Source organism: Falco peregrinus, chromosome 6 (genome assembly GCF_023634155.1).
Source record: "Falco peregrinus isolate bFalPer1 chromosome 6, bFalPer1.pri, whole genome shotgun sequence".
In the NCBI taxonomy this organism is placed as follows: Eukaryota; Metazoa; Chordata; class Aves; order Falconiformes; family Falconidae; genus Falco; species Falco peregrinus.
The window spans coordinates 11,376,535-11,620,327 of record NC_073726.1 but is presented as its reverse complement, the minus strand read 5'-3'; the positions used below and the strand labels follow the sequence as shown (position 1 = coordinate 11,620,327).

Sequence of the window (243,793 nt, the reverse complement as noted above, 5' to 3'; positions counted from 1 at the left end):
GCTTTGCAGTACGGGCTGACGGGAGCGATGCCTGAGGATATGAACTGGTGTACTGGGAATGAGGGAGCATGAGCAACATGTCTCCAGAGAGTGGAGATGCGAGTTTGTGTGGACGGCAAACATCTATCATGGTGGGGTACAGGCAAGTGTGGTACTCCTTTCCTGCATGGGATAAATTAGGAATTGAATTTAGACAACTACAGCCCCAGAACAGAAAATTAAGATGCAGTGCATGTGACAGCTGAGGTTTTGCAAGAGGTATTGAATCACTTCTATGGAATTTTTCTGTGTGCAAATTGAAGGGTTTGGTTTTGGGGGAAAAAAAAAAAAAGATTTGAAAGCTGACTAAACACCAACAGTTCAGACAAATACATACTCTGTTCTTCATTGTTGTATATAGGCCTCTAACTTGCTAATGCTGCTGTTGAATTGTGCAGATTGCCTCAAAGTTATAACAACACTCATTTCCTATATATGAGGCAGTGTAGGAAGAACTCTTTTTGAAAAGTCACAGAGGATTGAGGATGAAATAGATGACTTTGTATACAGATATCTTTAGCTAAAAGAACTTGATTATAGGAGAAGTTTTAGTCTATAAAGGTAACAGAGTTTGTCAACTGTTCCCATCTGTCTCGTCCCTGTCCTGTGTCAGCAGGGGGAAGTAGTAACTAAGACCTTCTGTGGCTTAGATGCTAAGTGCTTTCATTGGAGTATTTTTGTCCGCCCTCCTTTCTTTCCCTTTTTGACATCAGTAGGAAGTTTTATTTATACACTGCTATGAGATATCTACTACGGAAAATTACTGACAACTGCTTTGTCAGTGACGCTGATGTCCAAGAAAATCTGCTTCCTTTTACAACATTTTTGTTAATCTGGATTAAAATATTGCAGGTGCTGCTCAGATTTCTACTGCCTGGAAGTTATTAATATTGTTTCAATTAGACTGATTGCTGTAACAGCAGTTTTCTAAAAATTGCAGTGATGGTGGCTTCAAGGCATGCGGTGTGAGCAAGGACAACTCTTGTTCCCCATCCAGACCTCAGGCTGTCTCCAAACGCCGTGCCTGCTCAGAGCAGAGCTAGTTTAGCCCCACCCTCTGAGCAGTCCAGCCTTTATTTATATGAAATCTGTGGTCCAACTGGCTTCAGATGGCGTGTGTATGTGCGTGTGCCTGCCTTCTGAGTGTGCGAGACGAGCTGGGATCATGAGCCAGGGTTGTTCCAAGTGGTTTTAATCAGCAGCCCATTAGAGGAGAATGGAAAACTTCTAACAGGATAAGAACCGAGTAAGTAAACCTAACTTTGAACTTGCAATCTGGACAAAACAAATGCAAATGAAAATCTTCATAGTCTGTCAGTTTTCAGATAAATGATCACTTTCAGAGAGAAAGCTGTGCATGCTGACAGGAAGGAGGCAATTTAAAAGGACTGGAATGAAGGAAACTGTAAAAACAAAGTGGGAATTGAGAATGCAAGAGAGAAAAAAATAGCAAATGATTGTTCACGAAGTTGGTACACTCTCTTATTCTTTTCAGCTGTGGACAGGACGTGTTAAACTTTAACCTCTTGCTTTCTTGAATGCTGTTTTGCGACTGAGTAGTTCCTTCTGAAAAAGGAGTGAAGATTTCTGCTCCTCACCTGTCTGCTGGCAGGTCTGTTCTCCTGAGAGCATGGTGTGGAAGAGCTCGCCACGGCTCCTTGCAGAACGCCCCATGGCATGCTGCTGGTTGCCATTTCTCACTTCTTGTTTTTTCACAGGTTGCTCCTGTAACCCCATGGGAGGTTACTTCCCAAATCTTTGCTCCTCTGGAACTCGTGACTTCTTGCCAGGCACCAGGAAAGTGTTCAGCAGCAGAAATGGGGAAAAGTCTCTCTAATTTTGGGTAAAGCGTGCCTTGGACTGTTTTAGCCTGGCAAGACGTGGCTCCTTGGACTGCACCTGCAATGTGGCGAAGGGCGAAGTGAGGACGGCAAAGAGGCCATGGTTTGTGGGCAAGTCCCCAGGTGCCGCAGGCTTTGTCGCCCTCGTCCCTTCCTTCTGGCCTTAGTGGTGGCCATCTGTCTGTTCTGCCAGACCCTGACTCCTCTCATGACCAGCAGCATCCTTTCGGCAGTGGTTAATGGGGTTGCACCCAACAAACTGACTAAAACACAGCAAGGAAGATACAAGGTCTCCCCAAGCAACACTCACTGCTTCCTCCCTGGCATTAATTCACAGACAGTGAAAAAGGTAAGTCAGCTGGAGCAGAGTGCTGAGCAATAATTAGCAAAGCAAGGGGTAGCGAGTCTGGCAGGATCATCTGAGTCCAGCTAAAATTAGCTGAAGCTTGGAAGTCTGAGATCTGTATACAAACAAATGGATGATCTAATGACAGTGGCATATGTGCAAGCACATCTCCGTTACCAGCTCCTCAGTGTGGTGTTATTAACACAGGAATCCTGAAATCTGACTGTAACATGGCATTGCTTTGTGACTCCAGGGAGATTTCAGTTTGTTGCACAGACCATATTTTATTTTGGCTTTAGGAATCAGTTCAGAGGCTTTACAGTACAGGCACATAAATCAGGAGCCAGTGGGGTTTCATGGAAGTGACTGAGGCTGTTAATTTAGCACCAGGACTGCAGCTGCCCTGTGTTAGTTATCTGCTGGTCAGTTTTGAATTTTGCTGGGATTCTGCCGAGAAGCTGAATTTGACTGCATTTACTTTAAAAAAAACCCCAACACTTTTCACATTTTCAAATCACACTATTTACTTTGGAATCTTTGTCCCACAGTTTTTACTTTGTCCTTAGGTTACCTGACCTCATGTTTATTTTGTGTAAGTTTCCTAGTCTGGGTGTTAAAACCTAACAAACGTAGACACCGTTAGTTGGAAAATGTGGTTTATTAAATGGTCCGGAATGAGGTAGTTATTTTTGCTCTGAAATGTGATCAGCACTAGCACAAATGTTTCAGGTTTTCTTCAGTTCTATAGAAGGCTGCTAATAATGCAGCAGACATTGCACTATGTAATCGTCATTATGCTGACATTTTATATACAACTGTATATAAACAACAATAAACATTAATCTGTGACTTCAGGGATTATGGACAGCATCCACATAAAGCAGTTTAAATTTAAAAAATAAATTTAGAAGGCTGCTGCTTTGATTAGACAGGGTTCACAGTCTGAAAGGTCAGCAATATTGATTTTAGGAGAGCAGTTGTAAAGTGCATCTTCTGCAACAATCAAAAACAGGTATGTGAAATAACTTCAGCATGAACTCTTTAACCTTAAGTCTTAAAAAATGGGTTTTTTTCTTGTGAAAGTCAGAGAGATTTATCTTATCAGTTACAGAAATCTACTCCATGCCACATGCGTCATAATTTTATATTTTAATGACCTTTTAGTACACTAGGTACCCAGATTTGGATTTGTTCCACAATGTGACCTGCGTAATTACAATTTAAAGGAAAATAAGCATAGCTGACAGATGCAGGTTGCATTGTGTTACAGCTTTCAACACTTACAGCCCATTCCTTTTTACTCATTGCTATTGTAATGGCAAAGAACATCTCGTATCTTACCTTGGGCTACTTAAAGTCTGTAAGAACTGGTGAAATAATGGCAAAGTTTCGCTAGTATGCTGTTAGGCTGAAAATATCTGTAATTTCTTTCCCAATTTTCTTGAGAGAAATGCAGATTGACATTGAACTTGGTGTGCTGGGTGTTTGAAATGAGAAGGAAGCTTCTGTTTTTACAATATGCTGTACTTACTACCCTCCACCATACGTGGCTGGATGTGACTGTCACACACACATGCTGAACCTATAGTACAGATGTAAATGCATATGTTAACCCTTATAGGTATGTTTTCCAGGGCTGTGCTACTCCAACACATTCCTCTTCAACTTCTGAAGACCACCCATAGCTGGCTCACTATTTGTCTTGAAAGTTTCCTCTAAAGCATGATGAACAAAATGTCTTGCACATGTTGGGATGTTACTTTTAAGTTGCTCTCTGTTTCCAGAGAATACTCTGCTGGTTGTGTGGGCTGAAAAATAATTTCAGGGGACAGTAAAGACAAACTTCTCCAAAAATCTCTACCGCTTTGCTTTGAAAGTGTGTTCTTGGACTGTGTGTTTTCACCCACTGCTTGTTCAGATAGCTGGATGTTATCTTGCCTGATTTTATTGGGTACCCAGTAACACCTAAGACAGATGCCATGGCTGAAACTTTCCACTGTTTTATTTTATAGTCATATGCCCACCCACAGTAGCTAGTTTGGAAACAAGTTTTCATTAAAGCTCTGATTTAAATCTTCATATATGAATATAGAAAAATACTTCAAAATATAGTCCAAATTATTAACATTTTAATTAACTAGTCATACATGTATTCTTATTCTATAAATAGTCCAGCAAGCAAATTTATTAAAAAGCATCTATTGTGCACTTAGTGACTTAAAGCAAACACTGCAACATGACTTATGAAATCAAAGTTCATGAATAAATTTTAAGGAAAAGTAGACCCTGCTGGTGATAATATTCTTTAGATAACACCCAGTGTTCCTGGGTTTAAAGCCGTAGTATCTGTCACAATGCAGAACCTCTTCTGACTGGGTAGGGGCAGTTTAATTCTTGCTTCCTTCAGAGAAACAATCAGTATTGTGTTGAGCCTGCAGTGAGAATTTGGTTCTGATTGTTATTGCGTAAGCAAAATCCCCTTGCAAAGTCTGATAATTTCTTCATTTAGAGTATGCATAGCACAATGTGCCTAAAAAAAGCTGGCACCTTTTATGAGCCATTGGGAGAAGCCCAGGGAGAGATCTGAGGAAAAGTGCAGCTTTGCCACTGCATCTTTGATTGCAAGATTTGTCTCATTTTGGAAGGGAAAGTTCCAGACAAATGCAGTAAAAGCATGGGGCTGGAAGTTGCCAGTTCCGTCTGTAAATATGTCTTTAACTACATGCAGGTTTCCCTGGGACAGAGCCATTACTGTCAGGCACATAGTACAAACTGTCTTTTTTTTAAATTGCAAAATTGCAGATTTCATTCATAGCCTGGAAAACTTGACAGAGCTCATAGTGCTTCTCTCTCAGGTATCACACGTTAGAGGAGTTTTAAAAGCTTTTGGAGAGCTGGTCCTATAGACTTATTTTCACATGAACAAAGGTCAACGTTTTCTAATATAAAATTAAGTGTTAGTATCCGTAGCATGAAAAATAGAAGGCTTATTTCTGAATCTCCAACATTAAAGGCATTAGAGGGTGATATCACATCCAGCAGCAGGCTGTCTTCAGGTTTAGCCAAGCATGGTTACCTCCTGCATAATGAAATATTTGCAAATATGTATAGTAAGGAGTTGGTACTGTAGCATCAAAACTGGAATAGGTATCACAAAAAAAGCCCGTACAAGCCCTCTGTGTATGTTTTCCTGGCATGGTTTTGTGACAGAAATACTTTGGTACCAGCCAGATGTAGAACTGTTACTCATCTGAAATAATCTATCCCTGCTTCTCAGCCAGTTTTGAGAAGAGCTAATTAGCTGGTTACGCTTTGTTTCCGCTCTCTGAATTAGTTTTGCCAGAGCCAGCTTAGGTGTGTCTGCGCAGCAGTGCATTTTGCTCAGGTAGCCATAGTACCTCTGCTGTTGGGAAGAAGCAGTGATACAGTATTGTTCATGTGGTAGGCACTGTTTCAGCATACTAGCTCTCTAATGATGGCCAATGTATAAAAAATTTTAGGTTTTTAAATGTTAAAATGGGTCTTGAAGGAGATTATTTCCTGTATAATCACAAAAGCCATGCTTCACATCTCCTGTCCACTTAAGGCCAGCTGGGAAAAGAAAATCAACAAGATGTGCAGCTGATTATATGAGAATTTAACGAGTGGGTGAGGCTGGCATCTTAATAAATGAAGTATAACAGTTATGGTGAAAAAAGCTGTCTTAAATCCCAGGGTCCTCAATCTGTCACTTATCTTTGGTATAAAAGTTGTATCTCCAAAAGGAGGTATAATGAGGTGAGCAAACAGGAAGAATGAGAAAAGTTTATTTTTATGATTTCATTCTAACAATTAGGATAGGATATAATTTACTGGGAGTGGACAGTATGAAAGATGCAAGATAATGAGACCTTGATGTGGCCATACCTGTGATACCATATAGAAAAAGAAAAAAGGGGGGGGGGGGGAAGGGAAGAAAAAAAAAATTAAGAGAAATACCATGTTTTAATCCTAAAATCTGGAGGAAGGTCCAGTTGAACATCTTGCACAGGTTACAGGCCCAGGTACCTATATTTGAAAATTGGGAGTAAAATTACTGAAAAGCTGAGAAATTGTAACTAGAACTTTAGGACTCTGGACATCCAGAGTGGAATCATTCTCTCTTTACTTGAGTGCTCCACTGTATCTCATCAGAGCCAGAAAGCTGGACTTCATAGTCAATGGAAATAACACAAAATTCATCATGACTTAATGCAGACATTTAAAACAAATCTGATTAACCTCACCCTCTGTAGGCATATACTGGGGGTGTGTGTGTGTGTGTTGTTGATTTTTTTGGATGGAATGTACTTCTTTCAGGCAGAATAAGCAGGGAATGAAGTAGGCAGGAGAGGAGTATCATGGAAGAAGGCACAGGGAAAAGAGGCAGATGTGCAAAGTAGAGTGGGGGAACTATGGCTACAAAGTATGGTATCCTCAGAAGGTACAGAAGAGATTGTGTACAGAGAGGGCTGGATTTGTGCAGGGGAAGAGAAAGGGATATGGGAATGGAAATGGAGAGAAAAGAAGACAAAGCTAGTGGGAACTTTTGAAATGCAAATATGTGAAAAGGGAGAAATTAAGCTAGGTGATAGAATGAGAAGGGGTGATTTTTGCTATTATGCAGAAATGGAGTGTGGTGAGAGCTCTGGATTAAAAAAAGATTACATTATGCATAAGAAGGTTTGATACTTTTAAAAGTAAATTTAATCTTCAAAGGATATTTATTTTATAGAATACAGTAGGGCGATGAGCACTCTTCTCACAAAAGAACAAAGAAGTTTGCTAGTATGAAACCTCTGTCAATAGAAAGTAATCGACAGATGGTATGGTATCAGCAACTGGTTTCCTTGGAATGATACCACATTCACGTTGCACCCTATGAAAGCGGGACAATTTTTTTCTCCTTTTCAATGTAAAATGCAAAAGGCAGTGAGGAAATGGCTATTTTTACTGCACAGATAGCTAGAGATATTTTGGTGATAAAGGGCAAGGCTACTGTGGTAGCAACCAGGAAAAGGGGGCTGGGTGGAGACTTCGCAGGAAAGGAATTCGAGAAGGGTGCATCAGCAGCAAATGGGAAATGGAGGCAGAATGTAACTCATGCACTTCATTGGAACCCTTTCCTCAAAAGTAGCTGTTTTGATAAGATGCTAGGATTGGCTTATCGTCTGTTCTCGAGACAAGGCAGTTGGTACTGTGAACTACATGCAAACATAAAGCAAAGGCATTTTGATAAAACAGGTCTGTACTTCCAGCTCAGAGTGCTGGTGATGACTATGCAAATAACTCCAGTTTTACTCTTGCATTTATGAAGTCATCAGAAACCAGCCATCAAAGTAGTGCCAATAATCTAGTTGCTTGTTCTGTACTTATTCAGCAAACAATTGGATGCAGAATTACATTCCAACCATTTCAGTCTACAACGCAGTCTTTTCTGATTAGCAAATAAACATAAAGCCAACACATTTAAATATACTCCAGAAAGTGAAACAGGAAATTAACTTCTCTGTTACTTCTTGATACAGGAGCTATGTGTACTTCAAATATAACTGTAGTATGAACAACTTACTATTTCTATGAACTTTTATGCAAACATGAAAAAGAATTTAAAAGTCACATTTGGAATTAATAAAGGCCTGCACAGTCCTGTAAATGAACGACTTGGGACATTAGAACCACATGCTATATTTTTATTTTCCCTTTTTGTATGAATGCTGTTTAATATTAGTGTGGTAGTTTCTAGGAGTCCCACTCGAGGATTTTTTGTAATGTTATTGTGCAAGGTGGTATCCAGCAGCAAAGGTAGATCGACACTTTCTTTGCAGGCTAAATGGGAGTCTAGGCAGTTCAGTGCCTGTGAATACTGCTAGTAGTGCCAGTGTTGTTTGTATAAGGCTGGTGCTCTTTCATGGTATTTCTGTTGCACTCTCCTTTCATACAAAGGCCTTTCGGTTTGCACAGAGGTTCATATATCTCTTTTGCCGCAGCCCAGTACCTACAGAAAGCAGTGGGGTTGAAGTAAGCTGCAGTCAAGTTACTGAAGCTATTGGGCAAGACGCTAACAGTCTTGGCTAACTTGCTATAAAAGAGTAACAATGAAGCAACGAAGGGACTAACACCACCAGAACCGGGTAGCTGAAAAGATTATTCACAGGTTTTGAGTTCTTTCCTGAGAGGAGCTTAGGCAGACATGAGTCGGGCCATTATGTTAGAAAGAAGAATTTTATTTCTGCAGTTGAAGTGATGGTCAATGAAATTCTATGGCAACAGTTCAAACTGTATATTTGCTTCCTTGCCAGGCAGAGACAATGCATCAATATTTATGGAATTATGCAATCTTCTTGGAATCTGAAAAAATGCCAAAGAACTGTTTTTCTCTCCTCAGCTTGAAATATCTTTGCTATTTTCTTGGCCAAAACAACAACAGTAATTATATATTATAAAATTCAGTTACTGACCAAGTTTTGGATTTTTGAAACAACCCAGAAATTCCATACATCAGAGGAAAGTTTCAGAGACTAATACAATCAGTTATATCTTAGGCATTCATAACCTAGAATTAGATAACTGATTAGAAAATTAGGAAAATGTCAACACATTTTCTCTGTAACAGAGAACTTCACAGCTATGTGGAACTTGTAGACCGACAGAACTAAGAATTGCAACGCAGATAATAGATATCTATTTTCAGTTGGACAAGGATGGTTACGTAATTCTTGAGCTTTCATATATAAACTGGGTTGCTTATCTTGTTTGTTAAAACCCCAGAGGAATATACATTGATTTGATATTTTTTTTTTAAAAATCCATAATTTTGTGAGTCTTGATTTGTTTTTGTTTTGCATATTATTTTATAAATGGAAAACAAAACTTAAAAAAAATCATTTTTATGCAGTTTTATTCAGTTTTCAGCCCATTGTGGTTTGTTTAGACCAGTTGTTAAGGCTGTGGATCATTAGTGTAACTGCCTGTTGCTCTAAAGTAAGGTCAGTGACTCAGCTAAGTGCAATTGTTTGCAAGCTGTAAGAGCAGGTATACCATGTCAAAGCTGACATAGGCCTCATCCTAAATCTTATGGGAAATCTCAGCTCTGCTGTAAAGCCTCATTAATTTCTGTGGAAACAGTCACACTAATCTCTAGGTAAGACATGGGCCACAGATGTTCTTTACTAATCCCTTTCACGTAAGGTGTATTGAATCTCTAATAAACTGACCTGCTAACAAACAGCCTGAAACTTCAGACTGGGGAAGAGCTAAAAAAATAGTTGGGACGTGAAAACATTTGACCATTTAACAATTATTCACAGAGTCAAAGTCTTATGGATCCTTTTTTTTTTTTTTAATCTAAGACTGCTGTACATTAAAGTTATAGGAATGCAAAAATACAATCAGAACCATAAAACATCAAAATATGTGAACAGCTTATTTTCAGCTATTGCACTCTGCTTCTTTTATACCGGCTCTCTGCTCAGACTGCATTTTTATGATTGAGAAACATTTTATTAAAGCCAGCAGACTCTTCAAGTGTATAAACATGGCTGCTATTGCTATAATATTGGAAATTCTGAAAAACATCCAGTAGTAACTAGATCAGCATGGCCAGTGATGTAAGGCATTTTATATAGAGCTTTGGAAAAAATTATGGAATCACTTGCTGCAAGTTTGCAGTTGGCCAGAATTTTTAAAAATTCTGTGTAGTTAATGTGTAGTTTAAAACAAACAAAAAAAACCAAATCCACCCTCCAGTGCACTGGCTTGGCAAGAAAACAGAGAGGACACATTGCATCTTGTAACCTGTACTGCAAATAGCTCTGAAAGGAAAGGGCAGAAGAAATAAATCTGGCAACAGAACACATGGATCTCAAGCAAGCACCGTAAAAGGTTTTGAGCTACTTCATATTATTTAATAGTACCAGATTAGACACCAGGTCAAGCTGTTAAATTTAGGACTCTGAATTGTCTCCGTGTCCCAGAGTTCCCATCGTGGCTTTTTGGGATAAGCTGTGGCTAAAATCGCCTCACGTCTAGCGCCTGGGTGGTGGGATCAGGTGATTGTGTCCCTAGCCAGGCCTGTGCCAGGAGGCCTCGGACACTGGCAGCCTGAAGGATTTTTGGGTGTCTCTGGGCTGTGTGTCCCAAGGAAAGGCCTCTGGAGCAGCTGGTGGTGTGCTCTGTGTGTGAGGGCCATCGCAAGCCTGTGCAAGTCACCCAGTGGGAGACAGCTGCTGCAAGGGCCCCGTGGAATCTCCCAGGGCTGTTTAACTTTGTGGAAGTGACCTAGGTTACTGCCACCACTTGAACTTCCTGTTTCTTTTTGTTTGTTGTGCTATTATCAGTGTACTCTTGAATATTTGCCATTGCCAAACTAAAGCATTGTAAACATTTCTGCTAATTCCTGGGGAACTGGGGAAGATGCCATCTGCATCAGTGTTCACGTGGAGGCGGGAGGGAGAGCTTCTTTCCCCCTGGGAAATCCTGTTGCAGACAGGCTGGCACAGGCTGACCCCGTGGGGTGCTTGGGGTCCTTGGGACACCGCAAGGCCAGGTGGTTCCTGTCCCCCCGTGCATTCCCAGCCAGGCAGAAGGAGCGTCGGGGGGCACAGCTCGGCCCTCAGGCCCAGCTGGCACCCAGGGCCGCCGAGGCCAGTTGCGCCAGGCGTGGGCTGTGAGGCGGCGGCCAGGCCGGGGTGAGCCCTGGGAGAGCTGTCCTTGGAGTACTGCCCACAGCGGGAAATAAAGTCACTGCTGGGCATTTGAGACAGAAGCTTTCAAGGTTTGTTTGAAGCAAAACACTTAAGGAGTGACACTGCAGGAGGCTTTGCTTTCGTGAAGGTGTATTTTGGTAGCACGATGAAAGTGTGGTAACTGCTAGTGAGGAAGGGCGTGCACAAAGTGCTGCCAGGTCTGGGGCAGGACCCTCACAGCAGGCAGCAAGTGCCCTCAGCCTCGCTGGGAGGAATGGGAGAGGGACAAGCCATAATCACCATCTAAAACCAAACAGGAGTGTGTCCTGGGCTGCAGCCCCTCTGTGTTCCTTACATGTCCTCAGTTCACCCCATGACACTGGGCCTTGCAGCACATGTGGGATGGAAAATTGGATTTCCTCACAAAACAAAGCGAGAGAGGTCTCTATCTATCTTCCAAGTTTCTTTCCTGATGCAAGTGAAAGTGGGAAGCATCTGGCTGGACTGCTTGGAAGAGGAGGGAGAGGGAGAACAGGAAGGGGGCTGTGGCAAGGGCTGGCTTTAGGAACAGGGAGGGAGGGAGGGAAATGGAGAGGAAGGGCTGCCAGCAGCTGCTGGCGCTGCAGGAGAGCAGGAAAGAGCAAAGATAAGAGGAGACAAAGGAGGGGCGAAAGCAGAAAGGGAAAAAATGGTGGGTCCCGTGTTGGGGAAGAGCGATCAGAGACACTCTGACACTATGCTTTCTGCCTGATTAATGTGTTTTAAAAACACTGGGACACCGGGAAGGACACCTGGCAGGTTACCTAACACGGTTCCTGTGACTTCACCCTGTGCTATTTGCGCTTCTTCCAGCCAGCATGTGATCAACCTTTACTTGAATGTCCTAGGGTCTAAAGTGGTTTTGGGTTGAACATTTAGCAAATATATACGGAAGACTGACAGCATTATATTAAGGTATTTTTCAGGGTCTCCACATTGATGATGCTAACCCTTTCCATGAAGGATATCTGCTCTGAGAGCGTAAGCAAATGTGGCATTAGAGGCTCAGGGCTCTGAAATAATTTGTGCTCCTCACTGCTGCAGAGAAGCTTATGCTTCAGCCAAACATAATCTACAACTGCATCCTGCAGCTGGGGAACAGACTGCTGAGAAGAGGGACTTTATCACTAGATCCCAGGCCTATAAACAACTGGACACATCTTGAATGACATTTGTTTATATCAGCATATCTATCTCTTTTCAGTGTGGTCTACTATGCACGAAATGGTGGTGCCTTGTTTGTGTAGCACTTCCTATCTCCAATGATAATCTTACTAAAATTAGAATTTATGGAATAACTTAGTTTTTACTGTTAACTACTGCTAGGCTGAAATTCATGAACTTGCCAAGAACTGATTTTATGTCCTGAATTTAATCCCTTACAGGCACATATGTTTCAATGCTAAAGACAAATACTTTTCACCAAAAGAAAATCTTGTCTGTTAAGGGTGTTCTTATTGCAAAAGAACAGCTAGACTATTCCATATAGTCCGACATGGAGCATCCTGGTTTTATGCCTTATTTTATCAGGTTTCTGTGGAAAAGTTTTGTTAACAGGGAGCTATAGGGGTGGCTTCTGTGGGAAGCTGCTAAAAGCTTGACCTATGTCTGATGGAGCCAATGCCAGCCAGCTCCAAGACAAACCCACTGCTGGCCAAGGCTGAGCCCATCAGTGATGGTGATAGCACCTCTGGGATAACATATCTAAAAATAATAATAAAAAAACCCAAAACCCAAAACCTGCACAAACTGCATTCAGAGAGAAGAGTAAGAACATGTAAGAGGAAGAACTCTGCAGACACCAATGTCAGTGAAGGAGAAGGGGGAGGAGGTGCTCCAGGCACCAGAGAAGAGGTTCCCCTGCAGCCCATGGAAGTTAATGGTGGAGCAGATATCCACCTGCAGCCTGTGGAGGACCTCATGCTGGAGCAGGTGGATGCCCAAAGGAGGCTGTGACCCTGTGGGAAGCCCACGCTGGATCTGCCTGTTCCTGAAGGACTGCACGCTGTGGAAGGGACCCGTGCTGGAGCAGTTCATGAAGAACTGCAGCCTGTGGGAAGGGCCCACATTGGAGAAGTTCATGGAGGACTGTCTCCCATGGGAGGGACCCCACGCTGGAGCAGGGAAAGAATCTGAGGAGTCCTCCCCTCCCTACAGAGGAGGGAGCAGCAGAGACAATGTGTGAGGAACTGTCCACAGCCCTTGTTCCCTGTCCCCCTGCATCACTCAGGGGATGGAGGTAGAGAAACTGGGAGTGAAGCTGAGCCTGGGAAGAAGGGAGGGATGCAGGGAAGGTGTTTTAAGTTTTAGTTTTTACTTCCTACTCTGATTTGATTGGTAATTAATTGAGTTAATTTTCCCCAAGTCGAGTCTGTTTTGCCCATGAACAGTAACTGGTGAGTGATCTCTCCCTGCCCTTATCTGAGCCCAGGAGCCTTTCCCAGTATCTTCTGTCCCCTGTGCAGCTGCGGAGGGAGTGACAGAGTGATTTTGGTGGGCACCTGCATCCAGCCAGGGTCAGCCCACCACACTTATGTAAGACATAAGATATCCCCCTTTTCCGAAGACCCAATGACAGTTTCCCAGTAATTTGCTCTTTTCAGAAAATGTCAAGCTCACACTATCTCTGTGTGTTTCTGGTGTCTCTTTGACATTTTTTCTTGCAAGAAGCTCGTATCCCAGCCTATTATACAGAGGTAGGGTTTTGTCTAGATGCCGTTGCCCCTACTCGCTATGTACATAGGAAGACAGTTAATGGTAGAAAACTCAAAAGTTCCTTGGGATTCACTGGAGACATCATACACCTTTCCACTTGCTCCTATATACAAGTCTCTCTATGAGCTGGATCGTGTTGGACTAGTAAGGCAATAAGGTACTGACAAGGTCACATTTAATTTTCTAGAGCAGAGGAATCTACAGTACTGTTTAGTATTCTTCTGCTTGCTTCTACCTCAGTACTCTTCTTACTTTTTCTTTAATCATGCTGCACAGCAGAACTCTGACCCCTGCCCCTACCATATGCACAGGACCCACATTCCTTGGAACAGTTTACATGGGACCCATCAAGTCCTTTCTGCTAGATCACCCACAGCTCAGCCTGAAGCCACAAAGTCAGCTGGCAAGTACTGTTACCAGCTCATCAGAGCAGCCCAGATTTCAGCCAAAGGTGTTTCGATGAAGGGAAGACCATGGTTTAAAGATCCTCCATTGCTACCCTGAGCTTTTGAACCCTTACAATATCAGTCAAAAATGAAGGCAGAAAAAATTGAGAGGCAAACAAAATGAAATTTGCACTCAGAAGTCCCTGATATAAAGAAAATTCTTAATTATACCATGAAATTTTCCTGGATTGTCACAGTAAGTTACTAGTTTCTTTTTGTGAAAAATAACAACTGTGTATTAGACTGCTGAGGAGTGTCCTATCTTACAACCATTGTATTTGCATTGTTTGCTGTAGATTGATGACTCCATTCTCCAGTACTTTGGAAGCCATACGAGAAGAGCAGTTGTATATGCACCTCCTGCCCACCGTGAAAGCGACCGTCAGCTCTGTCAGCGGATCCTGACAAAACATGGATATACAGTCACAGTCCTTGAAAACAGGAGGCTGATGGAAGATCCCAGGCATGAGGGCCCTTATCACAGTAAGAAAAATTTGACTTAGTTAATTCATTAAGTACTAAATATCAGCTATTGATCCAAGTTCTTCCACAGAGGAAGAGCTTATAAACTCTCGATGTAAGGATAGAAGCCAAATTCTAGCCCTTCCCAGTTGTGCAGCTGATTTTCCACGAAGAGATGATTCTTCCATTAGATATATCCTTCTGTGAAAAAAATGCAGCAGTGATTCGTCATAGTCTTGACAACCAAATCAGATCAGTTTTTTTTTCCTGATGACTTCTCATACCAACTTCATCAATATAACTGAATGTTTTTCGGTAGAACATTTCATAACAAAGCAAATACTTGCTACATTTGGTTCTTTGTAATTTTCTTTCTTAAAGAAAAGCTGTATGCATGAAGGTACACTTTTTTCTCCGGTAGTGTTTTGTTTGCTCTGAAAGCTTGTTAAAGAACACAATACAGAAGTACATTTTGCATTTGCAGGAGAAGCTGGGTTAAATTACTGTTGGTTCTTAGGTCCTGTTGAAATTTGTTCCACAGTTAAAGCAAGCTACTGAAGAAGCTTATTTCTTGTACAGGGGCTGTAGCTTTGTTATTTAGTTATATTGTACTTAACAGAAGAGCTTTGGACACCAGCTATATATATGCTGACAATGTTTAAGTGCTTTTGGACACCTTAGAGGTATGAACTGAAACTGTAATCTTAGTTTGGTCTTCTGTTGGAAGTCAATTCGGAACTGGAAGGCTTTGAAAAAAAATACACAGCCCACCATTCTGTCAGTAAGAAAAATTGTGTGGTTGGTGATTTCTGACGCTGAAGGGAGTGCTGCTTGCATCATTCAGGCTTGCAATACATTCCTGGGGTTAGCAGAGAGCTCAGTTTTGCTTTGTGCTTTAACCAATCAGAGTAGTTTCACAGCTGAAAAACAATTACTTAGCATGCTTGAGGCTGCTGCTTAAAATTCCACCATGAATTTCAAGTTTCTTTAAGAAACTTTCTTGAAAATGAGGTACATGCAGGTTTCTTGACAGGCTGTACCAAGAAATATAAATTATCTTTACCTCACTCTTTCATTTTAACCTGGTTTCATAGGCACTTTCAGCCACTCCTTGCCTTGAGTACTTTCCATCTCAGAGTGACAAGACAGCATATCTGCAAGCTTTACTAATGTCAGATGGGCTGCAGAGAAAAGATGGCATCTCTGGGGGCTGTGCACCCCATCTCTGTGAAATACAGTTGTTATAAATGGCCAAAGAAGTGGGTATGCCAAATTCAGTTATCACCTAGAAAAAAAAATGACTGTACTAGATTTTGCTCAGTTCAGCCTGAAGTTCTCCAATACAGGTTTTTACCTTCCGAACACTGCCTCTGCAGAAATCAGCTTAGTTGTGGGTATTTATATTTTGCAGGCTAGCACCAGTACTTCCTGCACTATTTTTCCAGTAATGAAAGAAAAAAAAAAATGAAAAGGGTTTAGGTATTTTCCAGGAACATCCTACAGCTTCCAGCAGATGTTAGAGTATGTAGAAAAGTCAAATGCTTGTCAATTTAAGGTAAAGAGTAAGATACTACTAATTCCATTTCATGGCAACATACGTCTGCCTTTAACTGTTCCCTCTGTTACGTAAGTTCCTAGCTTTAAAGTTATATTTTAAAAACAAGAAGTAAAAGAACATGTCTGCATACCAAACCAATGATCTTTTCTTAGAACTAAACAAGGTATGCTCAAAGTTATTTTTCTTTGCCAGTAGATGATGGGGGTTACTGTTCTGGATGGGATAGTACTCCTTATTTTGAAGAAGGGTATTTTGAGCTATGTTTTGTCATAATATTTTCCCAATAGGACAGTAATAAATTATTAAAAAATATGCTTCTTGAAGCCTCTATTAAAAAGATATAGATAATGGACTGAGAAACACAGATCATGAGTGTTGTGAAAAATCTATTAAAAGAGTAATTCCTTCTTACTTGGTATTATTTAACAGCTCTATCCAGTGCTCTTTATTTTTGTGCAATCTGTCTTACTAGTGTATCTTTCAAAGTTCACTCTAATTTTGAAAGGATTTTTTGTTTAGAAAGGCTGAGAGCCAAAAGTCTAGCTGAAGTCATATATGGAAAAAAATTCACTACAAAACATTCCTAACTTTTTTGTGCTGGCCCGCTATTAATTTTGGGACCAGTTCTACTCCTGTTTGAAACCTAAATGTCACAGCTCTGCACACTTACAGAGAGATCCTCCACACCTGGGCTGCAGCACTGTGTTGAGTTCATGGCTGTCAGAAACTTCAAGAGAACCATTTCCTTCAGTGGAAATTTTTCACTTCTTAAAGACCATCCAAAACATATTGAGTTTTGGTAACCAGAAAGTAGTTGGCTAAAAAAGAAAAGCATACCTTTATTCTTTTTTTTTTTTTTTTTTTTTTTTTTTTCCGTGCCAAAGAGACTGTGGTTTATGGGTTTCCTATGAAAAAGCCATACAGATGCATTCTGCAGCAAAACATAAATTATTCAAACTCCTAATTTTTCACTGAAAAATAGCTTTGTCAGTAAATTCTGAAGCAGCTTTGCTTGAATGAAATGTAACTCTGCTTTCACCACTCTTTAGCAATTAAACCCACATGGAGGGAAAAGCCCATGGACTGATGATGCCTGTGCCTGCTCTGAGTTCTGCATCTTGCTTTTGTGGCAGCACTAAATGAGCCACTGTTGCTGTAAGGTTTAACATGTCTGAATCTGCTGCCAGGATGGAAATAGTGGTACTGTGGCAGATGATGGGATAGTCAGGTTTTGAAGAGAGCTGGGATTGCCACCTTGGGCATGCCACTCCTGTTAGGGTAGAATTGGTTTAGCATGGTCAGTATCTCCAATACCTGTGGTAAGTCTGTCATGTAGCAAGCAGTTCAAAAGAAGTTGGATAACAGCTGCTGAGGAAGTTATCAGGTTGTATTGGCCAACACATCTGTACCATTGTACACTACTTTTGTCTGCCAGCTAGGCAGAAGAAGGTGTGATTGGTGTGTTGTTCCTTCCTTCCTCACTGTTTTCTTAAAATATGAGACCCTGCTCATAGAGGTATAGCCTCTGGTTCCAGTTCTGCTTTTGCTGCAGCCTTGGGGGGTGTTGAAACTGGCATCACATCCTCATGGAAAATAATAAAAGGATCAGAAGGAGGAGTGAGAAAGCCCCACACCTCCTGGCTTCTTCCTGGGATGTTTACTGTGCCGAGCTATGCAAGCCACAGGCCTTTTTTCCCTCAGCCCAGCACAGAGCTGTTCTTCTCTGTCAGGTGAGTGGGATGAGCCGCCTGGCTTCAGACTATGCTTAGGTCCTCCCAGAGTGGCAAACACCAGAGAAGAACTTACCAAATACTTTCCAGAGTCTCTGCCTTCTTCCCTTCCATTCCAAAAACCTCTCATCTCTGGGGCTACAGTAAAGATCCTTGGGTCCCTATGGCTGTGTGATGCCTTGCCAACATTTTTTTACTAAGAAAGTTCTATCTCAGAAATTTGTTGCGCTAAAATGCATTTCTGCCCTCCAAAAATAACATTCCCTCGTTACTGTCTTCTGCCTTAACCTTTCCTGAATTCCATACTTTCCTCAGATGACATCTTCTAAAATAAACAAACTATATTGTTCTTTCTGAAGCCATCAGTTTTTCTGTCCTTGGCTCAGTGTGCCTGCCTCATTAGTCAACGGTGACTCTCCCTTAGTAGGCATTTCCTTCATTTCTCAGTTCTTCACCTTTACTAATAGTTAATGCAATTCTCAGAAAACTGCAGGCTCTGAAAAATGTGTGCAGTTTTATGCTATAAACCTGACCAGTCAGTTTATAATTCATTCTGCAATAACATGCAAAATTCTGTTGTTACCACTAGCTTTTGGAATGGAGAAGATTCTGATTAACCTTAATGATAACCAGTCAGTCTGGCCATGGAAAAAAGCACATCTATTCAGGCTGCCGGCAAGCTGAGTGCAGCGTAACATTATGTGCTCCCTGCTGCCTTAGAATGCTCATTTTAGTAATTTCATGGAAGTTTTTTGCAATTGCAATGAGTGGCTTCAAAAAAAAGAATCATAAACCATTTTCATAATATTGATTTTACATATTCATTTCCTATTTTTAGAACACTTTGGTTAAGTATTTAAACTTTACTGGGGCTTCTGTTTGCAGTTTGAGTGACATCCACTGAAGATGAAGCTTTATCCATGCCATTACAAAGATTGTTAGAGTACCTATATTGGTTTGTTTTGAGTGATGGGGGTTTTTTTGTGATTTATTGTTCCATAAGATAAGTATTGAACTTGTCTTATCTTTGGTCAATATTTACTTCTTGGGTCAGTAAGTCTTGATATTTATTTCCATTGAAATCAATACCAGCTTCATGTCCTATTCATTCATCTGAGATTGTTAAGTGGAGATCATATACAATACGTACCTTAAATTTACATATATTACAAAGAATATTAGATATGAAGTTATTTCCACTTTTCTGGCTTTATCAATATGCACTGAATTCTGTTCTGTTTCCTGCCATTTTAAGAGCATGCTATGTCTAAGTACTTGGCTGTGTAAATTAAGCCCTGGTTCCAGCAACTATGAGGATGATCTGACTTTTTGCAGATGTGGGAGTGGTGCTTGGGTGGAGCTGCTCCAAGAACAGGAAGGGATGAGTAAAACAACAGACCCATGGGAGCAAATCTGAGGGAATCTTGGCCCTTCTATGTACCGAGGTCAAGAGATCTGTCTGGCATTTAAGGTGGCGTCTCACAGCATTACTTAGATATTGCAGCAAGGAATGAATAACTCCTCATTAAAGCAATCTTAATATATTCAGACATAACTCATTTTGCTGTAAAATGCTGATTTGAGAATTGTGTTGTTATTGCAGATATGGCCTTAGCTACCTCCCTCCTTGTCTCTCTGTAGAACACTCTGTTGCTTCCTTGTATCCAGTGGTCACTCCTTGTAAAAGCTGCTGCTTGGGGAATGTTAGGAAGCGTGAGCCTGCAGGAGCAAGCATGGGTGTTTGCAGATGTGGAGCAACACTAGCTGCAGGTTTCTGTCTCTCTTTGGATGGCACATGACTGAAGAAGAAGTTGGGGACAGATAAAAGAAAATTCTGCTTTAATTCTCCTAAAAAGCAATTTTTCAAGTTAGTCTTCATGAATTTTTTCATTCTGGTTTGTTTGGCATCCTTTGGAAAAAATGCTTTTTAAAGAAAATCTGCATTTTCCATGGGAAGAAAATGTCTGCCTGTTCACTTCTACTCACAGTAGGACTAGGAGGCAGAGAAATGTTGCCACACCAGAGTTAGAGATGGAGAAACTAGGATAAAAATCATGAGTCACAGTCAGACCTAGGATGAAATGCATGCTCCTTGCTGTATGTCTTGATGTTATTCCTTCAGTGTATTATATCACCTCACTATTCATAATTTTGACCAGAGGCTAAATCAGCAAAAGAATCAGCTTAATTGCTGACATCTGGCCAGGAGCAAGGTAGGAACCTGCAGAAGTACTACTTCATAAGTGCATCCAGTAATAGTTACCTCAGGGCTGCTAATTAGTCTAGAGGATAAACTACAGCCGTGGGTTTTGGAGGCCCCCAGGGCTGTGTCTGATGACTGTCAGACATTTGCTTTTCATTTTCCAAGACATAATAAATCAGAGAAAGTAGTGAGAATGAGAGGAGGTGGTAGAGACAGGAGGACACAGTGATGGTCTTTCTTCAGTGAATGTAAAAATTGGTATGACTAGGAGAACAGAGGTGTTTGTTAACATAAAATATTTTAAAAGTCTGCTGCCAAAGGAAAAAGAACAATCCTATAGTAAATAGGACATGAAGTGCTACAATGATACCACAAAAGTTGTGCTAGATAGTAGGAAAGCTGTTTTGGGGGTAAGGCTAATGAAGTAATCAAATAGATCCCCTGGAGCTGTGGAGGATACAGTCTCAGGGAACTTGAAATATTAGGTAAAGAGATTATATTGGGTGTAGTGTGTCCCCTTGTGGGGTAATAAGATGGACTCACAGACTTCTTGAAGTCTATGACTAGCCTTGAGAGGATGAAGCAGACAAGAAATTGAAGAAAGAAAACAGGGATTTCTAAAGCAGATGGACCAATTTCAGGTGTGAATCAGCTGATTGAAGTGACTCAGGGCTCAAACTGAGGAACAAGGAATATGTAGTTTACAGCATCTTCTTGAAATGCAAAATATTATCAAAAAACCCCAAACCTATGAGAATAGATTCCTGAGAGAAGTGGGGAAAAGTAATGGGAGAACAAAATCAGTGGTGTTTAGAGTATAGTCAGCTGAAGTTAGAGAAGGTAGAAAGTAAATAACACAGTCTGAAATAGGGATGGTTTTCATGGGGTGGCATGTAACAATCAGTACTAAGAGAACCAAATCTTCTCCCTTAGTGAATAGTTTTCTATGGAGTTTGAAATACATTAACAGGAGTAGGTAGCATTAGTTCTAACTTTACTTTTATTTCATTTTTTTTTATTTTTGATTGCCCAGAGTACTGTTAGGAGACCCTACTTGCTGTTTGTTATAGTCTCAGACAAGTTTCCATGAAACCAAACTAACTTTAGCAAACAATTATAAAGACTAAAGGCCTCAAGGAAAATTGCTGGTGTGTTCTGTAAACATCTGGTTGCCATTTTCAATTACAAGGACCAACCCACTGAAGGAAGCAGTTTAGTTTTTTTGGAACAGAAATGGGACACTGGGGTTTTTGTTCTTTTTTTTTTTTTTTTTTTTTTATAGTGGAGAGTAAAGGAAATGTCAGGAATAGAGAGGTCACTAGATGCTCAGCTTTTATAAATACAAAAGTCTCTGAGAAAATTAAGTAAATTGAAATCAGGTTCCAAACGTGTAAACAAGGCTGTGGAGGTAAGGTTAAATAAGCAGGACTGGATATCCTGGCATGCCAGCAAAAGCACAAGATCATTCTATCATAAGTCAGTCATTTAAAATATTGTGCAAAATAATAATGGTGAGGCTAACCACAGAAGTATTTTGTGGGTTACCATACAAATACATGTATATCTTCAAATCTAGCAGATGTAACTTCTCTTCTAAAGATCATTTTGGTTAACTGTTGGTACAAATATATAGCTGACAGTATATAAAACTGGTTGGTTTCCTAATGCAAAATATATGTCATATGAGTCCTGGGCAAAGTTTTGATAAGTAAAACATATATTTGAGAAGCATTCTTTTTGTAAGTTGTTAAGCAAGGAACTTTCTAAACAAGCAAAATAGGTAGAAATGTGATTCTCAGAGCATACTGAGTTACAAGCTTACTTAATGTTTGTTGTTTGTTCTGTTTCATTAAAATGAAAGCTCATATAGTTTTAGGAACAAAATGTATATCAGAAACATACACTGTCTTGATCATCTTTAAATTTTGCTTTTAGCGATTAAGCCTGGCTATTTGCCACTAGTTGAAAGCTGATGCTTAATCTCGTGTTTCAGACATTGAGTTCAGTACAAGACAGAGGAGTTTCTGACATACCCACATAAATGCTGCTCTCTAATGCAATGCTGTGCTTTATTGTTAGAAAATCTAAATGCATCGTGTAGTTTTCTGAACAGTATGTATTCTCCTTCCTAATTATAAGCAGAACATATTTGTGTTTTCCAGCAGAAGAGCACACAAACTATTTCTTTGTATCACTAAAATAAACCCTCTGTAGAATTGTACTAAAAACCCTGTTTCAGATGTACTGTTTTCCTTGAGAAAGGGAAATTCTTCATTTTTTCATAACAGAGGTATAAGGACATTGAACTTTGTCAAGTTAAAACCAAAATATGGCATTTAGTCATAAAGTTGCAAAATCTACCTTTCTTTGAATGTTGTTTTTAGTTATATAAACAGAACATACAGTCCAGTGGAGACTGGTATTTATTGGGCTGACTTAGAATTTACAATAATTAAAATATTACACACTGATTACACAGTGAGCTAAAATTAAAACACTGCTGGAATAAATTATGTCATATTAATAGTATCCGAAAAACACCAGTGACCAGGCAGACACACACGTTGACCAAAGGAAAGCAACAATGTGTGAGTCTACTGAAATTAAACAAAATACAAGGGATTAAAGTGTAAGTATACAAGCTTTATAATATGCTAGTAATGGGCAAATCCTGTAAAAGAGTTCAAGGCAATGTTTTGTAACTGTAGCCTATGGGATAAGAAAGTAACAGCAGATAGTTAGTTATTTAAGTCTTTTTAAAATGCTTCCCTTTAAGAAATGAATCCTGGCTCTGATAGGATTCAAGCAGAGCCTCTGGTTTATAAATTCCTTTCTGTTCCTAAATGTCAGATGATTGTCTACTAATATAGGTGCTGGGAGAATGACAGTAAGTCTAGCCAGAAGCCTGTAGCAGTCCCGCCAGAGCACTCTCTCCAAGGGATTGTTGCGTTAGTGTTGCCCAGTGTTTTGGCTATTGGAAGCTGTGCAGCCTTTTTGATGCACTCACTGGCTCTGAGCCCTGATCAGCTGTGAGAAGTGTGGTGTCTTTCATCACTGTGCACCCATTTGAGGTAGAGGCATTATATACCACTGAAACCAAATCTTTTTTTTTTTTTCTTTAGCTACCATGACTGTTATTGGTTTGTAGCAAAAAGCTTATACGCTGTGTGGGCCTTCATTGTAATTTGCAGCCAGCCCACTCCATTCCTAAGTTCAGATTCCAACTTTCTCCAGCTGCATCCACTTTCAGCTGACAGCTCTTTTGAATGCTGCATCTCAAATGCCCCAGACATCAAAAGTACAGTAGCCACCCATGGGTTAGAACATGTTTCTGAAAATTTCATGCACCACACGGTCATTACACTGGCTTATTTTACATCAAATGGGAAGCTTTCCTTCATGAGCAGAATTATTCTACCCTTCTGATGTTCAAAAGTTGATTTTTCAATGTGCTATTGAATATTCTTTTATTTGGACCCTGAGGTTGTCCATTGGGGGTAATCCTAGCTTGCACAGATGCTGAAAATAAAGAAAGCTTCTCTGATGTACTCAGAAATTAAAACTAACTGTCCCTCAGTTTGAAGTTAGTCATGAGAGCTTTCAGAATTCTGAAAAAGTTTCATACAGAAAGCTATTACTAAAAGTGACACCTGTGCTTTCATTAAAAAGGAAAAACCCACATATAATGATTTTCAATCATTTTTGGCACATGTGTTTCCTTACAAAGCAGTCTGTTTTTCACAACAGAAGAATATGGAAAAATATGAAAGGGTTTTGAATTAAAAAGTAACAAAGGAATAGGATTTGAGCAACCTTAACTGGTGGCAAGATTAAAAAATATAGTATTAACATATTTCCTTCATGGTGCTTTACATAAGTAAAATATATTCAGTCTGTGATAGAGAGAAGGACAGAAGAGCTGAGTGGTGTGCATTTTGGAAAGTTTGAAGCAAATGATTCAAGGCATAAAGTGTTTCTATAACAAGCTCATTGTTGTAATGACTTTGTTTCTGACATTTTCGGTAATGCTTTCCAAAATAAATATTTAGCTATAAAAAGGAGTTTCATTTTTAATTTATGGCAACTACTAAAAGTGTATGTGTACATAGAATACACTGAAACTTCTTCTGCATTGTGCAAATACAAGATGAATCTGGCAGAACCACAGTTATTTTAGATCTGGCAGTTAGAATAGAGCTCAGTTGAAGGACTTTTGTGTAAAATGGTAAAATAAAAAAAAAACCAACATTTTTTCTTTATTTGGAAGAAAACCAGTTTGCTACAATTCGTAATTTTTATTTTTTTACAAGACATAAAATAGAAAACCTATCAGCATACTGAAGTACTTCGTAGAACAGGCTGATAAAATAAGAACAAGAACTATCTGTTTTGGCCCAAATCAAGAAGTATTTGTCTGTCTAAATGGGAATTAGGCATTTAAATATATTTTCCCCCATCTGGCTTCACCAACTCTCTCTTTCAGAAAAAAACCTCACTCCAGTTTTCACAAGCACAGTGAGGCTAGCCTGTCTAGAAGTCAGTCTTCAACAAAAAAAAATGGGCTAGTTTTCTGTAAAGAGTAGGCTGAAGACAAGGACTTTAAATGCATAGAGTTTGGCACGTTAACCCCATCTTCACTTGGAAGTGAAGTGTTACAGCTTTAGAAAAAGATTAGAGTACCTTTGGAGAAAACTCGTAAGAATAGAAAGAAAGAAATATTCAAGAAAGTAATAGCACAGAAGGTAACTGTAGACTAGTTAGGTTGCCCTCTTTATGACAGGGAAGGCAGCAGGCTTTTTTGTTTTCTACTCAGCTCCATGACACATCTGATTTACATCCCAGACATTACAGTACACATTTTTTGCAAATCTACAATGTGAGGGTGTCTGCCAACCTTTGAAAGCCAGAGACCCTATGTTTGTTTAAAATGTTTGGAGAGATAATTTTAATGTCTATGTTAGAGTCCATGTTCCATGGGTGCTCTACATGTTAGTGATGATCATGTCTGTATCACCAACTTTCCCAACCCCATGGCATGCTAGGTGAGTAGAGCCAAAAGGCAGCATAGGATGCTGCATAGAAAACAGTATCTGTGGGGTACAGTTGGAAATCTCCCTTTAGCCATGACTTAATTATTGCATCACTGTCTTCTGTGGTGTTTTGCCTAAATCATAAAGAAATAGGGTCAGTTCCCTAGTTCTGAGGACGAGTGATGCAGTATGGCTCATGTTCATGTATCTAAATTATTTTTCCCTGAATGAGGGTGGCCTGCTCTTTGCTGTCTTTTAGAAACTGTCACTGGCTTAAGCTGTCTCCTGGGGCAGTGCATGGCCACCCAGGGAGAAGAAAACAAGCGCAGTAGATGATTGAAGGCCAATGGTTGAGTCTGTGTCCTGACACTGTTTAGTTTTGCCACTGCCTGTATTCCCAAGCTTCTCTTTTTCAGTATTCTGATTGTTTCCTGCCTCTTGGGTATTAAGGAATCTGACACATTAATGAGGGTTGGCAGAGGATGTCCGAGTGCTGTAAATGCAGTAATCAAGGGCTGCCATTTGGACTTTAAATTATGTGTCTTTGTTTCTTGCATAGGTGATCAAACAGGTAAGACCACTACTACTACTTTTATCATTGTAATTGTTATCCTAATCCATTATAATTAGAATGAACAGGACATTAAGACAAATAAATCCATCTACTCCTTAGCTGCTTTTCCTGAGGCTTCTCTATACCCATAGAAGGGAAAAGGCTGTTTCCTAAGCTCTAGCACAGTTTCTGCCTTCTTGAGTCAATAATGAATTCTTATTAGTGCCATCATTCGGAGAGCTTCTCAGCTCAGGTTCCTCATGACCTGCTGCAAAGAGTGGGAATGGTAGAAAGATCAGGGTGAAGGGCAGGATGGAAAGTACACTCAAGCCAACAGTTTGGTTTCCTGGGGCAGAACTCCTCCTCCCCAGTTGCTACTTTCCCATTGAATCACACACTGAATCTTTTTTCAACTCTCCAGCTCTTTCCATTTCTTGCATGTGCCCCTCTGAATATTCAGACTCTTTCTTGTATGAGCAGCAGGATCAGCAGGCTTGTTAATAGTCTAGTGGGGAAGATGTCTCAGTACCTCTTGTTTTTGTTGTAGCTCCTATGAACACACTCATCCAAATTAGAAACTGCCAGATCCAGCAGCCTGACAGAGGTGAAGCTGATGCCGATCCGTGCCCCTGCACCCAACCAGCAATGAGCCTGAGCATGCGCTCCCAGCCGGCATGCATGCAAACAGATGACCAGCCACACAGATCAACACACTCAGCACTCACACGAACATGAACAGCGCCCATGGCTTCATCCACCAGCCAGCACCCACACATGCACTTGCATATCTGCTCCAGCTGCTGCCACCAGGGACACATGGACCTCCAAGCCCTGGTCCCCCTCCAGGGGCTGCATTTAGAGCCCACCCCCCCATGCACATGTGAGAGAGCCCTGCTGCAAAGATTTGAAAATGGGCCAGGTACAGGACATGGTCAGCCAAAAGTAGCAACCAGCCCACCGCTTAGAGATGGCAAGCCCTTTTTATCCCTTTATTCCTCTTTTTCGCATGCTTGTTCCTCTTCAAACCACCTTGATATCCTTTACTCCCACCTTTGGTTCCTCCATTAAACAACCCATAAGAAGCAATTGGGAAATGCTCTTTACTTTGTACCTCATAACGAGTTCCAAACCCTTAGGCAATGTGCTTTCACCACTCCTCAGGTCCATAAGGTGTTCCAGAGCTCCAGTTCATTCACTCATCATGACTGGTGCTGGGGCTGAGTCTCCCCTGGGGCAGCTGGGTGGGAGCAGGGCAGGGGCCTGTGTCTCTCTTGCAGGGTTACTGGGGTTCCCCACCCAGCATCATGCCTCTGTGCTCCTTTTTGTGTGTGTACACACATACATGTGCACATGCATAAGACAGAAGAGTGTTTAGTGGGAAGATCCCTCTCCTGTGATGTCCTGGAAGCAGTTGGACCAGGGTGCTACTTGGGTTCCCCCCACCTGATGCAGTTCCTCTGGGCTTCATTGGGCTTGTCTGTAGGTGAGCTTTTTATCACAGAAGCAGTGAACACAGCACTCCCACTCTGCTTATTCAGCAACAAAGACATAAGTCTCAAAACTGTAACTGGTGTTCCTCTGAGTTTCTCAGTAAAATAACAGAGCTTCATGCTTCAATTTTCTTCCCCCACCACCCCCGAAAAAAAAAATAATTGGAGTTTTAGTAAAAGTTTCTGTAATAGGATTTTTGAATCCTGGTAATTTTGCATCAATTGATTCTGTTGTTTTTTTCATCTTACATCTCTGTGTGCTTCTTTGCTGTATATGCTTGTTTCCCTTCTTTTGACACTCTGCTCTGTGAGTGACAGAGGTATCTACCTTACATATTTAAACTACTACTTTATGTTATCTGAAGTTTAAATAAAATAACTTAATAATAAACAGTGGGAGAGCTAAGGAACCTTGTGAATATCAGACCAGAGTGGGCATGTTATGTACAAGCAGTGCACAGTTATGTACTCATAAGCTGTGACGTGAACTCTGAAAAGAGTGACTTTGATTTGACTCACTCACTCATGATACATCTTCCCACTTCATGACTGCATGCTGCTTTTTCACATGACTTTGCCTCAGGGTGCACAGAACAGGGATATGAAGTTCTTTCCTGAATATAGTCCTAAGTGTTATCTATTAGAATAACTTGGATCATGTGCAGTGATGGTTGTCCAAAGGCAATTGTGTCAGGCAGAGTCTTCTTCCTCGGCACAGAGCAGGGTGGGGTTATTCTTCCCTCTCTGCTGAGACTTGGAGAACTGAGTGCCCTCTCATCATTGCATGAAGAAAAAAATGAAATTTTCCTCTCTTAGTGGGTTGCATGTGTGAAAATGGTAATATTTTCATTTATTTTCTTTGGTGCATGCATGGCACACTGCCACTTCTCATGCTGAGCCCCAGACTCTGCTACCAGGACAGGGATGTCATTGCAAATTTTCCAATGCCTATAACAGATGCAGTATATGGACGATAACTTCCTTAACTGTAGAGTTGCCTTCCTCATGAGCTTCTTCATGTCAGTCTGATTCCTACACATCTCAACCACATGACCTTCCACCTCCCACATGCACATCCTCTCTTTCCAGTTTTCACCTGGTTCTTCATCCTACTCAACTGTCATTAGCCTGTCCTTAATATATCTCAGTCTGGGTTTTCTGTCAGTTTCCTTCTCCACCTTCACAGCAGGTAAGGAAGCCCAGATGGATTAGCCGAGCTTTGGAAGATCTCTGATGGCTATGTGCTTTGACTAGGTACCAAGTACTTCCATCACAGAGAAAGTTAGGTCTTAGTCCCGCAATGCTTTCTTGCATGAGTGAGAAACATATCTAACAGCTTTGACTGTGCTAGCCTACCTGGTTATTAAATACATATAGAGTAAGAATTCCAGCATTTGGGAGCAACTAGGGATGTAAACCTTTTTAGCTTGCATAAAAGTAGAGTACCATATTGGATTAATAGATGCTTTTGGTTTCACTGAGGCTTGCTATGCAGAAAGCAGCCATGTGTGGAGAGCATACCAGAGTAATCTGAATATTTATCCAAAGCTGTGTAAGCACAGAAGTGGAATAACAGGCTTAAGTGTTTGAATTGGCCTGATGTGTTTGCCATTGGGTCAGGACTACATATTTTTCCTTTTGTTTGCTATCGAACTCTGCTGTAGCTCAGAAAGTATTTTGACAATATATTTGCATAGCTTGAGTTCACAGATTATGCCATGATAAAAACTATAGGTTGTTAGAGTTAAAAATTGTAATTCTGAGTAATTATTTTTAGCCCGAAACAGTCTCTCACTGATAAACTGAGAGCCACCTAATGTACCTGTTTTACACTGCAGTACTCTTCTCCCCATGTCAGAATAGTATAATTTTTTAATTTACCGTAGTTACTTTTATTTCCAGTATTCTGCTCATTCTTTAATTGCAAAGAAAGATATATGGATCTAGATTAATAATACTGCAATTTTTTAGTGCACTACCTTTTGTTGTCTTACAGACAGTTATTTGCAAATTGAAAAACACTGCCTCACATCATTTCCTGCAACTCTGCGACTCCTTTTGTGCTTGTCTCTTGTAGTAGGGTAATTTGTGATTGAAGAAAGGATTGTTAATCTATTCCATGACTGAATGTGATATAAATGGAGAAAGGATTCTCCTGACTCTTCTCCATCCTCATATTTATGCCTGCAAGAGTTTTCTTTTGTTTCTTTTAGAGACATTCATTTGCCTTGTGTTATCAATTACTCCAGTAAGGAAGACGGTAACTGATTGACTTGGTAGGTAGGTCCAAGGCAGTTTTAGAGTCCGAGAGCAGGTGGAAAAAGAACATCTTGCCAAATCTGAGAAGAGTTCTGGAAGAAACAGGTAGCTCTTGGCCTGTTACACTAATTTCTTTTTGTAATTTTGAAATTCTGCTTTGGATTCACAAGAAAAGCAGGCTTGCAGCCTAGCCCTTCCTGCTATAAGGAAACAGTAATAAAACAACTCTTTTTTTTTTCAGACAAGAATGGAAGCATTATTCCTCCTCATTTGTAGTTAAACCTAACACCTCTTCACAGTATTTGCAAAAGATATACAGAATAGCCAAGCATTAACCTGTTTTTATGGGTGAGGCACTGCAATAGGACTTCAAATGGTTATTTCACTCCCCAAATGCCGAACACAGATGTGACTGTGCATTAAGTCTTGAGCACAGGGCAATGTTTTGTGCTAAACTCTTCAGGGACAGGTGAGCTGTCCTTGGAATTAGACTGGTTCCACTTGGTTCACTCCAGCCTCTCCTCCACAAAGAATGCTTCCCTTGGTGCTTCAGATCCTCTTAGTTAGGGGGTAGCTGAAACAAAATAAAACCCTGATCATCCTCAAGGGAGTCGGATAGTGACTGTCCTCAAGATTCCTGAAGCCTTTCCCTGGCAGCTATACAGCAACTGTACAAAGAATTTTGTGAATGGATTGACTTTGTTCAACAATGTCAGCCTCAGACATGGAGGAGGGAGAGGTTTACACTTATAATACTACACTGCAATTAATGTGCCAAGAGATTTCAACCTAATTTGTCTAGTTAAGCATGTGGTTACTGGACTGGACTGTGCACTATGGCAGAGTACAGTCAGTCTCAGCAAGTAGCATGGAGCACGCTGTATGAAACAGTGAAAGGTTTGCACATGGACAGGTGAACAGCTGCTTTCTGGAACAGTTCAGAAAACAGCAGAAGCCTCTCCATCTTTTCCTACACTGTCTTCACTCAGCAGAGTCATAATTCTTTCACTGTTGTCGTAGTGAGTTCAAATTGGTGGTAGCTCATGACTACCAAGAACCTTGTCAAAAGAAAAACTAAAAAACTTCCAATAAATACTTCTTTAAGGGAAAAATTCCTGCACCTAGGTATGAGACACTCCTTTAGGGAAAGTCCTATAAATGAACAGTGATACCAAAAGCTTGTAAAAGGCCTTGTCATTGGCAAAGGGAAAGCATTCAGTCCAACAAGTGGCATTCTGATCTGTGCACAAGTGAGACAGCTGAGCTGCTGTAACCAGAAATAGGCTTCAAAAGATATTTTTCCCTGGAGCATTATCAGTGAAGCTCACATCTTCAGAGGTGTAGAATTCCCACGTCCCCAAACCCTGTCACACAGCCTGTCTGCTGCTGCTGCGCTCTGAGATGCTGAGGGGCATAAAATCCAGGCCAGAGTCCAAAGCCAGGCAGTGAGACAGTAGTTTGGTCTTTCAGACATCTGGTAGTTCTTCCACTCTAATCTCTTGACTACCAAACTATTGGCTCCTATAAAGTGACTACATTGCAGGGATGAAGAATGCTTTCTGTCTTGTTTAGAGTTGGAATTGTGCAGCTACTTCCATAAATATGTACCTCTTCACCAAACGGTTCAATCTGTGCTCACTCCATCACCCTGCAGAGGCAGAGGACTTTGACTTCCCCCCCACCCACTCCCACCCCATAGCCTATGAGGATTCACGATTCATGAAGCTAAAACTTACATTCATCATATTTATTCTTTTTACAGATCAGGATTGCAACATGCTAAAATTATATTTGAATACAGTTTAATGCATCAGTACCTAAACAATACCTTTTCCTGAAAATATTCTCTTCACAGCCATGCAGCTCAGAGATGCCTGGAAATAGGTTTCCAGTAGAGCTGAGGGGAATTTCTTTAAAAAAAAAAGATCAGGTACAAATCTCAGGATCTCCCTTGGCAGCAGTTCTGTGGCTTCCTGAAAGTAATATATTCCAGCACTTCATCCTTGTGGTTAGAAACATTTCTTTATGTAATCTTTGCTGCAAATTAAAATGTTTACTTTGTGTTCTGCCTCCAGTGATTGAAGAGGACAAGTGATTTTGGATGGGTAAAAATCCATTTTTTTGGTGTTGTGGTTTAACCCCAGCCAGCAGCTAAGCACCAGCCAGACACTCGCTCATGTGGTGGGATAGGGGAGAGAATCAGAAGAATAAAAGTGAGAAAACTCGTGGGTTGAGATAAAGACAGGTCAATGGGTAAAGAAAAAGCCATGCATGCACGCAAAGTAAAATAAGGGATTCCTACTTCCCACGGGCAGGCAGGCGTTCAGCCATCCCCAGGACCCCCGGGCTCCATCACGTGTAACGGTTACTTGGGAAGACAAACACCATCGCTCTGAACAACACCCCTTCCTCCTTTTTCCCCAGCTTTTATTGCTGAGCATGACCTCATATGATTATGAATGTCTCTTTGGCCAGTTTGGGTCGGCTGTCCCAGGTGTGTCCCCTCCCAGCCTCTTGCCCACCTTAGCCTGCTGGCTGCAGGGCCGAGTTAGACACAGAGAAGGCGCTGACACTGTGTGACAGCTAAAACATTCGTGTGTTACAAACACTGGCTTGGTAACAGATCAGGAAGGCAGCACTGTGCAGGCTACTAGGAAGAGGATTAACTCCATCCCAGTCAGACCCAGTACAAGGTCTTCCAAAACCCACTTCCTTGTAACCCTGTACTGAAACTTTGTTTTCCAAAACTGGGAAACCGTGTTACTGGGGAGGTATGACCACCACCAGCTGCAGCAGAAGGATTGTCCCCTGTTCCTTATATGTAACACTCATCAACAGGTTTGGTTACAGTTCTTAATTTCTGCAGGGTTATGATTATAATGAAATAGACCCTACTATTTAGAATTCTGTGGGGAATTGACATGGAATAATTTCAAACTGGAATTCCAAATTCAACTCTTTCAGGACCAATATATCTTTGCCAACAACTCAAAAGTAATTTATACTTGTGGTTTTTTTTCTTTTTTTCTTTTTTTTTTCTTTTCTCAACAGTATTATATTGTTAATTCATACACAATTTATGAATCTGGTCCTTTTCTGCAGTAGTGCTCTCTAGCCAATTGTATCTGTCCATCTGATTTCTCCTTCTGAATTACGACACTTTTAACTTGTTTTGAATTTCCTCAGGTTGTATTTGGAACATTTATCAAAATTATTTTGAATTCTGATCATGTCTTCCAAAGTGCTTATACTTTCCCTCAGCTTGTTGTCATTTTCTATTTATAAATGCACTTGCTAGTCCATCATTCAACTTGTTACTGAAAAATCTGAACAGAACTGAATATACGGTGGGGTATCCTTTGAGGTTATGCCTCAAAAACCCACCACTTTGATAGTGTAGACTTCATTTTTTCAGATAGCTGTGCACTCCTCTTGTTGGTATGTTATGTGGCAACAGTGTCTAAAGGCTTACTAAAGTCAAACTTTTTCATCACTACTATTTCCTTTCTTCACTAGATCAGTTACTCTGTCAGAAGAAATTAGACAAGTGTTACATGGTATGTTCTTGACAAAGAAATGTTGGCTGTTTTTTGTCATCTTCTTAAACTCTAGTACTTGTAAATCAGTTAATCTTAGGGTGATGGTGTGAGCAAGTATAAAATTGCGAATTGAATAGAAATTAAGATAAAATTAATTCCAACCAGGCTTTTCATTTCCCAGAATGAATGAAATACAAGAAGATGAACATAAAAGCTGAAAATGGAATTTTATTTTCAAAGTTCTTTCATTTCAAAATTCAGGATGAAGACTTTAACACTGAAAAATGAAATTGAAAACTATAATATTAAGATGAACCTTACTTATTTGGTTAAATCAAATAATATTCTTCTGTATATACTCATAAAAGATTAAAAATTCCATGGATCTGCATGCATCTGTTTTCCTGCAAAATCTAGCCTCAAATGCCATAGGTAATGGGGCAACATTGTAATTTAAAAGGTTGGAATAAGATCACTTCATTTAGAAATCACTTTCAGAAATTCTTGAAGTTCATCTATAAAATGTATACCCTGTAAGCTTCAAGCCCCACAATATCCTACACTTCTCATGTTGTTCCTGTTCACTTTGATCTATGATATCAGAATACAAAAACTCTCTGCAGAATATTTTTATAGAAAAAGTTAAATGTTTTTATTGGACTCTGCATTGCTATTTTCACTGCTTTTAAAAAAACATCTTTGCTTTTCTCCCTAGATTGTTATCTTTTAAATTATTTTTCCACATTAACCATTTTAATTATTCCAAATGGCAAAGAGTCAAAGCCAATAAAACCAGTGGTATCCTGCTGAAAATTATAGTTTGTTCATTATATCAATTTTCAATTGAAATCTATTGCTCTCTGAATTGAATAGCATGTACTTTGACTCATTCTGAGTAAGAGTAACTGAAGGTGGTCACAGTGGATTGGTATCCATGTATGCTGTACTACTGCTTCTTGGATTAGCAACTTGGGTAGATATTCTTAGGTAAACGTGAAATACACATCTCAGGTTCACAAACACTTTTTAAGATAGAACTGAAAGACAGGGCTACAAAGACTGGAGGAGAGGAGGGCAAAAGAGCTGGCAAAAAAAAAGATAGACGAGTAAAAGCATCGTGTTGCCAGCACAAGCTGTATCCACATTAAGCTCACTTTGCCTGCATAGGACGACGTAGTTCTGCAGATGAATATTACTTGTGTGGGCAAGGTCTTAATTAACAGGCTGAACTAAAAAATCTTGGTTTGAAAAGATGCTCAGAGAGGGGATGAAAATACAATTGCATATTCTCATCTTAAGTTACCACTCCTCTGCTTCTCCAAATGCAAAGTACTACAAAACAGTATAGTCTATCTCCATCAGGTGGGATTTCATACTGTCTTCTGCTCCTGCATGCTGAGCTCCACTGGTTTGCTCAATAAAGTGAACAAGATTTCTGTAACTGCAGACAAATCCCTTTATGTGGAAAAAGCTTCATGCAAATTTCTAGTAGTTAAATTGTTGAGGTATGAAGTATCCATTTTATCCTTCCACTTCAAATGCCCTGTCAAAGCCTGCTTCTGGTTTGAAGTCTGCAGGAAACCAGCAAACCAGTGTCTACTATTTATTCCATTGTAGATGGAATAATATAGACATTATTAATGCTGCTTCATTAAACATCTCTAAAAACGTTTTGAAACGAGTTCTTCCATGTAGATGACTTGTGTGATTATTGTCACTTTTATTTTTCCTTTCTCTTTTATTGTAGAAAGTTTTAGCTCTCATGTTGTATCTTGCTTTCCTTTAGAAATAATTTCCCTGAAAGGAGTCTTTTGCGTTAAAATACAGTGTCTGAGAGTGTGGGGTCCTTTGCCTGGGCCATTTGGTTTTACTGCAGTATTAATAACAGCATCACTTTTTTGATGAAATACAGTGTTATAATTATTACATTTGCAGAAGGGAGACTGACTCATGGTCTCATGATCATAGATGTTAATTTTCCACAAAATGTTAAGCTGTGAGAGGAATGACATGGGCAATATTCACAGAGGAGTTCGTTCCAGGACTAAATAACTGTTGTAACACATGCGTCTTATTTTTGTTTTCCAAGAACATTTTTTCAGGTGTAGTGGTGAGGAATATATTGATAAATTAAATAGTAGTCATAGCGCTCTGTCAGCCTGAATCTGAGAGAGCACTAGGTGTATGCTGTTTTTCTAATAGGAAGTCTCCTGTTCTCTATAAATAGACATGTTTCAGTTCTGATTGTTCTGTACTGAACTAACTGGCTAGATGTCTAATTACCCTAAAGAGAAAACACAAATAGTGGCAGGCGTTCAACCACTCCTGAAAAAAATTGTTCCTAGCAGTTAACTGTTCTACTTCCTGGGCACTGGCTTGCAAACACGTTAGGTCTGAAGCCCTTTCACCTTTTCTGCTCTTCAGTACATTCATATTGATCACTCTGCTGTGTCCTAAAGGCAAATGATTCACAGTGCAGCATATCCTTTGGAGTCAAGGATCAAATTCATCCCTGGCCAGGATGTGTAAGAATAAACAAAGGAAGGAAATTAACTGCTTCTGAGAAATGGAGTTCCCTCTGCTCCCTTTCAAATTGCACACAGCTAGGCATTGTGTTTTATATGTAATTATAATGATTTATTCGAAGGTATTTACTAGTCAAAGGCATAACATCTTGCTTATCTGATAATTACATAGCTGCTGAGGTCATTGAGTAGGTTCTTAACAATGTCAATCTTTTGCACTAAAATGAAGCATTTGTTTGTATGCTTCTTTAATGTTTCATTTATTTGCTATCTGTGCCATTTTTATCTACCTGCACTTTTCTGTTTGTTTCTTTTACAAAGGAGCATGTAGTGAATCTATGTTGCCTAAATTTCATATGCCTTAATTATTTTTATACCATAATACTGATTCTCGTAATGTGAAATTGAAGAATTCTTTACAGTAATGGATGTAGCATAACTGAAAATTAATCTCTTCAGCTTTGTCACATTGCTTAAAAACATAAAAAAGACAATAGTTAGTTTCATAGTCTTGGGCCCATTCTGCACAATCAGTTCGTTACTGTACTTAATGTAAATTGAGTGTTGAATCCCCTGTAGTGAAATCTTCAATCTGCTTGGCATTTGTGATTGGGATATGAAAAAAATTACATTTTTGGAAGTGAAATCAGCCAAAATAAGTATCTCTGTGGGCCATCAGTGGGACCAAATTTAGGGTGTAATCTAATAAAATTAGGAAGCTATCACAGATGGATAGAACAAAATGGAATAAAATGCATGTAACCTTTCCAGCCTTGGGAAAAAAAACTAACCAACCAGTCACTGAAATAGCTGTCCTGCAGAGAGCTTTGACCTAATGCCGTATCCTGACTTGGATGCGGTACAGCTTCTCCTGCTGCCCTTTCTGTTTGGAAGTTCTTTATTTCTGATTGTCATTCTGTCACTGGAATGGTTTACCTTTTATTGAACATATTTGTTGTGTCCTCAACAGACATAGTGATACTGTTAACCTTTTGAGAGATGCCGCTATCTCTAACTAGTCCCAGTTACGTAGGCTGTACATAGAAGAAAACAAATAATCACTTGAGGGAGCTGAGCAAGCTCATTTGAAGCTACATTGCCATTTCTATACCACGTTACATGCTGCGATATGGACAGACTCCAAGACCTGTTTGTATCTTCTAATCCATAATGGTGTTTAATTGGTGCAATTTAGTTTGTCTCTTCAGTCAGTCATCTCTGACTCTGGTGTTGCTTGTTACCTGATAATAGAAGCCCATGGTCCCACAGGTCAGCTTTGCCCTAGAAAGTAAGCATCAGAGCCAGCTCAGAAGCTAGCTAACTTGCTTAGTGCAACTTAATTCCCACCTTGTATACCAGTTCTAGATGTCTAATATTTAGGCAAGCTGATGTCTAATATTTAGGAAAGCACTACACCAAAATTCAGGCTAAAATTCCTGCTGTTTGCAATAGCATGACCAATATTACTTCCTGTAAAATTTACTTCCCAATAATGAAAGACCTCAGAAGATCACACTGCATATAGTAGATATGCGTTGTAAGCATTGAATTCAGAAGAAAGAACAAATTAAAGCAGCAGCATGTTTTTGAACTTTTTCATTTCTGAAAATGCTAAACAGGTCAAACATCAGGGGACTGGACATCAGTAGGCAAGTAAAACAAGAGGTGCCAACTGTGAAATACCTAATTAGTGTTCCAAAGCTTGAACTTAGTAGTGCATATGTCTTTTTCCCTTCTGCCACCTGTATCTGTTCATGTACAGAACACTCCAACAGTTTGCTATTGCCCAGGATTTGGCCCTGAGTACTTTTTATTCGAATAGGAATTGCATGATATTTTCTTTCTTAATATGGTTTGGTTTGGGTTTGTTTTTTTTTTCTTTCCTGATAGGTGGTATAAGCCCTTGGGATCTTTTGATCTGCTTATCTTCGAGAAAAAATGATGGTACTGACTGCATTCAAATAGAAGACTTGCATCATCTAGAGTTATTCCAGAAGGTATGAGATTACTGTGTTATGCTTTGTGGGAAGGACAGGGCTAGCTCAAATTTTCAGTACTTACTCATAAAGAAAAAGGTATCTAATGCTCATTTTATACTTCAGCAGTGTGGTATAGCACCAATTTAAAAGTTTTTTTCAGGTTTCCTATCTACTGAGAAATATTTGTCAGATACCAATATTTCATTCTTTATATCACAACCAATGATCAAAAGCAATTTCTCATTTGGACATAGTATGTTATTTTGGATGTGAGTGTTTTAGTGTAAATACTCAAAATTGTTACAACTGAGTGTCAAGTTTTCCTTTTCTTTAGCTTGAACTTTTGTGTTCTTGGCCACCCTCAACCAATATGTTAGGCAGCAAAAGCATCTACAGAAATCAAGGGAAATTTAAGCAATTTACCCCATTGGAGAAGTGAATTTAGAAATGTGGAGAAAAAAAATAGCAAATGCATGTAGTATTTCAGAATAATAGCATAGGCTGAAGATAAAGCTGGACTAATTTAGGCTTCATGATTTACATCACTGTTGAGTTTCATATAATATAATTGCTCCTTTGTAAACATAATTTAGGCACCTTTCCAAACAGTGACAGAGCTCCTACAATTGATAATGTGTGAGCTGGACCAGTGTCCTCCTCCAGGGCTGTCCTCGCTCTGGCACTGCAATCTGCTTGCTTGCAATCCAAACCATCAGTGGTGCCAATATTCCTTGGTATTTTCAGGATTAATTTTTTTTTTTTTTTTTCACTTCAGCATGTCGCAGGCAGAATTTAGGTTACTTAGGCAAATGTCTAAATAAGCACCTGACCTGTTGGTAATAATATGTAAGCGACTTAAACTGAGGTCTTTGAAAAAATGTGACCAAACCAGGGATACAGTTTGGTTTGTATTTCAAGTAAAATGGCACAGATAATAATAGCAAAACCCAAAAGTATACACTCCAACTTGAGGGACTGGGAGAAATAGAGTTGCTTTTAAACGGTATTTAGTTCAGCTATGAAATTCATGAGGATACAAAAAAAAAAAAAAAAAAAGATAGCATGTCCACAGAATTCAGAGCCAGAAGCATGTACACTGAGGTTCCCTGGGACAGGATGACTTACCTAAGTGTATCCAAACTGAAATTTTTATAGCAGTTCCAGTTTGCTAGAAATATACATGCTTTGGGTTCAGGTCACAGATCATAAAACACCCCAGGCTTCTGCAAACTCCATTTTGCTCATTCTACCCATATTATCATATCTGAGCCTTTAATACTGGGCAATATAATAACCCTTACAGCATTCTGCAAAGTCCAGAAGTTTCACACATGAATAACTGAGACACAAGGTGATCAAAGGGATTGTCCAAGTTCTCTCAGGAAGTCTGCAGCACAGCAGGGTCTTAAACCAGATGGCCCGTATCTCCAGATAACTTTAAATATTGGCCTAACATTACTCACTGCTGGCATACCATGGTGCATGCCATGGTGCAACACGCTGCTTTGTTCCAGAGCCTGAATGTGGTTTAGCTGTGTTAGCTTGCCACTTTTCCTAAGCACAGCAATTCAAGAGGCATAAGCTATTTCCATGCAGGAAGAGAGAGTGATTGATAGCTGGCAGAGAACAGAGAAGCTGCAGAAACTGAAAAGGGGGCAGGGAAGGTATGGTTCAATCCCAGCCGGCAGCCAGGTACCACATAGCTGCTTGCTCACTCTTTCACCCCTGCAGTGGGATGGGGAGGAGTATCGGAAAAAGGTAAAAATCATGGGCTGAGGTAGAAACAATTTAATAATTGAAATATTATAACAACAACAAAAAACAACAATAATAGTAACAGTAACAGTAATATAATAGTAATAGTAACAGTAACAGTAATAGTAACAGTAACAGTAATAGTAATAAAAAGGAAAGAAAGGGAGAGAGGAATAAAACCCAAAGGAAAAAAGACCCCAAGTGATGCGTGATACAATTGCTCACCAACCACTAAGTGATGCTCAGCCAGTCCCTGAGCAGCGATCGGCAGGCATTGGCCAACTTCCCCCAGTTTATAAATTCAGCATGACATTCTAAGGTATGAAATATCCCTTTGGCTAGTTCAGGTAGGCTGTCCTGGCTCTGCTCCTTTCCAGTTTCTTGTCCACCTCCTCACTGGCAGAGCATAGGAAACTTGAAAAGTCCTTGATTTAGAGTAAGCATTACTTAGCAACAACTAAAACATCAGTGTTTTATCAACATTATTCTCATACTAAATCCAAAGTACAGGACTGTACCAGCTACTAAGAAAACTAACTATCCCAGCCAAAAAGAGGACAGAATGGATGAAAACTCAGCAGCCAGGTGGAGAGCCATAAGTCTAAAATTGTGTTTTATGATGGCCACGGATGAATAGCCCACACCTTAACTCATTATCCCACGTTGCAGGGATGGCAAAGTTACAATTTCCTTTTGACATTGACAGCAATTCTGCACATGAGGTGCCTCTGATAAATTAAACACAAGCCCATTGAAGGCTCCAGAAAAAGAGCATTTTTCTGAAAGAAATCATTAAAGCTTCTTTTTTTTTATGTACAGGTAAACCTACTCCCAGAAGTCCAGCACTTCCTTTGCAGAAAAGAGGGATTATGCCAGATAAAAAAAGCCTTTTCAGGTAACCTATTTAATTTAAATATGCATATGTGATGATGGTCTTTTAATAGTTGTCACAGGAAGTCTCTGAAATGAGACTGTCAGGCTTACAGTTCCTTTTCAATTTTAGTCATGAATGCATAGGAGGAAAAAATGAAACAAGAATGATAAACCTTTTCAGACACCATTTAAATACAGATTATAGTTATGCAGTATCTTTTCAGGTAAAGATATTGCACTATTTAGCTATTGCATACAGCAGAAATAATTTGGCTATAAGTGTCTTTTTTTGGACTGTTTTGTATCAATATAGTGTATCAGTGTTTACACTTCAAAGCCCTGGGTTTGGTGTAATATGTTTGTTCAGCTTTACAAAAATGTTGTGGCATGGAGAAGGAGTAGGAGTCGGGGTTTGGTTCCCATCCAGACATAGTTTACTGATAAAAAGCCTTTGTGTATTAAGATCATCAAGCAGAAAACTTTAAAGGTTATGGGCAAGCTGCCAGAGAATTCTAATTTACTATGGGTGAAATTCACTTTGAATAGAAACTGGAAAAAACTGTTGTGCACCATATGAGGTCTATTTAAACTACATAGGGACACATCATGATCTCAGTTACACTTCTAAATATCCAGCACCAGTGCTATTTTGGATTGATGATCTATCTTCACATCATAAACTTTGCTTATAAGAAATTTTGTCTTTTTTTTTTTTTTAATAATCCAGTAACAACCAACCTCACATTTATTCCATTAGTATTTGCTTTGTTTGCAAATATACAAGATTGATCAGTTTTAATTTCTCTTCTCTTCTCTTCTCTTCTCTTCTCTTCTCTTCTCTTCTCTTCTCTTCTCTTCTCTTCTCTTCTCTTCTCTTCTCTTTTCTCTTCTCTTCTCTTTCTTTTTCTTTTTCTCTATCTCTTTTTCTGTTTCTCTTTTCACTTTTTATATAGATGCTATATTTTAGCACATAAGGAAAGGATTCCTTACATCTCATTTAACCGTTTAGAAGTAAGATATCTTCTGCAGCAGTATTCTAGTCTTCCCCTTAAATCAGGGGAGAGAGAGAGGCACCTACAGAACTACTTTATTGTAAACTGTTTAAAATAGGTGTGTTGAATTACCCTCTGCAGGTACTTACTACCCAATTACCTTTCACCACTGAATGGGGCATAGAAAAGTAGCTTAGATTAAATACCTGAATTTGGATGCCTGACTAAAGTTGAAGTTAGGTGGTTCCTAACCTAAGCATGCTATATTTTCCCCTTTGATTTTTTTACTGTTTCATTTAAAGATTGATCGATATTTAAAACTTATGTGAAGTGTTTCCTTAAAGAACTGTATGTTAAGGGTCAGTTTAAATTGGACATTTCCATTTTCCTGGTGCAGTACATTGTCAAAACTGATCATAAGGAACATGTAGCATAATCAACATCTATCCAGGTCCCATGAGAGTCCATTATCATGAAGTCATATTACTTCAGGTAGGTGATATATTTGGTTGTGGCTGAGTGTTAAGTATGTCTTCAGTGATGATGAGTGCCTTGGTTCCCTTGCACTGGAAAGTGAATTAGAAAATATTCTGATATAGTACCAGTTTCAGGAAAAAAATGAGTAGATTTCTAAAATTTCAAGGTGTTCAGGAATGGGTAGGTCCTTCTCATGTGGCAACAGATTGCCTTTAAAAAACGTTAGTTTGCCCTGATACTTGGAGAAAGGCCAGTTGCAGTGGTTTTACTATTTTGCTACCACAAAACCACAAACACAGGAGGCACTCACCACACACAGAACTCTCTCTTTAAAATATGCACATTTTCACTGGTGTCCATAAGCTGTGGTATAAGCCACTCTCTTTAAGGCGTCTGTTAAACCGTTCAGTGTTTTCTCCTGTATTGGGTTTGAACAGCAAGGTTTTGGTGATGGTGGGGCTACAGGGGTGGCTTCTATAAGAAGCTGCTAGAAGCTTGCCCTACGTCTGATGGAGCCAATGCCAACTGGCTCAAAGATAGAGTGATGGTGATAGCACCTCTGGGATAACATATCTAAAAATAATAATAAAAAAACCCAAAACCCAATACCTGCACAACTGCATTCAGAGAGAAGAGTGAGAACATGTAAGAGGAAGAACTCTGCAGTCACCAATGTCAGTGAAGGAGAAGGGGGAGGAGGTGCTCCAGGCACCAGAGAAGAGGTTCCCCTGCAGCCCATGGAAGTTAATGGTGGAGCAGATATCCACCTGCAGCCTGTGGAGGACCTCATGCTGGAGCAGGTGGATGCCCAAAGGAGGCTGTGACCCTGTGGGAAGCCCACGCTGGATCTGCCTGTTCCTGAAGGACTGCACGCTGTGGAAGGGACCCGTGCTGGAGCAGTTCATGAAGAACTGCAGCCTGTGGGAAGGGCCCACATTGGAGAAGTTCATGGAGGACTGTCTCCCATGGGAGGGACCCCACGCTGGAGCAGGGAAAGAATCTGAGGAGTCCTCCCCTCCCTACAGAGGAGGGAGCAGCAGAGACAATGTGTGAGGAACTGTCCACAGCCCTTGTTCCCTGTCCCCCTGCATCACTCAGGGGATGGAGGTAGAGAAACTGGGAGTGAAGCTGAGCCTGGGAAGAAGGGAGGGATGCAGGGAAGGTGTTTTAAGTTTTAGTTTTTACTTCCTACTCTGATTTGATTGGTAATTAATTGAGTTAATTTTCCCCAAGTCGAGTCTGTTTTGCCCATGAACAGTAACTGGTGAGTGATCTCTCCCTGCCCTTATCTGAGCCCAGGAGCCTTTCCCAGTATCTTCTGTCCCCTGTGCAGCTGCGGAGGGAGTGACAGAGTGATTTTGGTGGGCACCTGCATCCAGCCAGGGTCAGCCCACCATATCTCCTCCTTAGGGAAGGGCTGTTTGTGAATATCTTATTCCATTCTTATATTACTAGTGCTTTCCTGGCAAAGAGAAAAGCTGTTCTGACTGATGCCAAAATCCTATTGAAATCAAGGTAGTATTTGTGCTTGGCAGCAGGGGTCTGTGTCCTACCCACCCAGTTGTGGAGGCTAATTCTAGCAGTCTGCTGAAGGACTGTCAGATAGAAAAAGGCCCAGCCCTCACCTTTCAGCTATCCGTTAAAAAGTTTTTTAACCTAAATTAGCTGTGGTGTTTTAAAGTAAAAAGAATAATCCATTTCTTAATTGTAGATGTCCCCACATCATCATGTGGCCTAGTGCCTGAGCTAGCTGTTTCATTGCAAGGGTCCCATGGAGAGTCCAGGATGCCCAGTAGGATGGGCAGATTTGGCACAGTGATCTTTTTGGTCTAGCAGCTGGAGGCTCAGAGGTATATCCTATGGCGTCCTAGATGGCAATAGAAGTCTGTGTGTGGATACCTGAATTTTACACTTGGTATCTAAGTTCCCAAAATGAACAGAAGTACAGTTTAGAGTGAGCAAGCCCAAAGGAGCATTTGCTTTCAGCATAATTTCGGGTTAGCTGAATCACTCCAGACTGACTGTGTAGACTACACTGACATCCAGGAATAGGAACTTAGATTGTGGCACACAGAGAGTCATCTTTTTGTAGACCAGACCTCAGAGTGTCTTAACCCAGAAATTAATCACATTCAGTATCACTGGATAAGCAACATCTAATTTACTGTAAGTGAAATCCACCCATAGAAGGTGAAATTAGATCAGAAGGGTAAATCATTTGATGTCAGATTAAGCAGACAAAAATGCATAAGTTGAAGCAAACTTCTAGAGCCAAGATTTCAGATACTCTCCTCCCCTTCTATTCATCTGATAAAGCCAGCTCTTTCCACATCTTTCTTCTGCTTGCATCCTTTGACAGACCTTTCTTTCCAACAGCAAAGTTGCCAATTATTAGGGTTTGTTTGATCCTCAATTTTAAAATTATTCATGGAAAGAATGGTTTTCATCAGTATTTCCTCCACAAAAGAGTTTGTTTCCTTTCAAATCAGTCACATACTTTCACTCTTGTGTGTTTCAGTCAACAGGGCTTCTCTGCAATTCCTGTTGAAGAGGATCAGTTGGTTTGTTATTACTGTGTTTTTCATTTAGTCAGCCCCCCAAGGAGCCAAGCAATTTCCTGTAAAAGTGAAAACACAAAGTTGCTGCTCTAAGAATTGTGTGATCTAATTAAAGACAAACTAAGTCGTAGAAGGAAATATTAGGCAGCAAGGCTGAGAGGATGGGATTACTGAATTTACTGTATGACAGTGTTAATATTGATAAGCAGTGGGTACAAGGCTAAAGGTTATTTTTTAAAAAAATGTTGTTCTGTATGTTGTCGTGCAACTCTTAAGCTGCTGGGTTTTGTGTTTAAGAGAGCACGCCCCTTCTCACAGCCCTGTTGTATCAATATAGGAGAGAAAATTAGTTGTAGAAAATATTGGGTTGGTGCTTGTTTCTTTGCTTTTTCTTTTTAATGGAAAGTCAGTCTGAAGATTCAGATTCATTGTATCTGTATGGGGGAGGAAACTGTACATACCAGTGATGACTGCTTTTTGGGAGACAGGAGAGAAGCTGCAAAAAGGAAAAAAAAGTTAGGAAAATTTGATTGGAATGAGTTGAGAGGAGCAAGAAGGCAAAAAATGCATTATATGTGTGGATAAATTGGATTGAGTAAGAGAAGGAGTTAGGTGCTGGAGGATGGACACATGTGGCAGCGGGTTTCTGATAAAATCCACAAAGAATTGTAGTGGATCTTAACATTCAGTGTGGAAGACACCAGTAAGTGCTTGCTGCTCGGTCTGAGAAGATTGGTTTCACTCCTGCTTTTGCAGGGCATTTAGCCCAGTTTTTAATCAAATGCCTGATATCTGCTTACTGTGCGAGACTTAGGCCAAGAGAAGGTACCGATATGGCTATTGAATAACTAAGGAAAGCTCCTGGCATTTATTGCTCAGGTCAGCAAAAGCTGCAGCTGTTGCAGTGATCTGTAAATGAAATATTCCTGCAAACAACCCAAACCTAGAAACTCTCTGAGGTTGGAGAATGACTGGCAAAGAGATTTCAGGTGTTCATACTTGGTATCCCACCACCTCAGGTGGGCTGAGAACTGGTCTTGGCTGCCTTTTGGAACTACTCTCAGCTGACAGATCGAGAGGACTAAGGTCCACAATATGAGCCAAATTGCCCAGTCTCACTTTATGGCACAGGGAAGGCATCCTGCAAATACTCTCTTTGTCAGGTTTTGTCTGGGAAAGTAGTGGAAATGCTTATAGCATTGCCTCCATGATTTTCCTGTTCCCTAAGCAATTCAGACTTGTCTCTCTTTCCACATAAGCATTTGTCTTGCTTACCACTTCCACAGCCCAGCCTGTGCCATGCATAGCTGTTTTCTCTACTCATCCAGATCACTGATTCTTTCTAAAGTAATACTTTTGCTGCACATCTTCCTTCTGCATTTCTTTTTATTAGTGTGCAGAGTGTATGCAGTATGAGTGCAGAGACCTTATAAGTGTCTACCAACCTGGTGTGCTCACGTGCTCACCTGCAGGGCTGGCCCACAGCATTGATCACACAAAATGTCTTGAGATAGGCATGACCCTGATGAAATCAGGTGGGAGGGAGAGCCGGGGTAGTCCAGCTGCGTGACTGTGCTCTCACTATGTGATATGTTCACTGTCTGGTGCTAACCCCATGTCAGCTTTCCTCTCCTCCTGCCTAGCAAAGCTGCTTTGCCTGTCCCTAGCATCCCTGGAGTCAGTGGGAAGGGTGATGAGATGAGGGGAGGAAGCAAGGCCCAATGGGGCCATCTATGTAAGAAAGAAATTACAGATTAAATTACTTTTCTGTTGATATAATTCAACATCTCTGTAACAGGAACATGCTTCTTTATAGGGGGATGCACTTCTTTTGCTAGCTGACCCTTACAAATGTCTGCATACCAGTTGTGATCAGTTTTCTGCCTGTTACCTTTCTGCTACTCAACAATGGCCAATAAAATCAGCATCTTAGTCTTTTGAGTGAACTGCGTGGGGCAGGATTTTCTTTGTTTGACAACACGGTCAGATTTCAGCTAGGACAAAACCATACTTCTGTAATAAAAACAAATAGGAGTAGACTGAAAAGGAGTAAAGCAGCTAATGGAATTTAATTACTTGGCCTACACTATTCTGTATTCTATGCTGCTACTAGTACAGAATTGTAGCTGTGGCTCTAATCATGTAGCAGTGAGACAGCATATTCACTGAGTTACTTTTTCCAGAGTTTTATAGCTTATCTGTAAATTTAAGTTCTAGTATGAAGGGTATGCATAGAAGAAGCACCCCCTCTGGAAAATATTGAAAAAACCCTCTCTGTCTTAACTGTAAGGATGCTTTAGGAACAAAGAAGCACACACTGCATTTAATAAATACTGTTCTTCATGCACCTGCCAAAACAGAGAAGCAAAAATCACAGTAAATGGTTAACCTAAAGTGAAGCTGTATTTGCTGATGCTTTTAAAGGGGAAAATAAAAAGCATACATTTCAAAATGATGCGCTACCATCATTTTGTCTTTTTAACTGAGACTTCATAGGTGTTTTTTTAGCGTGATTTTCAGTGCATTCCAACTCACAGTTCAAATTCCTTTCCCTCTAGATCTCCTTTACCATAAACTTGTTTTTTAATACTCAGGATATTTTAGATAGTTTACATTTCCAGAAATTATTTGTAGTTTGACATTTCTTTATTCTAAACATTCAGGGTGGGTTGCTTTTAATTTAACTGTATTACAGAGGGAGAGATCACTATTTTTTGAATATGAAAACCTTTTAAGGACAGCTAGATCAGTGGTCAGCAGTGGGTGGGATATTAAACCTGCAGTAATGTGCACGTTGCAAATGAAGCTTTTAACACATCATAACCATCACAGGAGTGTTAAGTACCAAGCAAGAAATCATATTCCTGTGGAATCAATGGAAATTTTGCGAGGACTTCACTGGGGACCAGGATTGCCCCTAGTGTTCCTAGCTGCCTTCAAATACTCAGCATCTGCTTTGAGTTTCACAGCCACCCTTTTCTGAATGCATAGGTTATAAAACAGACTGTTATAGGTTGTCTCTCTTTCTTCAGCAACCTCAAGGCATGATGTGTAAGCCATAGGAGAGTACTAATCTTTGTTTCAGTCTTTTCATCTGATAGGTCAAATGGATAACAGGAGGCAATTAAATGGAATGGGTCTGCTTTCTGTGACAAGCCTCAAGGCATGTAGTGGCAGTAGTTCAGCTGAAATCATCCATCCTCCAAAATCAACACTGAAAAATGACAAGAATGCACTTTTAATGCTCATTACTTTCATGGTCATGCAGCTTAGAGCGGGTTGCTAGACATGACTGAGCAAAAGGTAGTTGATAGTAGTAGGTTTTATTTTTATCAAAATCCCCTGGTCCTGGAGGTGCTTGGAAGTCCACCTAAGACTCCATGAAAACTTTTTAAGCATCTCCTGATGTAAAGCAATCTTTGCAGCTGTTTAACACACCTTTCCAACCTACAAAGGCTGGAAAATTGCCCAGCTGTAAATAATAGAAGAGGACCAGGTTGTAGCAATGCAGCTTGCCTGGTCTGTATCAGAAATAAGCTCTTTGTGCTCCAGCAGCCCACACCAGTAAGGTAGATGCATGATCCCAGCACAGGATGCAGTATGAAATTCTTCTAACTCACTGAAATGCCCTGTCAGAGAGCAGACCTGCAAGACTGACAGAAGGGACCTGTTACCAGTCCTTCCTGAATATTGCGCTGCAGAAACTGCTAAGGAATGATGTGAGGTGACTATTCTTCTTTTTTCCTGTGTGAGAGGGTTCAGGCTTCTGCTAGAGACAGACTACCACTATGAAAATCGAGGAAAAAGTTCAGAAGACTTCTATGCAGATGGAAAGACTCCCATATACTTTCAGGATGAATGCACTTGTATGTTCTAAAGTGATGTTTTTCCTGCTAAAAAGAAAAGCAGTTGGATGAAGACTCTGCAAGTACAAACATGCTGAGCTTATGGTGTCCATTATGAAAGACATGAACAATTTCCTAGGCTTAGAACAAAGCACAACACGTTAGCTGTGTTTCATCTCATCTCTAGCTTTGTGCTTCATTAAACAACCAGGAGCTCCCAAGGTGACTCAAATGCTTTTGACATGTTTCTAACAGATTTGACAGTTGATGGGCACTTTAGAAACAACATGACCTTTTCCTCTCAGACAGTAGTCTTAGCTGTTCCTTGCTCCATGTTTGAGGTGTATAAAATATAGCCTATTTGATCTTGAACAGAGTAAAAAAAACATTAACAAACAAAACCATATCATAACCCTCCTTGTAACATCAAAAGGTACTATAAAAGGAAGGATAAAGAAGAGGACACGTTCTCATTCATCTTCTGTTTCCTTTTCTTTCAGTTGTTACTCAGTTTAATCAGAAGGGTCTTCTGCTGAATTCTTTTGCGGATCACCAGATGTTCATGTTAACCTGAGTGTTCCATTTACCACCCGTCCATGCAGCCGCTGCTGTGTCAACACTGACCTGGCTCTGCTCCAGGAAGTCTTAATTTATCCAAATGCACTTCTAGCTATTGGTAAAACTTTTGCTCAGCCACATGTTATAACTCTTAAATCAGCTATTCTTTATTGTGTATGTGTTGAATCTCATGTTACACTTCAGAACTCTAAGCCAAAGACAAGTAAATAACTTGGGAGCCAGAGATGGGGAGAGAGGGAGCAAGAAGTCATAGCTGTGTAAAATACTTGAAAGGCCTCATTAGACATCAGTGTAGCTGCTGCATTAAATATCAGTTGTCGCTGTCAACTGATCTGTTTGACTCTGGTACTTTGAGAGATTGCAGTTGACAGAATAGCTGCCACCAGCTCATGTGACAAAGAGGTGCTTAATTTTTTTGATCTAGAGGTGTTGACTTGCTTTGGTGGATCTTATACCTCCCTTTCACATGTGTCCCCCAGCTGTTCCTGTGTCTCAGATCTCTGTTTTACCCATTGCTGTGGTTAAAGGGCTAATGTGTGAATTCTGCTGAGAATTTGTAGTGGCTTCCTTACCCATCAAAATGGAATCATGGACAACAGCCTCAGCGAAGACAAAGTGGTGCTGTTTGTTAGTGTTTTCAATAGTACCCTTTCAGAAATGTCAGCATAAGAAACCTTCTTCAAGTCAAAATTTCAAGGAAGTGAAACATTATTTTTTTTTAAGTGAAAGCAGATATTCGGCCTCAGGTCCTTTGCTTTACACTGGATCACCACAAATGGCAGCATCAAAAGGTACTTGTGGCAAAGGTCCTCAGGAAAAGCAGCATTTTATAGCATTTAAATTACTGCCTTTAACCACTTTAAAAGGGAAAATGTTCTTTTTTAGTTTACTTTTTTTTTCCTCTTTTGATCTTTAGAGTGTGCTACAAAATTTAGTGATAATAAGATGTGTATTTTTGAAAGACAGGGAGTAATCTGGACATGACACAAGGATACTGGGACAATTTCTAACTTGGTTTTCCAAGTTGCCTGACACCTATCAACTGCTAAGCCTGCCTCACCTCTTCTGTTATAAAATATTGATGTTATTTACGTACTTCAAAAGGACTGTTTAATTAACAACAGCTTGTAGAGTGATTTCAAGATGGAAAACCATGGCAATTACTGCAAACAGTAAAGACACTGCAGGCTGATTTTCATTGATGATAATGTTGATTAACAAATTTACAGCTCTAATAAACATTGTTACTGCTTCTGAGTGCAAGAGCAGGTGAAGAGTTGCTATGAGAACTGACACAGCCGAGTGTTCTGCAGTTCAGCACTCTTTATTATTATGATAATTGCATTCGTTGATTACTAGGAGCAGATTTACCCAACTGAGGGACTGTCACTCCCTATTAACTCTGCCTGATGGTGTACATGCTGTGTGTCATCTCAAAGGAGCAAGCACTTTGTGGCAGTCTCACTCCCCCTTCTCCTTCTTCTAGCCACCTTGCAATGGGCTCTTTCCCAGGTGGATGCTAACACAAAACCAACAGAGGTATGTAAAGCACGGTACAAGCAGGATGCTCTGTAGCATGAGGAAGAGTTCACAGGCCTTGTACTTTTTTTAGTTCTCAATGCTAATCACCGAGACCCTGATTTTGTTTAACCTCTTCTTTAAGAAATGGTAGATTTCAATTTATTTTATGTTGAAACATTTTGTAATAACTTAGGGCAAGACTAAGGATTTTCCACCCGGTAGTTTGAGAATTTCAGGACACTTTTCTTTTTCATCTGTCTCTACACATTTTTCTTTTTGTTGTTGTTGTTGTTGTATCCAGCACCTGTAAATGGTCCACTGCATAGTGACAAATGAATTAATATCAAAGTAATCATTTCCCTAAAACAGCTAAAATTCTTGCGTAACAGGGGTAAATATAGGTGCAAACCTCATCTCATTCTTTCCTAACTCTGTCTAGTGAGTTAATACCACATTGGTTACTTGTTGCCTTAACAATACAATTAAAACTATATTTTAAAAAAGAAAAGAAACTCTACTTTCTCTTGAGTAGTGAGATGAACAGCCTTTCTCTCCTTCCCTGTTCTTATTTTCAGTGAAATAATCTGCTTTTTTTTTAAATAAGAAAAGTATGTTTTGTGCATTTCCCTTTTCTCAATATTATGGTCATTTTAACTAAAACAATTGCTGAAAAATGTGCACCTTTGGCATAATTTGGCTTTCAGATGATCAGCTAAGAAGAACTGTCATTCTCATCCTTTGTATGGTTCTGTCAGTGTTGTCACGTAGCTATGGTCTAATGTAACAGGTGTATGTGTATGTTATAGGGAGCTTGGTCTGGAAGCACAGTTCTGCCTCCTTTCAGCTAAGTGCTGTAGCCATCTAGGTAGGGCAACCTGACTCTCTCTCGTCTGACCCCCTAGGCACCCTCAGCAAGGGGGTAGCTTGGATTGCTGTCATGGGTTTCACTGGGGTTTGTATAACTCTGATCCCACTCACGGTGGACAGATCAGTACCTTGCTGTTTGAAGATCTTAGCTATGAGATTTGAACGGCAGAGTCTGATGATACTGGGCTGCTCCTGATGGATGTGCTACGGTACCAAGGTAACAGTGGTAAAAGGCTTGGCTCCGTAACTCCATAGACAGTTTCAGCTGCAGGGGACTGTGTCTTGGTTTTTTTACCAATGTCTGTGCACTGCGGAGGGCCTTTTTGTGTTTTAATAATTCTGGTTTTGCCTGAACACCAAAGCTGTATGATCAAACTTTACACTGAGAATTATTTGCAGCTGCAAGTAGCTTAATTTTCTTGCATAGTCAGTGAAAGCACTTTCAGAGAACAGTTCAGAACCAGTGTTTCTCTTAGTGTTCCAAGGACTGGTCTCTCTCTCTCCATTGCATAAAGACAAAGCCTAAGAATACTATTCTGCTAATATGAGCATTTCAGTTAGGTAACTAAAATGATGCATAGGAGTAGTTGCTATAGGACCATTGCAAATTGCCGTTGTGAAATGCCACGGTCACTTTAAAGGTTGGAAATTGCCATAGTAAAATGCTTTTGTGTGTTTACAAGGCAGATATGGAAAAAATAGCACGTGATTTAGCAGATCTGCTCCCTGTACATATGCAGAAGCAAGCCTGCTAAATAAATGACTTAATGGGAGTTTACTGGCTTATTCCTGTTGTCACTGCACAGCTGAGTAGGCAGACAGTAGCCCATTTTGTCTCTGTACCATCAACAGTCACTTACAAAGCCCAAATCAGTTATAATAAATAACACAAAGATGCCAATGAAAGTATAATCTGAACATGAGGTGCTGTATTAATAAGTACCTCTTTTTTATTGGTAAAGCCTTTAATCCTGCTAAATGGTGCAGGTAAGGCAGAAGACCAGATTCATTTTAGATCCCAGTTGAGCTTGGAAGGCTGAACTGAGCTGACCTGATGAACAGCTGATAAACATAGACAATTACAACGTCATTTTAACAGGATCTAGAAGAAAATGAATAGTTCTTTTCCTTGAATGGTTGTTCGCAGCTTATCACCAAAAACTTCAGGTTTGTTTTTCATTTCATGTACCAAAGTTGAGAGTGCATGCCTTAAAAGAGAAGTTACACAAATAAATTCATAATATTAGCACGGTGCAGTATGTCATTAAAAAGACAAGTGATAAGGTCTGGGAATAATGCGAACCGCTTGACTTTTCCCTGACTATTACTTAAGAACCTGAAATGCGAAGTGTGTTAATGAAAACCACCCTACATGAAATAATGACCTCATATAAGGGCTCTGTGCCTTTTTATCAGCACAGTAAAAGCAGAAAATACATATCACCCGTTGACTGAACTCACATCACAATATGTTGGTTACTATTAATAGCCACATGCCTCAGTAATCTTGAGGACTCTGGTACATCAGTCTGGTCCCACTGCGTTCAGCGGCAGAACTAGGTCTCCCATAGATTTCAGTAACTACAAAATGCAGCCTTAAATGGTGAACTTGGAAAAAAGGATACGTGGCTATTTACTGAGCTGTCTGTGTGATTACAGTGGCAAAGCCCCTTGGTCCTTAGTCAAATACATTTCTTATCCCCATTAATTGTAATTAGGGCTACATAAGAAACAAAGTTTTGGCATTCTATATCTAGAAATAAAGGATTTCTATTTAGAGGAAGGGGGAATGGGATGCTTTTGTATGTACCACTCATGCAGTCACCTATAAAGTGGGAGTTGCAGCTAAGCCTCTGAGTTTGCAGCTGGAAGGGGGTGCTTTGTGGGTGTAAAGCACTCTGCTAGCTGATCCAAAAAGAATTGTAGTCTCGGCATTTGTTACTTTACATTGTTGGCTGATGCTGGTATCTCCTTTCTACCTATTGTGTTTTATATATTTTACTCTGAACAGCAGGAGTCAACCACTGCTTTCAGTGCTCTGCTGACTTTCTTTCTCATTCTCTTGGTACTTTTTCAGACTTGCAGCTCCCAGTTGTCACCCCAGAGTGCTCTGACCAGCCTGGGCTGCCAAAGGCCAACACCGCAAGCAACATATCCCAGGGCAGTGAAAGCACCGATGAGACGCATGCTGCCCACCTGCCCTACTGGTGGAAGCAGAGCAGGAGCGCACAGCTGTAAGCTAATGATACCCCCTCCTCAGACACTGCAAGTGCTTTATTGTGCAGTTCATTGGGAGGCAGGGAGGCAGAAGGCAGCAACAGAGGGGACCACAGAAGATGGATCGCATCTCTTATACTTCCTTAGTGTTTGCTTCTGTACTACCAATAATTTGCATGTTTTGCATGTGAACAGCTAAGTCTTTATGTTGAGGCTGTTGAAATACCTAGATAGGTAAATACAGACCCAGAGACACCCCCGAATGTTTAAGTGTCCTGGTGGCTGAGCTATTTCCCTCCCATCCCTGCCTCGCCCCTACCACTGACATGCGTACATAGTCCTTTGCACAGAGACCCTCCCTGAAGTGAAGAACCAAGAAGTACTTGAGAACTGGCTGTCCAAATGGTATTTCCTCTGTTATGTTATCTCACAAATTTTATGCTCTGAGGTCCTACCATTTTGCAGAGGGGAGAAAAAGGTCCCTTTAAGGTAGGTATTATTAGACTCCCTTAACAGATAGCAAAATTGAGGGCTGGAAAGGCCACATATTGCCAAAGATTACACAGAAATGGGAGGAAAGCTCTGTGTCTTTCACCAGTAATCAGTCTTAGAGACCCATAATTGGTACAGTCATCTTATTGCATTTGCTATGAGGTAGATTGATACTCAGAGATTTTAACAGGCAGAATAATAACCGTATTTGTGAATAAGCCCAAGTATAGCTCAGATTTCCCCAAGCAATGAGCTTTTAAATAACAGATTTTTCCCTTGGGTTTGTTTTTTTCTGTCCTGTTTCTATGGCTCATTCTTTCTGTGTGGACTATGGGAGTTGAAAGCCAGTATTTAGAGAGTGATGTCACTTCCTAGACAAAGTTAGCTTGCATAATTCTTTTATGTTTAGCTGATTTATTATAAGTTATTCCTAGGTGTCATAGTCTTTCATGATATTTGGAATTATAGTTTATGGCGTTCATTAGGGAAAGCATGCGGTACCACATGTTTTGTCCCTTTACATTGAAGAAAGTGCTAACAACAGTGTAACCTTTCCATAGAGGTTTTTTTTTTGTTGTTTTTCTGAATTCACTACAAATCAGTGTTAAATCTGGGTACCTTGACTATGCACTTCTATTATTTAAGATGCTTGGATTTCTTTGAAGTTTTTACCTTCACTCTGAATGTCCTGGGTTTGCAGCAATTACAATATGCCCACAATGCATTTACCCATATGTATTTTCAAAGGTAATTCCCTCCTAACATAGTTACTTTCTATGTATGGAAATTAAGATTTTAAAATACTGAAAGCAATAAAAAGACTTGGTGTAGAGCTTGGTTCCAGCTTGCTTGGTTTCATCTGTGGTGTTGCTTAACTCAGGGGAAAAAAGGCTAATTTCCTATTTCTTCTAATTTCACTATTTCACTATTTTCTTCTAGCTCATTTCCTTAGCTTGTAAAATCACTTCATTAATGCTATGTATTTTTATTACTTTCCAGGAATCAAGTATCAGCTTCACCAAACCACAAGGACATCCTTAAAGCTCAAGACATTTCTGTCATCATCAAAGCCTATGTGCTTGTGACATCCTTAACACCTCTGCGGGCATTCATTCATTCAACCACCACTGTCTGGCATCCGCCCAAGAAGAAGCACTTTTCCATAAAGGTAAAATATTTAATTTCCTAATTTTTCCATCTTTCAGGCGAAGTACAGAGGCAGAAAAACAGCTAATATCTTTCTTCTTTTTTGCTTCTCCTTTATTTGCAGTCCACAACTGGCAGTGAATATTCTCCTAAAGTACTGCTTTCATTTCTCGGAACAAGTGGGGTTTGCTTTATGAAGCTGGGAAGAGCTGCCCTGTGCAGTGTGGCCTGGGGTTTGCTTTCCTCAGAGCCCATTTTCCTTGGTGACATTTGACAATAGTTCCAACAAAGTTTTCTCTAAAGCACAGCAGTGGGGGTGCTGTCATGCAGTAACATCTTTTGCCCGGATATTGACAATGTTGTAAAAAGGGAAAGTAAATATTTAAAATACTTTTGATTTCTTTTTTAGGTGCAGTAAAACAGAATGGAAGAGGGTCAGGGCACTTCTAAATAAGGGGAAGGAAGTATACCATGGAGAGGTTGGGCCTCCCATGGTCTTGGTTTTATGAAGAAGGATGTTTCACATGTGCCTTAATTGGATTAACTCTGAACATCTCCAAGTGCCTGCAGAGATCCCTCTCTACCTCTAGGTCACTCAGCAGTCCTGTGTATTTCCAAACTTGTCTTCCCATTCCTTTGTTCTTTCAGCAAGAAACTGTTCTTTCAGCAAGAAACTGTTCTTGCAATACTGCAGCTCTTTGTGAAGGAACTACAATTCTGCAGCTGCTCCTTTCCTTTTGAAGGAATAAGGTCAAAAAGTAGCGTTATTTCTTGAGGTCACATAGATCAGCTCCTGCAGCAGCCATCTGAGGATGGGTGCACTTTGCCCACTTTGACCTCTTGGGGTAGGAGCACGTCGTGGCTTTGGATCAGTCTGAATGCTGTGCTGTCACTGTCAGGGCTCTTGATGATGCCAGCCATGCCTAGTCTAAGCTCATTATCTAATTCTAGTTACTGGAGAAACAGACACCTCTAAAGAACAAATCATCCCACCCAATTTAGACACTGATTTTGGAATGAGACAAGTTTCCTGTTAAAAGTGTCTGCTTCCTTCCATGGGCTATGACATTCTTAGAGAACATGTCGAATTCTAGATTGCCAAAATCAGGTGAGATGAACCTACTTCTCTTTCTTTCCCACCTTGGAAGCTATGGAAGCCCACGGAGATACATTATTTTGCCATCTTTTTTCCTCTGTTTACATTTAGGAAGACTAATGGTCACTCACTTTCAAACCCTGGAGTTCAGTTTTGTTTTATGTTTATTAAAATAGCAGAATGTCCAGCTGCATGACTATCACAGCTGAAGTAGGGACTACTTTAAAGGCTAGTAGTTATTAGTAACTGTGATATGGCTCTGTAAAATAATTCCCACTGAAGGAGGTCTGCTGAATGGGGTGCCAGTCACCATTTACAGAGCACTTTGGCAGCTGAGGAAGCAATAAGAATGATGGATAGAAGCAAAAGTACATTACAGTAGTTCCAATCTGCTTACTGCTGCTGTGGTGTTATATCTTCCACACCTTCAGGCAGATTTATCAAAATGGCAAGAAATAAACGAAAAATAGGCACCACAGAAAGCACATTTGTAGTGATGTATAGATTGAAATGCAAATCAACAAAATGATGGAAAGTGGGGTATATAAGACTGTCTCAGCATAAACAATGTGCCCTATAAAGAACCCAGGAGGAGTCAGGGAGTCTCCAGGAGAAGTGAGACACTGGGAATTCATGGACTGGCCAGAAAGCACTACTGGGAATATCATAGAGAGGCTTCTGTGCTTGGTGCAGAGGCATCAGGTAGGAGATTATCAGTCAGAAAACAACACTTAGGAGAAGGTTTGAATTCATCCACTGATATCCTTCAGGATGAGATTACCTCAAGTTTCTCATAAACTTCATGGAGCCATAACTTGTTGCCAGTGGGATGTACAATGCCAGCAGACTGATCGCCTCCCAAATTAGTCAGTGGAGCTACCGCGTTTGCAACAAGCCAAGCAACCTGGTCCGGAAAGCTGCTAAGCTTAGGACAACTCTATTGTGTAGGAAGGAAAATGGCTTGTTATGTTATGGAGATCTAACATGTTAATACTCGATAAAGACAGAAAAGATCTCTAAGACCTGTTCTTCCGCTGATTGACAGAATACCCATCACTGTTACCGGGACTGAACATGCCTATAGAGGAGACTTTGACCTGGAAAAATTTGCTAGTGTTTGATGTGTTATTTCCCCAAAAGCAGCTGCCAGATTTTTTTTTAATTTTTTTTTTTTTTAATGTAGAGATGAGAATAATTTTAATCTGCTGCATTGCTATCATAGATGTGCTGCTTTCAGTAATGTTGCACAACAATTTAGAGACCTCCACAGTGTATACAGGTCTCCGGTCAGCCAGTTTTCTCATACCAGTATAATTAAAGTATTATCAATGAGAAATTAATCCACAATTGTGGTTAACCTGGTTGCAACATTACTATGACAATTTTAAGTTTAAAATTTGATCTCCTATGTACAACAGCACTTTATGGTTGCTGGAAGTAACCAGGATATGCTATATATGAAAGAGAGAGTTTTAAAAAGACTGGAGATGAGGTACCAGAGGATTTCAAATGATCAAGAGAAACTGTCTGAAGAAAAATCAGGAGTTTAATGAATTAAATAATACTGTATTCCCCACTGCTCCTTTGTGAGTAAACTATTGTAAATGGTTTTTACAACTCAGATTTACTTATCCTGATCATAGTGGCAAGGCTTCAGCACAACTCCTTGAATAAGCGTTGGTGAAATGGCGGTTCGGGAAGAGTTCAAGTGTGTTTTTCTCACCAGCTGCCAGGTTTTCTTTGGATTATACATGTTTTAGTATCTCAGTTCAGAAAGCAAAAGAAGGTAAATCCTGAGCTGACATGAGGATCTTGTGTGTAGTCACGAGGTGGCAAAAATGTGTCTCTAGATTTGGGCACTGGTTGGGAAGATGCAGGAGGTGCAGGGGAGAGAATGGCTTTTGGCTACACAAATGTTTTTATATGAGACATGCGTAATTACCTTATTTCCTTGAGGAAATTTGGAAACCCCTTATTTAGACCATCTGTGCACTGGAAAATTAATAATAAAATAGAAGCTTTCTGTTTTGCATATGGTACCAATTAAGGGATGGGTCTCTGTCGATACATGCAATAATTCTCTTTGTGTTAATCGACATTACGCATGTGTATGGAGCAGGAGGCTGACCCCTGAATAATTTTCTGTTTTATAGAAGCTGGTATATGAAACAGTAATTTATGATTAATTATCTCAAGGTTTAACATACTGTGAAGTGCTTCCTTCGCCCTGCCATTAACCTTTCCCAGCCTGGTCGCAGTTCTTAATGAAGGGATGCACTTTTGTAGCCCATAGTGGTGCCATCCTGTGGCACCTGGGAAGTCTCTTTGCTGTCAGCAGCTTCCCATGGCCCCTGCTCTGGCTCACCATCCCTTTGTTCATCCAAAATAGATAATCAGGTGCTTCCTGGATTTAAATTCCTTGACTGGTGTTCTTGTGTAACTCTTGATACACTCAGATGAAACTATGCTCTTAAGTGATTTTCCAGTTGCGCAGTGAAGTAAACATAATTTATTAAAGCAATTTGCTGTTAAGCTTGCTGTGGTGTAAGTTGCTGAAATTCTTTCTCTGTGCATTAAGCATTTGGAAGCTTGAATAAAGAGGTGTTTTTTTTTTTATACTTAACATATATGCAAATAAAACTGAACCCTCATCTACCCAGGACATACATCTTTTAATATGACATGGAGGTCTGGCTTAGAGCCAAACACTGTTAAAATTAGGTTGTAGTATTGCCCTCAAGTGGCCAGTTTTGATACGACTTCAAGTAGTAGATATTTAATGTGAGACAGAATGCAAGCATGTATGCAGATAAAGAGCAAAATACTTAGAAATGGCTGAAAGTCTTACGAGTTTTTCACCTTTTTTTATGCTTGAATTCCCTATTATTGCCCTATCATTTATCAGGAGCAAATGCAATAGACAATTACCACCAACTCTTATTCAATTACATTGCAGGGTTATTTGGGAATAAAATTAAATTTGTTCATTAGGTTCTGTAAGGACTTAGCATATGCATTTCACTGTTCTTGCAAGTAGCCTGTGTAGAGAATCAAATATTGTAATGCTTCTCTTCCTGGGAGACTGAGCATAACATAAATGCCATCTCTGTTTTCTGTCCTCATAGTATCTAGAGCCCTATCATTTCTCTTTTCACTGATATAAGAGCAAAAGTCTGTCTGGACTGGGATGATCAAAGACGTGCTTAGTCTGACATTCTGTTTCTGGCAACAACCAGGCAAGAAAACATCACGAAGCTGTGTAACAGGACAAACATGAATTGGTACTCATCCCTAGGCAGGCTATAGCTATTTCTCATAACCTGCAAGGTTAGAAACACAAAACTGGAAGTGGGATATATATCTTTATGTTTAATAAGCCTCAGAGGACTTCTCTGCCATGCAATTCTCTACTAGATTTTTTTAATCCATTAATGCTTTTGGTCTCCCCAACATCTTACAGCAATGAGGCTCTACAGATTATTTAGGTATTGCTTGACAAAGAGTATTCGTTTGCTTTAAAACTTCTACCTGATTACTTAATTTCATATCCCTAATTCTTGTATTAAGAGAAAGAACGAGTTATCTTTCCTTCTTTACCTTCTCTATGTCTGTGCCAATCTGTCATGCAGTGCACAAATAAAGTTCTTCCTGGCATTCTTTTCTGCTGTTCTCATTATGAACATCCCAGTTTAGCTAGTGAGAGCTCTAGACTGATTATAACATGTGTATATGTCACAAGTAAGTCTTTACACTGTTATCCAGGCCCTTAGCTCTCTGCTTTTCTCCTGGCCTACAGATCCTCTTGCTCTGGCTGTCAATCCAGGTGGCTCTGTAAGCATGCCCCTCTGTGACCCCCAGCTTTCCCAGACCTACGTAAAGCTGCCTAAAGGAAGCTTTCCAGCTTCCCTTAATCAAGCTGATCCACTTTTGCTTTCACAGCGAGCTGGGAAATGCTGTTAGTAAATCACCTTTACTTTTTCACTAAGAAGTCAATGCTGGATTGGGAAACAGTTCTTAGTTCAGTCTCAGTCAAAAGACATAATTTAGTGGTTGCTGAAGCTAGTAAGCAGCTCTTTGTCTTTGGACTTATTCATAACAGTAAGCATGTTTAGAGGAAACCTGTCTCAGATGGCCTTTTCTCCTCTACGTAAATAAGCTATAAAAGTGTTGAGGGACAAGGTGTTTTGTTTGTGGTTTGTTTTGTTGTTTTTTTTTCTGTCCTGAACTATTAAATAACATCTCCCTAAAAAAATCTTACGTAAAGAAAAATACGTATACATGGGAAATCTACTGTATAAAATAACTGAATAATACTGTGGTTTTCCCCTTCATCAAGCGACATGCTAAAGCTGCAGAGAAATGGCACATCGTAATAATAAATCAGGGGTGGAATAAATAGATTTACCTAAAACTAATACTATGATTTATGATAAATTACCGCACTGTTTTCTCTGTGATGTATTCAGGAATGATTGTTTTGATTTTGGGTACATTTTTCTCCCATTACAATTCTTATGACTTTTTCTATACACTCTGATCAGTGGAGAGGTCTGCCTGTGCTAGCAGGCAATATAGGAGATAGCTTCATCGTAAAATATGTCTTTTCTGGACTTCTATCAGTCTGTATTCTTCCAGGCATCTTAGATATTTAGATAACTTCATACATATAGTCAAAGAGATTCTTGTTTGCGTGTAGAAGAATATTTTTGTATCTATGAATGATTACTTACACGCAAAAGTATTTGGCCTTGGTGAAGAAGTTTCACCAAACATAGATGCAGTAAGAAGAATGAATGTACAAAAATGAACTGAGAGTACAGAGTCTATACTGAAAATTATCAGAGACTGAGTTGATTCAAGTGAAAATATCCTCAGCTGTTTTAAAGGAGAGGCAATTACCTTAAGTCTTTTGAGACCCTACAGATCCAATTGATCAGAGAGAAGGGAATAGCTCCAATTCATAGCAGAACCACCTGGAGAGGACACCCTTTGTTACTTCAAAAAGGGTAATTTCTTGAAAACAAAGGTCATGCTTTGGCTTCTCAGAAGTATACCTTGCTTTCAGATATGATTGTGGTAACTTTGTCCACCATCTAGTTTTGAAGGCTACAGTTAGGAACCAGCAAGGTCCTTTCAAAATCTATTCATATAAATCCTGTAAAGTAAGATGCACCAAATCTCAAAATGTAAACCTCAAAATTACACTGAATTACTCAGTAACCCCAACGGCCTCTTATCTTCTATTTCCTTGCCTCTTGGGTAAGTTTAGAGCTCAACTACACCTCCAAAAGAGAAACACTCTTGCAGGAAAAAATTGATAAGTTCACATTGTTTAACCAAAACCAGGATAAAAGTGGCTAACTGATGGTATGTAATTAACTGGCAACCAGTAATAAAAATAATAGATTTACTATCAATTTCAGTAACAGAACAGGTAAAGCATGACAGCAGACACTTCAAAAACATTAATAAACATTTCACATTTCTAAACATCCTTCTATACATACCCTCTGAAGCTGCAGTCACAACCACCCACTCACCCACATTTACCCAGACCCTGTCTCACAGGCAGCACAGGTTAAAAGCACAGCCTCGCACTCCTAGGATGCAGCTTCTCTTCTTGCATGCACCTCTGCTTGGAGAAGTGGGGGGGTCCAGCTCTGTGTATGCCTGTTTCACATGGACCCACATGGGACCTTTGCCCATCCTTACACACTAGTATTCCCTGCAGTCTAGGCAGAAGCTGTGATGCCAGCCAGGCTGACTTCTGGAGGTGCCTGATCAGGTTTTGACTGCTGCTTTCACCTCAAAGTCTCTCCCCCCACCACAAATTGCCATGTTGCTTTTATACTATTTCCCAAGCTGACTCCTTCCTTGTTCCAAAAGCCACTTTATAATTTCCTGCTACTCTTTAATCTCACTGATAATCACCTTCTTTATCATGATAAGTCTGGGACAAACATCCTCCCAGATAGTTCTGTACATTCCAGGTACACAGGTTTTGTTGTCTGTGGGTGGGCTGTGTGAGCACTCCCACAGTGTATCTTCTCCCTGTCTTCAGTGTCTCATTTAGATTTCCTGTACAGTCACTGGAGGAACAGAGCAGGTTTAGATTGCAATTAATGTCACTGTTTTGAGGTGTCTCCCTTGGGATGGCATAAATCATGCTCTTCAAGCATCTGTGCTCTGCAGTGAGATATAAAGGTAACCTTTATAACGTTTAACTTGTGCATAGGCTAAGCCATGTAGTCTTGTAGGGTGGGACTCCTCTACAGATTTTGACACCTGAGTGAATCATCTTCACATGAGCTGTGTCTCTGGACACCTATTACAACCAACAGAAAGCTAACCGTTGCAGTCGGTGAAGGCAAGTGTTTTCAATTTGCATTTCTTGCCATTCGTAAGGTTAGTTAAGGAAAATCCTTCTTGTTTGTCTCAGAGAAGGCAAGACTGTGCTAGAACTGAGCTAAAAGCTCAGAAAGACTGTGACCGTTTGCTTTTATACTTTCTCAGGGCAATCCTCAGCTGACCATTCAGCCCCAGGCTGCCCCAGCAGGTCTCCTAAGAAATTCATTTGCAGAAAAACTGCCAGAGGAAAATCCTCTCAAGGGAATTACTACAGTCACCATAACATCCAGCCCTGCAGGTGCCACGCTCTTCCACTCTCCTTGAGTCCCTATGAACTGTGCACGAAGCTTGCAAATAGGAATTCCTTTGTCAATTAAATTGCATTTTTTCAATGTGTCAGGCCTTTAACTGATGGTTCAGTGTATTTTTGAGAAGCCAAAGAGATCTGTGTCACTGAGATCATAAACCTTATTTTAATGACTGCAGACTTTAGAAAGTAGATATCAAAGTGTTCAGAGAAAAAGCATTGTAGAAATAATACTGAGTTAGCCATTTTTTTTTTCCCACTGGCTTATCCTAAAGCAAAAGTAGTTATCAGTGAGTGAAAGTCAATGAGTTAAAATTAATTTTAAGAGTATTCCTAGTTCTTTCTGCCTTTACAGAGAATGTGTGTTTGATCCATGTAATTTGGCTGCATTTACACATTTCATTACATAAGTATGTGGACTATACCTCCAACTGTATGCATCCAGCATGTGGATGAATGTCTTCAAGTTTCTGAGAGGTCTTGCAATTCTGTATACAATGGTGTCATTGTACAAAATATGCGTGCATACCTGCATTAAGTTTTGCAGCCTACTAAAATTTAATCCCTATTCCTCTGCTTAAAAAACTGCCAGCCAGAGGTCAGCTTTCTCTCACACTAGTTCCTGTGACTGCCAGCAGTTTCTCCCATTCTGTACCCTTTATACTATTCAATACTGCTTTTAATTACACTCAATGAATTATGAGATTGAATCTTGCTGGACAGGTGGTCTGTTTCCTTTGAAGGTGAGAGAACCAGCATCAGTGGTGATCATCTGAAGAAACCTTCAACTCGGTGACTTTAGTATTTTGCAGCTGAACACAGGTATTCATGCATCTTTGTTGGGCACACTCAGAAGAACATGAGGTTGCTGCAGGTTTTCACACTTAATCACCACTAATCCATACAGATTACATTTTCCCTACCAGTTGCTGAGAATCCTGTAGAATCTGCAGGACTCAAACCTAACCTGAATTTAAACAAATGGGATTTTTTTCATTAATTGGAATTCAATCTGAAGTGTTTGTCTCTTGTCTCTGTTGGTCCTGAACCAGCCTGACTAAATATTTATTTTCTGTCCCTGGTTTAGAATAAACATTGTCCTGAAACCTGATAACCCCTAATGAGAACCTGTTGTGCAATGCTGCTTCTCCGGTCTGGCTAAGGGGGGATGTAAGCAAAATGCAGATCCTGGGACAAGCCAATTTTATTTCAATGCCTGTTGTGTTGGAAAGAGTTGGCTATTATAGCCAACGGCCTGCTCTGAGTGCAAGTAGGGCAAATAACTCTGTCTTTCATCAATTCTCACTAGAAATATAATCATTGCGTGTCCTTTGTGTTGAAGTGCTTAGGAATTGATTCATGGTGAGGAGCAAATGAGCTAATGGGGCTTTTTCTGTTCCTCTCACCCTTCCTTCCAATAATCTACACCTCTCCTTACAAAATACTGCAACTCCTTATGTTTCCTGTGCAGCAAAACAACAGAGCTTCTCACTTAGTCCCCCATTACCTACTGCAGATTTAGAAAATTAGAGAAAAGGTGCAAGTCACTGTAGGAGGAATGTGAGTGCTATACAGGATCTGGCAGAGATGCTGGAAATTGTTCTCAAACTCAGCTGAAGAACCACCATGTAGTTCCACCTTGGTGCAATGAGTCTTCATTTTAATTTTTTATTTTGCTTGAATAATCATTTAACTGGTTTGGCCTGGCCAAGGAACTGAAACGGGACAATTTCACTGAGATATGAATCTAAAGCAGAACAACTGATTTGAAAAATGTGCAGCTTCTTGTTCTTAACCTTTGTACTACTCTCTGGGAGAAACACAGCTTTCGTGATCTTAAAGTTTGGGAAACGTGGAATCCCTTTCAGTCTGTTGTGGCAATGAAATGGCGTGTGATCTGAGGATTTGCATAATCTTTCTAAATAGCAGTTCCAGGGCTGTTTTGCCCTAAACACTCATGGAATTGCAGTACATAGGGAAAACTTTCTACAGCATAAAAATACAGTGTGATGCAATTCAAGATTTCAATATCACGCAAATATCTAAAGGGAAGAGTTGAGGCTATGTGTGCAACTTTTACTTTGCAATTGCCTGGCAGTCAGAGGTTTAATTTTATAACTTTACTATGTATACTGTTGTTCCTACTGGCATTTCAAGTAGCTTTATCAGAAAGAGGGGGAAATGTCCTAGGCACTGCATGCCTTCAGCCCAGATCTGCGCATGGGGACACTTCCTTTTAGTCAGTAAAGCCTGGGAAGGGAACCACTTGTTAAAATAAAGCCAGAGGTGATAAGAACTGGAAGACAGGCCGACCAACTTCCTACCCACAAGTTATTTACCAGCAAAACGGAATGGAGCTACTAGAACTGAAGAGAGCAAATAGCAAAGGACAACCATTGTTAGCTGCGTACTTGAGGATTTCCCATGGCTGGCGGTAGGTTTTTTGAAAAGGAAAGTGGAGGGTGCTTATTACACTTAAGTGCAATATGCTGCCTGAAGAAACTGAAAGCAATTCATCCATGCTGATGCACACCAGCATGCTTGGCAGTATTCATGCTCATGAGGGGAGGCTCCAACACTGTCTAGAAAATTCCGTGGCCTAGAGTGCACAGAAGTATGTGGCAAGATCTGGTGTTTGCACAGTGAATACATCATAACACATCACCCGTAACTAACGGTGTACCCCAGGGATCCTTAGTGGGTCCATTCTTGTTCAACATCTTTGTTAAATGTCTGGATGATGGGAGAGAGTGTACCCTTTAATGAAACAAAACTAGGAGGAGTGGATGATACAACAAAGGGTCATGCTGCCACCCAGAGGGACCTCAACAGGCTGGAAAAATAGGCTGACAGGAACCTCATGGAGTTCAGCAAGGGGAAGCGCAAAGTCCTGTACCCGGGAAGGAACAACGAAGGAACAACAAAGACACCAGTACTTGCTGGAGGCCAACCCATGGGAAAGCAGCTTTGCAGAAAAGGACCTAGGAATCTTGGTGGACACTAAGTTGGTCATCAGCCAGCAGTCTGCCCTTGTGGCACATCTGGAGTACTGTGCCCAGTTCTGGACTCTCCAGTGCAAGAGGGATGTGGAGAGAGTTCAGAGGAGGGCCGCTAAGATGACTAAGGGACTGGAGCATTTCTTATGTGATGAAAGTCTGAGAGAGCTGGGACTGTTTAGCCTGGAGAAGCTTTTCAGGGGCTTAGGGGGATCTCATCAGGTATCAATACCTGAAGGGAGGCTGTAAAGAAAAGAAGGTCAGGCTCTTTTTAGTGGTGCCCAGTGACAGCACAAGAGGCCATAGGCTGAAACACAGCAGTTTCCTTCCGAAGGTCAGGAAACACTTTTTTACTCTGAAGGTGATTGAGCACTGGTACAAGTTGCCCAGAGACACTGTGGAGTCACAGAATGATCAGGGTTGGAAGGGACCTCTGGAGATCATCCAGTCCAACCCTCTGCTAAAGCAGCTTCACCTACAGCAGGTGGCACAGAGACACGTCCATGCGGGCTTTGAATGTCTCCAGAGAAGGAGACTCCACAGCCTCTCTGGGCAGCCTGTTCCAGTGCTCTGCCACCCTCAAAGTAAAGAAGTTCTTCCTCATATACAGGTGGAACTTCTTGTGTTGCAATTTGTGCCCGTTGCCCCTTGTCCTGTCGCTGGGCACCACTGAAAAGAGCCTGGCCTCATCCTCTTGACACTCGATTTTAACGATATTTGTAGGCATTGACAAGATCCCCCCTCAGCTGTCTCTTCCCCAGGTTACACAGGCCCAGCTCCCTCAGCCTTCCCTCACAGGGGAGATGCTCCAGTCCCCTCACCATCCCCGTAGCCCTCCGCTGGGCCCTCTCCAGTAGTTCCCTGTCTCTCTTGAATGGGGAAGCCCAGAACTGGACACAATGCTCCAGATGTGGATATACTCTCTTGGCCTGCTGGCCATGATCCTCCTAATGCACTCCAAGATCCCACTGGCCTTCTTGGCCACAAAGGCACATGCTGGTTCATGGGCACCTTGCTGTCCACCAGCACTCCCAGGCCTTTCTCTGCAGAGCTGCCTTCCAGCAGGTCAGCCCCAGCCTGTACTGGTGCACGAGGCTGTCCCTCCCCAGGTGCAGGACCCTACACTTGCCTTTGTTGAAATTCATCAGTTCATCTGCCCAACTCTCCGGCCTGCCCAGGTCTCATTGAATGGCAGCGCGGCCTCCTGAGGGATCAGCGGAGCCTCCCGGTTCTGTATCATCAGTAAACTGCTGAGGGTGGCTCTGTCCCCTCATCCAGGTCATTGATGAATAGATTGAACAAGCCTGGACCCCATACTGACCCCTGGGGAACACCGCTGGCTACAGGCCTCCAGCTGGACTCTACACTGCTGCTGCTGACCCTCTGATCTCTGCCATTCAGCCAGTTCTCAGTCCACCTCACCATCCACCCATCTAACCCACACTGCCTGAGCTTACCTATGAGGATGTTATGGGAGACAGCGTCAAAGCCTTGCTGAGGTCAAGGCAGACCACATCCACCACTCTCCCCTTGTCTACCTATCCAGTCATTCCATCATAGAAGACTACCAGGTTCATCAGGCATCATTGCCTCTTGGTGAATCCATGTTCACCGTTCCTAATGACCTTCTTTTCCTCCTCACGCTTCGAGGTGACCTCCAGGATGAGCTGTTTCATCACCTTTCCAGGGGTGGAAGTGAGGCTGACCAACCTGTAGTTTCCTGGGTTGTCCTTCTTGCCCTTTTTGAAGACAGGAGTGACACTGGCTTTCCTCCAGTCCTCAGACACCTCTCCTGTTCTCCATGACCTTTCAAAGATGATGGAGAGTGGCTTAGCAATAACATCTGCCAGCTCCCTCAACACTCAGGGGTGCATCCCGTTGGGGCCCATGGATCTGTGGGTGTCAAGTTTGCTTAAAGTAATCTCTAACATGATCCTGATTGACCAAGGGAGAGTCTTCCTTTCTCCAGGCTTCTCTTGCCTCCAGGGTCTGGGAGGGCTGGCCTGAGCAGTAAATACTGAAGCAAAGGCAGCACTTAGTAGTGTCCATCATTGCCAGGGTACCCACCTCATTCAGCAGCAGGCTCACATTTTCTCTAGCCATCCTATTGCTGCTGATGTACTTGAACAAGTACTTCTTGTTATCCTTGACCTCCCTCACCAGATTTAATTCCAAATGGACCTAAGTCTTCCTCATTGCCTCCCTGCATGTTCTGACAATGTTCCTATATTACTCCCAAGTGGCCTGTCCCTTTTTCCACATCCCATAAATGTCCTTCTGTTTGAGGTTTGCCAGAAGCTCTTTGCTTACCCAGGCAGGCCTCCTGCCTTCTTTGCTTGATTTCCTACTCATAAGGATGCACCAATCTTGAGCCTAGAGGAAGTGATGCTTGAATATTAGCCAGCTCTCTTGGACCCCCCTGCATTCTAGAGACCTGATCCATGGGATTCCTCCAAACAGGTACCCGAAGAGACCAGAGTTAGCTCTCCTGAAGTCCAGGGCCGCAATCCTGCTTGTTGCCCTGCTTTCTCCATTCTCTGAATTCCACCATCTCATGGTCACTGCAGCCAAGGCTGCCCCCAGCCTTGTCCCCAGCCAGTCCTTTGTTAGTACAAGGTCCAGTAGCACACCTCACCTTGCTGGCCTCTCCACCACCCGTGCCAAAAAAAGTTATCATCAATGCTCTGCAGGAACCTCCTGGACTGCGTGCGCCTAGCTGTGTTGTCCTTTCAACAGATATCAGGGAGGTTATCAAGTCCCCCATGAGAACCAGGGCCTGTGATCATGAGGCTACCTCCGAGTGTCTGTACAAGGCCTCACTGGCTTCCTCTCCCTGATCAGGTGGCCTGTAGCAAGCACCCACAACAGTGTCACCCATGTTGTCCTGCCCCTTAATCTTTACTCATAAGCTCTTGACTCGTTCTGCATCGACCCCTAGGCAGAGCTTGATGCATTCTATTTGCTCTCTCATGTGAAGAGCAACTCCACCACTCCTCTTTGCTGGCCTGTCTTTTCTAAAATGTATGTAGCCATCCATGACACCATTCCAGTCATGTGAGCTATATCCTATGTGCAAGTCTTTATCCTTGGAGGTATTCTAAAGGTATCTGGACACAGTCCTGGCCACCTGGCTGTAGATGACCCTGCTTGAGCAGTGGGGTTGGACAAGATAACCTCCAGACATCCCTTCTAACCTCAACCATTCTGTGCTTCTGTAATTCTCTGTTAGAGCCAAAATATCACATTAAACATTGTTGCAGACTTCTGCTAAAGGTCAGGCTTGGTTAACCCATCCACGGTGGATATTCAGTTGTGACCGTAGTAATCAAAGGCAGCTAGAGAGACACCAACCACATTCGTCCCCAGTGGGGTTGTCTACAGAAGCCTGCACACTTCCATCATGTTACCCCAGTGGGACATGTATAAGTGGGTGATAACAGAAAATATATAATGAAATTTCTAAGTCAATTTAGTAGAGAAATTTCTGGAAATAGCCAGAAATTTTTCTTTCAAGAATATCAATACTGAACATGTTCTATGTGTACTTTATGTGCCTTATCTCAGAAGATAACACTTTTTTACTATATAAATGCATCTGTTTCTTAATATATTACTACTAAATTATCTGATAGTTTTACATAGTTCAGACATTATTTGAGTTCTGTGCTGTGTGATAACTCTAATGGAAATATAGTTCAAAGACAGCCCATTTTTTAGCGCAGAGGACTCTTGCAACAAAACCTGTCTGTGTCCACTCATCACTGGGGCTCTGTGCTGCTCCAGTTCTTTCCCTGAATCATCTGAAGTGACAAGATGGGTTAATTCACATGAGTGATGAAAGCAGCTGAGGACAGTGTTGTGCAGGCCAGTGAATATGCCACTGGGAGGATTCACAAGTCCAGAAACCTCAGGATGTGCAAGAGTTCAGTCAAAACACAGGTTGCGGTGGCTGATATTTTTTTCAACATCTTTCTTCTATGTTTGTTTTAAAGCTTGTTAACCTGGTGTGTGGATTTTTACTCAAGTTCAAGTGGGATAACCCTTGGCACAGTATGTTAAAAAGAGAAAAGGCTTTTACTGTGAGTGTGCTATTACTTATTGCTGAAGAAATAAGTGTTTGTGGTTTCCATTGCCTATAACCAGTGACAGCAAAAGGTTTTAGTGAAGTAAGCTTAGACTGTGAGCAATATTTTTTAAAACATCAATACAGAGTTTGTTTCTGATGTACTTATTTGTAAACAAAAAAATCATTCTCACTAGTATGCTGTGTAGAGCTTTTCATGCCACTTTACTGTGTGAATGAATAAGAACTGGAGTTGACATTCTAAGGCAAGTTTTACTTCTACCAGCCTTTTAATTTATGATCTTAAACACTGATACTATAAATGTTCAAAAATATATGTAATCTTATTCACAGCTACAAAGGTTTTTTGAGATATTCTTCAAAAGCAGTTCTCCTCAACAAGCCTTCAACAACATGAAGGAAGCTATAAGCAAACTTCTACTTATAACTGAGGTCTTCAGTGAATCATCTGCCTCAGGACCAAATTCTTTCAATCAGTAAGTGACTTGCAGTGATCATTACTATGTTATTGTCAAGATAACTTAGCTTCTTAGAAAAGAATAGAAATTATACAAGAAACATGACTTCTAAAATAAAACAATCCCCTGCTATTTCATACTTCCTTATAAAGTGAGGACATGCTGCATTTAAGGAGTAAAACTGCAATATCTACAGTGTTTCCAGTTTGTGCAAATGTTATGATGAATACTTAGGACCAGCTGCTATGTCCTGATGAAGCGTTTCAGGCAGCACAAATGAACAGAAATTACTCACGGTTGGGCTAGTCGTAACATATATAAAGCTGTATTTCCCTTCAGTGAGCCTTTGGTCATATGTCAAATATTTAATGGTAGAGTAGCCCAGATGGTTCAGAGCTGGCTGCAGCAGGCAATCTGAACAAAAAACAATGTAGAATACTTCATGAAATGTACCTTATGAGATACACCTAGGGAGCAACAGTCACATTACTGTGGGTGTTATATCATTGTAGTCACTTCTATTAGAGTGTTACAGTTCTTACACATAACTCAACCTCTATTATGTAGTATTTTTATTAATTAAAATTAATTTGTTCGACATATGTTATGTCATATCCCTGACATTTTTATGATAAATACTAAATAAGTTACTGTTTATTACATTTATATGTTTTATAAAGCTATTTGAGATCCCAGATGTTTTAGTAGCAGTACCATAAAGCACATTATTTGACTTATGCAAGTTGGGAATAAAGCCTACATTGTGAGTGGAGAGGGTAGTGAGGAGGGGAAGAGTGTAACAGGGGTGGAACTATTTTTACAGCGGTTGAAATGCTAACATTATTTTACCAATGGGGTGGATATCTCTTGGTTGTGTAACCCAAGACTTGCTTAGAGCTCCTGGCCCATGCCTTTAAACGTCCCCGTAGGTGCAGCACAACTCTTAGGCTTCAATAAGCCCGGAGAGTTAGTTTCACCATCTCTTGCCCCCCAGATGTTTCAAGACTTTTGCAGGACCTAATTTTCATCAAAAGGCATTTCATCCTCCAGCGTAGTTCACCTCCCTCACTGGTTTGAAAGTCAACCCTATGAATACACTTTAATGTAGCACTGGTTTTGTCAGCTCACAGTCTGACTCAATGTATGTTTAATGCTGCTGTCTCTTCTTAGAAATTTTATTTAATCTGCATCGCATGCTGTCTCTTGACCTATGTGTGTACATTCTTGTGTGTGTTCTCTGGACCTGTGTGTATGTCATTGCAGCATATATAGGCATACAGATTAGTAGTGAACTTAGCAGTGTTATGTTGGACTTGATGGTCTTAAAGGTCTTTTCCAGCATAAATGATTCCACAGTTCTACATTTCACAGCAGTACCTAACTAACCTCACTGAATGTGATTCCTGTTATATTGTATTTCAGATGCAGCCAATGTTTTCAGATGCTAACCTTTGACATTGGATTTGGCACCTCCATATACCCAGTAGTTCTTGAGGTGAGAAAATTACAGATTATTGCTTGACCCAAAAAATTTACACCAAAAAGAACACAGGAGGGAACCTTCTTTGATAGGTACCCTCAAATCTCTGAGAAATATACAAATACATTAATATTAATTTTGCCTAAAAGTGGAGTGTTGCTGTGGAAGAAACCAGTTTTTAAGGGACAGATTTCCTGTGATGAAGTTCACCACACCATTAAAATGTGAAAAACTTTCAGGTTTGGCATTAAAGGACTATCACGCCAATGTGAATATCAGCAAAACAATATCCATGGGATGCACTGCATGAAAGTAGAGTTAGGTATTAACTATGTCAGAACAAAGGTGAAGGGAGGAAGTTAAAATACCACAGTTGGCTTTTAATACAAATTAAAGTTCTCAATGAATTATATTGTACTTCTTCAGTTCATGAAGTGCTTTAACCTCCACTGTGCTGTCTTCTTCCTGGACCATCCTCCGGCCCTCAACAACAGAGAAATGTGACTGGTGGCATAAACTTCCTGTGCCAGTTTTGTACCACTCCTGCCTCAGAGCAGCCTGTTTAGAAATGAAAATTGTACTGCTTTCCAGCTGCTTCTCATTACCCCTATATATACATACTAATTGTACATACCAAGGTATATAAAATCTTTGTCCATATGATACAAAAAACCCCAATGAAAAAATATATCCTGGGAAATTACAGGAGAATACTTTTAAAATTCATCCTCAGTTAAAATCTGTTCAAGTTTCTAGTAACAACAGTGCAGTCAATATCTCCATCCTTCACAAAATAAATAATAATAAAAAAATAATTCCTTTAAACACAAAGGAAAAACGGACATAAGAAAGAAAGTTTGCATAATCTAAAAGATCCATGAAGACTTTATTAATATCCTTAATTAGTCTGACAAGAATTGTTTAGCTAGTGTAAGAAATGTGACCTGTCATAACAATTTAATAATTGTATACCAGCCTGTGAAAAAATTCTCCCAGGAGCTGCTTAAAAAACTAAAAATAAAGCATAGTGTTTACCTGCCTGCATAGTAGTCTCAACCATCAGCCATAATCCATACATGTACAGTAAATCAGTAGGGTTTAATAGTTTCTTATTAACTTATTAATAATTATTTACAATACTTATAATTATAAATAATAACTGTTTATGAAAATTCAAATCAAGCACATGAATAAAAGCTCTCACATGGGAATGTGATATTGTACTCTAGCCACTGGAGGTCAGCAAACATTGTGGTGCGTAGTTCTGACAGAGAACGTGGTACAGCATTTGTTATAATCCTGTCTGTTTTATTGGTGTTATTATCACTTTTTTCTTAATAAATAGTTCCAGTTTGGTATATGTGGTTATGAGAAGACTGGACTTGATATCCAAACTATAAATTCTTGCATTGTTTCCAACAGGTGCACGAAAACTTCGACTTTCAAGATGATGAATCAAATACTCAGGACCAAACTTTCAAAGAATTTCTTTTTGAAGATACCTTTAAATTTCTCTTATCTAATGAATCCTCAACATTCAGTTTCATAGAAGCTTTACAAAAAATATATGGATCAACTGTGAGCAAGGTAGTTCATTCCACCTTTTCCTTATTATTAATATGTGAAAATATTTCATTCTAAGTTGTATGCCTTTCTGAAATCATAAGTGCCAACTTACAGAATTAAGTATTTATTTAATCAAAACTATCTGTTACTGAATTCTGGGGAATAAAACTGCAATTATATTAAACAATCTAATTTTCTTTTATAAAAATTCCACTCTCAAATTATGTAATTTCTCAAAGTACAGTACTTTAATTATATATTTAAAATTTTAACAAAGTAATTTCCCCACCATTTTTTTAAACAGTCTTTTTTAATATACAGGTTTGTGTGTTTCATAGACCTAGAACTGTAGATTCATATAGATTCATGAGCATCAGAATTAAATTTTGATTCCCACAGTTTTGTGTCTTATTTTAGATGCAAGATCCAATTGCATTTTTTTTTTTTTTTTTTGCATTTATAGGATCTGTATAAAGTTTGCCTCACTAGTGAAAACTATTTCTGACAAGCTGGGATCACTAACAGTATTTCTCCGTCTGGTGCATTTCTGAGGAGATCCCTGCTTGCAAGACTTACAGGGACTGAATTATCCATGTGACTTCTGCCTTTCAGACAGTTGTTGACTAGAAGAGGGTCATGGGTTCTAAATTTGTGATAGAATAAAGTGGGAAGCTGCAGACATGCACATGTATGGCACGATTACCTAAGTCTGTGTTCCACAGGAGACCATGCCACATTTCAAACTGTCCACTTCATTGTCTGTGCTTGCAGTCTCTTCCCGTGGTAGTTTCTGTGAGTACTTTTCTCCACAAAGCTAATGCACAGTCTAGTCTAGAATAAACTGGAATAAAAAATGGGAAGAGCTATCAAGGAGCGGGCTTGACATGACTTTGGATGAGGTTAGGGCAAGTTGGGAGCCGCTGTAACTTGTTCCTTTGATCACCAAAGGGATTGGGGTCTAATGAAAGCACATGGCTTTCCATGTGATTTCACCAGACTGTGCTACCCTTTCCTTCATAGGATGGAACTTACCACAGAGAAGATGAGCAATGTTTGTCTTTAGAAGAGATAAATTCAATGATTACTTTCATAAAGGAGCTGAAGAGTCTTGGACAATTTGAGCTGGTAAATAAATAAATAAATAAACAGAATTTTGTTGTATTGGATACTTTTTTAATATAAATCTCAACTTTTTTTCCTTCATTACCATTCTTTGCTGTCTCTGGCCCATGCATTAGGCTGGATGGACAGGAAAGCAGGGAAATAGAGGTTATGCTGATCTTATTTTGGAGGATTTAGGGGATTTAAATTAAAAGAGATAAAGAAATAGAGCAGAGAATTTGAATTGAAGATTTATTGAAAAGAACAGCTAAAGCAGAAACAGATACCAGAAAATAGAAGGAAAGGAAAAGGAAGAAAACCATGTAAATGACTGATGAGTTGGTAAGAAAATAGAATTACAATGAAGCAAAGCAGGTGTGAATGGAAGAACTGGAGACAGTACAACACTGAGATCATGCCAAGAGAATTGATATAGGTGAAGAAGTGGTGAAAACAGCAAGTGGAATATATAATCTGGCATCTTTTTCAAACTTCAATTGAGTTCATTTTTGGAGAACAGAGATGGAGGAATAACCATCAGTGCCTGTGAACAGGCAAGGCAGTTAATGAGGGAAATGGCAAGAACTGAGGAAACAAAAATCTGTAACTGGGTCTGTTATTCAGAAAGCCTGCATAATATAAGGATTTCTTCTAGATCTGCTGGGTATCAGGGCTGGGAAATGATGAGGCTTTCTGAAGAGGGATTGAGTCTAATAGATCTGGAAGTCGAATCAGAGGCAAAGGAGTTAGACTTCCATGTCAATAGTAGTAATCCTGATTTGCAAGGCTGGGCTAGACAGTCCTTTTCTACATGTGGGGGAAAGAACACTAAAATATATATCCATGCATATGCTATATACACTGTCTTCTAATAATTGCACTACTTTGCATTTTACAAATATTATAATGTGCAGTCTCTAATCAGTGTCTCTCTTTTCAGCTTTTCCCTTCTGCTGCACCCAAGATTCAAACTTTCCTGCGTGACCTTTATCACATGGTAGACCCAATGAGGCGGCTTGGTTCAGTCCTGACTGTGCATTGGTTGCTTTCCAGTTTACTTGAACAATTCCAGTTCATGACTAAAGAGGCAAATACAAATCTTTCAGAATGGTAAGATAGCTATTACATGATCCATTGAGGGTAGTTCCTTAAATTATATTAATTACAGTAGCTCCAGTGAGCATCACAAAATTTTAAAAAAAGTAGATGCAGGTGGACTTACAACACTTGAGATGAAGGTCCATCATGGAGCAGTGTCAGCCATTCTGCTGTTAGAGTTGTAGCTAGATTTCTACATAGGACAGTTTTGTCCCTTTTCCTCTCTTTCTGATACAGAGGACTCTGGGTTAAAAAATTAATTAGAGCTACAATAAATGTTTTTTTAAGAAATATGAAGTAAATTAAGTAGGTTGTTTCTGAACAATAGTGAACTAAAACTTAGGATTGCTTACCAGGGTTGACTGTCTTTTAATTTATTCACCAATCAAAAGCAAAATCGTGAAGAAAATATAAAATTTCAGGTGAAGATTTTTCCAAAAGGGACTAATAATTTTCTGTGGCTCTAAATTTTCTGTCCAACAAGTGACAGGCTGAAGAGCATAATAGTCTGAGAATGTAATTTTAACTTTTTTTAAAAAGCTGGAAAAATATTGTAATGACAAGGTTAGATCCATTGAGCTTCTGGCGAGAAAATTTAACATTCATAAGGAGGGAGGGAGAAAAGAAGGAAGAAAAGGAGGGAGGGAGGGAGGGAAGAAAAGAGGGAGTATGGAATTAATGGAAAGAAGAGGAAAAGTTGTAGGATACATATGTTTAGTCTAAAATTTGTAAAAACGTGGGTTTGGGGCTCATTATCTTTTGGTTAATGATATTTCATATGCATATATGCCATACTTCTTTACTGATTACACAAACAAGGGCTTTGGAACAGAGGCACGTTAGACAGAATGTGTGCTCCATTCCACTGAATCTCGAGTTAAACGTGTGAATGACAGTATTTTTTGCATTTTGCTTGGAGAATGCTGTAGTGACTATATAAGGCATCTGTAATATTTTTTAAGTTTTAACTTTGTTCCTTATTGAATTGGGTGCGGCTTTCAGCAAGTCAGTAGTTATCTATATGTTTGTTTAGCTATGAAGTAGAGCTTATACTTTACCACTGTGCTAGGTAACTGTTTATTAGTGTTTTGAAAATACATAGCTCCATGAATGTGCTAAGTATTGTTGTTACTGCTGGCCACTCCATGAAAAGTAACTCAAAGATGCAGCTGCTTGCATTCATGTGTGAGCCCTTGCCCTTTTGCTGAAATATTTAGGTTTGCATATCAAAGCATACCAACCTTTGGCAGTTTTCTGTTCTAAGCTGTGCCACTCACTCACTTTGAGCAAGCCCCTTGGCCTCTTTTTTTTCTTCAAGTTGAATATTATTGTATGTGTATAAATATGTAGAAGTGCCATTACCTTTCTCCAAGGCATGGGCCAATCTGCTGCTTTTCACTGTATTTTTCCGAAATGGCTAAGCTAACAATGCTATTCTGTTTATTCACTGTAAAAAACCCATGTGTTTTGACATTGCTAAATTGTAATTTTCCACTCCTATACCTACATGCATGTGATGGTGATGCATGTGTCAGATATGCACGTAATTGTACTTAACTGCAAGGAAGAAAGAGTTTAGTAGAGCTTACTCCCCAGATAACTCAGGTATGCATTCTCTTTGAGCTTTGATTAATCTTTTTTGAGATTCCCAACTTTGATGAGTTTGTATATCAGAACACTTTTCCTGAGTTTCTTCAGTTAAAGTGAGGTTGTTTTGTTGGGTTTTTTTAACAGTTCTTATTTCTCTGACTATGCAAAATTGGTATTTCCATTTACAAAATCCAGTGATTTGCATAGCTAATTGTCCAACCAGACAAGATACTTATGGGAAAAATAATGACTTCTGAATTAGGTCATCTTATTCTGTTCACTGGTTATGAATCCATAGGATGGAGACAGGATTTAAAGAAGTTTCTTGGTCTACTATTCTTAACCCATTTCATCTACATGACTAGTAATGAAATCTTAAATGGTACTAGTGTACTCTGTGAATTCCTTCCACAGGAGAAGCAAGAACTGTAGAAACTCATCTCAAACTATAATGAAATGGTTAGAGCCTAGGTTAGAAAGACTATCTCCAATGCATTGGAAAAACATATGAGAAAGTTCTTTGAAAGTGATGGAGTGGTACTTTTTAACATATGCACTGAAATCAATTTTCTGCATTGTTTGTGCACTGTTTTTCAACTCTATTCAGTTTCGATTTGTGACATGACTTAAGACATACATCATTATTGCCTTTCAGAATAGTGGCTATGAAGTATCATGGCAAGTATGTTTGACTGTGCCAGACAGCAGGGTAGCATGGGAGAATCAGATTAGTGAGAAAAGCTAACCCTTCTGTATTTGCATAAGACAAATTCTTAAGCAGATTAATAAGGTTGCAAATGCTTTTATGAAATCAAATTTGGAAAAGTGTTACTAGCCTCTCGTGTGCAAAGTCAAAATAGAAGCAGTAGCTGTCAAAATGAATTTGGACTGAAAATAATTTACTGGAGTTTAACTTGGTCATGCTTTTCACCTGGGCACTTTAAGAAACAAACATGGTTTGGTCTATGGGGCAGAAGAAGACAACAGCAAGGAAGTTTGGATAAGATCACCGATCTGCAATGGGAGGAGTAAGAAAGGAAAGGAGGAAAGGAGAGTGTCAGTTGAGATTAAGTGCCAGAAAACAAATCCCACTCTTGAGTCTGCAATTTTGTATTTCTCTTTTGAAGATAGGCACAAGATAGTATGGTGAACCAAAGACCTTCATGGAAACTTTGTGACTGAAACCAAGCAAACACTACAAACTAGAAAGTTCACGCTGCCATTTAATCAAACAGAAACAAATTGCTCATGATCACATCTCACAAAATTACCTCCAGTGCCTCCTCAAGAGATACCTACAAAACATAATCTAAAGAAATAAAATTCATAACTCTACTGAATCCTGAAATATGGTCTCAGTGTTGACTTTACAACCAATTGAAAATTGCACTATCCACAGCTAACACATCCGTTGGAGGCCCCAAAAGTGACTAGATTTTTTCCTTTTTGTATTTTAATCTTATGAAAGATATCCCCTATTTCTATACATCCTTCATTGCTGATGTCTCTGATTGCTCAGACCATCAGACGACATTACCATTGCTGCTGTCAATCCTCTAGATTTCTCCTTTGCTGCATCAGAGAGATTCCTAAAGGACAGGTTCACTGTCAGCAGTTTGGGATCTTTCAAAAGGTACATTCACAAGCATGGGCTCACCTAGGGTACCTGACGTGCAGTCATTAGTTTCATTAGAGCTAATTGCAAAGTGTGTAGGCAATGTGCACATCTGTGCTTGATAGCTCCTCTGAGATACTAACAAGGGGCCACTGAAACAAATAAAGGACCCTTCTTGAGTATCAGCATGTGAAGGAAAGGACTCTGCAGAGCCCAGGATCCCAGCCACTCCCTTCCCAAGGGAATGCTTCATAACTGCATCGTTCCTCAGCCTGCTGAACTGCAAGGAGCTTGAACAAAGGAAAACTTATGGTTCTGATGATTAAAATCCCAGTCTTCAGCAAAGATAAATCATGGAATCATAGAATCATTTAGGTTGGAAAGGACCTTTAAGATCATGGAGTCCAACTGTTAACCCAGCACTGCCAAGTCCATCACTAATCATGTCCCTTAGCACCATATCTACCTGTCTTTTAAATACCTCCAGGGATGGTGATTCCACCACCTCCCTGGGCAGCCTGTTCCAATGCTTGGCAACCCTTTCTGTGAAAACATATTTCCTAATATCCAACCTAAACCTCCCCTGGTGCAACTTGAGGCTGTCTCCTCTTGTCCTGTCACTTGTTACTTGGGAGAAGAGACCGACCAAGCCTCCTGTCAGGTAGCTGTAGAGAGAGGTAAGGCCTCCCCTGAGCCTCCATCTCTCTAGACTAAACAGCCCCAGTTCCCTCAGCTGCTCCTCACAAGACTTGTGCTCCAGAACCTTCCCCAGCCCCGTTGCCCGTCTCTGGACACGCTGCAGCCCCTCTGCTCCCTCTTGCAGTGAGGGGCCCAGAGCTGAACACAGGGTTTGAGGTGCGGCATCACCAGTGCTGAGTGTGGGGGGACGGTCACTGCCCTTGTCCTGCTGGCCATGCCAAAATCTGAGTATCTTTTTGTAAATACAATGATCTGAATATCTTTCTGTAATATCATTTCTAAATATTACATTTTGATACCCTGTGGTAATTAGATAAAGTTATTATATATCTCTTAATGTTGTCTGATGATAACTACAATCTCTTTACAGAGTCGATACGTAGAGGTCAGGCCATTCCTCTGGGAGCAGGGGCCTTGCAGTGGTGGTGGTTGCCACACTCCTGAGGTGTTCTCTGGCTAAACCAAAGTGACATTTTATAGAATTAAGACTTTTTCACAATTAAGAAATTGTGCTTTCACCTTACAGTAAAGTTTGGGACTGGGCAATCAAACAGGAACAGTAGAGAGAAAGGATATGTTTGATGTGTGTTAGCCACGACATCCTTGGCAAGCAGAAAGAGAGGTGCAAAATGACTTATAACTTGGAAAACAAAGTCTCTAATAGTTTAAGTGCCTCCTCTGAAGTAGGTTATGAATGTGCATGAAATTAGGGTGGTGTCTAGACACTGCAAGCTAAGAACTACATTTTCATGTGCACAGAGACACACAGATCTGCCAGCTACTTCTTTCCTTATCTCATTGAGACGATTCAGAAATCTCTGTTTTATTATCAGACAGTTCACCTTTTACCGTTACTAACCTCGATGCTGCTTCCAGCAGCTCCTGTGAAACATTAAGTGATGGCTGATTGCACAGAACAATATTGCCACCTCCCTTCCTTGGCACAGACAGTGACTTTGTGTCTTTTAAAATCCAAACTGAATGTGCAGCAGTATCGGGGAAGAAGCTGCTTTATGAGAACTTCTATGGAAAACACTGTGAGGAAAACACGTGAAAGCTTTAAGAAATACTAACAGACCTCTGAAAAGGTCTGTTACCCAGAGGTCCAGTACATGGATTGCAGAGAAGCCTACTGCCTTTCTTCTACTATGCTCCCAAAATGCTATATGAAGGAAAAAATCTGCAGAGTTAGCAATATGGGTGCTACTAACATGTTAATGAATTGCTGTGATTGTCTTTTTTCACTGAGGATTTATATCTATACTCTGGATGTTGATTATGTGATTTGTTTTGAATTAGCAAACGAATCAAGATATTCCATTATATCAATTCATGTTATTGTCGGTACCGATACTTACCTTGACACAGATCTTCATTTATATTTAATTATTTTTGAACAATGTCTAACTTTAACCTCAATTATATACAAAAAAAGCATTATACAAACAGTTAAGAGATACAGTTTGTGTTATTTTATTCTTGGCTATATCCACTCTTCTTTTTCCCAGCAATTCAACAACTGAAATTTATTTCTGGGTTTGGGGGTTTTTTTTCTCATGTGATATGCTACCATTTATTATGGAATGTGTGTTTTCTGTCACTTTCATTAAGGTAATACTGCTAATGCTGGGATCATGAATCCAAAAGGTTCATCTTTCAATGGGGAATATTAAAATACCATGTGGCCTGGGATGCCATATAGAAATTTTTGAAAAATTTTCCATGGTTTCTGTTCCTTCTATTTATGTAGAAACATGTCTGCTATTGAATTGACAGGAATTCTCAAGAAAATGCGAGTCCTAAGAAGAATGTTCCTTCCGACTTTAGGAAGAATCATAAAGGTAAGAAATTGGAGTAACATCTTTTAAATATGGTATGTTTTCCCTTTTTGTACTACTTCTGATAACTGGTATGATTTAGATTACATTGTTTTGCATTCCAGCTGGAAGGTCTTGGCTTATTACATGTAAAAGACCAGCTTCTTCTTTATCTGTGTAAGTTCTGCTGTACCCGTGAGCAGTGTTCATGAGCCTAAAGCAAAGATCTAACACTGAAAAGAATAAAAGTACACTGTTTTTTTATAATTAACACAACGAAAATTCCTTCTTTGATAGGACTGCGAATCAGGCTTAGATCAGAAAATTATCAATTGTTTCTGTTTACCTTTCAGCATTGCATTATTCCAGTCAGACTAAAGAAAGACAATGCAGTTATGGTAAGTCAAGGTCTTTCTAGACCACTGAAGGGGAAGAAGAGAGATTGCTTGAACAAATTTATTGGGATTTTCTATGTAACCTTTCAGTGAATTGAGTGCCTACAGGCTGTAACATAAAAAAAAGAAAAGAATTTTTAAGTAGCAAAAATGTTTATGAATCACTCAGTGATTGGGCTATTGTGTTAAATAAGCCTCAAGCAACATTAAGCATTGCTATACGTGCATATTAATGTGAATATTCCAGCACTCATTGATCCCTTGCTGCACTTAGTAGACTTTTGCCCCATATTTCCAAGAACTTTAGCACACATTTGTTCTTGTGGAATAGCCTTTAAACTTCTATGGAGTTTAATCAGCCTTATATAAGGACAGTCTTCAGCTCAGAAGTGGAGTTTTGAAGAGCTGGTTAAGAGATGAAGAGTTTTCTAAAATATCTGCTTGTAGAAATATTTGAAGTATGTTTAAAGATATTTAAAGTATATTTGTCTTTGGTGGGAGCAATGCTTTCTGCTGCCTTCCTCAGTAACACTTTTTCTGAGGGATCACTTTATAAATATGAAACAATTGCTCTGTGGTAGAAAGACTTTTCTACCCATTGAGCCTCATTTCCCCTTTGTTACTGATGTCATGGTGCCACCAGGAACCAGGAACTGTCAGTCAGAAACCAGAAATGCTCCTGGGCTGGCTGACTGGCATCACCATTCCAACTGCAAGAAAATTAATTTGAAAATACCTCGATTTATTTTATTTTGAAAATTCCTCCTCATTTTTGAACTAGCAGTGAGAAAACCTTTCTATGCAAGGTGCACAGGATCTGGAGAACTGTTTATAATCATCTGTAGAATTTTTAAAAATACTTTCTTTGTGTCAACTTACAAGCTTCAGTTCTAGCCCAAATTCTGCTCTTCCACTGGAACAACTTCCTTTACATTTTAACACATGCAAAAGAGTGCTGAAATTGCCCTGTTTTTTTCTCAAGGCAGATATTTTGGGGTAGAAAAGGCCCACATAAAACTGCTTGCATCCCTTATGACCCTTTCAAGCCAAGTTTTAAGCCACAAATTTTTTCAGACATCATAGTAAAAGAGTTTCCTGGCTGGCATATTTTCTGAAGCACCCAGTTTTAAACATGTACTGGAGAATATAAGTGGAAAGAAAGTTTGGAACATGCAATTATACTGTAAATCTGAACCCAACAGGTTGGATTAAAATATTTGTCATAATTGGGTTGCCAGCAAATAATTGTTCTCATGAGTCATTTGGCAAACACTACAAAATAAAGGATACATTTGAGCAAATAGGATTTGATTGTGGAGATTTCATACACAGGGTAGGAGCTCGAATATGTTGATTTAGGAATTTTAATAAAACATTCTTCCAACTGTACTGCAAATGACCCCATGGGTCTAGATATCTCCATGTGACTCGTTCTTATGAACAGCAAGAGTATGTCTAACTTATTTTGATTTTTATTGGTAATTACACATGTACATAAACCCTGTACACAGGCTGGTACCTAAGTAGGTTATGAATTTTGGCCTAACTCTTCTTTAAGTTTCAGTTAACCAACTGGAGACATGATCTCCCAGACCTAATCCTTGTATTTTCAAAGGCTTACTCAGACTTTGAGTTTTGTGACTCCGGCTAGGGTCATGGGGACTGAATGATTAAAATCCCTCCAAGGTCTAAAATTTTATCTCACGTGCCAATATAAAGTCCATTAAGACCTTGCAGCAGGATTATCAGTCTCAGAGTGACTAGGCATTAAAAATCTTGCCACTGTACATGTTATCAATCTGCCAGAAGTTGTGTGTTACTTAAAAATGTTCATACATTTCACAGTTTTTTCTTTGATGCCTTCTTGGAACAGATAAAGATACCCTATCTCATATCAGGCAGATCTTCACCAGTCCACAGCTGGACTTGAATCCTCAGTTTAACCCAAAGATCAAAGAATACTATGCAGAAGTCCCATTCGACATGGTGACAGTGAAGATAGGAGCAGAACCCTCTAACTGTCAATGCCAAGTACACCTTGATGAGAAGAAAGGGCCAAGGTATGAGCAACAAAATAAAAGTGTAAAAACTAGAAGTGTCCTTACCTTTTGGATATATGTCAGAATATTACAGAATTGGTTTGTATTTCCAAAAGCACAGAATGCCTATAGGTTAGTTATGAGAAGGTCAGAGAGAGTTCAACACTCAGAAATTTGTATTTATTTGTCAATATCCTGAAGGCAATGGTAATATGTTGTCAAGCCATAATTAACTCTAGCTTTATGGAGTGCACGGTTGCTAGCATCTCCCCCAGCTTCTCCAGTCACTGACAGCATCAAAGCTGGGTGGAAACAGATCATGATTACACTACACACAGTAGACAGCAAATAATTTGAGCTTTCATGTCTACGCCTTGATTTTGTACTGTGGTCTGAGCTACTGCCCTGCTGGGCTTGGTCCCTCAGCCAGCAGTCTGCTTACATGGATCAGAGTAGGGAGCTGGGATCATCTGGGCTCAGCCATCCAGTCAGTTTTTTACCCAGCGAAGGAGACACCCATTCAAGCCATGAGCAGCCAGTTTCTCCAGGAGAATGCTGTGGGAAACAGTACAAAACTTTACTAAAGTTCAGGTAAACATTTACAGCCTTTCCCTCATCCACTTCAGTGGGTCATGTTCTCATTAGTGAGAGTCCTGGCTTATCTGATCTTTTAGAAAAGTATAAATCTGGAGGAAAGGGGAGAGAACAATCATCCGTAAACATCAAGTCTGAGCATTGACCCACAATCATCCATGATGTTTAATTGCTACTATGATCCCTGGCACCATTTTGACTTTCCCAACCAGTTCTCTCTGACACAACAGCATGTGCCAGGGACAATCCCAATATGCATTTTGGACGTCACCTGTTTTTGGATGTTGTGAGGGACAAAAAGTCTTTATTTATCTGTGCCAGGTACCTCAGAACCAGAGAAATGACCTATTTATATACTATCCATTAGTGAGTGGATAAAAGAGAGAGCCAGGACAATGATTTGCTTGGGAGGAAGAATTGTTAACCATTACAAAGCGAGCTTGACTTCATGGCATGAAGTGCCTATGCAACACACCATCTTTTGGATAACTATGAAGCAGATGCTTTGAACTAGAATGTCTGCTAGTAGCCAGACAGTCTGTACAGTCTGTACAGGTCTAATACTTAACATGCTTCTTGTATTTTCAATAAGAAATTAGTCTTGATTTATCATTTTAACAAGTTCCCATAAAATGCTTTCACCCAACTTTTTAGTGTTTTAATGTTAACTACCATGGCAGTCAACATAAATACATGCAAAAAACTTAAACAGTTTTCTTCCTTGTAAAAGGTAAAGAGAACAGCAGTATGTCCTTTACACTGAAAAGTAAAAGTTCTGCATGTCCAGGTTCTGTGTTTTTCAGCATTTATTATTTCCCTGCTAAGGGAAGAAGAGCACAGTCCAGCTTTGATCTTGTCTGTCACTGAGCAGTTTGTCTGGGATTCCATCACATTTGGCTAGTGGAAAATTTCAGTGGCTAGCTGACACCTCTGATCTCATTTGCCTCCCTGCTGACTTCACCATGAACTTGGACATACCAGGAATTATTGGCCCTGGTGACTTCATTCACAATTTTCATGTCAGAACTGCTGCCACTGCTACTGAAGGTGTTTTCACTAAGTTTCGCTGTCAGTATTTTGTCTTCCTGAAAGAACTGTAAATTGTTACAAATCTTATTTTACACTGCCTTTGTTTAAAATCAAATGTATTTTGTAAGAGAAAGAAAATGTTAGAAGCCTCAAGGAGCAAGCATGATTTAGCTGTTTTGGATAAAGCAATGTAAATCTTTGTTTCTTTAGCATTTATTCCACTTCTTTCCTGTTTTGCCTTGCAGCATTGCTAACTACCCCCTTGGCCTTGGATTGAACAAAGTCATTGTTCTCGTAACCGATGATTCGCAGCCCAGCCCTCAGGTTGTGAGCAGCTACAAAATCACAATTTATCGAGAGGATCGCCCTAGTCTGCCTTTGTTTGATGACTATATGATGTGTGGGTTTGTGCAGGTATTGTGTCTATATTCCTTCGCTATACAAATAGTGAATTTAACTGGGTTTTGTTCATTCAGTAGTATAAATTAGGGTACATGGGCCAAAGTTGGTGTAGAGTCAGTTTTGTTGAGATTAGAATCTGAGTTCTAAATGTTGTAATTTTATTAAATATAGCATTTACACAGTATTTTGAACGTATGAGGTAAGCAAGTCCAGCATGAGTACCTGTTACGCTTACCATATATTTGAGAGCTGCAGGTTAATTAACCCTTACTTTGGTCAGCCAAAACCTAAACCATCAGAGAACTGCTGTTTCCTTGTGAGAAAACAGTGACTCCATACTGCACAGTGGGCAGACTGCAGTTTTCATAACTACCTATCTATGAAATTGGAGCCATGGAGATCCTTTTAGCAGGAAAAATGTTTATGATGAAGGTATGTTTATCAGTGTTCCAGACAATTGCTGTTATATAATTTATGAATGAAAAGTGTTTATTCTAGAAGACAAATAAACACAATGGAAAAAAACCCACTGCTGGTTCTGAATGAAAGGTTGATTGTTGCTTGCATCACATTTATCTTAATATAAGTTTGGGAATGCTAATAAATTACTCCTAACAGTCCTTAGGAAGCAGTGCATCTCCTGAATGAAAAAAATGGTGAAAGCCTATCTAATAGGGCTAAAAAGGGGCTGGGGAAGGGGAACTCAGGCTGAATTAGACAAAAAATTGGAAGAAAGATAATGAAATAAAGGAACAGTGAAACTTTCAGTTAGTAAAACTAAGGTGATAAATTCTTTGTAAGAGAAACTGGAACACAGGCTGGAGCAGAGCTGTTTGGTTTCCAGTTTGAGCACTGAACTTTGGTACTTGATATGGTGGGCAAAGATAAGCCAGTTGATGCAAGGAGAGGAGTGACATGGTAAATAATAATCAAGGGCAGTGCATTTTTCTGTGGGATTTTAGGCAGATGAAAAGATTTGGTGGGCATATTCTAATATCAGAGCATACAGGAGGAAATATTTAATCACAATTAATTCTGCAACCAGGAAACAGGGTCTTCAAAACCATAGTGTTGAAATGGCCATCCATGTTCATGTAAAATGTCTAATCCTACCTTTATTTATCTTCTTTATGAAGATCTTTATATATGAATATATCCTTTTCATAGAACTTACTTCCCTTCTCTGGTTTCTTTCTATATACTGCAGAAGAGGTTGGGAGACGAGGGTGGGAGAAGGCAGAGCATTTTATGTGATGGGACAGATCAAGAGGGACTTTTTGTTCTTGTAGAGAAATAAACATTGGGACTTAAAAAAGGAGCCAAAAAGATTATAAATGTTGATAGCAAATTATATGTTGACAATAATTATCCCCATCTGCAAATCAGAACTGTCAGAGAAAATGTATGTAGTAGTCATACCCTACCGACTCTGATCTGAATGCCTGATTATGTTGCTGTCTGGCCTTCTGCCTATTCTTTGTCTCTTCTCTTACACTTATCTTACAAGCTCAAAAGGTCAAGAACCATCTTCTCGCTTTTTCTACTGGTACTGGCTCAGCACTAGATCCAGGAGTTGTTACAATAAAACAAATAAGAATAGATACATACAATAAGATCTTGATTCATGCACACAGCAATTTGCCTGACACCTTAGGTGTGGATTAGTATGAAAAAGAGAGCAGCAATAGGTTGAGCTGAAGTTATATTACTAGGAGAACACGCTGGGTGGAAAGATGTAAGGAAAGCTCCTTGTGTTCTCCAATTTAGGGCATGTACAGGAACTCAACTTCATACACAACCTCCCACACTAGAGTTTACACTGTTAATGGTTTTTTATAGCATTTATGAGACAGAGTATGAGTCTTTGAAGCACTGTGAAGGCAAAGAGATGTAGAATGATAAAAATGAAATGTGTTTTAGAAGTTTCTTTTGATTTAGCACAGTTTTCTGCTCATCTGTGACTAACTGCTCTCTAATTAATACAATTGTTCAGAGCTAGGGAGGACTTCAGGAGTTTTAGAGCAAAAATTAGATGAAAAGCATTCTTGTGGTATCTAATGAGGGCTGTGAAGATACAGTATGAGATTCCAAAACAACATTTTTTGTAGATATGTTAAAGGCAAACTTATCAAGGAGTGCATTTAAAAAACAAACAAAGGCTGGAGCTAGAGATAAAGATGGCATTCTAAAACACTCAACCCCCTGCATTTTTTTCCCCTTTTCCCTATTTTCTGGAATAGAATTTATTCCCTTTTACTAAGAGTGATGTTTTTATCACTACAAAACTCAGGTCTTAAATAGCATCATTACATTCTGCTTTTCATACCGGAGAACATTATGTGCTCTTGCAGGGTGCGTTAATACACCCTGATCAATGACATGAATGCTTGTTCTCTTAGTAACAAGACACCTGTTTTAGAAGCAAAAGGATAAATACAGCGTGAACTGATGGAGTCTTCTTTGGACACTTGACTAGGCACAACTGGGATCACACATGGGGAGACAAAGGTCACTGACAGTGGTGTGGTCTTTCTCACAGAAGGCTTCAGTTAAAATTCTAATCCAGCGACTTTTTTTCCTGACTTTCTTTTATGTTTAATCCCATTAGGATATTCAGGTTTCACTGCAAGATGATACTATAAGGAAGGTTACAATAAAAAGACAGGGTGTGGGATGTTGTTTCCAGTCTTCTAACAATTCTCATGCAGTTGAATAATCCTGGATTAATTTCAAGGCTATTGAATTAAGAAGTGTATCATTCCAAGCCTTGCATCCCCTAAAAGGAGAAAAAATATTGTCCTCTTGACTTTTTGATAGCAGCTATAATATCCTCATTAAAACCAAATTAGTAAGGGACAAACTGTGGCATCACCATAGCACCTTCAGCAGCTTTATTTGCCTTTCATTGTGTGTTCTGCATTCTGACAGTATTGCTTGGACTGCAGATGGAGTCCTTATTGGTTTGTGCTTTAACTTAATTTTGTGCAATTGTTGACAATATTCAAATTAAGTGTCCTTGAAAGAAGTGGTGCCGTTCCTTTATCACCTGTGAGGCTGTGATACCAAGATAGGCAGACTACAAAGCAAGCAACAAAAAACAGTGAGCTCTTGAAACAGGGGTATCAGCATTACCCTCAAGTGAAAGATCCCAGACTACGCAGAAACTGCCATAAAGGACAAAATATTTTATTCATCCATGCACTGCCCTTTATCTTTAAAATGCAAACAGATTTATCTATGCTTCACCTGAAATGTGTGGATGCTTTTTGTTAATCTTTGCCTAGTTACAATCTTGGAAAGTAACTGGTGATGTGCTTAGGGAACATTTTTTGACACTCTGAACTTATGTACCTATAATGTTCTGCTGCCACATGTTTTGGTTTTATGGGTTTGGGTTATTTTGGGTTGTTTGGTGGTGGTGGTGCATTTGTATTTTAGTAATTCAGTTATTTATTTGTTTTGCATTGGTATTGTGAGTAATGGCTAGCTATTATTGTATTTTATAGCCTGTGTATCATTCGTTTTGTGCATTTGCACAAAACACAAAGAAGTACTTTCCAGAATCAGTGCAGTGCAATGGGCTGATGCTCTGGATGTCCTACAGTTTTCTTAGGTCTGAAAGGAGAGGAGAACAGCTTCAAAAACTTTCCTGATTTTTATAAACACCTTATTCTTAAATACTATTATCTCTTACATTTTTATAAAAATTTTTATCATACTGTTTTCCTAGAGTTCAGATAGCGTAAGAAGTCCGGCAGAGCTGATAATGAGATACTGGTATAGCATTGCTGACTGTGTAACATCAAATGGCTGCAATGCAGCTGGCAACAAGATGCCAGCAACAAGATGTTGATTTCTCTGTCTACTAGACTTCCATTGACGAAAAAGTAATTAAGACCTAGGCCTAATATAGTAACTATATTTAACTTTACTTTAGTCTCTAGGGGCAGACATGAGAAGACCCTTTAGAAAGGAAGAAACCCTTAAAAAAATCAAACTAATTTCAATTTTGTGTTATGTAAGATATGAGAATAACTTTTTTTTTCCTCAGTTCAAGTTATAAATTTCCCAAGGAAAATAAAATTTTCACTTAATTTTAAACTGTGTGCTATTACAGTTACAATGCCTTTCATACTAGACAGTACAAGTAAACACTGTCAATTACAGAAACATGAATAAGCTCTGCCTAGTGCTCTAATGCAAAAAATTTCAAAGAACCTTGCAAATATTAAATGATATCCATAACATAAAAAGGAAAAAAAAGGCTTAGGAGGGAAACAAAGAACTTGTCCTGTAGTAGGACAGGCTTGAAGCACATTAAGTCTCTTCTGTATTTCCCATTATCTGCATTAGATTCAGTGTGACCCCCATCACAAACCACCCACCTCTTCTGTCCTTAGGACATTGTGGATGCCATGCGCAGACTCAGGTTTTGCAGAGCTTATTGTAGCAGCAGCTAACCTTCTTGGCAGTTCTGGGTTTGAGTGTCTTGCATGAAAACACACAGAAACGGCACCTTTAGAACTAAATGTACAGCCTAATTATATCAACAACCAGACTGTATCTTACTTGCAAAGCTAGCTTACTTCCTTTTCAGAGAATAAAAGAATATCCATTATGGGAGCAATCATGCATTGCATTCTTTAGCCTTCTCACATCTAAAGCTGGTGAAAATTTTCTTCAGTGGTTTTGTATTTTTCAGAAAAAAAACAAAAAATGCCCAAACAAAAAAAAAATAGAAAGCATTCTGATTATGGGAAAAAATATAAAGAAAAGCATATGCTTTCATCAAAAGAAGATGTTTTCATTCAGAGAGGGTTATTTGATTAAAAGAGATTGAAATTTGAAATTTATATTGGCATAACTTTTAAGTTAGAGATTTTTGCTATTGTGCAGTCCAGAATGCTAACTCTATTTTTTAGGAGGGAGTGGCTGGGAAAAGTAAAAAACCCACTCATTAGTAGATCTAAAATACTCAAGCCTATACTCTAGATTTTTTTTACAGAAACACTGGTAAGAGTATAGTTTGGCAGTAATTTTTTCCACGAGCAATGCCAGCTTAAGCATCCCTTTCCCTGCCTACAGCTACTCATGAACAAGATGGGAGAATTATTGTTTATTTAAATGGGCTAACTTCTAGGATATGGTCCCAATCTCACTATGTGAACACAAGGAAAGGGGTAGGTGTGGGGGCAAGAATGACCAATTGAGCACAGAAGAGTGGTAGTGGGTGCTTCTTAAGGCAGCTTTTGCTTTCTTCATGAAAGAAATTCACATCAAGATTGGTTTTAAAGCTGTTGTGAGTGAATAGTTACGGCTGTGCAGAAAAAAACAGATACCTGGTTTTAAATGAGCAGGAGCTCCATGTTAAGAAATTGTAGAAGTGATTTATGGCTGACAACACACAAAACACTAGAAGTACATTTTCACTGCTATTAATTTATTAAATAAAGTGTAAATTATTTTGGGTTTTGTGTGCCTGCAACCCACTCCCCCAGGAAACACAAAGCAGTGTTCACATAACTTTGAGGAGCAAATATGTAGCAAACTGAATACACTCATTGTTAAATTGGAGGCATTTCAGATGAAAGCCACAAAATGATTAAAGAGCTAGCACATAAATAAAAGGTGAGGGTTTATATCTTCAACTGCTGTATGTCAACATAGTTCAATTAATTTCAGGGGAGCAATTCCAAATTACACTGATGGGGTATCTGTCCTGAGAGAAACATGTGGCTAAATTCTCTTCCATTATATATGCCAGGCAATATTAGTGAGTGAATTCACTTGCATAAAACTGCTGAATTTTTTAGTAATTTTCTGAAATATTCATGGTCAAGCAACAGCTCAGGAAAACCTAAAAACTATTTGAAGGTGTTTCAAAGTATTTAAAGATCAAGGGATGTATAATCACAGTTCACACTAAGTAGAAGCATCTAAATCTAATAGCACAGCTTGGTGCTTCTAAAAAGTATATTTATGAAGATACAGAAGGTAGAGGTGTAAATAATAAATGCACTGAGATAATTTTCAATCAGAGGGTTAATTTCTGTGTGTGTCTTGGAACAAAATGTTTTGCAGAGTCAGCGTATTCTGGCTTTGTCAACTTCTATACCATTGGGGAGAGGCGGCTTGCCATGTTTTCTTAATTATAACAAAGACTTTTGTGACGATTTAAAGCGCTGCTTTGTAAATGAGTCACAGGAACAATTAACCATTGTGAGGGATATTCTTTACTTTGATGCTTTACATTTGTGCTGTTCTATGCTGAAGCCCTTTTGGATCTCAGCATCCGAAGAGATACAGCTGTTAGGCTGGTATCTTGATCAGCAGTTGGTATCTGCTGCTTTAAGGAAAGGTCCCAAAAGCTCAGCAGATCATAGATCTATCCTTTTGGGGGAGTTAATGTCATGCTTTGCAATTTCTCTAGAAATCAAGTGTTCACCTCTTTTACCTACACAGTTGATTTCATACATAGTCTTCACTATCATCTGGTAAGGACAGGTTCCCATAATCACTGTTCACTGTCAGACATCTGCCAGGCTCTGAATAAGCCATAGAGACAAAATGGGCACAACCAGGGCATAAGGGGGCAAGAATCAGCAAAAGAATGTGTTTAAGCGTGGAATGAAAATTTGCTTTACAGTTTCATCCTGTATATTCAGTAGGCTGTACCTGACTAGGACTATCATCATACTCTCCAGCATTTGGGGGATGCCACATTACAGAGCCCAAACTTTGAGGCTCAAGACCATGTTGGGTCCAGCTGCTTGGGAAACGCATATAGCCTTCCAGTTCACAGCATTTTGCTTACATTCCTGATTTCATATTAGTTGTGCTTAGTCTTCTCTATATAGCTGTTTCCTGTTTAACATGTGATGCAAGATTAATAACAGATACCCTCCAGGAAACACCTCCAGAAATATCAGGCAGAGACTGAAGAGAGCGGATGTTTCCGTGCAGCAGCTACATTTGTCATTATTACAATGCATTGTACATGGGAAATGGTGTGTTACACAATCGCTAACGGGTAATTTGCCACCAGCACTTTGAGAAAATCCATGTGAATTCAGTGATTCAACAATCTTAAGCCAATAATGACTGCAATGACACCAACAAAGTAATTTTGTTTATGATCATTAGCCAGAAGAACAATTAGCTTGCTATAATAATTAGGCACTGAAGAGAAATTTTTTTAGGCAGCTTTCAGCCTTATTTTTCCTATGCTCCCTTTCCTTCGGCAGCACTCTTGTAATTAAGAACTTCTTAACTCGTCTTAACTTTATCACTCTTCATCACCACTGAATTTATTGACACCAGCTAGTGTTTGTAGCACCTTCTACCTCAGCAATGGCAAATTTAGTGTCTTCTCCTCTTCCTTTCCCTCTTCTGTGTGTTTGCAGTTTAGCAGTCTTACTAAGAACATCCCACCATCCTAGACACTCGGTTAGGTGACTCCTGACTTGAATGAATTGTTTTGCTATTATGCTACAGAAAAATGTCATTAGTATGTCATTATGTGAGGAATGAAACCATTAAAGATAAACCTCATTGACCTGACAGAACAATTCTACTCTTTTGTGTGTTCAGGCTGTTCTCTGCCTTCATACAATTAGTGATGTTATCCCATGGGCATGCATGACACATTAAAGATACAGAAGGTGATCTGCCCAGGAACTAGCCAAGCAGAAACTTGTAATTGCATGACTAAAAATGTAAGGGAGTCAGATTATGACCCATGTGATTGCAACTGGTGAACAGGATCTCACTGGTGATAGTGGTGTGTATGATCGGATATTTCAGCCTTGCGATACCTGCTCCCTAGGGTGCTGCAGGATGGGGAGATGCTGAGACAGATACAGTGCCGTGGATGCACATTCTGTAGACACAGTGCTATCTCTGAGCCTATCGAGGATTGCTGGTATAGACTGGACTAGACTCAGGTTTTTCTGCTTCTTTGACTTTAACCACAGGATTGAAATGTCTTTTTAAATAATAGCATTGAACCATTGTGGATGGCTGTGAAAGGAGACAGACAACAGCAAATGCTGGGTAAGCAATTCAGCTCCTGGGAGAACACTGTTCTCTGGAAAAGCTTATCAGAAAAGCTGTTTTTATGTAATTCTTGTTAGCTATGGGGTGTTTGTTTGTGCTAAGTTATCAGGCAGTAATCCCACATATTTAGAATAGATTTTCACTTACATTCCTTTTTTGCTTTTACTTTGGATGATTTCAATACAATACAGGCCCAGTAACACCCCTGGAATCAATTACTAGCTTACTAGAGAACTGGTAGCAGTAACTTCTGCAGAAGACTCCACATAGCCCAGACTTCTTTGTGTTTGTTCTTGTTTCCTCTCCCTGCCCTCCACAGGGATTCCTCCATGCATTTCTGCCTTGTGGTCTAGCTTGGGTACAGCTACAGGTACAGCTTGATGGACTGATGGTTAGAGCTCTTTAGGGAAAAGAGGGAGCCACGTGCTCGAATCACGTCAGCCTAAGGCCAGCCTAGAGGCTGAGTGCTTGGGGGAGATCCTGACCCAGCCTGACTAACCACAGAAAGTTGCTTCCTTCTTTCTGTCTGCCCCTGACTACAGGAGGACACGGATGGGCCCACACCCTGGGCAGGCAGTGGCAGTTCCTAGCATGCGGACCTAAGTCGGGTGCTCTTGAGATGTGCCCTGTATACTGTACTAATGATATTATCTCTTGAAGACACCTGAGGTCTCTAGAAAGGAACAGATGATGTACTTGGGGACTCCCAATCACCCTCAAACAGCTGGTTTTTTTCCTTGATTCCACAGGGAACCTAGCTCTAGCCATCTCAATCACCATGGTGGGTCAAGCTCTTGCTTTCAGACTTTGTGTTGCCTATATTAACTGTGCTAAGTTAGAGAGTCAAAGTGTGGCTCATAATTTTTCCATGTTTCCAATTTCTAACTGTGCAATATCAGGATATAAGAATTAACTCCCCAGTAAAGAGTAAAGCCTTACAAAGTCTTTGGATGAGCCACATATGCGTGAGAACTGCAAAGTATGGGTTAAGCAGTTCTCCTTTATGAGCTCCAGGAAGTGCAATGACACATTTAAAAGTCCAATAATAGAAGGGGGTGGGGAGAAAAAAAAGGTCATCCGAAGTTTCTGAAGCCTCACTGAAATATTTAGCTTTAAATATTAGTCTCAGTGTTTGCATTCTGTCAATGTGCCTGACTCATGAAAAGTCATTATTTAGAAATAACTTGCACTGTATAACAGCACACAAAGTGTTACAACTGTGATCAGACTGCCAGTTTATAGGTTGCAGCAAATCAGTACATGCATATGGGTAAAGTGTTCTCAAAATATATGTTGCGCATGCATCTCTGTGTACGTGTTTGTTTTTTTTTTTTTTTACAAGTAGTCATTGCGGTTTGTACTGGAGCAAAAATTATTGTTATAAGGTTAAACTTCAGTAGCTTTGTGTGACACACCAGGGCCCTGTGGTGCTTCAGTTACATTTTTTTGTGAATGGTGGCATTTGTCAAATTCTGACATGACAGCAGAGTGCTGTGGAGCTGTTTGTGCTGGCTATGAGTAAGCTAGTGCAAGTACAGGGAACAAACGAGGTGTCACTGCTGCATGGCGGCCAGGCTGGGCCAGCTCCATGTTAACGTGGTGCCACAGTTTGTTACCTGAGCTTATTCTGTCTGCAAGACTTTCCGTCATGCTCATAGACATATCATGAGCGAATGACCATTTACGAATGGTAAAACTGTCTAGAGCCAAGTTTAGGGCACATGTTGCATGTTGCTTAGTGCCCAGTTGTGCAAGTACATTTCAGCTCTTCCACTTCTGAGACTCACCAAGCAGACTGTTATTTGGATTTAGTAACAGCTTCTGTACCCTTGTTTGTGATGTGTAACAGGAAAACAAGAGAAAAATATCCTTAAATCCAAGCCCTTTGAACAGGGAAAAGACTCTCATTGACTTTAACGCACTTTGGATCTGACCTAAGTAGGCTTATTTTGTTAGCATGCGAGGTCAAAAAATGAGTCTGCAGAAAAGAAAGTATGCCTACTATCATATCTCCAAAAATAATAGCTGTGCTTTGATCATCTCAGCTTTTGATGCTAGTGGAAATTATTGGTGACATTTTGCCATTGGAAAGCTGTAATGTGAAATAGATGTTATAGGTTGTTATGAAGATAAGGGGAAGACTAATGAGTCATAATGACTCCATAACTCTTCATAGTAATTTGTCTGGTCTTTTAATGATAATCTTACAATTCTGATCTGGTAAAATAAAAGCAAAAAGGGTAGTTCTGCAAGTCAGCCATATGATACAATAGAACAATAGGTATCGAGATGATTTATTGCTTCACTGCATAAAGGCTATCACCTCTTTCAGCTATATGCTCACAACACATTTGAAATTCAGATAGTTTTCCCTGTGCATTATGTTGGTAAAAAGGATGTGACGAGGATGTGGCATGACTGAAATCCTACTGTGGGTTTCATGATCTGGCATAGAGGTTTGACCATTTTTATTCTCACTGAAATAGCCAAGGATGCTGTGCCACCAGGAGTGGGTAGTTTACTTAGGCTGTCACATGAAAGCCAGGAAATGGAATAATCCCATGTCTCAGTGAATACCTGAAACAAAACTGAGACCTGAAAATTTTATCACAATATGTGGCAGTCCTTGCATTTTGGGCCTGTCCCAGATAAAGTGGAATATGTGATCACCCTTGTTTAGAAGCTTGAGAAATTGTATGCTTTGTGGACTGGGAAACTATAGAAATATTTAGCCTAATTCTTGTCTCTCCCTAACATGAGTCAGAAGTAGGTGTACATAGGTCACAGAGCCAGAGATGTTTCATAATTTCATCTATGAAAACTTGTGGAAAGTCAGAGTCCAACTTCCTTTCTTAAGGAAAGCAGTGTTCTTGATTATTTTACTTTGTTCCTCAGTAGTTTCTTCTTGTAGAATGTTCTTGAGATCCAAAATAGAAAGTTGTTTAACTTCTTGGCTGGATAGTCAGATTCTTTTCTGTACAGACTTATAAATACATGAAACAGTTTTTTGCTGTTTTTAAAAAGTGAGCTAGTATTGGTCTATGTTGCACCTAAGTAAGACAGTGAAAACTTGCTGTGTAGCTGTTTTAATTGTTCTGATTTTGTGTTTATTTAACAACTTGTTAAAGAGTGGTAAAATGAAACATTGAGAAGTATTTGCTATGCAAAATGAGCTTAACACCTGAAGGACAAGCTTCTGCCAAAGTTAGGAAGCCAATCCTCCACTACTTTTGTTCCTTTTGGAATCGAGGTGGGTATAACACACAATCACTATTATAAGACAAAAAAGGGACTTCAGATTTTATACACTTTTCTTTGTAGGTATCTTCACTGACAAAATCAGGTTCACAGTACATATCTATTGCTATTTCTGTAACTGTAAAATTCTCCGTATCCTACAGAGAACAGTTATTCTATAGTTTGTGTTTCAAAGCTGATCCAGGTCTTTCACTACTGACAGTTCAATTACAGTATTGTTTTCAGTTCATCTCATACACTGCTCTCAAATTCATCAGAAAATGTGAAATAGCCTGTTGAATTTTCCCCTTGATGATACCACAATAGATGTGAAAGAAGAGCCTTCAGCATGAGGCTTCCTAAGTGTTAACAGATCATGAAAATTGGCAACTGTTGTGCCTAGTATCATAATCTGCAAGAGGAGGGCCAGCAATTCCACACTGATGAGAAGAGAGTGCTTGGTGTTTGAGCTGTGGTCACATTTGCCTTTCAAGTCATTTGGGCCTCCATGACACACTTTGTGGGAGAAGAAAGCTAATGCAGCTGTCTTTGTTAATCAGCCGGTATGACCAGCCCCTCCGGGAGGCAGGCAAAGGCAGATACATACTGAGACACACAATCCTTGCTGATTAACAGTGAAAGCTGGTAAAGTTACTCTCTAAGCCTGTCTGGCCCATCAGCTCCAGAAATGTAATTTAGATGATTATCTACATGCCCATTAAACCTTGTGACCCATTGCTAGTCTGTTTGAAGTTTGCCTGCTTAAACTTGCTAATAGGAAGAACAGAAGGATTAACTCAGAGGTCATGAAATAAGAGAGCAGCAAAGATGACAAAAGAGCAGAGAAAAACTTCCTACTGCATGTATTTGGTAAGGAGAAAGAACTACAGTACCACAATCATCTCAGCAGATACTGTTACTGTACAGAGAAGCAAGCTGTCTGCATTTAATATGTTTTTTTGTGTGTGTTTTCAACCTATTTTGTTTAGCTGCACAAATAAAATGTGCTACCTATGTGATAAATGTTGTCAAGTTAGGTGTTTACAGAACGTAATGCAACATGTTGTAAAAGAGTGTGGAACCACTGATGTATAAGTGTTTTTAAGTTTTGCTCAGAATTACAGCGTGTAGATATAAAAAAGGAAGCACTTAATTCAAACCAGTCGCATCAGAGTAGTTGCAGTCAGGTAAGAATCAAGGTCAGTCTCGTTCCCTTTAAAGCAAGAAACTCCAGCCATTACAGGTACTTATGAACTTAAAGTTTATCAGTTAAAAGCTTACCCAATTAATCTTTTTTTTTTTTCCAATTAGTCAAATTGAAATAAATACAAACATTTAATATGATCTGTGTAAATTAGTCACAGGATATTGCAATAAAAGTGGTCACTCATTAAAACTAAATCTGTAGAGAAAAGGTGGGATTCATTGCAGAAAATGGGGTGGAATACATGAGTACCTCAGTAGGGGTGTCCCAGGGGTCTGACTAGTTAGTGGAAGAAAATGAGCTTGAACTTTAAATGGAGTCTGAAGGTCATTTACTTGCTTTTGCATACACTGCTACCTTTGGAATAAAACCTTGCCCTTTCGCTAAAGACACAGTTAACCTACTTGATGAAAAACATTGGCTGGGGCCATATTTCACTGCATTGCAAAGAAGAAAAAGCTGTTTCCCTAGTCCTATGTCTGGATCCCTAGGTTTTGTAATATGAAATCTCTTTTTAAAGAATTATTGTGATCTAATTTTCAATACTTTTTATACTTTATTTATATGATTTTTGTTGACACAGTTATGATAAATACAGTTCTGCTTCTCATTTTATTGTGTAGCATCAAGCATGTTTTCCATCTGGAGTCTTTGTACACCTCAAAGTCCTCTAATTTGCATGCACAAATCTATATGACAGGGACAGCAATACGCTAGTGGGGAAAAAATAGAACAGTATTCAGTGCTGGGGCAATTAATTTTAGAACCTGAGACTTCTTTTCTCAGTGCTTTTAGTAAATTTTTTTTGTGGCTGATACTAGAAGCTCAGATACTTGCTGTTCTGAGGCTGATGCTCCGCTTCAGAGCATTCTGCTTCACTTTATTACTCTGTATTAAATTTTATTTACTTTTTAATAAAATGCATCAATTGTAAAAGTCCACTGTAGGATCGCACTGAAGTTGCCTTGCACCTTAATCTGGTTAAAAGTATTCAACATTAGTGTCAATCACAGTTGGGCGCTTCGGTCTGAAAGCATTAGCCTTCATGCATTCCCCACGCTGGCAGTGGTTCTCACATTGAAAAACATATTTTCCGAAAAGTTTTAGGATGGAAACAAATTTCTGTTGCTGACCCTGAGTCTTCCATTGAGTGGCATGTGCTCAGCTGCTTGCAACCAGACTGCTTCAGAGGACAGAAGTTATTCATAAATCTCATTCCGTCAGTGTTGTCTGCAAAATAAAGTAGATGCCAATATCTGCTGGGAAGCCTTGTAGAAAACAGATCAAAGGCTTCTGGAGTTTATTTAAGAAGGACCAGTTGTGAGTGGCTTAATGTCTGAGCATGGCATGAAAAGTGAAACAGCCATGATAATGAGCCACCATACACAGAAGTCCTCTGGGCTTCAGCAAAGAATTTGAGTAGTATGTGGTACAGGTGGGCTCATGTCTCACCCTGTCATTCTGTTATTCCTTTGCCTCTAAATAAGCATTGCCCCCTCTGAAAAAGGGGGAAATTTCTCCTCAAAGGGCCTTCTTCACTTACACGCAGTGCAGTGCTGGCTGAAGATATGTTGTCTTCTCTGGGTCATTTGGATTAAAGTGTCTGTGAATCTGTGCAATTCACTTAACCTGGGGCCAGTGTTCAGGCTAGCATTTTTGCTTAGTTTCTCAAAATGAAGCACATCCTTCAATGTATCCCTGTTCCAGGAAAGAAACAGGCTTGTTTTTCATGAGAATTATCTGGTTTATTTATGCCTACCCCTCCTACGTTCTGCAGGATGCTTTGATTTATAAAATACCTGGAGACAGCTGCAACATCCCTCAGTTCTTACCACTGACAGGTTGGAATACAAACAGTGCTTATGCTTTCTTACGGAACCATCGCTCTTGTGATTTGGGGATTTCTTCTCATTTTTGTCCCATTATCAGCATGGATGGCTAGTACAACAGAAAAAAAAATATCTTAGAAGAACCCCAAAAGTGGTTAAAATTTTAAAGAAGTGCCTATCCTGGTATCTCAAGGTGAGCCCTGCTTCTTAGTCAGCTCCTCTGTTTATTGACCTCGGTGAGATACAAAGGCACAAGCCCTTTCCTGGCCATACTGTGCTCTGATGAGAGAAGTGTTTAGGACTACTTCCAGTCACTCAGAGCTCTTAGACTGAGTTTCTCCAATGAAAGGAAATGCTTCAGCAGAGAAGTTCCCAACTTTCTTTAGCAATGAAATCACTTTAGCAAAAGATAAAGGAACTTGCTAGGAGCTGCCATTTGAAAAGGATCCAAAGAGAAAGGGAACTGGGATCAATTGCCTCCATATGCACTTCTTGTTGCATCACTTACAGTATTACATCTCACCCCAAGCTGCTGATCCCAAAGAGACTGTGACTGTGCATACTTGCCAGTTCTGTGTAAGTGCTTAGTATGCTGAATGTAAGTTTTACACCTTAATGCACCCAAGTGGCACTAGATATATATACCTGTGTTTCTGTACTTGTACCAAACCCTGAATGTTTTTGGCTGCACACCTGATTGGTTAAGGTAATTCCCATGGCCTGTTTCTGCTATATGAATTTCTTCTATGAAGTATGTTTTCACAACTCAAAAACCCTACTGATACTCCGTCTGATATCTGCCTCCATTGTGCTATACCCTTCCTGGTCCAACAGCTTAGTGTTTTTCATGGTATTAAGCTACAGATGAAAATTTTAAAAAGGGATTGGAAAGAAATTGCTTGAGGATTTATCTTCTTTTAATTAAAATAAAAACATTCCTAAGTAAAATTATTATGTAGCTTGCCATAATAATATTATCAAGAGATGCAATGCTTGACAGAAAGGTTACACAACTTTTGTTTAATGGTTGCTGTTGCTTTTATTTTTCTGAGACAGACATTTGACAATTCAGAGTTTTACTGGGAGAGAGGGTGGATGCGATGGAAATTGGTTATGACGTTACCAAAAAAGAGCTGCCAAGTAAATTCTAGGCAAAAGGGAACACTAATAGAATGCAGGAACTGGACAACAATATGGTGACAAAAAAAAGACACAGAGAATACTTGAGGAGAGCTCTAATCCCTATGGCTTGATGAAGTTTCAGAGGGGAAAACATGAAGATTTAGTACATTTTTCTGCAAAGAGGTATGCATGCTTAACCTCACACACTGTGGACATTTCCACTGAAGTCAGTGGGATAATTTGTTCTGAATAATACCATATGTCTCCATCTTTGCAGGCCCAAAGTCTCAAGAAGAGTTTATTAAGTCTGGGATGTGTATAATTGTATCCATGTTCACATTTGTCCAACACTAAAACAGGACAGGCAGTACTTAGTGCTAAAGCAGAAACATATTTGTAGAGCCTATCAGTGCTCATGACTCTTGTCTTTTCGCTCTTTTTCATGATGACCTGCTTTGATATTTATGAAAAATGGCCCTGTTCTTTAGACAGGAAAACACAAATGCTCTGTTTCAATTTTATGTGAATTATTACATTAGTAATTCAGAGAAGCAGATCCATTGATTATACAGAGCTGTTGATAAATATCAAGGAGATGCTTATACGTATATGGGGCCTGAATCCTCTCTTCTGAACTAGTTTTACACTGGAATTTCCTGAAGTCTTTACAAATTGGTGGAACATAATAATCTGTTAAAATAATCAGAACTAACAAAGAAATAATATATCCTCTTTTTCTTTCTTTTTGTCTTTCTGTCTATATGTACATCAATAACATTTGGTCTCTTTGGGCAATTTTTTTTGTGAAAAAAGTGTGTTAGGTCCCTATTGATGTCCCTTTGACGGTGAAAAAATGCTAGTCTTCATTGGCTGGTAAAGTAAAAAGGTTGAATAAATGTTTTTTGGGAAAAACAGGTCAAAGACATGTAATTTCAGAAATTAGCTCTAGTGGATTTACAGTGTGTGTTCTCAATTCCCACCAGGCCAGGGTCTTGGTAAAACAGACAAGTAATCAAAGGACAGAGAGAAAACTGAATTTGTTTTGTGCTGGAGTGACTGAACTATTATCTTCTAAACATCATACTTGGGTAACTATTCAGACCTCAAGCTTCTCCACTTATGTAGGAACAAATTAACAAAGTACTAAACTAACTATAGTTACCTTGCATGTACCTTTACAATTTCTCCTTTAAAATATCTTACTACCAGCATTAAAACAAATGCTTTCAAGTATTTGGTCGCTGTTTTACTCAAGACAAAAAAAGTACATTTAATGAAAGCTTTACCTGACCAAGTTATAATTGAAGCATTTTTTATTTTTAATAGTAAAATGCCTTAAAACATTACACGGTGCACATTATGTATTTTGGCAAACATGATTTTATGTTCTTCCTTTCCTAAGTTCATTGGTTGCTTTTGTTTGTCAGAAATCTGCGAGATACTAATTTTTGTTATCAAAAAACCCACTCCCCTTACTGTTCTTTTTTGTTTGCAATTACATACTTCAAATTTTCCCTCTGCCAAATCTTTGTATTCTTTGCACTGCAAGAGATGACAAGCCTAACCTAGGAGTAAAAACAAAACCTGGAATCCTCTAGCTGGTAGTGCAATGAGAGCAGAGGTTAAACTGTGGTCTTCATGAGGATCTTGATATTCCACAATAGAATCTGAGAAAAAATATACAGCAAGAATTCTGTATCTGTGGCTGATCTTAGGAAAACATCAGATACATGATGCAGGACTGTTTTTAATCTTCACCTAAACATCTTAGGACACAATTTTCCATTCTTTAAGGAGCGTAGAACAATTAGAGGAGGGGAGTTTTTAAGCCAAAATTAAAATCTTGTAGCTGAAAACTTGAAATATAAAGGAAAGCTATAGGCAGGACCAGTCATGAGCAGAGTCTCTGCCTATGGATATACAAGATAGGTCTCTGCAGTATGCATACTTTATACCACTAAACAAATGGCAGGAACATATGACTGAAGAATTTATTTGTGTTTCAGTAACCTTGAGATCAAGATACTCTAGATGGGTTACAGTGACCAAAGGAAAGTACTACAGTTGTCTCTACAAGCAGCCAATTCGCTGAACAGAATAGCCATGTGAGAACAATTCAGTCCCTGGCAGGTGCACTTACACTGGTATTTCAGTATTTTATTTCTGGTATTCAAAGTTTCTTGTCTGTGATAACCTCTGTCACTGCTGCTTCCTATTCATTTGTGTATTCACTATTCCACTGTAATATTTTGACTGCTATAGAGGGTTGGAAAACCTAAAGCTGACATCTAGAGCAAAATGAACAAATTAAAATTAATAACAATACAAGATTATGGTATTTTCTTCCTCCTGTCTAAAATGTTATAGAACTCAAATTTTCTTCTCTCTTTCTCCCTCCTTTTCCCTTTCAACTTTCTAGCTTTTCTCATTTCCTTTGAGAATTCTGCTTTATCTTGTTAGGAGGATGTATATAAAATCATAGAATCATAGAACCATTTAGACTGGAAAAGACCTTTGAGATCATCAAGTCCAACCGTTAACCCAGCGCTGCCATGTCCACCACTAAACCATGTCCCTAAGCACCACATGTACATGGTTTTTAAACATGTCTGGGGATGTCAATTCCACCACCCGGGCAGCCTGTTCCGATGCTTGACCACCCTTTCATAGGTTGAGAGAATGAGTTTGCAGTTTGCTCTGAATGAGCTGATGCTCCCAGTCATCCACCTCCCCTCTTAGGAAGCAAGTACAATGTTTGTCAGCTCGGTCATGGAGAAAGTTCACATACAGGTTTCACTCTCACAAACCTTTGAGTTCCCTGCTCGTAAGAGGAAAGCAGGTGTCAGGAAAACTTGCAAACTTGCAGATAAATCGGGTGTGTCCCAAGCAGAACTGGAAGATGGGTACAAAGGACGGTTATCTAGGTCAGATGGTGGAGCCCAGAATAGAGTGAACACCTGCGCTGATGTTCTTTTCCCGTGGTTGCAAACAGGGTTACTGCACTCTTAAATATTGCACCAGATCACTGAGACTTTTAGGGGCTGTTGGTGAACTGCGTACCGAGGACTTTGAAAGATGGGGTATTTTGGAAATATGTGTGATGAGTAGCACACATTCCAAAGAACATGAAGCCAAATTCAGACTGTGAGACACAGGGCCTTGAAACTTTCAGCAGAGAAGTTGACACTAAACTGCATGAAATTGTTGCAAGTCAAAGAAGGTGAAGTTTTAGGAAGATAGCAACACAGGAGGGGTTTGGCACAGTTTACTGTCTTTATTTTACTTATATTCATACATTTAATTTCAGATATGTTACATACTTTATGTTGACATTCTGAAGCAGTTTACTGTAATCAGTAATAAATCTGCATTCTTTTTCTTAAGCTCTTTTATATTATTTTTCGTTTTATTGTTGCAAATGAGGTCTGAGCTTGCATTCAGCTGTTGCTGCGCCAGTCTGTCGTAACTCCACTGAAGTAACTTAAGCTATTGTAACTGAGTACAGAATGTAGGTTCATGCATTTCGCAAAGCAACGCATCTGGAAACTTTGGTGGGTGACAGCCAAACTGTAACTCATTGTTATTGCTCTGATTATGTGATGATTTTATGACATATAATATCCCATTTTCTTAACAGCAGTCTTTTAAATGCAAACCTCTGGGAACTGATGCATTTCTGTCTCGAGCTTTTGTTTGTTGCTAGCTTGGGTAAGGGTGTTATGTTGAAGACCAGGTAAAATGCATTTGTTAGACTTGAATCTAGTGCTTATGACAAACTTTTAACACATTACATAAGCAGTTCAGGCATTCAAGTCAGCTTCCAAAACAGGACTGAGGGTATCATAACACACCTGACCTTAAATCAGAAAAAAAAAAAAAAAAATGGACCAAACTATTCATTCACTGTCTGAAAGACTGAAGTACTCCCCTTAATAATATAATTTGCCTGGGAACCTCAGAATTCCCATTTGGAATCAATACACCAGAAAAATAGATTGAAACAAGTTGAATAACTTTTTATATACCTCTGACTGTCTTTAGGAATATAAAGAAATTTAATAGATGTTTGCTGCTTTGAATGTTTGCAGTATTAACCTTAGGTCTGAGACAGGATAAATTATTTTTATTTGGTAGATATTTTTTGGTGCTTGGATTTTCAGAAATACTCCACAGAATTTCATACTTGAATTATCATATATAACTAAATATTCTATTAAAGCAAACATGTACTGAAGCAAAATAAGGTTTCAATGGAAGGCATAAAAGACATATTATCACCTTGGAAAGTTCTACAATAAAACATGTATAATCCCTTTTGAAGTTAATTGATGTGTGTGAGAAATTGATGCGCTAGAGCCTAGACAAGTGATCTGTGTGTTGGTGGGGAACTGGCTGACAGGCTGCACCCAGAGGCTGGTGGTAAATAGCTCCTTTTCAGATGGGCAACCTGTCACAAGTGGCATCCCCCAATCGATACTGGGCCCAATGATGTATAATGTCTTCATACATGATCTGGATAATGGAATCAATTGTGCCCCAATGAAGTTTGCTGATGTTATCAAATTGAGTGGGGAAGTGAACACTTTTGAAGGCAAAGCCACCCTGCAGGAAGACTTGGATTGAAGGGAAGAGTGGGCTAATGAGAACCTTATGAAGTTCAGAGCAAGGACCAGTGTAAGGTCTTGCACCTGGGAAAACATAACCCAGGAGTGCAGCACAGGCTGGGATCTACCTGGCTGGGGAGCAGCTCTGTGGAAAGGGACCTGGTGGTCCTGGTGGACAAGAAGCTCGGTATGATTGAACAGCGTGCTGCTGTGGCCAAGCAAGCCAACAGGATGCTGGGTTGCATCAACAAGGGCATCACCAGCAGAGATAAAGATGTTATTACCCCACTCTACTCAGTGCTTGTCAGGCCACACCTGGAATACCATGTTCAGTTTTGGTGCCCACTATGCAAAAAAAGATGTAGACAGGCTGGAAAGGGTCCAGAGAAGGGGTGTAAAGATGACCAAAGAATTGGGAAGCCTGCCATGTGAGGAAAAGACTGACAGAACTGGGTTTCTTCCGCCTTGAGAAAAGGCTTAGGTGAGACTTGATCACCATGTTCCAGTGTTTAAAGGGTGGCTACAAAGAACAAGACTCCCTTTTAAAAAGAAGTCATGGAAAAGACAAGGGGTAATGGGTACAAGTGAATTCTGTGGAGATTCCAAGTGCACACAAGAGGAAAATTGTTCACAGTGAGAACAATCAGCCATTGGAATAATCTCCCCAGTGTGGATTCCCCAACACTGGACACTTGATTCAAGTGGACAGGGTGGTGGGCCATTTTGTCTAGACCATGCTTTTGCCAAGAAAGATTGGACCAGATGATCCTTGAGGTCCATTCCAGTCTGGAATTCTATGCTTCTATTATTCTGTGATACTGTTTGCAGATGGAGGCTCCTAAAAGGAAAGCCAGGCAAAACCGGATTACTGAGAAGGTTTTGCAACTTGTTCATTCCAGAAGAGGTTCAAACCTTTCACTGGGACACCTTTGACTAGACGAGTGTTAACCAAGCACTGGGATGCACCAGCTCTCTGCTATATTGCTTTCAGTTGTTCCTGGTCAGCTGTTTGGTGGTGGCTCTTCAGCAGAGGTGCAGTCACCTTTTGTACAAATGCTCGTAGACTATAGCAAAAAAAAAAATTGACCATGTTTACTAGACTGCAGTATGTGGAATTTAAAATACTTAGGAGTTCTCAAAAAGTAAGTTGTCACATCTCTGCCTGCTTTGATCTTCCTAAAGTCTGTTCAACCTAAATCATTCTGTGAATCTGTGGGTCTAGAGTCTGTTGGGAAGACTGTTGAGAAGTCTAGAAGACTGTTGAGAATACCTTGGCCGCATGGATCACTCCACAATTCAGTGAAGGACATTGGGTACCATTCAAACCAGAATCCATCTCGTAATATATTAGATTTTCTGTTATTCCTGTGAACACAGCTTTTCTCACCTCCTTTGTAAGTGTGCCCTTACTGTGCAGAGCAGGGAGTACTTCCACTGCATCTAGCAGAATTTCACCTGTCTTTGAAGTTGACTGTAGCACTTCTACTTTGCTAAATATCACAAATAATACTCTGTGCCTACCAGCTGGCGATCAGATGTGCAAGTAGATATAATCAGTTAGCAGGGACCCTAGCTCTAGCCGGGGATTGGACTTGCTGTGTACGTATTCTACAGATGACTGCAGCTAGGTTTCAACCTCCGGACCTTTGGTGCTGTAAGGCAGGGGCATTGTCTGCCAAGCCAGACCGCAACTCCCCGTTCACCAAGCTAGAAGCTGTGCCAGCTTTGCCTTAGTGTGAAGCTAATTACGAGACAAGATATATCCTCGTACACTCACACAGGTTAGTTCAGCAGAGAAGAGGGAGGACATTTGCTTATATTGTTTTTCTATTCTTATACATTTTATTTCTTTAACATTCTTATTTGCAGTTTTGTAAACCACTACTTATTTCTATCCCATTCAAAGAAAAAACACATGGTGCTTCTCTACTGTTACCCTGATATTTTGAAGGAGAGAGTTCATTAAGGTTCAAAGGATACCATATACGCCTTCATATCACATTTAATAAAAAACTCCACTCAGAAGAATTTGTATCATATTAATGTACCAATAACTGGAATTAGTAATCATTATCTTATACTAATTAATATTTTTTAACATTTTTAATTTAAATGAACATAAATAAACTGGAATCTTCTATTTTCAGGTCTCTTGGTTAAATATCCTTTTTGGTTTAAAACTCTGGATTCACTTTTTTCTGAATCCTTATTGTGCTTGAAGGAAAACTCATTCATGCCAGTGTCTCTTCTCTATTGCACTGTTTTTAATTAACTTTATAGTTGTAGATCTGTAGAGAATTGCTTTTTGTACTGTGAATTAATTCCTTTCTGATAATGGTTAGTTATAGATCTATCTATGAAACAAAGGAAGGCCTATAAAGAAGAAATAATAAATGGAAAACAGATATTTGGCAAAGAACATTATTACTCGTTCCCTTCACCCATCGCTGTTTCTTAGTATTTTATGAGTAATAGATTATGTGGCTTCTCCCAGAGTCTTTTAGCTATGCTGTGGAATGCCCTTCACTGAAAGACTTTAAGAGATTAGTAAAACTGCTGGTAGACTTGATCTTGCCTCAGTATGGAAGGATGAACTACATGACCTCATGAATTTCTTTGCTTGTGGGTTTCTTTCCTGCTTTGCAAGTCTGTGAGTCTTATAACTTGGACTCTTTTCGTACAAGGTTGTGCCATGCTGCATTTAGTTTAGCTTAAACTGTAAATAAAATAGAACTGCTAATGATTTGCTCAATCTCTATTTCACACATCTGAGCTCTTCATCTCTTTCCATTTAGTTTTAAAGCAGTGAAACAAGGGAGAAGTATAATTTAGAGACTTATTTTTGCCGGAAATCTTGCTCTCAAAAGCTTTGCTCTTTAAATTAAAGTTCACGAGGGTTTTAAACCAGGTTGTTCTTTGCCAGCTGAGCAATTTAAGAAGCAATTATTTGTAGCTGATATGGTTTGGGATGGATGCCATCATTAGAACAATGAGACTTTTCCCTTGGTTTTGATCCAGTAAACATTCTGTTACAGAGCTATGTAGCCATACATATGGACATTGGGGAAATGAAGGCAACGTTTGAAAAAGGAAGTCACTGAATTGAAGACAAACTCATGATACAGATTTTAACTCAAAATGTAGCTGGGTTCAAGAATAAAGGCTTCATCTATGATTGCTGAATTATGGTGTTGTTAGAGGTCAACAGAACTGTCATGGTGTGATCTAAGTATATTTAAAAAGATAGCAATTACTTTAATCCATCATTCAAAGCAAGAAATTATGTCTACCTAGTTTAAATCAGTGAATTGTGATGTAGTAGAAAAAAAAACATTTTCAGACAACATATTTTACTTGCTAGCAAAGTGATCTCCAACTATACACTGCTGCTCTAATGATTTTCCCAGAAATTTCATTTAAACAATAATCAGTAAATTTTCCAGAAATCTTTTTCTATATCCGGTTCATAAAAACAAATTGAGATGATAGACAAAAGTGGTTTATTTGAAATCCTGTTTTCTATCTGAAGATAATTGCTGTGTACAAGTATGCGAAGCTATATATTGTCACTAGAGGCAAAGTTCTAATATAATTGCATTTTTACAGCATAGTCATAGGAAGCATTTTATATTTTCTCTGCATTTCTGGTCAATGTGCACAATGAAAGCAAATTATTAATATTTTTCCTGTTCAGATAAAGTCTTTCCTCTGATATTGGTGATCATTCCAGCTGGAAGGAAGATACATTAGCTGAACAAAACATGTTTTACCCACACAGCTCCTATTGTATCTCAGTTAAAGTTCTATAGAATGGCCAGTGTCCAAGGACACAAAAAGAAGTATAACATCTGATCCAAAATAAACATGGAAAACTACTTTAGGGGACATTTATGTCTATTAATATCAGCTGTGTCACATATGTTAAACTTATGCTAAGCACTAGTGTGCTGAACAAAGCCAGAGTATGTAAAGCTCTGTTCTTTTGAAACAGCAGAACTGGAATAGGACAGAAATGAAACAGTAAAGAAGCAGCTGCAAAAAGAAGACCTGTGATCACATGCAAAAACTGAAATGATGACTTTTTTCAATTTTAATGATGTTACAGTTTTCATCTTGGCAACATGTATTAACACATAGCACCAGAAGAGCTGACCATAGCTCGTCAAGATGTTTGTTAATTTATTGGAAGAAGAATCTACCTGGTTGTTTCTGAAAATAAAATTTGGACTGCGGTTGCATACACACTTGTGCATCATTAAGCAGGAGTATGTTAGTCTGCCTTATTTCCTCTTGTAACTCTGTGTTACAGATTTTACCTACACATACTCTACTCCACCTTTAATCCAATAATGAAAAGCTCAAGGCTTCCTTATTTGTAAGAAGAACAGTTTCAATTATTGATAATATGTTTTATTTAGCCACAAAAAATGTTGATGTTAATGATAAAAATTGTTGCGTACCATATTTTAAGCCTAGATAAGACTTAAAAAATAACCATGGGAATCTAAAAATATCAAGTCTCCTTTTTTGTAGGTATGTCCTGCTGGCAAAAGCTATGGCTGACCAAAATAGCAGTAGTCTTTACTATGGAGCTTTGGTGTTTTGTCCAGATAGGTGAAATTGTGATGTCCTTAGCCAAGGGACATTTTCAGAGACCTCTTCCAGGCACAAACCCAGGAAAACAAAGTCAGTGCATCACCCACACCTTCTTTAATAACTCTTTCCACTAGGGTTTAGGTTGGGAAAGAAACTCATTAGTCCCTGTTCTGTAGGTTCAACAGAGTTTGAATGCCTGACAGGCCAAATTAAGGTGAGGCATTATAGACCAGGCTCTGTCTGACAATTTCAAAAATAAAGACAGAGACCTCTGCTAGAAAGAACAATCTTTCAGAAAAAAACCATGGAGCATCATAGTTGTTTTGTCCTACTTTGATAATTCTGTGTTTTGTGGCCGTTTTCAGCAAAAGAGCAGATGGAAAACTCAATAGGAATTTGCTATTTTTTTTCCAGTTTTAAAATAAGTTAAATTAATAATCATCAGCTTTAGACAGGAGCCCAGAAAAATATTTAAATCCACACAAAAAAAACCCCAAAAAACCCAAAACCCCCCAAAACCCCAACAAACATGAAAAAGTGTCATATCTTCAGAATGTATTTTGTTGTTCTCTTTGAAAGCAAAATTTTGAAAATAGTACAGTTTTCAGTTTAGCCTCAAAGCTCTGGTTTTCATTATTGTGGCTTGTTGCCCACTATTAACTGTTTCCAAAGGCCATTTGAAGCTCTTATGTTCTTTGCTTCTGCTACAGGTTGTGAAAGAAATTGCTGTATATTGTTGCCCATTAAGTTTTATATTTGATATGCTGTAGAAAAAAATGTTAACAGTATCTTCTGCTACCTACTCTTTTGACAGTAGAAAAGATGAGGACAGTAGAGTGGATTCCCTCTGTGCTTTGTAGCAGGCTTAAAAGAAATTTGTTTGACAATGAGTTGCCGGAGAGCTGATACGGTAACCGAAGAGCTACTGTTTTCATTTCTAAAGGGTGCTCTGGTAATTGGCAGCTTATGTTGACCCTCTGTACTGAATATTTTGCTCAGTCTGGACTCTGCAAAAATGAAAATATGGTGGTGGGATGGAAGGGAGAGCCTTCTGTGAGCCAAGTAGTTTTCCCAGTCTGTACGCTGTGGATGGGATCCATCTTACCTTCCTTTTCAACAATGTAGAGTTCTACAGCTGAGCTTGTTCCTTTGGATGCCTTTACAAACAGCTGGGAAAAAACGGCAGTTTTAAGGCATAGTTCAGCTGATCTGTTTTGAATATCTATTTTAGTTGTCTGAGTGGCCTGTCTATGATGTAGTGTCTGTGTTTCAGCTGTTAGTATTTGATTAGATGAAACCTATCCTGTGTAACTTGTGTCCTGAGCGATCCTGATAAAATATGTGTGCCAACTCATGCATGCAAAGTTCTGTGAGTCTGGTGTTCACAGGAGGTAGGGAATGTGGTACAAACTCCTTGAGCAGGACATTGGTTGCATCCACTAGCACGTGATACATGTACTTCAAATCTGCTGTCATAACTGTGGTACCACTGTATGACTGCTGAGTATCTGAAGATGGATGTGCTGTTCAGAAGTTAAAGACTTGCGGGGTGCTGGATATTCTGTATACATATATTTCAGCAGAATGAAAGCATATGTTCCTAAACGATTTGACCTGTGTCAGATCTGACTACCCACTGAAAATTCCTAAAACTCTTACTGATACGGGGTTAAATCTTTATAGAGGTAATGTGATTTTTTGCAGAAAGGTTTGTTTTGGAGAAGGAAGTGAAAGAGGAGAAAAGGGGAGGTGGAGGGGAAGAAGACTTATCATGAAGGAAATTGAACAGCAAAACCACTTTCCCTATAATAATTTTATTTGAAAGTATAAATTTATGGGTTCTTTTTTTACTTTTTCTTTATATGCCTTGAGGCTTTACCTTTCATCCAGAGTTTTATCATATGTTAGGAATGCAATTTATAATTTAAATAAACAATAGAGAAATAAATCCACTAGTGATAGGACTGAAGGCTCTGTCTTTAGTCTTTATGAAATAAAAATTCAAAGTGTTCACCCCTCAGCTTATGAAGTTATAAAGCTTTGCTCCAGTCACATACTTTTGTGACTGTTCCTTACCTTTAGGTGTGAAGGACATTATTACTTGTTCAAAAACAATTAAAATATAAAAGCTGATCTGTAGATATTTTTATTTATTTTTATTATATTGTAATACATGTAATAACATGAACAGCACAGCAAATTAACATACAGTATAGAGGTTCAAAAATGCACTTTGATTTTCTTTTCGTTCTTTTGAGTTCTCAAGTCCCAGCCTCCCAGTCTGGACTCTTTCAAAAGTGTTCCTTAACCTGTAAATACTAAGCTTGAAAGGAGGTAAAAACCATCTGGAAAAGTCTTCTTCCTGGAAAGAAGAAAAAGATGGACGGTGTCTAAGTCTTAGGGGGTAGGTGTCTGTCAAGATGGAAAAAGCACATCATACGCTTAATTTTGGATGTGGTTTTGACCCTTTCACTTGCCAAGGGTCTTTAAGAAACTTTAAGAAACTCAGAAACTGTGTCATGATAAGGACCTGGAGTAATTCCATTCCACTTTACAGGAGCACTGACTTTGCAGTAACTTTTCATGGGATCACCTTTGTTAGGGGGATACTTACTGTAAGTTCTCTCTGTGCCCAATGGGCACTATTCTGGTTGGTGCAGAGGGCTATTAACTTTTGCACGATACAGATCAGCTTCTGGAGGTGCATCTCTCCATCCTTTGACTAAAGATGGCTTCATCTGATGTCTCATAACTTAAAGGACAACTTTAAATAGGGATATGGGACAAAGCATCAATTTACATGCCAGGATATAAATGATACAATACTCCTGTGTCAGTAGGTAGTCTCTGTCATAAAACATAGTTAAAAAATTTAAGACAACTTTGGATTTCATAGTCACCCTAAATATGTCCATATTTATCTCAGTTCCCTATATCTGTAGTGTGTTTGAAGATCCCCTGAGCAAAATGGAGAGAGTTGTTCATCCCTGTCCAAATCTGAGCATCTCTCTCAGATGCCTAGGCTAGAGCATTAGTCCCTCAGAGCCCTCAGTAAAGTGAATGGAGAAAGGCAATCCTACAGGGAGTGAGTTGGAGAACATAACCCATGCTGCCCAGATGTTACAGACAACAGCTTTTCTCAAAGTCAATACCAACCCTCTTCTTCCCCTCCTCAAGGATCAGAGGTCATGATTGCTTTCAAAACTCAGAGTATAGTTTAGGTGATGAAGAGAGAAAAGATGTTCTCTGAGCTTGTACTCTGCCTTTCCACAGTTTTTGCAAACTGTCTTGCAGCACTTGCCTTCTGAGGAGAGCCTGAGGAAGATGGTCATTTTTAACCCAGGTTAAAAGGTTTCAGGGAGAGTTAATAGCAGCATTCCTATCTAGAAGGAGATTGCCAAGAAGAGGGAGCCAGGCTCTTTATGAAGGATGTGCACAGCAGAATAAAAGCCGACGGTCACAAAGTGAACCAGGGCAGTTTCTGACTAGGAACGTGTAAGGGGACATTTCTCACTTTGAGGACAGTCAAGTGATGCAGACTGCAGAGGGGAGTTGTGCAGGCTCCATCCTTGGAGGTTTTCAAGACCAGAATAGACAAAGCAACCTGAGCAACCTGGTCTGATCTCATAGCTGAGTCTGTGTGGAGCAAGAAGTTAGATTAGAGACCTCCTGAGGTTCTTTCCAACAGGAATGATTTCGCGACTGTGTGATTCTGTGAACTATATAGAACGGGAATATTTTTGAGAGATATAAAATAAATCAGATGTGCTTTTTGACTGTGGCAAATCATTATGATGCAAAAGATTTAAAGCTATATATGTTAGTTTCTATAAATTATTGGAAGTACCTTTTCATTTTGAAACTCTATCATTTGACATCTGAAGTAACTAATACAAATTACAAAATATGAAGAATGTTACAACTGTAGCATTTAAAACACAGATGAACATACCACCGCCTCAAGGTAACCCATTTCTTGCTTTATAAGCCAGAAATACTTGTGGAAGCATCATAATGTTCCAGAACATTACACTGTGCAAACAGATCTCTGGTCTTACTTGACAGATGTGGATCAAAAACATGCGGTCAGACAACCCCTTAAACACTGCACATGTGGATATTGCAAGTGGCAAGTTATTCCAGATAAAATCACCATAAAGTTATGATTAGCATGTTTTTGCTCCGTTTGTCATTTTTCTGACAGTGTATCGTGATTTAACATTATGGTTTTTTGATACCACTAGTGTCTGTGTGAGGAAAGCTTTGGATAAGGATCTTGTACTTCAGAAAAGAAAGAGAAGCAGATCTGAAGAGTTGCTCTGTCAGAAAAGATAATTATGTATGTGAGCTGTATCTGGCAGGGTACAAAAATGAGTGTTTGGGGAACCTACAGCTGGCATTAGCTCCTGGCATTTGAGGCATTCACCATTAAGCATTGTGAAAGGATAGAGTTTACTTTTGGAACTTGCTGTATTTGCTGAGGAGAGGTGCTCGCCAGCCTTGTGGACCTTTGAGATAATTGCACTCAACAGCTGCCATTGAGGTCAATCAGAAGACAGGAAAAAAGTATCTTGGGAAATGTCCAACTTCTTGTAAGAACTGGTTGTGAATGGCACACTGCCGGCGGACCACCAGCACTCATAAATAATGATAGCACCTTTTTCATTTGGCTTCAGCTCAGAGCTAACTTCACAACTTCAGTCAGTTACTGGAGGGTGAGCAAGGCAGAGGACTGAGACAGCTTTCTTGCTTTACAAGAAATGCCTTACAGCACATCCAAGTCTCATTTACATGAAGCTTCGCTTTTGCACTCTGATAGAGTGAAGGGGTTTGTACGGGAAAAAGCAGAGTCATCCCCAAGCCATTGAACTTGGCAGGGTGAAGGCCATTTGGAGCTCTTGTGTGGGTTTTCATAGCTGCATCAAAGTCATTTGTTGGACCTGTGTACCTTTTTGTTCCCCACTATGCTAGATAATGAAGTTCATCAGCCTAGAAGGAGTTTGTTTAATCACCATAATCTCTGTGTTGTGGTCTATTAAATCAGTCTTTGTATGGACATTTTGCAAAATGGTAAGCTAGAATTTATCTACTACATACTTTCCTCTTAGTTCACTGCAGTAATGCAGTGCTTTCAGACTAGCAGCAAATCTTGAGTTGTTTCCTCCTATGTTATTTTTTCAGCATAATAGAAGGCAGGTTTAATAGTGCAGGACAGAGGCATTTAAAAGTATTTCCAAGTATCTTTTAGCAATTGCAAACAATTATTTAAGCTATTGTATTCAATTGCCATAACATGGCACATCTAGACAGCTGTATACCCTAACAAAAAGGTTTACTGTTCATTTAACCCATATCCTTCTTTATTCCCTTTCCCCTTTCTGACATTCCCTCCAGCCTTCCTGCTGTCTCATATTGGTAATATGAAAAAACAATTGAAAAGAAATAAGAAGTTTTCAAACATGAATACTTTTCTAGAAGTATCCTCCCCTGATTCAGTCTGATGCAGAACTGACATTTTTATGAAAGAAAAGGGTATTAGCAGCTGAAGGGTAAAGATCAGAATCAGCAGAGCAAGATTACTCCACATCTGTGTATTTCTATAAAAAAAGACTGTAAATTTATACAATCTGAACTGTTGTCAAACATAAAAAGTCTGTAGAAAGGATGTGGAAGGAGGGAATTGAAAGTAAGTAAAAGTGAGATGACAACATCCTTGCAGTAATACTTAATTTAACCTTTGTTAGATCACTATCAGGTATCTAACATAGATTACAGTATATAATGGTATCTAATATATGCTATGTCATAACACACTGTAATCTAATATTTGCTGAAATAGCTCTCTTCCATTATCTCAGTCCTTTTACATCCTCGAGCCTCATTTGAACTGGAAACATTTTAGTTTTCTGCAACAGCCGAATTTGCTGCAAGGCCAGGGTCTCAGTGTCCACAGTAAGTTCTGGCAACCCTTTAAAGCCAGATGGAAGAGAGCTCGTACTGGAGGGAATCTGAGATGTGTGTTTGATTCAACATTTGTAGTGGTTTTGAGTTACTACCAGGCAAACACTGTAAAATTCCTATTGCAAGATATCCAGTACCTTACTGAGGAAGAGTAGGAAAGTGAAAAATAGCTGGTTAACGACTAGGAGTAAGGGCAGGCAATCAGCCAGATTGTTCATCTGTCTAGGCAAAAGTATTGAAACAATAAGATCATATTCAACCCATGGTTTTAGAGCTGCTCAGAAGGCATTGCCTGGGATCAAATAAACCCATCAGTCACAAAAACAACGCTTGAGTTGTAATGTGGGAGGGTTTGCTATGGGATGTGGATGTACCTACGCCCACTTTGCTGAAGGAAATGTTCCACACCTACAGAAACCTGTATTTACAGCAATTTATTTTATTAGAGGACACAAGAAAGTTAAACACAAAACACCTTATAGGCTGACTCACAATCCATACGAAAGCTGGAGGAGTCCTTAGCTCTATACAGAATTATTTCTTTGAAGTGCTGAATCTTGGTGAGAGTAGGTTGGGTCACCACCTTGGCCTGGAACATTGCCCAGATCCAAGTTTAGCCTCTGTCCTTGCAAGAAAAACAGTAGTTAACATGTTTCTGACATTTGGGGGAGAACAACCTGCGTCACTTTGATTCAGTTATGTTTGTAGTGCTGCACTGGCTGCATTATTTGCTTCCTCATTGCTCCCCAGACCTGAAGTGAATCACAGAAAACTCCCAGTCATCTCTATTAGGCAGAGCAAATTGTTGTATAAAACTATTTGTGTAGGTCAGGGGAACTTAGGTGATTAGTAAGCTATAATTAACTTCCTTAATACATTGTTGATGAAGCCTGAATTTCAATTTTTTTTTTCTATTTCCACTGTGCTGCATCTCTGTGCTGCTGTAATCTCAGCATTGACCAACGCAAGGCATCAGATCAGCATCGCTTATCATGCCTTGTGCAGTAAACATTGTCACTAAGCACATTATTCAGTCTTCAGAAGTAATTAGTTGCTTTTTATGAGGGGGGCTTTGTTCAACTAGTGGCTGCTTGATTACTTTAGCTGAATGAAAAGGACATGCAGTAGTAAATTACTGCAAGCAGGCTGTTGGAGAAAACGGGGCAAATTCTAGCTTCAATCTGCTCATTTGGAACTAACTGCATGCAATCTGTTCTTGTCCATGTGTGAAAGCTACCTGCATGCAGTCTGCTGTCCAGTAACCCATCAAGCTGTAAGAAGGCTGCATTTTCAGTCTGCTATGCACCAGAAGGCAAACCTTTAATCAGTATCTTTTGAAAAAGATCATGATTAATAAAAATCCATGAAATTCACTTCTGTGATTATAGTGGCAAGTGTGCCGCAAATTCATTAGAGTCAATTTTACCCCATTATAGTTTAGAAAATAAATTACTACATGGCCAGATTTGTAGGTGTTCTAGGGAAACAAATTTGCCTGTCTTACTCCTGTCTCCCAGCTGTGTATATTAAAAGCGTATCTGGGGATATGTAAAATTTAGTGCTGGACATAGCTGTTACACAGCAAGGAAAATATTCTAACTCAAAGGTTCTTCTGAATGAAATATGTATTGATTTTCAAAGGCAAATTGGTCCTTCATTACTTCATCATTTTCATGGTAAGCCACAGTGTGGTAAAAGGAAAGTATAAATGACAACCAGATACTATCTATAAATACATTTATCTTTTCTGTTTTGATAGTCTTCATTGTGTGCAATGTCCAAGAAACTTTGATCTCAGATAACGTTGTCTGATTTCCTTTTAAGTATTGTATTTTTACTAAAGCTTTTAACTGAAGAGGAAGAAAGGAGCAAAACCCCCACTTAAATCTTTACATTCTCTCACTTTCTTTCATACATATGGAGTTAAAGTCATAGTCTTCCCTTCCCTTCTGCACTTCTGTGGGTTTATAAAGAACCTTCTGCTTATAAGTGGCTTCAATTTGAGTTACAGATAGTGTGGAATGGAGACCTATCCATGCACTGTCCATCTGCCCTGGACATTTGTACAGATACTTTCTCTAGTGTCATTTACATATTCTTAGCTTTATCCCTCACATTTTGTTGTGTATGCAACAAAAATCTAAACTTTACATCAGTAATAGATATATTATAAAATATTTGCTTGTTACAGTTAGAAAGATTTGTTTAAATGCTCTCTTTCTAAAAATATACCCTCTCAAGGTCTTTGAACCTTAAACAAATAGCCTAATGCCTTAATAAAAGAAGGGTCTGACATATGGCCAGAAAAGCCTCAGGGATGGACCCTTTATCAGACATGGGCCCTTTGTCAAAGGCCACCTCAAAACCACGGCCAAATACAAAAGGTTCAGGCTGCTGCTTGCAGGGATGCTGGCCGCTATGACCTGCCTCCCACTGGGCTGCTGGGAAAGCACAAGGTGTTAGGGGTCATCCCTGCCCATAATGGGGGCATTGCAACAAATGCACATCTCTTTCACACGCCTCTTTGCTTCTTGGCACCTTTCAGGGGGGGAGCAGTAGTTGCTGAGGTGGCCTTCCACAAAATGAACTCCCCCAGGCTCAGGCGCCCAGCGGCACCCCCGGTGTCCCTCTGACTGTCTATACCTGGGTGGTATTTTCAGTGCAGGCTGGGTATTGAGCAGACAAACCCTTTGTACCACTCTCACTGGAGAGCAATCTTAGGTCCTTTCACCAGGGGTATTGCTTTTCAAAGAGGAGGGTGTTCAGCTCTTGGGAGTTGACTTGAAGGACTCAGGTGTTCATCACAACTGCTCTCAGGATCTGGCCCTGGGTGTTCACTGGAACACCATTAAAGACAGCCAACATCAAAGCACATGGCTGCACAAAGCTGGCCGTGTACTTGCGCTCTTCAAACGTGTGTCAGTGCAGACTGTAAATATGCAAAGGGAAATACCTCCCGTTGTCCACCAGATACAAGAGTGCTTTCCGTTAGAATGAAGCTTCCACACATGTGTGGACTCTGCCTTTACATGAAAGGCACAAACTCACTGGGTCTGGGAAAAGTCTTCCACTTGGTGTTCCTGAGCCTGTGGTAGTGGATTCCTCAGTGTTCCCCAGACCATGCATAGCTCTGATGTGTATTCCAAAACCTCGTATGCCACAGAGAACAATTTCTGGATAAAACAGCATGTGCACTAATTCCTTAAATAAAAACCATTTTAATTCACCCTGTAGCCAACATAACATAAATAAACTTTTCTGTCTTTTTTTATGAATATATTCAGTCCATTCAGGTTTTATTTCTTTAGCTTGGTTTCTGTCTACTTTCCCCGAGGTAACAATGCTCTTGAAATCTTGCTGTCAGTCCATCCATGGCTCACTAATATCTTTTCAGTCCTTTGGGCCAATTTAATCTCAATTTAGACTAAGAAAGGAAATCCTGGCATTCCATTTATTTATTTATTTATTTTAAATTAGAAAAAGAAGCAAAATCAGTGCTGCTATTGAACCGGACTTTCAGAACTTAGTTCTTTTGCATCCTATTTGGCGGTCACCAGAGAGCAACCAGCTATTCCTCATGAATCATTTGCTGAAAAAAATCAGTATTAAATTCCTTTTCTCATGTTCAAGGGATGTGTGGGAGAACACAGGAAAATCATTTGGGAAGAGAGAGATTTAAGCATCCTGAGGCCTAGGGAATTACACCATATTCAAGCAGCATAGCTAGGCTCCTTATTTATTGTGTAGGGAGGGTTAGTGAGGTAAAGCTGACAGAGAAAGGTTTAATTTTGCTGCTTTTTTTTTTTTCTAGTAGAACATCTGATACAACTGGGGCAAGCAAGCAAATACAAAAAAGTCCTTTTCTTTAAATTTGAAGTGAGGAGTTCAGCTTGTAAAAATAAGATTCTTCACAAGTCAGCACAGTTATTAGGGAGCCAGAGGTATTACCTTCAGAAAATCTTATGGAAAGGCATGTATCTTAAGTGTACCTTTCTCTGTGAGTTACACATCCAGTTGGGGTGCACAACAGCCTGTCCTCCAATTTGAATTGCCATGCGCTCTCTCAGGGAGCTAAGTACCTACTTCAGTCAGTCCTTTCTCACGTAAAAGTTAACAGGGAGCATGGTGGTGCCCCCTCCCTCCAGTTTCACCCCACAATCTTTACACACATCTAGCCTGCAGGTTCATCGGGTTCAAGGCTCTTTACAAGTCAGCATTTAATTGTATGTACAAAGCCAACGCAAACAGTTTCCTTGGGAGAGACTGAGACAGAACTGCCCAGAATAGCCCACTGACTGGAGGGAAGACCTTGGGAGCTTGACCTGAAATCTCTGCTGCAAATCAGTTAAACTTTATTTGCTATATCACAGGGAAATGTTCTACCATGCAGATGCCAGTCAATGCTTTGTGCACTGCACACTCCCAGTGCCATGTGCTGAGAACACAGCATCAGCTCGAGCACTGCCGGGAAAGGAATTTTTGAACTCTCTTAGGGCTAGGGGCTGACTAACACAGCTCTGCTGACTATGCCCACTAGAAGAAACTTAGGCACTCGGGAGGAGGGTGGCAACTGAGCGAGGGTTTTGAGATGACACATTACAAGCGTGAGCAGTGTTGGATGGAGGTTCAAGTCCTCTGCCCAAGCTGATGCAGAACATAAACAGCAGAGTTATGAATTGGACCCAAATATCCTAAATCTCTCCTTGGAATCTTAACCTCAGTATGCCCCAAGCCCTAAATAAAGTTAATATATGTACTTGCAAGGTCTACAGGATTTTGTACTAAAAGTAAGAAAGAACTATTTCTGGTATGGTACACCCTGAAACACTGAGTTCAAATCTGCAAGCCTTGCTTAATGTGAAAAGCAGATTTAACAGAAGCTTTAGTAGATACACAGCTCACTGGACCGAGTCCTTGGCTAGCATATGTTTTTTCAATGCATTGCATTCACTGTCGGAGTATTTCAATTTCAGAATTCATGAATGAACGGTAATGCTTTTCAACTCATTCTTTCAAACTTTTTCATACTTTCTGAATATGGTGATACCCGTTCAGTGTAAGAAGTTTTGCTGTGTTTTTCATGGCTGTGATATAAAGGTTTTAGTTTAAAATCAAAGGGACAAGGCTAGAACTCAAGCACCTCTTGCACATAGGAAGTTGTAGGGTATAGATCTCTGCAATATGAACTGTGAATATCATATACCATGAGCATGGGAGGGTAGAAAAGAATGTTCCTTATAAATAGCCACAAGGCTGTGAGATTTCCCAGCTAATATAGTACATTTTTTACCTAATTACCAGGGAAAGTATCAGGGACACATTGGCACTTAATTGTTCATTTAGTTATCACATAAAATATTTACTTCTTGCACATTCAAAGCATATGGTTTATCTCAAGCTATTCCCCATTTTCAAATAGTGTACTTGGCAAAATTCAAGGCAATTCTCACTCAGAGCTTGCACTGGGAAAAGACGGGAGGTGCGGGGGTGGAGGTGGGGCAGCAGACTAAGAGTAAGTGGGAATCCAGAACTGATACAGCTTTAAAGTCTCCAGGTCAACATTAATGTCTCCCTTTTAAAACCACACCTGAACCTAAAATAGCTGTTTTATCTTCATTTTGAAGGAGGAAGAAACACTAAATTCTTTTCATTCCATTTTTTCTTGCTTAGTGTTTTTAAGTTTATTAAGCATGCAAGCTGGAAATGGTCACTGTTCTTGCTTGGGAAAAATATCATTAATTGCATTAGGAAAACTTGTTTGCTAATAAAGCAGTTGAAAAATCCATGCAGATGATAGCTTCAAATATTAAAAAAAAGAAAGAAAAAGAAAAAGAAAAAGAAAAAGAAAAAGAAAAAGAAAAAGAAAAAGAAAAAGAAAAAGAAAAAGAAAAAGAAAAAGAAAAAGAAAAAGAAAAAGAAAAAGAAAAAGAAAAAGAAAAAGAAAAAAAGAAAAAGAAAAAAAGAAAGCTGTAGTTATCTTCAGGTACAGTTTGAAGCATTTCCCAGAACTTATGTTTACAATATTCTATTCTTAATGGAGTTGGATCTCACATTCAGTTGTTCTGCTTCAACTAATTCTGCTGCATCTCTAAGCTGTTTATAATCATAATTCACAAGCCTCTGCTAGATTAAAAGTCATGCTTTTTAGCCCTCATGCGAATATTTTTGTTCTGTTGTTCATAAATGCAGAACTTTGAACTATTGACTATTTGGGAACAGGAAGGCAGATAATCTAACTGACATCGTGTGCAGCATTACACATGATGTAAAATGGAATTGAATCAAAATCCTTCATAGAGTGAAAGGATTATTTTATAGTCTCCACACACATAAAATGTATTTAAAATAGTGGTATGAAGCTTGCAATATTTTCTCTTTATAAGTAGATCTTATTTCTCAAAACAGTTTCTTAGCTTTCTGTGAGGTCAGAATTCTCAGTGCAGAGGAAGCCACTTTGCATCTGCTCTATTGTCAAGATAAAATTTGTTTGTCCCTATAATCTGTACATGCTTTGAGGCAGTTGTCTTTGTAGAGAGGCATCTACTGGCATTTTCAAATCCTCTTTAGCAGATAGTAAAAATACTGCATAGATATGACATTCTTCCATTACTGATTAAAGCATGTGACATTATTCCCCCAAAAAATTTCTATGCAGAAGTTTGCAATTCACAGTATGCTGGTATTCTTCAGACAAAATAATAAGAATTATTGCAACAACATGAATAGCGCTAGTAAGAATTTGAAAGCAATTTAGACTGATGACTGCACTTTGTACACATTTTAAACTGTTCTCTGATGTCTTCACCATGCCTTGACAATATGGCCCATATCTCAGCTTTTCATATCATTCCCAGTCTCCTACTGATGTCTGTGCACTGCATGTTCGAACCCTTTGAGTGCCCAGACTCCTTTTCTAAAGTGTTTTTATGGCAGATCTAGCAGATCCGTGTGGAACTGAGCATATCTTAATGGTTTTTTGTGACAGTATTATCCCATTTTTGCAGATGGAACACATTAGGTTCCTTACAAAACACAAGGGTGGCAGTTTCTTTCCTTTAAAACATAGCTGCAGCACATGGAACCATTACTCTATCAGTTTAACCCATTAATACTATACTCTCTGTTTAATGGATTTGTCTGTCTTTTGACATAAACAATGTCTTCACCTCTGTCTTAGACAGTGCTTGATGAACAATAATAGTCATTGTTTCCCAGCCAAAAGCAGCAGTGAACTGAAACTTCTCAGGAGACTGTCCCTCTCCTTTTGAGAGCTTTCTAGACCTATTTCATACGTCCACAAGTTTCAGTTCAGTCTAGTTAATTTGGGTGTTGAATTGAACCAGCCTGAACCTCTGAATCTTTGGAGGTTCATCTATCACTAAATAATGCAGCCAGACAGAGGGAGACAGTTGAATAGAAGTCAATATGCCAACTGTTCCTTCATTTATTACTGCCATATTAATAAAGTTGATAGAGTGGAACTAATCCATCTGCTCCCAATTTATTCCCTAGCAATAAGATACAATTTCACTATTTCATGAGCTCACTCTTCGACTAATTTTATTAGAATTCCTTCCATAGCATCATTTTCAATCACTTTTCATCCCGTTTTAGTTATGTGTAAAATAGTAGAAAAAGATGGACTAAAGAGACATGAAAGGATTTAATGAGAAACTCAGGTCAGCTTAAATAGAACCAGATTAAATAAGGTTAAGTCAACGAGCCTACAAAGGCCAACAGAAAAGCATTCAAAATCACCTCTTTCACAACAAGCTTGGTTCTGTTGTCTCAAAAATGTAAACAGTCACAAGAAATAAGGCAGCCCCGGCAGCCCCATAAGATGAGGCAGGGCTGCGGTGCCTTGGAGGAGGTGGCTGGGTGACCTGCCAGGCTGACGGGCGATGCTGGCCAAAGGACTGCAGAGTCAGAGCTCAGTGGATGGAGACGTTTCCTCCCTTCTTTGCCAAGGGAACAAGGTTTGTCTCATCTAGTTCCCAGACACATGTGGGCTCTGGGTGTTAAAAAGATGCAGGATTTTGGTTACATGTTGGTTTTATGCAATGCTGAAATGAATTTCTGTGAGCTCAGTTATGTTCCTCTTGTTCTTTAGTTTAAAACATTCTGATATGCTGATCCTTCATTAGCCTGGTAGGGACAGGCTTCCAGTGATTTGGGCTGGGTCCAATTTCAGGTGTGAGTACCTAAGCAGAAATCACCTGGTTTTCAAAGTGTTGAGCCCACCACGCCCATTGACCGCTAGGGATTTTAATACAAATGTGAGAATGACTTTTACTGACAAAGCTGAGTGTGGAGCCTGGATACAGGCATCCTGGGTGGAAGTTTCCAAAGCATGAAATTAATTAGTATAAGTCTAGCTCCACAGAAAATTAGTTTCAGCAACAGCTTTGAGTGGACAGAGTTGGGTTATTCCAGAAAATTCTGAAAATCCTACCTTCCTATTTTAAAATGCCTTTCTGAGCTGACAGGTAGCAGCATCTGTAGATGCTAAAAGTAACTTTTTTGTTGTTATGTGGTGCTCTGTTATTCCTGAAGTACCAACCGTTCAAACACAGATGGACAATTTGTCACTATTCGATACAAGCTCTCCCAGGAAAGTCATGGGCTTCTTCTCTCCTTTTAATGGCTTATGCGGTTAATCTATAGCCAATTACTGCATTTTCAGTGTAATCATTCTTTTATTATGGTGGAGGTGGTAAAAAAAGTACAACAGCAATTAAAAATCCATTAATAGTTAAGTTAGATCTCTTAATCTAAAGCATAACTGCAACTACAATGGTATTATGTATATGACATTGATTCCATGGTATTAGCTGCATGAGTGCAGATCATCTTTATAATGCTTTATAATGCTTATAATGCTATCTCTCTCACACACAGAGATCCATATGATTTTAAAACTTTGGGGTTTTTTTATGTTTATGTACACTTGACTGAAACTATGTATGTATATGCATATGCATAAGTATATAGTTGAGAAGAAATACAGTGCAGTTATTGATAGCTGAGCTAAACAAACAAAATTCTTATCAAATCAGCTGTCTAGACTGTAAAGAAATGAAATTACATATGCATGAATAACACCAAACTAGTAATTTGAGAAAACTGTAAACTAGCAGGTTCAAAAATCTGTGTGACCTCTTAAAGGCCAAAACTTTGTGAGGAATCAAGTTCACTGTAGTGTGGTCTGAACAGAAACAATTCTCATTTCACACAGCAGATAGACTCCAGAAATGATCACTCTCTAAGTATCAACTGATACTGACGGAAAGCTATCTAGATGTACAGAGGAAAGCTTTATTCCTCTTTTATTTGCTAGTGTCCAGAAAATCTTTGGTAAAGATAAAAGTGACTTTACTAGTGAAATGCCAAACCAGTCGTATAAAGAGTTGATTCTAACTGTGCATTGAAGTACGTAATGCAGGGAAATTTTTCTTTTGATTCTAATCCAGACATTTCAAGGGCCTTTTTATGTCTGCCTTCTAAAAGTGAAGGTTTGCAGGGCAACAGACACTGAGCAAGAGCTATCATTTAAGTTTACATGTCTGGCTCTCATCTTTGCCATGAGTGATCTTTTGTAAACATACTTAAGATCACTAGATGTTTCATCTTTGGGCAAGGCAAGAGGGATGTCATGTCACTGCAGCACCTGAAGAAAATTTTAAAAACCCGCAGGCAGTTAGAAAAGTCCTTAATGTGCCGTTCATTGGTGGAGCTGTGGGACATCTGTAGCTGCCACAGGTTCATTTTGCACATTATATTAAATGTGTCAATGATGATAAAGGATTGGTCTCCCACAAAAGTAAAGATGAAACAAATAAGGCTTGTTCAGTGATTCACAATCCCTCATGACCCTTTAGTTTCAGATTTGAATTGCATATTAAACACAGTGTTTGTTAAAATTCATGGTTTGCATACTTTGAAAACACAACAAAGTCAAAGGGAATTAGTGATGTAGTTTGACCTGCATATTGATTGTGATTAGTAATAAACCAGCCACATGAAACTGTCATTAATGATATTGTCCAAGGAATGCAATTAAAATCAATTTTTGTTTGTTTAAACACATACCCTGGGCAGAGGTACGAACAAGGAAATCCCTGTTAAGTTATTTTATGGCACTGTGTTGAGAGCAATGGCAGCACGTTCAGGAATTTCGGGCTTTCTTGTGAAGTCCTGTGCAAATTGTTTTACTGCAAGGTAGGAGCTTTCTGATGTTAATGTTAGTTGAAGTAATACTGTCAAATAGCTGTACAGTGTGTCCAGACCTACAGACTCCAAGACAATATCACAGTTTAACACTAGAAGATACTGTACCATTCAATCTGTCATAACAGCTTTCCCTAGTTATAGAGCATTAGGCAGAGAACAGGACAACTGTACAAAAAAATTCATACATATCTACCATTTCTCTGACTTTTTGTGCACAAAAATGACCTTAACCCTTTGAAGTCAGTGGGAAGATTTTTTCTTTATTTTTTCCCCCCACCATGGAATTTAATGAGATAGGAATAATTGTGAGACAATTATTTCACTTTGGGTTTTGATTTCATAATCAAGACACACCAGTATTTACTAAATCAGAGGATGGATTCATATCTCCATCTGTATCAGTGGCACATACCCTACTATCAAGTTTTACCTTGCCAATATTAGGACATAATTGTTGTTTGTTCATTTGTCTAATTTAGGCATAGCATCCTAGATGTAGCATAGTTTCATGGAAACAGTGAATGACATTACATGACAGTTGCCAAATTAATTTTAGTATCATTTTAGAAAATAAAAATAGGAATCAGCATGCTTTGGTAAAGAAAAGACCAACAAAATATTTTTTTCTTTTTGGAGAAATTACATTTTATTACTGTTTTTGGTTACAAGAATACTCCTTGAAACAGACACACTCCAGTAAAAGTGTGTTTCCATTTGTGTAGTTTGTTTGTAACTAATTAGTAGTACTAAGTATATGCAATTCTTTAAAAAGGCAAATTTTGAATTATTGAACATTACCATGACTAATAAATATTCCATTTAGCCAGAAATGGCCACAACTGCATTTTTAATACAATATTTTATAAGAAAAGCACATCAAATAATAATTGCCAAGAGTAATTTTTCATATTTTCTCCTTTGTCATAACATTATCTTTTTCACTGTTTTAAGTCTCAGGTTTATAGCTTTTCAGGTTTGGTGAAAAAAAACCCTCCTTGTGTTCTGGTCAGCTTATCACAACACAGAAACAGGGGGAAGACAATGAAATATGAGGTAGCAGACACTATGTCTCAAGCTAACATGTACTCCAGAATGCTCCTATCTTCTGATGAAACAATTGGCAATAGCACCCGTTAGGGCAATGCACTATGGAGGATGAGTATTTTTGCAAAGTAATTTGAGGAGGTTCATCTGAACTAATGTGGATATTGGACTCTGAATCATTCTAAACTCTCGTTACAGTTGAGGGAGAAAGGCATTTTTGGGATGTGACTCATTTTATCCTGAAGTGCACCTCTAAAACAGATTAAAAATGTCCTAGGAATGCTATTTCTCTGCAGAAATGAGAAAGGCAAACTAGAGTGAGGAGCTCGTGCAGCCGTATATACTGTAGATGTCTAAAATTTCCAAAAGAATTGTCCAATGTTACAAATGCTGTGATGTTACTTGTATCTTACCAGTGGATGCTTGAAAACTGTAACTGAAAGGCACGAAATTGATATAACCCATTACTTAAAATGTAAGAATCCATATGTGCTAAAACTTATGGTTAGGAATCACTACCTGGATATTTCATCTGAAATTTTGGGGAGCTGGGGGCACCTCTGCCCTTCCATATAGAATAATGTTCAAGCTTTCTAAAAGCAAATAACACTTTTCACTTGCAAATTTTAAGAAAGTTAATTTAAAATTTATCTATTGGTATTCCAGGTTGTTACTGTTAATTTTTTAGGCATCTGGCAATAACTAATTTTCATATATGTTTTTGCTAATGCCTATAAAATTTATCAGAAATTACAAAATGTGAGAAATGCCTTATGAAGTGTTTTTACAGTATAAGCCAGTGCATTAGCAGTTTCATGTTATTTACTACATTTTGCTGATTTAATATCCAGTCCATATTTCTGTATCCAAGTATAAACATAGATAAAATATGTATGTGTTATTACTCTTAGTGAACTCTTCTCTAACTAGAACAGGAAAAAAGGTCAGATTCTTTTCCATGAAAAAACTTAATTAAAAGATTATTGTTTTTAAACATAAAAATCTCAATTATTTATGTTAATCTTATGGTAATGTCTAATGTTTACTATGGATTACATCTCACATTAAGACTCACAAGGAGATTATATTCATAGTTATATTAAATCCTTTCCTTCAGTACCCCTAATAAGTCTTTGTAACGGCTCTACTAGTTCAAACATTTTCCCCTTGAAATTTTGGGGTTATCTTTCTCTTTTCGTTTACACACCTCTATCTCCTCAAGCTAATTTGGGGTATTTCATCACAGAAATGTATTCTATATGCATGCAATATTGCAAAGGGCAAATAGGTAGAGATTGTATGATAAGTAGAGACAACATGACATTATTTGAATGTTATGTACGTTTGCCTTAACAAATTTTCTTATATCTTTAGCAAACGCAGTATCTTGTACATTCATTGTGGATTGGGATAATTTATTATAAAAGCATTGTCTGAATGGAGAAAGGATTCTATTTTTCATATTAAAAATACATATTGAAGACCAAAGGATGAATGAACGCAGAACCAAACCCAAATAACTTTTTTCCTCTTTAAATGTCCTTGAAGAGGATTTCAAAGTCATATGGATGGGTGCAGTGCTGTCTTTCACAGATTTCATTTCAATTCAGGACTGTGGATCTCGAATTCGTCCAGAGGAGTCCTGTGGCTTGCAGCCTCTATCTCATGAATACCTCTTAGCAATTTCAGAGACGATGTTTAAGACCTGTGAAGCTGGGGACACAAAAGGTTTGTACTTAATCCCGTTCTGAAAATTAACTCATGCACTTCATCGAAGTAAAACTGAAAATTATGTTTCCTCTTTTCTATGAACATGCACTAACCTATTCACAATGAATGTAACTAATAACTCATAATAGTTACAGATTTTAAAATCATGTTAATTAGTTTGTGACAATTTTTCTCTAATAAGTTTCTAATCAGTGAACCACCACTGACTGAATTATTGTCATGTAGCCTTTAAAATGCATCAAACCCAAATATTTCCATCAAAACAATTTAACATAAAAATCCTTTATTGTAAATGGAAGGGCTTATTTACTCAAAATAAAAATTAGTTTTAGAAAAAGAACACACATTCTGATCCATTTGAATTTTATATTTCTTCTTCTATATTGGAAACACAAAAACAATTTACAGTTTCAAACAGTTACTGTTTTTAATATATATTTACATCTTAAAAAACAAGATGGACAAATCAAACATTATAGAATAACCGATACAATCAAGACATCCTTTTGGTTTAGTGAGAATCCAGACTGCAACAGACTGTCAGACAGATATTAATGTTTACATGGTTTACAGTTTACAGCTGCATAAAGATTTATGCAAATGTACTTTAACAAATCTGAATAATCCACAGGACTATTCAGGTATGCAGCCTTATTCATAGTTTAAGTTGTTGCTGGATTAGACAATAAATAATTCTGACCATTTATTAGACAAATGAAAAATAACTCAACGCTCTTTTATGGTCTACTAACACAACTGTATTTTTTATCTTGCCATAGATAGAGCAGCTTCTCACCACAGTAAATTTCAACAAATTCATGGGATAATCAATACAAAGTAAAAGGAATGCGAGAACTGCCTGAATGCATCACTTCCTGTGAAACAGAGGCACACATTAATTTTTTGTTATCTGAAGTGAACACACAAAGGAGACACTGTGGTGCCTAGCAGTGTATTTTGATCACACAGCAAATTGTTAATCATAAAGAAACACAACCTATGCTACGCTACTATATCAGGACATTATGTGTGTATTAGTTCCTGACTAGAAAGCCCAAACCAAATCCATAGAAGAGTCCTTCTGGGGCAGACAGTCTGTTTCTCCTGAAATATAACATGCTTCTTTTGAATATATAACTGCATCTAGCTAAGTGAAGCTGAATATAAAATATCTTTTACAGCCTTATTGTGAATAATATACACTATTAAAATGGAAACAAACTTCAGGAGATGTAGTCTCAAAGGACAAGTATATTAAACAGGGAAGAATAATTTGTGCTTATAAAGTGAATTTGCCAAGAGGTGTCTAATGAGCCTAGAAGTGGGGTTTGCAGTATCTGGCAACAAGTGACTGTATAGTTTTAATGCACGTCACAACTTCCACTGGAACTGGAAAGCATGGCTTTTTGCGGAAAATCATTCCAAATTTGTAACAACCTAATGATATCCTAATCCTGGCAGTGAACGTTTTCCTAACACATGGGAGCAATTGCACATTCCCAGCTAAAGCAGCAACACCCCTTTTACTTCAGTTAAATTTTCAGAGGAGCCAAGCAATGTCATTTCCTTCCAGAAGAATAATCAAAACTTCTGCAGAAGTAAGGCAGCATCATACACTGATCTTACCCCAGGGTACAGCTTAGTTGTATAGTGATGCTGAGGTGCTATCCCAGCAAAAAGTATCCGTGCTGGCAAAAGCTTGCGTTTGTGCATACACAGGCAGAGGCTGAGACAGAGCAGCAGAGATAGAGATGAGATAGTGCAGTTCAGTACAACCAGGATTTCATGTCTCATTTCCAGTCCTTTGATGCAGTGCAGAGACAGTAGTTCAGGTCCTAACCAAAGGCAGAACTGACTTTCCTGTCCTAGTCACCATGGCACTGTTCTTTGGAGGAAGCTCAGCACGTTACCAAATAGGAATTTAACTTACATGATTTCTCTCTCTCCTCTCCCCCCCAATATAATTTGGATTATTCAACAGGGGGAGTTTCTTTCCATCTTGTTTAGGTCATGGAATGAATTTATGATTTTCATAGCAACAAAAATCATTTTTCCTTCAGAAGATTCCCTTTGATTCAATGGGGTTCGAACAAACCAGGCTATCATAGGAAGATTAGCTCTTGGTTCAGTATTGCTGTATTATCAATAATACAGAAGTCAGCAACCATTAACTGTGTGTTTGACTCCTCATGAGAACCCCAAGTTGTGCTAAATCCCTGCAGGCGAATCGGGATGCTGCAGTCTGTGGAAATTTGGTTTGCAGACAATTACAAAATCTGGTGGGTAAGAGATCACAGCTTCACATCTAATGCTCTGCCTAGCTGCTGTGACATGTGTTTCAGTTGTATCTCACTTCCCATACTTTCTGCAACTGTATATAATTTAACATAATTGTGTACGAGCTCTCCCTTTGCATTCAACAGCTATCTAGGTTTGGGTCCAGCAGAGACGTGAACTGCTCTGCTGTTCAAGATGAGTGTCTCCTTCAGTTACAAGGAGAATATTTCAGCTTGGACATGTCTATAGGTCTAAGGCCATTTATTCTGTAGCATAAAAATCGTGTCCTTTTAAAAATATTTTTACTTTTGTTTTTCATAAATGCAGCTAAAAGCAAAAGGAAAATATATTTATATAGACCATTCATAGAGAAAAAAAAATTAGTCTTAGGGTACCAAATAGACACCAAAAATAACAGTAAACTTGCCATAAATCCACTATAAACTATCTTTAGCATCAGCTTAGGTTAAATATTTAAATTTTGAGTTTTCAGTTTAGAATTTTTTTCTTTTTATGTGGATAACTGTTCAGCACTGTAGAGAAACTGATTTTGATCTTGAAAGCAGAATATGTGTATTTGTGACTATGACAATGGGAAAGGTTGAACCAAAATAAAAGAGGCCGAAAGAATAAAAAACCCCATCAAATTAAGTGTACAGCCTTTATTGGTTAAAATTTCTAACTTTAGGTTAATATTTTTTGAATACAAGATAAACAGTCCTAATGAATTCTTTTAAAAGTTTATTTCTTTTCATGCCATTTTAGGTGACCAGTTTTTGGGAGCACTGGCGATGTTTAATCTCATATCTTAAGCAGAAAATTTATGCATGCAACTGATAAACTGCCCTAATGAACCAAAAATCTGGTTTACTTTCACTCTTCCTGTGTAAACCTTCTACTTATAGGCTTTCATAAGACTTTTTTTTAACCAACTTTTATTTTTTGAATAAACTAACAGCAACTCGCTCTTTCCTGCTCTCTTTCATTGAATCATAGGTGAATTTTCCTTTGCCTGGTAGGGCCAATGCCAACTCTTTCAGCTGAAGCACCACAAAATGCAGATTGAAATGATGCTGAAAACTGCATTGTGTACTGCTACCTTGTATAAATGGGGGGAAAGCAACTCATAATTGCAATAGAAAATAAGCTATATTTCCAAACTAATATTGATTGCAATTTTTCAGCGTTAATTGTCTTATTCTTTTTATATCAGATTAATTTTAACTTTTAGTACAATCTTATTTTTGAAGGTTAAGAATGCATTGACTGTTGGGAAATTACGATAGGAAAAGTTCGTAACTGGATTAAAAATGCATAAATTTACACACATCTATGTAAATTTAAAAACTGCGACTATTCTGTTAGCATTAAATGTCAGTGCTTCCTATAAGCATGAGTTTATCTTCATATATCGTTGTCCTCTAATTTTTTTTACATTTGCCACTAACCTTTAGTATATGCCAAAAATGGATCTATTTTTTTCTTAATATAGCGAGAGAGCTGGTGAATATAAATCAATTTCAAAGAAGCTTTTCAAAAGGTACTTATCACTTTCAGTTGCCAAAGTTTAAACTTTTATTGTTCAGCTGTTTCAGCTCCTCAGTATTTATTTTATATAGTTCTACTTTTTTAGTTTATTATGTAAAACCAGATCAGCTCATAAATGTCTGGAATGTTCAGGAAAATATTCTATAAAATGAGAGGTCTCAGATGTTGTAGACATTGCCAGAACTTTCATGTATTTGGATTGAATGAAAAATTACAATGTCGGGAAAAAAACTGCTCAGTTTTCATATAATTTTAAAATAACTACCGCTGCCCAAAACAACTTTCCCATAATTTTTGAAGAACTCTACAGCAGTGGGAGTCTCTGAGTCCAGACCTCAAACCAATCAACCATTCTGTCCCTGCTCTGTCACTCAAAAGGCACAATGCAATAAAAGGTGTTTGCATGGCACCTGTTGTGTTAACTGAGACCTTGCACTTCTCTGTCTCTTCATACCACTGCTAGGAAGCTAGGAAGGAGCCTTCAGCCCTCAGCCCTGGATTGCAAAAGGGCTGCAGATGGAGCTGAGGGCAAGATCCACAAGTGGCAATAGAAATCTTGGAGTGCCAAGGCATGCCTGGCCCCAGGGGTGGCCAGGAGGCAAAAGGAAGGGCCAGTGTGAGGAAGGGTTTCACAGTGGTCAGCACTGGTGGCTACAAGAAAGAGGAATTGTCTAAATTCAGCCCTTGGTTCCCCACCTGAGCAGAATATTCAGCTGGAACAGAACCTCCTACTCCAGAACCTGGTTATCCACTTTGCACCTTTAGATAAAGGTTCACTTTAACCCCTTGCCACAGAGGAAGGAAATAATCTCTTCAAAGGGTTGGAGGGCATTTAATTTAGTGAAAGCCCCCATGACAAAATGCTCAAAAATACTTTGCTTGCTGTATAATAAAGCTACTAACAAAAATACAGAGGAGGTGCTGACACCCTGTTGCTGTTTTCCAGGGCAGTGGATCGTCCCTTGCCTCAGCTGCTCTGACAACAGGACCTGTGACTGGAGAGAAATAACGTGGCAGCCCCATGGCTGCCAGTACTCGGTGCTCGCCAAGCCTGAGCTCCAGCGATGTATGGAGGGCAGAAAGGTATGTAACAGATTTGACATTTTTATTGATTTTTATTTACCTGGGTATTTAGTCTCCTGAAGCTTTAGAAACACTGTTACGATTGATGTGTAAGAAAAATCCTTTTATTATAAATGGAAAAAGATTCAGATGGAAAATCCACAGGGACAAAAAGAACCACTATCCATAATTTAGCTTCACATGCAGACACAGTTGTCTGCTGCCATTTCGCATAGGTCACACCAGTGGAGTTTCAAGATCTACGGTGTATGTGGTTACCAGTTAGACCTGCAGTGAGTACGTAAGAACTGTAAATGGAGGATGGATGCGCATTGTTGTCACAGTTTCTCTCACACCTGACATGCAACTTGGGTTTCTTCTGCTGCATACCTAATGCATGGCGTTGCTTGTGCACACTAATCTTACCAAGTCTTCTTGCACATTCTTTTCTTGTAGTGAAGCTTCTAAGGTGATTGCTTGGAAATACAAGGTCTTCTTAATAAGCATGCTATGACTGTAAAACTGTTGAGAGAGAGCTCTGATCTGAGGCTCAGGTACCTTACTGAGGATACAAGTATCCAGAAAGTAAGTAATTAATTGTTCTAAAAATTTTTATAGTGTATTGCCTAGGTAAGAAAATAGTAACTAAAAGCAGAATTTTGATAAAATCAGAGACCATTTCTATATAGGCAAATACAAAAATAATAGTCTTTTGATTATCATTTCCTCTTTCTGTTCTGCTGATTTCTTGTCCTGCACAAAATCCTTCATTGCCATTTGGCTTTATTTTTGCCTGCGGTTTTCTCCATTACTATAGAGCTGTGGGTTTCTCCTCACATATTTTTATTTTAAAAAATCATTTATATGACAAAGAAGAAGCTTGATTTGCTCCTCATGTACAAAACAAGCACTTCTGGATTGACCACAGCAAAAAATATAGAAGAATGTCATAGTTTTGCTTTGGTCTTTAATTTCCATAGACATCAGGCTGCTGCAAAAAGCAAACATGCTTTGGTCAGACAGTTGATGGATATCAGAGGAACAGTATGCCACTGTGGAAGTGGATTGCCAGGGTATTGCTGGGAGGATTATGCTGACATTCCCACCTCCTCATTCTGATCACTCACATTCCCCAGTGTCAAAAACAGGACTGTGTTAAGGGTCCATTAAAACCAAGTGTACGAATTGAATGTTTGTGAGCTTGATTTCCTAATTCAAATCCCACTATGTTCTGACTCTTTGAAGTCACTGATCTGTTCTAGTGCCAGATGAGAGCCAGATCCTATGTGGTCTACATTAACACCATGCAAGAAAAATCTCTGTAAAACTAATTGCACTTGTTTCCCATTCTGCACCTTCCGCAAAAGTCTTCTGTCATTGCCTGATAACCTTCACTGCTCTGTAGAAATCTGCTGAACCACTCCTGTTCCTTTTACACAGATATCTATGTAACTGGTTTATTCTTTTAAAGTCATAACTTAACACACGTTCCCCTTTCAGTATGTTTCTCCTATATCTTCCACTCTGATGTTATTTTTGTCATCACTTTGCAGTGGTTTTAACTTTTTGTGGCATTTTGCAATAGCATTTTTCTTCTTTCACTAAATAAATGTAGACCATGGACAACTCCCTCATGTCAGTAAAACTTAAGAGCTCAGACTTTCTTCATAGCTAAGACAGATGAATAAAAATAGTCCTCTGCTTGGGTGATGAGGTCCTGATTCTGCCTGTGATTAACACAAACTTTATACAGTCTAAGCAATGTAGTAGGAAAAGTGGTTTTTTTTCATGTGCTCACTGAAGGAGATTTTTGCTTGTCGGTTGTATTATATGCTATTATATATGTTTAAGCAACCTGAATCTTTTATAAGGGAGTATTAAGTAACCAGCAAGATATAATTCTTATGAACAAATACATTTTTACTACACAAGAGATTTTGATAGCCATATATATATATTTATATTTCCTAATTTGTGATATTTGTTTCAAACCATTATATATCTTGTCTTTAAGCTTTACAGAGATCACTAACTTCTCAAACTAACAACATCACAGTTTCCATAATAAAATAAGCAGAAAGTTTCAATGCTGGAAATATAAGAAGACTGAAAAAAAAAACCAACAAAAAAAAAATCCAAAACAAGAGTGCAGAGCAAGGGCAAAAATCATCAACCTAAATGAGGGCATTGAGATGATCTGGAATGCTGTTAGATTTGTATTGTCATTTGCTGAAGTTAGCTAACAACAGAACTCCCTTGTGTGATGACTTCTCAAAACGGGCTCAACTAACCTGTGTGCCTCTGTATTCTGGGATTTTTTCGTATGCCACCACACTTTGAATACTCAGCTTGTGTAAATGTCCTCTCTGGAGTTCAAATTCCTTTACAAAAGAAGTCATGTATCATGATCTACATCTGAATTCTTGCTCAAAGTTTATTCTGAACTAAGGCAATAAAACCTCCATACACCTCACATAGCTAACAATCCTTTCTCAGGAAAGCAGAGACATGTATGTCTGTAGCGTATGACATCATACCTTTCATCAAAACACTAACATCCCTCTATGACTGAATTTCACTTCTGAATACCTTCATAAAAAACTCAGTCATGCAAGGTTTCACCAGGAGCCACAGGTAAAGCAAGTAGCAACATTTGTATTTCACTAGGCTGAAGTCTCTGGTTTTTGTCCTGGAAAAAATATAATTTGGTTTCAGGATTCTGATCTGCTGGCTTTATTTCTTATAATTAAAAGCATTATGATAAGACATCATAAACAATATAAATGTACATGACTATGTCTTTTCGTTTAAATAGGAGGTGTTAATCTCTGTGCCACTGTGAATTCCAAGTATGATTAGCTGCAGGCTGTTTTCTTATGCTTCCCTATTAGCTTTATGTGAAAAAAAAAAAAAAAAGGCGCTTTATATGGGAAAAAAAAAAAGAGAGAAAGAAAAAAAGCCTACTTGTCTTGCTACTTTTAATGAATGTGAAGGGAAGCATGCAATGATTTAACCACTGCTGTGCCATGTCCCTGATCTGGGTGTGCTTCAGCAACTGATGAAAGATGTAAAGTGAATACTCATTTTGGCTGAAATGCAGCACATCCAAGATCAACTGTATCTTTAACTTCTATTATTCTGTTTTCCTCGTGTTTCATAGAACAGTAAAATGCAGTATTCAGATATGTCTCTTGCTCATTAATTTCTTTTATCCGTTTGTCAATGTTTCTGAAATATGTTTATGGTCACCCAAACAGAGCACTTCTTGCCTATCTGCATCATAAATAATCCTCAAAAACACTTTCTGATTTGTTTTCTAACTCCAGACTGCTTTCATGTCTTATATTAAAATTGATTTGTTTTTCAGAGCTCATCTCTAAAGTTATCATCTCCTTTCTCTGTAACAAATTCATTTTCCCTGGCTATGACTTCCAATTGATTTCACATCATCATTAACTGTTATTTTAGTTTGTGTGCATATAAAACTGTGTTTGAGCTAAGCTGTTTCTGTGTGTTGTGCTTTAACCCGGCAGGCAGCTAAATACCACACAGCCACAGCCGTTTGCTCACTCCCCCGCAGTGGGACAGGGGAGAGAATGACAGAAAAAGTAAAACTCACAGGTTGAGAAAAAGACAGTTTAATAGAACAGAAAAGGAAGGGAAAATAATAATAATGATAAAAGAATACACAAAACAAGTGATGCACAGTGCAGTTGCTCACCACCCACAGACTGATGCGCAGCCAGTCCCCGAGCAGCGGGACAGCACCCCCAGCCCACTCCCCCCAGTTCTGTTGCTCAGCCTGATGCCATGTGGTATGGAATGTCCCTTTGGCCTGTTTGGGTCAGCTGTCCTGGCTGTGTCCGTCCCCTCCCCCAGCTTCTTGTGCACCCTCAGCCTCCTCGCTGGCAGGGAGAAGCTGGAAAGTCCTTGGCTTAGTGCAAGCACTGCTCAGCAGCACATAAAACATCAGTGTGTTACCAACATTATTCTCATCCTAAATCCAAAACACAGCACTGTACCAGCTACTAGGAAGAAAATTAACTCTATCCCAGCTGAAACCAGAACGCTGTTTTGTAAAAACATAAGACCACCTGTAGTGAAACAATAACATTCAGATTGGTGGAGGTATGAGAAAGGATATACATCCACAAAAACGGTTTATGAGGCCTTATTTTGCTTTATGATGTGTTAGCAAGACTAGTCAGTCATGTGTTTGTATTTCAGACACAGTAAACAGGAAAATTCTGAAGTGTTGAGGCTAAGGTGATTTTAGCTGTGTAGATTTTCATTCAGTCCACTTTTAGTGGACTTTTTTCTCCGCTTTAAACTCTTAACTAAGGGTAACAAGATGCAGCAGGCTCTGTTGTTCTTAAGGAACTCTACATCTATGTCAAAACTGAATCAAAGAAATCAGCAATCATAATAAAAATATTCTATCTGTATTGCTAACAATAATCAACAAAATCCTCTGTAATTAATGAGCTTTTGCTGTAAGATTTATACAATTCCATGAAGACATGGTGCTTTGATTTTTGTATAAGAACTTTAAAAAAAGGATGAAGAAAAAGGAGTTCTAACAGGCCATTATTTAACCAATTAGCAGCATGTAGAAAGCTGGCCTCAATAGCAGGGGAGAATATGTATTTTGTGTATCATTAAGAAATACTACTCAGAGTTTAGTGTTATAATAAAGTACCATTGAGTCATGTGTAATTAAGGACAGGAAATATGAAAAGGCAATATTTGTTGAAGTACTTAAAATTCAGCTGTTAAAACAGGAAATTTAACTTATAATTTCTTAATAGTATTTTAGAGTTAAGTAGTGTTTTGGACTTACAGGTGTTTAAATTTCCTAAGTGTGGTTAATTTATAATGATAGGTTTGGTTAAGAAGTGAATTCCACTATGCTTACACAATCTTTTAAAGTCTTTAAGCTGTAATGGAATTTTTCACACAAAACTTTTGCAACAGAAGACACTGCAAACATGTCTATGTGAAAGTGTTGTTCTTTGTCTGATAAAATTATAACCTTACATATGTCTGATCCTTTAGTCATCCTGCAGACAAATGCCCCATTGACCTGAACAGTACATGACTAAGCCTTGCACCAGACTGTAAGGAAAATGAGATATGGCGTAATCTGCACACCTGAGCCATCATTTTTGCTCATTGTTGTCATAGAGCTAAATACAGAATCGTCCCTAGAGCCCTTGGTTCAAATCTTATTAAAAACCATATGGCACACACAACTACAGTAAGTTCACGCAAGTCTACAGAAATAAATGTGACCATAGCAACCACACATTCAATTACGTTGAATGACTATTCTAATTCATCAAAGCGCTTGGGTTAGTTGAATGACATATAAGTTTTTTTCCTGGGTTAAACACTAATTATTTTAGCCTTTGAATCTTCTAAGCATTTGCTGAAAATGAAGCTGGCTTATGAAAGGTGGACTCAAAGATTCTTTCTGATCGCCTGCATACCAAAACAAAATGTGCTTGGCCAGGTCTGCACAAGGGCAGTTTGAAAAGCAGGTGAGATTACCTACAAGTGTCCTCTTCTTCCACCTTGCTTTTTTTTAGGAAAAAGAAAAACTTGTTTATTTTTCCAGGATTTAGACGTCTTACAGCACATTTGAACCAATAGTTAGAAGTGGGATGCAGACAAGTTCTTAATGAATGGATGCTCTATGTGTGCAGATTTGCTGGTGATGTGCTAGGCATCCACCAGGCTGGGATGCACTGGATTAGTAGGAATGCACAGCTCTCTTTACATCTGAGATCTCTCCTGGACTTAGGGGAGAACGTTCCCTTCAAAATCCCAGCACACACAAGTCTCCAGAGTGTGACTGCTGATACCCTACTGTAACAACTGCAAACAGACTTCAGAGCTCTGCATCAGAGCTAGAGAGCAGGGGTTATAGGTTTCACATACTGCAGTTCTAGTTTTATAAACATATCTGGATTTTAACAGAATTGCCTGATTTCAGTGATACAGTCTTGGTATGGCTCATACCTATGTGAACAGACTTCTTGACTAAAAGCAGTTATGGTTGCTATAATTGACTGACATCTTTGAGGATGACCTACACTTTTGATCTGGCTTTCTATACAACCACAAGTCCACTTTGGCTCATTTCTCTGTTCCCCACTTACATCAAGTCTTGACGATTCTCTTAGCAGACCTGTTTCTGAGTGTTCGGGTTTATTTCCAGAGTGAAACAACCTGTATTCCTCAACAGTGTGATGTTGCCATCTGTCTCATTTTTGACTCATCCTTGCCCATCCACACTTTCTCCTAGGAATAAGTAGATGTTCCCAGATGGACACTCAGACACTCAATAGCATTATCTGTCTGATCTATTTCCCGACCTTCTGCTTTACCTCCTCCTAACAAGCCCACTTAAGAGTAAAATTGGAGGTGTTCTAAGACTTAGAACATACTCCTTCAGAGACGGGCTGTGTGCAGTCTCATGAGTCTTGTGATCGTATTTAAGTATGTCTGAGCCCTAACAGTTACAGTTTACAACCAGTTATACTGACAGCTCTAAAGGACTCTGCTTTGACTCCTGTCACCCTCTTCATGTTTTCAGAACAACAGGACAACAATAGCACTATTCTAAAGGCCCACCTGATGTTTTCATATGGTGCCCAGCATCACAGCATTTACAGACTAGAATTGCCACTTTAAGATGTGTTCGTACCTATCTTGTCTCTCCTGGTACTGGTTTTCCATGACTGCATATAGTGCCCTCCCATCTGCAGACCTGGCCATTGAGAACCCCCAGGGCAGACTTGAAAACTGATTCATGGATCCCCTGCTGGTGTGGGTGTGTAGCTGCAGAAATGTTGAAGTTCTACAATGCCTAAAGTATCTAATGGTGTAAAGGTGGTATGTGTGTGTGGAATGTTTTGCTCTAATTTGGACATAGCAAAAAAATGGGAAAGGGACTGATGAGTTGATCTCCATCTATGATGCTCTGCAATGTTTGAGACTTTGGAAATATCTAGAATGACACTTCACACTTAAATTGCTAGAGAATGCAGTGTTGGCAAGTTAAGACATCTGTGCATCACTTTCATTGGCCTTGGCCATGGTTCTTCTCTCCCTCTTTTCCATGAAAGATGTAGTTCTGCTATTTGGAGTCACTGGCAGATGAGAATAGACCAAATACAGTTAGAAGGAGAAAATATCTATCAGAATCCTAGTCACAGTAGAATGAAGAGCGAGATAAAAATGCTACATCTGCCAAATCAGTGTAATTAATAGCTGAATATGCTCCTTTGCAGTTAGAAATCCCCATGTGTAATGATGACAAAATGATATCACGTTATTAGAAGATAAATAATCTAGCATGTTCTACCAACAGCTTTATGTGTGTAAACCGGTAAAGCCTGTTTGTTACTCTGCTAATAATGCTTTGTGTTTTTACAGAAAACAATGTGTTCTTTGTAACCCACATTCCAAGCTAATAACCTTGCCTGCTAGTATCTGAGAACTGGTTTTTAAATAGATATAAATTTAGATACTACAGTAACGAATTTATGAATTGGAGATTTAAAGAGATAGGGATACAGGCAGACTGGTGAGATCGACAGATTTCACAAGTTAAAAGAATTGTTGTTTAAAACCTCAAGTTAACTTACTTTAGAATTAGAGTATATTCTAAGCATGGAATGTCTTCCTAATTGTAAATGTTGCATGTTTGTGTCTGTCATAGAGGGAAAGAGAGAATTTCCAACCCGTCCTTCCAAGGATCCAAGCATCCTTGACTTTGTGAGTCATGTTATACTTGGTTTAAAGAAGTTTCTTCTGACACAATGTGAAAAGAGTTGGAAATCCCCTTGCATGTGAGAGAAGTGTTTGTGCGTTACAAGCATGAAAGCAGCTGTTCAAGAATTTACTCTATAAAGCAGCTTTGAGAGGTCCAGGACAGGAGGCAAAAGAGCCTCTATGTGCTCAGTGCTTGTTTTAATTTTTTTTTTACCATACATAATCTATAAAGGGTTTCTCTGCAGCTCACCGTGAGTGAGGCATGGGAAGGTCAAGTCATTGTCATGCTCATTCTTGGCCCTGCCACCAGATCAGGGTATGTTCACCTGAAACTGCTTGTGTTCTGTGGGAACCATCACTGGTACACTGTTGTGCCTTATTTTTAACCAAAATAGTTTCATAGTAGGAACTGGAATTAGTTCCTAAAACTCTGACATTCCTGAAGGGAATAGATAAATAGACATGTATTAGATGAGAGGAGTCCAAGATGCTTTCACCACATAAAATTTCTAAAAGAAGCTTTGGAAATGTACTCTTCAACGTGTAATCTTGTGCAGTCTGAATTTAATTCGCATAACCAAATATTCAAGTTGGAAGTGGTAAAGCATCAAACCACATCAAATTAAAACACCGAACAACAAAAACCTGCCTTACAGGGTGCCAACTACCCTGAGCACCAGAGAAGGTAGGAGAAGCACACGGCTGAGCAGGGAACAGGACTGTTTACTGTGTTACAACTCTAAGGGGATTCTGGCTCTCAGTTTTACATTTGTGTAAAATCCTCTATGTGGATTTCTGGCTGAGGTGACTGTGGTAATAAATGATTACACACAGAGTATCATTGACATACCACAGTGAACCTGGGTTCTTCTCCCCTTTGGACTCTTGTCATTACTTACATATTGTCTTCAGCAGGAAGAAATGCTAGTCCTAGCCAGTAAAAATAGGGCAATTACATTAAAAACCCCTACATGTTAAGGTCTGTCATCTCCCCACACAGAGATGTTTGATTTGTCAGGGGATTCAAAAGAAGTAGGAGCAAGCCCAAATTTGAGTTCTTCATTTATTTCCAAGTTCAGAGCAGCCCAGTGAAGACTGCTATACTAGCAGTACTTCTGTCATCTTGACAGCACTTCTAACTCCCTTCAGGCCATGATGTTTCCTGGTGGTCACATCACACATGCCAAGTCTACCCTAATCTATTCAGATTGTCTTCACCAAAAAAAAACCCAAAAAACAACCAAACCCAAAAAACAACCAAAAAAACCCCAAACCAAACCTTTTTCCCCCCTCTGAAATTGCAGAAAGACTCTATCTCTACAATAATGCAGCAGCTGCATGCATTTATTTGTGTGTGTTTATGTGTGTATGTTACTTTGGTGTAAATTCTAATGAATCACATTTATGGAAGACAGCCATTATTCAAGATGTGCTGTGTAGGAACAAACCACATGAAAAAATGGAGAATGAAAGCAGGAAGCTGCAAGTAATCGCAAGAGGCTCTGTACTAGCAACTGGAAGTAAATATAAACAAGCAAAAACACAGGGCTAACTTTAGCCCTGCTTTAGCCATCTGTAACCTGTACTTTTCATCTTTGAAGCACGTAATATAGCTTTTTGTTAATCAGATCACACAGATTTTGCTAAAGGAGGCTGTTAGTATTGAAATGTCAGGGCTGGAGAACTGGCAGCTCACAGACGCATTTCTTGAACGTTATGAGAAGGGGTTTAAAAGCTTCCAGACTAGCTGTATTCTTTTCTTAGATTTTGGATTTTTGGAGTGTACAGCTTCTAAGTCATATCTTTTTTTCAATCCAAAGATTCTTTTTATAGGTGACTCAACTAACAGAGGGATGATGTACTATCTAATAGAAAGAGTGAATAAGACACTTCAGGAATGGCAAAAGACTCATGATGTTAAATGTTATCATAATATCAATGAGGGGAAAACATTTATCAGTTACTCCTACTACCCCCAGTTTTGGATGAATGCAAACCAGAGACCGACTTTTGAAAAAGCACTAGAACAACTGCTGCAGAGGTACCGTACAAACTCTATTGCTGGCTTGTTTGTATGCTCATTCTATTCGCAAATGTGTTTAACATATTTTACAATTAAAGTCAGTAAACAAACATAACGCGTGCAGACCATATTTTGTGACTGAAAAAAAGTAGAAAATTACATCAGGCCTCTGATCAGAATGCCAGATACAGTTCACTGAAATGCAATGCAATGTAGTTGAAATGTTTGCCATCTGTTTTAAAGCAACATGTGTTGGTTTTCTTTTCTGGGTTTCAGATCACGTCCCCTGGAGAACACAGACCAGACTGTATTAATTGTAGGTGGCGTTCAGTGGCTTAATTCCAATCACCTGCAAATTATCCAAAAGGTGTTGAACAGGTAGTGTTATGTACTTGGTGTTATTACAAGTCTTGATATGATATATTATGAGAAACATCAAAAAAATTTAAATACAAACATTTCATTTGTTTTCTCATGGGTGTGCACTGAAGTGGCTTTGAAAAAATAAAAATGCAGTGTCTTTTGATGTGTCTGTTCAGTAAAATCCTCTTTTTTTTTTTTTTTTTTTTTTAACAAACAGGGAAAATCTGTCAAATATCCTGGTAATTATTAAATCCATAGGGATGGGCTTTCACCTCCCAGTGGATGGAATACATTCTCTATCACAGGTAAGCTTCAGTACATTTAGAGTGCATCTTCATGGAAGACTTGTCATTTCAGCAACAATTTTGCTGTCTGGTCAAAATATGTTACCTCTGCTGAGCGAGCTTTGAGTGGATCAAAGAAAGATTCGTGTTTGTATTTGCTCATACTGCTTACTAATATGGATTCAAACCAATTTGCCTTATTTAATGGATTCCACTGCAATCAGAATGCCATTTGACATGCTGTGCTCAGTCAGCTGTCCCAAGAACCAGAAGAAGCTCCCATATTAGTCCTGCTGCCAAAGTTGAGAAATCGAGCGGGGGACAGGCAGATTGCTCCTCACACCATGTCAAGCGAAGTCCCTCCCCAGGCTCCCTCCATGGTTACTGCTGGATCGGATTCACTCACCTGGCTGCATTACATGGCTCACCATACATCTATCTTAACCAGCCTATGAAGCCAGAACTTTACAGAGCAGCTGGAATGTGCCGGTGAATCTAGCCTGGTTTGGGTATGTCAATTGGATGTTACAGTCAGTTTAAATAGTATCCAAGACTCTCAGAGCAACAGATGGGCTCATTTCAATGTGCTGTCTAACTCATTCGATTCCATATTTTTATTTACAATTGGATGGTGGTTCCTTATTGAACAGGTTAAAAAATGCACCGATGAGACCAGGCTGGGAAGCACCAGAGGGCAGAACAGAGTAGATGATGCCTACCAGCACTGCATGTAATGCTCCAGCTACTCACAGGTGTTGAAAGGAGAAAATTATGAGCTTTCATAGTTTACATCCAGCACTTCTATCACACTGGGGACCAACGTTCATGTCTTTTTGCAACCATAACACACTGCTGTATTCAGTGTGCGACTTACTGCTACTCTCACCATTTTTTTTCTGTGGAGACTGCCCTGTCAGATTTTGCCCATTCCTTCTGTCTACGTTAGCACTATATCTGCCTCGTCTCTACCGAATGTCTTCTTATTTCCTTTACCTGGATGATCAAATTAGGCTACAGTAGGGAAACCATTGGCATCCACATGAAGAAACATTGTCATAGCTCCTGCCATATCTTTTAGTAGAACTCAGTCCTAGGAAGAAGCAGAACTTTGATCAAAGGTAGATGAGGCTTCCCAGGACTACCTTTTTCAGTTTCTCATCCAGTAAATGTATAAAACTCTGGAAATCAACTACAGTGCATAACCAACATTCTTTTCCCTTTCAATATTGGAATTGTATGCCAAATTGCCCATGTGGTTTGGGTGCTCTGGACTTCTGAATTACCCCAGCTACTCTCAAAGCCTTTCTATCTGCAGAGTTAAACACACCACTTTGCCAAATTTATGGCTAACCTTTTTTCTATTCCTGGCCTTTCTGCAGCATCTTGAGAAATAATAACCTGTTCTTCAGCATAACCATTTCTAAGATGTCCGTGGCCCTATACTCCTTTTGAAGCTGAAAATTTCTTTACAGGAACAATTTCACCATTTGTTATAGACAACTTTATAATAGGGGTTTTTTTTATGAATTACACCACATATTAGCTAAGTACATATTAAAAAGTTACCCAATAATTATATTTTAAATAATATTGGAATTTTCCTATGAAGGAAGCTGCACAACTATGGAACAGTAATTATAATTTCTGCAAAAATCTATAACAGTCTTGGTGTAACAGCTATTTTCAAGAGTGAATTTATAGTAATTAATGCCTGGAGTATAACCTAACTGCTTTATTCAAAATGCAGTTTTGCTATGCATTTCCATGGCAGAATACAATAACCTTTAAACACTCTTTCTGACAAGGCATTGTGATATTTTGTCTGAAATGCAGGCAGAAGTGCAAAACTTGTGGAATGAAAACTTGATTATTCTGGATACAGCAAAAAATTTTGGCTATGAAGTTGTTGACACCTTTGTCATCACCATGGGACGTTACAAAGAATTCCTGCAAGGAAAATGTGGCTGCCATTTCCACGAGGTAATAATTTAAACTTATATCATTCCCAGGTATTTAAGAGAGATTTTAATTGTCAGGTGCTTAGAAACAAAAAGGTATGCAATAAGGTTTGTATCCGTGACTCAAAGTTAGGTCTGAATAAATCCTGCAGAGATAGCAGTTTGTGTGGTGGCACTTGTCCCTCAGTGCTCAGAGTGCAGTGCCATTGAGGATGGGCTGAACTGCTGTCGTGGTGATTCCTTGAAATAAAAACAAGCGTGCCCATCTGCAAAGGTAACCTGTATAAAAGGATGTTGCAAAGTTTCCAGGTTCTTACATTATTTGCTATGCATTATACATCCTTAGTGCTTCTGCATGGCGTCAGCTTACCTTTCTGCCATACCCCAGCCTCACAGGTTTTTTTCTGAACCCTTCCTAACTGAGCAGCTCAGCAGACCCGTCAAACCATAGGTACACTTAACATGGAGCTTAAATTTGGAAGAGCACTCTTACTGCTGTGTATCTGTTTTCATATGTCTGAGAAGAGTTAACTGGGATAGTTACAGTGACCGACTATACAGACAGAAGAGTAAGTCACTTGTTCTCCCACACACCCATAGTTCTGCTTTCTTTTTTGTTTGAAATGTACAGAAAATCTGTCTTCTGTTTTATAACTACTATGCTAGTGAAACAGGGAAATGGTAAAATATATAAGTAAGGCAATTGAGAACATATTCTTCTGTTCATTTGAAGTTCTGGCAAAGACTCTTCACAGTCTATTACGAATGACAGGAGTCCATGGATTAAATAAAAAATGAATAAGGAAACACATTATTATATCTAGGCACAAAATCAGACCAGAGGCTGCCAAACCAGTGAAAGTAAAGAATTTGGAAAACAAGATATTTAAAGTTTTTCTGGTTTCCTTTAAGACGTATTTTGAGTATGTGGCATGTCTTTATATAACGAGTCCTCTTTTCCGTCAGCAAAGGAGGGATCTGTTTTAGTTTTGGAATTCATGTACCTTATGGTACAAGAATATTATGGCTGAACATGAGCCAGCAGGGTGCCCAGGTGGCCAAGGCGGCCAACAGCATCCGGGCTTATGTCAGAAACAGTGTGGCCAGCAGGACCAGGGCAGTGATCGCCCCCCTGTACTGGGCACTGGTGATGCCGCACCTCAAACCCTGTGTTCAGCTCTGGGCCCCTCCCTGCAAGAGGGACACAGAGGGGCTGCAGCGTGTCCAGAGACGGGCAACGGGGCTGGGGAAGGTTCTGGAGCACAAGTCTTGTGAGGAGCAGCTGAGGGAACTGGGGGTGTTTAGCCTGGAGTGGAGGAGACTCAGGGGGGACCTTATCACTCCCTACAGCTGCCTGACAGGAGGCTGCAGGCAGGTGGGGGTCGGTCTCTTCTCCCAGGTAACAAGCAACAGGACAAGAGGAAATGGCCTCAAGTTGTGCCAGGGGAGGTTTAGATTGAATATTGGGAAATACTTCTTCACCAAAGGGTTGTCAAGCACTGAAACAGGCTGCCCAGGGAAGTGGTTGAGTCACCTTTCCTGGAGGTATGTAAAAGGTGCGTAGATGTGGTATTTAGAGACACGGTTTAGTCTGGATTTGGCAGTGCTGTGTTAATAGTTGGACTTGATGATCTTAAAGGCCTTTTCAAACCTAAATCATTTTATGACTCTATGTTTCTGTATAACAAATGAAGAAGTGCAACTCTGGTTTAGGACACGTGACCCTGAATTAAAACTGAAAGTGTAATTTTTGAGTAGCCAAGTAGGCAGGTATGTTCTGCCATAAGGCTGTTGACAGTAATTTTGCATATGATAGTTGTAGAACTGTCACCAAGGCCACCAGAATATTCCTGTAGCTTCCAACCAAGTCCTTCCTCATACCCATGACACCAACTTGTTAGTACAAAAGACCAGTTTCCAGGTTCCTGTTATGAGTGGTCAGCCTGCTGACAATCCTAATGCATCATTCATTGCCCTAAAGAAAAAACACGTGTATCATATTACTCCCTTTGGATACCAGAAAAAGATTTGAGGAATAAAGAAGGCTCATATCTTTCCAGGTGCTTAGATCCTGATTCCCAAGAAAAAATATTTCTTCATTGAAAACTGCAATCAGGCATGCAGACATCATCAGTAACCCCATGCCTCAGTTTGTTGCTGGATATAAGGACAGAGAAACCTTCTGGTACCTCTATAGATTAGTCATGTTTAGCACAGTAAGACGTTGCCTGTGATGCTACAAGGATCTTCATTCTTATGGACTGAATCTGGGTTGTCTGTCTAACAAAAGACTAGGAAACTACCACAATTTATTCCATGAAAATCTGTTTAGGACCATAAAACTTGAACTGTCATATCTTTCAGGAATATTGCATTTCCCCTGAGTGATCAAAAGAGAGATGACAGGTGCAAATTCTTTCATAGAATGAAATATAGAATAAGAGGAAATTATTACTGAAAAGTTAAAACTGGAAGGCAAAAAGATGCAGTGAAATATGTCTGCGTGAAACCAAGAGGTAATGGATTTATGCCGTTTACAGTCGGGGGGGGCTTTAAGCCAGTAAGAGGCTACTAGTTGGAAGAAAACTCTGGAGTTTGGTTACTGACCAGAGCAACGACACGAGTAATTTGATGTGTCATTTAGAACTGACACAGAACTCCATTAAGTTAATTGTACTGAGACTATAACAGAACTTTTTTTTTTTTTATTAGAGCTTTCAAATGTGCATAAATATTTTAAAAGACCATCACCCACAGAAGTGAGATGCTAGCATTTTTCCAGCATGAGTTTAGGAATTTGTTTTCAGTCAAAACAAATTACTTGAAATAAGAGAGACTACCAAATGTTTTCTGAATCTCTCCAGAAAAGGATAAACCCCCTTTGCTCATTTTGACAAGTCATGCCTATTTTTCTGTAAATCTCATTCCTGGCCAAGCCTGTTCCCAGGACCTGGACATGTGCAGGGTTAGCACGGAAGCTCCGCAGAGTTTCGCAGGTACAAAGGTGGGCTGTGATACCAGGAATGAAATGGAAGCACTAATTTTTGCTGTGAAGAAATGTCAGGATAGCTATATTTTCCTTAAAGATCCAAAAAAAGCAAGGATCTAAAAATAATGTTTCCTTCATCAGACACCCACAGTATACACTGGGAAACAAAATATGGTGTGGCTAATTAAACCTAGGAGTAGTTTAAACTAAACAAACTGAAATTCAGTGGTGATGATAGTAAAATTCAAGCACAGGCTCCTGAGTGTCCTTGCGGTGTCTGCTGGCCAAGGACTAGCATAGCAAGCCTAACTAGTTTCTTGTAGCCAGTGGTTTATATTTAATTCTCTCAGCCACAGCAGTCACCTTTACTTAAAGCAGAATAAAAACAATTAATAACTATAAGGCTTTGATTTTTCTTTTAAATACCACAGACAGAGATATAATATTGGAGACAGTCTACCAGACAACAAATGGGCTCCCAAAAGAGAGTGGGGAGACAATCAGCTGCCACTGGTTGGGACTTTGCTCCAGCGTAAGGCTCACTGGGACTGAGCACTGGTTTGGGAGCATTGTTAGACCCATCTGACCTCATGTGCTATACGTCAACCTCACAGCTGGTTTCCACCTCAGGATCCTGAGCAGATCATATGTTTTCAGCCCACTACCATGGTGTCTGTCCTGCTTTGGGACCAAACACAGCAGGCATGGTTAGTGGACCAACCTTTTCACCTGCTCTGCGCACGGTACATGGGAGAGGCACAAACACAGCTCAGTCCAAATGGAGCCGTAAAATAGGGAGTAAGTCACAGAGCAGGTATTTATGTAATGGATAAATAATCCCATGGAGCAAGCACCTCCCTCCATTTTTACTCAGATGGCTATACTGACCCTTTTTTATCTAGAACCCAGATGCTGGTGTCTTCGTGGGTTATTGCTGATACTCACCATTTCCACAGAGCTTTTGAGTGAAATGGAGAGCTTCAAAGTGAAATGTTTCAGGTGCTTTGTATAAAACCGGGTGAAAAACAGAAGGGTGTGACTAGTCATCAGCATTTTTCATCCGCGTCTCCATCATTTTGTATGAGCTCATGTGCAGATTTGGCCTTCCTTCTCTGCTGGAGGAATCTCAACAGGGAGTATGTATTTCTGGGGAGGATCAGGGGAGAATTTGGCTCACAGAGCTGTTGTTAATGAGATTTGAGAGGTCATTTTGTCTGAAAAGAGGCATAAATGTGCCCAGCAGAATCCATCAGCCACCAAAAAAACAGACTTCATCCTTGAGGAAAGCAAAAAGAAAGTCCTTGAATGCTTTTGATACCTCGTTAGTTTTAACAGTTTTGTCATCAGTTTATTTCTGCATCGGGGCAAATGGCGTTACATCAGGTGCTGAAGCAGTTTGCACTAGGAAAATGGCATCTTGCCTCCTAGGACGGAGCCAAGAACACTGTGTAAAACCCCAGTGCTTTTCATGTTTTATGAAGCCAGATGAGATAGATTAAATCTACTGCTTTGTACTTTCACTTTCTTTCTCTTAAAAAATGACATGCCTAAACTCCCAAAAGACGGCACCCCTCTGTAAATGCTACCTGAGCTAAAGCACAGCAGGCTGTCTGTTCTGTGCAGTCAGAAAACAAGAACTGAAATGCACTCAGCAGTTGTCATTTAGTTCTCACTAGCTGGCCAAACACAAAGTTATCTATCTCCCCTGATTGTCCTGAAAAATTTATTGAGTTCCCACCAATTCACTTCAGAGGGCCTCGAGTCATCCTGATAGCACAGAAATCTGCAGCACTGCAGACCCTGCAATCTTCCCTCAGATTGCCAAGGAATCTGGATTCACAAAGCAATTATATCAATTTGGGACAAAAAATTTTACATAACTCTGGCACTTTCTGCCCAAACATACTTCTAGTTCTATGTACATATGCAAACCTGATTTTTTACTTACCTCATTCTTCACAAATGCTTATGGAGAAGTGGACTGGCCAGCAGTTATAAAGATCTTTATGGAACCTATTTTTTTTATAGCAATGAAATCACGGTCACAATGTAAAAACTAGCAACCCTGGAATTTTGGTGTCTTAATCAGTGGCTGGCTGCTGGGTGAACATTAGATTGCATTCCTGGGAGATTATGCCTAACAGGAATGCAGTTTGGGTGATTGGTTCAAGGTGGCATCGTTTTGAAATAGTTGTAAGATCTAAGGCACTAATTTAGAAAAATGAATCTGCAGTAATTGCATAAAAACAAATAACAGCTCTTGGCTTAGCTGTATCAAATTGATCACAGGATATATTAATTTTCTACATGGATAATTCCTAGTCTTTTTTTAGCTCAGACAGCTCCCTCATAGCCTCTCTACCCAGTCTTTCAAGTGTTTGAACATGTTATTTTTTCACTCACATTTAATTTTCTGATTAGTTTCATTTATTATGAGCTTCACTATATATAAGCATTGTTTCTGATTTTCAGCAACAATAAAAGTACATTATATTTTTAAAAAGCTAATATGCTTCCTCCTAAATATATGCATTAATAAATGAACTCATCTTTTTCAAGTGTCTGCTGTGGTTGATATAGCAGGAAAATTAGTGGGCATCAGAGCTATCAAGTCAGCATATATTTACTCTTTTAAAAATAAATTAACCACTTGGACTCTTTCTTGCTTTCTTTGAATTTGCCAATGCCTGGGTCAGGGTCCTCTGTCCTGTATCTGTGCCAGGTTCTGAAGTTTTGTCTCTCTTTAAGTTGCTTCATTTTTCCTCAGTGACTGTGTGTTCACTGAGATGAGACCTTCAGCATCCCACAGACCACCGCCCCCCTCCAGTTATTAGGCTTCCATTAGTCCCACGGCATTTGTTTATTCCATACAAATTGAACGTGATAATTCCAGAACCTTATACATACCTGGGGGCCAAGGAGGAGCATTCTTCTGCGCTAAGTTACTGAACTACACTGTGATTACGTCAGAGTGATGCCCCAGGATGTGAAATCGCACCATAACTCCCTGCTTGGAGCCGCGTGACAGAGGGGTGCTTTCATCTCAATATGGAGCTGGGCCACGTTTGCATCGAGACCTGAGGGTGAGACATTCTTACAGCTGAGACACAGCATATGTTCATCAAGTGCTTGGGATCAGAGCAGGATTTAAACCTTCCTGCAAGTCAGGGCTGTCCTGAGTTTATTTTTCTCCATGGTAAATACACAGAAGAGCTGTTAAGTATGAATTCTGTTGTTCAGAAAAACTGTCCTTAATGAAGAGAACAGAGTCTAATATACAAAAGCCCTACAGAATCAGCTGAATATAATGGGCCTATACATTTAGATTTCAAGGCTTAAGTGAATAAGATCTTGCACTTTGATTAGTATGTAACATAACAAGTTGGCTCACTGAAGTACTGTTTGTGAGCAACTTGCTATTCAAGGTAAGAGTATCAGGACCTGCTCGGTGGAAAACTCAGCATTTCTCTACACACAGCTGTGTGTCTTTCTAGGTGGAGGCAGAAAGCGCTCACATATGTCCCTTCTTTTGCAGGTGGTGAAATCCAATCCCTCTGAAAAAAGTCCACACATAACAATGACGTTATCAAGGCACTACACGCTGGAGAAATATTTCCGTAGTCAAAGCAAGCCATCACAACTGCAGGACTATGCAGCAAATTCTCAGTCCCCGTATCATGTCCGAGGTCCAATAAATCAAGTTTATTCTGAAATCCTTCTCAGCAGGCTCTGTGCAAGTAAGAGGGAGCTTGTCAGCACATAGCCTCTCTTGGATATAGTGCCTATAGGATATAGGATATAGGACTAGAGGTGTGCCACTACCTGAGTGGCAGTTGAAGGACCATGGTGGATTTATGACGTTTCCTTGATTGGCTGCACACACACCAACAGAATTTGGGACTTGTGGCAGTTTTCCTAAAACTTTGTGAAATCAAGATATGCCCTGGCAACTCTGTGGTGTCAAAGTGGAAGATGGAAGGTTGCAAAGCAGAGAAGAGGGGAAGTTACTTGAACTGTTGCCAAAGGCTAGAACAGCTGTAGCTCAAGCAACTGTGTATTAATGATAGTAAAGAGAGATATATACACTAGAACGCTTTGGAATGGACTGTTTTAGCTCTTCAGCATTATCTAATTTTCTATTTATAGAGACACTGTAATATTTGAATGTATTTAGAAACTGGCTACATTCCATCTTAAAGAGTTTTATTTTATGTCGATGGGTTCCCCTTCAATATCAAACAAATTCTGTTTAGACACTTGGTCTATACAATTTGAAAATGTCTATTAGCATTTTGCTGATGATGCCAAGTTTTAAACTCTAGTTTTTAGTGAAAACACACCCCTTCTTTGTATCTTAGATGAAACAGATGTCTATTCTATTTTTTGTATGTTCTAAAGCTAATGTAGAGATAGATTGCTTAGACTTGAGACTGATTATAACTGTCTTGATGTAACATGTAAATATCGTGAATGTGTTAACATAACCTTATTTATGGCCCCAGTTTAGCAGAGTGGCCATATGCAGGAAGACTGCTTAGATATGTGCTTCAGTGTCTGCCTTGGCCTGTAAGCCAAGCAAGTATTGTCCCTGCATGGAAGTGCCATTTATTTTATGATTTTTTGTAAAATATTTGCCAATGTGTGAAGCCAGTGACACAAACAAAAGAAAAACCCCCTTTGCAAGCACACATCATAACATTGGGATCTGGTTTTTAATGTCATAAGCAGTGTGTGGTGTGATGGCAGCAGAATATACTGCCTGCGTCTCATGCTTAGCAGGGACAAGACCTTCTCTGAATGCCAGTTTCATGCTGTAGCCCAGCTACATCACTGATGTTTGCAGATGTACTCCAGGTGAAACTCCAGGGAGAGGCTTTACCACCACAGCGGGGAACTGTCGCTGATCCCCGGGCACAGCTGTGACAGCACACTCATTCACAGTTGTGGTACCCTGATGGGAAACCAAGCATGGTCCAGGCTTAGCAGCTGGGTGATGGGTAAGACTGTTCTCCCTACAGATTATCTAGTTAGGAATTTTTATTAATCCAGTCACGGAGCAGGCAATCCAGGCACCACTCTCTCCCACCATGCACCAGAAAAGGGAGTCAGAACCAGGTAAGTACCAGCCTAAAGAAGGATCCCACAAGCTCTGTGGCATGCTTCCCCCTTCACAATTTTACATATAATCCTCCACCAGCTTCTACTGCCTTTGGGAAAGGAAGCCACAGGCAATGTCTGGGAATAAACAAATTATAGCACAGAACTAATCAGCATCCTATTTGCCTTAGTAGTACACAGAGTGGCTGCCCTAATAGAATTAGGGCTAGAAATTCATGACATCACTTTTAGGTTTTGCCAGAGATCCTTAACTTCAACACAATAGTCTTTATTCCTAGCTAAAGTTTTGTCAATTCTTGCTCCTTCAGATGACATATGTAGAGATATGATGGGAAATTGTCATGCAGTATGGTGTTTGGCTTCTCTAGATGACAGAAGGATCCTCAAAAAGAGGATCTAGCATATCCAGTTTAGGAGACCTTCCACTATATTGGAAAAACTCCTAATTTAGACAATGATATTACATTTAGTGAGACATTGTTATTATCTCTGTTTCTGTATAATATGCTGCTGCTGTGCTTATAGTAAATGTCCCTGAATGTCCATGTAGGGTTTTCCCTGGTGTGGAACTTTACATGAAAGATGGGTCAGGAGCTGTGCATAAATACTGAAAATGTCAGCATCTGGGTTTGAGCTATATGATTATCTAAGGAATATAATTGTATGCAAATAATATAATATATAAAATTGGGTCTGGAACTCCAGGGCTGCACAACCTTAAAGCTGAAGGATTTAATATCATGTCATTAATATTAGTAGATGCATAACGGAGCCAGATGTCTTTGGTATTAAGATGATCAATGATGGGTGTATTGCAATTCTGCTTCTGTTAAGGCATTTTTTTTTTTGTAACTCATTTAAATCCACATACTCCTACTCTTACTGTTCTGTACACAAAAGTTTCTAAGGTATGAACTGGGTTATTATGTTTGGTTGTTTTTTTTAATCAAAGCCTATTGCTGAAGCATCAGCTATCATGATGAAAAGGAAAGAGATGACTTTGTTATATTGTAGCTGATATCAATGAATGTGCAATTCATCACTTCTGATTTCACCACAAAATGGTTTACATGTGCTGTACACCCAGATGTCTTAATGTTTTCCAAATCTTAATAATTTTCAAATGTATCAAGTAGAAATTCTCCTGTGTGTTTCTTAGTTTTTACATGTCTATGTACATATATCTGTCTGTACAGTCACCGGGAGAATTTCCAAATTGATCTTTATTTAAATGAGTTCTTTGAATAAGTTTCTTCAAACACTATATATGATCCATGTAATCTTTGGAATAAACAAAGGGAATGCAGACTAAAACAGGTACCAAAGTACATTCTGCATTATTTAACTTTAAAATATACCTAGCATCTCTAGGTATGTGAAAGGAGAGAGCTGAGATTTACATGGAACCATCACTTGCTTATACACATTAAAATTTATGGATTAAGACAATAAAAGAATTACCATGATTGAATTCCAGTGAGGGCACATTTTTTGCTGTCAATGGTTTAATCTAGAATTATCACATCTGCTGTGACATTTTGCCTGAATAAGCATTAAAGTGTTTCTACTATATTAAGACTGATTCTTAACGTAAGATTCCACCACCACCACCTTAGTCCCATTACTTACCATTAAAATAGCAGAAGACCTAATTATCAGGGTGAGTTCTGCCTTCTAATACAGACACAAATGGCCCTGGAACTGGTGGTAGGATTGAAATAAGCCGGCTGGGGAATAAGTACACTGACAAGTGGTGTTTCCTGCTCAACACTCAGTGTCTGCCCAGCAGCACATGGAGTTTAGAGTGGAACCAGGCTATATTTTAAGCCACAGGTGGAGAGACTGGAACTATGCTGAAAAAAAGGTAAATACTCTGACATACAAAGTAGAAATCTCATCAATTGTTGCATCCCTTTAAACTGTACCTGAAGCAGCAGTATGATGTACCAGTGTCCAATGAGTTATAACTCCTTGTCTCTCATACAACTCCATAAATGTCGAACGGTGATTTGGATTTGAGCCCTGCAGGGTAGATGGCCACCATGATCAAGTCCATCTCAATAAGTATCTTTGGAGTAACTGGCTGTAATAAAAAAGATTTCCCTATTTGTAGAGAAATGCCTTGACAGGTCAGCTCTATCGTCAAGGATGCTATATTTCAATTATAGCAAGGAGCTGAAGGAATAGACTATGAATACTATTTTTTAGACTTAGCATTCATTTGAAAACATTAATCTTTAGAATAATGTCTTTCACACTGTTAAATATAAGGCCTTTATTTTTCTCTTATGTGACATATTAAAGGGACATCTAAGTAAATTTATTTGCTTAGTGGGTGGGGTAGTGGGGAATCCAATTACCTCAAGGTTGAAATAACCGCTAATAGTTATGCTTCTGTTGCTATGCTGAGCCAAAGAGAATGCTTTGAAGATGCAGATATGTGTGATATTGACTGCAGTCCAGGGATCTTTCAGAGTACTTTTTTAGAGTCAAGCAATTTTTTTAGAGGTGCAGTGAGCTATTTGGCGCAGAGTCAAACTGCTAAACAAGCCTCTGTAGGCTCACATGAAAAATACAGTCTTACCTTTTTGTTTGTCTGCTAGCCTTGCATCTGGCTTGTTTTACCTCACCGTTATGTTATGACTATTGGTATCTGCTCTACTCCACACCAGCCTTTCTTTCAGATGAGCTGAGAAGTTTCTGTTTCACTGTAGAAGCAACTTTTGGAAATCTGAGAGATGATTGTTGCAAATTCAGGCTGAATCTTCAAAATATCAATGTTCTTATCGTAGTGTTTTTGTCAGTTGCGACAGCAAAAGATCTACTGGGTGCAGCAGGGGTAGACCAAGCCTCTTCTCCAGGGCAGTGATTTTTCTCTGATGAATTTAAAACAGCTGCGATGTGGTAAGTACTTAGGTTGCACCAGCACTTAGCTCTTCATGGAGCTTGCTTTATCAACCCAAATTCCATCTTTCAAACAGCACTGCCACCTTTATCTGTGTAAATCTTCATAACCCCAGCATAGTCAGTGTATAATGCAGGCATACCTGTGTACTGGTGCCAATACATATCCTGCAGTATTCACTGGTACCTTCGCACTATCCATTGAATAGAAAAGCCCTGACTACACAGTGAAAAGATGCTATGCATTTTAGCCTTACTTGCCTGTGGTTTGGTGGTACTAAAAATAGTGTTATATGTGTCAGTCTAGGCCAGTGTCTTAGAAAACTATGTGTGTCATTAATGTGAATGGGCAAGCTGGGCCTGCAGGGTCACCGCACGGGTACCGCAGGACCAGTTTCTGTTGGAATGGACTTCTCCCTTTTCTGGGTTCGTTCAGCTGGCCAGCTCACTGGCAGCTGTGGGCAGCCCTTCCTGTAATCCCTCAAACACGTGCAACAGCCTCGGCAAGGTGCATCATGTGAAGTAGCCCTGAACTGAAGATAAAGTATACGTTTAAATGGAATCTGAACTGAGGTCTTTCTGAAACACAGCCCCTACTCCGTATCTCCTTGATTTTCTCTACAGCTGAACTGCTCTAATGAGGAGCAGAATTCAGTACCTTTCAGCTGAATCTCCAATAACGGGGTCTTTTCTCAACTTTTGAACAAACTTTTTTCCAGCTGCTTGCTTGCATGAAATAAAGAGGGACCTTCTCTGCATGCTCCCGCATAACAGAGTGAGGTAAGCTGCCTTCACACAGTCACTGTGGTAAGCATTTCCTTCATATACCTCATTTTGGGGACAAAATTCCTGTGGCAGATGGTGTTTTCAGTGTTGTGATTTTTTACCTGACTTGAGCTGTGACAGGCAATGTGGTTAAAGCAGGCGGTGCCTGGATCAGTCTGCCAGCACTGCCTGCCCCGCTGCTGCTCTCAGGATGCTGGATGGATTCTGGGTGAAGACAAGACTGCAGAACTAAAATCCTTGAGTGAGGAACTGAAATGCCTCAGACAACTTTTGGCAAAGTCAGGGCAGTTACAAAGACCTCACCACAGGTCAAGCGGGTGAAATTAAAGTTGTCAGGAGCCCTCTGAAGTCAGTAAATTCTGCAGGATACTGCCAGGGTTTGAAGAGCAGATCTGTATTTGGCAGAGTTTCTCACTTGACATGTTCTGAAAACATCATTTACCTTTTCTTTTGTACTTGTCATTATCAACGTCCATATTTCCATTATGATTCTGTGGGATTAAGGAGCTTAAAGTAATATTTCTGCTCAGTCTGATAATGACTGTGCAACCTCCCCAGATGGTGGTCAAATTGCCCTATAGATCAGAGAAGTTTGATTATTTCTGCAGGGTTTTTCTCTTTTACTTCTACATGCCAGCTCCAAAGATTCTGTATATGTACAGTTAATCACCAATAGCTCTAGTTATAATAGCTTTAATGCCTCCAACATATTTGAAGAGATCTGCTGATCCCTGTTTATCCTAATAGGATGGAAAACACTTTAAACCTTGAAAACCTGACCTGCCAAGTCATTAGACAATACAGCATGGTCTAGCCCACAAATGGCTTCCTTTAAAAAAGAATCACAGGCACATCATATATAATAATGTAGTGTTGTCTCCTACTAAAGTTTTTACTGGAGCAATTAAAATTTGAACATAATTTGTGTGAACTGATAGGTGGGTTTGGTTTTCTTCATCTCAGGGCCTTTGTTGAGTTCTGACAGCAAATGCTATCTATTAGCTACTGTGTAATCTTGTTTCAACGTCCTTTGTGCACCATGTCCTGCCCAGTTACTATAAAATACGTACATACAAAGGGATTTACTGCTGATAGGAAAAGGTTAAATCGTAACAGGTCTTACTGCTCTACCCATTACTGGTCCCTAAATTTCACATTTCATCATTTCTGTGCAGGAACAAGGAGTCAGGGCCCGGTAACTCTGTGACAGTGGCTGCCTGCATGGCTCCTCAGTGTCTAGAACAGCTCAGTGCTGAAGCCCTGATAGTACACCTTCAGCTATGAAATGCATACAACAGAGCCCTCAGACATACTCAAAACACGTCTGTTGGGTCAAGTTCAGCCTGGAAGTCAAGGTTGACAGCTTCTGGAGACTATTTTCAGGCACCAGAACCTGGATTCCTCCTTAACCTTTGGTATTTAACCGAGACATTCTACTTATGACTGTGGTCACACAAAGCTTCTTTGTACTCATCACAGAAAGACCAAGATCTGAATTATTGTCTAGAGGTGACTTATTACTTCTGCAGTATCGCTTGCTGTGCAGGGAACCTAAAGTAACTCTCAAGTTGTTAGGTCTGGGTTAATAGGTTTAATAGGTACCTAAAGTTGTGAGACGTGAATGCCAGCTCAGCAGAGGAGTATCTGTGGGATTCATTGTGCAGGTAGAAGATGTTTCTACAGCCACACTCGGCTTGTTCAGATCAGGAACTTGACCACAAGCCCACCACCACCAGAACACGCTCCTCAGCATGGCCTGGCATGGCCTGGGGGTGGTACATTCCCAACATCTGCTCCTGGAGCTGCTTGACTGTTTAACAGTGTGCTGGATCAGAGAAAAGCCAGCCCTGCAGGTAACCTGGTGAGCAGAACATTTGATGGTGGTATGGGATATGCAAGCTCAAGACCCTTCATCTGGAACAATGAAGAACAAATCTCCATGTACTGCCTTACAAGGGGGCTAGGTGAATGTCAGAAAAAACAAGCTGACAGGCACTTAAATCCAGAAAACAATAGAGATTTTTTTTTTTTTTTCAAGTTTAGAAGCCAGGTCAGAGACAGGCACCTGGTTGCTATCTGAGAGCTACAGCTTCTAATACCTGTGCCTATACTAGAGGTGCACGGCGAGCCAAAGTAATTCGGGGGCTGATGACTTTACTATGCAGTAAAAGCATCTAACAGGTGTTTAACAACTGAGCCAAACACCTTGGTCACATACCCCATTTTGGCTCTGTGAAGAATTTACTGCTCTGAGCATCTCTTCATGCCTCACGCACACAAAAACATCCCTGACATTACTGTCCTGTTACTTCATCGTTAATAGCTGTTCATGTAATTACTTTTAAACTCACTTCATTCAAAACAATACAGGCTAGAAGACACCTCTGTGAATGGAAGTGTATAAACTAACCTGGGTGATTTCAGATGACTTGGGCTGGGCAGTTGCTAGATGGCAGCTGTGCCAGCAGGTGGATGGCAGCACCCCGAAGACACAGAGGGGAAAGGCAAGTGGTGAGTGGGGGGCAGGGTGAGGTTAATCTCTCCACAATCTCTGCACAAGTTAGCTGCAGACAGAAACAGCATCTTTCCCTGCTGAAGTCCTGTTGATGGACTTGTCCTGTAGCTCCTGGGGTCTGAATGCCTGGCTTCAAAGCAATAACCTTAAATTAATGTGAATAAACACCTGCGACGAATGCAAGTGTGTAAATGAGACAAAAAGGGTAAAAATCAGGAATTTCTAAATGTTCGGTAACTATACCTAACTGTGCCTAGGGAGTCCTGAGGGACTTTAATGGATCTATAAAACAAGTTAACACCTGCTCCTCACACTTTTGTTAATTAAAATTCAGGAGAGATGCAAGTCATTTTAATGAGTGATCTGTTGCTCCGCAGCAACCAGTCCGGAGTGGAGGCTGTCTCGCCAGCACTGCGATTCCCACAGTTTTATCCAGCATACCGTCTTCAGTGCTGCTCCAGCCCAGGCACTTGGGTTTTTTCCGAGGGTCTGAGGGACAGAATCATTATTTGTTCCTCAGGTTCACAGCTGGTTCTTGTTCAGATAACAAGATAACCTCCAGAAAATTTGTTTTGACTGTGGGAAGGTCAATTCAGGTGCCCTGACCTGCCTGTAAGGTATCAACACCCAGATAACAGCATCCCCATCACAGCACTGTGGAGTATGGTCCTGCAGCTGCTGGGAGAGTGCTGGTGCGGTAGCGCATCCCAGTCTTTCACAAGCAAAGGTGACTGAGGACTGTGTGCCAGCCAAGGGCAGCACTTGCACATCCAGGAATACTTTTCTCATCTGAAGAGGTGCTCCCTGATGTGGTCTTGCTTCAGTTTCTTTCATTTGGGAACATAAGAGCTAGCCTTGCTTGCTCTCTCCACCATAACCAGGGCTCTGCCTCCTTCTGGGGCTGGGGGAAGTTGGGATGATCCTGCCTCTTTCCATTTTCCTGGCTGCACATTTTCTGGGATGTTTGTAAGTGAAGACACCACACTGACTGTTGCCTGGTTCAAGGTTGTCACCGCCTCTGCTGGGCAAAGGCTCTTTATGCAGAGTGTAGAAGATCTGGTTAAGGAAAACTGATGGGGAGAAAAGACCTTTGGCACATTAAAGTTTTGACAGTAATTCAGCCACAGACAAGTTGCTGAAGTGAAAACTATGGCTAGTGTCCAAGTGGCAGCACACTTCAATATAAAATGAAAAAAATAATCAAGGCTTGTTTTGCAAGGGCTCCGGTAGAAATGCTATGGCACAATACTGGTGGTTTTTTCCTTATTTGTGTCTTAAAATCTTTTACCAAGTAATATTGAGGGACCTAGCCTTATTTTTTTTTTTTAGTTTCAGATGGAATATCTGCAGGCTTTTTTTTTTGCGCCACACAACAATATCGATGGCACTGCAAGGTATGCTCAATAGACGGAAATCTAACATCCAATCCTGGCTTGCGTGATATCTTATTACTTTTGAAGGAAAAGAAGACACCCAGCAGAAGTGCTCATTATTGTTCCAGGTTTCCGTTGATAGATTTAGATACAACTGCTATGAAAACATCTAAGTAAATGCCCTGTCACAGCCACATATTCAGCTGCTATTAACAGACCAGCTTCCTGCATCCATGAATATTTCACGGCCATCTAGTCAAGAATGCAGATAATGTTGCTTGGTATTAATGTATTTCAGAGAGTTCCAACATGTGGACCAGCTACCTGGATCCTCTTCCTCACGTGTAGACTCCTTCCTCCAACTGTTCACATTTTTATTTGAAAAGATCCCCAAAATGGGCTTCCAGGTGGCCAGAAAATGACAGATCTTTGAAGCCCAAAGTTCTTGAGATTTGCTTATGCTTTACTTGGATGCACACATGGCTCTGTATGAACATGGCTGCATGCAAGCAATTTGTCGGTTCTCCTGGCTCACCTTGATGAGTCCTGCAAAAAAAACAATTTCCCATTCCATTGCAAAAGCATTCCCAGCTCCTTTTCCTGCCTTTGATTGAATACTCCTTTGTAAAGGCTTTCAGCCTTCCTTTTCCACCTCCATCATTCTGCTCCTCTTCTCGTGAGGTTCCACGCATTCCGTCTCCCCCTCCTCCTGTCAGTGAACAGTTGATCGAGCTCATTCTTCCCATCTCTGTGCTCCACCTTAGCCTGCTGACTAGTGTTCTGTTCTCAGCTGGTGAAGCTGTGGTCTCCATCAGCTTGATTTTGGTGAACAAGCGGTGAAGGCTTTGTGAGCCAGCTGGTGTGCTTACGTGCTGCAGCCACTTTCATTCACAAGGATTATAGACTATCTTGCCAGCAAAGAGAAGGGACAAGCTGCACAGTTTTTTTCCTCAGAAGGGCAGCGTGAGCTGTACAGTGGACTTACAATGACCTCCACATCTCAGAAAGCTTCTGGACTCAGCATGCCTCTCCTGAGCTATGAAAATTAAAGTAAGGTGGGAATGTATTTCAGCTCTCCATGTTCCCTTACAAGGCCAGTGTCTTCCTTCGTCTCCCTTGTTTTGTTCACCAGCAAAGGGATTTCACCAGGTCTCTATTTTCATAGAATTGTGTCCTACCTGCCGTTTTATGTTCCATGCCCCGTTGCCTGTACAGGTGAGTTACATGGTCTATTTACACAGCCATGTCCTTTTCAGTTGGTCCTAATGTAGTGGCAGTGTACTAAAGGAAGGAAAGTTTTGTGTTATTGAGGTGATTGTGAGAGCCCCGATTTAGATAAGCGGAGCTGTATTGCTGTAACATAGCAGACTGGGGATTTTGGTGACCGAATTGCACCAACTTTCACACTCACACGTGCATAAGTGGTCTCAGGAGTCTTACTGTAAAGCAGCCTACCTTGCAACACATCACCTCAGCACACAGCTTTGAGTGTCTTAAAGCTTACTTCTATAAAAAAGTTGTTTCCATAGTTCCTGACCACTTTCTGAAACTCACAGATTCTGCAGCTAGGGAGCAGTTTTACATCTGATTATTTTTTTTTTAAAACCAGTTTGCTTATTTTTGTAAGGCAGGTAAATTTAAAGTTAATATACAGTCCCTCTATAGCCACAAATAATACAATGAAACTTTGTCCTCCAATATTGCTGCAGGGATCTGATCCAGTAGAAACTTACTGTTAAGTTTATATGATGTAAATATAGTCTGATATAGTTTGATTCAGCAGACATTTATTTTTCTGCTTTATTTATACTGTACAGATAGTGCCATTTATTCCTTGAAAGTAGTCACAGATATAAAATAGACATCATATGGAGTATGTGCAAGCTCTGGGTTTTTTTATAACCAGATCTGAGAATATGTTCCTCTCAGTTTTCAATACATATGATTCACTTTACATGCTGTATTTAGGCTTCCCTTCTAACTATGTTGTGTTAGTTTTTGCCATCGACAGTTCATATAATAGTCGAGTCATATTTATTGGTAAAGATAAGTGAAAATTATTTACTCTCTGTCATTCAAATTCAGTTTATATTTTTGTTTTTGTTTTGTCAGTATATTTTTACCTCTCAATTTCTACATTTATCAGGAGAACATTAATGGAGACATTCTTGTTGGCATTGCTCATGCTAGCATTTTCAATCATGAATGTAAAAATTAAAATAATACATCAAAGCTTTCATACCATGATAATATACAAATTGTGACATATATTTGTACAATTTGTTACAATAAACAATATATATTAAAAAAAAAATATTGAGCTCTCTTTCATACATTTTTGCACCTGAATCACACACTCAAGCTTCCTCTACAATCTTGGAAGCTGTTAATCACCTGTCCATTAAGTTGTACTTCAAAACATAAGCCAAGTATCGCCAAGTCAGCCTGCAATTTTTTTCCTGTTGAATCACTTATATTATTGGCCAGCGTTCTATGATATCCTGGATAGCTGGGGGTTAGATAGACAAGAAGTGCACAGAGATACTGGATTTTCATGCTAACCAAGTCAGCTTTCTGATAGAGATAGAAATAGAAAGCCCTTATCACTTTCCTCCCCTTTGCTCCAACAGATATTGAAGTGTAACAAGCCTTGGAAAATGCAAGATGAAGTGAAGATAGCAATAGTCATTTCCAGAAAACAGGCTTACTTTCCCTTCTTTTTTTGGTCTTGGGCAAGGCCTGTTGTATCTCATTGTGTTGTTTGTCCATGAATGAACAGACTCTCTTGGGACCCTTGCCGATAACACCTCCCAGGGTGCGGCTGAAGTGGGTGTATCTTCCACTAAAACACAGATAATGGGATGTCTGAGACTGGAAAGCTATTCTGAGTAATCATACATAGCTTACCCTCAAATTTCATTAGCCAGACAAATTTCCTAATCACTTCTGTAGAAATAGCCATAGATAAATAAAAAAAAAATCAGCAACAGTAAGGAAGCACCTGTTAGGCTTTCACACACGAAAGTACCAAGCACAGCTCGGGGGCAGAGTGATAAGGCGGAGTAAATTCTACCACCACTGCTCAGGATACCTAGGATATAAAATAGATTACTATTTCTCATTTGTGCAATGAGAAATTAAAAGACTTGATGGGCCTTCCTGTTGTCCTTCACTACCTAGAGGGCAGGAAAATTCTGAATCACAAGATAACTGAATTTTCTAAGCAATAACAAGAGTTGAAAGCATTTGCCATAAGCATATTGAAAGTATATCAATATGCCTAATTTCTAGACAGAAGAAGTCATTAACTTGGTGTTGAGGCTATAAATAAATTGTTCATTCAAGTGGGAAACCTAATACTGTGTGTGCTATTAAAAACAGATATTTATGGCACTGCAGCACTTAATTTTACAGCTGTGTTTGTGAGCTCCTTTATGCTTCATCTGGGGAATCTTTTGCATACCACAGGAATTGCAACCAGCAAGAGATCGCAGCCCTCGGGGCAGCAGCCCTCTCTCTGCAGGATGGGCAAGGAAAGGCAGAGGGAGGGACAAATGGCCCAACTCCACTGGTGGGGTCAGGGTTAGCCACTGCTCCTTGAAGGGGCTGAGACCCTTCCTTCATTGCTGCTGGTGTTTATGGAGTCCTGGCATCACCTGGACCCTCCAGGGCGACATCGGACCACAACCTCCCTCTTGCCTCTCCTTGCCCTGCTCTCTGGGTTGAATCCCAAGGAAGGTTTACTACTGCCCATGCCAAGCTAAGAGATACTCCCCTCTGCTCACATGAGTAGAGGAAATTGTAGGTGCTCGAGCTCCACACTGACCCCATTTTCACTGGTAGTCACTGGAGACTTTTGCAGCTGTTGAACTGCTCAAACTTCCCTGAAGACAAGAGTCAAAGTGAGTTTTCAAATAAATAATTATTAGCACTATGAGAAACTACCTGCAGGAAGGGTATAAAACCACAAAAAAACATCCCCGAACAACCTAAGCTATTCCCTTTTATCCCCCGCAGCCTTAACTGTTGCATGATTTAGGTCTATGCTATTACAAGGTTGCTGAGATGTCAAATCCCAGCTACTTTGATAACTCGCCAGTTTAGCAGAGGGTTCAATTAGTCTGGGACAGCCTAAACCCTGTAGACTTTGGCACCTTGCCTGCGGCTACACACACTGTTAAACCACAACCACCCTGCCTGGTGCAATGGTGGATAAATATCACAGCTGCATGGATATAACAAGTGTAAGATTTCCAAACTTGAAAGACTCTCTGTGACAACAGTGCTAAAAGGTTTAAGTGGGTTCAAATACTCCAGCGCAAGGCCCAGCCCAAAAAAAAAAAAAAAAAAAAAAAAGTTGTTAGAAAAAGAGGAGGGGATCGCAAAGGAAAGGAAATCAGAAGGTGAATCAGGAAACAGGTAACACGTAACACTGATTTAGCGAGATTCAGAAGGATTCAGGGAAGGATTTGATGTCTATCAGCTAACCCAATGAAAACTTTGGGAAGTGATATAAAATGTGCTAGTTCAAGGCAGCCTGTAACCATCTCACATTAACATGAACCTTTATGAAGGGACAGGTTACCTTCTTACTAGGGAGTTTCTTGCACCTTGATTTTTAAGTTCTGATGTGCCCATTATCAGTAAAGAGATATAATTGTACACGGGTCTTGGATTTCCCAAAACTGTATGGGTTTTTTTATTTTTATTTTATTTTTATTGATCAAAAAGTGCTAAGTGGGAATGGGGCAATACATGAAGCGAGTATTACTGGGGGTCTAAAGGAAAAATTCTGAAGCAGAAAAGATTAAATTAGTACACTGAAATGGGTAAGATCATTGAAACTGAGGGAAGGTATGTGTAATGAATGGTTTGAATCCCACGCTTGGGATTTCTTAGATGTTGTCCTGTAACTTGAAAGGCCATTAACTTAAAAAATTAGGCCATGCATTTTTTCCCATCACCACCACATTGCAGGTAGCAGTGACTACAAGCATCCTGTGGTTGTCATCACAATGCCATCCCCTTCCATTTCTTCCTAAGCTTTTGAAACGGACCTTGTAGGTAAGTTCACGTGTATGATGCAAGTAGCCAAATGACTGGACCAAATGCTTTATGGATTAGGCATACACTCATGCTTCAGTGAATGAGAATGTAATAAACTGAGTGTTGGCTTTGTGTTACGACAGTTACAGAGCGGTTTCTACTGTTTCTATCATTATCCTCACTCAAAAGATAAGTAACTATCTCATTAGAAATGGAATTAGCAATGAAAAACTAAGTTCTTAGTCATGGCTTTGATGATGGTGTGCCGTCTGACACCAACAAATTAAATATCTGAATCTCAGCTTTCTCATCACAGGATGGCAATAGTTCTGCACATGCGAATCATGTCGCTGTTATGAGATATAAGAAAATTATTGCTATAAAAGAGTTGCGAGGGAAGGCATTAATGCAAATTAGCAGCTGGGGCAGGAATATGAACTGAGCTGTAGCCAGTGCTGCTCCTAGGGGAGCAGCTCCTCTCTTTCCTCTACCTGTTGCATACCTAAAATGCAGTGGGCTCCTTGTGAGCCTGCCACTTCTGCGCACACAAGAAGTGTGTACGCCCACACACGCACACGTGTGCACACAACCAGAGTATCTTATCCTGCCTATTGCGGGAACTTCTGTATAAAGCTTCCACACACGGCAATGAAGCAGTGGTGTTACAACTTGGGGAGTGTGATTTAAAAACTATATAGTACTTCCAGACATCTCCTCCCCACTAAAGTCACTTGGGCTCTTCCATAGACTTCAGCTCCTGTTTTCATCAGACTCCATAATTACCTCCTAGAAGTTCTGCAACACCAGCCAGCAGCACCAACCCTCCTCTGATCTCATACACTTTATGTACAAAATTTAAAAAAAAAAAAGTTTAAATAATGCTGCTCTAAGTATGAAGAAAAATAGTAATCAAATTTTATGTCAGTGAACGATTTCATTTTTCATAATATCACGTCTCCTAAAGCATTTCCCATCTTCCTCAAAACAACCAGGGAAATTAATTCATGGCATAAAGACGCAGTGTTATCAAATACGATTTCACTACTAATTTTAATTTTTAGTTGTAAGTAGGATGTGGGTGAAAACAGAATTAAAAAGGGGTGGTTTTTTCCCACATCTTTCACACCCCTCTTAGTTATGCTTTGAAGCTTTATCAGCATTCCCTTGACACATTTTACTTAATATTGGTATGCCAGGAGTTTCTGGAGTAACTCTAGAAAACACTTACAGTTAGACTGTCCATGTCAAAGAACAGAACTTGCCAGCAGCACTTCAGAAGAAGCCCGTATCTTCTTCCAGAATCCCCCAAAATATGAGCAGATCTCAAGCGCTCATGTAAACATGGGTAAGTCCAGGACACTGTCTTCAGATTTGCGACCACAGGCAGCAGCAGACCGCAAGGTCAGACTGAGTCGCCTCTTCCTAAGCCCTGGCTTTCCAGCAGCACATCACCAATTTATGCAGAATGCCAGGAGGTCTGCTCAGCAATTGCTTCAGCAACTATCCGGAGTTACAGGCTCCAGAAAACTTACTTGGAGGCTACACTAGCTTCCTTATGGATTTTTTGGTAAGGACTGAAGGGATTGTGAGAAGCCTGCTCTTTCCTTGCCTTCCTACTTCTCCATTATTCCCAAGCATATAGAAAATGAGGTTTTGTATAGTGTGTTGTGCAGCTGTTATAAAGATAATATTGAAGGGTAGCTTTGGAATCATTACACATTTGTGAGCTCTCCATCTGCCACCGTGTCATTACTGGAGGCACTGTAACTGCTGTTCCAGTCATTTGTGAACCCAGCGTGCCAGGTGTAAATTAGCAAGAGATCTGTGTGCTTTCAAGCTACACATACTAAAATGGAAAATAACACTGATAACAGCAATGATGTTAAACCTCTGGACAAAAGGCAGAGGGAGGTCCAGGAACTATGCATTGGAGAAGGGGCATCTCTGTTTTCCTCTCTAACTTCCTTTCCACTACTTGCCTGACCTTACCAAGGTCCTGGAGACTTGTCTGCTGAGACATCGTCTCATGAAGTCTAGGATCTCACTGCACATCTCTCCTCATGACCTTTCTCGCTGAGGGTATGTTAGTCTCTCAGCCCCCACAGTGCAACAGCTCTGCGGGGGTACCACTATGTTGCTGACACGGTTCCAGTTTCTTCAATGCAAAGACTCAACACACCCGCAGTTCACAGGGCTGATGGGCACCATCATGCAGCCAGGCGCTGAGCTGGATCGAAAACAAGTTTGTTACATTAGAAGTAGAGAATTTGTGCTTGGTCACCAAACATGGTAAATTTCACATCTGAAGTGATAACCTGATTCAGAGTATACAGGAGATGTTTCTGTTTGGATGGCTGCTTGGTTTTTAAGATAAGAGGATAATGCCCTCACTGGTCATTAGGGCCCATAGGTATAGGTGGGATAATGCAGTTTTCTGTGTTATATTCATGTCTTTGCTGGGCATCAGAAGTTCCAGAAGAAGGAAAATAGTTGGAATGAAGCTTTCAAAAGTGATGACTTGTTTAGGAGAAGTAAACGTTGTATAGACTTGCATCTAGTAAATAAGGTGTCAGACCTCAATTGTAGTGAGAGCACTAGCCACTGACTTTTTGAAGAGATAATTTGTCTACCCCTGAAGCATATGATCTGTCAAGTGATCTACTTATTCATGCAGATTCTACACAACAGACTATTTTCCCTTATCTAACACTGAATGGAAAATACGTGTATCTGTAATTGACTCCGTCAAAATCACATCAGTAATCATTAAACAGTAAATTCCTAAATGTCCAGTTAGGAAATACCACTCAGCTTAGACACATTTCCTTCTTTTTTTCCTTTTAACAACAGTTTATGGTCTTCTTTTTAAAATAGAAAAATGTGGGCGTTTTAGTATGAATAGCCACAGATATCCCCACCTTGGCCAAAGAAAGTAAGATAAGCAGTAAGTCCAATTTATTTTCCTTGATTCATTGCAAATTTTGATCACTGAGGCTTGGCACTTGACCTTGGCTTGGATTCTGGCTCATTGTGTCTGCATCACACCCACGTTGCTGTCTGTCATGGAGTGAATGGCCTTCCATCCATTCACAGAGGGCTCTGAAGCAACAGTGAATTAGAATGACAGGCTTCAGAAACATTTGGTAAATTTCAATAATTTTTAGTAGATCAGCAAGGTATTTCCAAATTGTGTCCCTTTGCATGTTTGCAAAGCACATCATTTGCAAAGCAATTTGTTTGCCCTTCCCTTCCCAGTAGCCAACCGGCCTATGTACAGACACATATCTCTGTAGTAGAAATACTCCTCTGTGTGCTGCTTGTGACCAGAGAGGAGAGTATTGCTGGAGGGAATTAAAAAGAGAGGTGGTGTAAGTGGCAGGCAGGAGGCTGAGAGGGAGGAGAAGGGCAAAGGCTGGGGGATCTGGTGGGGAACCAGGCTGCGACAGCCAGAGAGGAGGTGCAGGGGCTGTGGGCAACTGGCAAGTGGTTGTAAGGCAAACAGATGGGAAGAGAGGCAGACGGGGGTTAGGACACAAATACATATTAATCCAAACTTCTTTAAATCAGATGGTCGCGGGAAAATGTGGTTTGCTTCCAGTCACTGCTAGAGATTGAACCAGATGATCTCAAGAACTGCCTTACAATTTATATTATTATTTTTTAAGCATCAGCCCTCCAAATTGCAACCATTTCACTTCACACAAGTGTGTAAGATCAAAGGGTTTTCCATACTACTTAATAGCTATTGTAGACAAAATCAGACCCCAGCATATAAGAACCCAACAGAGAGGTAATTTATTTATGGTATCATATATAAAATATGCTACAAGTAGGACTGGCATTTTTGAAATGGGTATTTTTTTTCATTTAAATCTGACATTGTTAGTAGCACATAAGATTCTTCAGCTTCTAGGGAAAAATCCACATATAAGAAATCCAGATGAAAAGCCCTATAATAATTAAAAACAAAAACAAAAACAAGACAACACAAAAAAGACCCAAAAAACCCACAGAGAAGAACCCTGTTAAAAGAACTGCCAGGAAAAAAATTGTTTCAGAGTGGATGATAAATGCAGATAGCAGATCAAGAAGCACAAACAAGCACTCGTCTGCTAGACCAGGGCTTTGAATTAACTTTAGTAGGCGGAGCCAGGAAGCAGCAATGAGGATAAAACAAACCATGTGTCCTGGAATAATTAGATAATTCTCTGACACAGCCCACACAGTTTTGGCTGGTTCAGGCCTGTTTCATGGCCAGTTCCCTGTGGTCCGATGTCGTCCTCCATCCATTTCCCTCACTCTGGACGAAGTTCCACTGCAACCACAAGCAGATGTTCTCCAGACTAAAATTCAGAACAGAGAAAACAAGCCATATCAGAAGGTTTAAATAGCTCGTGGGGTCCAACGGCATCTGCCCAAAACTGGCGATGCTTTGGAGAGCGTTTAAGAGCACACAAATGAGCACAAAGTAGGAAGGAGACATAATTTTATAGATTTAAATGTACCACAGCCTGTGCTCTTAAAATATCTCAGCACATCCATGGGGAAAAATACAGGGGGAACACCACATTTATGTGATTGCTTCTCAACATGTTGTACTCTTAAAAATGTACATCTGTCATTCGAGACGATTTATTGTGCTCTTTACTTGAAGCTGTTGTCAGTCCACAAGAATCGTTTCACTAATTTACAGCTGTGTCAAATCAAAGCCTTTACAGAGCTGCCATTTTATCCGGATTATTTTTAGCTCAGGTGTTTCACTGACACGGATGCAGCAATACGTTGTGATCAAGGAGGACCTGAGCAGCCAGACTGCCAAGAGCAGCTATTCATCAGGTGCCGGCTGACTCCTTGGCTTTTAATGCGTAAAATGAGTAACTAAAAATTACTGAGGTAGCCGCTGATAAGGCCGCCTCACCGCAGTTAACAGGAGCGGACAAACGCTGTCCTGATGAATACTGATGCTGCCTTCTGGAGCCAGTTAGTGAATACCGCCAAATTATTAGGAAAAATTGAGTATAACGTGTAGGGAGCGTCGCGATTGCTTAACACCAGTATTTTGTGCCTCCTCTTCCCCCTGCGGATGAAATCACTGCGGACCCACAGGTTCCCTGCCTGCAGCCCCGCGCTGTCGCGCCCGGACCCCGCCAGCAGCCCCCGCAGCCGCACGCAGCGCCGGGGCAGGGGCAGCGCGGCAGGGGGTGGGCGCGCAGCCGCTCCGCTCCCGGCCGGGACATGGCGGTGCTGCGCGGAGCGGTGCGGTGCGGAGCGGGGCAGTGCAGTGCGGTACGATGTGGTTCGGTGCGGTGCGGAGCGGAGCGGTGCGCAGCCCCCGCGCCCCGGCCCGCCCCGGCCCGCCCCGGCCCCCGGGCGGCCAATGCGCGGGCGGGGCGGGCAGAGCCGGGGCGAACGTCGAACGCAACTTTCTCACCTTGAAGGGGCCAAGCGCTGCCTGTGCTTCCCCGCCCGCCTCCCCGGGAGGGCCCTCCGACGGCCCGGGCTTCCCCCGCCAGCTGCCCTCCGCCCCCCGAGCAGGACAGAGCCGAGGCGGGGGGCGCCGCTGGCGATCATCCCCCTCGGTCCCCACCGGCCGGGGCGCCGGGCGGCGGGCAGCGGCGGCGCGGCGGGGCTCGATGCGGCGGCCATGGGGCGCGGGCCCCCCCTCGGACCGTGCCTGCTGCGGGCGGCGCTGCTGCTCGCCCTCTGCCCCGCCGCCGCCGGCGGCACCTGGATGTGAGTAGCCGGGCGCGGGAGGGAGGGCTGCGCGGCGCCCGTCCCCTCGCGTCCGCCGGGCCCGGCGCTGACGGGGGGGCTGCTTCTGCAGGTGGCTGGGCATCGCCGCCGCCGGCGGGCCGGAGAAGCCGGGCTGCGCCAGCCCGCCGCTGAGCCGCCGGCAGCAGGACCTGTGCAGGCAGAAGCCGGAGCTGGTGCCCGCCATCCGGGAGGGAGCGCGCCTGGGCCTCCGGGAGTGCCGCAGCCAGTTCCGACACGAGCGCTGGGACTGCCGCTCGCCGCCCGCCGCCCGCCGCGGACCCGCCGCCGCCGCCTTCGGGCACCAGCTCAGCAGCGGTGAGTGCCCGCCCCGGCGGGGCCGCCGGACCGCAGGTGCCTCCGCCGCCGGCCCGCCGGGGCAGGGAGGGGCGGGGGCTCGGCCGGCTGCCCCCGGCGGGGCTCGGGGTGCCGCGGGGCGGGCGTCGGGAGCGGCCGCAGAGCCGGCCGGGGGAGCGCCGTCGCGGCGGGCGGGCCCCGCACCGCCCCGGGAGGCTCCCGCGGGTACCCGAAGCGCGCCGAGCAGACAGAGCCTGCCGTTGGCTTTCCAGCAGTCTTGCTGCTGCTGCTTGTGGTACTTGCTTGAGACGTCCGCGGGTGACGGTGCCCTTAACTACATCCACTTAACTGTGTTGAAATGCTGTTATTCTTAGGCTGATGTCGAGTTCATCCCCTTATGTCATAATTACTAAATGAGTGGGGTAATGACACACAGGATTTCAAAAAGGGCATTTGACTGCAGGTAAAAAGTCTGCGTGCAGCACCACAGGTGACGTGAATTGCTTCAAAAATGTATCACGTGTGCTCAGTTAGGCAGTATTGCTCGGCACAGCAAGACCAAAGCTGCTTTCATTGCGTGAACTAAAATGGGAATTACTGAAATTTACACTGAAAGAGGGACATTTTGTTTGTATGAAATGGCAGTATCAAAGGTCTTGATCCTGCAAGTGGTGTTTGAGTGCTGTGCTCCATGATTTCAGCATAGCCATTGATGTGAACTGATGTATTGCAGTACTTCATTTTGTGTTTGTGCAATCTTCGCTTCATACTACAACAGTGAAAAAGTGCCAAACTAACCATGAAAATGTAAAATGCGCAATAAAAAGTCAGGCACCTTCCTAAAAGGAAAAGAAAAACAAACAAACAAACAAACAAAACAACCAGGGAGCAGTTTACTGTGTGTAGCCATATGTAGTGTGTGTTAGTCCTCCTGTAAATGGGAAGGACTGTTCCTGTAGACCCTTGTGTCTACAGAGTGTCACCGCTATCCCACAAAGCCTCACTAGCATGCCCTGTGGAAGCATTTTATGGTGGTACCAGCACCACAGACTAATGCAAACGGGAGAAGCAAAAGAAACTTCCCTGCCTATGAGCAGAAACTTGGGGGACTGGAAATAACAAATTGTTTTTACAACACTGAAAATCAGCACAGTGAAGCTTTAGCTACAGCTAACGGCCAGTCATTGATTTTCAGTTTGCTGCACACGGTTTAAAGATCTGTGTTTCGTTATACCAGAAGTCTCAGAGAACGGGGCTGGCTTAGGAGGCCCAGGCAGGTCCCTCCAGGATTCATCTGCCGTATAGTGTAACAGTTCAAGGCTTTCTATACTGCTGACTTTCCCATGGCCAGCTTGTTCTAGGAAAAGCACGTAGCCTAAATACCCTCGTGCCATCCTGATTTCTGCCTGGTTTAAGATTCTTGGGACTGTTTGCAGCCTTTGTGAATTAGAACAATCTCTATGTCTGCTAAATTTAGCATGAGGTAAGTTCTGGCCCTGCACCAAAGGAACCTGGGTTCCTGACAGCTTCAGGTTCCTCCTCCGAGATCTGAACTAACCTTTTCTTCCTTCTTCAAATCAATAGAAATAGTGAAAAGCAGAGTGGGGAGTAAGGGACTGGGGGCGTGGTTTGTTTGGGGGTTGGGTTTTTTTATTATTATTAAAGCTAAATGGCTTGAAAGTTTATGTGGCAAATAAAGTTCCCAACCAGATTTAGAAAGGAGTTACCAAAAATCGCATGGTACAAGCAGCCAGAAACAGCACTGTTAATCGCATGGTCATATGGAGAGGCCCCAAAGTCTTTCTTGGAAGTGAATATCTGCTCCTTTAAACAAGTTAACTCCACGGACCAAGCTGGGATGGCTTTAAACTTGTGACTGTTCCCTTTTAATAATAGTCTGGCTTGTAAAATCGCTTTCTATGGCTCCGCCAGGAAGGTAGTGAGAGGGAGTTATGAAGTAATATATTCGTGCCTTGCTTTGTAGGCACGAAGGAGACCGCGTTCATATACGCAGTGACGTCAGCGGGCCTCGTGCACGCGGTGACACGATCGTGCAGCGCAGGGAACATGACCGAGTGCTCCTGCGACACGAGCCTGCGGCACGGCGGCTCAGCCAGCGAGGGCTGGCACTGGGGCGGCTGCTCTGATGATATCCACTACGGAATGTCGTTCAGCAGAAAGTTCCTGGATGTGCCTATGAAGAACGTAACAGGCAAGAGCGGGAGCGGACTGGCAGCGATGAACCTGCACAACAACGAGGCTGGCAGGCAGGTAGGTGTCACCGTTCAGAAGTGACAGCGGTTGCATGTTCGCCTGCGTTGACAAAGTGGCATCAACCGAACGAGGCCAGTCCTTGACTCCAGGTACAGATGGTGGCAATGGCAAGAGCAGCGCTGACATCGCCACAGCAAACGCATACAAACTGGGAATCAGAGCTAGTTTTAGCTAAGTAAACTCCACAGGTTATAATAAAATCCACAAAATAAGAATTAGACCTGACATGCTAATCCAAGTTATTTTAATCAGGTATTTGATAATCTGTAACAAACTTGAAATAGTCTTGTAACCAGCATAATAATACATTAGGATTTTCTTCACTGTTTATTCTGTTTTTATCATGACCTGCATTTTTAATTCTCTCTAATCCTGAATGAGCAGGCAGACTGGATAGGAGGCATTGTTACCCACCCACGGTCCGGAGTCCCCAGCTGAGAGCAGAAGTCTAAAGTTGTTCAGAGAGGAAATCCAGAGTTAAACTTTTCTTTTAAAAGGCAGGATGGAAATGACACCTGTACTTTAAAGTAGCTCACTGGTTAGGGAAGTCATCAGAGAAGTGAGAGGAGACTGGTTTTGGATAACTCTTCTTCAGCCAAAAGGGCTTCAAACCCACGGTTGCAGAGGAAAAGTGTGAGTGGGTGGGTGACATCGGGTCCTCCTGTCCTGTTCTGCAGAGGATGCAAAACAGCCCGTACAGGGAAATGTGAGTCCGTAATTTAGTGCTTGGGGCTTACATCCAGAACGGCAGAGACTTGGATTCTGGTTCTTGCTTGAAAATTACTTTCTCTGCTTTACCTTGGAGTTTTTAACTTCATAAGGGTTTAATGGTTCTTTCTGGCCCCATAACACTTTAAATCTGTTCTGCTCGGTGACACAGCTGTAACTAAAGAAAAGAAATGGAGACCCTCTGGTTTTGACTACCCATATTGATGGACTCCATTGTAACTCAGTAATTTCCTATAGCCAGAATCAGAATCAGTGGGTTTTACTGAAAACAACTTTCCTATCCAGCATAGACAGGGAATAGTCATAGTAAGCATAAGAGCCATGGTAGTATCATTGCAAAGTATTTTAATTTAAACTAACTTTTGCAGTTTACAAGGTAACACATGCTATTTAATTTCATTGAGTTATATAGTTGGAAAGCCGGAAGATCTTTCAGGGACATAGGCCCTTTTCAGGGCTGAAGTAGAAGAAGCAAACGTTAAACGTGATTAGATGCTGAGAACAGTTGCTATGAGTTTAATTAGATGCAGTCAGCTAAATCATCTCCAAGGAAGGGTGGTTGGTATTGTGTAGTAGGGGATGTTAATAAGAACAGAAGATTAAATGATTACTTCCTTAGAGAAAGAGCAAAGGGTCATCTATCACATTTGTAGAGAGAGGTAGTTAAGGGAGGATATAATAATTGCCGTAAACTTCTCTCTCTTTTTTAATGATTTTTAGTAGACAGTACAGATAGGAATTTTTGTTTTAATACTCATGTTTGTCATTAGACAGTGCCATTTACTCGGATTAGGGTGACAGTGGAAGTGTAGGGAAGAAGACTGCAAGGCTCCAGAGGCGCTTCAAAGAGAAAGATGTTTTTTCTGTGCTCTGGTGACAGCGACACAGGTCTTTTCTGTGATACCCTGTTGTCTTGTCTGCCTTTAGCTTGATGTTAGCAGCAGCAGTAGTTTGCTGTCCTTCTGTCTTCGGTGACAGTGTTTTGTGCTCTTCTCGTACCGTTCCTTGTGCCCGTCACTCATTGCTGCAGGTGTGCCAGCACAACCGGCTGGAGCCTTCGGCTTTAACCACCTCCGCTCCTTGCCCCCCTTCCCCCTGCCCCCCACCCCCCAGAATACCTAGGAGAGAGACTTTTGGTGTTGCTTTCTTTAAAGTTGTATCTGTCCCCTGATCTCATCTGTAGCGGTCACACAGACAGCTGAGCCGCCCACGTCACAGGGGAAGGACGGACTGGCAAAGGGGAATTGTGCATTCAGCTCAAGAGAACGTATTTTCTAACAGTGAGCTAAAGCTACAGGGGATTGGAAGATGTGGTTAAGTGAGTCTTCATTTGCCATGAATGGTATTTTTGAACAGGATCTGAGTTATCTTAGGTGTCAGCTGTACGCATGAAGATATAATAAATTCTGAGTCCACGTCTTTAATGTCGGGCAGCTATAGTATCTTCTACTACTATTTGTGTTGAGTGGTACTTCTTACCATATGGGACATCATGATGTCAGTGTTTTAGACTAGGCTGTCAGTCTCTGGCAATGTGGTAGAATCTGGCCCAACAGAATCTATTAGGTCCTGAGGACCTTTTGGGGTTTCAGGCTTTTCATGATCCTGAGCTCTCTAGCAAGCTGTCACAGGCTTATTTGGTGTGCATGATACATACGCTCATTCCCTTTCTGAGACACTGTGTGTTTTTTAAAAAAAATATCCACTACAAGCCTGAAAGACCAGAAGACCCTTATTTCACTGATTTTGTATCAATGGTATATTTGTTGTTCATTATCTTGGAAGAAAACACACAGAGTATTTAGTCAGCTTCCATACACAAATGTTTTGTAACTTAATGGCAAACTGTATGGTAAAGCAAAAATTTTTACCACTGTCCAGAGTGAAAGAGAATGTTTATTGTTGGTTCTTGGGATTTCTAGCAGCAATATTAGCTGAAGTAAAGTTCAGCAGATCTCTTCATTTTTGTAGTTTCAAAATCCTCAACTAGATGTTGGAAAATGTTGACCTTTGTGTTTTGGTGCTTACAAGAAGGATTTTTTGCAATATATTTTGGTACCTTATGACCTTCTGTAGCAAATACTATCATGTTCCTTGTTCTGTGTCTTGCAAGAGCCGTCTTTCAGGGACAATACTTCTGTATTTGTTTGGACTTACTAATGGAACTGGTATGTGTAGAATTCTCTTGTTCCTTTCCCACTTCCGTACAAAGTGCGATTTTACATTTCTACATCTCATAGTTAAATCCAACATATATCAATTTTAAAATAGTAAGGATCCTTCGACTGAGTTGACCACTGTTTAGGATACTAACCTGAACCTCAGAAGATCCAGATTTCACTCCTTATTCTGCCACAAGATAAATGTTCGTAATCTTTTAGCACTGTAAGTTCAGTGTACTTAGATGTGCATCCGTGACTTGGGCACCTCTGCTCCTTATATAAAAGGATGAGAGGAGTCGGGCACTATGGGTTGACTGTTATTGTATTGGTATTTTTTTACTGATGGAATAATTCTGCTCAGTTTTCCACTTGTGGAAATATATTTGATCTATAGGACTTGTGTTCTGACACTGCAATATCTTGTCTCATCAGAGAGTTTTATTTTTACTGATACTTGTGGGTTAGTAACAGACCCATCAGCAGTCTGCAAGTGTTCTTAAAAGTGCTGTACCTCCGGTAGGATATGTGCTTGTCTTCATCAGTAGTCCTATTAGTTCTACCGGCGGCTTAAATTGGGATTTTGATCGCAGACATCAGTTTCCATTGCAAAACAAGTACTGGCAGCCCCTGTCTCACTGCTGAGAAAGTGCCTGCAAACAGAGAGCTTAGCTTGGAGCTACTAAGTGTTAATTGGCATTGAGGGGTACACAAACTGTGATCCACTGACACTCTCCTTCGCTGCAGACCAGTCTCTGCTTTCTGCCCATCCGCCTGCTCAAACTACACCTTCCCACCCCACACTGCTCCCTCTGTTAATTGCATTGGAGCAGTGAAAGGAAGTCAGTTTAAAGAAGTTTCTACAGGGTATTTTTTAACACAGACCAGTATTCAGCACTGTATTCATCACTTAACCCTGCACTCTTGTTGCACTAGAACCACCAGGGCTGAGGGCAACGAGCGGCAACAGGGGCAAGAGGAGCTGCTCAGGTGGGTTTGTAGCTGGATGCAACACGCGTGGATCCAGCTCAGTTCAACACAAATCATCTCCCACAAGCACTCAGTCACTTCCATGACCTGCCTAAAGAAACCTGAAAACCTGCCCCAGCTCGCACAGGACACTTCTATCCACTGTGTTTCTGTGAGTAACATTGCTCCTCTGAAGTTGTCCGTGAAATTTTGTTCCTTAGGGAGAGTCCTTTCACAGTTTCATGAATAACTGAAAAAAAAATCACTCTGTGAATCTAAAGGTGTGGAACTGAGCACTGGTGGTGGAGTCAGTCTGGAAGTCATGCTCACAGTAACTCTGCATCCCAGTAACTCCGAGGGCTGCTGAGACACAGGCGTGCACTGCAGCTGCATCCCACCACAAGGCTGCGTTGGCTCTATAGGCACCATCTTTGCAAGAAAACAGCAAGAGAAGATACCAGCTCCTAAATTTTGCCAGATGTTCAACTATGGGAGTTTGTTCATTAAAGTTCACGTGACAGCCTGAGATACAGCGGCGTGTGTTGTGATCAGCCAAAGCAGTATGTCAGTTCCCTGTGCTGGCAGTAGATGCAACCCAAGATACGCTTGAGTTCAACCAGAAAACTTGCCCATCCTCACAGCTAGGAAGCAATAGCCTGGGGTCATGTGCAACTGTGATGACACCATAAATCATTCTAAAACAGAGTGCATCAAAGCTCCCTGTGAGAATCCTGAGCAGCACAGAATAAAAACGCAAATGTATGTAACTTCTGTGGATGTTCTCAGTCCTTCCACACTCACATTTGTAGTTCTTGCATTCATCTGATTGGCCATACACTGATAATATATGCTGCATTTTTTGTAATTTGATAACAGCCCAAGACTCCAGCATCAGTTTCTGCTCCTGTTTGGAAAGTCTGTCTCACTTTATTTTCATTAATTCATCCTTAGAGAAAGACTCTTGAGTGTCATCTGCTGGGCTGCTTGCCCACCTGGAAGTAACTTACCCTTAGCACCTAGCAGGTATGTCCAGTGCTTCTTCTGACAATTTCTGGATCCTTCTGCTTCATCCAGATTTTATTATGCCTGATTCCAGCAGGTTTGGAAGTGCACTTCTTTATCCAAGCGAAATGTTATATTTTTCTCCTGTTGTTTCTTCCCTAGTTGTTACCCTGTCATACTGCAGTGAAAGCAAGGATTACACCTGTAACCTTATAAATCTTATAGCACAAAGTGATTTCAAAGTATCTTGAGATTTTAGTTATTTGCCTTGATACAAATAATTAATCATTAGAAACTGGAAAATATTATTAAATCCCTTTTGTTCATAAATTGTGTGTAAAATTTACCTTCTGATACTGTATTTCTTTTTTTCCTTGACATTTTATTCTAAGACTTTCTGTCCTTGGATCTCAAATTCTCATCTGCCTTAATCACTGTTACATCCTAACGATGCATATTCTGACTACCCAGTGATTTCCTTATTGATAGATTCTTGAAATACAAGCTCAAGGTCAAGTCTGTTCTATTAAACAGAAACTAACCTGTGAAGGAGAGAAGGTAACGACCCACCAGAATTACTGCCGGTTGATTTGCCATTGAAAGAGTCTACATGTGCTCTGGGGTGAGGGTCTGCTTGTTGCAATGTTCTTATTTCTTCCAGGATAGGGAAAATTCTCCAATCCCAAAAGCAATCCACAGCGTCTGGAAATACCTCCTGTACCGGTGCATCGCTTCACCAGGTGTATCTTGCAAAGGCAAATGGCTGTACTAGGTCAGGCCATCCACCTACTCTTTAATGCTAATTCTTTGAATGCCTTGCTTGTTTGGCTTCCGTAGTAACCTCTGCCAACAAATAGGTCTTGTTCATTCACCAAAGATGTGACTGCAAGCAAACACTTTGGTCATGTGTATTTTTAATAATGTTTGTAGAGTTATATGTAAATACCAACTCAGGCTTGCGTCAATAACTTTGTGGCAGAATGTGCCAGGAGGCCTCAGCTCCAAACGAAATCAATGGATTTAACCCCATTGCATTCCTCCTAAACTTCGGTGACCGCATTCACCATGAGGAAAAGTCCCAGTTTAACACACAGGGTAGAAACAGCTCATTTTATCTGCTCCGTGCCTTGACTAGCTCTGAAAATTTGAGGATGGCATTTGTGCTGCCTGAGTGGCAAACAGGCAGCCTGGGACTTGGGTTTATTTCTGGTCCTGCACGGGGTCAGTAGAGCTCGGTAGGATTTCAGGGCTCTGATATCACCGGAGAAATGAGGCTTAGGAACAGGCACAAATGAAACTTCTTTCTCAGGCAAAACCAGAGGAGGGAGTTGGATAGATTTGGCTTCTATTTTTTTCTTCCCTAAGGCAGTTTGAGAAAGATGTAGATTGACGGCAGTTAGTATTTGTGGGGGCTGTGGGGTAAAGGAAGGTTTAGGGTGAAATGTAATAAACATCATGAAGTTGGGGGTGGGATGATGAGGGTGGGGGTGTTTTCTTCCCCATTTTGTGGGAAATAGTGGTTTCTGCACAGAGGAATAATTTGAAACTGTATTGGCCTTGCTGCATGAGAAATTTCAAGGGAAATTTACTTTGAGTTAATTTAAATGTCACACTTTCTGTTACATTTCCCAATTGCCTTGATTGTGGAAATTAAATATGGGGGGGAAGGTAAGTAAAACAGAAGACGGTAACATGGGCTTTCCACACCATTAACCAACAGCCCGCAGAGTCCACATGATGGCTTCAGAAAGTATATTGATGGAAAGGTAAAGCAAAACAAAACCCAAATTACAATACCTTGTCCTTTTGCTGTATCTGTGCATGCGATGATTTCTTCTCTGCAGTTTTCCAAACTCTAATGTGAGATGTGTCACAATTGTATAATTTTATACTATGACTATTGGATATTCCAGAAGGAAGTATTGTATTGATTGTCTGCTGACTATTTGAGTTGTAGTCCCATGTAAAGAAAATTACTACTTGTTTACAGATTCCAGTTCTTTGAGGCTTGGTCTCCTGTAAACTGAGTCAAAATTCTTGTGTGTTGCAAAAGCTTAACGCAGTGCTGCAGACTGCTGTTGTTGGTTAGACAGTTACGGCTGAGCCCAGTGCTTGCTTCTGTAGGGGCGTGGAAAAGTCGCCCATCTAAGGGCATTTTAATGTTGGTAATAACTGTGGAAATTTTGTGAAAATGTTGAAAGTTATAAAAGTAATATGAATGCAGCTATCAAATTGTGTTAAATAGAGCCATTGCAACTGAAACACTAGAAATGTGTGATAGTACTAGTATGCCTGAATTACAAGAACAGGGCTTGATCCTGTAAGTGAGAAGCACCTGAGATCTATTCCAGAATACCTGAGCTGAAGACACCTCTGCTGAGCTATAGTGGCTCCTTTGATTGACAGACTTTCTGCGGAGCTCAGAGATGTGAGCATCCTCCTGCTTTTCCAGCACAGGTCTGCCCCGAGGTGCCTCCAGGCTGGACGTTGCGCTGCTGCAGGTGCTGAGCCGTGCTGGTCACACAGACTCTGTTGTGCGACCTCAAGCCGTTCCTGTGGCCTGAGTTACAGACTGTCGTGAGTGTTTAGCGACCTTGATGGTAGCTGCAAGGCACCCTTAAAAGGTGGCATAGACCTGCCCAGTAAATGTTTCCGATGTGGGAACAGTGCCGTTACCTGCTCTGTCCGTGCTTCCCCTCCTGCTATTCCCCATGACAACTGTTTACATTCCAGCGGTGGGAGGAGTGACACAGGACATGTCCTTTCAGGTATTTAGGATTTTCCAGAATGAAAAGCCAGCCAGAAATACAAGTTTTCATTATTGTGATTCAGTATTGCTACGTTACTGCCATTGCAAAGTGCAAATGCAGAGCACTTCGGAAGATCTGGCTTCTCATAGTGGGGGTCCGGAGTTGGAAACCTGATTTCTAACACGTATCCTCCTGTGTTCTGGCTTGCCATTCTCTGAAATGGCAAAGGTAGCTGTAATATCAAATACTTTGGGACCTCTGTGTTACTGATGTCAGGCAGTATTCCTAATGAATGGAAGACCACCTCCAAATGTCGTTCTTCCTTTGCTTTCAGGCTGTAGCGAAGCTGATGTCAGTGGATTGCCGTTGTCACGGTGTTTCTGGGTCCTGCGCGGTGAAAACTTGTTGGAAAACAATGTCTTCCTTTGAAAAGATCGGCCGGTTTTTAAAGGATAAGTATGAAAACAGCATACAAATATCAGACAGACTGAAAAAAAAGCTACGCAGGAAAGAGAAAAGCCAACGGAAAATACCAATTGGGAAAGAAGACCTGCTGTATGTGAACAAATCGCCCAATTACTGTGTCGAAGACCAAAACCTGGGGATTCCTGGGACTCAGGGAAGGGAATGTAACCGCACCTCGGAGGGACCCGACGGCTGCAACCTCCTCTGCTGTGGGCGTGGGTACAATACCCACGTGGTCAGGCACGTGGAAAGGTGTGAATGCAAGTTTGTCTGGTGCTGCTACGTGCGCTGCCGGAGGTGCGAGACCATGACTGATGTACACACCTGCAAATAAGAGGAATTACAGAAAACACGGCTAAACCCTCCTGCACTGTTTGGTACACACAATGCCGCACAGGCAGCAATTACTCTTACCATGTGGGATCGCAGGGGGGATCAGCCTCGTGGGGAACAGCATTGCCAAGCAGTGGGTAGCCCAAGCATCTGGCATATGAAAGAGCAACCGAGTGAACAGCAGCCTGCATGCAGGGACAGCTAAAACAACAGAAAGGGGCGCCTGATGACACATATGACCATGTAAATCCATGAGCAGGGACAGACCCTAAACTTTCCAAGTCTTTAGTAGCCGTAACGTCCTGAAGATCGATGTGGTCAGTAGGCGTAGTGGAGAAAACTCAAGATCTCGTTAGCCAGAGGCTGAAGAGTTAAAAGGGCATGTAAGATATAATCCTTATGTCTGTATTTTTAAAACTGCAACTAGATGGATCCACTAGATGGTTCATTTCTGCAGGCCTAAAAAAAAGCAAAAGGTAGGGGAAATGTTCTGCTGTTGACCATGAAGCATTTGCTTTGCAACCCTTCGGGAAGCTATCTTCTGCATAATATGCAGAAAAGCATCTGGTACGGGGAAGCACGTATGACTGCAGAGAGCCAGGCACTGCCTGAGTGGACGAGGAGGGTCCGTCAGTGTGGAACAAGCTGTGTCCAGAGCAGAGCAGCTGGAGCACAGCTTGATGAATGTGAACGGTGTACCAAATAGCAACCTCGGGATTTTTTATAGGTTGTCTTTCAAATGCAGAAAGGACAGGTCTGAGGAGGGACAGAAATACAGTTCGATATTTGAAGGAAATAAAATCCTTTTGCAGGCATTTCCTCAGTATCTGCACACACAATTTGCAAGTCAGCTGATCATCACCCCACTGTTGGACTGCATGCAATCACCTGCTACGTTCAACCATCTCACTGGTGGTTCACCATCATTTTCACAATTATCCATATGAGATTTAGCCCAAAGAAATCTGCCATAAAGTAAAAGGTTTTTTAAAACATTGCTTTCTCTTACAGAAGCAGCAGCTAGAACTTTTCATTAGGTTGCACCCTCATACACAGTGTAATTTCTGGATTGGCTCACACCACTAAAATATTTAAACTGTTATTGATAACATTTTCTCCCCCTCCATATGTTGGCTCAGTTTTCTTTTACATCTGTGAAAGGTTGTTTATTTTTATGCAGTGATTTAATGCCTGGCTTAAAAAGCAACATGTGAAAGGATTTCTGTTGTTTAAATGTGCAAAGACCTATTTTTGATAAGACAAGAAAGTTTATATTTTGTAAATATTTAAATTATGCAAGTTATGTAAAAGGTTTCCAGAACAAATGTGATAAGAATACAGCCTTTGACATTTGTTTGTTAGATATTCATTACTATTGTAGTAGCCTTTAACTGATCTTTATGTGCATGTGCAGGGGGAAATTAGTTAGAGAATTACATGTGTTCTTTTTTTACCATCAGGGTGCTTATAATTATTTCAATTAATACACACTTACTATGATTTTCTAAATGATCATCTAATTATTATTCTGTGTACCTTTTTTATTCTTTTAAATTATTTTAAAACCTCAACTCCAGCGGTAAATACAGAACTCCCACTGACATCAAGGGGACTTGCAAGGGTTTGCAATCCCTTGACTGATTCCACACAAACAGTCAGTTTTTAGAAGGAAATCATATTAGACAGTTTGGTTGAGGCTTTCCAAGTTATTTTGAGGAATTAATTTCCTCATTGACATTTATTTTCCCATGAAATATGGTGACCAGATTCCCTGTCACTCTTTATTGGACATGTAGCTCAGGAAGAAGCAAACAAAACCTGTGTTGTGGTACATCATTGCCTTATGTGGACTGTTTTAGGAACATCAGTTCAGCAACCAAGAAGTCCTTTATCTGATGGTTCTTTTTGGACCTTCCCTCCACATCTGGCCAGTCTGTCTCCATTGACCTAGCCAAATAATTATGCTGAGGCCACAAAATCTGCTATCTGTGGGAAGGATTTTCAGCATAGCAGTTTCTGTCACCAAAGGATTCAATACCCTCCCTGTGAAAACTTGGATGGGGAGGACACATCCTGGTGGAAGACCCTGAAGAGAAAGTTGTGAAGCCCCAGGTGTTCCCATCTTCCAGCAAGGAAAGTAAACCCACAGGCTCCACAGGCTGTGCCACAGCACCTATCAGCCACACGGATGGGACATGCTGCTGTTCACTATTGGTATGAAGGTGGTGTAGAGACCACCTCTCTCTCTTTCTGCATCTGTCCTACACCAAGCTACTGGCAGAGGTAAGTGCCTTGGTTGCCCTACGTGAGACTGCTCCTCGCCGTACCTACCGCTGCTGAGTTCCGTGCTGAGATCACCGCCGTTTTGTTGCATGGGGCTCCAGCAGGGAGATGGAGATCTCCTGAAGAAGCCCCAGTCTGTGTCTCAAAACTACCTTAGCTTTTCCCGCACCTAAAGGTTCTAACACACCTGATCTGTAAAGGAAAATCACCAATGTACTTCTTGTATGCCTTAACTCCTGGCAGGGGAGAAAATGGGGAGAAAATGGTCCTGGACTCCTGGATTTAAGATCAGCCTCAGGGATTTCACCAGGAGAAAATCTCAGTGAGCTGTTTCTGTGGATTTGAAGGGGAAGGGCACTCACAGCATTGCAAGGAGATGTGGGGCACTCATGATGCAGCCAGAGCAGTCAGGGTGTCTCTTGCCTGCTTGGCTAGCCAGTATTTAACACTGCATTATTTTTGAGAGGTCATCTAGTTAAAAAAAAAAAAAAATATATCTTTTTGTTCTTAAATGTTGTTAATAAAAGATTTTTTCTGGTTGGGGGGGGGGGAAGTTTATTTTTTCAAAGAATTACAAAAGACAACAAAGGTGAGTGGTAACACACTTGGTTTATGAAACCTACAATGGCTGAGCAAGCAAGGTAATGGGTTTGAAGCTTCGCTGGCAGCCGAAGGTCCCATCTTGCCTCTGAGGAGCTGAAGAGAGCTGTTTCATGGGAGGTGGCATTGCCCTTTCTGTAGTGAAGGCAGAGCACCGGTGAGAGCAAGCACATGCGGTCTGGGGGGGCTGCTGCTCGCTCTCCTGCTGCACTAACGTCGGGGCTGGGGGGGCGAAGCACAAGCGAAGCTGAGTGTGTTGGGGAGACTGGAGCATGACCCCCCTCTTTACCTACCACAGCTGAAACTGCACTTTAAGTTAAGCGCCATGCAGCTCTGGATGGGCAGTATCTGTAAAAGCAATTCTGAACAGGATCAGGGTACGTAGTGGCATCGGGAATTAGCTGACATCTATTGCAGCATTTATTCCATAAAACTGCCTTTATTCCTTCCACACTCTGGAAAAGCTTTCCTTGGGTGAGAGCGAGAGGGAAAACCATCTGCAAGACAGCGTGCCCTCACCTTCAAAGAGGAGCCTATGTACAAGATACGTGGTTCAGCTACTTTTGTGGGCATATGGCACTGGGATGAATTTCATTTACTCAGTTTAATAGGATGGGTTTTTTTCCCAGTGCTGGGACAGAAGGGTCAAGGTTGTTGACTTTGAAAACATAGATTTATAATACCCTTGTATAGCTTTGCAATAATACATCCTTTCTGTTTGAGAGGAGTCACGTGTGTGCTTATCTGAACAAGCAAGATTAGGAAAAAAATTGGAAAGACATTCACAGTTTGAGTGGGGGAAAGGTCTTATCTCTGTCCTGTTCTCTCACACCACCCTTTTATGCATGGAACAGCAGTTTGTGAAAAGTAGCAAACCTATGAAAAATGCCACAAGTTTACTTTTTGAAGAAAGGATAATAGTAACCTGAAAGTGAAAATGACATATGCTGTTTTGAAAACAGAAATGCACGTGCACTGGCTGCATATTTTAAGAGAAAAGTTGTGCTGTTGACTGAAGTGCTGACATACTCTGAGGAGTTACTGCAGGAACGCAGCTGGTCCGTCTGCCCACGTGCCAGCCTGTGCATGCACTGGCAACTGAAGAACACCATCGTGTCCTTGCCTGTTGGAGATCCCTTGTCAAAGGATGTTTAGTAAACAGAGATTGTCTCCATTGCTATCAAAATGCCTCTTTTCGGTGAATGACAAGTATGTGAAACATATGTGTAAAGTAAACAGTAACAATTAGCACTGGTCATGCAAAGGAAATGATGCTAAAGGACATCTGCTTTGGCTGAGGTTTCTGACAGAGTTGAGATGCTTGATTTCATTGAAGGATGAGGTTTCACGAGACAGCAAACTTGACTTTAGGGCAGTTCCTCATAGACCAAAACCATCATGGCTAGGTCACGTAAAGTGCTGAACCTATACCAGCTCACTCTGCTGGCTAGAATGTATTAAAAACATATAAAAGGATCATCCCACTGTGGCAGACTTCATGACAAATTAGGCAATCTTTGTCTGAGCCCTCTAACTTATGGCAGATATAACACAAGGTGGAATAGCAGGAAGTATCAGAGTGGAATAAATGTTATTATTGGTTCTACATAAACTGCCAAAAAATGATAACTCTGAATCCTCTCCTGACTGTGCCTCGTCTGTCCTGCCAGGTGATCTGGAGTGCCCAGATCCAGTAGCAGTAGTAACAGTGAATGCAGTATCATGACTTTATTTTTCATTTCATGCAAGGATTTGCAATAGCAATTTTTAGGATTTTACACACTTCTACAATTTTTACTGTTAGTCAGTCAGCACAGGCAGACAATAGCTAAGAACACCCAGCTGAGAAAAAAAAGGTTCACACCTATACATCTAATGAGCGTCACTAAGGAGGGCAGTAGTAGTAGCAGTGGTGTTCTGACTATAAATGGGAAACGGGAGAAATTACTTGCTCAAAATCACTTGCAAAAGCAGTGGCAGACCTAGGTTGTTTTGGTTTTTTTTTTTTTTTTAAAAAAAAAAGAATAGGCAGGTCTCCTGATCATCAACATAATGCTTTGGCTACCTGGTCACTGCATTTGTTTCTCAGCCCATGTACTTTGAAAGCTGTGGTTTGCCAGTTGGGACTGTACGGTAACCATCTTGAGTCGTGACTACTGGGCAAGTCCTGCTGCAGACCCCAGTGCAATTTTTTCAAGGACAAGCAAAGACTAAAATACTCAGTTGGCTAAAATTGCACTTCCTAAACATGGCCTCCTGCGGTTCATATTTCTGGAAGTCAAATAAGCTGTTTTCTCACACACAAATGACAAATTCAGCCTGTGAACTCTACATTAATGCTGCAGATAATTAGTGCTAAAATACCTATGCCTCTCCCAGAGTCTGCTGTTACACTGGACAGACAACTGTGTGATTCCACGGATAGTTCTGTTAAATAAATAACGATTTACTCAGTGGAGAATGAAACGGGAATTAAACCTCTCTGGCCACCATGTCAACTCTGCAAGGCTGGGAGCAGGGCGGCAGGTAGGAACATGAGACTGCAGTTGATGTCACGGCTAGCAGGGAACACTGCCTGGTGAGCCCTCCGGCCGAGGCTGGAATCTGGATGCCAGGGCTGACTGCAAATGGGTGGCCATCTGCGGAGGGGAGCTATCACTTTGCACAGCACAGAGGGGTAACAAATGAAGTGCCTGGGAGTGTGAAGGCAGACGCACAAGGGGAGCTCAGATGCACTAACCGAACTGGAGAAAGACGGGTCCCTTACAGGGCAGTGCCACATACCTTGTGAAACCTGCTGCTGAACCTCAGCCTGCAAGCACAGAACGGCTTGTCAAGAACAGCTTGTCACAGGCTAAAAGTTCGGAGCCTGTCTCAGGGTTTGGCCATCTCATCTTCCTCTCAGCCTTGCTATGCTCATGTAATGTTAAATGAACTGCACTCTCCCTTGTTAATACTTCAGGAATCATCAGCTTTTTTTTTTTTTTTTTTTTTTTTTGGTAATATCAAGCTATGTGCATATCCGGATGCCTTAACTAAAATGCTGAAACTTGTGATTGGGTAAGATTTTTACAGTCATTTTCCCCAAAGTCCTGAAAATTTCTATTTGTGGAGCAGAGCACAAACACATTTCATGAGCATTTCTGTTTTCTAGAGAAAATGCTTGACACTATACTAGGGTTTAAAACCAGATTGCGTTATTATCTACATGGATGATGATTTCCCCTCTGTGGCAAAAGGTACATTGTACCTCATGCCAGCAGCACAAAACAGCTGACAACTGACACAATGTCCCATCCTTTTGCGTGGCCCAATCTGCCCCATAATCTAAGAAATTAATTTGACACTCTGTTCTGTCTCAGCATGTGCTAAACAATATTTTGATGTTAAACATACTGAGTTTTTAGTATATTACGAAGAGAATCAACGTGCAGAGGAACACAACATCAAGATACTACTCAATTCCATTTTAAGATGTGTTACTTGACTTTTTAAAAAATGATGCTGGCTAGTCATTGGTGCTTATGCCAATGGGAGCAAACCCAGAAGTTACCTGGAACTTGGAGAACTAAGTCTTACTCGTGCTGATTTTGAAGTTTTAGCCTGTAGTTCCGTGGCAGGCTGGGTTTGCCTGCCAGGTTGGCCAAGTGTGTGCCCAGGCTCCCTACCCCCTCCCCTGACACCAGCCCCTCCATCGGTTTAACGACATGGGTCACAGAAACCCTCCGCAAACGAGAAAAACAAGAGACTTGGCTCAGTTTGGAGCAGCAAACTGCAGCAGGGACGTGGCAGTAAGAATTCAGGGAGATGAACAGGGGTTGTACATCCTTGAGCTGACTGCGCTGCCAATGTCAGAATATTGTCCAAATGGGGTTTCACACTTCACGTACATTGAAAACTCCAGGCTTTTAACATAAAAGAAATCAATGAAACCAAGACCCACACAGCACAAATGGAGAGTATTTGACAGAAGTTCTACAAACAAAGCAGCTAGCGAAATAAACCCACTTCAGTGATTTCTGTTCAAGAGATTTAGGTAGAACCAAAATTCTGGGATTATCCAATGCTACAGCCACCTCCTGTAGAAGTTTTACGATCCTTCGCAATGTGCTATAATACAGGAACCCTCTCAGGAGAACAAGCAAGCCATCTACAGTACGAAGGGTTGATGGTTCAGGGCAGACACATTTTCCATTGATCAATGATTTTATAAGTAACCCCTTGGAAAAGCCCTCCTTGTTTTTGGTCACTCAGGACTAAACAGCACTAAGGCACGACAGAACAGTACTGTACTCTCTGCTGAGACCGTATTTGTGATAATACAATTTTGACCACTTAACATAATCTTGAAATATTAGTTGGGCTCTGTGGTTTTTTTTCCATTTGCTGATTGCCCCATAATTGCAATGCTAAGAAACCACTCCAAACTTCTTGCATTGTAGTGCAAAATCAACAAGAGGAACAGAATTAACCAGCTGCTTTGGGCTGCCTCCAGGGATCAGAAATTTTCCATAGAGAATGGAGCGATTTCTGTGCATTTTATATAGTAGACAATGTAGCTGGACTATTACAGTGCTCTATACTGATCCCCACCTCTCTTCATATATAGTCTAAAGCCCTGAAAGAAAGTTTTCATTTCCACGTACTTCGAAGGATAATAAACAGATGATCTTGATTTATTAATACACTACAAAGCTTAATACAAGGTGTAGTTACCCACATTGTGTGGTAGAAGCTTTTAAGGCACCTATGAGGGCTAAGCTGTAAAAGCCAAGTTTTCCAGTGGAAAGGATGATTCAGCTGCCAAGATCTGGGAACATGAGGGTGTACTGATAAAGACAATGCTGAAATATTCAAGGCCAAGGAAGATAATTAGTCAGAAAGGATTGCTGCAGCATTTGGTAAGAAAAAAACATTTGCAGGCTACGTTCCACAGAAGACAGCACTCCCTCCCACTGCCATCCACCAAGCTGAAAGAGGAGACGTGATTTCTCCTCAGCTGGGAGGGCTTTTTTTCATGTCAGCGAGGTTGTAGCTATATCCTGCTATGGACAACACCCTAAAAAGGAACAGACCTTTCTGAGGGAATGGGTAATTAAAGATTTACAGATTATTGCAACCTTGAAAGGATAAACACAAGATTAAAGGAACTGTGTTGCGTGCTTTAGAAAGGAAAAGATAGGGCCAGGAAGAATGTAAAAGAAATCCAAGAGGAGAGTCATCAATTTTTAACTTGCAAAGAAGTAATCAATTTTCAGCAAAGAAGATTTTGATAGTACATGAGACAACCTATCTGGATGGATAGTTAAGCACAGAAAGAGGCATCTGAAGAACCTGTTTTAACCTGAGTTGGTGAAGGATGCATTAGATCTTGTTTGCAAGGCTGAGAGGGCTGACTATAGGAGCAGCAAGGAGGGACTAAAAGTGGGATTAAGCAAATATTAAAATAATGAAACATCTCAAGTAGAGCACATTCTTTCTTGCCATTCTTCTTTTTTTTTTTCCTCCAGGGAGGCAGCAGCAGGATGTGGTCACTGAGCCCAGGTCTTTGTGCCCTTCTGGCACGTTGCTCAGCAGGCGAGAAGCAAGGTCTCACATATCCCTAGTACAGCATCAGGAGCCACCGACACCTCATGGCATCACTGAGCAGGCTGAGAGCTGTTCTTGCACCTTCCTGCTTCCCATCCAGCCTTCCAGGTGTCTTTTTTAATTTTCTTAGCAGTCCCCTTGTATTAAGGCTAGGCTATGGCCTTACAGACATAAAACTGAACAGGATTTCATCAATAAAAAGTCCCTTGCTTGGTATGCACCTTAGTCATGACCCAAGTCAGTTTAGGGAGCAACTACAGCCCTTCCCACCCTTACACAGGCAAGTCACTCAGCACTTGGGTGGCAGTATTACCACTTATTTCCCCTCCTGAAGTTGTCCACCTGGCTTCTATTTTATTAATAAACTCATTCTTGAAAAGCACTTAAGACTGCAGAAAATCCAAACAGTTTAGGAGACATTACATACACACCAAGCATTTAGTAGTCACGTCACTGTTTGAGGGAACCAAGTCCCACAGTAAGACATCTGGAAAGCCAAACATGCTTAGCAAAAGGAAGCTTTTTCCAAACTAGCACTTGGGAAACTAAAGCTGTAAAAGGCTCTGCTGTTTACAGAGAAGGGGTGGGATGGGGTGGGGTGTGTGCGGGGGGAAAAAAAAAAAGTTTGATCATGAAAAACATTAGGAAAGATGCAGAGGGCATGTAAAGGCAGAAACCCCCGTCAGCTTCTTTCTTAAGACTCCTGTTATCCATGTAAAGCAATTAAGAGCTGTGCTTTACAATGAAGTTGCCTTCAGGTAGCCTGAATCCCAGCCCCTTAGTGAAAATGAAGTTACAACCTTCTTGTGTCCGTCCCCTCCCCCCCCCCAGCCCCGTCTCACAGCTGCACTCCAAGGCAGACATCCCCCATGATGTTTCTCTCCTTCCCTCACCGCTCTGTTCTCAACAAGTCTGCAAGATGCTGCAAATGTTCCCATCACCCTGTGCAGGAAAATACGCATCCTGGAGCTCTGTCACACACACGTACTTTCACACGAAGTTACCGGTACCAAATGCCTTCATCTTTGCAACTGAATACTTCCTACCGCCAGCTGTGGGAGACACCAGGGAGGCCAAAAAAGTAATCTTTGTGCCTGGCAACTCAAATGAAATTTAGATAGATTATCAGAAGGTCTCACTTCTTAAGAGTAAGCATCAGAAAGTTTACCTCAACAGGGGGACACTGTAACTAGCTCACTTAAGGCAGAGGAGATGGTATGACTAGATCTTGTAGCAAGTCAACAGACCACGGTGATGGACAAGAGCAAGGAGACCCCGTTTGCATGGCCACTCCAGTACGAGTTCAGTATACTTGAAGACAGTCTTACTAAATGTGATACGCTAAAGCTGTCAGGACATGGGTTACAGAATAAGAGGAAGATTTCCACCAAAAGCACAAGAATCAAGTTATTTAAGAGGTTACAAAACCAATATTTTATTGCTTTAAAATCCATTGTGTAAAGGTTTTGTGGCAGGTGCAACTTTAAGGGGTTAAAAGAGTCATAAAATATTTACTTAATTTAGATCGCTAAAAAAAAAAGGCAAAAATTTAAAAGTTACAAGGACTAAAAGAGGTCTGCCTTTAGTCTTATTTTCCCTCCATTTAATTCTGTAGAGGAAATTTTAATTTGATCAAAGATGAAATATTCAATGGCATTCAAAACCAAAAGAATAAAGACAAGATTAGTCCAGGGAAACTATTAATGCAGGCAAATGTTTTTTTCCTCTTCAAACCCCTGCCAAGTAACTTCAAAATTGTTTTGATATTATTCTGGATAGCAGCATAACCAATACTGGCATATGCACCAACAAAACTGTATTTCTGTGAAAATTCCAGGAATTACAGAATTAGTTCTCCACAACAGCCTGTTATGAAACAGAAATTATTTTCCAACTGATAAAAACAGGGGGGGGGTACTTTGGAAAAAATATACATGATTTTGACATGACCACCTACACAAGAAAATCTGAAACATTTAACAAAAGCTGTTTCACTGTATAAGGTGCATTTATTGCTGTTCTATATTAAACATGAGGAAAAATCACATTATTTAACAAGCTAGTTAAACATAGAGAACAACTCAGAGTTCAGTCTTCCTCTGGTATCACAGCCTATTTATTTGACTTACAAGGTAATTCTCAATATTGCTTGAAATTTTTAGTGCACAGAATTAATTTTGTCTCAGAAGGAATCAACAATAATAGTATTTTGAGTGCCACCGTGTTCAACTTGCACTGTGGGTTCCTGAAAAACCCTTTGTGACTTATGTGCCATGGTACTAGCTAGAATTTTTTGGAGATTATACAAGAACTCATGACATAAAGCTCCAAGAGATTACACCCAATTCTGCGTCAGCCCCTATTTTGTGAATACCAACACTGTCAGTAATACCATACCAACTTAGTTTTAGGAAAAGTTCAAGCTGGCCCTACTTAAAAGAAACAAAAGTTTCCAAAGAAAGCTATGTTTTCTCACAGCTCTGATGCAAGCTAAAGAACAGGCCACTTCAACTTGGTCCATTTATTTTCCATAAAAAAAAAAAAAAAAAAAAGATGAAGGAAACATTGTCAGTTAAGTGTCACACATTGAATAACCCAAGACACAGTGAGATGTTCCGAGAAAGCATTGCAAGAACAAGTTGCCTCAGCTCACAGTAGATGTAACGCAGGTGGTAAAGGAGCACAGCTGTGCACGCTAAAACAGCTCTCACTAGAAGGCTGACTACTTTCTAACAGGCTCTTTGCGATGGGAAATTTATTCCTGATGTTACAACTAGAAGAGGAAGCTATTCCGTTATGCACATTTACTATGTGATTAGCTACTACAGCTGAACCACCATAGGTGGAATCAATGGTTAGGCATCACTACGAAAATTGCAATCAAAACTGAACAAGTTAGCAGCAGTACTGCTCCTTTACGTGCCAAGTCTCTTCCACAAAGTAAACATTATTTTCAAATACAAATCCTTCCAAGCTGCTTTTAAATATCCCACACACTGTTTATGTATTTACTTTTGTTCTTTCCTCAATAAAAATAATTTGTTGTGCTTCTCATGGCATAACCGTGTTACACTACCATGTACTCTTCCGTTGCCTACTCAGTTTTGATGGGGAAACTACATAAAATAAATTTCTGGAGCACTTATTATTAGAATAACCAAATAGCTTTAATAAAAAGTGTTGCTGCCATTAAAAAGGCAGAGGATAAAAAAAAAAAAATTAAAGCTCTTTATTAACTTATCACTAAAATCTACAATATTCCACAAAGCTTACATAAGTCACAGCAACATTACGCTGTTAAGAGGACAGTACAACATTTGTCAGGATCTGTTTATTATCTGCATATGCAATTTATTAGCCAGTTGATCTACAAGATATTATTTACCACAGGCAAACTAGATACTGTGCTTTTAGGAAACCTGCATAGAAATGTTTTGATGTTTCTTTTATTTTGGATGTATTTACAAAAAGGATTTCTATGTGTGTTAGCAATAAATAATCCCAATATTCAAAATGTCAGTGCTCATGCACACACCGACAAGATGGTCGCATGCTTTAAAAATATTATTTACAGTACAGTCTCCTTCATAGCCCTCTCCCTAATAATAGCAGAAAGTGCATTTTCTTCTATGGTCTTTCTCCTTTCCTTTTGTTTTCATTTAGTCTTGCTTCTGAGGGATACAGCCTTCCATCTCAACAACTTCTGGCCAGCCTTCATACTTGTTTGTGTCCTTGTTGTTCTTTATATGCTATAAATAAAAAATATCAATCTATTGTTAACATAAAGTCATTAATCCTTTTGCTTTAACTCACAACTTTAAAAGACATTTTATTTGCTTATTTTCAGGCCATGGACAAAGAGAAGACATCACTATCAGCCTCTTGTGCTTTGTATTAAGTACAACAATCTCTCAGTACTCAACACAACGTAACTTGTTTAGACAAGTGTATGCTAAAAACAGTTAAGCCATACCAGGAAAACATTTTAAAAATTTGTTTTAGATGTTTATTTAGGAAGACAGACAAGCAAGGGAAAGACCAACTGCATTACAACATGAACCACTAGGAAAATATATATGAGGATACTAAATTTACAAGGCACTGAAGAGGGAACAGTTGGATTTTTAAAGAACATTATTTAATGTTGAATGTTCGCCTTTTTTAAAAATTAGAAGTTTATGTTTCTACCCAGCAGCCATCTGCAGTCAGGCAAGACGTGGCTGCCTCCAAGAGTTTGTCACTGCTCCTGCACTAGTTCCCACTCCCTTGCAAAGCTGGTAGAAAAGAATGTGCCTTCCATATTGTCCTAGTACAAAGCTACCTTTACCGGTAATTAAAGGCAACAATGACATACAGAATTGTAACAGCTGAAGTACGGGAACATACTCAATTTCATGAATTTTGCTATGGCAGCAATAATTTTTGACAGAATAGCAAAGTGAACAGTGGGGAACGCCAACACCTTAACTACCACTTACCTTTGGGAGGTCTACCATTGTTGCTAGTACATCTAAAATACAAGCATTAGGCACTAAGTTTTGAATTCTTCAGTTCAACTGGATTTATTAAGAAGATAAATTACCCAGTTATTGGGTTAATAAGATCTAGCCCATATAAGATTTTTTTTCTTATTTCTGAATCACCAAAGAATCTTTTTGTACATTTAAAAGGAGGCGGCTAGTCAAGGAATAACTTTGAAAATAACAGTGTGTCACTACTGCAATAGATACCCATCTTGAACAAATGCATGGTATTTATAAAACATGCTATGCCTTCATTAATGTAAGCTGTTAAATTCCAGTAGAGCTATAGAATCACAGACCTGTTCAAATGGACTTTTGGTCTTAATTCCTTTTCCACCGCAGAAGACCCAGTTGTCTCTAAAGCCAAGGTTAGTAATAGATGTGCTTCCTAATTCAGCGATCAGTTTCCGTGCTTCCTCATTAAGCCTTGAGCAAAACAGAGTTCAGTATGTGAATAAAATACATGCCCTTACGGCTTTCATTGTTCAATGGACCATTCCCGCTTTAATCTGATTAAATATAGTTTAAGTCAGTCAGTATTGGACAAGATCTTTCAAAATCAGATAAAGCTAGTTCTAAAATCACCTGATCTAATGAGCACTGCTCTTTAATATTATAATCTCAATGAACCAGCATACAAACCTATCAGTACATCAACAAAAGCCAAGAACCTTCTCCTGTGAAAATACAGACATCTCAAGTCATGTTAGCAATTCTCCTAGAAACTACAAGAGTCAGCTTTTAAAGTAAATGTTGTTTGCAGGCTCAAGCTGAAGTCTAGATAAAGCAAAAGCTATTTTAGATTAAAAGAATGAACTAAATATATGAAAGGAAGTCTTGTCTGCTTGGGTCAGTTAAAAATTTAGAATGCTGCCCCACAGCATCGTCCAAGTATGAGATTTTAGTACAGAAGGGAAAACAATTCTGTAGGGTAAGTTATCATTCCAAAACCTCCAAATAACAGCTCTTTATTTCTTTCTTTCAGTTACTGCATTTGCTCGATCACTAAAAAGATACACAACTTCTGATTATTACTACTTACTGAGATATAATTGTATGACTGACTTAAGCTAAAATTATGAAAATTACTAAAGTACTTTGGAGGTTTTTCGCATAACGCACACTCCCAAGTTTCTAAAACATTAGGGCAGCTTATATTTAATTAAAAAAATAATTACCTTTTAAACATATTGGTTCTTCATAATTTTAATGGTTTTCAAGAACTGACATTTATGATTGCCATCAACCCTCAGTGGTAAGGTTTTGGCTAATTATGTCATATCACTAAGAAGCAGTAGTTCCTGGCTGTCAGCTTGAATGGGCCAAATTCACCTTCTTGGTTAGCTGATATTTTATCTACATACAAGCTTTCAAAAACATCAGCTGTGACAAGATTACTGAAACAAACTAACTACTTATTATCTAAAACATCAAAGAAGAAAGGAAAATGAGCAAAAAGAAAAGTTACAGAACAAGTGAACAGAGCAAACAGAAGATCCAGCCTTGGCATAAAGAAGCGTTAAATTGCTTCCTTCTCCTAAAAGCAGTGAACATACAGACACTTAACTATTTGCTGCAAATATTGCACACTGCAAAGTCAGGACTTTGTCATAGGAAAGCTGCTCCTGTATCAAAAATACAAACAAGCTATGGATAACAAATTGTATGAGAAGAGAAAATAACGTACAAAACACATCAGTAAAAAATTAAATATTATTAGAATATTGTAAGAAAAGGAAACAAAAAACCCCTCTATCAGCCAAAAAAAATTAAAAAGTGGGTACAAATGCTAGGAGAGCACGTAGAAACCTACAGGGTCTTCAGGAACCATATAGCAGTTGCTAATTAGTCAACTATTAGTCTCTAGCCTTTTCAGATTTTCAAACACTTGTGATATTTCTGCTAAAGGGTTCTCATGGTTTAACAGGACAGGGTCTAATTTATTGTTTCTCTATTGCTGGGATCACAAAAGCAACACCTAACAGTCCTCTATGTAAATACATACATAACCCATTACACCAGGTTAGTTTTAACTCCATCTTTGTTGTCCCCAAATCATATCAGCATTATAAAACTAATAAACTGAAAGCATAGCTTCAAATCCATCATCTTGGAAGAACAAAACTTTATGAAAAGTCATTTTGTGATAAAGAATGCTTTTTTTTTCCCCCCTCAGTATAAAACAGCATTTAAAAGCTTAAGCAATATTTGCTGTATAAATAAATTACATACTTGGTTGCACCATCATCATATGTTCCCATTAACACTATTGTTCCATCTTGGATGGACTTCAGAAATTCAATAAATGGTGCCACATCTGAAAAGAGAGAGAACACAAACCTGTTTAGTAACATCCCATATTTAAACACCTGCAATGCCTTCCTGTGAAAACACTCCTTTTAAGAATATTGGTAAGTGTACTTATAAATTTACACAAAGATGCTAAGCGGAAGAAAGGTGAAACGCATCAGAGAACTTTTACATTTTATAGAAAGGGTTTCATCCATATTGTGTAAAGACATAACCACAAGTGGGAACTACTCGGGAGAACAAGTGCATTTGTTTAACCAAACCATTCCCTCCCACCTCAACTATTTGTGTTTCTTTAAAGTTGCACTTTCATCACAATTACAAAGGTAGAGGTGAAGCACACCCTTAACTATCACCTTAAACCACCACACGAAATGGAGATGGAACCTGGGGTAGGGAGGTGCGGAAGGGAAAAATAAAAGTTAAAAAAAAAAAAAAAAAAAAAAAAGGCATTTATTTCTCTCTAACCAGCTAAGGTAACTGCACCTACCTCCTCCCCACATGTCAAAGAATTTAGTGTCTAATGGTTCTCCTGTTTTGCCTGGAGAAAAAGAAATATTTGGTGTCATCAAATAGAGCCAAAATTATTTTAGAGACAACGTGCCCAACTCTTCTTAATGACTCTTTCAGATGAAGTGCTGCAGAAGACACCATATAAATCAATTACTATGGTAACTCTTATCTTTTATGAAGATTGCTCCTTAAACAGCATAGTAGTTTGTGAAAAGGTGTAGGAAAAGGTAAGGGGGGGGGGGAGTGGGGAAGAGAAGCAGCAAACTTGTATTTTATATTCCACTTGAAGCAAAATCGAACAAAAAGCCCACAGCCTCTGAAACCAATAAAGTGAATTCACTTCATATATTTGCTTTTTTAAAAAAGTTGTTTTTGCAAAAATAAGATAGTACAGCTATAGGTTGCCTTTAGTGACATGTGAAAAGTAAGAAAGATTAGAAATTACACTGCGTGTTTTGCTACAGACTGGAAATTCTTGGTCAATTTAAACATCCAGAACAAATAGAAGAAAGTGAATGAAATAGTAGTTTCATTAGCTGCTTGCTTTTTTTTGTTGTTGTTTTTACTATGCTGTTGACAAACACTGAAGTAAGGTAGACCGGGGTTTTTTAATGCATACTTTCATTTAAATTTTGAAAGACAGGGAGAAAGACTGGCAGCTATATAATACAGAGGCAAGTATTTTGGTTTTGAACAGATTGAGACAATTTAGGAGGACAAAATAGGATTAAGGCAAGTATTGTTCAAGTCATGCTTTAGATGACATAAACCTGAGTACAGTCCAAAAGCAACATGAATTTATACTGCAGTGAAATGACAAAGTGCTATCTCAGTGCTACAAGGAATTGCTTCCTACACATTAAAGACAAATCCGCCAGTATTGACATTCAGTTCAGCTTTCGAGGTGGCACACAGGTCAGTTTGTTTGGTTTTGATGGAAGAATCCTGAACACAATTAAATAACATGACATATTTAGGCAGAAGATCTATAGATATGGATTAATCAAATATACTGATTTCAAGCTAGAAAATAATGAGCTGGTCTTTCCATGTAGTAACAGAACTGTCAAGCAAGTTTCACTGAAAAGAGAGCAAGAGAAGAATTTCGTTTACACAGCTTTATTAGTAATGGCAATGCACAAAGTGCATTAGGAATTTATCTCATATATCACCGAGATTGTCACCACACAGCACTCCACTATTGTTATTACATGTTTTTAGAAACAAAAATGTACGTTTTCTGCTAACAAAAAGGTTTAAGTGCCAAGATCTGAAACGATCTCAGTATAAATATGACTAATATTTCCTTTTCTTCTCCTGCTTGCCTTTCACCGTCTCAGTATTTCACCTTAAATTTCAGAAAAAAATTGAAAATTAAGACAGTCTGCTCACTCAAAATGTCACTTACCGTTGACCAAGGCCACATTTATTCCTCTGCCAACATTATTTTTAACTCCACTCATTAAACTGAAACAAAATAAACAATTTTATTTTTAATAGGACAACTTACTGATGTGAAATATTTCTGGGTTTTAGATAGGATCTATCAAATTGTGAAAGATACAGTTGAAAGACCATTCATGAGTTACTTAAATAAAGCAAAATCTCCTTGAACTAACCTGTGTGCTCTTATGGCACCACTGAATTGAGAACAATAGAGTAAATATTCCCAGCTGTATTCATTTCATTTGATCGCTTAATCATCTTTGTTTCAGAGTACGTGTGTGTATATTAAAAGTGTCATAAAAAAAATAAAAGTGCTGTTAATGTAGTTAAGAAAATTCCCTGCAGTTAAAAAGCCTGAAACAATAATTTTAGGAGCTTAGCACAGTCACATAACCAACATTTTAAGCTTTTTTGTAAGCGCATGATGAACAAAAATGTGTCAATGAGTTTAAAAGCTAACTGAACAGAGGCATTTTAAATCAATATTGCAGCATCACATACGAAAGTCAAAGCAGCTATCTACTTGTACCTATACCAGGACACCTAAATCCAAGAAAAAGAGTAAATGCACTGATGTGATTTTAAACAAAAGTTGAATATAATCTTGAAGTACAGCTACACATTCCAACAAAACTGTCACAATCTATTGACACCAATTACTTGGCAAAACTCCAAGTAGCAAAGGAGCTGGAGAGAAGAGATGCACTGTGAAATGGAAGCCTTCCAGAGCTGTAAAGAATGTGAATTCTTCACGGGAATGTGAAGACCTGGCTAGGATGCTGTGCTGCCATGGGCTGTGGTGGGTGTACCACTCCAGTGAGAGGAAGCTTCCAGACTTCCTCATCCTTTTTCACTGGTACTGTGTAAAGAGATCTGTTCTGCCTCAGGCCCCAAATATCCCAGCATTAACATTTTGAAGCTAGGAGTAAAAGAGTTAACATACACAAGGTGAAAGAGGACTAAGGGTTGAAAAAATTACATAAATTAAGATGATGAAGTCTTCAGCTGAGATTCATGAAAGCACCACTGCGTAAGCATATAGGTGCACATATCTCATTAATTACAAACACATTCTAACAGATGCTTTAATCCCATTCTGATCAAGATTTCTTTAACCTCTGTAGCTTGCTCTAGGAAGGGGCTGCAGATGTGCACAATCCTGTTATGTTCAAAACTTTTTTCACATTTCTTCTGCAATCATATGGTTGTCAGGTCACGTCTGAACATCTATTCTAAGCAAAGTTTCAGAAGGACCACATCCTTACATACACAACTGCAACGTCAGTTTTGTCATGGTAACTTAATAGTGACAGGCTAGAAACAAGAAACGGTCTATCACAGAAGTATGACAAAAATTGTCCTCTCTGATGCTATCTTTTGCATCCAGGATGAAGACAGAAGCCAAAATTTAAAGGAATGTTGAATTTAATAGACAGCTATCAGGAACAGACTCAGTATTAACTAGTTCAGAGATGCCATGAAAGATTACAGGTTAATGACAACTCTTGGCAGAGTGACTTAGGTTGTAAAGAATTTGTAATCAGAGATGAAAGAGTCCATATTCTTCTGTCAGTCCTCTAAGTCATACCATCTGCCAAAAAATTCTGATTAAAACTCTTAATTCAATAACTTCCAGAACAGAAGACTTGAAATTTTCTAGTTAGTAGGGAACTCCAGAAGTATTTCAGCCACTGGAGGATCATTTCTGCTCTGATCACATGACTTTCATGTCACATTTAAGCATCCGTTATACAATATATATATATTGTATATATACATGTATATATACAATAAAAACAGATGGCAAATAAAGACTGAAAACATAAATGAAAAAAGGCAATGAAGTTCTGAACACATTCCTTTGCTCATATAAACTTTACTGGACATTTCATTTACCAAAAAGAGTAAGAACTTCCCTTTATTTTAACTACAAAATTCTCTGTAAATAAATGCCAATCAAAAAATACCCTATACTGGGGTGACTAGACACTGAAAATCCACAGGTACATAACAAAAGTTATAACAGATTTCAGACAACAACAAAAAATCCTGCAAATATGAACACAAGAATTATTAGTTATTAAAGGAATGTAGCGCAACATTCCGCTACAAGGCTACTGCAGCAGTCTTGGAACTGGCTTCTTAATAGAAGTAAAACTGCATGGAGAAGTTGCTAGTAAAGTATAGTGATATCACTCCTTCTCCTAAAAAGCCCATGAAGTAGCAGCTACAGTATCTAATATTTTGATGATGACTACAGTATGGTTTTTTCTAATTTGAATTATGTCCTTCCAATATAGAACAAGGCTATAACTGAATTCCTATACAGCAGAATTCCTATTCCACTCCAAAATACCTATATAATTAAAAATTGAGAAATTAAATGGATTTTGAATTATATTAGCACCTTTAGTGCTCTCATAAACCAAGTGACATCTTTATGTTTAATACACAGCAAAAACCCTACACTGTAAATATCATTGACGAATGGTAAAAATTTGTCCCTGCTTCCTTGTCTTGGGGGTATACAGAAGAATACAAAGCAATCAGAAGAAAGCATTTTGCAGGAGTATGTTCACAAAATATCGCTAAAAAAAAAGAAAAAAAGACCTACTGAAGAGGACATCTGTTACTTTAGAGCTCTGAGATGCTACACTTTACACACTCGAGACAGCTCATGCGCTGTCACAAACACAGCAGGCTGTAATGTGACGGTTTTCTCACAGGAGGGCAACCGTTCATCAGTTTCAGAATTCTTCCAACAATCTATAATCAACAAGTTATGGGAGCTTTTGAAAGAGAAATGAAACATCTTGCAACCAAAGCAGGAGATAATAGAAGATTAATAACATTTTCGGGTGTACATTTAAATAGACATGACAAGTCCTGTTCAAAGGAATTCAGAAAGATTTTTCCCAAGGGAAACTGGACTTCAGACTCCAATAGCTGTGTACTAAAGTGCACACTAGTATTAAAAGAATAAAGGATTTCCTGCCAGCAACTACTTTCTTTTCGTCAGTTTCTTCAGTGAAATATCCAGTAAAGGATTATTATTATTTATTTTTTGGACAGAAACAACAATCTCCTCAGCTAATCAGTAAGTGACACCTTAAAAGAAAAAAAAAAAACAAAAAACCAAAACCCACAAACAAACAAAACCCAAACCCTACAATCCTGAAGTTAAAATATTACTTGCACTCCCACAACTTTTAGTCAGTGAATCACCCTAAGTCTTCACAGATATTAAGCTTCCTAGCAAGCAGAATAAGAAGGTAGCAAGTTTTGTTACACCAACAAAAACACCACGTAGAGAGATTAGATGAGACCGTCCAAGGTCACGGAGCAAATCAGTAAGAACGGAAAGCAGAACCTCGCAGCTTTTAGTTAGTATGTGTCATCCCTGAGCTCGTGCTCACTTTGCATGTGCTCCCCAAGTACACGCTCATGCTCCACTACACACATACTCCTACACAAGAGAGCAAGCTTGAGCTAAGTCAACTGCACATAAAAACACCTTGAAATCTGAATGGTGCTCGTGTTTCTGCTAATAATGCAAAGTGAAGAAGCTGTACATGTTTAGTTGTCAGCGAAAAATCCCGTTTCAACTTCACTACATCTTAATTGCTAGTTAGTGCTAAAAATACCGTCTTCTAAGATCATTTAAGACTAATCTTACAGAGTTACTTTACCGAGTAAAGTGATGGAAAATGTAAACCAATCCTTTTTATTGTCTTGTAGATTAGTTATCCTGTTTACTATATTACATAGGATTATGTTGTTCACAGTGAAGTTGCCATTTGCTCCAGAATTCATTAGCACTAACTGCTGTACACGCCACCTGAACCACTGTTACTAACACAGCGTGGGATGAACAGCTAAACTGGAGTAGTTTAAATGCAAATGAAAGCAAAGGCTTGTAAGGGTGACTGATATGAAAAAAAAAAAATCTCCTTTCAGTAACGCTAACATCATGTCTTTTCTGACATATGACATGTAAAATTGAGCGGATAGATGATGCTATACAAAGCTGCACACTCTGGGTGACAGTAAGCAGGAACAACCTAAGAGCAAAGAAACAGGCTAAAAAAAACCTATTAATATTGCTATTATGGGGAAAACCGAAAGGTATTCAATATTCTAGACACAGTATTACTGATAATACTGTGTTAAAAATATGGTTATAAACAGGACAAACTCAAAACCAAACTGTGTTTCAAGAGTTCCTTTCCTCATTTTACAATTATTTTAAGTTTATTGAAGTTTATTAAAACTTTAATTAGCATCAGCACAATAATGACTGATCATTAATATACTATTTTTCCCTTTTATTTTTTCTTTTTAAGTTATCCTTTAAAGAAAAGTGGAAAATATGTCCTGACATTGGTACTATGGAAATAGACAGTTTATAAGATGACTTGAAAAAGACAATTCCACAGCACGGTTTTAGCTGATGACCTTCAGTTAGAGGTAGCAACAGTGATTACTTAAAAATACAATTCTTCGCAGAATTACTATTACAGCCACAAGAACATGTTGCTTGCAGGCAAGTTTGCATCTGGCCTGACAAAGTCAAACTAATACTTAATTCTGTAAACTGGAAGGTGTCAGCTATCTTGCATGTATTAAAATACCATACATTTCTGCATTTACTGCCAAGTATTAAGTATGCTTCATCAGAGATTAAGTTATAATGCAATATAATTTTTTCATGTGGTCAAACCGTTGGCAAAACAAAACCTACGAAGCATCATTTAAACTACTGATTTTGTCTGCAAAGGGATCCAAGGCAGCATCTGAAAAAGATACTTGGAGACAACAGGTAAAAATACTTACACATTATCTTCTACACAAATTTTAGGTCCAACTACATTCGCTGCTCCACTTGCCATTTTGAATGCAAAATGCTTTTCAGGACAAGCTTTAGAGATCCCACATTTGTATCTTGGAGGTTTTGTAGCTTTCAAAGGGAAATAAAACAGGATTTTAGCCACAGGTAAGCTCACAAAGAAATACTAGTTTTCTGTACTAATTCAAGGAAAAGAGCAAAGACAAACATTATCTCATCTTCAGTTTCATAGCAGCTTAAAATAATCTAGGTTTCTGCGGTACCTCATTATTCTGCTTTTTATTCTCACCCTGCTGCTTGCTCTGGCACTGTCATCAAAAGCCACAAAATAAAACTACAAGTGAAACGCTAGCAAAAAAGACTTTACCAGAAATTTAGGAAAGTCAGGAAAAGATGAAAATTAGTTTCTGATTGCATTTAAAGTATTTAAAGTGTAATTAAGACTTTAACTATGAAAATTCAACAGTCTTTCCATTATTAGTGAAAGCAAGTCACAGCAGTAACACATGCATATGAACACTCACAGCGTGCAGCTGCATCCAGTGCTGATCTGGCTAAAATGCAGAAAGAAAATTTTTACAAGATGTTACTATTAAAGTGTCATCTGCTATAAAATATCCTATTAATTTAAAACCTTTCTGTACTCCTATAATAACAGGCCGGTTGAAATGAAGTATCAAATAAATCTGAACATTATGTTCCCGATATAAAACATTACACAACAGAAGAATGGAAGTGATCGGGAACCACATTTAGAAGCACTGCCTTAATTTATGACACTCCGATTAACACATGGAGGTATAAGACCACCAGGGATTTGTGGAGGTGTGGGCGGTGAAGCTAAATTAGTACTCTTCTTACAGCTTTACCAGGACAGGGGTTTCTTCCACCTAACACTGGCAGCCCGCAACTCAAGTGCATTTGAACACAACCACGGATGAGTCCCTTTCCTGTGATAGCAAGAGACACCAGTGACCTCATCATGCACATATCTATAATATATCTGTCAATATTTAATGACACCTGTGTCTCTTCAATGATTATTTAAAGATGCCTCTGGTGACAGGTTCAGATGTCAGCTTACACTGTAGCAGCCTGGAGTTAAACAGCATGAACCCTACCCATGTACCTAAAATTGTTTTTTTGTAATGAAAAATCCCTTTAAAGATAAAGTTGGTTCAAAACATAGACTCTGAATTTTGAGTCACCTCAGCTGCTAATCATTTTCTGTGTAGAACCTGGACACATCTGAAATGTTTTTATTAGTGTACCTGTGCAAGCAAAAACCCCCACCGAAAATGTAAATTTTGAATTGCTTAAGAAACAGAAAGGCAGAGAGCAGATTCCCAGAACCATCGTTCAAGTCACCTAGTCTACAATTCCAGACTAAGACTGTAAGTACCAGTAAACAGAAAAAAACAGGTAAAACTATGCATACTTGGCAGTCAAAAGAATCAAACTGATTAAGAGAGTAGGTTAAATATTTAATACAGAAAATAATACAAATATATATGTATAAGATATATATATAACAAGGACACACATTAAAAAGAAACATGGAGTTCTTAAGTGTAAGAGTCTAAAATCAAGCTTAAAGCAAAATGAATATGATATTCTTGATTAAGGCTCAAGTATGTATTAATAGATGTTCAGAGAAAACAAAGTCATCACTTACCAAATATGTGTCCTAAGTTTGCATCCATTTTTATTTCAAACACTTGAGATATGACATAAAATGTCAATAAAAATATTGCTATGACTACTACCAACTTTGCAGCACCTATTCAGAAACAAAGAAAAGTTTCAAAAAAATTACCTGCAAACAGTAACATTAAGTTTACCGAAATTAACTACATGACACATGTATCAGATTACATTAATGGGAACTCAGAAATAGGATGGTCATTCGTGGACTCCCTAAACGGAAGTAATCTGCAAGAAATGGACAGCATAATGTGCCATAATAAAGCCCATCGGGTTACCATACCAAATACATGCCCCGCTCCCAGCTTTCTCCAGCTTCGCGTTTGTCTGACACCAGAGTCCACCAATTCAGCTCAGCAGCTAGGAGAAACCAGGGACTCTTCCATGGAAATCCAGCTTAACAAAATTAACTAAGCTGATCTAACTTGCAAAAAGGAAATTACAAAGGGGAAATTCCTACCTCCCCCCATTCCACTTCCCTGTTCTTAACCATGTGTACCTTTTTCCTCACTGTTCACAAATATTCTCCCCACCCGAACTGAGTTACCTCCACTTCAATGCATGGTCAAGACTGAGCGATCAGGGATCCGTTCATATACCATAGGCCGGCTGCTCTGGCCAGTCAGGTCTGAGCATTACTTTAAAAAAATCCCAAAACCCAACCACACAACAAAAATAAAACCTGCCTCATCTCCTTTTCAACAAATTTAAATTACCAACCTTCAAAAAAGTGAATTTGAAGACGCAGAAGAGCTAATTTAAAAAGTAATAAAAAGCAGTACCTCTGCCTCCCCCCACCACACACACCCCCTTTTAATATGTTGAAGCCACAGACAAGCTTGAAGTTTTCCAAGCCTAAGTTCCTCCAGTTCTGAGCAGTCAAACTATCGCCTGGGAGAAGGGCTGGAAGCACACAACCACGGCATTTTACATCTGAATGGAAAAACTAGGTGTATGTGGTACTGCCATGAACCCCACCACTTTTTAGCATTATTTTCAATAGATTTTTACAGAATACTCCACTCTCAGCTTATTGTAAAATACTAACTGACTGAGAGTAGAAACTAGGTGAGGAGGTCCCAGATCAACATCCAACATCGTGCTTTCCTGTCTCACCGTGGTATGTCAAACTATTTGGAAGAAGCAACCTTAGAGCATACTTCCATTTCTTACATTGCTAGCCAAATAAACCCTTCAGAAAAAAACCAAATATAGGTACTCCTGTAAGATCTCAGACCGCTGCTGTGATGGGCTGTTCAGAAAATCTTAAAATAGACAGACTGCTCAGCCTTCAAATGGATGAGAGATGTTAATCAATCCTTCCATATAGCTAAAATTAAAAAAAAAAAAAAGGGTGGTGGTGGTGTATAGAAAAAGAAAAGAAAGATGAAGTAAAAAAAACAAAGGTTTTTTTTTTTTTTTTGCTTGTAGTTCAGTTGTCTTCAACCACTCTCCCTTTTCATATGTGTGAAAATACGACCACAACGCAGATGCAAACTTAATTGTAAAATATTATGCTGGAACTCCAAAAAGTATTGCACTTGAAGGGAAATGAACCACGTGTAAGCACTAAAGAAAACAGATTATCTGAGCATACATTAAGAAGTGGAGAAAAGGTTTTCACAACACTGCTTACAAAGACATCATGCTACCAGAGTTTGGAATGTGTCATCTAGCAAGTGGCACTTGGAGAGCACGTTCTTTCAGCAGATTGTAGGAGAGATGAACAAGAACTCAGTCTGAGTACCAACCATCCCCTCCACTCTACATCTTGAGCCTTTCAACTGAACTGTGAGCGCTCCCTCTAAGGGAGAAGTAAGAAATCTCCCAGAAAATTCTTCTAGCACTTGAACCAAAACTAGCCTGTTTCTTGCTGGTTAAACATTCTACAGGAACTGCCATATCTTCTTTGTCTGTGGGTTTTGGCAACAAAAGTAGCTAGATGGAAGAAAAAAAAAAAAAAAAACAAACAAAAAGAAGAGGTTTGGAAAAGTAATTTTCTAGATGATTTAGCCATCTTCTAAAAATTGCAGCATTTGCCAGTTCTTTATCAGATTTACTTTAGCAGGTTGCTCCCAGTTATACATTTTGAGGTTAATAAAACAACTTTAGAAACAGTGACAAAAATCAGGACTAATTTAATGTATTAAGAAGGTTAACATGCAACTCTTGGAAAAGAGGGTGTCATTCTCCCCTAGGAGAGCCAACTAGTTGCTCCTTCTGCAAGGTAACACTACAACTATCGATAAAAGCACGATGCATCAGAAACTCAAAACCATTCAATTGCCACACAGGCTATTCTACTGCAAGGAAACGTCAAAAATAATATTTTATTGCCGTGTTATATTGGCAAAGGTCTTTTCACAGCCACTATACCTTCTGTCAAGTAGACTCACTTTCTCAAACCCTTACGACAGTAACTTACCTCCATGAAAAGGCTTTTATAGCTTTCAACCTCCCAGTAACCATTCAGGAAGTTTCACACACTCTTGTAACAGTCCATAGCACTTTTGATCGAGGTGTGAGGCATGGAAAAAAGTTGCTTAAGACATCAACTGGCTATTTCCTTATTCCTTCATCATCTTGCTGAATTAGCAGTCAAAGTATGTCAAGTCATGGCACCTTAATCAGTCACTGCAGATCAGCTGAAGCGTTTTAACCAGCTGCTTGCTCTTGGACTGTCCCAAATTCCAAAATGAGTTTCATTAAAGATCAACTAAAATGCGACAGCAGTGCCTGTTATGCCAGTTAAGGTTATTTTAAAACCATATGGTCACAAGTTGTTAATGCTGTTTATAGCACTTGTTTCACAAGCGGCAAAAGTCTGATTTTACTGAGCATACTTACCCGCTATTCTCATGTTTAGTCTTCAGCCAACACTAATGACACTACTGCATTAAAATAGCCACCTAGGGAAAAAAAAAGGCACATAATTGTAATTACAGCCAAATAAGCAAAAACCAACACAGATTTTTCTAGCCAGTAACATTAATTACTATCACCCTGAATATCTAATTCTTAACACTCACAGTAAAGGGATGAGACTTAAGATGGATTTCTGATGTATTGCTTTCATTTGTTACTCCACAAAACAACTGTTTTGAAAAAACATTAAATTAATTTCATCAAATCCGCTACAAATTCCATTATACTTTCAACTCTTCAATCTGCAACGTAAGTATTTAATAGTGCTATGTACAAGCAGTCTTTGATTTCCTAAACTATGCGATAAACATCAACAACTCCATCTGCATTGCTTCAAAATCCTAGCAACTTTCAGATGCAAGTTATTTGGTAATATAACCTAGCAAACTATGCATTACAGGGAGAAAGATTAAAGTATTTTGGCCTTTAGGATACTGCATCAACTGCACTCAATGAAACTAGAAGGAGGTTATCCTAATACTTTAATCTGCACATTACAGAATTGTAATACATTTGCCACTCATGGCAGCATTCAGAAGATTCACGTGATTGTCAACGCTGACAGAAGCACCAGCCTAGAACTGAGACTATTTCAGAATGAACTGAAAATCATCACCTACGAGCAAACAACACATAAGCACACGAAAAACTTTCTTCCTGAGAAGAGCTTGCCACCACAAAGTCAGCACAGGCCACAAGCTACACAGACTGCTCAAAGGCTACTGCATTCTCAAGCAACCCCTTGTCCCTGGACTGTAGCAGAACTCTTGCCCTCTGCCTGCAGAGCCACAGCTGCTGCTGGCTCTGCACCACGGTTATGTTCTGCCCACACTGCACGGAGCCTGAACATCATCATTCTCAAGTTTCCCCCCGCTCCCAACTCAAGAAGCACAGAGCAAAGACTGTGCTGCATAGACACCTGCAGCCACTTGGCACCCTCAGCACTGACACGGTGTCTATGCAAATCAGGTGCGTCAAACATTGTAATCTTTACTAATGAAATACAACATATCTATTAGAAACACAGTAATTTGTTTTAGAACATTTAAGCAGACTAAGCATGTAAAAATTTCTTTTAAATTAACTAAAACTAGAATTTGCTCAAAAACATTATGCTACCTGAACTGTTCATCTCATTGCTTCTATTCTTATCATCATAAGAAAAAGCCCTCAGTTACTTTCAAAAATACAAGGCATTCAGACAAATCACAGTCTGTAATCAGTATTTCACTTCTGTATTAAACCCCCCTATTTCTAAGTTTGTATTTTGCTGCATAAATACATTTAATATGGAAGAAAAACCCCAACTACTGGCATTCAGGGATCTTGCTGGATCATCTACATTAAGGCCAAATTTGAAATCACATAATGAACTACCATTCTAATCCAAGTAGCTGTTCCTACGCCCCCATCACAAAAGCTACAGCATCCTTAACACTGCAGTCCTATGATGATTTAAAAAATCATCAAAAACCATTATCTTTAGAAATTATTTGAAAAATTACTGTTATTAAAAGTCAGGAAATGCAAATAATAATTTGGAGATCAAAAAAGTGGATCTCATGGTCTACACTAGGGAGGAGAAACTGACATTAAGCAAACAACCTGTTGCCTTCACTTAACTCATTATTTGTAAGTTCCATGAATTGTGTCCAGATCATCTTTGCCACAGACACTGTCATTGTGCTCTGTTGCTTAGAGTTTCCAAGAAAACACCCAGCAGAGAAATAAACCGGAAAAAAACAAATACAAGTATAGAAATACTTCTACTCCATAAGAATCTGAAAACAATCAATGAAGTTTGAAAAGCAGACAAATGTTCTTGAATGCTAAGGTTGTACTACACAGGAAATCACATAGCATATTACAGACATAGTATGTCCATAATATTTATAACCACATATATCATATCCATATATAATACCTTCTTTCAGTGAAAGTCTAGTAGTTATCTGTCTTGTAAGAAGGCAAAAAGAATCTTCCAGGGCAGATAAACTCATTTTATATAACTGTGAACAGAATTATTCTAAGCAACTTCCTCTCCCCTCCCTGCCCCAAGAAATATATCAACATTAAAATAAACACTGTCTGTAGTTTGAACAACCACAAGCTTGTTTTAAGCCAGTGCTGGAAAAAAGTTACTTCTTTTACACTATAAACAAAAACATATAATGAGTTCAAGACATGAAAGCAGGAATATGAACAAAATCAACAGAAACTACAGTGAAACGATCACAATCCAATGTTGACTGCAGAATGCCTTTATCCCAGCACACCCACCCGCCTGTGTCTGATTATTATTTGTTGCCATCAGCCAACACATAACAGGTAAGATGCATTTTTAAGTGTGAAATGGTTTTGATTTAGAAGAAGTAAAAATGAGTATGTTACGCCTCAACTTGAAAGGAATTTTAAAAGTGATTTTGATTCTTCGCCTAAATTACAGCATATCAAAAAAATGTGGGGTTGATCTACAGAATAAATACAGGAATTCTACAGTACAGATAAAACATTGCACAGCATTTTCCAGCTGCAAAGGAATAATTTATGAATGCCAAGTCCTCTTCCTATACAGTACTGTCTTAAAGGGTCTTTTTTAATTCAAGACAGAACAGGAATAAAATAGGACAGCCCACGAGCCCCTATGAATACTTATAGGCCATTATCCCCCATTAGAACTCATAATGGGAATTACAGAAGTGATATAAACATGTATTTGGAGTTTCTAAGTGAGTATTTTAGGATCATTTAAAAACAAAGAACACAGGACCACAACCAAGGTTGCTCAGACTCAGATGCACAAACACTTTTTTTTTCCTCTTTGACTGCTTTAGGAATGGGCTAAAAAAACCCAAACACTATTTTTCTCCTCTGATATAAGATTCCATCAAGCGGGACAGAATAATTGCAACTTCAGAATCTTCTTGACTTATGAAAGCCCAGTAATATAAATAATCACTTTATTACTACATTAGCATAATTTATCTTTGTCAGGCGGTACAAGAAGCCTCACACCCATCACTTGTCAGAGACTGAGGTAGCAGTGCAGTCTCTAGCAGGGTCTACAGACAGCAATCAGATGAGTACAGCAGAACTCTACACAGATGAAAAGGCCAAGGACAGCACCACAAAACAGGCAATAGAGGTGACCAATATCTAGAAGTCAAAGTAAAATGGAAAGTTCTGGGAAGCGTTATACAGTCTGTCTGTGAAACATGGATTTTCTTTTCCTGCAGATTGTTTTCTTAGTGCAGAACTTCAGAGGTTTATCAGTCAAGGTCTAAAACTTAGGCAGCAGAAATGAAAAAATCCCACGCATGCAGCACCAAGAGCCTTGAAACAAGAAATGATGTGCAGAAGAACCTAAAGCTGGTGCCTTCAGATGCTGGTTTTCCTTTACACCAAGAGAAAGGAAGTTGTTCTTTCCCAGGGTGGCCTACTGGAAGGAGAGATGTGGCAAACTGCAAGTCTGTATCTATCACAGACAGCAGTAAAGGTGTTTTAAGTCAGAACAAACTGTAGTTACAGTAAGCACAGTCAAATACCTGCACAGGGCACACACATTCATTCACAGGATGAGTATCACTGTGAATTTCAGCTATCCTGTTAAACCTCCAATATTCCTATTTGTCAAAGAAATCTTGTGCAACTCTTCATGAGGCTGGAGGAGTGTGCTCTCCTTTTCCTACGACCTCACTCAACGCTAAAGGTGTGGACATGTCCTTTCTCACCAACCACATCTGCTGAAGAGCTTTCTGAGCCTCGCTGCCTGTCATCATTAATTCACAGGAGCCAAATCAGTGGCAAGACGTTCAGACCAGTGACCTCTCTCAACTACATAAGCCATGTCCACACAAAACTACAAAGACATCGTGGTCTACAGGCTAGCAGGGTCAGGTGTCTTGTCAGTAGCTGGCAGATATTTTTCTTACAAGGCTTCAGCAGTGCCCACCTTCAGCCAAGCTCAGCTAGCGAGCCATGCTGTTCCAGCGAGATGGTAACATTCCAGTGTGTAAAGCTGTGAAATGGTAGTAAAAAACAAAGATGAAGGGAATGCTTTGTTAAACTGACATAGAAAGTTCTCTCTGAACCAACAGAACATGACTGACTCAACAATAGGAATAAGAGAAAAATTAGCAGACAGGCAGGAAGCTGGTGCTGTCATATTAGTAAGCTGAGAAACTGTTCTTTCGGCAAAGCCCAGCACATGCATTGCTCAATCCCTCAAGGATAGGAAGGAAAAGGTAGACATCGCACTGAACCAGAGAAGACAAAAAGTTACAAGATTATAAATTGGTTTTGAACGCTGCATATCATTGTCCAGCTCCCTACATGGAGTTGCACATCTGTCTGTGCAGAAAGAGTTATTTATTCTGGATGAAAACTACTAGGGAGTGGATATGCGAAAAGATGGATGGGAGCTGAGGTTACTGGTTGCTTTTTTTTTACTCCACCCACCCTTGTGCATTGTATTTTGTCCCAAGGCAGGGGCAGTTTTCAGATGTTGCAATTTCCAGTGCCAAAGCCATTCCAAGTATCCCTCACGACAGCCAAAATACTATACACAGGGCAACAGAACAGAAGTATAAGAAAAAGAGAAAACAGCAGCTTACATTAAAAAAGGGAAGAGTGAAAAGGGCTTTCCCCCACTCTGCTCTGTGTGAGGATGACAGACAACACAAATCTGACAAACTTAGTATGTAGGAACCACATAGCAGCTACAGATGTTTTGATACATACTAAAACTAGCTTCAATCAGCGGAGCAGCAGACACTTGCTTTTGGAAGTGACCTGTGTCTCTCAAGGGGACCCTGCCAGGTACTTCACACAGGGAGCTTGTATTATAACTTCATTTAGGAAAACTACGAGTAAATAATCCTGCCAAGCAAATCATCATGTTTTATTAAATAATACAAAGGTTCTAACATGCCAAGAGTGAGTTCTTTCAATGTTCATGTATCAGATATGATGGTCATCAAACCAATTTTCTTCCCAGAATCAAGGTGCAAGAGGAAGTTGTATTAAAGTCAGTAAAGTAATTGATAAAATACACACAAATAGTTCTTATTAATATGCCACACTGACACAATACTGAATGAAGTCCAGATTTCAGTCATGAGCTAAATGTAATTCAGTTTGGCCAATTCTTTATCAGCCTTGCTCAACAATCTTGCCCAGCAACGGTGCCATGGCATACATGACACTGTGCCCAAGTGACATGTGCCCTACCGTTGTGGTTTAACCCCGGCTGGTAATTAAGTACCACACAGCTGGTCACTCCCTCCCCCCTCACCCAGAGGGATGGGGAGGAGAGTTGGAAAGGAATGTAAAACTCAAAGGTTGAGATAAGAACAATTTAGTAATTGAAACAGAATAAAAATGAAAGAGCAATAACGACAGTAACAGTTATAATGGAAGGGGCGAGGGAAAGAAGAAGATCCAGAGGAAGAAAGGAACACGAGGTGCACAACGCAACGGACCGATGCCCAGCCAGTCCCCAAGCAACAACCCCCCTGCCCCAGCCAACCCCAGGTATATATATACCAAGCACGACGTCCCATGGTATGGAATACCTCTTTGGCTGGTTCAGGTCAGCAGACCTGGCTGTGTCCCCTCCCAACCCCTCGTGCCCCTCCAGCCTTTTTGCTAAGAAGGCCTGAGGGACTGAAAAGTCTCACATCAAAGCCAAAACACAGCACTGTGCTAGCTCCTAAGCTAATTAACGCCATCCCAGCTGAAACCAGGACACCAACCTCTGCCCTACTTACTGTGCACAAAAACTTTGGCGACTTAGAACCACAGAATCATTTAGGTTGGAAAACACCTTTGAGATCGAGTCCAGCTGCTAATCCAGGACTGCCAAGCCCATCACTGGGCCTGGAATGTACTTCTGTACTACAGTCATATTTGAAAACTTCTTACGGAAAATAACAAAACATGCAGATTAGTCTGCTTCATTCTCAGGGTAACAGTATTTCCATTAGCAATTTGATAGCATGCATAGATTATACTTATGAAACAGGCATGCAAAAACAAGCAAAGATGGGAGGCAAGAATTTAGAAGGTCAAGATAATTTTGAATTCTGACCTCAGCTTATTAGAAAAAGGTCCCAAAATCAACAATGATATTGAGCAAACCAGAAAGTAATACACTTCAAAACAGACATGAAGTGCAGCCAAACAGGCAGCAGTAATGAAAAAAAAATTTTTGAGAGATTATAGTAGCTCTCTAATATTGGAATCAACAATGTAGTACTGCTGCAGAAGCGTAACTCCTCATTGTGAGCTGTACCAACAGGATTGCTGTGTGTGAGACAAAAAGTAATTATTCTGCTCTGCCTAAAGAAACAAAAAATACGCTGCTCTATGCGCTACCTAGACTTTTAACTGAGACCCCTATGTAGTTCTTTTAAAGTCTATCTTAAAGCATAATCCCCAAGTAGAAGAATCTAGATAACAATTACATGACCTAAATAAAACAACTAAGGGCTAAAAGAATCAGGTTTGCTTTGCAAGGAACTGTGAAAACAAAGAGAGAAAAGTAAGGAATGGACGCCTCCTTCTCTTGTCTCCAAGGTGCAATTTAAAAATTCTTTTAAAAGATGCTGAGATGGACTATCTCAATATCTACTGGTTGCTGCTTAAATATATGTAGCCATAGTGCTGAAGAAAAACAACTTTCCAGCTACAAGGATAAACAAGAAATTAAAAAAAAAAAAAAAAGGCTTTAAATCATCATAAAAGTCTGGAAAAGTACAAGAGAGGGGTTTTCTTAACCCAAGTAGCCTACAAGGTGCAAGTTAGTATCTTCTACAAAATTAATCCCCTATTTCTACACCATTATATGGAAATCTGTACCCATATATATATAATACTAAATCTGCATCAGCCTGATATGCTTTTAATTATATTTAGAGGGAACCCCCCTAACAGGATTTAAAGGTTTGTATACTTTCAAAAATGATCAAATAATGTTATAGCTGGTTTTATCTGTATTTACTATCTGTTAATATGAATAGCATACCAAGTACACTGTACCAGAATTAGATAGGCATTCAAAATTACTTAGTACCAAAGGTACAAAGGGGAAAAAAAAAAAAAAAAAAAAAAAAGGCTTGAGCATTTATTTTTATTTCTGAGTCATGAGCAGATTAGGACAGTGTTTATTTTTTGCAGCACAAACCGCCTTCCTCAATGATTAGCAGATACATTTTGCTTCCTGTCAGAGAACAACTGAAAAAAAAACCCCAAAACATTGTACCTTTTCCTATCTCATAAAACGCAATCAGTGAAACATTTTGTTTAATTCTGCCTCTGGTAATAGATATTTCAGTCTGTAATTTTCAAGCAGTTCAGAGTGGTGGTGGTGTTCTACACAAAATTACACAGTGGATTAGGTATTTCAGGGACAGCATTAGCTATTCTTATGTGAGCTCTGGTTTTAAACCAGTGGTTGTGCCAACCTGAATTACATGCCATGGACTGAACAGCTGAGACAGTCAAAATCACTCCAAGTCTAAATTTGACTAGGAATCCAGGCTTCTAACATAATCATTTTATTCAAATACAAGATGCATTTCCTTACCCAGATGATTGCCTTCTGCTAGACTATGCATAGTTTCTCCACCACCTTTACAAAATTAATTTAATTTGAAACTGGTGAAGAGCACACATAGAAAAGAATTGAATTCTTAGAGTAGTAATACTGTAGTTCGATTTTATTGCATAATCATGCACCATTTGTATGTTCTGATGACACAGGCTGTGACACAAGTAGTTCTTCCCTACAGGCACTCCTACACCTATATGAATTCCTTGTGGTTATGGCAGAACTCCACACAGGCAAAAGGTTTGCCCACACAGAACAATTTACAGACTCCCCAGTATGGATTTTTTTTCTCTCCTTTGAGACAAATACTACCATGAAGTATAATAATTAACTCTTACAAAAATGATACCACCGGAATTGTACTCTTTAACATAGGTGTAAGATTCAGCTTGGTATTCTGACTACACTGAATTAGATCCGAAGTGTTTGCTCATTAAAACCAGATTTTATTTCTATCAACTGCAAATGAAAACCCTGTAAATCTAGCAAATGAAACCCATACTTAAAAATAGGTAATTCAGCTAATATTGCATGACCTATGTCACAAATATGACTATGTGGTTTCACTTGTAAGAAGGGAAACATACATGAGAAGAAGCATTATGCCAGAATGTTTTGATACCTGATGTGCAAAACAAATATTTTCCAAATGACCACTGAAATCACTGACCATGCAAGCTTATGCTAGTGCCACCAATCCAATACTTTCACCTTCGGCAACACACAAACTGGTCAGTTTCAGACACAGAAAAATCCTCCTGAAGCCTGGGAAGCCCAAGGTAAAAGTACTAAGGCATCCATCCCACTGAGAATGAAACTCAATCGGCATTCTTTTTGCAATTAAAAAACCAACAACAACAAAAGAACCCCAAACACCCACCCACCCCAAACAAAACAAAACAAAACTACCAAAGCTCCAAACCTCATAAGCACCCAATACATACTTTGTATACTCTTCCCAAATACTACACAAAATTTACTGGGCCATATATTTAAAAATGGGTTTTATTTTACTGTCCCTAAAATCCATACTATATGTGATAAAGTGAACTGTACCATTGCTGCTAATGTACCTAATAAAGAGAAACTCAACCCTGTATTTCCCAGGCTGGAAAAAGTCACATAGGGAAATTCAGATAGATAAAATCCTCAAGGACAATTTGCTGAAACACATTCACCCACTTGCTTTCTAACTTCATCACAAAGTACATAGACCTTACAACAGAGATTTAAGACAATAAAAATTTAACTTTAATCTGCCAAATGATGAACAAAATATATCATAACTGAAGCACTGCTGCAGTTGCCACCTGTTCAAAAATTCAAAACCACTGATTTGTCTTCTGTTTTGTTTTTTTTAAGAAATAAACTACCACCTCAATTTCATAATACAGCGAAGTCTGTTCAATCCCTTCACAACAGGAAGGAGTAAGTAAAGCTTTGCAATGCATTTATCTGCAACATCATCACACCTCACTTGAAATGAGTTGTTGCCAGAATCCAGTAGACATTTCAAGTGTACGACAGCTGCTATTGCATATTTGTAACAATAAAAATACCACCAAACCAGTTACCAGAATAATGCACCACTACCATGCATCCTGTCCCATACAGCAATTCTCAATAGAAGCACAATACAAAAAGGTTACAGCCTGAAGAAGAATTAACATACGTGTAATAACTATGATTTAGTATAATCACACACGACCACCGAGATATTTCAGGCTATGGTTACAATGCATCATTTCATGCTGGGGCCCATTTTAAATAAAGTTATCAAGCAAGCAAGCAGAAACAGGAAAGGAGCTTTACAAATAATTCCTTTATAGGTCCAAGGTTGCTGATGACACCAAGCTGTGGGGTGCAGTGACATACTGAAGGGAAGGGAGACCACCCAGAGGGACCCTGACAGGCTCAAGAGGTGGGCCCATGTGGACCTCATGAAGTTCAACAAGGCCAAGTGCAAGGTCCTGCCTGTGGGTTGGGGCAGTCCCAAGCACAAACCCAGGCTGGGCGGAGGACGGACTGAGAGCAGCCCTGAGGAGAAAGACTTCGGGGTCCTGGATGACAAGCAGCTCAACACGGCCCAACAATTGCACAGGCAGACCAGAAAGCCAACCGTATCCTGGGCTGCATCAAAAGAAGCTTGGCCAGCAGGTCAAGGAAGGTGATTTTCCCCCTCTATTCCACTCTCACGAGACCCCACCTGCAGTACTGCATTCAGCGCTGGAGCCCCCAACAGAAGAAGGACAGGGACCTCTCAGAATGAGGCCACAGCAGGGCCACAAAGATGACCAGAGGGCTGGAGCACCTCTCCTGTGAAGACAGGATGAGAGAGTCGGGGTTGCTCAGCCCGGAGAAGAGAAGGCTTCCAGGAGACCTTACAGCAGCCTTCCAGTACCTAACGGGGGCCTATGAGAATGCTGCAGAGAGACTTTTGATATGGGCATGTAGTGACAGGACAAGGTATAATGGCTTGAAACTCAAAGAGGGTAGATTTAGATTAGATAGTAGGAAGAAATTCTTCACTACGTGGGTGATGAGGCAGTAGAACAGGTTGCCCGGAAAAGTTGTGGCTGCCCCATCCCTGGAAACGTTCAAGGCCAGGTTGGATGGGGCTTTGAGCAACTTGGCCTAGTAGAAGGCATTCCTGCCCACGGCATGGAGATCAGAACTAGATGGTCTTTAAGGTCCCTTCCAACCCAAACTTTTCTATGATTTTGTAAGCTTACTGCAGGAAGACCAGCCCTGCTCCTCCGTACTATTCTTCTCCTCAGGCACAACCAGCCTCTAGATAGTGGCTTTAAAATGTCAGAATGAGACCATCATCTTATGAGTGAGATTTACTGCACAGACCACTACACCAGCCTCATCACAGAACTGCACAGTGAGACCACATAGTGATGCATGAGCTCCTACATACTTTGCAAGTCAGTGAGGATAAAGGGTACTGATAGTAGCAAAGGACATCACCACACACTGCTGACAAAGAAAAGGACTTATGATACTACCCAGCATTTAATGTTCTTTAACAAAAGCTCAGCACGATCTGAGGCCTCACAGTGAAGAAGGATGTTAACCTTTGCTAAGCAGCCACGTGCCTCTGAGGAAGGTATTCCCTGATGACAGTCACCTCTCAGAGCACTGTTAGCATCCCCCCCTCCTCTTGCTCCAAGAGATACAAAACCCTGTGCTCCACCAAAGGGCCACGTCTCATCCGCACGTCTCCCATGTGAGGCAGCACTTTGGCAGGCCTTTGGGCCTTGGCAGGATAAAGCACATGCCACTGGCTGAGTGGAGCACCCAGCAGAGAAAGCATCCTCTGCGTCAGCTCTGGGGAGGAGGGGTAGCCACAGCACAGCAGGCCCAACACGCAGAGGGGCCAAGGGGGACCATATTGCAGGTAAGAGACTGCTGTTGGTGACTAATACTGAGGGAGCTGGTGGATGAGCTCGCCAAGCTGCTCTCCATCATTTATCAACAGTCCTGATGAACTGGAGAGGTCCCAGAAGACTGGAAGTTAGCCAAAGTGACACCCATCTATAAGAAGGGCAGGTACAAGGACTCAGGAAACCACAGGGCTGTCAGACCTCAGTGCCAGGGAAGGTTATGGAGCAGGTCAATCCCGAGTGCCACACAGCACGTGCAGGACAACCAGGGGATCAGGCCCAGCCAGCATGGGGTTATGAAAGGCAGGTCCTGCTTGACGAACCTGATCTCCTATGACAAGATGATCCACCTAGTGGATGAGGGAAAGGCTGTGGATGCTGCCTACCTGGACCTTAGTAAAGCCTTTGACAGCATCTCCAACAGCGCTCTCCTGGAGAAACTAGCTGCTCAGGGCTTGGACAGCTATACTCTTTGTGGGATAAAAGCTGGCTGGATGGCCAAGGCCAAAGAGTGGTGGTGAATGGAGTCACCTCCAGTTGGTGGCCGGTCACAAGTGGTGTTCTCCAGGGCCCGTCCTGTTTAATACCTTTATCAACACTGTGGACAAGGGGATTGAGTGCACCCTCAGTAAGTTTGCAGGCAACACCAAGTTGGGGGGGAGTGTTGATCTGTTTGAGGGTAGGAAGGTTCTACAGAAGGATCTGGACAGGCTGAGGCCAGTTCTACGAGATTCAACAAGAAGAAGTGCCGGGTCCTGCACTCGGGTCACACCAACCCCACACAGCGCTACAGGCTTGGGGCAGAGTGGCTGGAAAGCTGCCTGGAGGAAAAGGACCTGGGGGTGCTGGTTGACAGCTGGCTGAACATGAGCCAGCAGGGTGCCCAGGTGGCCAAGAAGGCCAAGAGCATCTGGGCTTGTGTCAGAGATAGTGTGGCCAGCAGGACCAGGGCAGTGATCGCCCCCCCTGTACTGGGCACTGGTGATGCCGCACCTCAAACCCTGTGTTCAGCTCTGGGCCCCTCACTGCAAGAGGGAGCAGAGGGGCTGCAGCGTGTCCAGAGACGGGCAACGGGGCTGGTGAGGGATCTGGAGCACAAGTCTTGTGAGGAGCAGCTGAGGGAACTGGGGGTGTTTAGCCTGGAGAGGAGGAGACTCAGGGGGACCTTATCACTCCCTACAGCTGCCTGACAGGAGGCTGCAGGCAGGTGGGGGTTGGTCTCTTCTCCCAAGTAACAAGCAACAGAACAAGAAGAAATGGCCTCAAGTTCTGCCAGGGCAGGTTTAGATTGAATATTGGGAAATACTTCTTCACCGAAAGGGTGCTGAAGCACTGGAACAGGCTGCCCAGGGAGGTGGTGGAATTGCCACCCCTGGAGGCGTTTAAAAAACGCATAGACGTTGTGCTTAGGGACATGGTTAGTAATAGACTTGGCAGTCCTGCGTTAACGGCTGGACTTGATGATCTCAAAGGTCTTTTCCAACCTAAATGATTCCATGACAATAACCTCCATGCTGCATAAGGCACTCAGAATCCCAGTGCTCCTGTGGTACAGGCAAGTCATTGCTACTCACCTGTGTCAGCACTAGACAAGCCATCATTTGTGAGTGATGAGGTGGAAGATGCTCAGAAATAGAGAGGAAGTTGGTCAGTCACATGATACTTAACAGCTCTAGAGTGACTCACTCCTTCCTACTGAAGACACAAACAGCAACAAAAATTTCAGTCTCCAGACTAGTTTCTGAGCATGAAGGGATTAGAACAAAGATCCATAACATACCTCCTGGCTAGGTGCAATCTTTCAGTGACCAGTACCAAACACATAAACCATATCCAAGAAGAATTAACTTCACAGCAAAAAAAAAAATAATCTAGGGGAAATGTATTCTTTTTATATTTTTATTTATAAATATATATACTTTGTATACTTCAATATTTAGTTAACCATTGGTACACACCCCACCAACCAAAATCCAACATAGCTGTCTTCTATCCTTTGATATTTTAAAAGCTAAGAATCATCATAGGTGGGACAAATTAAAGTTACATGGGATAGGAAATTACTGCATGTCATCACCTATGGAAAAATTTGCCACATTAAGTATACATGAACTAATTTAAGGAACAGCATCCCTCAGTGACAGAAGGCTGCTTACCACAGTGAGCATACCACTGAGACTCTATACATAGCTGACAAAGTCACAGATACGCAATCAGTGTATACTGTAACAGCTCCTGATGCCATGCCTCTCTGGATCATGCTGTTAAAAGAAATTCACTAATTATTACAGGAATTCCTGTAATAAACTTCTGCCTGAATCAACTTGAATACAGTTCCAAACCATTCAGGTGTCACTGATGTTCAGCTGACAAGCAAAAACCAGCCCATGGTAGTTCCATCAAGCAGCTCTTGCAAGTACCAGGTGAGGTATCTGCGCTGACCCAAAAGCAGAAAAAAGCATCTGGGGGCATGACAGCAGCTCTCTAGCAGCAGTAGTACCAGCTTAAATGTTTGTGAAATGATGACTGAACTAACTAGCGATACCAAAACAGATCAAGAAAAAAAAAGTCATTGCTACTAGGAGATGGCTACTTTCTTCTCAGATTAAAAAAAAACAAAACAAAACAACAAAAAAGCCCAACAAACTGGAGGGAGAAGGAAAGGCAGTCAGCCAGTCACAAAAAAGCAAGTCTTATGAACAGATGGGAGTCTGTAAGTGTCACCTATTTTGATGTTAACATTTTAACCGGACACCCATGAAAACTACTGTGCTTTTGTACATATAAACACATTGTGCAACTTTCTGCCATTAAAACTGACTCAACAGCAGCGCACATTAAATCCAGGGCAGAGTTTACTCCAGCAGCTCTCTCTGCCCTGACAGTTTTCCAAAGTTTCTCTGCTCTCCCACAAAGTCTCTTCCATACCCTCTTCGCCCTGAGCTCCAACAAAGAGCTGGAAAAAATTTCAGCTCTGTCTGCAAATGAAGACACAAACTATTTTTATATCACAAAAATATGGTACTGTATATAAGGAACATATAACATAGTTGAACAATTCCAAAACAGTAACTATTGATAACTAACTCCTTGTGTAAACTTAAGCATGACTGGATTTCAGGAAGCCTTGGTAAAATATTTAATATTATCATCGATTACTTTGATTAGTGAATTGGGGTAAGCTTTTAAAATTTGTGAATAACGTCAAGATGCAGGCAGATGCAAACAAATTACAGCACAGAATTAGAACTACAAATTATCCAGAAAAAAAATATTTATTTAAGAAAAAAAATCCTGAAGTCCTCTTGGGATGCACATACCATTAAGAAAAGCATGAGGAGGCTATGCTTGGATTTACAGTTAGCCACAGCACTTTAGACAATGAAATAGAAAGCCAGGAGCACCTAGTTAACAGGTTACAGATGTTTTAGCATATATTCAAATTGAGAATTCTGGTGCCAAGAAATGAGGTTTCAAGCAGCAACAGCAGTTTAAAGTTATCTCCTTATCACCACTCTTTCGTGTTCTCCTGTTGTTGAACCTCATGCCTGGAGAGTACTAGGAAGCATGAAAATTTATGAGCAAAGTGAGCTTACCTGCCAGGTCACTCCAGCCCACTCACCATTTCTCCACATGATTTTGATCACTAAGGAAAGCTACCCCAGTAAAAGAGAATATATTTTCTGCCAGATTAGCAGACAATTTTTAGGAGTGTCAGGAGGAAAAGGACAGCAGCATCAGGCTGTCAGATTTGCTCAGCCATCTCATGAAGTGTCATTTTAAGACACCAAGATTTCATACCCTGTTAAATATTCTATTTTTGCTGAGGTAATCCTGAGATTTATGGACAATTTCAGATCAGTATGAGCCTTCCCAGAGGGATCATTCTAAACTGTGAAATAATTACACCAATTGCAGTGCTTTTGACAGCAAAATAATTGTCACAGGGTTGTGCAGCTGGCCAGTGGCAGAGAAAACATGCAGGTTTACAGTCATTATGTCTTAAATCCTACTTTTTTCCAGCAGATTTTAGTGAAAAAAATTAAACCTGAACATATGTATCATTTATATTAGGGCTCATGAAGGCACTCATTTCCTATGTAAGTGGCAAGACTTGCAGCCACTTACAGTCACATGTCAACCCTCTGACATCACTGGGACTGCAGGTTTAGAAACTAGACCCTAAGTTCTATGTGAGTAAAAACTTCTCTTTGAACAATTTAAATCTTAAGAAACAAGTCTCTGTGTCTGCTACTGATTTATCTTTTGGACTACAAAATAATCTGTAAGCAAACCAGTATTTTTTCAGCTTACATGTTACGAACCCCTCTTAAAGACCTTACAGAGAAGAAAAAAAAAACCCTTTCTCATACAGTATGCCAATATTCCAAACAAAACTGGAAACTAAACATTCAGGAGTTCACTTTTTAAATACTAGCTTGCCAAAGTTCCACTCAATTATCAAATTCCATCTATATTATCACTCTTTTCTTAAAGTACTGAGAATTCTTATTAAATGTGGGTGGTTGCACTCAAAGAGTTGCAGTTAAAGGCTCAATGTCCATGTGGAGACCAGTGACAAGTGATGTTGATACTGGGACCAGCGCTGTTCAACATTTTTGTTGGCAACTTGGGCACTGTGATTAAGTGCCCCCTCAGCAAGTTTGCAGATGACACCAAGCTGTGGGGTGCAGTGACACACTGAAGGGAAGGGAGACCACCCAGAGGGACCCTGACAGGCGCAAGAGGTGGGCCCATGTGGACCTCATGAAGTTCAACAAGGCCAAGTGCAAGGTCCTGCCTGTGGGTTGGGGCAGTCCCAAGCACAAACCCAGGCTGGGCGGAGGACGGACTGACAGCAGCCCTGAGGAGAAAGACTTCGGGGTCCTGGATGACAAGCAGCTCAACACGGCCCAACAATTGCACAGGCAGACCAGAAAGCCAACCGTATCCTGGGCTGCATCAAAAGAAGCTTGGCCAGCAGGTCAAGGAAGGTGATTGTCCCCCTCTATTCCACTCTCATGAGATCCCACCTGCAGTACTGCATTCAGCGCTGGAGCCCCCAACAGAAGGAGGACAGGGACCTCTCAGAATGAGGCCACAGCAGGGCCACAAAGATGACCAGAGGGCTGGAGCACCTCTCCTGTGAAGACAGGATGAGAGAGTCGGGGTTGCTCAGCCCGGAGAAGAGAAGGCTTCCAGGAGACCTTACAGCAGCCTTCCAGTACCTAACGGGGGCCTATGAGAATGCTGCAGAGAGACTTTTGATATGAGCATGTAGTGACAGGACAAGGTATAATGGCTTGAAACTCAAAGAGGGCAGATTTAGATTAGATAGTAGGAAGAAATTCTTCACTACGTGGGTGATGAGGCAGTAGAACAGGTTGCCCGGAAAAGTTGTGGCTGCCCCATCCCTGGAAACGTTCAAGGCCAGGTTGGATGGGGCTTGGAGCAACTTGGCCTAGTAGAAGGCATTCCTGCCCACGGCATGGGGGTCAGAACTAGATGGTCTTTAAGGTCCCTTCCAACCCAAACATTTCTATGATTCTGTGTAGAGCACGTATGCACTGAAGCACTTAGGCTGTACCTAGAGAGGCTAGGCAGTAACTTCTGGATACCATGAAGCAACTTTTCTAAGTATTGACTCTGCACTCTTACTGGGTGACATGGTCCAGACAGCTGGAAAGAGATGGAAACTATGGCCTGCAAAAAACCAAGTGCATCCTCCAACCGGAGATGATTAGATGTTATTACACAAACCACCAGGCTATTAGCTTCTGATGGGCCTATCTGCAAGTTTAAAGTAAGTTACAAAACTTGTTTTGCCACATAGACAGCTATGCAAACTAATAGATGGAAAAGATTTCTTCATACTTAAACAAATCCCTGGGGGCTGGGAATATGTGCTAATGAAGACATTCATACCTTGATTAGTGTCGCAGGCTTAAAAAAACCAAAAAAAACCTACTGTTGTACATAGTCATCAACCAGCCATTAGCCATTTCTATTAAGTTTTTTTTCCTTAATAGTTCTCCTATTAGTATTAACAATAAAATAAATACTTTGTTAGAAGAAGAGGGCTAGTCAGTTAGGTTCACCAGCAAAGCAGTATGGGGGACACAGAATATTACAAAGAATACCCGGTATATGCAGAGACCTTTACAAAAGTCTGAAGTTATTACACTGCCATTTACCTTCCTTTAAATGTCAGAAAATGGAAAGATAAAGAAATCAGTTGAGTTAGCCCATCAGCAGCTCAAGCAAAAATGTAACTTAAGGTGTGGTAGCACTTAGCTACTAAAAAAAAAAAAAAAAAAAAAAAAAAGTATAGTATTACTGTATTTTTTCCTGCTTCAGCAACTCCGAGGCTGGAAACCAAAGGAACAGACTTTCCTTTGACAAGTATCCCTCTGCAAACCAGGATGCACACAGCACATTCTCCTTCCTTACCAGTTCACGACTGTTTTTGATAATGGTATATTTCGTGTTTTAGTTAAACAAGAGTTGAGCCTTCCACCCCACCCCCACCAGCGCCCACCATCCCGCACTCAACGGAGAAAGAGCACAAACCCACCGAAAAGCAGCACCACCGCCTCTCCACCGCGCTAAGCCTTTGTTTCAGCAGCAAGAGGCTGCCCGCACCGCAAACGCTTCACTTATTTAACAGGACCCTCGCTGAGCGCCGCCACCGCACGCAGCCCCCTCCTCCCGGCGCGCACCGAAGCGCCCAGCGCTCCCCGGCACGGGGCGGCCAGCGGCTGCCGGCACCGCACCGCCGCCGCAGCCTCCAGCGGGCCGGGAGCGCCGCGCCGCGCCGGGCCGGCGGAGAAGCGGAAGGGAAGGGGCAGCAGGGGGGAGGCGACACCCGCCCCGCTCGCCGCCCGGCTGCTCGGCTCGACGGGCCCCGGGGGTCGGGTGCGCCGACCGGCTGATGTGCGCCCGGGGCCACGGCCCGCCTCACCCCTCCCGGCGGCAGCTCCCGGGCGGGAGGGGACGGGGAAAGGGCCAGGCGGCCCGGGGAAGTTGCGCCGCCGGGCAAAGCCGGCGGGGGAGGCGAGGGCAGGCGGCCAGCGGCTGCCCCGCGCAGAGAACCGCGACGCGCGCACCCGGGCGGCGGAGCCAGCCGCGGGTCCCCGGCGGGAGGGGCAGTGGCCGCCCGCCGCCCCAGGGAGAGGAGCGCAGGCGCCTGACGCTCCCGGCCGTCGGCCCTCGCCACAGCCCCGCGGAGAACGCGAGCCCCTACCTGGGCTGCACCGCCGTGGGCACGCCGCCCCGTCCCCTCCGCGGCCCCGCCGCAGGCTGCCCCGGCCCGCCCGCCGGCCAGGAGCAGGAAGCCGAGCGGAGCCGCCGCCGCCGCAGAGGCAGAGGAAGGCCTGGAGGCGGAGCGCCCGCCCCCTACCGGTGGCGGACCGGGGCCGCGGCGGCACCGCCCCACAGCCGCGCCCCCGCCCGCCCCCCGACGCCCCGCGGCCCCCGCCTGCCTGCCGCCGCCGGGCGGGCCGCCCCGGTTAGAGGCGGGCGGGGTACGCGTAAGGCTCGGGGCGAGACCCCTTCCCGCGGCCCCCGGGGTCCGCCTGGGCCGGGCGGGCTCCTGCGCCGGCCCCAGGGGCACTGGTGGCTGCCGTCCCGGAGGCAGCGGGGCCGTGCCGCCCCGAGGGGCCTGCCTGCGGAGCCGTTCCGGCGGCACGGCACGGCGCGGGGCCTCGGGATGCAGCTGCGTGGATGGCTTCGCGACGGCTGGCGCTACGCGTGTGCGCCCGCAGCCACGCACCCACGGGCGAGGGGTGCTGCGTGTGCCCGCGAGCCAGCCCGCTGCCCCGGGCCGGGAGGGAGGCCGGCGGGTTGTGCTTGTTTCCTTTTATACTTTAAAAAACTTTTTTTTTTCTTCCCCTAAGCACACCAGAAGTTGTCTTCCGTTACCAATAGGAATGACATTTTTTGCTTAAAAAAAAAAATTACACAAAGCCCACAACACAAAAAAAACCAAATCAACCCAAAGCCTAACCTTATTTTTTTTTTAAGAAATACTTTTCCATCAGTAGGACAGAGCCGGTCTGCGTTCCAGTGTTAGACGAGAGGGTAATCCCTTTCTCTTTATCCTTGGCTCCACTCTGCGGCTGCTGTTTCTTTTTCCTTTTTTTTTTTTTTTTTTTTTTATTTTAATTCTTTGGCACCGGTATTCCTCTAACGCCACCACGAGCTGGCACGGCTCGGGGGGTGAGCTGAAGGACAGCATATTACTGTCCGGAGGAAGGTTTCTGTCGGTGGTGGGGTGGGTATATGGGAAGTGCTGGGGCAGCAGCCGGGCAGGTTCGGTCAGTGCCGCTATGGTCAAACCACAGAGAAAGCGTTTTTACAAAATCAGCGTGGCACTTCTCTCAGCAGAGAACAGAGCCACAGCTAAAATACGGGGCGTATCGCACATCGTCAGTCAGGTAGACAAAAGGAGGTTTCCTCGTCTTATTTTAACCGCATCTGGTCAACAGATCTTCCTTTCAATAGGTTTAAAAGAACATACTTTGATACCGACTGCTCCTTGGTACGGGGTGGTGAGCATCTGAACATCAGTCAAGTAATTTCTTTAGGAAATTCTCATGACACATGGAAGTTTCAGGCATACTGTAATCTCTACTTGAGCAAAGAAATACTCCATGGGAGCATTGCTCAAGAAAAGAGTCTTTATAGCTTTGAATTCTAAATGGTGATACAGACATATCTTAGTTTGACATTAGTTGCGCCGCTTAATATAGGAAATTTCACCATGTTTCCCTGATTACATATTGGGTGACGCTGTCTACTAACAGACTAACCAGGTCAGTATGCTGAAGGAGGCTGGCTCCTTTGATAAGTAAATATTTGCAATAGAAAGAAACATTTTTTAAAAGATTACATAAGTAGCAGTATCAGATTATTAAAAGAAGAAACAATATTATCTGCACAATAACCGACACCTAGAATACACATACCTATATCAAAGTCAAATAAGTAAATAAGACTTAAGAATGGCTGTGATTAAATCCCGTTGACTATTTACCTGACTGAAAGGGCACCACAAGGCATGCAAGGAGGAGAGTCACAGTTTCCTGGAAATGTGGCACCTGGCCAGAATCCAAAGAAGACGGGGTATGCCAGCCTCCACAGCATCTCAAGAAGGTTCTGATTTCCTCTTCTCCCTCCTTTTTGTTCTAATTTGCCTTATAAAATTTGCTTTTTTCTAATTTCTTCTTTTTGTAATTTACCTTATAATGAAAGTAGTATGGCCATTAAGTAGAGGTCTTCCCTAAGAAGTACAAGTAATATCTATACCTGGGGTGGGGGTGTGGGGGGGGTGTATTTTGCTTTTTATTGTTGTCTGTGATGAACTGAACCTTTTTCCATCTGTAGATTAAGAAATTTGGTATGAAACAGAATGTGTTTCATAGTCACATACATCCAAAATGTTTCATCACAACATAATGTCTTCTAAATTTACTATTTTAAAATCCAAAATGTTTATGTTTATTTAAAACAATAAACCAACAAAATAGCTTGTTTTATCATTACATTGTTAAAACTCTAAGAAAAACATATACTGTAACTATTTATTTTGCAAAATCAGAAACCAAAGTGTCTTACATTGGTCCTGAACAAGGATGACCATGTTGGCCTTATTCACATCTTTGGCGAGTTTGTTTGCTAGTGCTTCTAGCATTTGACCTGAATTTGCTTTCTTGTCTCTCATGTAACTACTACTTTTTACTAAGTGAAATCATAACACTGCATTATGCTTTGTTTTGTTTTATTGAAAACATTTCCTTCATGTAATTACAGGAAAGCTAAACGTGATGCATGCCTTAGCATCCTAGCGCTAATGGGGATACATGAAGACAAAGTAAAATATAGAAGCAAACCCTTTCAGGTGCTTTATCTTTATGGTGTTCATTATTGCTTCTGGCAATAGATGTTCTGCTGATCAGTTATCGGCCTTGATTCTCAGTTCTGGTATCAAAGCAATCCCTGGTGGCTTTTACAAGTACTTTTTTCCTCTAAGCCTGAACTTCGTGTTTTGTATGCTATAAACTAACACTGTTGCCCTAGCAGATCTATCCATGGCATTTTGAATGAGCCAGCCTTAGACTGCTGGCACAGACCCAGCACTCCAAAACTTGGAGTATCTGCGGCATAAAGGTTACTTTTCTCAACATAGTAGCACAATCATAGGAAACATTTTTGCATTTGGTAGGATCAGAATTGCAGTGCTGTGTTAGGTAAGATGCAAACCCTAGGCCATTTTTTAAATATTATACGAAAGTAAAAGAGCAGAGAGGAAAGTTGCTTAGAGAATGCTGCAGGCAGTTTGTCTTGAAGCAATTGGAAAACGTGATTTTCACCAAGTTGTTATCGCCTAACTATAAATAGAAACTAAAATGTATAAACATAACATGAAGCCCACTCCTCTCTCCTCTCCTGACTCTTTCAAACACATGAGAACATGTATGAAAAAATCTTCCTTAAAATGACATTTTGTTAACTTTCTGGCTGGGGTTTCAAGTTTTATATAAACCGTATGGATGCGTGTCTGAAAGAGAATGCATTATTTAATGTTTGCCCTAAGATGTGGTAGGTATTTAAAATAACCTCATTTTTATAACTTCTCCTGCTGTTGTTGTCAGAAGTCAATTTGCAAGCAGCCAAAATATCAGGTTCCTGATATGAAAAGTCTGAGTAACAATGGATAGAAAGGGTGGGTATGGAAGTAATCAAAAAATTCGAGTCCAGAGGGTGGATTAGAATACCTCCAAACCTTTCTTGTCACTGATGAACTGATCCTGACCAATACTGCCCCACTTTGTCAGGTGGATCCTGTTTCTTCCTAGCAGTTGTTGACCCTCAGATAGGGTCCTGTAATCATAAAATCCAAACCCCTAGTATTGATGCCAGCTGCATGTGCTGGCTGGTGATCTGCGATATCTGTCCACTCCTCCTCAAGCCCTTCCTTTCCTTTTTCTGGCAGAATCAAGTGGAAAACCGCCTGGGCCCCTATGTCCTTGACCTCTTACCACCAGAGCATAGAATTATGCCTAATATGTTCACGGCTTCCCCTGGAAACATCATTGCTGGCCATGTAGAAGAGCAGCAGAGGATAATAGTCTAACGCCCCGTGTCTTTCTTCAACACCCGAGATACAAGCCCCAGCGAGAAGGAAATGCCCTTTGCCAGCAGGTGAGGTCAGCCGGTGGGGACCCCCATCTGCAGACTGCAGGCAGTCTGCCCATGCTGTCACTTGCCAATTCCCTGTGGTGTTGCGGTGGGGTCAGGTTTAGCTTGTACAACTGCTTTGCTGGACTGAGCTCCTGGCCCCTCAGCTGCTACCAGGGCTCTCAATTTCATAGGTGCAGATCTGCAGACAGGAGCAGAAGCCTTCCTCCTGTTGCTAGAAGCCGTAAGCCTGAGCCTTCATCATCATTTCTTTCCTCCCACCTGTGTGCATGAGCAATGCACTCAGATTTTCACAACACAAATAAAATGACGAGAAAGGAATTGATGGACAGTCAGTCTTTCCATGTCCGCCCACACCTTAGTGCTTAATCAAGATAACAGCTCCTCCTGTCTTACCAACATACAAACCATTGTCAGTAGTTGTCATGTCTCTGCCTTTCTAGTGGAAAGGAAAGAATCCCATGTTGTGAAGAAACTCTCAGGGTGATGGAGCAAAAAGAGGGCAGCTCAGCAAATATCTGGAGGGTAGAGCCTGTACTTGGTTGGGCCCTTAGGCGCAACTATAATAAAAAAATAAACATTAAATCCTACACACCCAGAAATAGAAAGCAGCCTGTATAAATAAGGATTCTGCCAGCTGACACAGTTGTCACCAGCATGGAATGATTGGACGCCATTCTTCTAAGCCTCAAGTGATGAGTAAGATAAAAAGTGCAGAGGCATGGTGATCACCCCATCCCTACTGTCATGCTTGGCTAGACCGCAGAAAAGAAATTGCACCCTCAGCTGCAGACTGACAGCACAGCCCTGAAGAGGGGATTCTAGGTGTAACCACAGAGTGTTACAGAACTGGTAACAGGGCATCTGACTGACTTTGAAAGTTAAAAAGAGAACTTGGACAGCAAACACACTTTGTGCGAAGCCCATTCAAATGCAGCTGGTTTTAGGCCAAAGGGTTTCATCTGTAGACCAGGCTAGGCTAGCTACATCATTGCTCAGACAGCACAAGCAGCTCAGTTCTAATGAAGGGATCCCTGGCATCTGTGGAAACTCCAGGAGCAGACACCTGGTGATGCAGCAGAGCTTGTGGCTCCCAGCCACAAGATCACACTGTAAAAATCATCTCTTCAAGCACAGGAGATACAGTACTCTAAGACTATAATACTAAAGCTGTGGCAGCTTGGACACTGATTTTAGATGGCATTACTTTGCAGTTGTGAGGAAAAGAACCAGAACTGTGAGAAATTCTGGAATGACTTGGAAGGTGTCACTCCTCAGTTAACCCATATGCCCACTGAGACTGTTCACTTGCTGTCTTCACACTGGTATGTCTCTGTGAATCTCCATGCTGTTGCCGGGAGCCTTAAAGTAGCACAGTAACATTCACAGTGAAATGCAAGCAGGCTGGCTTTGCCTGCAGCTAACCAACTTCTGGCTTAAAAGCTCTTCACAATCCAGCTAGGGCAGAGGTTCAGCCTTGCTGAGTGATAAAACAAATGCAGCAGGGAGTTTCTGTTCATCTGGTTGCAAGCATGGTGGTTTTCTGAGCTCAGCAGTTTAGGTGGAAAAAAATATTTCTCACTGATGACTTTCTTCTACCACAGAGCTGATACAGCCACTGAAATTCAATTGTCTTTGAAGGAGGCTTACGTCAATAGTCAAGGTAGTATATGGTATGAGAAGCAGCCAATTTTAACAACAGTCATGTTAAGCAAGATACCTTGTCAGAAGTGTTTGCAGCAGGACACTCACTCCTTATACATCAGCACTTTTAACTGTTTCCCATGCCACTGTCATGCCGCTGGGTTCAACAGTGTGCAAGCCTAATACCACACATTTTCTGACAAAAGAACAATATGGCTTTCAGTGAATTTTAAAACCATATATATTGCCATACGATAGAACTACAGATCACTAAAATTTTACTTCAAGTAATGACATTGGGAGAATGCTTGCTCTCTTTCATAGTCATGTGCTGTACTAACAGCATAGGAAAGAAAGAGCTCAGGAGGTACGGGAACATGCCACGTCAGAGTCATTTGAGGCAGGTGCCCTTTGGTGCAGGCGTGTTTCCTGCTCTGCTTTTTCTGGGTCTGTTCACACATTTTGTTAGGCTTGTGTTCAGGTCTCAAATACTAGCTCGTGGATTGTCCAGACAGCAAAATCTCCTAGATCTACCCCTCAAAAACACAGAGGGGCCCAACTTCCCAAGGCAAGAGAGCTTCTTCAAACAGGCGTGAACTTCTTCCTCCATCAGGTCTGCACAGCAGGCCATGCCGTGCCATGTCCTTCGAGCCATGTCTCTGTAGGAGATTTCAGTAATTCGAAAGGATGTGAGATTGTACATGTACCTGCCTGTGTAAGTGCACACAAAGGCTTGTACTTCTTACATAAAGTACTAACATCCCTTTCTAGCAGTAATCCCAGCACATAAGACAACAGTTTTGGGTTTTATCATTTGCATTTGCCTGAATGTGGTTTTCTTCTTTTACTTGATTTTTGATGTATTATTATTGTTGTTGTTGTTGTTGTTGTTGTTATACTACAATATAGCTTGTCAAAAGGAAAATCTATTTAGTACTTTAAAAAAAAAAATCTAGGCAAGACTGAATTCTGAACTTTCATTACTTGCAATCAGTCTTTTATCCTGCAAATGGAAACAGCATGAAAGGAAAGGAAAGGAAAATACTGGAGGAGTGAAAGTCTGTTATGCTGTTGCACAGTTAGTTTCTAGACAGGACATATTGGAAGTAATGTCATTTGATTTACACTAGACAGAAGTGTTACTGTAACAGATTTGTGTTACAAAGCATCCTTTTATGTATTTTCCTTCTTGAAGTACTGTTATTTCTGTTAAAAATTCACTGAAGGTGTTTCTCCCAGTAGGCTGGTTTAAATAATCTGTAAATCCTTTCCTTTTAGAATACGCTGAAACTATTACTGGTTGATCAGATAAAGTCACACATAGTTATAATGGATTATTAATAAGAAGCTGAAAAGGACCTTTAATGGTCACCTAATTCATCTTGCTACTTCCCATCAGAATCTTGAATCTTTCCTTACAACTGTTGCTTCATATTTGTGTTATCTTCATCTGGTGATGGAGAATCTAGTTTCTGTAAGTGATCCATACCATTACCTACCTATGCTTATGATCCTAATGTCTAACCTAAACCTTCCTTGCTGCAGCACAAGTTTATTTGTTCCTCTCCTCTACAGTGATAATAGAGAACCATGTATTCACTCTCCCTTTGCTATTAGCCTTTTATATGTTTGAAGACTATTTTTTCTGTTTTCTCTCAGCCTTCCCTAAACAAAACAGTCACACTTCCTCTAATCCTTGCCCACAGATCATGTTTTCCAGACTTTCAGGCTCCTTCTCTGGATTACAATTTCTTTGAAATATGGTGGCCAAACCTCAACACAACTCTCCTATTTAGGCATTACCAACATAAAATTATCTATGGCACACGGTACTCTTACATGATGTTTTCTTCCATTTTTGCCACAGCAATCTTGTTGACTGATGTTCAGCTGTGGCTGTGCATGACCCGTACATCCTCTTCTGTGGAACTGCTACCCCGCTGAGAGTTTCCAGTCTCGTATTTATACAGCTGCTTTCTGGAGCTCTAAATTGTAGCCTGTCTTTTTTATGCATTTCTGCTCTGTGTCAAGATCTTCTTGAAGTTAATCCTGCTCTCTAAAGCCCTCAGAGGCTTTTGCAGATTGGTTGTATCGGTTTATTCAACAATTAAGATACTCCATCATCTGGAGTGTTGATGGGAGTAGTGTTCTGTACTAGAAGCAGAACAGACCACTGAGGACAGCACAGCACAGAGGGATTTGGGCGTTGTACAGCTGAATGCAGTTTTATGCCATCAGAGTTGCACCCATGTCATAGCAGTTTTCTCGAAATCTTGTGTGCCAAGATTTCTCCTGAAAATCTCATAAAGGCAGGGTCCACAACCCCACTACCATCAAGGTATATGACATTCACTGCATTTCTCCAGTCTGCATGGCCTGTGACTTTAGCTAGGTCGCTTGCCAGAGTGGTTTTATTCTTCTTTAGCATGACAGGGCCTCTGACCTGAGGAAAGATAATTGGTTTTCATGATATCTGAAGTAACATTTCTTCTTCATTAACAGAATTTTCATTGATTTCACAGCAATTAGGCAGTATCTGCCCACCTAACCATAAAACACATTTGTAGTCACAGAAGGATTGTTATTTCCATACCACCATTTAAAGATTGAAATAATCAGAAAATCCTACAGTTTTTGAAGCTGCTTTTGGGGATTTAGATTTTATTTCTTGTAGCACTATTACAAGCTCTCTAAGTGAACAGAAACTGCTTACAGAAACATATACAAGGATTTCCACAGGAAATCTTCCCTTCCTGTATTTAAGACTAATCTGGTATTAATGTGTATCTTTAATCAGAGGCAGGCCTCTAGTTCAATTAATTGTGCAAGGGCTGTTCTGAACTTAAAAGCCCTTACAGGCATATAAAAAATGAAGCAGTAAAGGGCAATTGATTATCCTTTGGTAGCAGCATGCTTCACTTGATACAATTTCTCTAACTGAGGCCAGAATGATGGAGCTGATTAGCCAGAGGGAAGGGTTCCTGAAGTAAAACCTCAGAACCAAATGCCACTGAATGTTCAGAGTGCTTTGGTCATTGATCTGATCCTACCAAACCACGTGGGAGTGGGGGAAAAAAATATCCATAGAATAGCTTTGTCTACTTCCAACGGAGAACAATCTGGCTAGAAAATTTCTGATGAAACATTTTCTCATCAGGATTTGCCATTCATTGAAATCAAAATGTTCCACAAGAGAATTTCCATTTTTGACCGATTTCCAGTGGAATCCAGGCAGGTTTCCAAGACAACTGAGCCTGCCAGTTTGCCTGTCTGTCTTCTCAACAGCCCTTCTGGCTGGTTCTGGGAGATCTTGAGCTTACAGACTCCTTCACTTTGGGGCTGACAGAGCGCTGAGAGATGGGAAGGAAGGACCCTCCAGTTTGTGGCTTCTTGGCAATCCCAGTTCCCCAGACATACAGGAGGCAAGGCTCACAGGCTGTTCCAGAGCGGAGGAATGATGCTGTGGAAAGACACAGCACACCTTGGTTTCCTTCCAAATTTTGAAATATTAAAAATTTCTACTGGAAAAAATATATCTGTATCTCTTCATGCTGCTCTGTATTCCTGATCAGAGCCTAATACTGCAAGAGAGTGTGTATCTATTTTTACAAGCTGTTGTATAAAATTACACAGATATTGATGGGGCTGTGGCAGGTTGAACTACATATAGGCATATGAATGATAAAGGTCACACCTGAACATATGACAAGGCTGTAGTGCCCACAATAATGTGGCTACATGCCACTGTTATTACTAACGCTTTTCTTCACAGTACTTAAAGCTGATTAGTTCTTCCAATATATCCTTGAACAACTAATAAGTAATGTTCCATTTTAGAGGAAAAAAAACCTGACATGGAAATGTTCTTTGCTCAGAACCACAAAACATCATTATCATCATGTTTACTATTGCACAGTCCAGCACTGTTAAGAGTTTTAGTTAACAAAAAATATCTTCTTCTGTGCCCTAGCTGATGATCCATTTCTGTCTTCTGCCCCTGAAAACACCACCTTCCCTGCCTGTTCTTACAACTTTTCACTTTTTGAATGCTACTCTTACAATCAAGGTACTTGCAGCCCTTACAGCTCAGCTCACAGAGGGAGTATGTGGCTGTTTCTTACCCACTTCCACATGATGGCATTGCCTCCGTCCCAAACTTAGCCTCACATGGCAACATGACCTATGTACTGATTTTGCTGTTGGCTTGGGGATCTACAGGAAAAGGACAGTAGAAAACAGCTATGGAGATGGTAGTGGCTTAAAAGCCACACCAGATTTTTCCAAAAAGGTTACTTGTTATTCATGTTATTCATGGTTGTTTGGCATTTCCACACTAAAATGTTTTGGGAGAAGCTCCAATATCCCTTTCATGATGCACAATGTCAAATATAGAAAAATATATAATTAGAATTACTAAATGTAATGAAAATTACTAACAATCAGCTAAATTAGGGTAATTTGTGGCCCACCAAATAGTAGAGAGCTTTTGAAACTTGATGGTTGGGGCAACAGAAACCTCATAAAGTTGTAAGAGTGGGGGTGCACAGTTCTGCACCTGGAGCAGGATAACACCATACACTGACAATTAACTGGATGAGTAGCAGCACTGATGAAAGGGACTGGGGGTGGGTGGGTGGGGAGAGCGTGTCACAGTGGATGCTAAATTGAATAAGAACCACTAACGTCGTGAGGGGGTAGAAGCATGTGATGTACAAAGCCTGAGGAAGTTTGTTCAGCCTGAAGAGAAAGCGAAGAGGGTAATCCAATTGCTGTTTTAATCTGTCTAATGAGGGAGGGAGGGTTTAAAGATAAAACAGAGCTAGTCTCCTCGGAATTGCACAGTGAGCAGACAAGAGTCCACATTCAAAAGCTGCAGCAAGGAAGATTTCAACCAGATAGACAGACACAAACCCCACTGTGGGATAGATTAACCACAGTGGGAGAGAATGCCAACAGAGGCTGTGGAATCTTCATCCTTGAAAATACTCAAAACATGGTTGGAGAAAGCCCTGAGCATCTTAATTTAACTTTGAAGGCATCCCTGCTTTGGACATTAGGTTGGACCAGGTAGTCTATGGCAGACCCTTCCAACCTAAATTATTCCGCGCTTCTGTAACTGTGCTCTCGTGGTAAATGAGATAAACTGCATACTGGGCTCTATGAGGAGGACACTGGCCAGTAGATCAGTGGGAGCTCTTATCCCCCTTGTTCAGCACTGGTGAGGCTGTCTCTGGGATGCCATGTGCAGATTAAGGATCACCAATTGAAGAAGGATGTCAAGAACTGGACAGGACTGACAACACAATCAAAGGCTTGAGACACTTGACTGATAAGCCATAGCTTATCAGCTAGCTGGGTAAGCTTAGTTTCTCCCATAAACCAGAGTTTATGGGATTTAAGCTTGTTCACTCTGGAGAAGAGGAATCTCAGGAGTGCTCTGATAGCAGCCCACAACTGCTTGAAGGACTTACAAAGACAACAGAACTGAATTCTTCTCAGTAATGACAGATAGCTTGACAAGGACTGACAGCCACAAAATGCCAGTGGGGAAGTTCTCTTTGTACATTAGGAATAAATTTGTCTCTAGGAGAATGGCTCAGCAGAGAAACTGGTCACCCAGAGAGACTTTAGAATCTCTGCTTTTGCAGTTTTGCCAGTCCTGACTAGACAAAATCTAGCTGACCTGATTTAATGTTGGCTATGGTCCTGTTTTGAGTGGGAGGATGGAGCTGTCAGCCTCCATAAATCCCTTTTAACCTACAATTATATGATTCCATTACAATTATGTTTTCTAAAATTCTATTTGATTAACATTAAACACAAGGGTCTATCTGAAACCAAGACCTATGGAAGTTCCTTTATCGCAAATAAATAGGATATTAGAGTAGGACATACTTTGAAAAAAACCCTGTTATTTCGTACTAATGATTTTTCCTTTTTTCCCCAAGTATATCGCCTTTGTCAAATACAGAGCTAAAGGGACCATTAGTTTGACCTACGTATTAAGAAAAATACCCATCCAGATTCCTCAAGAAAAATGCAATGTCTCTTTCCACATTTGTAGAATATAAACATTTGCTGAAGATAACAAAACATCTGACTGTCTTCCAGTGAACAGTCACAGCTGGTAGACACAGTATGTTCAGATACTGCCTCTGAGGGAGCATGAAATCCTGGCACTATGCAATATCTGTGAAAGTTTTCCTGTTGATATCAGTGGAGCAGGATTTCAAGCAGATAGTCTGCCCGCTTATGAGACTGTAAGTTGGTGGTAATTTACCACTTACTTGACTAAAATTGAGAAGTATGTGTATTTTAGAAGGTAGACTGAGCAAAACGGTGTGCCTTGTATGAGGATAAAGATGTGTTGGTAAAGATGAGGCATTGGATGGATTCACCTTTGACCCCTTATCTAATACTCTTTGCATGTAATAAATGAGGTTTGAAATATCCGTATTTTTGTGAGCATGCCAAATATGCTGCCCTATGATGACTATACGGGAAATCCTGACTCCTATGAAGATATGGCAAACTTCCCATTGCCTTTATTGGCCAACTCCACGTATGGACATGACTGCGTGAGGCACATGAAATTTTAACAAATGTGAGCAAGAGTTGCTGGAAGGGTTGTCTCTAAGACCAGATTATCTGTTATATAGTGATTAAACTTTATTTCCTGCTTAGTCAAATATTCAGTCATGTTATGGGATAGCAACTACTATGCCGTACATGGAAAACACAGAGTAGCTGGGCAGCAGATGAAAGGCTGGTACCTGAGCCTCTCTCAAAGCTCAAGCTCTTCTTTCTGTCTGTTAGAGCATTCTTAGGCTAGCCATATTCAAGTTTCTTGCCTTAAGGATGATCTGATTCCTTGATTTTCTTTCCAAAATATTGGGGCCCCCAATTTTACTCTCATTGACTTCAAAGCAAGGAGATTCACTCCCTCTGTAGATACACTTTCATCTACTGTATTGCAATATTTTGTATTTACTGGGCTATTTAAAAATGAAATTCCAAACTTTTAGTTATATAAAACCTCTGGGTGGTTTTGACTCAATCTGAAATTTATGTATCTTTGGGCTTCTGCTACTGTTTGTCTTGGCTTGCTTTTACAGTTCTCATTTCTTTGCATGTTGCAGTGTTTGGGAGCTCCATTGGTAACTAATCTTGCTCCTGGATAGGATTTTGAAGTCTTACAACTTAACACTTGTCCAGGAGACAAAAAATAAATATTGGATGCAAGAGCAAGAGAAGGAGTTAATTTTCTTGAGTCTTCTGCTTCATTCCATTGAGTACCCAGCCGGTCAGAAAAACAAAGCTGAAAAGGCATTTTATACATGTAAAGTTAAGTACAGGTCAATTTGTCATGGAGTAGAGAGCCCCATCACGCAAATCAGAGATATCAGTATAAGATTAGTTACATCTATGCCCATCATTTCTGACATGGGTTTCCAGTCCAATATATTCCCTCGGATTATTCACGTTTTAGTTTAGACACTGTCTAAATAGTTTCCAAGCTCTCTGAAATAATGTAAGGATCTAAATCAGTTCATTTGTAATGTAAATGGTCATCACACCCCAGTTACACTGTGATCTGGCGTTATGACTGAGCTGGCATCATGGCCACATTGGAAACCCAGCCTGCAGCACTCCAGGCTTGCACACTTACTGCACCCGTTTTAGCACTAGGCTGCTGCTTTTATGAATCACCTCCTGAACTTCTGCATTTTTGCCACTTTTTAAGAAGTTGCAACTGTCTGAGTGTCTGCATGTCCACAAATCCAGGACATAAAGCCACTTCTCAAGTGCTTGCTTGTGCTATAGCATATAGGCACAGCATGAGAGGTTTATAGCATATGTGGCCCACTGTGCAACTGATTTTCACATGCACTGGAAGTGAGATGCATTTTGAACACTGATTTTGCAGCACATGGACTGAAGTTCAGTCTGCATCTGCACAATAGCTCTAATGCATCTAGAATACATCAGGCTCCACGCACATGCAGATATGTATGAGCTGTCTGAAAGAAGATTACAGGGGTGGAGTAGGCAGAGCTGAAAAGATGACAGTCTTTGACTTCATTGGACTCACTAGCAGAATGAGGTGCTGTGCAGCACATGCCTGTAGCATCACTGGATTCAGACAACACAGATCCTTTCCCCAAGGCTGCAAGGTAATTTGAAATCAGGGAGCCAGGGTGCTCATAGCTTAGGAAGAAAACAAAAAGTATTCTCACCTCAGCCTCACACCTTGGTAAAGCCTATGTAAAACTTCACAATTACAGATTCAGAATTACTGCTGTGCATGAATTGTTACTTCATTAAAGCCTGTGGTAGTATAGCATGACCTCCCCCTCAGCCTGGCTGGCCACGATGGACATCTGCCACATGATCAGAATGATGAAAAAGGTATGGTGTATGAAGAGGCACCACTGTGGCCATCTGCCTTACATACTTAACGGCAAGCGTGTAGGAAACTTTCTTAGAAGTAGAACCATGCTTCCTGTAAGGACATGGTGCTGCCCTTTTATCCCAGTGCTCTGAGAGCTCTCATGCAGCACAAAGCAAGGAACAAAATATAAGTCTGTAAATCAGGTACCAACTCAATAAACCAAACCAAAAAATTAGACTTCATTGCTGAAAGAAGACTGACAGACAGCTAGTGCTGCGGTAGCTGCTAAAAACTAAAAGTAATTATGTTTTCTTCCTGTACAAGGAACACCAAACTTGCCCACAGAGCTTCCTGAGTGTGAGCAGGCTGCACACGTCAGTATGGTACAGTATATTTCCACTGTAGCCACTTCCATTGTGTAGAGGGGCTAGCTCTGAATAAGCTGAGCAATGGTAGAGGATCTTATCACAAATTAGTGTACTTACTGCTTCTTTCTTCTCCCTTTTTACTGCTGCAGACCTGTGAGTTCAGCAGCAGCGCTCATAACTACCCCTATGGTCAGAGATAACACTTTGTGTTGCAAGACCTAGCTATTGCAACATCGGTAAACACCATATTATTTCCCCTGTTAGCTCATAAAGCAGACTACGAAGCACTATCGATTTAATCTGGACTGCAGTGGCTCAAGGTATGAAAGTCTGTACAGGTACAGGTTTTTCCACATTGTTTTGCCAAAGTACTTCAGCCGTGATGTAAATCTTGTATGCTGTTCTGATCCCGAGTCTGGGCTGAACTGAAACCGTCGGCTCTGATGAGATTTGTGATGTAAACACAGACCTTCCATGAGATAACTGCCTCAGTTTTAACTTTAAGCTACAAATTAAAAAATAAATCAGTTCAAATGCTAACTTAGCTTTAAGATCTTCAAGCTAAGGCCTTGAGAAACAAAAGATATATAA

At 40.3% G+C, this 243,793-nt stretch overlaps 3 protein-coding genes across 7 annotated transcripts; 2 read left to right on the top strand and 1 right to left on the bottom strand.

The window, feature by feature from the left end:
* The first annotated feature begins 930 nt into the window (after window positions 1–930).
* CPED1 (cadherin like and PC-esterase domain containing 1) lies at window positions 931–155,991 on the top strand. 2 transcript variants are annotated; one of them, XM_027794017.2, is made up of 23 exons: window positions 931–1,285; window positions 1,758–2,229; window positions 14,428–14,614; window positions 37,371–37,477; window positions 40,034–40,109; window positions 53,004–53,160; window positions 54,635–54,803; window positions 69,946–70,088; window positions 71,493–71,565; window positions 72,973–73,137; window positions 74,137–74,241; window positions 75,158–75,327; window positions 80,996–81,060; window positions 81,390–81,434; window positions 83,305–83,491; window positions 85,339–85,507; window positions 128,988–129,105; window positions 133,880–134,016; window positions 143,595–143,815; window positions 144,074–144,175; window positions 144,378–144,465; window positions 146,278–146,424; window positions 152,927–155,991. In XM_027794017.2, the coding sequence occupies exons 2-23, from the start codon at window positions 1,981–1,983 to the stop codon at window positions 153,152–153,154; spliced, it is 3,108 nt and encodes a 1,035-aa protein (XP_027649818.2). In that variant the 5' UTR covers window positions 931–1,285; window positions 1,758–1,980; the 3' UTR covers window positions 153,155–155,991. The 2 variants fall into 2 exon arrangements, with proteins under 2 accessions (XP_027649818.2, XP_055664806.1); XM_055808831.1 differs by lacking the exon at window positions 931–1,285 and adding an exon at window positions 1,339–1,651.
* A 16,628-nt stretch (window positions 155,992–172,619) lies between these two features.
* Window positions 172,620–186,645, top strand: WNT16 (Wnt family member 16). The gene is made up of 4 exons (XM_055809253.1): window positions 172,620–172,866; window positions 172,958–173,202; window positions 175,166–175,452; window positions 183,399–186,645. The coding sequence occupies exons 1-4, from the start codon at window positions 172,778–172,780 to the stop codon at window positions 183,861–183,863; spliced, it is 1,086 nt and encodes a 361-aa protein (XP_055665228.1). The 5' UTR covers window positions 172,620–172,777; the 3' UTR covers window positions 183,864–186,645.
* An 8,834-nt stretch (window positions 186,646–195,479) lies between these two features.
* FAM3C (FAM3 metabolism regulating signaling molecule C) lies at window positions 195,480–228,998 on the bottom strand. 4 transcript variants are annotated; one of them, XM_055808136.1, is made up of 10 exons: window positions 228,843–228,998; window positions 210,524–210,585; window positions 207,648–207,752; window positions 206,497–206,526; window positions 205,960–206,083; window positions 201,089–201,147; window positions 199,658–199,708; window positions 199,090–199,174; window positions 197,157–197,283; window positions 195,480–196,083 (listed from the first exon to the last, which is right to left on the bottom strand). In XM_055808136.1, the coding sequence occupies exons 2-10, from the start codon at window positions 210,534–210,536 to the stop codon at window positions 195,994–195,996; spliced, it is 684 nt and encodes a 227-aa protein (XP_055664111.1). In that variant the 5' UTR covers window positions 210,537–210,585; window positions 228,843–228,998; the 3' UTR covers window positions 195,480–195,993. The 4 variants fall into 4 exon arrangements, with proteins under 4 accessions (XP_055664111.1, XP_005242543.1, XP_055664113.1 ...); XM_005242486.4 differs by lacking the exon at window positions 228,843–228,998 and adding an exon at window positions 228,174–228,268; XM_055808138.1 differs by lacking the exon at window positions 199,658–199,708.
* Between the last annotated feature and the right edge of the window lie 14,795 nt (window positions 228,999–243,793).

Coding starts and splice junctions, on each gene's coding strand:
- WNT16 (XM_055809253.1), top strand. CDS start 172,778: ATGGGGCGCGGGCCCCCCCTCGGACCGTGCCTGCTGCGGGCGGCGCTG. Junction 172,867..172,957: donor GCCGCCGGCGGCACCTGGAT/GTGAGTAGCCGG, acceptor CTGCTTCTGCAG/GTGGCTGGGCATCGCCGCCG. Junction 173,203..175,165: donor CGGGCACCAGCTCAGCAGCG/GTGAGTGCCCGC, acceptor CTTGCTTTGTAG/GCACGAAGGAGACCGCGTTC.
- CPED1 (XM_027794017.2), top strand. CDS start 1,981: ATGGTTTGTGGGCAAGTCCCCAGGTGCCGCAGGCTTTGTCGCCCTCGT. Junction 85,508..128,987: donor TGATGTGTGGGTTTGTGCAG/GTATTGTGTCTA, acceptor ATTTCAATTCAG/GACTGTGGATCTCGAATTCG. Junction 146,425..152,926: donor GTGGCTGCCATTTCCACGAG/GTAATAATTTAA, acceptor CTTCTTTTGCAG/GTGGTGAAATCCAATCCCTC.
- FAM3C (XM_055808136.1), bottom strand. Junction 206,527..207,647: donor AAACTTAGGACACATATTTG/GTAAGTGATGAC, acceptor TCTGCATTTTAG/CCAGATCAGCACTGGATGCA. Junction 196,084..197,156: donor CCAAAAGTCCATTTGAACAG/GTCTGTGATTCT, acceptor TTTTATTTATAG/CATATAAAGAACAACAAGGA.